Here is a 265,847-nt window from a genome sequence, read left to right on the forward strand (position 1 = left end):
CTGTTCAGGTTATTTGACTGCCTTTTCATTTTAATTTTACTATTACACATGTATATCTTAATATACTCCCTAATTGCCCATGCAATAATTTATTTTTTAATGCATTAACGAAAAAAAGAAAATTTTTTAAAACTCGCTAACACGTGTATTATATAATATATATATATATGTACATATACAGTACGTATATGTTTGCACATATGTACGTACAAAAAAACGTAAACACGTACATATATATACATACATACATACATAAATACATATATACATACATATATACATACATATATACATATATACATAAATACATATATACATAAATACATATATACATAAATACATATATACATAAATATATATATATATACGCGTGATGTACGTATACACAAATGTAACTTTAAAAAAAATATTTTATTAGGCTGTTTTTCAAATTTTAATTTTTTACATATTTTACAGTTCAAAAAAAAAAAAAAAAAAAAATATCACTTTCAAAAATTCTAAAAAAATGGTATATTTCTTTAGATTTTTACTCATCGTGAAGTTCGTAAAAAATTAATTTTTTTATGTTCTACAGTTGCGTAATAATAGCAATAAAGATAATATGGGATGTATATTTTAAAGTATACCCAAATTTACTTTGTTCCTTCACTAAGTTTTTAACTGTTTAAAATTAGTTCTTTTTTAACTTCATGTATAAAACGAAGATATGAAAATTTTACACATAAAAAGGCTAAATAGGATATGTACATAAATATATACTCCTATACTGCTTCATATACGTATATTTATATACATATATTTATATACGTATATTCATATGCATATATTTATGTACTTATATCTATATACCTATATTTATATACGTATATTCATATGCATATATTTATGTACTTATATCTATATACCTATATTTATATACACATATTTATATGTATATATATATAATATATGTAATATATATATATATACATATATACATATATACATATATTTATATTCATATATTTATATGTATGAATAGTACAGATATTATGCGCCATTACTTAAGGTTATTTACCATTATGTACATTTTCAAAAAAAAATAAAATTAGAAAAATGTATAAACTTAAAAAGCACATATTTTAAAAATAAAGTGAAAATATTAACAGAAAAATTGAAAAGATCTAATAATATATATGAAATGAAAAATTCTGCTAAATAATTACGTAAATTTTGTAAGTGGCTTATTAATAAATATATCCTTTTGTCCGACCTTCGAAAATATATGTACGAAATGATTTATGAGGGAGATATATGAAGGTTGGGAAAAATAAGTAGTTAATGATAAAACAGAGTGTTTACACATGTATCATGTACGCATACGTATATGTACAAATATGTATATGTACAAATATGTATATGTACAAATATGTATATGTACAAATATGTATATGTACAAATACGTATATATACACATATGTACATATGCACATGCGCATATTACACATGCACATTTGTATCCATGCCTATTTACACGCATTCGTAAAATACACAAGTACACATTTTGTACAAGTACATGTCAGTATATCTTATGTATATGGGATGGCATATATACACATACGTATACATATACATATATACATATTCATACATGTAAATGTACGATAATTTGAGAAACCTTTTCTCATCATAAGGGAAACGTAAATTTTAAATTGCACACCGCAAACGAGTTGATTATATGTTCACATAATGTAATATACCCCAGAAAAAATTTATGTAATATAACAAAATTAAATGAGTGCAACACGAAGAAATAACATATCTTTTGTACTACCTTATCTCACACAATTATAATTTATCCTGTAACACATGATTCCATAATGGGGATTTGTTCCTTTCGCCTTTTCTTTCCTTATTTAAGGAGAATATATAAACTTCTTTATTATATTTTAACGCACAAATCGTTCTTCATAAAAAAAGGGCATTCATTTGTGCGTTTGTTTTGTTTCTTGCTTTTGATTTGTTTCGTTCTTTTTTTTTTTTTTTGTTTGCTTTTTTTTTATGTAAAATCATAAAGTACTAGGTATTTAATTTATATTCTCCAGAAAAAAAATTTTTGTTAAAATGATACAAAATTCGTTAATAATTACAACCTGGTCGGTTTCGAAAAATACAGGAGGTACTTCTAATTTTGTGCATTTTCGCAAACAAAAATAAGAATAAACAAAAAAATATATCAAAAAAATATGAAAAATATTACTATTAAAGGAAAACAACTGAAATAAAAAAGAACGGAATGGGAAATTTCTTTTTTTTTTTTTTTTTCTTGCGTCTCTTTCACGTTGGTTATGTCGTTATTACCTTTTTGGTTACCTCTTCTTTTTTAAGTTTAAGATTTTTCTTTTAAAATGATATAGCTTTTTATTCCTCTTATGAAAATGTTCAAAAATAAATAGATATATATATATATATATATATATATATATGTATAAATCATATTTTTAAAAATAACATAAAAACAAAAAAAAAAAATGCTTAAAATTATGATGCTTTTTATGAAACGACGTATATAATTATTGTAATAAAAAAAAAAAAAAAAAATTGTCAGCACCGATTGTTTACTAGTATTTAAAAAAATTAATAGAAAAATTTAAAACTTTTTTTTTGAACACCTCTTTTTAAAGAAAATGATATTAAGAATGCGAAATAATCATGAGTGCTACGTGCTTATGTGTATGCGTAGATTACACATTGAAGTGTCTAGCGGTTAGTAGTCTTTTCTTTGTATTCACACAGTGTGCAAAAGGGATATTGTCAAAATAAATAAATAAAATTGAATAAAATAAATGAAAAGGATTTAAATAAATGTAATAAAATATATGAAGAGGATATAAATAAATGTAATAAAAATAAATGAGCTGGATTGAAATAAACGTAATAAAATTAACACACAGACACGCATAGACATGCTGTAGGAGAAATTACAGCGCATGGGTGAGAACTTTTGCCAAAAAATATGCTTTCGTGCCTAAATAAAAAGCTCCTATAAAGATATAAATATACATATATATATACATATATATATATATATATATATATATGCATAAATACATGCACATGCATATATATGCATATACATAACTGTATGCCCATATACATAATTGTATGCGCATATACATATGTGTATATACGCATATATCTCATGATCAGCACGAAGGTAGGAATGCAGATAGGGGAAAAGTTAGTCTTGTGTTATGAAATAATAAGCAGGAGCGATCATATTTACTTTGTAAATTAGACAAGCACAATGAATGATAACAAAAAATTAGATATTATTCGCAGTATGCTAAACGCATTACTGGGAGGCTCAGAATCACAAGACAGAAACAATGAAGATAATGATGATGAAAATAATGATGATGAATATAATGATGATAATGATAATAATAATGATGATATTAATAATAATAATAATAATAATATTAATAATAATATTAATAATAATATTAATAATAATATTAATAATAATAATGGAAAACATGGAAAACGCAGCAAACATAGCAAGAGCATGTTGAAAAAGATATATATTGAAAAGTCCAAAAAAGCAATTTTTTTCTATAGAAATTACATGAATATATTAGAACAGCAAGAACTGGAAAAATTTTCAAATTTGTATGATATAATACTAAATAACTCCTTCGAATATTCGGAAAAAGATAACATAGACACATACATGTACTGTAATGTTTTTCCTATATTAAAAAAAACATTCGATTCTTTTGTTCTATATATATCAAAGTTGGTAACACATAAAAATGATGAAAACTATAAAAAAATTATAAAAAATTTGGATCCAATTTTATTATTTTCTCAGTATATTATTCGTTTAACAGATGATGATTTTTCCATAAGTGCTGATGATGACATGTTTGGAATGGAATTAAACGATAATTCTTTTCAACCAAAAAATAAATTTATTTACGAAAATGAACATAATAATAGTTGTAATTATAACATCATTAGTAATACTCTGACTAGTAACAGTTTTATACCTATGAGTGAACATATGAACTCAACAACAAATACAGAAATAGATAAAGAAATTAGCGATTTTTATAATAAATATGATACATTGGTTCAAGAAAATAAATTAAAAGAAAAACAAAAAAAACAAGAAATTTTAAAAAATATTTATGATAAAAAAAATGTCTTATCACAAGAAGAAATATCTTTATATGATACGTACTATGAGGAAAACATAAATTTTAAGGAACGTAAATTTAGGGTCAGAGGAACCTCCTCCGTTCACCTTGATTTGAACAAATTGAGTAGAATTAGCAGTGCCGAAAATATGGGTTATGGCAATAATTTCGGTGCTACTGACAATTTTGTTGATGGAACTCCTAACGCCTTTAACATATCGCTTGATTTGAAGGCGGCTAGTCAACAGATAAAGTATGCCAGTAGGGATGAGAAGAAAAATGAAGCAAAAGTGGAAGAGAAAAAGTTTATGACTGTTCAAGAGAAAAGCAAAATGGTAGACCGTGCAAAAAACAAAGTGCCTAATCAGTATAATGAGGAAAATCCAGATGAGGAATTCAACTATGTAATAAAACAACTAGAGCGTAAAGAGAGCTCCTATTTTGAAAAGAAAATATATTTGTTATTGAATAAATGGATAAAGGAGGAAGATGGACGAAGATTTATTATTAATCAGAAATCCAAAATAGAACCATTATTCAATGATTTTAAAAAAAAAAATTATACTGTAACAGATAAAGATATTATACCTCTATTATTTTTTATAGACAAAAATTTATATTTAAATTATTCGTTAGTACATCAATATAATTATAGTAATTTTTACTACATATTTCATTTACATTCTTCTTTTTATTGTTCTGATACAAATAGTATTACTTTTGATGAGGTATGGAATTTTCTAGTATCTAATTTACCATTAAATAATTATTTATATAAAGAGGATATTTTAATAGGTTTAGAAAAATTTAGAAAAAAAAAAGAAATCATTAAAAATTTTCATTTTACTATTACTATTATTAAAAATTTTTTAATACTTCTTTTGATGGATATATTTCTCTTTTTTTCTGATTTCATAAAAACAGAATTGTTGAATTCAAATGAAAATGCATATTTTGTCCAAACAGAGCAGTTGGAAGTGCCTCTTAGTAATAGCTTCTACCTTCATATGAATTCTTTCTCCACGGTTTATTCATCTTCTTCATCCGCCTCGTCTATTTTGTCTGCTTCATCCGCTACTCATGTAGAGATGCTGTCAAATATCGAACATCCAAGTACTGGTAACAATCAAAACGGTAAGAATAACGATACATTGAAAGGTGTGGACCACACTACTATGGATGAAGGTACTAGTAATACGAATGACGCATCTAATCGAAGTGAAAATATATCCGCTGATCAGCCAAAAATCGATGAAAAAAATGTAGATGACAAAGCGGAAACAAAAAATAGCGGAAGAAGAAAAAACTTGTTAATTTATTTTTTATTGTTACTATGGGGAGTTAATATAAAACTAAACTTCTGCCCAGAGGAGTTCATGATTTCGGGCGAGCTGTCTACAGACGCGGATGAAGAGGAAGAAGAGGGAGAAGAGCGAGAAGAGCGAGAAGAAGAGGATAAGGAAGGAGACCAGGACGAAGATAGGAAGCAAAAGCAGGACGAAGATAAGAAGCAAAAGCAGGACGAAGATAAGAAGGAAGACCAGGAAAAAGACAGAAGCAAACACCATAATGAAAAGCCGAATGGAGTGAGCAAGGAATATTGTAAAGAGACAAGCAAGATAGAGGAAAAATCAAATAGAGAACAAGGAGAAGAGCCAAAGGGGGAGAAGATAAAAAGCAAAAATGGAAGCAAAATACATGAAAAATATAAAGGCACATACAAAAAGGAAAAGCATAAATATATATGCCACACTGATAGTAACACGTCAATAAACGCGAAATACCGTAAAGGTTGTCAAAAAACGCGGAGCTTATCGTTAAACCAAAGTAATAATAGTAATAAAAGACTCAAGTCTACTAAAAAAATGGAAAAAATATTGAAGAATAAAGAAAAAATTGATATTAATGAGTTGAGAAATATTAAGAAAAGAAAAGAAGCAAAACGATTTCAAGGCTTGTATCATTTGCGAAAGAGGTACAAAGAAAAAGAATATAGTGAACACATAAATAAATTAATACATTCCATCGTAAAAAATATAAAACCAAAAAGAAAAAATTATTATAACCAGGTTGTATGTAAGCTTGAAAATGATTCAGCAAATGTCTTTTTAAATATACTTCAAGATAACGATGATACGAAAAAAGTTAGCGATATGCATGTCGAAATTAATGAACGCAATGAAATTTGTTCTAGTGGAAAGGTGGATAAGGATAAGGAACATCCACATGTAAACAGCAGTGATATAGAGAATCATTCAAATTTAGATAACCGGGATTATATAGGGGTTACCAGTTTTAATAAAAACAATTGGCATCATAATAGTTTTGATAAGAATAATAAAAATGCTTTTACAAACTGCTTTTCTGGAATTTTTAATGAAAAGCAAACTGTTTGTCTTTTGGAAAATTTTGTAAAAACATACATTAAAAAAAAAAAAAAAAAAAAAAAAAAAATCTCTCATAAATAGTAATAATATGATTAATGCATTTCAGCAAAACATAAAACCTACATCCATTTTTTCAAAAGGAAAAAATAAAGTACAAAAGTCCATCTTATTGTTATGCAACTTCAAATTATACAAAAAAAAGTTCCTTAATAAATTTAACTTAGATCATATTTATTTACTCTTATTTTTTGTATGTTACATAAAAGCATCAATGGATGACTTTTTTAATTGTAAACAAGTTTTATAAAGTAGTGTGAAAATGAAAGGAAGAAATGAAGAAGCCTTAGAAAGAGAAAAAAAAAAAAAAAAAAAAAGTTGTTAATTATTAACACGCGTAAATCTGTCCAATATTTTGCTTCAACATTTAGCGCTTTATAACGTAATATTTGGGACTTACATTTTTTACGTTTTATTATTTAGTTATTTACTTCATTTTTGCAAATGTTTATTCTCTATATTTTATGCACGTTCACTATATTTTTACCATATTTACTGATTATATTTCATTTTTATCCATTTTTTGTCAATTTTTTTTTTTTTTGTTTTTTACACAAATTAGCTAAAATGTCTACGTTGTTAAGCTTTCTCAAGTGTTTCACGTTTGCAGGAAGATTTATGCATTCTCCGATATTTTTTTCTTCTCTTTTACATTTATAAATTTTTTTATCTAATCATTTTTTCATTTATTCATATTTTCATTTTTTCATCCATTCATATTTTCATTTTTTTTTTTAAATGTAAAAACACTGATTCATATTACAGTGCAATTCGCTGAAGTAATGCAAGTAAAAAACAAATAAAATATATATAATATATATAATATATATAATATATATAATATATATAATATATATAATATATATAATATATATAATATATATAATATATATAATACATATAATCCATATAATATATATAATACATATAATATATATAATACATATAATAAATAGAATACATATAATATATAGAATACATATAATATATAGAATATATATAATATATATATACATATAATATATATAATACATATAATATATATAATACATATAATATATAGAATACATATAATATATAGAATACATATAATATATAGAATACATATAATATATATAATACATATAATATATATAATACATATACAATATATAAAATGGACAAAACCTTGCAAAGGCTGAGCAAATATGCAAAGCGTGTACAACGCTTTTGACATGTGTGGCATGTGCTGCCACAGCTTACACTTGAATATCCACTTTAATTATTTCATTGTAGCTACTTTATGAGTATTTTTTTCTAGTTCTTATGATATAAACTTTATTCCATTATTTATAAAAAGATTTTCTTTGTACATATGGAAAAAAAGGAGAAAATATATGTAGCTAGTAACCCATTTGGACAGCAGCATATTCTTTTCATATTTTCGAATTATGAAAGGAATTTTTTTATTTTTTATTGTTGAGCAATGATTTTTAATTAGGTTGACAACTTCGTTGTAATCCAGGACTTCTTTTTCATCGCACTCCTCTTCGATCTGCGAAAAAAAAATAAACAAACAGGCAAACATATAAGAAATACACAAATAATACACAAATAATACACAAATAATACACAAATAATACACAAATAATACACAAATAATGCACAAATAATACACAAATAATACACAAATAATACACAAATAATACACAAATAATACACAAATAATGCACAAATAATACACAAATAATACACAAATAATACACAAATAATGCACAAATAATACACAAATAATACACAAATAATACACAAATAATGCACAAATAATATACAAATAATGCACAAATAATGCACAAATAATGCACAAATAACGCACAAATAACGCACATATAACGAAATACAGATAGATAAACAGGGTATGCACGTGAACATCATTACATAAGGCAAAGCGTATTTGGTTCTTCCCTACGAAACCATTTTCAAAACTTTCTTGCATATTACCAAAATTGCCAAGTCGTAAATTATGCTGTTGATAAAATGGAGCGGTAATTTGTTTTTCCAATTGACTAGCCAACTTTGGGTCGGCACCCAATAATCTGCATGAACGGTAAGGAAAAAATGAAAAATACAATATATTTAAAATAATGCAAAAAGAAGCGAAATAAAGCGAAGGGACGCGAATTGAAGCGAAGGGACGCGAATTGAAGCGAAGGGACGCGAATTGAAGCTGAATGGAATAAAAATGGTAACGGGATCCTACTCGGAAACTCAAATGACAAAATAGCGCAAGGAGGACATAATCATCTGAAACATTCATCTTGTACAGCTCTTGTGGAAAACTTACCAGTTGGGGTGTTGGAGTCAAATAAATAATTATTTTTTAACTCTTCATCCAAATTATGAATAGAAAAGAAAACGTCCTTATTCTTTATGATCATATAAACTAAATTATAGTTATCATTTAAATTATGGGACAGAATATTATTTATAAAATCCAGGATAAGAAATAAGGAATAATAATGGTGTTGAGACGACAATATCCATTCCTTTTTTAAAATTTTTTTCAAAATACTAATTATGTATTCACAAGAATAAGTGTTCATAGATTTAATATAAACACTCATATTTGTAAGAATTGTAATAGACATATCTATAATTCTTTCAAATTTTAAAAAATATATATTATCATTTACTATCATATATAATACGTATACTAAGAAATCTACATATGTATCAAAATGAGATATATTTTTTAAAAGAAAATTTATTTTTATCTTTTGATCATATTTTTCATTTAAATTTTTACAAATAGCTGAATTTGAGGATATTTTCAATATTATGAATAAGCAAATATAAATTAATCCATCTATTTTTCGAATATTAAATTCATCGCATTTATTCGATTTATTGTAATTTTCATTATTATAAATAAATTTTTCCTTTTCATCATTTTCTTCTTTTTTGTTTGAAGAGGTCATATTCATCCCACTACTCATTAAAGCAGTGGTTATCATTCCTTCACGTTTTCTACTATCTGCCAGTCTTTGCATTTCTCTTTTTCTATGATTATTAAAACATAGTAGTATATAAAGTATGTAAAATAAAAATATACTGCTATTATGATTTTTTATATACTTAATGAAAAGTTTATTATTATTCATCAGATGCCATAATAAACATAAGTAACTGTCTATAAATAAAATATTTTCATTAAAATTTTCAAAATATAATTTATAACTTATTAATATATTTAAAGTCCCTTTGTAAATATACTGCATATTATCTAATTCTAAATTACGGATCATTTCTAAAAAAACGTTATTACATTGCATATTTTTTGCTTCCTTTTTATTTTTTACATATATATAATAATTATCACTATGTTTCTCTTCTTCCTTTTGGTTATATTCCTTCAGATATTTTTTTTTATTTTTCAAAACTTGTTCTAATTTATAAAATTTTTTTTTTTTTTTTTTTTTGCTCTTTTTATTAGTACAAGCACATTTCTCGATATCATTATTATCACTCTCAGACGAGTAGCACGATTCTTCAAACGAGTCATTATATGCAAAGCTGCCATCCAGGGAAGCCGAGCTTAAACTAGTGGAACTTCCTGGATCTGTGATTTGCCCCTGCTGCTGCAATGGTTGCTTTAAATTGGTATGCAATTGGCTTTTCCATTGCTTTTCTTCTTTACTACTACGTCTTACAGCTTTGCTGCCAGTGTCCATCTTCTCATTTTCATAGGGTAATGTATCATCTGTTTCTATATTATTAAAATAACATACATTTTCGTTTATAGGTGTACATACACTGCTTTCGCTCTTTTTACTCCCTGCTTTGTTTTCTTTTTCTTCCTTAGGAGGGTTAGAAAAGTCGGATTCGTGTTCCTCTTCCTTATCTGTATTACTATATATATGCTTCTCCTTTTTATCTATACTGAATCTTGACTTATAATAGTATCTAACCGCACTATTCATGTAATGTACTTTTTTGTTATCCCTCAAAATAAAGGGGTTAAAATCAATCAATATATTTAAAGTATGGATACATAAATTATAAAATTCTAAATATGTATCATTATAAAAGTAAAAACTAAAATAATTAAATTCGTTATCATAAATGACGGTTAATAAGGATAAAAAAAAATTAGCAGTAAAGTAAACTTCCCCACTTGTAAAAAGAAATAAAAAAAAATTTTTTTCCTTTAAATAATTTTTATCATCATAATAGATATATGAACTTAGTAATATTAATAAGCACTTTAATATTTTTATCCTGTTTTTAATTAATTCTAAATTTATCATATTATTATTTGCTACAATTGTATTTATCTTTTCATCTCCGTTCCTAAAATGTGTTTCATTCGAGGGACCATATTTCATCCCTTTAGCATCTTTTACAAGTAAATAATTTTCGGGTTTGTCCTTATGTGAAATGGGTTCAGCCTCTTGTTTGTTTCTGTTATTCAATTCGTACTTTTCCATTTTACTATTTGTAATTGTAGTAGACCAGTGGTTCCTTCTTCCATCTGTTTTTGAAGAATCTTGCTCATTTAATGGAATTTTTTTTTTTTTTCCATTCACGTAGTAGATGTCTTTCATAATAGGATCCACATTTTTCCCTTCTTCATTATTCAGTCTGTCATTGTCAAAACTACTACTACTATTACTACTACGATTTTCATTATTCACACAACTGCTACTACTATTGCTACTATTTGTAGTATCACCATTTCTACCACTGTTTATGTCAAAACTTCTGACTTGTTCATGTATTGAAAACTTTGTTAACCATAGTCTATAAACATCAATGGTATTTTTTACCAACACCATATTCCTAGGGTTAGCGCTACCATCTGGACTAGTAATACCACTATGACGGCTTTCACATATTGCTTTGTTGATACTTATGTTTTCAGTGAATAAAATTATCAGTAAAAAATTGAAAATATGTAATATTAGTATATTATTACAAATGTAATTACGTTCATCCAATATTTCCATACAGTTTTCTTTCCACATTAAGCTAAAGATGTCTCTTTTCTTGTAATTGTACTGGATCACTGGGAGTATACTAAGGCATATTTTTACACAAACCTTGCACTCACGTACCCGCTCGTCACTTGAATCTGCTCGAAAAAATAAAAAATAAAATAAATACATGAACATATACATATATATATACATAATAAACAAAATAAATAGAATAAAAAAAGATAATATCCTCTTTCTTCTGAGCTACTACGCAATATGGAAATATATGCGTCTTGAAGGCACCGTAACACGGGTGCCCATGCGTAAAGCATCTTTAGTAAGCGCTGCATGCAGTATTACACCATCCAGCAATAATTCCTGTATTCACTCACTCACTCATAAATACATACATACATATATATACATATATACATGCATACATACATATATACATGCATAAATACATACATATATACATGCATAAATACATACATATATACATGCATAAATACATACATATATACATGCATACATACATACATATATACATGCATATACATACATATATACATGCATACATACATACATATATACATGCATAAATACATACATATATACATGCATAAATACATACATATATACATGCATACATACATACATATATACATGCATACATACATATATGTTCAGGTATATACAGAGGCACACTATTCATTAATAAGGTCGTACAACATGGGGACAGATGACCAAATGAGTAGAGTTGCAAAAATGGTACCTTGCAAAATGTTTTTTAATGTGTTCATTAAAAATTTAAATAAAAAGGTTAAATTGGTCACATCGTCTACAATTTTTTTGATTAAATAAAAATTGTTATCACTTTTGAAAGTGTCGTCCAAGTGCAACAATTCGGAATAGAGTTCTGTTTCTTTTAAATCCTTTTCTTTCAATTTCAGTATAAGGGAATGAATGCTTTTGCTGCTATTCTGCCCCATCCTTCATGATAAATGCTATATACGATGAAGAAAAAGAGGGAGACGCAGACGAAAAAGATAAAAAAAAAAAAAAAAAAGAATGGGGGGATGGAAAGGGAAGGAAAGGAGCTCGAAGGAGAAAGACGGGACGGGAAGGAAAAGATGAATTTTCAATTTTTCCTTTGGTAAAGAACCCTAAGTAGTTATTAAGCGGAGTAAAATCATATTATTATCAGCATCATTAAAGGAGAACAAAAATATGCGAAAACTGCAGATATGATAACTGCGACAAAAAAAATAAAATAAAAAAAAATAAAAATAAAAATAAAAATAAATAGAAAAATAAAAAATCCAGCCATAAAATGAAGCAAAAAATTCTTATTTGTAGTATTCAATATACAACTTTTACTTACATATATATACATATTTAACATGAGTAAATTTTTAGCTACGCTCAAATGTTTACATGTTTTTATATATCTTTTTTTGTTTCGCCTATGGGTAAAGCTTAAGAGTAAAAATATAAACAAACCGGTTTAGTTTAGCAGTGTAGTAGTGTAACAGTGCAGCAGTGTAGTATTGTAGCAGTACAGAGATATAGCAATATATCAACAAAACAAGAAAGAATATTTTAAGAAAGCTTAAAAAAAAAAAAAAAAAAAAAAAAAATTAACGTCAATTTTTAAAAATATTATTATTTTCCCCCTTTCTTGAATTTTATAATAAGTGTTAAAACGACAAACATAAACTTAAATTTAAATTTAAGCTAAAAATTAAATTTTAAATTTGTACTTCAACGTACAATTAAACTTTCTGTTAAATATATGCTAAATTTTTTTGCAAACAATGTACATGCTAAGGTATTACTTGGATGAAAACGGAAAAAGGGTTTACACTGTTAAGGTAATGAAAAAGAAATAATATTTTAGGATTTTTTGAAACACTACATTTGTTGCTCTTTTTTTTTTTTTTTTTTTTTTTTTTTAATGTACTTATATAATTACATATTTAATGCGCAATTTTTCAAATATAATTTTATTTCTTCAAATTTCTTGCTAGTTTGTTACATGTTACATTCGCTTCATATTACTTTGCATCATTTTATGTCCCTTCATATTACTTTGCTACATTTTACGTTGGTTCCACATATTCCTTTCTAGCCCCTGATCAACGGAAACGTAACATTCTCAGCTCATCCGTGCAGGTTCTCACCAGACGATAAGTTTTCATCACAGAGAATAACCCTCAAGAAACGATTTAATTTGTTATGAATGTTTTTGTTTTTCCAAAATTGCCTTCTATATTTGATCGGAGGGAATATATGAACCCATTTGTTCCATACAGTTAGCTGCTATATGTATATGTCCACAAGTATGTGTGTAATATATACATATTTACTTTAAGAAAGCTGAAGAGGAACATCAAAAAGGAGTAGCAGTACATCCACTTGGAAATTTTTACATACAAAGGGGGGAATATTTTGTTTGGAAATATAATTTTAAAACAAGTGTACATATATATGTAAACTCCTTACATACACATGTACATATACCCATACATACATATATATATATATATATATATATATGTATGGATATATTCTCTTAATAATGAGTTATATAACCGTATTGTTATATAACTCAATGACATTCACCTTTTGAAGACCCATATAAAAACTCATAAGATAGAACTAATGTACATTAACGTAAATGTGCACTCACTGTATTTTTTTAATTAACTGTTAAATGTATACACAAAACTCTTCAGAATAATTTTTTGCAATGTGATAAAGCTTAAAAGGATGTTACGCTTTGAAAAATTCTTGTTTGTTTTTGCCACACATTTTGCACACCTACGCGAACGTACATTTTATATATACGTATGTAGGGGTACTGCGTGTACTCATTACATATTTGTACCATACTTATTTACACACCTCCATCTCCTCATATGCAATAACTATTAGCAATTTTTTAAAGACAATTTGAAATTTTTTTCCTTTTCTTAATTCTCAAATATATAAAAGTTGGGATGAACATTTAAAATGTATCCTTTTGCGCTCCAATGGGTGTACTATATTTTATATGGGTGTTTAAAAGAAAAAGAAAAGAAAGAAAGAAAAAGAAAAAAATGAAAAAGAAAAAAAAAGAAAAAAAAAAAAAACGAAAAAGAAAAAAAATGGTAATGATAAAAATACTTTTATTTATATGATGCACAGTCAACATATAAATGGCTAAAAATGGGGAAAACGAATGAACGAGCGAACAAAAAAATCAGTTAAACGAATTAACGAACAAGAAAATCAATTAAACGAATGAACCAACAAATGTTAAGCGAGAGGGGAACGAGCAGACGACAAAACTTGCGAAAGTACGAACAAATGGCGCAGAGTTGCAAATACATAATTCTGCAAAGTGCATAACGTGTAAGCATTTAATTACAAGCAAATTGCATACTTATTCTTTTTAGAATTTTTGCAGCAATTTGAAATTAAATTTTCTCAGCAAAAAAAAAAAATATATATATATAAAATATGCGTTTTATTTATTTTAAATAAAACAAAATCATAGAACAAAAGAAAATATGAGTGATATGACCAGAAATTAACATAAAAATTACTGTTTGGAAATAAACACACATATGCACACACATATATACGTATATGCATATATATATATATATAACACTAGCTCAGTAGCCGTGTACTTTGCCCCCCCCCCTTTTTACAGCTTCACCTATTAACGATGTGTACGCGTATCTTTTTCAATTCGCGCTTATTTCATTGAGTCTGCACACACCATTTGCAAATGGGTATTTGTAAGAGTTACAAGTGCTTAACTGTTGAGATCTTATACCCTCACCAGTATTCTCTTCACATAGCTGAGACAAATTAAATGTAATAAAATAATTTTACTGACCTCACGTTGATGATCTCAAGTTGATGATCTCAAGTTGATGACCCCACGTTGGTGATCTCAAGTTGATGACCTCACGTTGATAACTTAATTTTTATTACTCAAAATTTTCAACTTAATTTTTGTAACTCCATTTTTTCAGCTTAATATTTATAACTCCATTTTTTCAGCTTAATTTTTATAACTCATTTCTTTCGGCTGAACTTTATCTTACTCTTCTCGACCACTCTGCAAAATTTTAACCATGATTGACAATTGCGAAAGCTCCACGACGTCTGAAGGGAATTTGACGTATGACTTAAATATGAGCAGAAATAAAATTCCTGACATGTCATATTTAAATGAGTCGACTTTTTTGGACGAACGGCTAAATAAAAAAATAGAGGGAGAGAATTATTACCAAGAAATAAAATATGATATATTAAGAATTGAAAGGAATATAAATATTGAAGTAAAAAAACGAATTGAAGCAAATAAAAATATCCAGCAGTTAATTGAACATACTGCAAATGATATGATAAATAATGTTTTAAATAAAATAACTGCAAAAATTGAAAAAATTTCTTTAGATTTGGACAAAATTATAAAAAAATGTGAAGAATTAGAAAAAGTTATTGGACAAATAAAAGTAGAATTACCTACAAAAATTCAAACAGAAATGATAAGCTTAAAAAGAGAAATATCTGACTTTCAAATTGTAATTAATAAATATATAAATAATAAAAAAAAGAGAGATAATATATTATTCGGTAAAATAGAAAACATTAATGCGTACATAAATAGTAAAATTCAAAGTGAAATTTCCTTTAAGCAAGAAGATTTAATTATGCTCAAAAATGAAAGTGACAAATTATTGCACTATGATTTTGATGAAGATATGAACTTCAAAAATGTTTTTGTCGAAGATATTGAAGAGATAAAGGATGCGCTTGCTTTAACCATAAAGGCGAGAGAACAGTCGGACGATGATATCATACAAGTACGATTCTGTCTTTTTTTTTGTCAGTTATGTTTTGCTTCTTTTTTCCTATTTTTCCTAATTTTTCTCACTTTTCATAAGTTTTCTTATTTTTCCATAAATTTTCTTAAAATTCCATACCTTTTCACATATTTTCATAAATTTTATTATTTTTCATCCTTATTTTTTCCTTCTACAGGCCATGAACAAATACACTAGTGTTCTGCAAAAAGCATTACAGTCCGTTATTACAAACAGCCACTGATTTAACACCAATGGTTAGAAGCCAAGGTTTATGCTTATACGTTTATACATGTATATATATATATATATATATGCATAATGGAACATGAGCACATATATGATTTGTACAATTTTATTTGCCGCCTTCCATCCTATTGAATAAAATTTGCAAGTGTTCCTCTATGTAACACTTGAGAATTCTCAATTTAAAACTAAAATTTTTTTCGTTTTTCTCCGTAATTAAATTTGCAAACATATTTAAATGTTTCTTTTTTTTTCCATGTATATGTTAATACTACTGAATATTTCGATGAGCTTTTTTTTTTTTTTTTGTATTCTCTTTCCATTCAACATTGTGTATCTATATTTAGCTTATTTTACGTTTATCGTTCTTTCCCCAAAAAAAATTAGTAACGAAAATTAAACACTGTTATTTTGCTACTCCTTTTTTTGTTTTCTTGTTTTTTTGTTTTTCGGGTTATCTATTTCTCTGTTTGTTTGTGTGGTTTTGTTTATTTCTCTGTTTGCCTGTTTGATTTTATTTATTTCTCTGTTTGCTCGTTTGTGGTTGTTTATTTTTTTTTCATCGTAAATTTTTATTTTCCCTATTTTTCAGTGAAATTTTTTTTTTCTTTTTTTATAATATGTAAATATTTTTTTTTGTAGCTCATTTTTTTTTTTTTTTTTTTTTTTTTTAGTGAATTTATTTTTTTCCTTTTCATTTAAGTAAATTATAGTTGAAAAAAAAAAAAAGAAAATTTTGCATTTTAAGAAAAAAAATACCATAAAAATAAGTCAACTCTTTTTCTTTTTTTTTTTTGTTAAAAAAGATTCTTTTTGTACTGTCGCAGCTATAAATTTGTATCGGTAAGCGTGTATAAATATATATATATTATATACATGTTTATATATGTATACAATGTTTTTATATAAGTGCGTACCTGAACTGCTCTTGTTCCCATAATTCTTGTTCAACTCCCCTTTGCCCTTAAAAGTTTTCATTTTGTGTTAAAAAAATTTATAATTATTGTAGTGCGGAAAAAGTAAATTATATAAAACTATTTAATATACGCAGAAGGATGTAACATAATAGTGTTGTCACTCGCAAAAGGATATTAATTTTTGTGTGGCAGCAGAGTTACACATATGTATTTATATATATAATTTATACTTACATATATATACATGTACATACATGTTACGTATATATGCATATTTTACACAAGTCCGTGAGCATTTTTCGAACTAAAAGGAGTATAATGGAATAAATTTTTTTTATCATTTTTGTTTTGCTTTTATTTCGTTATTTTTCGCATGAACAGTTAAGGTAAAAAAAGGTCACATCGCACATATTTGGTAATTCAGTACAGTTATGGCTGATACGTATGTACAAACATGAGCATATCCATATATATACGTACATACGCGCGCATTTACATACATATACTTACATATATATATATACATATATATATATATATTTAAACATACGTTAATTCCCTCTCCCCCCCTCGGCGATTAAATGACTGTATGTTCGGGCTGCGGAGTTGTTACGGATACCACTATTTGTTGCCCCATTTGTTTAAAACACAACAAGCAGATATTTTATTGCTCGCAAGAATGTTTTGAAAAAAATTACAGTGATCATAAAAAAATTCATTATTTCATGAAAATTATGAATAGCGAAGAAATGCATAACAGACTATATGAAAACAACCCTAAGAGCGAGGACCCAAAGTTGCCTGTAATCATTTTGACAGGCGATAAGGGAAATATAAACGATAATGAAAGTACAGACTATAGTGTTAACGGGAATGTAAACCTGAACGAGATCAGAAAAAGAAATGAGATAAATGACGTAGTAAATGAAGTAGCAAATGAAGTGGCAAGTGAAGTAGCAAATGAAGTGGCAAGTGAAGTAGCAAATGAAGTGGCAAGTGAAGTGGCAAGTGAAGTAGCAAATAATCTAGCAAATGATGTAGCAAATGGCACATTAAATAGCATATCAAACGGCGTGGCAAAGGGGATTTCAAAAGATGATTTACTTAGTGAAGAACATAAACGTAAGAATGAAGTAATGCCAATTTTCCGAACTGAACATAATCGATCAAATGCTATTCAATTCACAAGTGTAGATAATAACACAAAAGGAATGAAGAAGTATGATTCAAGTAACTTCTTTAGTAACAACAGTGAATATAATATACACGCGAAAAGTGGGATCTTTGAAAATATGCACAGAAAAAAAAATTATAACAAATACCGAAATATTAAAAATAATTATTTGTCTGATGATGATATAACTGGAGAAGATTCGAAAAATAATATACATAAAAATAATTTAAAAAAAAATAAATCCAATTCTTATATGAACAGTATTATAGGATATTTATTTTCGAATAAGTACAATATGATTTTGCCATACTATACGGACATGTCAGTTAAACTTGATAAAATAAATTCGAAAAATATAAAAATGAAAAATAAATTAAGTGATAAAAAAATTATGGAAATAAAAAAACAATTAAAGATAAAAAAAATATTTCGACTTACAATTCTTTTAGTAATCATTTCAATTATTATTATTTTATCGACATGTATATTTTCATATATATTAGAAACGTCACAAAAAAATATCCAAATAAATTCTGAAAATTTATTAAATAAACGTAATACTAATAAAAATTCAGATATATTAGAATTGAAATCATATATAAATGTAATTGAGGATTTACGAAAAGAAATATCTGAAATGAAAGAAGTTCTGTACATGCATAATATTTATATAAATAAAAATTTTAACCTGAACAATTCATACAGTATTTTTAACAATTTCAATAAAATGAAACCGAGTGTTACCTCTTCCTACAATAAGAAACTGTCAGATAAAGTAGGTAGTTTAACATCTCACTTATATTATAACGATCCTGTATCTTCTTCTAGTGGAAGTTATAACAACATTGCTAATATGCAAGAAGACGAAAAAGAACAAGGAACTGGCTCAGCACAATTTACGCAATACCGTTATGACATTAATGATATCCATCAGTTAAGCAGTGTAACTGATGAAAAATTTGTTAATAATGGTAGCTCTAATCAAGTTATAAACGGGGAGGATGAGAAACTTGCGCAAATTCGCAGTGTGTCCCAAGTGTTTGGCACAAGCGGCGCGGAAAATTTAACCGTTAGTGTGAATAACAGTGGTAGTACCAAGGGTAGTAATAACTCAAACGAAAACGAGATTGCTGGTCTGGAGAGCGAAAAAAAGGAACAACATTATACTTTGAATGAAAAACGAAACGAACAAAGTACGGACGCAAATTCAAATGAACATGAACTGACTGTAGAAAATATTAAAAATTTTATAAAAAATCATAATGAATCAAATGATTATGAGTACGCAAAAATAAGTAATGTAATTGTAAATGAAGAAAAACCTATAAATTCAAAAAGTGCTATAACAGATGGCAAGGGGATTATTAACGATAAAGAAGATACAGATATGAAAAATTTGAAAAACGAAAATTTAATACAAAGCCATCAAATAAAAGAAAAACATATAAAATATTCCTCCAAAATGGAAGACAATGAAAATGGAGTCAACATTGAAAAAAAATTTGTTAATAACAAGATGAACAAAAAAAAGCAAAACACAATTTGACAAAAGTGTGCAACGTGCTAAGTGCAAAGGCGCAAAACGGTGAAGCGAGCGAAACGAATAAAGTGATTGTACCGAATAAATCTATTAAAGCGATTAAGAGGAATAAAAGCGTTTTGGAAAAAAGAAAGAAAAAGAATAAATGAATGAATAAATAAACAAACAAACAAACAAACAAACAAATAATCAAACAAACAGACAAACAAATAATCAAACAAACAGACAAACAAATAATCAAACAAACAGACAAACAAATAATCAAACAAACAGACAAACAAATAATCAAACAAACAGACAAACAAATAATCAAATGCACAAGTCTTGTTTTACAACAAATGCAGCAGGAATATTGGAGGAATGTACTTAATTAATATGCACACGAAAGGACAGGAAATATGAATAGTTCGTATTACAACACAGACGGGTGTAACATTTAAATTCGTAAAACTTAAAGTAACTATAAAGTAAAAAATAAAATAAAACAAAATGGAACAAAATGAAACACAGTGAATCAAAGTAAAAAAAAAAAAATAATAAAACAATATGAAACAAAGTGACAAACAAATACTAAGCCATAAGTAACATGTTGTGTTGTAGTAAGCCCGGGATACTAGCAATGGTAGATATATAGAATAAAAAATTTATGAACAGTTAATAATATCTCCTATAAAATATTCCAAAAAATGTGATAAAATCTCACTTCAGATTAACAGGTAGAACAAAAAAAAATTATGTGTGTAATAATATTCTTTGAATAAAATAACATATGGTATTATAATTTTATTTTTTATGTTCTACTGCTCATTCAATTGTTTGTATATACACACACATACATTTATATGTATATTTATATATATATGCACATGCTTATACAACAATGTTTTATACTTTTTATTTTTTTTTCGTTATTATGTGTTTAATTTTGTTTTTAATGATTACAAAAGCAATCTCAGCCAACTATTTTTAATACTTTTCCCATTTTACTTTTATTATTTTTTTTTTTTTTTCTTTTATGTGTTGTCGTGTACATATTTTTGTATCATTTTTCATTTTACACCCGTTTATAATTTGTTATCTGTTTATTTCTTGATTATTTTTCAACCTATTACTGCTTCAGTAAACCATTAGAAAATTTTTATGTATAAAATGATCTCTTTGCTTTTTTTTTTTTTTTATTTTTTCGTCCACAATTTTTTCTCTATAAACAATTTCCACTATTTTTCATTATTAAAAATTATAACACAGTGGCATAAATTATATATATATATACTTCATACAAAGTATCTAATAAATCTCTCGTATACAGATGTGTACAAGTAGAGCATCTTAACAGGCATGTTAGTAATACATATTTTATATAAATATATACTTACACATGTATATACATGCAAACACGAAATTGAAAACTATATTCGCGTAAAGGAATATCATCATTTTAGCAATATTTTCCTCTATTTTTCCACTTTTGCTATAATTTATTCTAGTTTGCACAATTAGATCATATGTCTATTGATAACACACGAGTAAGCGAAATTATGAAATGTAGCAAATAAGGAAATCTTTTTGTTTTATTAACTTTTGTAAATATATTTAAGTCGTATAAGAAGTATTTCAAAGCTTTTTTGAAGACACAAACGTTATTTTTTTTGCTTAAATGTAAAAGCCATATATATATACATATATAAATATATATTTATGTATTACATGCATATGTAATACTACGTTTTGAACATTCTGTACATGTTGAACATACTGTAAATGTTGCATATATTTGTACAAATTGAGCACATGGAACATACTGTACATATTTTATATATAATTTTTTTTTTTTTTTTCTCCACTAAATGCAAAACATGAATTACCTCAAATTATTGAATATTCACGTATGCCAAAAAAAAAAAAAAAAAAAGAAAAAAGAAAAAAGAGAAAAAATATTGATATAAAAATAAAAAAAAGAAAAATAAGAAATATTTTATTTTTTTTTAAAAAGAAAAAAAATAAAATAAAATCGCAAAATGTACTATTCACTTTTAAAAGTACTTATTTATAAAACATTTTTAAGAATTTGTTTTGATCTTTCACGAAAGTTAACATCGGAATCACAATTAACAAGTTTGTTATTTTGCAAGCATATTGAAAGGGTTAACAAATTTTCTTATCTCAAGCCTTTGAAATATAATTTGCAAAGGAAAACTGAAAAATACACTAGAATAAATACTATGTACACTTTAGCAGAAAATAATCATAAAAGCTTAATTGATAATCTTAAAAATAGAGGAATAATTGACGATGATGAAGTATATGACACAATGTTACAGGTTTAACGAATATAACATATAAGTTTTTTTTTTTTAAAATAATGAAAAATGTGAAATGTATAAAAATACAAAATGGAAAAATAGTTTAAATATGCATATATATATATGTATACATATATGTGTATATATATGTATACATATATGTGTATATATATGTATACATATATGTGTATATGTATATATATATATATATATATATATATATATATATATATATATATATATATATATATATATATATATATAACACACACACACAGAGTGAATATATATTATAAAATTAGGAAAATACAGCTGCAAATACTTGTATAAAGCATATAAAGAAGTAATAAATTTTTAATGTGCCAAATCATTCATCATACAATACATTATGTGTACACCATATGAAGGAAGATACTCATATATATAATATTGTATATGCACATATAAGATAATTATAATAACGTTTTTTTTTTTTTTTTTTTTTTTATTTATTACAAACATCCATACACATGTGTACACAACGAACACACACATGTATATACGCTAAAATATACACTTATAAGATATATGTATATATACATACACGCATATTCATACGTGCAAATATACATTTGTAGGTGGACCGAGGGAAATACATAAAAGAAAATCCCTATGTGGACACACCAGTGTATATTAGTCATGGTGTTACCATATCTTCTCCTCACATGCATGCCTTATCATTAAAGCGATTAATGAATGTGCTAAAGCCAGGATCGCGAGCAATTGATGTTGGTAATTTTATGAACAAAAAAAAAAAAAAAAATACACATATATATATATATATATATATATATGTATATATGTGTCTGTATCTGTGTCCTTGTCTGTGTGCAGCACATGCGCGAGTTAAGTTTTTGCACATTGACTCAATAATTTATGTGTGCAAATGCAAATGAATTTTTTTCACGTGGACCTTGCGTTATATGTTATACATAAGCACTTCATTTTGTTGTTTTTATAAACTTGTTAAAAATGTATATTTATATATATATATATATATATATATATATGTGTACTAATTTTTTTTTTTTTTTTTTTAATGTATTTCCCTGAAAAGGCTCAGGGTCAGGTTATTTAACGGTATGTATGGCTATAAGAACAAATGTGCTGGAAAATAAAAATTCTTTTGTAATAGGATTAGAGAGAGTAAAAGATGTAGTAAATTTTTCTATTGAAAATATAAAACGTGACAAACCTGAGTTATTACATATAGATAATTTTAAAATTATTCACAAAAATATTTATCAAGTAAATGAACAAGAAAAAGAGGAATTGGGTTTATTCGACGCTATTCATGTAGGTGCATCAGCCAGCGAACTTCCAGAGATTTTAATTGATTTATTAGCAGAAAATGGTAAATTGATTATACCCTTAGAAGAGGGATATACACAAGTTTTATATGAAATTACCAAAAAGAATGGAAAAATTATTAAAGATAGATTATTTGATGTTTGTTTTGTTACTTTAAAAAAGAATTAACCATAATTATCAACACGTAAAATTTTGAAATTCACACTGTATAACAATATTTCTCACGAGAAAGAAACAAGGATTCCTTTCGATTTTATATATTCGCTCTTAGCTTCTCACTTTTCGCTTCTCGCTTCTCACATTTTGCTTTTTTTTTTTTTTTTCTTCTTTTTTCATTTTTCATTTTTCCTTTTTTTGTTATATATATATATATATGTATAATTTAAATGAACGCTCCGCTGCTCTGCTTTTCTTATAGCTTCACTATGCATACCACCAAAGAGGGATTATAGCTTATAAATTCTTAACAAATATATTATCATATAATATGATTAAATAGTGTCAAAACTGAGTATCTTTTGAGAGAAAATATTTGAAGAATCATTTCCTTATTTTTTCGTTATTATCATAAGCCTAATAATATACATTATACTTTTTAAGGGGCACACAATTCCATCCATGAAGAATGAATCATATACGTAGAATGTTGCACTGTATTTCGTTTGCACATATGGCCTATTTTTATGTACGTATATTTTATGGTGTTTATTTCGTTTTTACTTTTATATTTGCAAATATCTACATGTGCATATACATATACAAATTCTATATATTCATACTTACTTACGTGCGTTACTTTGACTTATTAGCAAATTGTAATCGAAAAAAAATTCTCCGAATAAAAAAGCTTGAAAAATTTTCGCTGACCTATTTGCAATTTTCCCTTTTGATAAGCCTTTGTATATAAATGTCCCTTTGATTAATGCATAAATCGCTCCTTAATTATTCACACGTATACGCACGGATATACATATATATATATATACATATATACATACATATATACATATATATACACATATATACATACATATATACATACATATATACATATATACATACATATATACATACATATATACATATATACATACATACATAATATATACATATATACATATATATACACATATATACATACATATATACATACATATATACATACATATATACATACATATATACATATATACATACATATATACATACATATATACATATATACATACATATATATATGGCCTCATATGTAACTGCTTATACTTATTCCTGCAGTTACCTAAATTTTTTGTTTTAATATATTCTTTTCGTTTTTAGTATTTAAATACATGTGAACTTAATTATTTATTTTTTTTTTTTTTTTTTTGTTTAAACCGTTTAACTGTAACACTAAGGACTACAATACAAAATTCATCTGCTATTCTTTTTAATAAGGCATTAAATAAAAAGCTTATAAAAAAATAATTTTGTGTGCATTTAAAAAAAAAAAAAAAAAAATAGTTCGGGGAAGATAGGTTTTAGGATTTATTCGTTATGTATGTTCATGCATATATTCATATATATGAGCGCGCGCAAAGCTGCTTGAAGAGAGGTCTATAGTTGCCTCGAACAATGAAATAAATATAAGACGTAAAATAATGTAGAATTTTATTAACTCTTCTAATATTTAAAGAAGATCAAGACACTAGGAAATTTAAATTGAACGCAAGTGAAATTGCCATAAAAAAAAAAAAAAAAAAATGATATAAAAAAAAGAAAGAAATATATAAATATATACATATATATACACATATAAATGAATAAGTGTATACATAAATAAAAATACATGCATACATCTTTGGACGCATGCACCCCACCAGGCTGGGAAATCACAAGGCACTTGTTCAAACGAGCAAAATGTGAGCTGCTGTTTTCCTTTTTTCATTTCTTCCTCCTTTTAGTAAAAATAATTTAAGAATAAAATGGAAGGAAAGAGAAGAACGACCAAAAGATGCGCAGAGATAGAATTTAATGAAATTGATAGAGAATTATTTGGGGATGAGGAATTAGAAATATTACAAAATAGCAAAAAGCTAACAAGTGAAGAGGATGAGAGAAATGAAGAAAGCATTTTACATAACGAAATATTATTGAACATCAATGAAAACGAATTTCTTTATTTTGAAGATAATGTCAGTAATGGTAGTAATTCAAATGATGATAGAAGTTCAGATAACGATGTACAAGTTATTGAAAAAGGGAAAAAAGAAAAAGCATATGGGATACCAAATAAAAATATGGGAAAAGAAAAAATAAACAAGACATCATATAAAGATCCCTCTAGTTATAAAAAGAAATCAAAAAATGAAAACAAGATTCTTATTGATGATAGTTCAAAATTTGATGATGAAAACACCGACGATGAAATAGCCTGCTCCAAATTGTCCACTTCGGAATTAAAAAAATTTCAAGAGCTAAGAAATCAGAATATGCATAAGAAAATAGAGGATAACAAATTGATAACATTTATGTTATGTTGGATTGGACACATCTATTTCTTAAATAATATTTGTAATAATAAATTTTTACAAGCAATGATATATTCTGTCTATGTTAATTATAAAAACAGTAATTGTAATAATAAATTATATAAAGACCCTATATATTTATTTCTATTTATAAAAAATTCATTCGAATTTGTTTCTGACAGTAAAACTTGGATAGCTGGGGATAAAATTATTTCTAAAAATATTAAAGGATCATTTATATTTAGAATAGTTAGAAGTATTCAAAGAAGGAGAGCCAATAATGTAATCATACATTTAATTTTTATTTGTTTGTGTAGGTATTTAAATATACCTAGTCGTATATGTTTTACACTCCCAAATTTAAAAAACGAAATAGATAGTACTCGTAAAAATAAATTAATGAAAATGTGTTGTGATAATTATTATGAAGATATTAGTAAGAATATATTTTTTAAGCAGTACATTAATGTGGATCGTGAAAGGGGTGCTCATGACAAAACCGTATGGGGAGGTAACAGCGAAAATAATTATGTTGGTGGTGTCGGAGGCGCTAGGGATGATGACAACTGCTATAGTAGCAGCGACTGCGATGATGATGTTATTATTATCGAGAGAGAAGATTTTTTAAAATATGATGATCAGAAAAAAAAAAATGAAGAAAAAAAAAAAAAAAGCAAAAGTGGTTATAAAGATGAAACAACACAGTTTAATATTTTCTCCGAGTGTTATTCCACTAGTTTTAATAAATGGGTGTCTTTTTTTTTTTGTTATAATATATACTATTTCAATTTGTTTAATTTTTCAAAAAATGACAATTTATCACAGTATGAGACCAAAATGTTTCATATTTTATTACCCTTGCCGAAAAATCCAGAGGAGATAAGGACGTACAAAAAGGAAAGAAAGAGCAGTGCGTCAAACAAATTCGATCTTTCACTATTCATGAGAAAGGGCAGCAATGAGGATAGCTGTGAGGATAGCGGCGGGTATAGCAGCAGGAGTAGCAACAGGAGTAGCAACAGGAGTAGCAACAGGAGTAGCAACAGGAGTAGCAGCAGGAGTAGCAGCAGGAGTAACCGCAATGAGCGAAATAACTGCAACTCAGATAGGAAGTCCCTGAACAGCTGCAGTTGTGTCACTCCTTCCGAAGGGGGAAAAGAAAGAAGCAGAATTAAAAGCAAATCTGAGAAAAAGAAAAAAAAATGTAAAGAAAGAAATAATAATGCCACTAATGTACATAACCGTAATAGCAAAGAAGTTATTCAAATTGATGACTTTTTAATAAAAGAAAATAATACGAAATATTATGTATTGAATCAACTAAAAAAAAGTGTAATGAGCAAGGAAAATTATTGTAGTGACCATTGTAGTAATAAAAAATTCAAAATTTTAAGTAGTAACCATGAAGGAAAAATGTACATTGAAAAGGACAATACACTTTTTATATATGACAATAAAAGTAAGAGAGTGGTTAGAATTGTATATATGGAGGATACAATACAAAAAGACAGTGATAACGACAGGGATAGCCATAATGAAATGTCTAGTAAGAGAAATGCAATGTGTAATGCCGCAAAAAACGGTAAGCACAATGCCACCGTAAATGTCAGGAGGAAAATGGACGAAGGGAGAAAGACCCCCTTGATGTACGATTTTGAGAAGGATGAAGAGAATGTTGAAATTGTAAATTCGCTAGCCCATATATACAGCTCAACTAACAAGAAAAATATGCTACTATATCAAATCAACGAGTTGAGAATGGCAAACAATAAGCTAAAAAACGGTTATACCAGTGACAGTGCTACCAATTGGTGTAGTGGAAAGGAGGACATGGAATATGGAGAAATAATATACAACAAATTTGCAAATACGATAAGAGTCAACTCGTTGCAGAATAAATATATAAAATTGTTCATAAATAGTAATGTATATAAATACTTCTATAATTTAGATCATTACAATTTATTCATATCGATAAATCAATACGGAATACTAAAAGACATCAGTGTAAGGCATAAGTTAAGGTGCATCAGTGGTAGTAGCACCACTGGCGGTAGTTACAATTGTAGTCATGCTAGTAGTGGTAGTAGTAATATTACCATAATTAAAGGGAACAAACAATGTAACATTGTTAGAGACAATTTTAGGAGAATATCTTACTATTTCAATAAAAAAAAAAAAAATACAAAAAAAAAATACGACGAATTTGAAAAAGCTCTAGATAACTTAGATGAAGAATATTTATATAGTTTATTTGTAACTAATACTATACCTAAGGAAAAAACCGATTTTGTCAAGTCGAATTATTACATTATAAAATCGATGCTAAAAAAGAACCAAGTTATACACCCTAATACACCTGTTGGTTTGTTTAAAGGAGAAAATGTATACTTAAAAGAAAATCTTTACAACTTAATGAGAAGAGAATATTTAGAAAATAAAAATTACTTCATCAGTGATAGTGAACAGCCTTTAAGTTATGAATATGATGAATATAATAAAATAACAGTACCGCTATATGCAGAGTTTCAACTGAAAAAAAGAAAAGTCATGATAAAAGATAGTAGTATATTTTTAGACACAGAGAAAGAAGGGGATCCTGCACCAAGTGATGCTGCAATGTGTATACAGGAAAGGGAAAGAGGGGGTAAACATGTACACAGTGTGAACAAGGAGGAGAGCAAGAATATGGATGATTATGAAGATGATTATAAGAATGATAATGATGATGCCTTTGATTACATCTACGACAAGAAGAACAAATTGCACATGTTAAAGACAAAACTATTTGCACATCTGAAACCAAATAATATTATTGAACTTAATACAAAGGATGTGTGCATTTACAACATCAAGTTAAAAATACTTGTCAAACATATTAGGGGAATCATTCCATATAAAATTATATATAATAATTCATATTTTTTTAATAAATTTCGAAAAAGACAAAATGCACCAACAGATGCTGATAAAATAATTATTAAAAAAAAAAATCTATTGTCCTTTCAAAATTTATATATACCACAAAAAAAAACACAAGATGAATTCTTAATAAATGAAAAATCAAAACAAATTAAAAATCTGTGGAAAGTTTTATGCAAAAGTATTATGTATGAGCAAGCAAATAAGCACTCTACCCTACAAAGGACCAAGGCAAGGCGCATTTACAAAATGAAGGAGTTTAACACCGATGTAGATTGCTACTTCCGAATATAAGCAGTGCTGCAAAAAAAAAAAAAAAAAAAAAAAAAAAAAATCTGCATGTGCATCCATGAGCAGGTGTACAGAAACATATTCATAACACATGACAGCAAAACGTCTGTGAGTGATAATTTCAAGGGAGGTCACGCCTACACGTGTGCATGTTTATTAAATACGTGTTCATTTAATTTGTTTTGTTTTGTTTTATTTTGTTTTATTTTGTTTTATTTTGTTTTATTTTGTTTTATTTTGTTTTATTTTGTTTTATTTTGTTTTATTTTGTTTTATTTTGTTTTATTTTATTTTATTTATTTTTTTTTTTTTTTTGGCTAACCAATTTTTAAAACTATAAAATTGAATTTTCCTGTTCTATGTATGCCCAGCGCACATAATAGAGACAAATGGGCGAGCAAAAAAACGTATACTCTACTACAATTACGTTGACGCGGGTACATTAACGCAGTTATTGCTATATTGCTAACACGCCATATAAACATATGTACGCACATGCTCTTAACACTACTTGAGCATGTTGTGGAACAACGAAAGAGTTATTGTTACGGCCTCCTCAGTTCTTATTGTCCTGGATGTTTGATAGGGACACGTGTTAATAAACATGTCAAATTTTTTCAAAATTTTATTTAAGATCCTACTTTTCTTCTCTCCACTGTAGCTCTTTTTTTTCTCTTCTTCTTTTTCCTTGATCAGCAAATCTTCCAATCCATCTCTGTTTCCGAACACAATGAGGATGGAGCTGCGGAGTCCAAAATAGAAGAAATGGAAAAATGCATGAAATGTAAAATGCAAAAATGAGATTAAATGGGTGGTATATATACATGGGTGGTGGAAAACAATCCAAACAAACGAATGGCGCGCCGCTCAGAGGACAATAAAAATAAGACGTTATATGTCCGTTTTATGTTATAACATTTAAGTACATACCTAAAGTTTTTTAATGAAGAGAGCACATCATCCATGACCCGCCCCCTTTCCGAGGTACCTACGATACAGTCAACTTGCAAATTAAAAATATCACTCAAACTTTTTAAAATTTCTATCGAATATCCCCAATATACATTATACTGCTTTGGTATAGTCGGATGTATTACCTTTGCTGTGAATAAAACTTTCGAATTTTTTTTTCGAAAAATTTCAAAAGATTGTGCATCAAATAAAACAGTAACTCGTGTTCCTATGTCTATACAAGAAACATTTTCAATTAACGCATTTGAAAATAGACCTACATCAACTATAATACCATTAGATATTTTTTTTACAACCACTCCTTCTCTAAATGGAAGCCATTCATCGCTTCTTAAATGATGAGGAGCATCTACTGCGTTCATAATTCCTGAGTGTTTTAAAAAATGTGTTATTGGAAATAAGTGCTTTCTTAAATACTGTGGAGTTTCTAAATATTGTAAATTATAATGCAGGTATTTGCACAGGTAGGAATATTCCGATTTTTCTTTTTTCTCTGTTTGCGGGTTAAAGCATTCCCTATTTGCAACCCATGTTCCGTTTCTGCTATTCGTACTAACGATATTATCACTAATACTACTACTTCTCTTACTGCTTCTCTTTCCCTCGTCCCTGTTGCTGCCATCAGCATGCTGATTACACTTGTTGATATCCTCTTTTTTATAATAGTTATTTTCACTGCTTTTGTAGTTAGTTTGCTTATTTATAAGACGTTCATTTGCTAACTGATCATCGTAGATATACACTTTTGAAATAGAAAATATGGTAAATATTCTTGCCAAATAACTTGATAAATATGATTTTATAACATCGCTTCTATTATTTATTATTGTTGAGGGTATGGCTACAAATAACTCTACTTTTAAATTTCTACTAATATTTGGTATTCGCTTTGATATGAATTCGTTTATATCTTCATTAAGATTATTTTTTGTTTCTTCTAAATTATTCGTATGTACGAATTCTACATCGTTCATTTGTGCATTCGTAGGAACGTCAACATGCTTGGCTTTACCCTCCGTCCTTTTGTCATACCTTCCTTTCTTTACTTTTTTTTTTATTTTTTCAATACACTTTTTATCCTTTTTCCCTTTTTCCTTCATGATTGAAACTTTTCATGTTTTGTATTCACCGGGGAATATGCGCATACGTGCGTACATACATATACATAATATATATTTTTTGTTTGTTTGTTTGTTATTGTATAAATTATTATAAACTCATTCACATGACTTTTTACGAATCACTGCTACTGCCGCTTTTGTTTCTTGGGCTTCTATACTTCTTCTTCTTCTTCTTCCTCTTTTTTTTTTTTTTTTTTTTTTTTATTCTGTTCCTCTTTTTCTTCCTCGTATTTGCAATTAAAAAATATCTTAACAGAAAAAAGGTCCATCTGTTTCTACCAAAAAAAAAAAAAAAGAAAAAAAAGTATATACTTTTTTTAATCTTGATTGAACATTTTTATCTACATATGTATGAAAGAGAAAAAAAAAAAAAAGAAAAAGAAAATGTACATATACATAAACTGTAGGTAACTGTAAATAAATAATACCTGCATGTAGTGTTGTTACAAATTTATTAGCTTCAAGAGAAAACGTTTGAAATTCATACATTCCGAAATATTACTAATTTTTGTATGCCGCCTTGTTTGTGCAGCATGTTTGTATATACATACATATATATATATATATATATATATATATGATTGACGAGTGTTTTTGAAGTCATCTCTTTTATTTTACCATTTGTTATCATGTTATTTGAATTCTTTCAATTGCAATTTTGTATTTTTGTATTTTTTTTTTTTTTTTTGGTTTGCATGCGGCTCTCACACACAGTGCAAATGTTTTCACGCCGAATAATAAAAATGAGAAAAAAGAATACTCCGCATGAGCATACAGAATGTACATATATATATATATATATATATATATATATATATATATATATATATGTAAGTACATGTATACATACCTATATGAATGTATTATTTAAGTATACACTTCCCGCATAGTCAAAATTAAAGCGAAGAATTGCCCCATTTGTCATATAATAAATCAGCAATTACATATCCATACATATGCTTATATATATATATATATACATGTATATATGTATATATGTATGTATAAACGCATAAAGGGCACATTTTTGTGGAAGTATTACCATTTTAGCAAGAATAAAAAAAAAAAAAAAAATATAAAAAGAGGAAAAAAGGTACATGTAGAATTCTATTATGACATTCTCCAATTAGTCCAAGGAAAACTTGAAATATCATAAAAGGTAGAGCAACAGGAAGTATAAGAAGCAAATATATTATAAAAGTAAGAGGAATATTTTAATTTATAACTGAGTTCACACTGCTGTAATAAAATTGACATTGCTTTTTTGTGCATAATATATTATTTTATTTTACCTTAACTTATTATTCTCCACCTTTTTTAACTCCTTTTTTGCCCCATTTTAGCAGTTGTCTTCAAAAAAATATGAAGTACAAAATGGAGGAGGCATCATCAAAAGAGGACGAGTAAACGATAAGAACGAACAAAGCAGCGTACGATTGCCAATAGTATATTCGTGGTATGTATGAAGCCTTTCTACATTTAGACAATTATTCTTGTTTACACACAAGTTTTGAAATTTTATGCACGCAGGAGCTACTTAAAGCTAATTAAATTCTCGAATAATGTTGAGCAAAAAAATAATGAAGAAATTGAAATTTTAGAAGTTTGCATGGAAAAATCTATTAACTTAAACATATTTGAATCTTTTGTAAATATAAAAGAACTATATTTAGTAAAAAATAATATCACTGATATAACTCCTCTTTTTAAATGCACGAAATTGACCGTATTATTTTTGCAAATTAATAAAATAAGGAGTATTCTAGGTAAAAGAAAAAAAAAAAAAAAAAATTAAACCGTTGGTACTAACCTCATATTAGCTAGCTGGTATGTAATACTTTAACACATAAAAAAAAAAAAAAAAAAGTACCAATACGAGATTGAGCTAAACACTAGGAACACGTTGTAATGAAGAAGCCACTGTAGCATTGTCCCTAAATTGTTATGTTGCATTCCGAAAAACTTTTTAACACGTTTCTTTCTCTCCATTTTTTTGTGTTTTCCATTCGATAACTCGTCAGGAATAGAAAAGTTAAGAAGGCTTGAGAAATTAAGCTTGTTTAACAACGAATTAACTGAGCAATTTATAAAAATTGACGAAAATAAAAATTTAGAATATATAGATTTGAGCGATAATAATATAGAAAATATAGATTTTTTCCTGAACACCAAATCTTTTACACACATCAATTTAGCTAACAACAATATAAAAAGTATACACTCCTTGAAGAATAATTTCAACTTGCATTATTTAAACATAAGTGGAAACAAGTTAGGGCATTCTGTTACTTTCGCTTGAACTTGTTCCTTTTTTTCATCTGTGCCTACAGCTTACATGTTAACTGCATACACGTGAACAACATACACGTGAACAACATACACGTGAACAACATACACGTGAACTACTTACACATTAACTGCTTAAATATCAACTGCTTACACTTAATTGAATTACATTTTAACAAATTTTTCCTTTTTTTTTTTTTTTTCCAAGATTTGAAAAATTCGAAGATGTTGAGGCACTTCATTATCTAAAAAATATCAAAGAACTATACTTAAGCTCAATATACTATAGTAATAAAAATATTAGTATAAATTTTAGCAAAAATATTGATAAAAATGTAAAAAAGGCACTGTATTATTTGCACACACAATTATGTGCACATATATGAGGATACACTTGTAAAATACTTATAATAATTTTTAAAGGGAGTAATGTATTGGTGAAGAGCATACTGTACAAACATTTCTTTTTTAATAATTTTCCTAATTTACAAGTAAGGAAATTATATTTTTTGAATGATGTTTGGCTTTCCACACATATGATAAAATTGTTTTCATAGTCATGAAGGAAGAAGTGTGGATGTTTATATATCTCTACGTGTGAGCATATCTCTACGTGTGTGCGTATCTATATGTACATGTGTATCTGTGGGTGTAAAAATATATATATCTACATGTTTCCACTTACGGGCATGTTTACCGGTACGTGCAAGATTTTAGACCACGAAAGAATTGGAAACAACAGCAGAAAATTAACTGTTAGAGATATGGATATTCTAAGGAGTATAATCGACTTCAAAATAAACTTTGTGGAGGAAAAATACAAGAAAGAAAAATACTACATTTTATTTATTAATAACAAGAATGTATCATATATAAATGAGACTCTAAAGCCATTTCATTTTTACTACAATATGGAAGAATTTTCCCTCAACAATGTAAAATTTTGTTCTTATTTTTATTTTGCCTGACTGCCTGAACAGTGTATGTAAATCTTATGTAAACACGCAACTTCAAATTTTCAAATCGTTACATTGTCGTATAATTTTTTTTTTTTTTTTTTCATCTTAGAATGAGAATATGCAGCTGGGCTCTATGTCTGAGTTAAAGCAGGAAATAAATTTTCTACTCAGTGCGTACACTGCTAGGTGGGGGAAAAAAAAAATATTCGTATACATACACACCAAGAATATAGCAAATACCAATACAGCAAAGGATAATACAGCATACACGAATACAACGGATACTTATATATAGTTGTGTACGGAGAAACATATATATATGAAACTTTGTTTGGTGAACAGGTTTAACTACATAATGCGCAGGCTAAAAGAGGAAAGAAATCTACAAATAAAATATATTAGAACGTCCATAAATTCGTACTTCAACATTTTTTTCAAAGCTATAAATATGGAACACGAAGAGTAAGCTTTGCACTAATAGTAGTTGATGTTGTGAGAGTTTGTGCATGCGGTACGTGTAATCGTACTTTGGAATGCTATAGGCGCAGCCGTATTTTGATATACTATAGGTGTAGCCGTATGTTGGCATGATATAGGTACAATCGCATTTTGTTATGCTATAGGTGTAGCCGTATTTTGGCATGCTCCAAGTAGAGTCGCATTTGTACATGCGGTATTTGCATCCATATTTATGAATATATGCACATAATACATCCGCGAAGAAATGTATGTGTATCTTTCCCTTGTCAGCTACAAAAAGATTGAAGATTTGATTAAATTAAATTTCAGTTCAGAATCTTTGAAAACTTATTTTGTAGATAACATAAAAATTGAAAATATAATAAAAGTAAAAAAACTGAGTCATGGGAATCTGGACACATTAATGTAACACTTTTTTTTTTTATTTTTTTCTCACCATCTCTTTTATTTTGCTAGCATTTCTCCCGTATCCTTTCACACCTGCAAACGCATCTCATTTGGGCAGTTATGTTTAACATGTCGTTCGAACAGTTACTATGAAAAGTTAATACTAACAGTTATCATGAGCAGTTAATTTGAACTGTTAATATTTGCTTTTCCCTTAATATATTTCTTCTTCTTAAGTATAGATATATTTATATATGCACATATATATATATGCACATATATATATATGCACACTCGCAGAGAAGAGCACTTGAACAGCTTAATTTATGAGAAAAATTTGCTGTTTCTACACCCATACAACTAGTAATGCTAAAGCAATATAAAAGATATGAACACAGAGAAAAGATACCCACACACATTGTTATGTCTACACAGTGCATAGGTTAATGTATGACCGAACACATGCACATAGGCCACAGGACTTACTTACCCATCTCCAATTTACCCATTTCAGCTGTAAAATCAATGAGTTCTTTGAATTTGACGACAAGGAGCAAAGAACTGATGATTTTGAAAAAAAAAAATTTTTTGAAAAAAATTATATCTGTTCCTGTTACAACATTAATCATATTTTAAAAACTTTGATAAGGTAAAAATCATGGAAAACATGTTACCAATATAGTAGCGCTTGATCTATGTACATTACTTGCAATGGACGACATAAAGGCTATCCCCCTTTCTTCTTCCTCTCTTCATTTCTTTCCATTTCCCTTGTGCACTTTTATCCTACAGATTGTTTCTGGAGAATGATATGAAGGATGACTTAGTGCATCTTATATACTACAAAAACAAAAATAAAGAAAATTTTTTAAATATAAAAAATAATATAGACATAAAAAAGAAAATTGTAAGAGGTAAAAAATTTGATTTCCCTGTATTTCCTATATATGTTATTGAAAATTATTTCTTTCCCGACGAGTATAAAGAAGTTACTGCTTACAGCACACAAAATAGCAGCAAAGCGACAAATAGGGGAAAGGAAAAGAGGGAAGTGCGAAAGATGGAAGGAGTAGAAGTGGAAGAAGCAGAAGTAGACGAAATGAATGAAGCAGATGAAGCAGCAGCGGATGAAGCAGAATTGGGGAACGCGAAAAAGAAGAAGGAAACAAAATTTAAAATTTACTACACGTTACCAAAACATACCAATTTAAAATACATCATAAACGTAAGTGTTCTGAATAAAAGCAAAGAAAAAAATTGCGAGAGGAGTGATACAAGTAAGATAAGAAGTAATCCTATAGGAAATAAAGGAAAAAATATAAAAAGAAAAAAAGATAATTTTTTAAATTATACAAGTAAAAGTGAAACCAGTACAAATATAATTTGCCCTAGTGAAAAGATAATTAAAGAAGACTTCCTTCATTTCATTTTAGACTTTGATTCCATAAACCTTTTTAATGTAACCAAATATTTTATTAAGTTAAGTAAAGTAATATGTGAAATAAGGAAAAATATATCATCTCTCCTTTTGTCTCGATATAATAAAGTAAAGGTCTTACAACTGCATGACAATGATAATAAACATTTTAATGAAAATTTTGAAATAAATACGTACGAAGATTTAGAAACGTTACTGAAAAAGAGGAACAATGAATTAGTTTATTCGAATGAGGGGGGCTCCTCAACGGAAAAGAGCCTTTTCCATCTTGACGGGATACAAAAAGGGGGGAACACCACGAGCAGCAAGTGCGAGACGAACTATATGAGCAGTCATAACAGCACAAACGACATGAACGATTCTAACAACTCAGGAAACATGAACAATATGAACTCTCTGGATGTTCATAACTGTCAGTACAACGGAAACTCCCTACATCTGAACAACCTTCACATAAGCAAAATGAGCTTAAAAGCTCTACATAATAACTGCACCAATTTAAAAGAGATATATATAAAAAATAATAATATAAGTAACCTAAATACGTTTTTCCAGTGCATTGAATATGATTTGGACTCATTACTATATCTAGATCTATCTTTTAATTGCATCTCGGATTTGACTCCTATATATACAAAATTTAAGAACTTAAAATATTTCAATATTTCATTTAATTATATTTATGATTACAAACAAATAATGAATTTTAGTGTACACCATAAACATATTGAGGTTTTATCAATTATGAACAATTCTATCTATATAAAACAGACACATTATTCAAGCATCCACCTTCTCTTTCCTTGTATAAAAACATTTAATGGAGTAATCATAACATCAAAAGAGAAGTTTAGTCTTAGTGACTACACCTTTGTCACACCCAGAGGAGAGTATTATTTTGATGACGATTTCTTGAATACTCGTAAGGACTTCCACCGCTTCTGCATTGTGATAAGTGTTATACAGTCAGTGATAGTAGTATATGTAACTAGCTGTAAGGGGTACATGGTTTCCATTGCCCTAGTAGGGTGTATATGGTTAATTTATGTTTTCCAGATTCAAACATAGACGATGAAAAGTAATGTGCACTTGTGTTCTCTATAATGTTATCTGATTTTTACTTAGAACATAGGTTTTCATATTCTTTCCCCCTCCTCAGATGATGCATGGAATAGAAAGATGAAGGAAATGGAGGAAATGGAGGAAATTAAGAAAATGAATAACGCAAATGGCGCTAATAACTCGTTAGATGGCTGCCCACCTAACGTGTGCAAAGAAATAAAATCAAGAACCTACCAGTGGTACGTGAACGAAATAAACTTATCTGATTTGTATGTAGTGCATTTGAACTTCTTTGATTTTTCTGCATTTAAAAATTTGAAAATACTTAACTTGTCAAATAATGGGATAGTAAATATGAGTAACTTAAAATTACCCAAAGGGCTGAAAGTTTTGAATTTAAAAAATAATAAAATATCATGCTTAGATTTTTTAACAGATGAATTAGAATTAGAAAAGATCATACTAGACAATAATGACTTAAAAAATGCTGATAAAATTTGTTTATTAAAAAATTTAAAAATATTAAGATGTTCCTATAATAAGCTAACTAATATACCATTACTACAAAATTTGCACTTGGTAGAAATTAATATGCACAATAATTTAATTAAAGATATAACTCATTTGGTTTTATTCAAATATAAAAAGTCAGTTATTTCTATAAACCTATATAACAATAAAATTAATTTCTTAAACCTAGATCTATACCTTGTACACATTTTCCCAAATTTACTAATATTAAATAATAGCTATATTGAGAGAAAAGAAAATATAGAAAAATATTTTAAAAATATATATACGCTTGATGTATTTTTTGATATATATAATATGTACCCTCCTTATACCTCTTTGCACTCATTGGAGATAAAAAACCTTAAAATTAAAAACATCCTTTTTGATATTAACAATGATAATTTCAAGAATTTAAAGTTTTTGAATATTTCTAATAATTACCTGAACAATATTAACAACATAGGTCCTCTGGATAATCTGAAGGTGGGTTTAAAGTAGGGGCAAAGGAAAAAATCTCGCCTTGGTTCTTGGCTCTCTTTTTAGACTTCCTTTTATTGCTCTCCATCTTTCACCTGCACTGTGCAGGCGGTTTTTATCCTTTTTTACCCTCCCCACCCCTACATTGTAGCATTTGTGCATCAGTACTATGCAGCATTACCGCATCATCATATAAACACATCATCGCACAACTATTTCCTCCTTCTAGGTTTTAATCTTAAACAATAACAAGCACATAAACGAAAACTCATTCATAGGAGAAAACGACAGGAATGTATTAAACTCGTTTGAGTCTCTGGAGGTAAGAAGTTTGAGTAGTAGAGGAAAGAAATACTAGTTTTTACAAGTCTTTACAGGCCTTTTTTTTTTTTTTTTTTTTTTTTTTTGTAGTGATAAGTTACATCGAGTGTACACATATGAGCATGTATATACGCGGGTATCTATATGTACCTATGCATATATACATGCATATATATATTTACTTATCTCTCTGCTCTAATTAATAGGAACTAGATATCAGCTTCTGCATACTGTCCAAAACGAGTTTCTTAAAGAAATGCATGAACTTAAAAAATTTGAAAAAACTAAATTTAGAAGGAAATAACATTAACTCCATTAAATACTTAGAAAATTTGTGTAACCTTAAACACTTAAATTTATCCAACAACAAAATATCCAAAGTTTGCTATGACTCTTTCCCAAGGAGTCTGGAGAGTTTGAACGTGTCGAACAATCTGATCAGGTCAGGAAAATGCATAAGCGGCGAAGAATCGCATAGGCAGTAACAATAGCATTGGTAGTATAAATAGCAGTGAGAGTAGCAGTAGTGGTGGTATTCCTGATAACTAAGCACAGAGCAATAACATGATACGCGCTCTCACCTTCTTGGCTTTCTTATATTTTGACCATGCAGGAACTTGAGCCCGTTTTCGATCCTGGAGAATTTAGAAATGCTTGATCTCCGCGTTAATCGAATTGATAATATTGAAGAATTTAAATATTTGAAAAATTTAAATAATTTAAAAACGTTATATTTGAATGGAAATAGGAAAATAAAAGAGCAATTTGTGATAATCAAAAATATGCTAAACCAAATAGAAAATTTTGATGACAAAATTATGAAAGAGCAAAATTCCACAACTCTACAACAGTCAGAGGAAAAAAAGGAACTTAACAGAATTAATAAAGAAACAAATAAAACAAACTTCATAGTCACGTATCAGACGAGAAATGAAAATAAATTCCACTCTAAAAACAAAGTTAAAACTGTAGGTCATTATTCTCCCTGTTTTTGTGTGTGCTTCTGGTGGTGTTTTCCCAATGAGAAGAAGCTTTCATTCTATGTGTGCATATACCTGAATATATGCTTGCACATATGTCTGTACACATGTCTACACATATTTATTCACGCGCGTCTGCATATATATCTGCACCTGTTTTTGTGCATGTTTGTGTTAATATTTGTGTTCATATTTATGTTTGTATTTATTTTTTTTTTTTTGAAGACAAAACTACAAGGGTTTGTGAAGAAGAAGGATTCTTTTGCTGAAGTAAGGAAAATACAAGAACAGAAAAAAAAATAATAAAAATAGTAAAAATAATATCAATAACGAATGGAATTTTTTCCCTATTCGCGGAATATACCCCTTTTCCTAAACAAAATAAAGAGGGCCTACTCTTTTAAAAACTTTAGCCTTTCAACTGTTCATGTGTTATATTTTTGAAGTGCCAAATTTACGATGTCAATTGTCATACTATACATATTTTCCATAATTCCGTACTTTCGAGGTTGCATGAGGAGAGATATATGCTTCGAAAAATACCTATCAGATATCATTCCTTACTTGTCATATGTTTGTTTCCCTTTTATGTATATACTTCTTCTCCCTTCAGCGAGTTAAAATGGATAGCTTCACTGTTATAGGTAAGAAGGCCAACAGCAGTGGAAACAATTAAGAGGTAAATTAATTTATTATTTGTGTACATAACACTTTATTGAATTTATTTCTAGTATCTTCCAACCCCTTTACTACTCAAAAAAAAAAAAAAAAAAAAAAAAAAAAAAAAAGGTACCCCCATAATATATAAACCAGAGTTTCCAAATGGAATTATTTTTTCAACTCTTGGGAATATATTTCCTCTTTACTATCTTTTTTTTTTTTTTTTTTTCATCAATCGTTAAGCAGTGAGGGTTATTTACTTTTTTATGAAGAATCATGAGCATGGTAGTAAAGAAGCAAATACATATGGACATAGATTATTGTATATACTTATGTACATATATACATTAATATATATATGTACACAAGTGTGGGTGTTTGAAGAAGTGAAAACCCTTGTACATGAACATTCCCCGTGTAGGTATCTGCTTGGGGAAGACTTCAACTAGTCTATGCAGAGAACCATTTGCGCAATGTACTGTGTATGCTCAGCATAATTTGCTCTTTTTTTATTCTTACGTATGTCTTTGCTTTTGCCTTTACCATTACTTTTATTTATTTTATTATTTTTTTTTTTTTTTTTTCCCCGCTCCGTGGTACTTTAAAACAATGGAATGTTTACATGCCCATGTTTATGTAAAGAAGAACTATGAACATGTACAAAGACTTTGCATATAAGAATCCTTTCTGGTGATATTTAACAAAATTTCAAAAAAAAAAAAAATAAATAAAATAATATAAAACAAAACAAAACAAATTAAACTAAACTAAATGTGATATTGCAACAACTTTCAGTAATCTTCATTATATCTATTCGTCAAAAAATATTGAATTTTTTTTTTTTTTTTTTTAAAAAAAAAGGAAATGTACTATATAATATTTAAGATAAATAGCTCCCTCTTAATGGACAAAAATGAGTGTAACTACTTGGGGGGGGGGGTGTAACAAATGGGAATTGTTAAGTAGATGAAGAGATTTTAAACAACCGGATTAATTTCAAAAGGAAACGAAAATTAATTAAACGTAAAAGGTGTTCACCAACACACATACGCTTATATACATATTTATACATATATATATTTGTATGGGCATATATAAAACAAATTATAACTTGGAATGAAAATTTCGTTACGTTTTATAAGATGAAACAACTCGGCTGGGATGGCTCTTAAAAGACGCTAAGAGGTTTTAGTATTACCTACATTTTTGTTTGCTCATTTGTTTACTTCCTTTTAACGGCCTTCTGCTTTTTCACTTCTCAACAGTCAAAATTTTGAATACTACAGCAGTTTTCCTCTTGAAAAAAGTAAAAACCTTTTTTTCTTTTTTTAAATTTTACTTTTTATTTATATTTGATATCTTTTCTTTTCTTCTCTTTTCTTCTGTTAATTTTTCTTTTTTTTTTTTATGTTTGCCCATTGTGCACACGAAAGAGGCATAAGGATTCATAATGGGATTTCATACCTTGCTGTTTAAGTAACGTACAGGAGGAAGTACATCGTCCTGTTGTGCATGAGTAAACGTATAATATATGCACTCACACGCAAGTGTACATAAGATCATCACGCACATGTACGTATATGTACGTACGTGAATATAAATCAAAATTTATCTGTTCCTTGCGGATGTCCTTGTTTTTTAAGCCGCTGAAATGTGAGGGCTCATTTAACACTATAAAAAGGGAAAAAAAAAAAAAAAAAAAAAAAAAAAAAAATCTTAGCATAGGAAAAAACAGCACTACATGAACATATGCATGTATACATTTACATATGCTTATACATGTATGCGTTTACATATATATATACGCTTATATATGCATGTATATATACATTGCGTAAATTTAAAAAAAGAGTGTGCAAACGAGCTTGAATAATTAAAGATAAAACCCCATTTTTATAGAAAGAAAAAAAGTGTTATCTGAAAGAAGGAAGAAAAAATATTTTTGATGAATGCCAGGGGAACAAATATATAATCGTACGTACCGATATACGCAAGTACATACGTATATATTATGCATACATATGTATACATATATATATGTATATACGTCTCACATGAGTAGGTAGATACTAATATACTTATGCCTATTTAATTTTCGGATAAGAATTTTCATAAAAACGAATTTCATTCTATGAACAAGAAGGTTGGACTCAAGTGAGTTATGTTGAGGCGGCTGAAGTTGAAGTGATTTGAAGTTATTTTAGTCAATCCGCCTTTTGTCAATCTGCTGTTCGTCAGTCTGCTGTTCGTCAGTCTACTGTTCGTCAATCTGCTGTTCGTCAATCTGCTACCCATTAAACTGCTACGCGTTAATCAGCTATTCATCAAACCGCTTTTGGTCAAACCGCTTTTGGTCAAATCGCATTCGGCCAAATCGCATTCGGCCAAACTGTTTTTGGTAGAACCTCCACCAACTGAAGATAATTAATGGAAAGGGAGGTACAGCAGAGGAAGATTATCGACGCCCTCTATGACTCTTGGTCGAACGATGAAGGACGGAGAAAAGAATCTGAACAAATTTTAAACGAATATGAAAAAGAGGAGTTTTTCATTATGTGCCTACTAGATATATGTATGTACAAAAGTGTACACTACAACATTAGAAAATTATGTATTATTTATTGTAAAAATTTAGTTGTTCGATATTGGCATTGTAGAGATGAGTTACAATATAATAATGATGTGAAAAAAGTAGTGAAGGGAAAAATCATTGAAATATTGAATGATGTAGACAATTTGATTAATTATTACAAAGAATTTTGTATTTTATTAAAGAAAATAGCTAGATATGAACTTGTTCATAATTTTCCAGAATTATTAGAATGCTTTTTATATAATATAAATATACAGAAAAATAATCTAAACAATTTATTTATATATTTGTATTTACTCCATAAAATATTAAGAGAGCAATATAATAAAAAATTACTAAAGGATAAAAAAGAAACGTTTGATATATCGGAAAAGTTTATATATACACTTGGACCTTTTTGGAATAACAGTTTTAATAAATACTTTCAAAATAATTTTGAAGGCCCTTGTATTTGTAATAATGAGGAAAAATGTAACAAGTGTTATACTATATATAATTTAATCAAAGAGTGTGAAAAGAAATTGTCTTTTGGTGAGATCAACCAAAGAGTAGACACTCATGAGGTGGATACAATTCTATCAGCCACTACTGTTATTCGTAGTAGTAGTAGTAGTACTAGTAGTGTTAAAGCTCGTTATGATAATTGTGATATAGGTACGGATAGTAGCAGCCAGGATCATCGCTGCACTGATACTACTGTTCAGGATAACCATGACCCTACAAGTGATAAGAAGATAAAAATACTGAAGTTTTTAGACAGTATTATACTCAATCTCATCATCAACAGAAATGATATAATGAAAGGGATGAGCAGCGGGACGATTACAGGTAGTGCAAATCGAAGCGAAGGAAGCGGCAGTATAAATAACATGGATAGCGAGTGGAGGAAGAGTTTTTTCAACGCACTGATCAACAAAACGATATACTTTCTCAAGTTCATTAACAAGAACTCCGCTGTGTATTATTTGAAATATTTAAAATTTTTGTTGAGCTCGTTTTTGTTGATGATAGAATTTCATAGCTCCTTTCATGTATACTTGAAGAGAGAAATAACAGAAAAGTTTATTTGTTTATTTTTGAAAAAAAATATAAATATAGAATTAAATAATTACATGAACAATTATGAAAATAAATTTGTAGAAATTGTAAACTTGTGTATATCTATTTTGAAGTCTATTTTTTATCATTTTTGTTTAAACCAATATAATTTAATTAAACAAAAAAAAGTAAGAGAAAATTATTTGAATGTAAAAAATATGATATGTAACAGTCAGGATGTGCACTTTGATGGTTATAATGACAATACATTGGAAGCCAAAATTATGACTAATTTTGTTATGAATGTAAAAAATGTGGACTGTGAAAATAATAAAAAAAGTTCCTTGTTCAATAAAAATTTATCATTCAAGGATATATTAACATATATAAGAGAAGAAGTAAAACAAGCACTAACGAATGATGATTTTATTTTGATGCATAACCAAAAAGCCCTTGAAATTTTCGATTTTTTAAGATTATATTGTATTAATATATCCTCTGAACAAATTATTGACGTTACGTTAAATATAAAAGATGACTACGAAACAGAGGAAAATGTTTTTTATAATAATGCTAAGGATTGCTTAGTACAATTATCATCAGAGCCTTTTTTATTCTCCATCTTTAATCATTTTTTTGAGCCATTAATTAACTCATTTCATAATTATGCACATTATTTAAACAATCTACCAACAAATTTAAAAAGTATACAAATATCAGACTTTTCTCAAGCAATAATAAATCTAGATGGGTACTTAAATATTTATTATATATTATATCCTTCTTTTCATAAAAAAATAAAAATTGAACATATATTATGTATGATTCAGTTCTTTATTGATTACTTATCTATTGAATACACACACCCCTTAATTAGTTATAGAATAGCATTAATAATAAAAATTTGGTTAAAAAATTACAAAGTATCTTTTCCCTTTATAGATGATATCACTTTGCTAATTTATGAGAACATTCGACTGTTATACATACATTTACTACATAAAAGTGTTAAGTCGTTAATTGCTACTAGACCGGTTGACTCAGATAATTCCAACCTCCCACATCACTATGCTTTAAAATCAGCCAACTTTATGCCCCTCCTTTTTTTCAAATTTATTTGTTTATTCAAGTACATTTTCAAGTACGAATATGTGTACAGCAACTATGACTACATCAACGAGTTCTTGGTTGGATCCCTCATCACTATACTCACCAAGGTAATACGAGCGAATCGTGCGGTGTTGTGTAGTGCCGCCTCGATACGTTCATTTGGTTGATCTTCTACCATTTGGTTGATGTCCAACATTTTTACTGAACTTCTAATAATTTTTCGTGACCATATGCCCGTTTTACCTGATCATATGCCGTTTTACCTGACCATATGCCGTTTTACCTGACCATATGCCCGTTTTACCTGATCATATGCCGTTTTACCTGACCATATGCCCGTTTTACCTGATCATATGCCGTTTTACCTGACCATATGCCCGTTTTACCTGACCTTTTTATGAGCTCAAAATTCGAACATTTTCCCCCTTTCCCGCAGATATCTTTCCCCAAAAACATACAGAAAATTTTGGAAATCTTGAGTCACATAGTTTTCATTAGTAATAAGGAAAAGGATATTACCATTTTCAAAGACAATTACAACTTTTTGTTGGATTTGTACATGAACAGTAACATATCCATTAAGGAGTACCTTCTGAACATACTAGTGCAAATACTGAATAAAAATTTTGAATGCGGCGAAAGCCTCTCCGATTTTATGAACAAGGAAAGGATTAGCAGTTCTCATCACAGTGGCAATCAAACTATTGACCAACATGTCAGTAACACTAGTAACCAACGGAGCAATCAAACCAATGATCAACGGGATAACCACACCAATGATCAACGAGCTAACCAAAGTAATAGCCCATCTAGGAAGGAGAAAACATGCGACGATGTGATTTTATTTTACTTCAGTTTGGATATAATATTTTATACACTGAAGGCAAGAGAGCAAAGTTTTGTGTATGAGGAAAACAAAGGGAAAGGTATTGCCTTGATGAATTGCAGTAGTGGAAAGAGTAGTATATACCCCTTCACATGGGAATATTCTTCATACGTTAAGGAAGTGAATTTAGACATTGACAAAACAATAAATGATAACTTTTACTCTTTGTGGTTATGTATTTTAAAGTTGCTCTCAAAAATGATTAGTCCAAAAAATGAAGAAATAATTAAGAAGATGTGCTCATTGTACATAAGTACAACAAAATTTTTATGTGCATATTTTAAAAAATTAGAAGAAGGATTAGTACCATTTGAAATAAGTAATTCCTGTTTTGATGTAATTATGGAATACTTTTGTTTATTTATTATACACGAAAGGCATAATTATTATTTAACATTCGAGTCTGTTTCCACTAAAATTTTGACAAACGATATTTTGAAAAATAATATGTTATCTATTGTGTATAACAGTTTTGTGCTAAATGATGAAGGGAAAATGGAAAAATGCATTTACATTTTACACCTTTGTTTGAGTATATATAAAAATGATATAAAAAAGGAAATGCCTTCTCTTTTTAGTTATATAGCCAATTTTATAGTAATATTTTTAATAAAAGTGCTATTAAAATATTTTAGTAAATATTTTAATTTTTATAAATATATTAAGAATATTCGTCAACATGGAAACCAAAACAATAGCAATAGTAGTACTAACGTGTGTAATAGTGAAGAAGACAATTATGATAACACGGGTATATCTTTATTTTTATCAAGTGAAAATTTAACGCGAGATGAAAAAAATAAAATGACTGGAAGTATTTATTATACTAGCTCAAGTACTAATAAATATAATAAAAATGAAGAAATAAATATCAAAATTGCAAATTATAATAAAAGTCATATTAAATATATATATGATAATATAATAAATTATAAACATGATGAAAATTTTGTATCGGATTTTTTTAATTTCCAAAATGATATAAAGCGATTGTTAAATATTACTTATTTAAATAATTATGACATTACAGTAACTTTTAAGAATTATAATTTTTATACTGTAAATGAAGATAATTATACATATGTAAATAAACATAGTGTATATACTTTAATATCTATTATGTCATTATATGAAGCAAATTTTTTAAATTTTGTTTTAATATCTTTTCTTTCGTACTTTAAAATTAGCATTTCTCTATTTATATACTCTCTTTTTTACCAATCTCAGTATATTCATAATAAAAATATACTAATCAGTTTGCTAATTTTTATTTATACCTTAACCCAAAATTATATGTTTACCGACTTTGCTTCTTCTATCTTTGTTCATACAAATTTTCAGAACATAGCATGTAGCAAATCTTTTGAAAATTTTATATTTGATAAGAATAAAACAACACATTTATTTATTTGCGATAAAGATGAGCATATTTTGTTAGTAATAGAATTACTCAAATTAATTAACAATATATTAAACACAAATAAAGATATATATATTGAGAAAAAAAATATTCTTCACCTAAGCACAGTAACATCCAGTTTAAGCGGACATAAAATTTTTCATTCCTATAATTACAATTTAATTCTGAGCAAGATTTTGAAGTACGACGAGTTTTCAAGTAAGGCCTTATACTCTGGCAAAATGAGAACATGTCTTCCCCCATGTGTGCACTTTCCTATGCGTTTAAGCTCATTTTTTGTCCATTTGGTGCATAAATATAATATATGTGCATAAATATAATATATGTGAATAAATATAATTTATGCGTATAAATATAATATATGTGTATAAATATATGTGTGTGTATGTATGCATATATATATATATATATATTTGCATTTTTTTTGTTTTTCTCCTTCCTTTCCCCCCTCATCACTTCATTAGACATATGCAATAAAGCTTTGGAAAACGTGTTAACCCACTTACTGGATGTGAGTGATGTGGAGGAAAAGAATAGAAAAAAAATAGTCGTTAACTATTTAAAAGAAAACATTGATAACATGAACATTGCCTTAATCGATATGTATAAGAAATATGTGAGTTCTTTATAACAAGTTCGGCGAAAATTCAACATGGACAGGAGAAGAGGGGCTTGCTCACCATGCGTATACACACACGCACGTCCGTATGTACTCGCATATGTATGCATATGTGCGGGCTTATAATATGGTCGAATAATGTGCGAATATTTCGCATTACACGTGAAGTTGTTTTAAGTGCTGTGCGAATTTAGTATATGACAGAAGAACAATCTATAGAGGAAAAATAAAGGTAAAACTTGTGTAATTACATGTATATGTCCACGGGCGGAAGTGAGTTAACAATTTGAGCAATCGGTATTTTTCTATATATTTGTTTGATAAATAACTTTTCGCGTTTTAATAAAATGTATTACTTTGTAAAACATCGCTTGTTGCTCAAACGTAAATATAAAAAAAAGAAAAAAAAAAGTTTTAAACAGATAATGGCGTGAAGATATATAGGCAGCTAAAATATGACACGTTCAGGTAAAAATAAAAATGAAAATAAAATTATTGTTATAATTATAATTATGGTTAGAAGTGTGTGCAGAAAAAGAAAAAAAAAGGGAAACTATTTGATGCAAGTATGAACAGTTCATGAAAATTTTTTAATTAGCTAGTTATGAAGAATTGGATCTATCGCACATACAACACCAGTAATAAATATATAAGAGCTGTAAAATTATGTATTGATTGGATATTTCTTTTTTGAATTTATTTGTATCATCTATGTTTGTACTTCTTCCCATTATGTATGTCTCGTCGCACATAGAAGATGGTATATTATGATTATCTGTGAAGATAAAATCATCGTTAATATATAAAATTAAACAGACGTAAGGATTTTTTTGAAATAAAAACTTAACAATATTGTACGAGGAGCAGGATAAATTAACTGAGTTGAAAAAGTAAGATTGAGTGTAATTTAAAAATACGTTTTCAAAATTTTTCCTATTTTTAAATTCTAGTAAATAATTAACATTATGTTTATTCTTTTTCATTATATCAAAGATTGGTATATTTATATCAACAAGGGTAAAATGAAATATCTTTTTTTTTTTTTTTTTTTTTTTTTTTTTGATAATAGCATCATCTTGGGAAAGTAGTAACAACTCCAATTTGATCAGAAAGATTATGGAGTATTTTTTAAAATTATTTATATTTTTATAATTAATATAATCATTTACGTTCTTTATTATTTTTAAATCTATGCATGGTAAGTATGAAGTGGAGTCCTTGTGTTTTTCCGTGCCCCTATCCATATCGTTATTATTATCCGCATCCTCATTATCAGTATCAACATCCTCATTTTGACTGTTGTGTAGACAACCACGAAATATATTTTCATTTTCTTCATTTTTCTCCCACTTTTTTTTTAATTTACGATTTTTATCCATATATATATTGGTGAATTTTATTTTTACCTTATCATTCATAAAGTTAGGTTGTGGAGTACCATTTGCATCCTCTTTGAATATGCACTTGTTAATGTTATACAGTTTTTTGCCTTTTTGTGCATATGCGTTTAATGTTAAATTGTAAGTATTATAAGAATATACTTCGTTTAATTTTTTCTTTAATTCATGTATAATTTTTATGAACATTGTTTTTTTATTCCTCCTGTTGTTTGCTTCATCTTGTTCGCTATTTGATGTATCAAAATTATTGTAACATAAGTTTTTTTTTTTAATTAGTCTGTTTTGAGTTGTGCATGAATTTTTGTTCATATTACTACTGTGAATGAATGCGTAGTCTCCATTTTTACTTTGTTTGATGTTTTGTCCGTCGTCGTTGCTGCCATCTTTGTCTTTGACATTTTCCCCTTCTTCTTCATCATCTTCAACTTCGTCCTGTTTCTCTTCTTCGCCCTTTCCTTCGCCTTTTCCTTTTCCTTTTTCTTTTTCCTTTTCCTTTTCCTTTTCCTTTTTTTTTTTTTTTTTCTTAATTTTTTCCCTTTCCAGTTGTCTGCGCTTTTTTTTGAAAACAACTGGATGATCTCCATGTGTGCTCCCTTTTTCTATATTCGCATTTGTTTTATCAGAATTAAAATAATCGTTAAACGAATTAAAAAAGGAAATTTTTTTTTTGTTTTTTATATAATTAACAGAAAAATTAAAAAGCACAACATTATGTTGGTGTATAAAATGGTTTATATATTTATCAACCACATTAGACATAAAATTATTATAATAAATGTTGTTTATAAATATCGAATCGAAAAAATACATCTCTTTTAGGAAGCTTAAAGAATTTTTATTAACTATTTTAAGCTTATCATTTTGAATTAGGAATTTGTCAAAATTTTTCTTTTTTATATCCAAAATACACACTATTTCGGGGGTTAAACAGCTAGTAATTTCGTCGTTATTATGGTTATTATCATTGCACTGGTTGTTCAGGTAATTTTCCTTTTTTTTTTTCCCCGTTCTCTCTCCGTTTGATGCACCCCCCATATTGGTACTTCTGAACGTGGTGGTCGCGGTAGTAGAAGCAGCAACTGTGACAGAGCTACGCGCAGGGCTTCTTAAATTGGTGCTTATTTTTTTTATTTCCCTATCATATATAAACATTTTTATTTCACTTAACACGCTAAATATATCAGTCGGGGATAAATGTCCATTTTTAATGTTAATAATTGTATCATATAAGAGGGCTAAAATTTTTATCAATGAGCTTAAATCATTTTGGAAGTGTTCATATTTTATAAGTAATTTATATAGTTCAGTATTCTGTCTTTTTATATTTTTAGAAATACCATTTTTTTTATTTTTTAAAATTCCGTTATTTCGTAAATAACTTTTTACTGTACTTACGATATTTTTTTTTTTTGGACAATTCTGACCTCTGATTGATAATTCGAGTAGTTCTCTACTTTCATCAATTATTTTATATGCTTCTTTGACATATGGTATTGTAACAAAATTATTTATTTTGTTTTCTATTAGCATTTTACCTTTGTGCATACTTTTTGTCTTTACATATATGCTTTTGTTTATATCCTCTTGAGTTACATTTCTCCCGTGAAGCAGTCTGAACCTCCGTTTGAAGTTACCAACTTCTTTCTCCGTCGCCTGAAGGGGGGGAGGGGTGATGAAAAAAAAAAAAAAATAGGAAATAAAAAAAATAAAAAAATAAGAAATAAAAAAATAAGAAATAAAAAAATAAGAAATAAAAAAAATAATAATAATAATAATAAAATAATAAAATAAAAGAATAAAAGAATAGAAGAATAAAAGAATAAAAGAATAAATAAAATAAAAAAGCGCATATAAATGCTTATATCCGTGTGCATAATTGTAAGTGGCAGTTAGAGGGGAAAAAATTAATGCAGCATTAAAAGCAATTGCTCATCTACAGTGGCTCCTGATGTGTAACACAAGTATTTCCATTCGACTAATTATGCAGTATATATACAGTAATTATGTTGTATTTTTTTAATTTGTCTAGTAGAGAGACAAAACAATAAAAATGTAGCATTCACTGCATGCTTTTTTTCTTAGGAATTGACCTCACTGCTTATGTTACCCCTTAAGGTATGCATAATTTCTCCCTTTTTTTTTTTTTTTTTTGCGCACGAACTCTCGTTCTGACTTGTCATTTTTGTCTGATTTGGCTTGATTTCCTTTCTTTTCATTTTACACCTACTTGGAAATTTCGAAACAGCTTGTCCACCTCCTTTCCCTGCTTTTGTATATACTTAATGTAGTATAGCACTAAGTCTCCTTTTGTATAATATTTAACCACAGTTTTATTAAAATTTTTTTGGTTTAATTTTATAGAGCTATCAGTAATTTGATAAAAGGAGGACTGTATTTTCTTGTTTTTCAATTTTAGCAAACTAGATATAATTGTCTCACTGAAGGAATTAAAAAAATGTTGAACTTCATTGCTCATATGTTCTGTACTTCGTTCTTGAAATGGTATCATATATTCTTCATTATTTAAAATTTTTTTTTTTTTTATCATACCTTTACTGTTTGTGTTCATCTGTTCATATATTTCTGCACGTTCGTCTACCATATGTTCTTTTTTGTCACCTTCTTCAATCACTACTGCTTTGTCTACTTTGCACATTCTTCCTTTTTTTTCAATTTTTGGAGCATCATCCCTTCCGTTTTGTTTTTCCTCCTTTATTGTGCCGTCTACTATTTCGAGTTCTGCTTCGCTGCGTTTATCGTCTTCCACCTTTCGTTTTACTTCTCTGCGTGTGTCGTCTACCAGCTCTAGTTTTACTTCATTATGTATATTGTCTACCTCCTTCTGTTCTACTTCTCCGCGTATGTTGTCTATCACTTTCCGATGTACTTCTCCTCGTACGTTGTCTATCACTCTCCGATGTACTTCTCCTCGTACGTTGTCTATCACTTTCCGATGTACTTCTCCTCGTACGTTGTCTATCACGTTCCGATGTACTTTTCCTCGTACGTTGTCTATCACTCTCCGATGTACTTCTCCTCGTACGTTGTCTACCTCCTTCCGTTCTACTTCTCTGCGTGTTCTGACTACCAGTTCGAGTTCTACTTCTCTGGACACATTATCTATCTTCTCTATTTTTGTATTATATATTTCCTCTTTCTTTTCATGTTGTTCTGCTTTCATTATGTATTGCTCTTGTTCTGATGCTTCTTTTTCCATCTCTTCTTGTTTGTCCCACTTTTCAATCCCCTGTTCAATTTCGTCTGCTTCTGTTTTTGCATCATCGTCATAGTCACTATATTTACCTTTTATTTTTTCTAAATATATTCTTCGAGTTTCTCTATCTTCTTTTTCTCCTTGTGTGTGTATCTTTTCCACCTGGTAGTTCCCACTCCGTAGTTCTTGTCCTCCCGATTGTTTTACCTCCTCCTCCGCTTCCTTTCCCTCCTCCGCTTCCTTTCCCTCCACCTCTTTCTCTTCCTCCACCGCTTTCTCTTCCTCCACCGCTTTCTCTTCCTCCACCGCTTTCTCTTCCTCCACCGCTTTCTCTTCCTCCACCGCTTTCTCTTCTTCCACCGCTTTTTCTTCCTGCACCACTTCCTTGCCCGTTAATATTTCCTTTGCACTCCTATCGTCATCCCCCTGATCTACAAGCAAACACAAGTGCTTCTCTTCCGTAGTGGCATGATCATAAGTCGAGTCAGACGCCTCAAAGGAGTACCTACTTTTTTCACTTGCATCTTCAACATGGTTAGAGTGTAAGCTGCTCCCATCGCTTCTCCCTTTGCTGGAATTATTAGAGGAAATGATTTCACTTTCCATAATATATGACTTTAGTGGCATTTCGTCATTTGTCTTTTTAAAAAGAGGATGATCATTTACGTTTATCTCATGAACAACATTGCTTGAATACTCGAAATAGTTTCTATTCTGTGTAGTATTAAAATAATGGTTCTCTTGTGAAAACTTATTGTCCACCTTGACAAGTCTGCACAATTTGAGGCTATCCCCCCCAGTATCATCTCCGCCATAGTCATCTCCTTTACAGTTATCATCGTCAGATTTACCACTATCATAGTTATCATAATGAAGGTGGTATTTAAAATTATCATTTTTCTTTTTCTTTTTCTTGTTGTTCTTCTTTTTTCTCTTTTTTGTTCCCCCACCTGTGGTAGTTCTGCGCTCATCTAGATGTAATATATTGGCTAGCTCAAAAAAGGGAAGAGAATATTTGGCATACACATAATTGTTGGAAATAATTAGTGTCTGTTTAGAGTTAAAATAAAGATATAATCTCCTAAAACAGTAATTCATGTTTATAAAAAAATGTAGATAAACATCTGATTTTAAATTATGGCTGAATTCATATTGATACAAGGACACGAACATTTTCATTTCTTCTCTAGTGGCGTTCATTTTGTCTACATCGTTATTTTGGAAGTGGTGATAGTTGTAGTGGTTTCCATTGTAGTTGATGCCCTTCCCGGGAATTCCCTTATCTACGAAAGAGGACCCACATATCACGCACTTTACTATGTTACTCTCTGGAAAATATGAACAAAAACAAGAAATACAGATAATTGAGTTTACTTTTAGTAAATTTAAAAAAGTCATAAAACAGCATGCACATAAGGGCTTTATGTTATTGAATACTATTTCTTTTATTTTTTTTATCAACGTTATGTTGGAGCATAAAGCGCAGGACTGACTTATTACCCCCTTTAGCCTTTCTTTTGAAGAGCGTATATCTACATGATCTACACTATTCAACATCCATTTTGTGTCTTCAACCTCTCTACTACTTAAACTGTCCAAGGAACTATTTGAGTTAAATAATTCTCTTTTTCTTATAGTGTCTAAGCAATAACCTCCATTTACTACATCATCATAAATGATATTTGTTAACACTTTCTTTCCTGTAAATATATCTTTTCTAATTATACACAGAGCCCATATACCCTTTTTAAGGGTATCTTCATAGGTACATCCTCCTCTATGTTGAAGTGGACACCAACTTGAGTTATGGCCATTATTTTGATCATCGCTATTACTATGACTAATCCTGTTTATGTACCCTTTGCACGTACATTTATCTTTTCTTCTTTTCCTTTTTGCTTTATTTCTTTTCTGCCTTATTTTATCCCATTTTTGTTCATAATACCAACTCTGCGCTTTCATGTCTAATTCGCTCTCTACATTGGTGCTAAAATTTTTATAATTTTTTTTTCGATCTTTTTCTTGCATTTCTTTCATTTTTTTTCCTTCTATGTGCTTCCCTCGAGAGGTACACTCTCCGTGTTCAAAATTGACTCCTTTAAGCTTTGATCTGTCATTATGAGGAAAATACTTAATTCCATGAACAAGGTCATGTTTTGAAATATGTTTGTTCCCCTTAAATACATAATTTGAGGCAATACTATCATTTAATTTGAGAACACAACTAGGTAAACTGTGCTGCTCAGTCTTATCTATTCCACCATAATTATAAATATCATCTGAGCATGAAATGGAGGAAGAACAGAAGGAATGATCATAGTAAGATTTAGTAGTGTCGTTCGAGGGTATGTCAGTATTACTTCGAAGTATGTTCTTCAGGGCAGTGAACTCCTCCATACTACCTGAAAGTTCTACTTGGATATAAAAGATCTTCGTATTTTTTGTGTAATTCGTAGTTCAATCCTGTTAGTAGTATATCTTGGGTGAGAGAACCGAAAAATAAGCTAATGGAAGTGCACACGCAGGTTTTAGTCTGCTTTTTTTTTTTTTTTTTTTTTTTTTTTTAATTTGTAAAAATAAGCTAATCTAAGGGACAACAAGATAATGAAATGAGCATATTCACGATGATTAAATAAATTATGAAAAAAAAAAAAAAAAAAAAAAAAAAAAAATGGAACGGATGTCCGACCACACGAATAACGTTCGGGTTGAAAAACAGAACTAGCAGAAATATAAAATTGAAATTAATTTGTGTGAGGAAAGAGCTGCATGGAAGCAAATTCCTTCGTGCACCTTTTGCACCCAGTGAATTGCTAAAGCAGGCGAACATGCAAACAAAAAAAAGACGTAGCACAGTGAACGCCAGTACAACAGAACAAGTCAGATAGTAAGTCAGGTGTTAAGATGGTAGCAAATGACATATCAAATGAGATATCGAATGAAATGTTAAGGTAGTCTTCACAAAATTTGCATAAAAAAAAAAAAAAAATATATATATATATATATATAAAAATACATAAAAGTACAAATGTGAGCATATACAAAATGTTTTTCGGATTAAGCCAAATTTTTAGCAATTTTTTTTCATTTTATTCTTTCTAAATATGTAAATATTGTGAAATTCGTAAAAATTATGAGAATACCAAATTCCGATTCACTAGTTAAAAATCCTTTTAAATTTAAAAAAAAAAAAAAAAAAAAAAATGATTTTTGTTTTAATCATAGAAATGGCTATCTACAGCGAAGTTTCAAAATTTAAAAAAAAAAAAAGAAGAAAAAAAAAAGATGGGTCACACGACATACGCATAAGTATACTTGTATATATAAAAATAAATATATATCCATATACAACATATATATGCATATATATCCATACATGTGCTCGTTCACACAGTAATGCTAAAACACATGATGTTTTTAATTATTATAAGATATGTAAGGAATGGTTTTCTCGTTTTTAAAAATATGAAATATGAGAGACAAAATGGAAAGAGTTTTCTTAAAAAAGGATTTTAAAAAAGAAATAGAAGAAAAAAGGATGAGCAAATGAGGAGAAAAAATATATCAAGACTTCAAATATAGCTTTACACCAAATTTGGTGTTATCCGGAAGCGACATTTTCGTTATATCCACCTGCAAGGGCGGGAGAGGGAAAAAAAAAAAAAAAAGAAATATATATATATATATATATATATATATACATACATATATATATATATACATATATATATATATATATATATATATATACATGAATGCACACCCATGTGCGCACATATACACATACTTGTTACATGTATATTTATATATACTCCAGATTACGCGTATGCGTAACGCATGTGTACACAAAATTAAAGCACACATAATTTCCGCTATCAACTTGACTCCTCATATAATAAATTATTGCATATTACATAAAAGTATTTTACCTGTGATCCTAAGGAAACAGTTACAAACTCGTTGTACTTGTGTGTTAGTGATAAAGCTATTTTACTATCGTTACTTAGTTTTGTTTTTATTGCTGTGTTTTTATTACTAAGATACCAAATGGATGCAATATTTATATTTGCTTTTCTTTCGATAATATTTTGAATAAGCTCTATACTTACAGCATTGTCATTTATATTTTTATTTTGGAAAAATAAATTCAAGGCAAATGATCCATACAAGTGTTTGTTGCTCGGTATTCTAATAAGGGGATATGGGGGGGGAGGAGAAAGGAATGAAAAAAAAAAAAAAAAAAAAAAGGACAATAAATAACTGTCTCACTGTTACGATTGTGTACACATGGACAGACATATACACACAAGAACACACATATGTATATATATACATACAACCCATGCACACAATGTTGTACAAATTTCGTATTACGATCTGAAGGAAAATATGTATTGGGTATCATAGAAATGCTTTGTATAAGCTCCACCCAACGAGCATTGCAAATTCTTTACGTCCAAGTTTCCTTGAAGCTGACCTGTACAAGCGTAAGAACGATGGGGGGGGAAGGTGAAAAATATAAAACAGGTAAAATAAAAAAAAAAAAAATTACAATTTAACAAAAATGAATAAATAAATGAACGAATAAACGATAAAACGAACGCAGAAAGGCCTACCCCCAAACTTCAGATTAGGATATTTCGGATGAGCGTATACATGTATGTATTTGAAAAATAAATTACGAACGTTAACGGACGAAAATACGTTCATACTGTCTGCGTTATACTCACTATATACTTCAAAAGCATCATCTTCTTTTCCACTGCTTTTCGTGTATTTACCACAGATGTTTAAATTTTTTACAAAACCCGGCTGTAATAGGGAAAAAAAAAAAAAAAAAAAAAAAAAAATTAATGTGAATACACTCAATTCGCTGGTAAAAAAACTCATAAAACAAAAATTTTACTAGTTCAAACAGTATTATATATATATATATATATGCATGCAACTGTAGCTATTTTTAACTAGCAGTAGTACAAATACGGTAAACTACGTAAGCATTACTAAGACAACCACAAACTTTCGTTACTAATGCTTATCATTGTACATTTTTTTTCTTCTAATTACTTCATATTTCACATCCACTAAACTTATCCCCGTATTGTCAAATTTGAGTTCGTTTTTCGTGTTATAAACATTGTTTTTAAAATTGGTGTAAATACTGTATGTGTTATTTGAAAAGGTGAAGCCGCTTTTTAGAAACTAAAAAGGATAAGAAGCACATGCATACGTTAACATTGGTATTACGCATGTACACATACGCATAAAAAAAAAAAATAAATAAATAGAATAGCATAGAGTAAAATAGCATGGAACAGAATATCATAGGACAGAAATAATAACATGGAACGGAATATAATAGCACAGAACAGAAAAACAAGGTATTTTTTTTTTTTTTTATTCCATTATTTTTCATTTTTGTGATACTGGTTGCTTCGAAACGCTGGTGTGCTCTAACTCGAATTTATTTGCGTGCGGAAAATCGTTTTTTAGTAAATCTACAAATAAAAAAATGGAAATTAAAAATGAACAAGACAAATTGACTTTCTAGCAAATGTAGCGTTGTTATGTTTATTGTTTTCATTTATCTAACTCTCCTATATTTTAATTCCTTTTCTCTAACTTTAAAAAAAAAAAAAAAAAAAAAAAAAGTACCCATGGTGAAAATAAAAAATAAAGAGTATGAGCGTTTTACCTAGAGAAGGCTTATTTAGTAACTTGGGAAAATCCATTTTTTTTTTTTTTTGTCAAAAAATAAAAAAATGCTACAATTATAAAAGGGTAGGCAGTCCATGTATATTCAATTACGCATTACATGGACGTATGAATGTATGTACGTACGTATGTACGTGTTTTTCCTATTTCAAAATTTAATTTACCCTAACACTTTTGACGTTTTTTCTTTAGGGTATTAAGCTAAAAAAAAGGTTTGACTTTTATATTGTTCTTTTTAAAATAAAAATTATATGCTCCTTCTATGTGCTCCTTCTATATGCTCCTTCTATGTGCTCCTTCTATATGCTCCTTCTATGTGCTCCTTCTATATGCTCCTTCTATATGCTCCTTCTATGTGTTCCCTCTTATGAGTTCCTTTTATGAGTTCCTTTTATGTATTTTTTTTTTGTTTTCTTTTTTCTGTTTCGAAAGAAGGAATAATTAACAAAATTTGATCGCTTCACTTTTTTATGAGCGTACAGAAAAATTTAATATTTTCTTTTACCGCTTTATTTTTCTTTTATCTAAAATTATTTATTATTTTTTTTAAAGATTGTATACATACACTAAAGTACAGTAAATGAGATAAGAGATAATTATTTTAAGTAACATTAATCAGACATGGTAAGGAAATAATACCTTCCTTTCTTGTTCATAAAAAAGCTTAAAAGGAATTGAGGATACCAGAAGAGAAAAAAAAAAAAAAAATTGACTTGAAATTCCCAGAAAAGTAAACAAGTTGCATAACATGTATTCATTACAATTTATAACGAACATTTTGCTTTATTCCCAAAAAAAAGCAAAAAAAAAAAAAAAGAAAAGAAAAAATGATAATACGCTGTATAATATGATGTAAGAGCATAAGGCTTTACCTATATGCGCCATGTACATATGGTTCATGATACGTACTTACAAACGCATAATTTTGTGCCTTGGGCAAGTTCTTTTGTTACCTTTGTAAAACGTAAAATATATACATACATGCATGTTAACATACATTAGTACATACATAATACGTACATATAAATATGTATGTATTATGTATATTCATCAAATAGCGCACAGGCGGGAAAAGCCTAAAAAAAAAAAATTAAATAAATATATAATATAATATGTATATGCATATATATATATATATATATATCTATGTTTGTATGTATATATGTAGTATGTATGCTTATATTTATGTACTTGTACCATGTGAGGATTAAAATTATTTATTTTTTCATTTGATCATTTTTCCCATTTATTGTACCTTTCCCATTTTCTTCCTTTTTAAAGATTTTCTCGTTTTTACATTTCTATGGAGCTAAATGATTTGCAAAGAGAGCTGAGAAGTAGTAGTAGATCGTACTATGTGCAATTATTTTGTGTTTATTTTTAAAAAAAAAATATAAATACGGTCTGGGGAGGGGGGAAAAAAAAAAAAAAAAAGGAAGCTTTCAAAAAGGAATTTCAACATTTTATTGAAAGATAAAATTTTTTTTTTTTTTTTTTTTTTTTTTCTTCTTAAATTTAGCGTAATCTTGTATTCTTTATTCTTATCGTATATTTCCATCATGCGACTGTTTCTTATGTACATGTACCAAAGTACTCATACATACATATGAATTATATGAATTTGACGGAGGAAATGTTTCCATCGCGGGTGGTAACTCACATACACACACATACGCACAGGACACTTACTTATGCGCATAAGTTTACGTCTGTTGATACTGCTTAACTTTTTCGAGCTGCGCAGAAAAGTATTCTACCGCTCTCGGATTGGCTTATCTTGGCTTGGCTAATCTCGGCTTGGTCAGTCTCGACTTGATTTATCCCTATTTGATTTATCCCTATTTGATTTATCCCTATTTGATTTATCCCTATTTGATTTATCCCTATTTGATTTATCTCTATTTGGGTTATCTCGATTTGGGATATCTCGGATTACTGCGCTTTTAATCCCTCCTAATATACTAACACGTTTAGGAGGTACTTGCGAGTATGCAAGTGGGTACGAAGAATTTTAAGCAAACATCAGAAGGGATAAAAATTAAATCGCTATAAACTGTTGTGCGTTTTATTTATTATTTATTTTATTTTATTTATTTTATTTATTTTATTTTATTTTATTTATTTTATTTTATTTATTTTATTTTATTTTATTTATTTTATTTTTTTGTGACCACAAATTGACCAAACTATGGAGGACATTTTAAAGGAGATCATATCATTAAGCGAGAAAAAAAAAAAAGAGGAAAAGGGAATGCATGAACATGTGCAGGAAGAAAATTGCATGAATGGAGAAAATTGGAAGAGGGGAGAAAACTCGAAGAGGGGAGAAAACTCGAAGGGCGGAAAATTAAAGTGTGAAAATGGAAAAGAAAGAAAACATAGTGATGATCTGAAAAAAAAAAAAAAAAAAAGGGGAGATTCATTCTTGGTACATAGTGAAGAGAAAACGGATTGGGGGGATGATGCATCTACTATATGTCCAATGGAAGATGACATAAGTATAGAGAAAGCAAACATTTTTAGTAGAATAATAAATAATAACAAAACCAATGAATATAATGTTTATTTTAAAGATATTGAAAAGAATGTAGATGAAAACACACCACTGTTTCATAGTGTAAGCAGGTTAAGTACGTCAACCCAGTTGGACGCTACAACCCAGTTAGACGAAACAACCCAGTTAGACGAAACAACCCAGTTAGACGAAACAAACCCGTTAAACACTTACCTCCTAACAGTGAACGACATCAACATGAACATTGCAAATATTTACAAAAATATTGACAAGATCAATGTTATAAAAAGAAAAATTGACTTGAACATATATGATAATGAAAAGCTGTACACGAAAGTGAACGTTATAATTAACAGTTCGGAAGAAATAATTAATTATATTAAGATAAAAATTAATCAAATAAATAAGGACAATGAGAATTTTGAAAAGGGTAATAATAGTGGTAGTAGTAGCCATAGTAGCTGTGGCAGCCGTAGTAGTACCATGCTTAGCGAAATAAAATTACGAGTTAATATATTCATTGATGTAGTAAATAAATATAAATGTTGTATTAATAAATATAAAAATATTTGCAATCATTATTATGAACATGTTAATAAAAATATTATGAAACATTACAAATTAATCCATCCAAATATAAGTGATCATAGTATACATAAATTATTAAAACAAAGTAATTACACCATTGAAGATTTTCTTAATATTAATAATACTTGCTATAACAATAATATGTATTGTACAGATATAGAGCAAATACAAATAGAAAAAGTAAAAGAAAAATACAAACAGCTAAAAAAATTGGAGAAAAATATTTCCTCATTAAATGAATTATACATCGAACTAGCATATGTTATAAAGAAAAGAAAAAATATAATCAATGATATTGAAAATAATACATTCCAGATGAAGGAATACACAGATGATGCACTACTAAATATAATCGAGGCAAAAAGATATAACGCATTAATTAAGCAAAAAATTGTCTATTTCAGTGTATTCCTGCTAATAATTGCCTTCATTATTCTTTGCCCCGTATTCTTCAATGTTGCTCTGTTCTAGGGGCCATACACTCGTGTGAGTACGTGCGCATGCTTGTATTTATACATTATATGTATGTGTTGGGTATGCATGTATATATGTGCGTGTGTATTCCTGTGTATGTATGTATAAATGCATGCATTCACCGTGTGAATCTTCTTTCCCTTTAATTATTTTCCCAAATTTTTCATTTTTTTGAAATTGTTTTTTTATTTAACTTTTAACATATTACAAAACTGGTATATATGATATATACACACACTTGTACTGTCTTAGTAGAATAAAATTAAATATCATCATTTTAATATGACAACAAAGGATGTTCTATATTTGTCGTTCAGCTTTTTTGAAGATTGGGCATATTACACACAATTAACGGATCTCACCATTTTTACTTGAATTAATTAGAACAGAGTCAAAAGGGTGTGATAATAAGAGGCGCGGCAATTTCAGAGTATTTCTCATTTTTCATTCCGCATTTTGCATTTCGCATTTTTCATTTTGCATTTTTCATTTTGTATTTTGCATTTTTTTTTTTTTTTTTTTATATATATAAAATTCAACATGCTTAAAAAGGAATAACATATATATATGGGAAGGGTCCTCTTAGGAAGCCCTTCAATCAGACCCATGCACATATGCACATATGCACATATACATGTACAATTCGGGGGCGCTACATGCTCTTTTCCTGCTTTCCCTTACGTTACTGTTCGTCCTTTCGTTATTTCGTTATTTCGTTATTTCGTTATTTCGTTATTTCGTTATTTCGTTATTTCGTTATTTCGTTATTTCATTATTTCGTTATTTCGTTATTTCGTTATTTCGTTATTTCGTTATTTCGTTATTTCATTATTTCGTTATTTCGTTATTTCAATCTTTTTTTTTTTTTTTTTTTCTTCTTTTACTCAACACAGTTCGCATAAAACAAAACGAGGAATGCGATGTTATTAAAAAAGAGTAAAGGTGAAACGGCAGTAAAAAAGAAAGAAAAAGTGGAGTAAAAATGGAGAAAAAATGAAGAAAAATGAAGAAAAATGAAGAAAAATGAAGAAAAATGAAGAAAAATGAAGAAAAAATGAAGAATAGACGAAAAAGGAATTATAAAAATAGGTAAAAAGAAAAAAAATTAGAGAAAACTAAATGCGCCAAAAGTACACATGATTTATTCAAAGTGATACATCGGACTATCAGTGCCGCAAAAAACTATATACAAATGATACCAAAAAAAAAATTGACAGGTTAAAATATTGCGGAGATATGTAGAAAAAAAAAGTAAAACGAGATTCATTAAAACGAAATGAAATAGAATGAGTGAAGTAGAGCGAGTGATATAGAACTAAATAGCACATATTCTTAAAGCTGTTAACATATTAACATTAAAACTTTTTGAGGTTTTAAAAAATATTTGTATAAAAAATAAATATAGTAAATTCTGTGTGCAATAACTATGTATAGTGTTCATATTGTTAAAGGGTAAAGTGAAAGATCCACAAAAAAAGATAAGTAGTAATATGAAGAGCAGAGAAGCAATGTTAAGGTAAAAGCAAATAACAACTATGCTCATAGGAAAACTTTTGCAATCATCTTTATGGCTTAGTGTTGTACTCTTCATATATTTCTAATATAAATTCTCTTAAAAGAATAGGAGTAAATATTTTCCTCATGGGGCTCTCATCTATCATTTGTTTTTGATAACACTCACAAATGAAGCAGTACAAAATACTATCAGCTAACGTAGGTATGACTGTGATAAAGTAGGATGTTATAATACCGCACAGAACTCCGATTGTCTGGTAACGCAAGAGAGAAATGCACACACATGTAATTATATATGTATATATGTACATGTAATTATATATGTATATATGTACATGTACATGTACATGTTTATATGTGTACATGTATATGCTTATATGTGTATACACCCCCACACACGTTTGTATATGCACATATATTTGCAAAGAGGGGGGGAAATAAAAAGGGCAAACGTCCCTTCCGTATTTACAAGTGCCGCAAAAAAAGGATTAGGGATGAAGTTTGGGGAAAATAAATCATTATATCTTTGAAAGTTATTGAAAATCTGGAGGAAAAAAAAAAAAAAAAAAAAAAAAAAATAGTATCAACTACAAATGTAATAACTACAAATGTAATAACTACAAATGTAATAACTACAAATGTAATAACTGCGAATGTAATAACTACAAAAGTAGTAACTACAAAAGTAATAACTACAAAAGTAATAGCTACAAAAGTAATAGCTACAACTCCGATGAGATATAATATGGCAATAATATTTCGCCCCTAGAACAAGATAATTTGATACCACGATTAATTGGAACACAGTAAATTTTTTTATTTTTTCTATTTCTTACATTAAATGAAAAAAATGTTACCACCAGAATTGTAAAACACGGAATGATTATATTCAGTATATAAGTTATCTGCAGTAAAAAAGGAAAGACCCACGCATACACTTGTGCATATATGCATACAGATTTATATGTTCATATGTGTTCATGTAAAAACGCATTCGTTGAAACCGTCTTTTAATCGTTCTTATTTATTACTCCGTGAAGTGATGCTGCGGGGGATGTAGAGTTAACTAACTTTTTGGACGAAATATCGCAAGCTTGTAAATAAGGGTATGAAGTCATAGACATCTGTAAAAAAAAAAAAAAAAAAAAAAAAAATTGTGCACAGAAAGTTTGTGCATATTTGAGAAAGGATTATTTTGTTGAAAAATATTTTGCATTTTTCTCCATTTTTTTCATTTTTTTCATTTTTTTCCATTTTCTCCATTTTTTCCAGCTTTTTCCATTTTTCTCCATTTTATCGTCCCTTTTACTTTTCTCTACACTTTTTGCAAGTACAAAAAAAAAAGCTTACTTCACAATATGCGGACATAGTGTACTTATCGATCATCTCGGAAATGGGTTTTAAAATAAATTCTAAAAAAAGGACATATGAAACACATATGAACCACATATGAACCACATATGAAACACATATGAAACACATATGAACCACATATGAACCACATATGAAACACATATGAAACACATATGAAACTTATGAATAAAGACACACCAAGAGGATACAAATTCACTATGCGTGTCCATAGCTGCTCCTTAAATATGCAGCCAATTTTGCAAGTATTAATGGTATAGTTTTTTTTTTTTTTTTTTTTTTTTTTTTTCTCTTTTTTTCTCCTTTGCCATTTATATTTATATTTTTTTTTTTTTTACGAAATTTTTCCTTTAAGTGCTGAATTGAGTGGTCAAAAAAAAAGGGAAGGGATAGGGTACTATTGGTCCAAAAGAACAAGATGCGCATGTGCTTGGTAGACAGACTAATGAAACTTGACAGTATCAGACTTCCGAAGTGATGATTCAGTATCGTTTCTAAAAGGGGAGAAGTGAATAAATATGTACATGTACATTCATACATCCCCCCCATATATACGTATGCACATACGTATAAATGCACGTATGTATATATGCACGTATGTATGTATGCACGTATGTATATATGCACGTATGTATATATGCACGTATGTATGTATGTATGCACGTATGTATATATGCACGTATGTATATATGCACGTATGTATGTATGTATGCACGTATGTATATATGCACGTATATGTATGTACGTATGTATATATGCACGTATGTATATATGCACGTATGTATGTATGTATGTCATGTATGTATGCACGTATGTATATATGCACGTATGTATGTATGTATGCACGTATGTATATATGCACGTATGTATGTATGTATGCACGTATGTATATATGCACGTATGTATATACACGCTAGCTCTTCGGCTAATGCGCATAATAGTTAATTTTCACATTAGTATAGAAATATTACTCATAGTTTCATCCCCACTAATATTATAATTCGAGCTGTTCTTATCACCGAAGTACCATACGGTCCCTACAAACATATGCCCATGCATATTATTAATACGTATATATGTAGATACGTTCTTAAAATGTGCATTAGGTTGTATTCAAATATTAAGTAAACTTTTTTTTTACCTAAATAGCTGATGGTAAACTGGTTTAAGGATTGTAATATTTCACATACGAAAAAAAAGGAATAAATCCAAAATCTAAAAAAAAAAAAAAAATTGGGTAAATATCTTATTTCCGCGTGCTTGCCACTAGTTCATTGTATTTTTCCCTCGATGCCATTCTAATTTGTTCACTTTTGTAATTGTTCTACTTCTCTTACATGGAAAAAAGATAGGAACTCTTGAAGTAAAAAAATATTTTTTGGAGAGAAACTATTTCGCTATTCCCATTAGAGTCCAGTTCCAAATATATCTGTAAGAAGTCGAAGTACTCACATGTAAATACATGCAAACTCATGTAAACACATGCAAACTCATGTAAACACATGCAAACTCATGTAAACACATGCAAACTCATGTAAACACATGCAAACTCATGTAAACTCATGCAAACTCATGTAAACACATGTAAACACATGCACACATATATATATGTACACATATCCGCATGTACATTCGCGCGAACGGGCAATAAATTAGAGGGGTGGAAAAAAAAAAAAAATTATGAAAACGTGCATGCAATATCTTTTTTTTTTTACTTTTTTTATGTTTTGTTTTGTTTTTTATTTTATTTTATTTTGCGGGTTACCCTATTTTCGTAGGTCGACCCGGCAGTCATTATGTACACGTATAAGCGCGCAGAAATGAGAAACCAGATAAAAGATAAAAGTGAAACGACAATCGGTGAATAGAGCATAGTAGACATATTATATATAAAATTTAAAGTAATTGAGATTAATCTGGATGTATATTTATATGTATTTTTGTATAAGTAAAGAATGAAGAAGGATATAATTCCATGTGCTACAATTGCAAGGCATAACAGAATTGACAATATATAATGGTATGAAAAAAAAGACCCCTTAACAGGATTAAAAATAAGATATAAATGTTTATGAATAAAATAGATAGGACAAAACAACATTAAACAAGGAAAAGAAATTAAAAAAAAATGAAAAGCTGTTGTTGATATATAATATAAGAGAAGTAAATAAATAAAACATAAAAATAGTGAAATGAAAACAAAAAGAAATACAAAAAAAAAAGAATTGTGAAAAGAAAATAAATTAACAAATACTTTATATCTATTTGTAAAGACTGTATATATAACTTTCTCCCGTAATGTTTTATCTTTCGGATAACATATATTCATTATATTTGTTGAATCATAATATGGAGAATTTAAAGAATATTCAACATACACATTGCTGTTTGAACTTTTCGTATAATCACTATATACAACATTTGTTGTTGTATTTCCTTTCTTATCCATAATTACATTTTTTTTATTTTTATCAAAAAAGGAAAAAGAATTTTCAAAAAAGCTTTTTATATTTTGTATATTTTTCTTATTTGTCGTACTTGTCATATTATTCTCGTTTTTCTCATTTTTCTCTCCACCTTTAGTTAAGCTGTTTTTTAATTTTTTATTATTATTATACTCATTAGACGTTGGACAAGATTCCACACACTTCGCATATCTATTTAATATATCAGGTTTCGATGATTTAGGTGATAGAGGGTAATATAAATAAGCATATTTTTTCAAATGTTTTCCGCATATCTGACCATTATAATTTGTACCATATAATATTCGAGCATATTCTCCATAATATAAATAATACAAAATAATAAATAATAAAATAATTATATAACCAATGAAAAAAGAGCAATATTTTAAATCTGTGAGTAATCTTTTTTTCTCTTGGGAATTTTCACAATGCATATTTCCGATATATTCCCCTTCATTACCTACAATATAAGTTAAAGGTGTACCAAGTGGTACATGTTCATTTGTACTATCCACATTATTTATATTAGCACTATTAATATTATTTCCATATATATTATAATACTCCTCAGTATTCATTCCTGCATTATTTGCATTTGCATGCTGTCCATCATCTATTAAAGCTTCATATTCACCTTGCTTGTTCATGTTATTGGTACTCATAATTATTTTATTTTTTTAGCACAAAAACGGAAAAAACAAAAGAAGCGAAATAGCGGAAATAGCGAAAAGCACAAAAAGGGGAAAAGGAAAATGTGCAGCGTACACTGCGTATTTTACGTCAAAAAAATAAATGAAAGGATAAAAAATAAAACAAAAAAATAAAATGAAAGGATAAAAAATAAAACAAAAAAATAAAATGAAAGGATATAAAATGAAAGGATATAAAATAAAACAAAAAAATAAAATGAAAGGATATAAAATGAAAGGATATAAAATAAAACAAAAAAATAAAATGAAAGGATACAAAATATAATGGGTTGTAAAATTCTATAAATGACAACTTGTGACTTGTGTTGTCCTTACATATAGTAACTCTTCCTCTTCTTGAGCATCAAATTTTGGAAATTGCAATCTGGGGTATAAGCAATGTGTTTCGAGCTTTTATATTTTATTTTATTTATTATTTTATTATTTTTTTTTTTCTAATCTAGCCCTTATTTACAGCCTGTTGGTTGACTGCACGTTATATTGTATTATAGTGAATAGTATTGTAATATATTATATTGCAATGTACTGCGTTATATTGCCGTGTATTACGCTATATTGCCATGTATTAAGTTATATTGCATTGTATTACGTTATACTTCGTTATATCTTATTTTATTTTCTTTTCGAAATTACGCTTTTAGGCTAATTTACATTTCCGCATAATGTGTCTGTAAAACTACACATAAATCTCCTTCAAATGTGTGTGTTATTACAATGCACTTTATGCTTTATGCTGCACTTCTCATTTTAAATTCAACAAACTGGGGAATACGCACTTATTTTTTTAGTAAATTCTTTCTTTTAAATAGTTCAATGTGGTCAAAAATTATAAAAAATACAAAAAATATGAACTAATGGAAGCGTGAGGGTGTATACTCTGTCTATGTATAAGTACCGTCTGAACGTTGGACATACATGTGTGTCTATGGTATGGGTCTACGTCGAAATATGTATATTATATATGTATTTGCTTAGCCAGAAAATTTTTTTTTTGGAAAAATTGGGTATAAAAAATTTTTTCCACAAGATCATATTTCCATAAAATAAGGCATTCGAAATAAATCAAATGAAATAAGAAAAAAAAAAAAAATAAAAAAAAAAAAAAAAAAAAAAATTAAACATATATATATTGATCAAAGGACAATTAAAATAATTTCTTCTTTTTTTTGTTTTTTTTTAATTAGGACGATACCACTGTTTTCTATAAGACATGACGCACACACTTCCTTAAATCATGTATTTGTTTCTCATATTTATATAATATGTCAATAAATTTTTCACACAATATAATGATCCTTATGTGGAAAAACAAAATCAATTTTTTATCTACCTTGCAGTTACTAGTAGGGCAAGCAAAAGCCCTTTTTTTCCACTATCACGAGAAAGGAAATTATGAAATTCAATAAAATGAATAAAACGCGAAAAAATGCATAAAATTCGATAAAATGCATAAAATTCGATAAAATGCATAAAATTCGATAAAATGCATAAAATTCGATAAAATGCCTAAAATTCGATAAAATGCATAAAATTCGATAAAATGCATATAGTTCGATAAAATGCATAAACTACGATAAAATCGATTCAAACTGAGTAAACGCGAGCAAAACTCAGTAAAATGTAATAAAAGGAAATAATAACTTATATCTATAATATTATTAAAATGCCTATTTACATGTCTAAATTATTATATCTTATTGGGTTATCATTTAAATAGTATTCATGTTACTTGTTAGAATGTAAAAAACAAAAAAATATATTATTTCTACTGTGTGATAGTAAATTACTCTTTAAAGTTTTTCATTTTCTTCTTTTTATTTTTTTCTTATTTTTTTCTAATATTTTCCTTATAACAAAATGGAAGAATATGGTAATTTCTCGTATGCCCAAAATAGCAGAATAATGAAGTGGGAAAATATGGAAGTAGCAAATACGGATGTAGCAAATACGGAAGTAGCAAATATGGAAGTAGCAAATATGGAAGTAGCAAATATGGAAGTAGCAAATATGGAAGTAGAAAATATGGAAGTAGCAAATACGGAAATAGCAAATACGGAAGTAGCAAATACGGAAGTAACAAATACCAAAGGAACGAAATAAAAAAAAAAAAAAACCTAAAACGTCTAAAAAGCTTAAACTGCTTATTTTTCTGCACTACTTTTTTTACCCCTTCACGGAACGTTCTTCGAAAGGAGGTTATATATAATTACATTGATTTGGATTTATATGTCCTACAATTTTAGATAATATGTATTTATGTGTGTATGGAAAAAAAAAAAAAATGACATAATTCTTAACATCCCTAGTGTGCACATGCCGTATTAAAATAAGGCCTTTTACTCTTCCTCGTGCAACGTTTATGTAATATTAAAAAAAAAAAAAAAAAAAAATTATGACTTGTTCATAAAATTCTTTCACACGCATACGCACGTAGAAAATATATTTTCGTTTTACATTTCTAAGTTTGCTTTTTGTATTTTGCTTTTTAAACTTTACATTTCAAATTTTATATTTCAAATTTTATATTTCAAATTTTATATTTCTAATTTTGCATTTTACATTTTACCTTTACGTTTTAAACCTTTGCACACACAGAAAGAATATTTTTTTTTATGTACGTTTTGTGTGTGCATGTTATCCAAGCTAGTGGTCACTTTTATTCCTTTCGAAGTGCGAAATAATACACGATGTATACATAAATACGTACATGTATGTATACATAAGTATTTACACTTTTAACTTGTTATATTTACTTTGTGTACACATATTTATTATATTTTTTTTTCTACAGAAACTTTTTAATTTTATGTTGAACATTTTTTTTTTTTTTTTTTTTTATGGAATGTTTTTATAAATTTTTAGTTGAATAAGTACATAGGACAACTTTTGAAAGACGAGATATTCTCAGTTACTAATTACTCCTATTAATGTTTTTTCCTGTAGCTTCATATATATATATACGTATGTGCAAGTGCATATACATATATACATATATATATATATATACTTATTGCCTCAGCTACTTCCCTCGCAACTACTTCCAGCTTTTTTAAGACGTTTTCTTTTTTCTGAACATGGTTAATAATTTCTGAACAGTTCATATAATTTGTTCTACACTATTTTGTTAAGATTTTGTCATACTCCAAAAGATATAAATTGTGTTTTCTTTTGCTGTACCTTCTTTCTTTTTTTTTGAACATTTGCTAAAACATAATATTCGTGTGATAGTATATATATTTTGAGCTCTACCAATGTTGTGCAACTAAATATATAATTTTTTTTTTCTTAAAAGTGCATGTTAAATGGAGTAAAATGCAAATTCAAACTTTATTAACACATAAATGACAGGAAAAACATACTACTGCAAGAAAGGAAAAAAAAGAAAAGAGAGAAAAAAAAAAAGGAAGAAAAATTGAACGAAAGAAGATATTAAGTTGCTAGGATATGCTTCAGAAATATATGAGAGTTCATCTTTATTTTTTTCCTTTTTCACTCCTACATTTTTTAATTTTAATCTCTTTTTTGTGTAATAATCCGCTATATGGTACTTGACTTGCTATATGCATGATTTTAATGTTTCAAAAAAAAGAGCATTTATATTTACAACTATGCATCATGTATTCGGATCGTTATTAAAAAAAAGTTTCGTCGTGCAAAAACAACTGCACAGGTAAAATATTTGCTAGAAATTATTTTAAAGCTTCTATAATATATTTTTTGTTTTGTTTGTATACTTTCATTTAAAAAAAAAAAAAAAAAGAAAAAAAAAAAGGTTGATACGTGAATTCATTTCACATTTTATAAATGGGGCATTTATTTTAACACAAGAGTGTGTGCATTATAATATGTATATACATATATGCATGCATGCATGCATGCATGCACACACACACAAACACATGTGCCATATACACATATATATGCAAGTACATATTATATACATATGTTCAAAAACATATAGTTAAGTCATATAGGAAAACACATACGTATATGTGTGTACAATCCTCTCTCCAATTGTCCTTTTCCTACCTACTACCCCCCTTCAACAACATTTCTGTGTAAATTTTTTCCCTGTCCATGAATTTATATTCTATTATTTTTTCTTGGCTGCAGTTTTATTAACTTTTTTAGTTTTCTCCTTATTACTTATACCACCCTTTTTTTTCATTGTGTTTTTTTTAATAATTAAGGAAGCTATTTTTTTTTTTAAAGCTCTCCTGGCATAATATACCTGAAATCTTTCATAATCTGTAGCTAGGTCTCTTTTTTTTTTTACTATTATTTTTTTCCCAAGATTAGATTCCTTAAATGATTCTAATATTTTAGTGCTATTTATTGTTTTTCTCAAATACCCACTTTTGCAGTTTTTTTTTATTTTAATTCTTTCCTTTAATAACTTTAGTCTTTTCAATGGCATAATCATTCTAGGTACACTATAAAACGGGGTAAGGAAAAAAAAAAAAGAAAAAAAAAAGTAGGCAATAATAGGCTGTATATATATATATATATATATATATATAACGTAGCGAGATCACGAATACGTTACTGATAGGATCAGACGATGCATATATACATACATATAAGTATGAAGGTATGTACGCACATATACGTACTTATATGTATGATTGTTCATATGTATGTTTGTTCACATGTATGTTTGTTCATATGTATGTTTGTTCATATGTATGTTTGTTCATATGTATGTCTGTTCATATGCATATATGCACTTTTCACAAAATAGCTTAACTGTTAGAATGTTTCACTGTTCTAATGCTTCATTAATAACAGTTTTCCCTCCATTGAAAATAAAATCTCGACGTTTATACGAAACACATCCACAATGTTCACATCATACGAATGCAAAAAAAAATTTATTTTCTTAAATTACCCGGTTACAAATCCTCCATCGACAATAACTCTAGTTAGAGTTACGATATCAATGACAAAGCACAACTTTGAAAAAAAAAAAAAAAAAGGAAAAAAAATAAGCACATGGATTGACAAAAACTATGGTATGTATCACATATACACATATCATATATCACATATCATGTATCACGTATCACGTATCATTCCCATTTACGCGCAAATAAAATTTTTCAAAGCCACAAGAGAGTACTCCTTTCTCCTGTATTTTGAAAATATACCTTTCCCGCATAGGGACCATATTCAACAAGGCATAATCTTCCCGGCTCAACAAACCTTTTGAATAGTAGGTTTTTTTTCGTTAAGTTCAATTTCTCTTCTTCTGTTAATTCGACACGTGGCATTGTAACTAAATATAAACACGATCAACTTGTTTCAAAAATGGGAAAAATAATGAAATAAAAATATCATAAAAAAATATATAACTAAGAAGGAGTAATACTGCAATCTTTAAAATTTCATACAAAAAAAAAAAAAAAAAAAAAAAAAAAAAAAATTTCAAAAAAATGTAAATAAACCTTATGAAGTAAAATTTACCAAGTGCATGAAAAGCAAAGAATGCTATCGTTGTAGCGAAAAAAAATAGGTAAATAAAATAAACAAGTAAAAAAATATAATATAATATAATCTGTTACTATATAATATGATACTATACAATATATAACTATATAATGTAATAAAAAAAAATAATCGCTCAATAAAAGTTGGCCAAGTTTGCGTGTATCATAAGGACACTATATTAAAATTTTAAAAATAAAGGTACCCGTAAAATAGAATTTAAACATACATACTACGTACATACATAAATATACGTACATGTACGTATGCATGTATTTATTATATATCTATTTATGTATGTGAACATATTTTAGTGCTTACAATTGTACGCCAAGTTACTTCACAAATACGCATGGAATAACATTAGTGATTCAAGGGTATTTTAAAAAAAAAAAAAAAAAGAATTTTGAAATTTTTTCTCTTCATTTAACATTAAATAGATGTTAAAAATTTTGCATATTCGTAATATTAACCCGTATATTATATTATTCTACTGTGTATTTTTTTTTTTTTTTCCTCTTTTGTATACATATATGCATATGTACATATATATATATATATATACTTACGAAACATGCTTATTAGCATTTTTTTTACACAAGTAAAAAAAAAAAAAAAAAAAAAGTTTTTCTTTACGTTATGTGGAAATTGATAATATTTTGGCTTATATTTCTTAAGTGCCACACATATTTTTTATTTGTTCATTTCGTTCGCCTCAAACCCAAGTTGTATGCATGTAACAAGTATAATAATATGTATGAAGCACAGCGTAGCGATTTCTTTTTTTAGTAAGGGCACACACTGTCGTTGTACACCAACATACGTACGTACGTGCATTTATATCTATCTATATATATATATACTGATGCTGCACCCTTATGACAGAATTCGAAGGGGCCCACGCAAAGGCAAAAATAGTTGAAGTGATACAAGTACATGTTAAACGTACGCTCAGATAGGCCCGCTGCAATTAGCCTATTTTAAATGAAGCACCATTTGTATTATTTTGAAGGAATAAACCTGAATTGTACATGGTGCTGGCAGAAATGCACACGAGACTACATGAATTGTTCATGCAACTGCGCTAGTTGTTCTTGCGATTGCCCCAATTGTTAATGCGATTGCCCCAATTGTTAATGCGACTGCCCCAATTGTTATTGCGACTGCCCCAATTGTACATGCTGTTTAAATACCGATTACAATTTTTTTCTCCATGTTTATTGTGCAGTTTGTAATGCTGCAAAATTACAATAAAATGGGGGGAAATTAAAAAAAATAAAAATAAAAATATATATATATGGAATAAGTTGAAGCAGAATGAAGCAAAAAAGAAAAAAACAAAATTTAGCAAAAGGGGAAAGGAACGCTTCCAATGCAACCACATTGCTATCAATTGAACAGGGGGTAAGAGGCAGTGAATCCACGTTAAAGGCCTACACCCAAGAATTGCGTAAACCCGTTCATCCGTAGATAACCCGTGTAGTGATGTGCATAACAAGGATAAGTACGTACTATAGCTATGTGCACGATATCGATTAGTGCATCAATTCGTTAACATCTTAGTTAAGGACATTGTTAGAGAGAAAGCCCACATTAATGTTGGACCGGTTGGCTATTTCTATTATATTTGCCATGGCTACGCTTTTTTCAGCAGCTGCATTCATATCTTGACATAAGATGCAGCTGAGATTCGACTCTTTAATTAATTTTTCGGCTTCTTGTTCATTTGTGCCTTCTAACCTTATAATAAGTGGTTTTTTAAATTCCACTTGTTTCATTGCATTAATAATACCCTTGGCAATAATATCACACCGCATGATTCCACCCAGAATGTTGATAAAACAAACTTTTGCTTTTTCATTATTATTAATAATTTTTAGAGCCTCCGAAATTTCTTCTTCAGTTGCACTACCGCCTACATCTAAAAAGTTAGATGGTGAACCGTTATGTAAAACTATTAGATCGAGTGTTGCCATTGCTAATCCTGCACCATTAACCATACATGCAATATTTCCATTTAGTGATACATAATTTAAATTATGTTTCCTTGCTTGAATTTCTATCGAATCTTCTTGTGATAAATCTCTTTTTTGGAAAATTTCTTTTTGTCTATATTCTGCATTATCATCGAAGTTTAGTTTAGCATCACAACATAGAACTCTTCCATCATTTGTTTCTGATAATGGATTAATTTCCAATAATGTACAATCGTATTGTTTAAAAATTTTATATAGATTTATTACCATATCAGTAACAATATTCAGTTCAATATTTTTGAATCCTATTTTCTCACAAAATTCTCTTGACTGACCATTTGTTAATCCATTTTTAATATCTATACTCATCTTATAAATAGCGTTTTTATCTTTTTTATTAATTTCTTCTATGGAAGATCCACCTACTTTTGATCCTAATAACATAATACTATTAGAAGTTCGATCTAACGTGAAAGCTACATATCTTTCTTTCCTTATATAAAACCTTTCACATATAAATACAGTATTACATTTTTTGCCTTCATCTCCTGTCTGCTTAGTTACAAGTGTGTTATTCAACATTTTTGATGAAATCTCTTTAACTTCTGTACTGTTCCTACATATATGTACACCTCCTTGGAAATTGTTTTCCTTAAAATAACCTACCCCTCTTCCTCCACTTAATATTTGTGCTTTTACTACTATATCTATATCTCCACAAGCATTTTGTAACTCCAGTGCTTTTTCTTCTGCTTCTTCTGGGGTCTTTGCAGGATACCCTTGAGGGCATGGAATATTATGAAAACGCAATAAATCTATAGATAAATACTCATGTATACTTAAATATTTTTTATCCAAAAAAAAAAAAGAAAAATGGTTTCTCTTATTACTACTTAATTTACTTCCTAAATTCCATATGCTATAACTTATATACCTGCGCAGATCCATCATAAATTTTGTCTTACTTTTTACCGAAATCATTATAACTCCTTATTATTATTTTTTCCCTTAAGCAGATTGGGGTTAAAGTGACGGGTCGACGTGAAACTCCAAATGGACAAGCCTGTTTAGCTAAATGTTCCTCTTCAAAAAAAAAAAAAAAAAAATAATATAACAACTTTTATTTTGCTTCCGTGAATGGGTGTGTACGTTCTAGAAGAAGTATATCCTCCTTTGCTTGATCTCTTGTTACTCTGGGCCCACAAAGTATCACATGCGCACACACGCGCATACGAACACATACAGACATACATGCACATACAGACATGCATGCACATACATACATGCACATACATACATGCTCATACATGCATGCACATACATACATGCCCATACATACATGCTCATACATACATACATGTTCATACATACATCACATACATACATGCTCATACATACATACATGCATACATACATACATGCTCATACATACATACATGCTCATACATACATACATGCTCATACATACATACATGCTCATACATACATACATGCTCATACATACATACATGCTCATACATACATACATGCACATATGTGGATGTGTGTGTTTTTTAACAAACCCTAAAAAATGAGCGCTACTGGGAAGTATCAACAATTTTGCCCTTTCCGCATAGGGTTGAAAAAAAAAAAATAGCAAAAAAAATAGCAAGATCGAAATTCTTCTATAATTCTTCTATTGGTTCTTTCAGTCGGTACCTCTTACGCAGTGTGGATGAGATTACTAACCATTTTCACACGGCAATGGAATATTACCCGATGAAATAAAAATGGATGAGCAAATGGCTAGCAAACAATTAACCAGATTGATAAACTAGTTGATGCAATGATAAATGAACAAGCAAACTAATAAACAGCGCTTTTGTGGAGCACAAATTAGTTTTAAGTGTATTTCTACAAATATAAGGGGCTGGGCCGTCATATGTCATATTATATTTTTCTTTTTTTGGAAATTTAGCACTTTGGTGTTATCCGGTTTTATTTACGTATTTCGTTAGTTTGAAATGTGTGTTTCACTATAATTTTTTTTTTTTTTTTTCTTTTCAAGATTGAAGTTGAAACTACGCGCTTTTATTTATTTATTTTTTTTTTTTATTTTATTATTAAGCATAACTTTCTTTTTCCGCTTTGTCATTTAGCGCTTTTTCTTCTCTTTAGCTAATATTGTCGTATTTCCACAGAAAAATACTTACCATTTAAATTTTAAAAGCACATTTACAAGTACACCGCAGGTACAATAACTACATGACCGTGTGCATGTGAAGTACATGTCAATTTTAACTATTAAACATGAGCACCGTAAAAACTTAAGAAAAGATGTAAATTCATAAACGTACTTATAAACGTACAAAGGGAAATATTTTTTTCGGGGAATTTTAAAATTACGAATAATTAAAGAAAAATTGATGGAAAGGTGAGAAAAGAAATGGGTAAAAACATAAATGGGAAAAAAAGTGTTCAGAGTAGTCTACACGGCATTAAAAAATTTGCACCACTGAGCGTTAAGGTGTTAAAATGTTGTATACCTTTATTTTTTTTTCTTTGCTTATTCGTTCTTTTTTTTTTTTTTTTTTTTTTTTTTTTTTGCGTATGCTTTATACATACACTTCATGTATACAGAGGTTAATGCATACATATTCCGTGCTACAAAAATAGCACATATAAAGAGTGTTACGAATATTCGTTCTTTTTTTCCTTCCTTTTTTTTTTCCCAGGTAATGCATAATACAAATGATTTTACGTAAATGGAGCAAGTCTACGATTGTAAAAGGTGTATATTTATAGGAACGTATTAGCAATGAGTTACTCTTTTTTTTTTAATAAAACTTCCGCTCATATGATAATAATTTTTATGCAAAAAAAAAAAAAAATAATAATACAAAAAAACAAAATAAAACATAACAAAACAAACTGAAATACGATAAAAACGTGCGCTAATCCTTGAAGCAACGTATACATACATACATACATACGTACGTACATGCATATATATATATATATATATATATATATATACAAATAAAAGGCGACAGGCACAAAATGGTATAATCAAGTAGGAAACAATTTACAATAGTACAGGGGGCTGCGGACAAAGAGGTATATAAATATCAAAATTGAGGGTACAGTGATTTTATGACTTTTTTTTTTTTTTTTTTTTTTTGTGTAGCCATTTTTTTTGGGTATTTATGTACCGTTCATAATTTTTCCCTCATTTTATAATATGGTCACTTTGCCGTTTTGCTACCTCTCCGCCTTATCGATTACGCCGTTTTTAATTTATTTATTTGTTAATTTGTTTTTGATTTATTTTTGATTTATTCTTGATTTATTTTTGATTTATTTATTTGTTAATTTGTTTTTGATTTATTTTTGATTTATTTTTGATTTATTTTTGATTTATTTTTTATTTACTTTATTATTTTTTTCCCCCTAATTAAACGAAAGATGATTATAATGATGACGATGACAATAGTTGAAAGTTTGTACTCGTTTGACATGCATTGTTCCCGCCCCCTCCAACGAAGTTGCAACCCTGGTATTGAAGTGTTTTTTTAAAAGGGTTTGCTGAGCATGTTTGTGATTTCACTTTTGGGGAAGGGTGTAACCTGTACGCATATTTTATTTCATTCCATTCCTTTTTATTCTATTCCGCTATATATTGTTCTACGTAATTTTTTTGTCTGTTTGTTTTTTCCGTTTTATTGCATTCCGCTTTATTTTATTCCGGTCTGCTTCACCGTACATTTACTGCTTCTTCTCATCTTGTAACATTTATCACGTTAGTCGTACACAGTTTTTTTCTTTTTTTTTTTTTTTTTTATTTCCCTTTTCCCCTCGTGTACTTTTACGCCAACTTGTACGTTTACTTCTACTTAATTTGCTTTTATTTTTCATTCTCGTTTTTGTGAAATATCCTTCCTTCGAAGAAGGTTCCCCTTTTGTGGGATAGACTGTGGCCGATAGCGCGCAAAAGCGTAAGAGCTGACTTGTTCATATTTTTTTTTTTTTTTTTTTTTTGTAATATTTTTTCCCCATTTCTCGCAATTTTTATTTCTATATCTTCCATTTATCCTGCTTATAATTCTGCTTCTACGTCTGCTTCTAATCCTGCTTCTAATCCTGCTTCTAATCCTGCTTCTAATCCTGCTTCTAATCCTGCTTCTAATCCTGCTTCCAATCCTGCTTCTAATCCTGCTTCCAATCCTGCTTCCAATCCTGCTTCTACTTATAGTTCCAATTCTACTTTATTGCTTCGCTCTGCCCACCTGCCCCTCGCCCGCGAGTGAGGCGAATGAAGCGAAGATGCCACGATGGGAAAGGAAGAAGAAAAAGAGCAGAAAGACGAGATAGACAGGAATGTGTTAAGGAAGTATGACATAATAAAAAGAATAGGGAAGGGAGCGTACGGAATAGTATTTAAAGGAAGATGTAAGAAGAATAAAAAGATTGTAGCAGTGAAAAAGATATTTGGAGCATTTCAAAATTCAACAGATGCTCAAAGGACATATCGAGAAATCATGTTTTTGTATCAACTTAATGGACATGATAATATAATAAAATTAATGGATGTAATGAAAGCAAAAAATGATAATGATATATATTTAGTATTTGATTATATGGAAACAGATTTACATGAAGTAATAAGAGCAGATTTATTAGAAGAAATTCATAAAAAATATATTATATATCAGTTATTAAGGGCATTAAAATATATACATTCAGGTTTATTATTACATAGAGATATTAAACCATCAAATATATTACTAAATGCTGAATGTCATATAAAGGTGGCAGATTTTGGATTAGCTAGAAGTATATCAACAGAAGTTAATGAAAACAAAATTCCCGTTTTAACAGATTATGTAGCTACAAGATGGTATAGAGCACCAGAGATTTTGTTAGGTAGTACTAATTATACAGAAGGTGTAGATATGTGGTCTCTAGGTTGTATTATGGCTGAACTGGCAATAGGAAAGCCATTATTTAGAGGTAATTCTACAATGAATCAATTAGAAAGAATTATAGAAATCACTGGAAAACCAAATAAAAAAGATATTGAAGATATTAAATCCCCATTTGCCGAAACGATTATATCATCTTTCGTTAATATTAAAAAAAGAAATTTTTCAGATATATTCCATAAAGTTTCTAAAGATTCGTTAGATCTACTCCAAAAGATGTTACAATTTAATCCTTCTAAACGTATAAGTGCAGAAAATGCACTAAAACATAAATACGTTGAGCAATTCCACTTTCTTATTGATGAACCTGTGTGCAGGAGAATTGTTACAATTCCAGTTGATGATAGCACAAAATTTAAAGTCAATTTTTATCGAAATATTGTCTATAGTGATATCATGCGAAGGAAAAAGTGTTATGCGTATCAGCAGCCCTTAGGTAATGGTCACTCTAAAAGGGGACCTAGTCTCTTGGCCAATTCGAGGGGCAAAATGAGTCAGGCTGAACAGGTATGCCAGGGGAAAGTAGCGCACGAAGGAAAAGAAGCAGAAGAAGCGGAAGAAGTGGAAGAAGTGGAAAAAGTGGAAGAAGTGGAAGAAGTGGAAGAAGTGGAAAAAGTGGAAGAAGTGGAAGAAGTGGAAGAAGTGGAAGAAGTGGAAGAAGTAAACGAGTCAAACAGAGCAAAAGAGGCAGAGGGGGTCGTAGTGGAAGATGCATCGGAGGAAGAGGCGGGTCAAGGAAATAAGGATATCAGAAGAGATATTTTAGGAACCTCTGTGACGACAGGTACAGCAGTAACCGCCACTACTGCCACCAGTAGAAATAACAAATGGAGCTCGAAAAAAACGAATAACAAAATGAAATTCTCTGAATCGTCTAATGCAGTTTATTCAAAGAATTATGAACATATGAATATGAAGAAACAAACTTATTCCCATGCAGATAAGAAATGTCATAATAAAAAGGGGTTGAAACATAAGGAAATGAAAAATATTAAAATTAGTAGTGAAAAGGAGAAAGCAGAAGCTTACTGTGATAGTTCGTTACATAAATACAATGAAATGTCTGCCCCTCAGTCGAACGAGAAATACTACTATGAGCATAATACCATTGAAAATAAAAATAATAGAAGAGCTGACCTTTTTTATTATAAAGCTCTTAAAAGTATGAACATGGAAGGTAAGGATAGAAGAAGAACATCTATCAATAACGGTGTTGTAGGCTCGATGGCGAACAGGCAGAATTTTGATAAGCCATATGCGAAGGGGAGAATGGTGATAGAGAACGTAAACAGGGGTGTTATCAAGTGTGGAGGAAGACATGTGGACAGGAGTGGCAGTAAAAATGTGGATAAAAGTGGATGCAAAAAAAAGGATCGAAGTTATTTAGCTAACTTTAACGATATGAATAGAAGAAAACACGAGCACCCCATTTCGCAAGATACTTCATCTAGTAAGAACAGATATAAAGTAAATTGCGAATGGGATGAAAACAAAATGAAAGAAACGCGAAAAGGTAACTTTTGTATGACATATTATTATGATCTAACTGATGAAAAACATCAAACGAATAAAAAAAAAAGCGGGTGATGTAAAAATATTATATATATATATATATATATATATATATATATATATATATATATATATATGTACATGTAAACAGGAAGTTACTCCTTGTTTCGTGCAAAATTTTATAAAAGGAAGACATAATAATCCCACGTAATGTTTTTATGAATTCATCGGAAAAAGGAAAATATTTTTTTTCTTATTAACATGTTCATAAAAAGTTGTGTACGGGCGAATATTTACCTAACCTATTCATGTGTGTGCAAATTGTTAGGAAACAAATGAAAAGCAATTTAGAGGCTTCTTATACGAATGGACAGCTCTTATGTGCAATTACGATTATTGTTTTATTTTACTTTTTTTTGTTAAACTTTATGCATATATGTGTACATGTACACACAAGAACGTATTTATTGGTACATGTCCATATGTTTATTCCCCATTTTGAGAAGGGAAAAAAAAAAAAAAAAAAAAAAAACGAACAAAAAAGCTATGGAAAAAGCCATGACAAAATCCATAACAAAAGCTATATTTCTATGTTCCCATTTTTATAATTAAATGTTTCATTATCTTGTATTTATTTTTGTTTTTCCCCTACAAATAAATAAGTGTATGTACATGTTTGTAAGTATACTCGCATGGGACCATTTTCACTCGTATATACATTTATTCTTATTTGTACATAACTATTCCCTTAGTTATAAATTGAATAAAAAATCCGGAATTTCAATTTTCAATCTATCAAATTATTTTTTTCGCCTTTTATTTTGAGTATTTATTTTTTTTGAGAATAATTTTTTATTGTATCTTTTTGAAGTGCATATTATATATTATATATTATATATTATATTTTATATTTTATATGTTATATATTATATATTATATATTATAGCAGTTGATGTACGTACCCGGTGTACGTGCTCAATAGTAGTAATTTTTAGTAACGCAGTTATGTTTATTGTATAAAGACCGTGTATTTATACCGTATACATTTAAGCAGACGTGCACATGTATTCATATGTATACACATGCGTACATATGTGTATGTACAAGTACTTACAAGTGTGCCTAATTAATATTAAGTAATTACCCTCACCCCGTCCCCTTATTATATGCTTTTTTTTTGAAAAAATTTCTGTGCAGTAGATTGTGTATTTCAGGACTAAATGATGTTGTATAGTTGTACTCGTACACATATACATGCATATATACATGCATATATACATACATATACATACATATATACATATACATATATATACACGCTTATATATACACATATACACGAACAGCTTTTCATAATTTTTTTTGTTCGTTTCATTATTTTGTATTTGTTACCACTTTTTTTTTTTTTTTTAAATACAACGCGGAAAAAAAAAATAGTCATAATTGATCATAATAATATTAACAGTATTACCAATGTTAATAATATTAACAGTGTAAATAATAAACATATAACTTGGTTTCACGTTTGAAACGTAGAGCAAAACGCCCAGCATGTATGATCCATAGTCGCCACATGATTATGCTTCCTTTATGTGTTCCATCTAAGAGATCTTCAGAATGTATTTTGTTTAGCATGATACAATACGACATGGTATGATATTGTACGGTATGATACGGTATAATACGATATGGTATGATATAATGTGATATGATATAATTTGATATAGCATGATATGGTATGATATAATGTGATATGGTATGATATAATATGATATGATATAATACGACATGGTATGATATAATATGATATGATATAATACGACATAGTATAATACGATATAATATGATATAGTATATGTTTTTTTTTTTTTTTTTTTTTTTTTTTTTTCCTGTCTATAGAAGAAAGTATTGTATCTTCAATTTTTTACAAATTTTTTATATAAATCAGTTTTTATATGAAAAAAAAAAATAATATATTTTTATAAATCATTTTTACAAAAATTTTAAGAATACTACGTATGGCATACCAAAAAGTGTAAGTTCACTTCAGGTGCAACAGTGGTGCATCCTATGCATGTACAAAATAGAAAAACCAGAACGACCGATATGTTGCTCTTAATTTACCCCAAAAAAATGTTTTAGCAATTTTTTTTTTTTTTTCCTAATTTCCTATATTTTTCCCATTTTCCATTTTAGCACATATATCTGTTCATGCTACGGCTCTTTTTTTTTTTTTTTTTTTTTTTTTCCTGTACACATTCCTGTTCATATTTCTATTCGCAATTTAGGCGATACGTCCATTTCCACTCCTCTAAGTCATATTGCTACATTCGTTTTGTAGTACAAATATAAATATAAATATATATATATATATATATATACGTACATATGTCTGTATGTGTGTATTTGCACGTACGCATATGTGTATTTTTTACCGCATGAAGTGGTATCTTAATTTTTTTTTTTTTTTTTTTTTCCTCCCTCACTTCTACTCCTTTTCATTGATATACGTTGTAAGCACAATGGGTACTTAGTACATTTAAGGACTTTCTATTTTTTTAAATTTAGAATTTTAATTTTATTATATATATTTATATATGTATATATATGCATAAAAAACTGGCACGTTAAACAAGTGCTTATCAATATTGTAATTAACTGAGTAAATAGTACTGCCATTTCAATATGCTGTAATAAGTAGTAAACAATAGTAATGTGTTTAATGACTTAGTAGTAAGACGATCTACACCATAGTTTGATTACACACACCTATCCTTTTGTCAAACGTATGTTATATTATATTGTAATTATTTCATGTTTTCGAAAAATGCTACTTTTTCATATGTACATTGTATTTATAAATCGTTTTCCACCATCCAAGATATCGTGGGTGTTCATAAAAAAAATATCAGGAGTGTAAGTGTGTGATTAAAAAAAGTAGGCTGTTCTGTGGTTGGGTGGGCTGTCAGATAATGCGCATACAACAGTATGCTACATCGTTTGTCTGTATGTAAATACGTGTTTGCGTTTGTGGGTGTATGTATGTGTTCGTATATTTGTGGATGCATGTATATGTATGCATGTACAAGAACAGATATATATACTAATTTTTAGTCCCCTTCAAGTTTGATTAATTACAAACGTTTTTACTTAGTACTCGTTGCAATGTATGCAAGTGCGCGCATGTTTATATATATATGTGTGTATGTTTGTACACTTATGTACGAACACACGCACAATCATACCTACGCACATACCTACATTCTCACATATGATGTGGGTAATATTTTATGGTTACTCTTCCCGCTGCTCATTAATATTATACGGCGATAGAGAACCCTACAAAATACATAATTTATTTTTTCTGTACATTAACAATGTTTTTACGCTTGAAAAAAAGAGCAACGCTGATTCTGTTATGTTTATACTCATATATGTGTGTAGTCAACTCTGACAAAAACGTTAATATAGCTAATATACTGACTGGCTCTTTGTCAAGTGGTTTGAATAGCGGTTTGAATAGCGGTTTGAATAGTGGCTTGTCTAACGCTCTTCCTCACAGTAGCACAACAAATGCTTTATTAGGGGGTGCTAGCACCGGAGAGGGAGCAAATATGCACACGTGCAAGTCTGCTGGCTGTTCATCTTATAAGGATATCATAAAGAATACATCTAGTGATGATTGTTTACATGGTTTTATATGCAAAAGTTGTAGTAAATCACATGCAAAAAACCCTAATATATGCTTCTATTCTTCTTTAGATGGATATGAAAATTTATATGAGGCGTTATTAGAAGACTTCAGTCCTACTCCATACGATACGTTTAAAGTTCCATTAGACAAATCAAGTAAAGACATAAAGAACAAAATGGACCGAAAGAACAAAAAGAAGGAGCTATATGATAAGGGGGATAACAATAATAACAGCAATAATAAAACTAATGGTAATGGTAAGAATGAAGGGGAAGGGACAAAGGATGAAGGAAATATAGAAAAGAATAGAGAAAGAACGAAAAAAAATGTAAAGGATAAAAATGGAAGTACTAAGAATGAAGAAGAAGGAGATGAAGACAGAGAAGTGGAAGAGGATGAAGAGGATGAGGAGGACGAGAGGGCAATGAAGGGTAAAGAAAAAAAAGAGGGAATAGGATCAAAAGATAGTAACACAAAAAAGAGTAGTAACAACAGTGAGTCAAAGGAAGATGAGATAGAAGCTTTTTTAGAAAAATCTGCAAAAACTCGAGAAAATAATTCAGAAATGCATGAGTTGATAAAAGGGGGAAAAGAAAATAAAAAATATTTTTATGACTATAAGTATAAGAATAAGAACAGATATTATTCTGAACCGTACATGCGATATAAAATGCAACATCCTCTTATCGAACATAGAGTTAAAGAAGAGAATGTCCATTACTCCTTCTTAGGGGGGGAGGAAAAAGATAAAGGAAAAGACAAGAAAAAAGGGAAGGAAAAGGTAGTATATAAACGATTAAAAATTAATATTAATAAGCATGAAGAATACCTTAAAAGCAAGCTAAGCAAATGCCATATCTCGGAGGAAGGTATATCATCCATATATATAAAAGTGCTTCTTCAAATTGTTAATAATAAGAATGAAATATACACAGATGTTAATAGGAGGAGTATTGTAACTAGTGGTGGATATGCAAAAGAAAATGATACAGAGGAAGGGACGAATGAACACAGTAAGTCAAATGATAATGAAGAGGAAGATATGGATGACAATGATGATGAAGAAGAGAATGGAAATAATAAATTAAAAAAAGGTGGGAAGAAAAGAAATGGAGATGGTGATGAAGAGGAAGAAGAGGAAGATGATGACGATAATGAGAATAAACAGAATAGAAATGATTCGGAAAAAAATAATAATTTATCTAAAATGAATAATTTATCGGCAAATGTTAACATTAATAACAATCCCCATCTGAATAGGTATGCATATATAGAGGTACAAAATTTTAAGCAAAGTGAGGTATCACACAGTTATGATATAAATAGGGAAAACTCAACTTATGAAAAACGTCCCAATAACATACGAAAATGGAAAGTACATAACACAATGGACACTACTTTAGAACTAGATAATGATATAAGTAGAAAAAAGATACAGACATATAATTCACATGTAATTAACTACTTAATTAATGGGAGTTCAAAAAATAAGGATGTAAAGGAACATACTATTATGAAGGAGAAACCTACCACACACGTAAATCTTCCAGATGATTTGAAATATACTTTTTATCAGTACAAAATGAGGGATGATATGGATGGAGATTCGATGGGAAATTATTACAAGTCTAGGAATGGGTTCTTTAAATCGATATTTAGCAAAGTATTCAAAAGAAAAAAGTCTGAAGAAGATGGTGAAGAAGATCAAGAAGAAGAGAAGGAAAAAAAGGAAAAAAAAAAAAAAAAAAAATGGAACTTTCCATGGACTAGAAAAAAAAAAAATGGGGAAAATAAAAGTGAGCAGGACGAGTCTGACGATGAGTCAGACGAAGAAGAAAATAGCAATTCTGATAGAAAAGGAAGCGGTAGTAGAAAACGAAGTGAAGATGATGAAGACGATGGTACTAGTAGTAATCATACTGGTAGTAGAGGTCATGGAAGAGGTAGCCGTGGAGGTGATAATGATGAGGACGATGAGGATGGGGACGAGTCCATGAGCAATGGAAGTATCATAGGGAGCAAAGGAAAAAAAAGCAATGATAAGAATAATAGTAGGAACAGGAAGAAAAAGGATAGATTTAAAAAAATTAAAACAAAAATGAAGGATCTGTTCGTCCGAGTTAAAAAAAATGTTATACCAGAGAAACAGAAATTACATATTGAAGCTTTTTTTAACAGTATCATTGTTAAAACATGCAAAGATTCTCTAAAATGGGATGGAAAGATGTTTAAAAAACAATCTCTTGTAGAAATGACTCTGAAAATACCCGTTAAAATGAAATATATAGCAGACAAGCCTTTAAATTTTTTTAGATCAGGTTATGAGGTTATCTTGACATGCCGTAATTGTACCCAGATTTTGTTTAACTCATGCGTTCAGGTAGGTTTCATTCATTAAAAAAAAAAAAAAAAAAAAAAGGGGTTGGAAAGGCTCTTCGAATGAAGCACATTACAAAACAATCGCTTCATATACAGTCATATGTGAAGCATAAGTAAAGTAGAAGTTACGTAAAAGTAGCGTATACGTAAAGCATGAGTGATGTATAAACGCACAGTATGAATGGCACGTAATTACTACAGCATAATGCAGCACAATACACACAACATGGTACATTGTTTTTCCCTTACAGGTGTACTGCACGAAGAGAATGACGATCAAAGATACAAAAAATGATGGAACAAATGCAAGCGCAGATTTACATTCAGATATACACTCAGCGGAAAATGGAGCGGCCCACTCGACCTTGGGGGGAGTGACCTCAAATGTTGTTGCTGCTTCTGCAGGTTTATATGCAATGGGCATACCCGATTTTGCCCCCTTACCAACTTACGACTACAAGATGCAGTTATTCCCTGGCAATATAAATACATCAACAGATTATTATAACAGTGATATAAACATATATGCAAAATTTTCTGTTCTTTTTATGATCGCTTTAATGACATTATTAATGTAGTGAGTGTTTCAAATACTGCAATATACTGGTTAATAAAAACTAGAAAAAATAAACCACCATGTATCATCTTACCCCTTTTGCAAATGAACGAGCATTACTTCTCTTCGTACACAGCTAATTGGGGTGAATGGCATATATATATATATGTGCTTATGTATGTATGTACATATGCACGTATATATGTACGTGTATACATCAATGGTACTCACACATTAATGCAGCATTTCAAAAAGTTTTTCCCCTTCATCATTTGCTTCTGCATGTAGCGGAATTTCCTCTTGGTTGTCAAAACATTCTCCTGTGAATCGCAGTCCTATAGAGATGAACAGAAAAAAAAAAAAAAGAAAAAAAAATTATAGCAGTCATAAGCATGCGTATAGATGCGTGTATTGGCAGATACTTATAGAAGCGTGTGTATGGAAGAGTACGAATAGACACATATACATGTGTGCGCATCACGGAGCAGGTAAATTTCCCCCCATTTGAAGTCCGCAAGGGGGGGGTTGCACATAAAGAATATATATATATATATATATATATGTGTATATGTGTACGCGTGTATATGCGCGGGCATTACACTGAAGAGGGGCACGTCCGCACAGTTGGGATGGGGAGTCCTCTCCATCATTCTCTGATGAAAGCTCGCGTTTTCGCTCAAGTAGGAGGGCATGAAGTTGTACTGAAGATTTCCTGCTATAAAATCTCTGATTATTTGTCTAGTTGCCACGTTAAAATTTAATAAGCCTCCTTTTCCTCCTGATACGTACTTTCTAGCGGTGCAAAAAGAACGCAAAAAGTCCATTGCATCCAAGAATAGATATGTTTTCTCTTTACCGTTTTCGCTCTTTTCGCTGCTTCCACTCTGCTTACACTCTCTACCAACTCCACCACCTTTATGTCCTTCTCCACCTCCATATACAACCTTGTGAATGACGTTTTTATTAATTTTATAGTGGTCGCATAACTGCTCTGGAATAATATTACAAAGGATTTGAACAAGATGAACGAAGTTTCCTTTAAAATGATCAATTGAACAAACGCCATTAATGAACAAGTCATATTTATTAAAAACTAGGGTTGGGAATATTAAACCTGGACAATCACAAACAGAAAAATCTAAACTTTTTAAAGGAACAGTTTGAAAGTGCTTAGTTTTTCCTGGTTGTGGACTAACACTAACTTTTTTTTCACCTATCAAAGAATTAATTATTGAACTCTTACCCACATTTGGAAAACCGACAAAGCCTACCATAAATCTTGGTATTGAGAACGTTTCTAATTCTATATCATGATATAATTCTTTTATTTGCATTTTTATATTTTTAATAAAAAATATTAAATCGTTTACACTTAATATATCTGTATTATCATTTTTTTTCCTTTCATAATTTAAATTACCATAACCTATGTTCACCAATTGGTCTTTTATATCATCATTTGGTAATGCATCATCTTGACAGAAATGATTTGCATAGAGAGAATAATAATGAACACCCTCCATTTTTTCATTGCTTTCCCTTTTTATCAATTCGTCATTATCCATGTGCATATTATTATACTGCTTCATAACAGTAGTAGTATTATAATTCCTTATCAATACCATGTTTTGATTGTACAATTCTCTCAGTGCTGAGAAGAAAATAAATTTAACATTCCTTTGTTCAAAATATTCGGACCAAATTTTTCTTTGTTCATAATTTAAAAAATCAGATTTATTTAAAATGATAATAAACTCCTTTCTCTTATCTACTCTTTTGATATAATATTCTAATCCTTTACAATAAAAAAATAAAGGATTCCTAGCATCAATAATATAAAATATTACATGACTTTTTTCTATTACTCTCCATAACTGTTTCCAGTATTCTATATTCTTCTCATATGGTGTTAATATATATCCTTCTTTCTCTTCTATATCACTTAATACCTTTCTCCACTCTATAAAATATTCCAACTCGTATTTATCTATACTTTCTTTATTTAACACTCTTTTCCCTTCTCCCTCTTCCCTGTACCTTTTTCCTCTCTCTTCATACATACGAACGTATTTTAAATCGTAAGCTAATCTGTCCGCATATTTTCCCCCCTTCAAATAATGGCCACTCGAAGGTTCGTTCCGCGGTTCGTCGCTCGGCAGCTCGACAGGAGAAGTTATTCTATGATGTTCCTGTTCTGCCAACTGGCTATGCAGGTCCTCCTCCGACTGCTCTCTATGATGTTCCTGTTCTGCCAACTCGCTATGCGGGTCCTCCTCCAACTGCTCTCTATGATGCTCCTGTTCTTCCAACTCACTATGCTGGTCCTCCTCCAACTGCTCTCTATGATGCTCCTGTTCTTCCAACTCACTATGCTGGTCCTCCTCCGACTGCTCTATATGCTCCGCCTCTGGAACGCCCCTTCCCGACTTCTTCCCACATTTAGAATTTTTAATTTTTTTTTTTTTTGAAGTCTCGTTTTTGGAGCTCCTGACATTAATAGGTATGAGGCTCTTTCCACTCATTAAAAATGTAATTTGTTTAACATTTTTTCTTTTCTTTTTCTTTTTCTTTGCTTGTATTGTGTTTTCTCTTTCATTAAGTATAATATTTATTTTATCCTGATTGTTTAAAAAGAAAGGCCTCCCAGGTACAGGGAGAACAATATTATGAACATTCAGGTTAATTTGATTTGTATTTGGATATATATTTTTTTCTTTTTTTTCTTTTATTTCGTTTTTTTGAAGAAATACTTTGCTGACTTGTACATCATTTATAACCAGTTGATTGTCTAAGTAATCATCTAAAGGATCTTTGTTCAAAATAGAAGTTTTTTTGCTAACTTTTATTGTACTTTCATCATTTCCTATTTTGGAATAAAGCATATTTTCCGACTCTTCTTTTTGTCTCAGCTTGTTTCGAATGAGGCTCCTACCCATGAAATTATTGTGTTGCTTCGCTCTACTTCGTTTAAAGATCCCCATTTTGGCGTTCGGCGGGTCTCTTCATGTTTGTTTTTCTATTACGTATTTTGTGTTTTCTTATTTTTCCTATTTTTCTTATTTTTCCTATTTTTCCTATTTTTCCTAGTTTTCGTTGTTTTGCCTTTTCTTATTTTTTCTTATTTTTGCTTATTTTTTCTTATTTTTGCTTATTTTTACTTATTTTTGCTTATTTTTTCTTATATTTGCTTATTTTTGCTTATATTTGCTTATATTTACTTATATTTGCTTATTTTTGCTTATTTTTTCTTATTTTTGCTTATATTTGCTTATATTTGCTTATATTTGCTTATATTTGCTTATATTTCCTTTTTTTTTTTTTTTTTTTTTTTTCTTTTCGCTGGGAAAAAGAATTAAAATTATAAGCTATACTATAAGGGAGTATTCCTAATTTTACCTTCAATATCTTAAAGGTTGACGCAACAAAAAAAAAAAAAAAAAAAAAAAAGGAAAAATGATTGCCTTAATTTACTGCATTAATTGGATATAATATTTTTTTTAATTTAACAACTCTTCTCCTTTTAAGAGCAAGAGGAACATGAAAACATAAAAGGCTACCCCCAAATTTAATTAACCGTTCAGAATATCTCTTTTCTATATATAAACATTAAAACTTGTAATGTATGGCTTTATATTTTTGTTTACGTTTACATACATGACGCCAAAAAATAAATTAACGAAACGTACTGTTATGCTTTTCATTCTGTGCACATACATGGAAATGCCCGCATCTGTATTATTTGAGGACTTTCATACAATGGAACTGTTTGTATCTGTACTTTGTTCGCCCCTTTCAACGTATTTTGTTTCGTTCCTCCTTTGCTCTGCTTCATTTTTGTTTTATTCATTATTTCGCTATTTCGTTGTTTCGTTGTTTCGCTATTTCGCTATTTCGCCATTTCGCCATTTCGCCATTTCGCCATTTCGCCATTTCGCCATTTCGCCATTTCGCCATTTCGCCATTTCGCCATTTCGCCATTTCGCCATTTCGCCATTTCGCCATTTCGCCATTTCGCCATTTCGCCATTTCGCCATTTCGCCATTTCGCCATTTCGCCATTTTGCCATTTCGCCATTTCGCCATTTCGCCATTTCGCCGTTTCGTTGTTTCCTTGTTTTTGTTTAACGTTTTAATACCTTGTTAACGCGGAGTTTCAAAAGATAATATTTGCCCCCAAAATTCAACTTCAATTTCCGTACAGTGATTAGAAATTTTTTTGATTTTTCCTGTTTTTCCAATTTTTTCATTTTTTTCAATATTTTCAATTTTATCATTCTTTTAATTTTCCTCTTTTCTTATATAGTATATGTCTAAAAAGAAGAGTTGTTTTCTTAATTGAACGAGAAACATAGTATACGCACGTCCGTAGCATCGTATCGTCTTATCTTCTTCTCGACATGACGGCATAACAGCTTCGTTCATGTACACACGTTTACGATTACGTTGTTGTACTTTTTTTTTTTTTTTTTTGCTTTTTTCGAAATAGTGTATGTGCCAAAATATATGTGTATACGAAGGAGGGAAAGAGGAACACAAGCGTAGATGGAATACGCTTGAAAGGAAGAAACTCGGAACGAAGTAGGTTAACGTGAAGTAGATTTAAAAATTGTTAGCATGAAAAAAGGGCATGCATAAAAGGGGAAAAACCTGAACAAATACATAAAATTGTAAAGTTGTCAACTGAACTATATAAGAAGCATATAGTAAAACAGAAAATTTACTACACATTGAATATAAAAAAAAAATACGAATTTTAAAATTAAAAAAAAAAAAGATACAGCATGGATGTACAAAAAACACATAGTTCAAAAGTATTAGTAGGAAATATGTGAGTTGCAGGTAATGAATGTAAAGCTAAAAATTAGATGCTCTGATTGTAACACATGGAAAGAACGGGCTATACATATGAGCTTTTACATATGCACATTTTTTTATGTATGCAACAGTTACTCGCTTTTTTTTTTTTTTTTTTTTATATTTCCATGTTGTCCTTTATTACGATTTGCTTCCATTTGTGATGAACTCTCTTTTATTTCAAGTGGTTTACTTTTATACCCCCCGATTTATCGGCAACCACATCTTTCGTGCTATCATGGGTCTGCAAGTAGTTCAACTGCTGAGCACACGATTCTTCAAATCTGTAAAATTCGGAATAGTCATAGCTATTGCAGTTACCATATTCATCATAGGCTACCAATTGGGGTTGAGGGGGTTGTAGGTTATGATTGTGTGCTTGCGTTTGCGATTCTTTAATATATTCATGCATTTTTTTTGTTTGATTTTCATTAAAAATTTTGAGTTCATCCAAATGAGGATTTAAATCTTTCATTAACTGATCAATTTGTTTATCAGATAAGCTGACGTATGTAATTTGTTTTTCCTCTTCCCCTTTAACTTTAGCAGAGAGACCAAAGTAACGAGGTACATATACATTAACAGGTACTATCCGAGGAATATATTTTAATACTTCTATTTCTAGTTCCTCATTTGTTATTTCTATTTCTGGTTTTATAATTTTTTTTAAGACAACTTCTATTTCTTTTTCTACAATTTTTGGAATAATATATGGCACATTTACATTATTATATTGCGGTCGTTTAATTTCTTCACCACTTGGTATTTCAATAATTTTTTCCATATAATTTGTTACTACTTTAGGTACGTACTTAGTTACATACTTAGGCACCTCTACATATTCAACTTCTTCTTTTTCAATATCTTCATTCACATCAATAGCATCTTCATATATATCTATATATTGGATGTACGTTGTAATATATATTTTTTCTGTTATAACATAATTCTCTATCTCTTCAGTGTTTCCTATATGTATAGTTGGATCAATTTTACATTTAGGGTCTTTCTTGTATTTATCTAACTCCTTTTGGTATTCATTTACATGTGATTCTAATATTTTTTTTGAACTCTCTTTCGCGTAGTTGTAATACTCCTTAATCTCTGCTCCCTCTTCCTTAATTGATCCTCCGTCCCCCTCGTCACTCCGCGCACACGCAGCGATGTTATCATCAACATTTGCTTCGACATCCGCTTCGACATTCGCCTCTACATCCGCTTCGACATTCGCCTCTACATCCGCTTCTACATCCGCTTCGACATTCGCCTCTACATCCGCTTCTACATCTGCTTCGACATTCGCGTTTTTACTCCCCTGATATAACCACAGCATATCCATATTTTTTATATTATCATCTAAATTGCTCAGAGTATCTTGGCATGAAAAACATGCACTCTTTTCGTTACCCATCTTAAAAAAAAAAAAAAAAAATTCATAAAATTATGAAGGATTAGAAAAGTAAGAAAAGTTATGCTCATTGGGGGAGATACACCAACTGGTTTAGCATCAACTTTCGACGAGTGAGATTGTGCACTAGTTTGTTTTCCAAATGGTCAGACAAATGGCAATGGAATGAAATTTATCGCTACAGTTTCGGTAGAAAAAAAGAAGAAAAAGGAAAGGGGGAAAAAGATTAAAAAACTATATAATACTGTTTTATTACTCAGGAGCTTTTGCAAAGGTGCAATTGCGGCTCGTACAAATGTAAGTATACTATATAAGCATAAATGTCCGTATCCACGTAGTTACTCGTATACGCGAAGATCCTATACTAATTCCAAAAACAAATTAATAATATTTTCCTCAGTATGTTCTTAAGACTTACTATCTTTATTATCTGTATGAAACATTTGAAATGAAAACTATGTATATACATATCCCTTAAAACTGGGATCGCGCGAGTGTATACGAGTATACAACGAACGAGTAAACCATGTTTTAACTGATACTGCCTTTTTGTTTATTTATCCATTTTTCTTTTTTTTTTTTTTAACGCAATATACACTTCCTGCTCTCTATAAATTTAATTTTACTATTTTTTTTCCTTTTCCAAGAAAATTCGACCACCCTCAATTTGTGCTTATTCTGCTTTTTCAGCGCGCAACAAATACACATATACACAAAAATATAATATGAGCTTTTCTCAAATTTTTTTCACTTGCTGACTACTAGCAAGGAGGTATCACTATTACTTCCTCCCTCTTATCTATTCGTATTTATTTTTAATAATGTCTGCGTAATCCACTTTGCCTTTTTTGCATTAGCGGCATTTATGCGTTTCGTATTTTATAATGCATTAATTGCTTGGCATGCATAAAAAAAAAATTGAACTATTTAGCGATTTTATTCCACCTCTATAGTTTCTTTATCGTTTCTTTATCGTTTCTTTATCGTTTCTTTATCGTTTCCTTATCGTTTCTTTATCGTTTCCTTATCGTTTCCTTATCGTTTCTTTATCGTTTCCTTATCGTTTATTTCCCCCTTTTTTTTTTTTTTTTTTTTTTATTTGCTCCATGTTTTCCTTTTTTCCTTTTAAGAATATTTTTCAAGCTCTAGTAGTATGTCTTCCTTATTGTGTCCTGTCTATTACTTCATTTTGTTTTGTTTTATTGATTTTTTTTTTTTTTTTTTTTAATTTTACTTAATTTCTTTACAATTCTTCAATTTATTTTCCCCCATTTTGCTTCTCCATTTTTTTATTTTTTTCCCCTTTTCGCTTCTTAACATGTCGAAACGCCTATAAATTGAAAAACATAAAATAGGCAAATGGTAGATTATATGTGCATATTTTATTTGTTTCTACAGATGTGTAAATAGAAACAATAGGCATACTTACTCTCTTCAAAGGGATGTTTTATAAAGAGATATCACTCTATTAAAAAAGGGTGAGGAGGGGGATAAACGCATATTTCCACTTCTTTTTACGAAAACTTACTATTTTTGCGAGTTCATTTTGCGCTGTTTTGTTTTTCCCCGTTTTATTTTATTTTGTTTCCTCTTATATTTAATGGATTGCTTGCCAAAATTAAATATAATAATTGTAGAATTACTTTCTTTAATTTTATTTCACTTCCTTTCATTTTAATATACACAATAAGTATGCAAATTCTAACAGGTAGAGACACCTGGGTTACATATAAATTCAAAGATATTTATGACCATTCATATTTTTTAACACTCAAATAATATACGTTTCTTATTCCCCTAGGGATAAGCTTGTTTGCCGAATAGGATCAATTTATGTGCATTTGAATTGGAGCGAGCTACTTTGATTATATACACACAAATGGAAAAAAATAGATTAGTTTATTTTTTTATTTTATTTTTTTATTTTTTTTTATTCCTCCTTTCAACTGTTTGTACAGTGCGTCACACATAATCACATATTTTCAGTTAATAAATTATTCTATAATACTTTCTTATTATCATAAACTATCTAACCAATTTATCGTGAAGCTTTTATTTTTTTTTTATTTATGCCATTATACGTCCGTTTATAATGCCATATGCATAGTTTCTTATTTTTTACTTTTCAATTTTTTTTTTCTTTTTTTTATTCCCGTTTCGCCTTTTTCAGAAATACAATTGAAACTTAGAAGTCTTCATTCATGTTGTTCCTTTGAATAGTAACAAATTATCGTATGTACATGTGCATGTAAAAATTTGCCAATATATGCTTTTGCTTTTTTGTGATATTCATTTTGCAAAAATTGAAAGAAAAAATTGCATACATTTTTTGCTAAAACCATTTTGGAAAATCTACAACTTTTGTGTTATGTTTGCATGAACAGTTAAGGTAAAATGAGTTTCTCTTAATTTTGCTGAAAAAAGAAGGAAATGTTTGGTTAAAAAAAAAACAAACGAAATGTCAAGCTAAAAAGAGAAAAAAATAATGTTCAATAAAGTATTGTTCAATAAAGTATTGTTCAATAAAGTATTGTTCAATAAAGTATTGTTCAATAAAGTATTGTTCAATAAAGTATTGTTCAATAAAGTATTGTTCAATAAAGTATTGTTCAATAAAGTATTGTTCAATAAAGTATTGTTCAATAAAGTATTGTTCAATAAAATAATGTTCAATAAAATAATGTTCAATAAAATAATGTTCAATAAAATAATGTATAATAAAATATAATGAAATACAGTAAAATATAATAAAACAGAATATAATAAAATAAAATGAAAGGGGTACCTTTACATACATTGCTGTAAAGTGAGAACATATTAGCAGCCCTTTGAAGAACAGGGAGTAGAAAACAAACACGTATATAGTACGTACAAACATATTGCGTATGTTCAGGTAAACAAAATTACGTTCTACCCTCATACACCTGCACATGTGCACGTAAACACTACGTTTTACGCGCATAGAACTGCACTTCCATCGATGTAAGTGCCGTTTGAGTAAAATAGGCATGGGGTATACGTCGACATTAAAATTTGTTAACCTGGGCGTTAAGAGGAGATTATTTCGAAGAGCCCATAAACAACCACATCACAAATGGGACAGCATAAAAAATCAGTTGAATGAATTATTAAAATATGGACGAATTGAAACAACATTAACAAAAGCTAAGGAATTGCAAGGATATGCAGAAGAATTAATATATTTAGCAAAAAAAGATAATGTACAGAATAATTTAAAAGTCGAAAGTATGTTAAGAACAGCGCAAGGAAGAAGAAAGTTATATGAATACTACGTACCATTATATAGACATAGACCTTTTTTTTTCACAAGAATAGTCAATCAATGGAGATTACGCTTAAGGGATGCAGCACCAATGGCATTTATAGAATTTATTGATAGACCAGGAGAATTAAGACCTGCACAGCCTGTTGGGTATGATAGAATAAAATATATATATGATGAAATGAAAAGAAATAGAAGAAATTTTAGAAAATATTTTCATATTGCAAAAAAGTTCAATTTACTGGATGATAACGATCAACTTATTTCAAATTTTAACAATTCTGAACTCGTTAAGAAAGATTTGGTAAGGCAAAATATTCAAAACTGCATATAATATAATGTAATTGTATTTTATTTTATTGTATCTTATTTTATTTCATTGTATCGTATTTTATTTCATTGTATCATATTTTATTTATTTTATTTTATTTTATTTATTTTATCTTATTTTATTTATTTTATTTTATTTATTTATTTGGTTATAATGTGTGCCTCCTTTATTCATACTTGTCTGTACATTTTTTATTATTCGAATGGATATGTATGTATACGTATTTCCATGTATGCATATTTATATGTACTTCTTTTATTTTGTCCTTTTCGAACTTTCAATTATGTTATTCATATGTTTTTGAAGCAACTTGGTTTATTACTGACCAAAATGGAGTATGCATATGTTCATGTGTTGTATCTATTTTTAATTGTCATCTTTTTTATTTTCTTTTTTTCTTTTTTTTTTTTTCCTTGCCCCGTTTCTCTTCCCTCTGGACCTCCTTTATAGTGGCTAAGCGATGATGAAGAGGAAATAATTATTGATGCCGAATTAATAGAAAAATATAAACAATTTGGTGAGCCCATGTTAGCAGGACCTATAAGGGGACGAGAACCCTTTTATGTTGATTTACCTATGCCAAGTCTTGTAGAGAAAGAGTTTTTAAATTACAGAAAGAAATTTAAACCGTAAACTGAGTACACTTTTGTTTCACTAATTATTATGAATTTCTTACGTGAATTAACAAAATTGGGATATTCTAAGTAGCTAGCTAATTGTGAATTTTGTTTTTTTTTTTTTAAATATTATGCACAGTTCATGTATACTGCGTATACACACACATGCGTGCATGCGTACATACGTACGTGTAATAATACGTACACGTATATGCACACCCTTACCTACATACATAAATCCAACCACATACAGTTGTGTCTATTTTGTTAAGTACGCCCCTGGATCTTTTTATACCCAAATAAATGATGACATAAATATGTACCATTACTATAAACGAATTATCACAGCTATGTTAGTTATATTATTACATAATAATAAGAATGTGTGAAGAAGTTAAAGTGCGTTTTCCTGTTGATATACACACGTTCATGCTCCTATTAATTACGTTTTATTATTATTTTATTACTATTATTTTTTTTTTACCAATTATGTGTGCATATATGTTATTGTAAAAAGTATATTTCTCAATGCTTTATTAAATGTTTTTGTTACTATACTGTTGTATGAATAAAAAATAAAACTACGTTGTGTATTCCAACTCACTAATTTATAATTACCTACGCTTTATTAAAAAAATAAAATAGTAAAAAATAGTAAAAAATAGTAAAAAATAGTAAAAAGTTAAAATAAATTAACCAAATGGAAGAGTAGAGAAGCGATAAGCATAATTCACGAACATTCCATACGTACAACGTGTAAACTATAAAACAATTGACAGTAAGTCACACATATATATGCTAAAAGAATTTGTGCTAATTAACATGAAGAATTAAAAAAAATATTTTTAAAATGTTGAAAAAATGCAAATTAATATTTTGTCATAAAATAAATTTTGTCCCCTTTAAAAAATAAATGCTAAAGTCAAATGCCTGATTCTAAAAATAAGCACACATATGTATGAATATATACCAATGAATATACAAATATGAACTTAAATTTGTGTATATTTTTTTTTTTTTTTTTTTTTTTTTTTTTTGCCCAAAATTAATATTTCAAGTACATATTACATGAACGTGCAAGGTAAACATGGCCATCCAAAGGAAAAGTGAAGTAGATTGTTAGTGAAAATTCGTAAAAAGGAAAAAAAACAAAATAAAACAAAATAAAACAAAATAAAACAGTGACTCTAAACTGAGTATATCTAAGGCTAAAAATAAATTAAAAAGTTCGCGACATTTTGCCACATGTACATGTATATACGTACACATAAGTTATCCATATTATGCTATTGTTGATGCATTTAAACAAAACGAAAAATGTGAAAGGATCAAACACATTCAGAGGTGTACTGTGTTAATAATTAAACGTTCATGTGAAACATATATGTATGTATGCATGTATATATGTTTGTAAATTTTAAGCAAAAAAATATGAATTTAGCTAGATTTTAAAGAAAAAATGTATATTCTCAAAAGGCTGTTCGGGTTTAATAACAGAGTGGCTTTTAATGAAAATAAACTTTTGTTAAAAAATTTAAACGAAAATGAAAATTTAAAAGTTCAAAATGTAAGAGCAGAAGATTATCCAATACCCGAAAAATATTTAGATGATCCTGAAAAAATTCCAAAATATTATGTATTTCAATCTAATATGGTAACAGATGAAGATTTACAACCTGGCATGTTAAGGCAATTGGAAGTAGATAAAAGATTAACATTACCAACCAGAACACATATATCTTTTTTGGTTACAGCAACTGATGTTATACATTCGTGGTCAATACCAAGTCTAGGAATAAAAGCCGATGCAGTACCAGGGCGATTACATAAAATTACAACATTCATATTAAGAGAAGGAGTATATTATGGTCAGTGTTCAGAAATGTGTGGGACTCTACATGGTTTTATGCCTATTGTTATTGAAGCAGTGTCTCCTGAGGCATATGCCGCGCATGCCAAGAAATACTACAAGGAGTAGTTGCCAGGGTGTGAGTATACACAATGAGTTACTATAATGTGTATATTTATGATTACACATATGTGTATATATTTATGATTACACATATGTGTATATATTTATGATTACACATATGTGTATATATTTATGCTTATACGTATGTGTATATATTTATGCTTACACGTATGTGTATATATTTATGCTTACACATATGTGTATATATTTATGCTTACACATATGTGTATATATTTATGCTTACACATATGTGTATATATTTATGCTTACACATATGTGTATATATTTATGCTTACACATATGTGTATATATTTATGCTTACACATATGTGTATATATTTATGCTTACACGTATGTGTATATATTTATGCTTACACATATGTGTATATATTTATGCTTACACGTATGTGTATATATGTGCTTATATATGTGTGTATACATATGTGTACATGTATATGTATGCACACGCACTTGGGCTTTTGGGTCTACACATGTGTTAGCTATTCATTTTGTGTTTTTTCCTAAATATCTGTTATTCGAAGCTTTTATTTGCAGTTTTGCACCTCCACTTTTAAAGAAGTTTTATTTTGCAATTCACACCCTTGCATTATTTCCATGTTGTAGTGTTACATTGTCCATGCATATATGAATAACCAATCGTATGTATTTGTGTCTTAAGGTAGACATATCTCTTTATGCATAATAGTTTTACAATAATATGGTATATTGCAAAAAATAAAACAAAAGCGTATATTTGCTAACACATGCGAGTATATTTCCTATAGCACATTACATTTAGCATATATAGAAAAAGATTTGCTTATTTTTTGAAGTGTTCAATAAAATCCAAAAGTTTTTTTTAATATTAAAGTTTAGGGGGGTAGGAGTGAAAAAAAAAAAAAAAAAAAAAAAAAAATTTTAAGCCGCTCGCAAGAATTAAATAAATTTACCAGGTTTGGTGTGTATTAAAAAAAATTGTATGGTGTGCATGTACCCATGTGCAGACGTGTTTTCATTTTCCTGAGTGAAGTGCTCCTTAAATTTACATCCTTCGAGGTGCGTGCATTTTTTGTTTAAAAAAAAAAAAAAAAGGTATATATAAGTACGTATTTTGCTTGTGCATTCGCTCTTTTAATCTATTTTATGAAACAAACAAGGATGAATAAACGTACAGGAAATAACGAGGTTTGAAGTGATGTTCAGGAAGAAGTAGTTAATAGATTGTATGTACAGAGAAGGTATATAAAGAGGGGAACTCATAAATTCGCTGCAGCAATCATATTATTCCTATTTTTTTCGTCATTTGAAATATTTTGAATTGAACTTTTCGAGCTAAAAATAATAGACTGTTCATCAGTTAGATTTACATTAGTAGTCTGTTCGCCGCTTATATTATCACCTTGTTCGTCGCTCTTATTATCATCCTGTGCGTCGCTTACATATACATTTTTATTCTCTGTAGATGAACCCATTAAGCCTTGCATATGTGCCGTGGAAGGGTTACTACAGACGGTTGGGTACTTTGTTAGGTTTGTATTGTTAGAAACTCCAGTAGTGAAATGCTGTTTTTGTTCATTCTGATGTATGGGTATATATTGTATAGGTATAGGTACTTCTATATAACATGGTACATATATAGGTACAGGTACTTCTACGTATTTAGGTTTTATTTTTGGAGCTACTAATTTTTGTGTAACTGTTAGTTCAACTCCTTTAGGAATATTTTTGGTAATTTGTTGATGATAAATTTCTTGTCTTGGTTGAATAATTGGAATATCAATATATGTAGGTACCTTTACTTCATTATATACAATTTCATCTTTATTTTCAATCACTTCAACAATTTCTTCAATTTCTATTTCTTTAGTTACTACTTTTTTTTCTTTTTTATTTATATCTTTTTTTCTTTCTTTAAATATTACTCTTGGAATTTTTGTAATTTTTTCTATATATTTTGTTTTTATAGGTCCTGGACTAATTTCTTCCTTTACATGTCTATATATATTTTTTGGAATAAATAAATTATCAGCATTTATATTATCATTGGTTTTGTTTGCTACACCACTGCTGCTGTTAAATATATCATCTTCATCTGGAGCAAATAGTGGAATTGTTTTATACGTCCCCTCGCACATGTTTGCTTCTCAAAAATGTAATAGCTGGTATCGTTGCGCGTTTGGTATTGTCCCTTAAAATGTACACATATATACATATATATACATACATATATATACTTACACATATATACATACATATATATACATACATATATATACATACATATATATACATACACATATATACATACACATATATACATACACATATATACATACACATATATACATACACATATATACATACACATATATACATACACATATATACATACATATATACATACACATATATACAAACATATATATACATACATATATATACATACACATATATACAAACATATATATACAAACATATATATATAAACATATATATATATATATATATATATATGTATATATAGAGAGACATATGCGCTACTTAGAATATGTGTTTTATTATTCCCCTCAACCCAAGCTTTATGTAAAATGTCAATACTAGTTATATTACGTTTGCATAAAGCGAGCATGGAATATAAGCTATTATCCTATGTTACGCAGCAGGGTGAAGTTTGATCAGGGGTACTGGGATTGTGGAAGCGTGTGCCTCTGTGTCTACGCATGTATACATACGCAAGAAAGGTACGCATAGATGAATATATATATATATGTATATGTATATGTATATGTATATATATATGTATATGTATATGTATATGTATATATATATATGTACATGTATGCATATATTATATGTCTATATGTATCCAAGCTCATGAACGTATGTCATGTGTGCATCTCAATTATTTCTCCCATATGAGGTTTGCTCGCACACATCAATTTTTTTAGGCTAATAAAAACTTCACTAAAAAAAAAAAAAAAAAAAAAAAATTCACCTTCGTGATATCAGCTTTTAGTTTCCATAAACTTTAATGGAACTTCGTCCTTCAATGTTAGCTTACGTTTATCATTTATTCGTAATGTTACTACTAACTTTTTTAAAGATATGAATAACATCAATCAGGAGGGAAAAAAATAAGCAGTTCATCCTAATACTCATGTACTTATGTATACACGTAAGAACATACGCTCTTACACCCTTACGCCCTTACACCCTTACGCCCTTACGCCCTTACGCCCTTACGCCCTTACGCCCTTACGCCCTTACGCCCTTACGCCCTTACGCCCTTACGCCCTTACGCCCTTACGCCCTTACGCGTATATACGATGTGCTATTTTTAGGAAAAACAAAACTCGGGCAGAGTGTGTGATACCTGTAGGTGGGCCCTTTTATTTTATGCATTGTTTTGTTTTTTTACTATTTTATACCATTTCGCCGTTTTTGTCCTTCCTTTTGGCGCTATTGAATTAGAAGGGATATCTCATTTAATATAACATATATATATATATATATATATATATATATATATATATATGTATATATATTTTTTTTTTTTTTTTTAACACGCAGTGGGAAAATTTAAACATACTAGGAGAATATCTCCATTTGCTCCCATAGTATTCAATGACATTTGAAAGATATAACCATTTGACTTTGCAAAAAATAAGAAAAAAATAGTAAATATGTAAGTTCACGTTTTTAAATTAACATGCGTTCAATCGCGAAAACAAGAACACTTACTGCTTTAACTTTTTATGCGAAATTAGGGATACCAACGGAAGAAGACTTATAGACATTGGTATTAGTCATTTTTAACGTATAACATTTCATTTTTAATCATTCACTGTTCATTGTGCATTGCTCACAGCTGAAAACTCACAACTCTCTGCTCACTGTTACTAATTATAATATATTTTCGTTTCACACTAATTAACGTTTTAAAAAGATGAAAAAAGCGTCTTCTTAACAAATACCAGTTAAAAATAAAAAGGGAACTTAATAAATTCATAATTCAGGTAAGTAATAAAAATATATGCACAACTGATATTAAAACAAAGGGGGAGGGGAAGTGGACATAGAGTACTCGTTAATTCATAGTTAATATGCTCCTTTGAATTATTCAAATGTATGTGTTTGCATACACCAAAATATATACCCGTACGTATTGGTGAATGCATAAACGTATGCACACATATACGTATGTACACCTATGTATGAACGAACATATTAAAAAGGTAAACAGATGAATGTCCTTTTGTTTCTTTTTTCACTAAACGCGTTTTGCACCAAAATGCGTGTGCAAATTTAAACGTAAATACAAATAAACATTTTAAACGTAAATACATGTCAACATTTTAAAGGTAAATACATGTCAACATTTTAAAGGTAAATACATGTCAACATTTTAAAGGTAAATACAAATTAACATCTTAAATGAAAATACGAATTATCTTTTTAAATGCATATTTCCAGTGCTCACTTTCACATACGTACATGTAGTTTTTCACACTTGTATTATCGCTGTAAGAAAAAAAAAAAAAATGCTCATAAACCTCCTTGCTCCATGAACGAGTCAGCTACTTTTAAAAATCCCGAAATGTTCGCCCCAGCTACTAAATCTGACTCGTTCAGGTAAATTCTTGAGGCATTATCACATTGGTCATAAATATTTTTCATAATAATCTGTAATTTTTTATCCGTTTCTTCAGCTGTCCACTGGAGTCTCATAGAATTTTGACTCATTTCTAATCCACTTACTGCTACTCCACCTGCATTTGCAGCTTTGGATGGACAGATGATAATTTTATTTTGTTTTAATTTCTGTATTGCCTTAATGTGTGTTGGCATATTTGCACCTTCAACAATCATTTTGCATTTATTTTTTATTAACAAGTCAGCATCATTTTCATTAATTTCATTTTGTGTTGCGCACGGAAAAACAACATCACATGGTACATTCCATGGTTTTTCTTTTTCAAAATATTTAGCACTTTTTGAATATTTTACATATTCTTTCAATCTTTCTCTCTTATTATTTTTTAAATCCATTATATACATTAATTGTTCTTTTGTAAAACCATTGGGCTCCAAGATATATCCATCACTATCACTCATAGTTAATACTGTGGCTCCTTTTTCGATAAGTTTTTCCACTAAATACTGAGCAACATTACCACTTCCACTAACAATACATATTTTATTTTTTAAATTATCATTTAAATTTTTAAGAGCATTTTCCGCAAAATAAACAACACCATATCCAGTTGCTTCAGATCTGATATGACTTCCCCCCCATTTTATATTCTTGCCTGTTAATACGCCTTCAAATGCATTTTTTAATTTTTTATATTGTCCAAACATAAATCCAATTTCTCTACCACCTACACCAATATCACCTGCTGGAACATCTGTGTTAGGTCCAATATGTCTAAATAAATTTATCATAAAGGATTGACAAAAATTCAAAATTTCATTTTCGGATTTATCTTTAGGGTCGAAATCAGATCCACCTTTTCCTCCACCCATAGGTAACGTTGTTAAGCTATTTTTAAAAATTTGTTCAAAGCCTAAAAACTTTATAATACTTATATTAACTGTTGGATGAAATCTTAACCCTCCTTTATATGGACCCAGCACTGAACTATACTGAACTCTGAATCCTCTATTCACTTTATGTTCTCCTTTATCATTAACCCAAGGTACACGAAATTGAATTATCCTTTCCGGCTCTGCTATATTTTCTAGTACCCCTAAATATACATTATCCTTCTTAAACACTGGCTTTAAGCTTACTAATACTTCTTCAAATGCTTGTAAAAATTCAGGCTCATTCTTATTCTTGTTTATTACTCTACTGTGTAACTCTTCTATTTTACTGTCTAACGATTTTGTAGAATTGTACCCGTAGTTGTGCCACCCATTTAATTTACTCTTTCCTGTTGAAGCATATTTTTGTGCAATGATATGAAGTAGTTTTACGCGTAGCGAAGAGAAAACATGAGAAGGTGTATTCATAGCTGCACACATGTTCGTGTATGTATATGTAAACAGGTATGAATAAATGCTTTGTATGCACATAAGTGTATTATATGGAAGAAGGTGCACTTTTTCCATAATGCGTTTCACTCCGATTACATATTTTGTTCTATTCCCATAAATATCATAAGAAATGCATGTTGACGGGAAATAAAAGACAATACGAAAATTTTTTTTTTTTATCAAATTAATATGTGTACTATTGAGAAGTACCTCTACTTGTTGAATACAATCCTACAGTAGGTTCCTTAGTGATAAAACCTATTATGAAGAGAAGGGAACAGCCACAGTAAAAAAAAAAAAAAAAAAAAAAGATACAAATGGGAATAGATATATATAAAGGAAAACAAATAAACATAAAAATAAAAATTTTGCCAGTATTATAACAATATACACCAATTTTATATTCTCTTGTAGCTGAAAAATATTCCTCACTAAGGAACACTAACTCACATGTAAAACAAAAAATTTGGCGTAAATGTACCCTCCTGCGTAGTTATCGAATTTATAAGAACAGTAAGGAGTACATTTGTAAAAATACACTTATTGTGTAGAAGGCATTTTTTTTTAGAAGCAGGAGTAGGTAATGACAGGTACATGTATATGTGCATGAGTATGAATTCTCGTGTGCACGTATCTTTTACGAGGGCCTTCGCACGGATGCTTGTTGCAAGTAGGTGTTTCTCACATATACAATATATGCACGCGTACATGCATACATATACATATACGTATGTATATGCGTCAAAGTATACATACATGCACATGTTGACGTTTACGTGTTTATCTGTTCACGCGCCAGTATCATTGCTGTGTGCACAAAGCCACTATTTCGTTCTTATTTTTTAGAGCCCACATTTCTGTATTTAGTCAAACCTGGTACAGCATGCTTGAGGTAACTGTTTTTTGAAAATCCGCTTGTGCAGGAATTTAAAACTATAAAACAAACAATGTACAAGTAAGAAACCATAATTTCTTTTCCTTCGCGCGTTTTGCTCACACGTTTGCCTACTCTTTTAGCTTCTCCTTATCAGTCCTTAATGCATACATACATACGTATATATATATATATATATATGTATACATGCAATTATATGCAGGAATCTTCTCCCTTTTAATGGCCAAATTTAAAATTTTATACACAGCGTTTAATATAGGGTGATAGTGAAAGTGCAACTATTTTAATAACGGCTTTTATCAAAAGAGGCATGTGTCCCAACATAATTTTTTTTTTTTTTTTTATTTTGGTATATATATTTATTTTTCTATTTTATTATTTTATTTTATTTTATTTTTTATTTTTATTTTTTTATTTTTTTAATTTGTCGAATTGTCAGTATGCCCCTAATGCCCCAAATACCCCTAAGAGTGTGTGTACTGGGTTATAAATTGTTTATATTTAACCTGTTGTGAGATATAAAAAAGTAAAGAAAAAAATTATGCACACATAAGTTTGCTCTTTTGAATACATACAACATTATACGCATATGTTTGGGTACTTACACACTAGTGGAAAAATGTAGAGAGCAGTGAAAACAGTGCACTATATTTGAGAACATTGATCACTTATTTTTATATTTACTTTTTTTTTTTTTTTTTTTTTTTTTTTTAAAGCCATAAGGTTAACATATCGCACCATCAATTGTAACTCCTCTTTATATATTATAGAAAAAACGGAAAAATATAATAGGTATTAAACTTTAAATTTTGGTTCATTTTGTTTAGCTTCTTTCTTTCTTTTTTTTTTTTTTTTTTTTTTTTTTTTTGTAAAAAGTAATACATTGTTCGATGACTAAATGCTCAGTGTACCCTAATGGGCAGCAGTACATCGTTCGGCTCGGTAAATAATAAAATTGCCTTCATAAGTTTATATATTCGTGTGGTAATGCATGCATGTATGTATATAGCCATATATATTTATAAACATATATGTACATTCGTATATACATGAATTGCCCATACAAGGGTGCGTTTTATGGCCGTAAACTGAACAAAACTTTTTGGAACGAATGAAAGGCCTTCCCCCCATCTAGCTCCCACTTTTGTGGAAGCAAACTACATGACCCGTACTTGAGGTTTTGAGAAATAGTAAACGCAGGGAAGTAGTAGAAGGACGTCGAAAAGATAATGATAGAAATTGATACAGAGCTTTGTAAGAATTATTTTATTTTTATTTTTTTTTCTCTTCTTTTTTTTTGATTAGAGTAAAAAACTGAGTAATTTTCTTCGTTTTCTTGTGTGGTTGTGTTTTTATAATATTGTGGCATGGTTTATTATGCGCATGAATATGAGTAAGGAACGTATATGAACATAAAGAAAACAAGGAAGAATTAATTAAATATAGTGGTAGACAAGCCATATATTGATATGTCGACAGACAGAATGCTCTTAAAGAGATAGTGTTATCGGAACAGCATATGCCGAAATTTTTTTTTTTCTTTTTCCCTTCATTCATTACTTCTTTTGGGTTAATAAATGTACAGTTAACAGCAATGTGATCACTTAGTTTTGGAGTTGTATAAATTAAACCGATGAAACTTAAAATTTTAAATTGAAAATCATACATGTCGTCCTCTTCACTATGTATTACATCTTCTCTAACCGTATAAGCTTTTTTTTTTTTCAGTTTATCGAAATAATTTGCGTAATTTCGGTTATTTGTGGGCGAGTTTATGCTTTCGTAGCTTAGTTTGTCATCATTGCCACCCCCGCTACTATCGTCCTCGTTTCTATCACCCCCAATTCTATCGCCCCCGCTTTTATCGCTTCTACTCCTATACCCTTCTCTTATAAGCACCCCGCTTCTCTCTCCCTCTGGAAGCAGTAAACACTTCAAGTGTTCGTTCAAAACAACGGGAGATTCGTACAGGTGCCTATAGCTCTTTATAAAATATTCGTACAAAATATAATCAATGAAAATGTAATCAATGCGAGAACCCTCATTGGTTACTCTGTACTGTTTATAGGTATCCCAACAAGTAAATTTTCCGTTTATGTTTGGATAAAAGAATGAAAAGGTATCTATCATTTTATCTTCATAAATTAAATTTTTTAAAAAATTTGTACAGCATTGGGGAGAAGAGGAGCACCCTACAGCATTAGCTATACTTAACATATCATCATCTGAAAGGATAATACCTAATGATAGAAATATATCATTTAAGTGCTTTAGATACAAACAGTTTTTACCTTTAACTAAGTATTTTCCTGTAGAACAATTTTTATACGTATACTTACATAAAATTTTTGTAGAACCTTTTATCTTACATTTTAACTTATCATTATAATAATAGGTAATGTTTTGCGCATTTTTTAATAGATATTCCTCTTCTATTTCGTTGTTTTCGTTTTTGATAATTCTGTTCATAACATGCTTATTATCTGAAAAAAAAGATTCAAACTGGTTTTTCAATTCTTCGCTCTTTTCAGTTGTACTGTTAGGAGTGTATTCATCTGTCTTCATCCGCTTAAAGGGTTTTACATCATTGCAATTGGAGTGGCTATATGAGTGGTTATTTCCAATGTAAGGTGCATCTCGGTATGTTAAGTCGTCTACATGGTTTAAGCTACATTGCTCACATCTACAAATGCTGGGAGGATCAGCATTTTTGCAGTTAACCCCTTTGAATGTAGTACCCTTTTTGCAAATCTCTTCCTCCACTGCAGAACTGCTTGAACCCCCCTGTGCATCTGATGAATCATTACACGGTGAAATGCTACCCAAAGCACCACTACTTAAAGTATCACTATCCACACAGCTATTCAAATAAAAAAAGTATTCATGAGGATAGTCCACATACTTATCATCTACATACATTTCATCTAAGGAAAAGAAAAAGTAAATTTCTTCTTGCGAACTGAAGGCATTACTTCCAATTTTTTTTATATCACCATTAAAATTTAGGAAAAAAGAATATGACTCACTATTCTGTGTTAACATTTTTTTTTTAATGATAAAATTCTTTTTATTTTTGAGTGTATCAAATATTATAGGCAATTGCTGACAAATTTTGTTTGACAAATTTTCTTTTAATTTAATTTTTTTTAAATTTTTCATCATGCTTTCTAGATTTATAATATTATTAAGGTAGTATACATCTCTATTTCGGTAGGATATATTCAAATCACCTAGTAGAATTATAGGAAGACCTGTTGTAATTCTGAGTTGTATTATTTTTGCTCTAACTGCATGCATAAACATCATTTTGTAGCTTAACCTATCATAGTTACACCCTGAATATGGAGCATAAATGTTAACAATTATAAAATGCTTATGCATGGTTACTAGTATCCTTCCTTCATTGAAAAAATCTTGTACACTTTTGAGCGGACAGTTGATGCCAGTCTGCGTGCTGCTCCTACTTCTAGTCCCCTGAACAGAGCTGCTTGAGGTGCCTTCATCGGTTTTTCGTTTTTTCATACTTTGTATATTCTGCATATCTTGCAAATTCTGCATATCTTGCATATTCTGCATATCTTGCGTATTCTGCATATCTTGCAAATTCTGCATATCTTGCGTATTCTGCATATCTTGCATATTCTGCACACTCTGCATATCTTGCATACCTTCTTGTCCATTCACTTCTTTCATTTCTCTTACTTTTTCCGTTTCTTCAGAATCTCCCCTTTCATTTGTGCTACCACTTAAACATTCAGGAATCCCGTGTTCATTTCCTGCTATGAAGAAGGACAAGGAAGAGCCATCCAGAGGGAACTCTCTCCTAATGAGCAAGTCATACCTTGAAATATCTTCATCGATAAAAAAAGAAAAATTTTCAAAAGCATTATTAGTAGAACAAATTATTTTATTTGCATTACATACATAGGTGGCAATACCCGAATAACCTTTATATGTTTTATGGCCCTCATTTTTTTTTTTACAATTATTCCAATATGATTCATATTTATCTGAATATGCCTCTAACAGATTAAACTCATTTTCAATAATCGAGTCATTCGTTTTGGTTTCTTGTATACATAGTATGTCGATATTTAGCTTCTTCAAAAATTCAAATAAATTTCCATTTTTTTTTTTTATTAACTCACAACTCTTTTTCCACCCATTCACGTTCCAGCTAGCTATTTGTATCTTTTCCATAAAGGGGCCACATATATGTACACACGTACACACGCACACACGCACACACGTATACCCGCAGATATGTATACACGTATACCCGCAGATATGTATACACGCACACAAGCAGATATGTATATAATGTACACGGGTAGACTTACACGTATGGGCGTATAAACAAATTTTACTGAGCAAAACGAGGGAATGAAGAATAACAAAAGAACTGAAAAACGTTTAAACGACGATTAGGCTTCTGAAATATACGAAGTCTGCTGGGCTCATTTCATTTTCCAATGAAAGGTAGTTTCGAAAAGGAGGCAATTTTTTTAAATATATAATATTATGCTTTGTTTTACTTCAATTTGTTGCGCCTCACTTTGTTGTACGTTTTTAATTTTAATTTTCATTGTAGTTTTCATATTCATATTCATATTCATTTCTTTTCTTTTTTTTTTTTTTTTTTTTTTTTTTTTGCCTGCACATGTTACATTTTGACTGTTTGGGAAAATTTGGGAGAGCAGAATTTTCTTTGCCCCTCAGTGAAAACGAGCTTGAAGTGTACTCAAAAGTATGTCGAAAAATAAATAAATAAATAAATAAATAAATGAATAAATAAATAAATAAAATAAAATAAAATAAAATAAAATAAAATAAAATTAAATAATAATAATAATAGTTATAATAGTTATAGTAATAATAGTTATAATAGTTATAATAATAATAGTTATAATAGTTATAGTAATAATAGTTATAATAGTTATAGTAATAATAGTTATAATAGTTATAATAATAATAGTTATAATAGTTATAATAATAATTATTATTATAATAATTATAAATAAAGGCATATTGTACGCACACTGAGGACTGACGAAGCACAGATGGGAACCCCTCTGCACAATTTTGCCTTAAAAAAAAAAAAAAAAGTACTGGTAATTATAGTGGTGATATGATAGTTTATAACCGCAGTACAACACAATGATGATGATTATGATTCTGATCGTTGTACTGTTTGTTGTTGTCGTGATGATCATAAGGATAAAGATCGAGGTAGAGAACAAAAGAAGGTGTCTATGAGTGATCCTTTTAGAAGGTTCCTACATTAACGATCCTTTCAGAAAGCTCTTCTCCGCTTGATCCTGTACAAAACCAACGAGTTGTTCAAATATTCACGAAACGAAACAACAATATGACTTATCCGACTTGATAACTGTATTAATTCTGAGAAATCTTTACAACTGGTAAATAATTTTGCATCCATCTTGAGTGATATAAACCCAACATTTGGGATTTTCAATTTATTATTACTTTCTGCTTTTACATTTTCGTTGGAATTTGCTTGTTTGCTTTTTCCTTTGTCTTCTTTTTCATCATTTAAATTTTTTTCTATATAGTGTGCATTGGTGTCTGTAGTGGTATGCTCCCCTTGGTATACATCCTTGTATGTGTTTATCTGATTATGCTTTTCTTTTTTCCCTGTCCATATTGAGTATATCATCTGATTTTCTCGTTCTACACCATAATTATGCATATCAGAGTTGTTATCTTTATCATTATCATTACTATATACAAACAATTCGGAGGTGATAAGATGCGATGGGAAATCAGTATAAAAGGAGCAATCCAAATTTTCGCATAAATCCATAGTCTTAGTTGTAATATGTATATTTTTACATAAACCAAGGACTATACATTTATCATATGTATGTTCATAATGTATAGATATAATAACTAGTATATGACCACAGTTTTTAAAAAGATAAATGATTTCATTCTTTCTTATAATAATTTTTTCAAATGCATTTTCAGACGTATTAGTTCGTGTTAAAAAAAAATGCATAAGAGGACTACATTGTAATGCTTCTCTAATTTTCGATAAATGGCTAGCTACTAAAAAAGCTTTAATTGGATCATTTGGTATTTCATATAATTCTATTTGTAGATCATATCCATATTGTTCTTTTTCTAAAATATGGGTATGTATTTTTAAATTATGTTCATCATGATAACAACTAAGAAAATATTGCATAGTATATTCATTCCATATATATGAAAAATTATTATGAGACACATAAATCTGTATTGAATCTAGTTGATTATATGTATCATATTTATATAAATCCTCTACTTCGTTATCCTTTAAGTATGACTGTTCTAGACATTTTACTCTTAAATTTGTAGTTTTCTCTAAGTTTACCTTCGAATGTGCTTCCACTTTATATATTATATCATCCACGTCGTAAATATACTTAGTTAATACATATCTATCTGTCTCTCTGTTAACAATTTTTTCATTCACATAATATCCACAAGGCATTGGAACCCCTTCCTTTATTAACTTGTATACACTATCGAACAAGACCTTATTATTGGTGATATACAAATTAGATCCACACTCCGAGTCCTTTATCTTCCTGTACAGCCTTTCGCACATTGCGCTAGACCACGCGATACGTGCATCCCGAACGGGACAAACGATCAGTCAAATGTGGAGCAGTCCAAACAATCAGTTAATTGAGTGATGAGGTAAATACGCGTGAACGTTCGTACGTATCGACTTGCATATGCTCTCAAATTCTGCAATAAAAGCGGCATGGCCACACAGACTACACGCACGCAACACACACGCAGTGTGTCCTTTGCCTGTGTAAATTTGTTGAAGACCCGAATTTCTGTCTAATTACATTTATTATTAAGAAGGAGTTAGAGAGTTTATTCACAATGAAGATAACAAATAAGTTTGGGCAAAATGCGTGAAAGGAAACTAGCGTTTTTCACACTTCAAAAAAATAAAGCGGTAAAGTGACAAGAAGAGGGGATATAAAATGAGGCAGTTAAGATATAAGGTAAAAATATGAAGTAAAAGATGACGTGAAAATATGACTAAAAAGACAAATTAACGAGAAGATGTTAATATAAAAAAGAAAAAAAAATTACTGGTCATGTTTCATGCAGGTTTAAAATTCTTAACAAGTCAGCATGTAAAATATTGCACTTTTTTTTTTTTTTTTTTTTCTTAAAATTCTTCCTCCTCGTCATTTCCTTACAAGGAAGGTGCATTTTGAATGGCAATCTTTGCAATTTGGAAAATCCGTTCAGCAAAATTGTTTCTTGGATAATTTTCAAAAACCGTATGCTCGTTTTGTGCGTCCATTTTGTGTATCCATTTTGTGCGTCCATTTTGTGTATCCATTTTGTGTATCCATTTTGTGTATCCATTTTGTTTATTTTACGCTGCACATATCTGCTTAGCTTCCATTTCTTTCATTTTGATTCTCCTCTCTTCGCTTCCGTTTCTTCTTGACGGGTCAATAGGGCGGAATTCGAAGAATAACATGGAGGAAGTTATCGAGCTGTAAAAAGTTCGTGCACAACCAGTACAGTGGAGTCTTCAGAGGAATTTGTATTCCGTTGACAATTATGAACATGTAAGGACTAAAAATTAAATAATCGTCCTCCATAAAATAAAACACATTTTCGCTGTTTAAGTAAGATCCCTTTTTGTTCTCATATTCATGTATATTATTTTCCTTGTCATAATACACTCTCTTCTTATGCTCATTATTCGTCGAAATGTTGGTCTTACCGTTATGTGAATGCCCTTTTGAGTTTCTACATATTTTTCTAAAAAATGAAGGAAATTGTTCATGTAAAAAATCTCCTAACGTGTATATAAAAATGCCTTCACTGACACTTTCATTATTTTCTGGATGTATAATTTTAAAGAGGGGAAACTTAGTTAACACCTGGTTATATGGAGGTCCATATATATGTATAATAATAGGAACATCCTTATTTACCTTTTCGTCATTCATAAGGTCATATATGCTATTGCGTCCATTGAGGGCGCGATTACAGCAGGGGCAAGATGAATCTTTTAAAAATACATCATTTGTACGTTCTCCATATCTAAATGATGAATAGTTCGTGTTTTGTTTGTCTTTCTTTTCCCTAACATATGTGTTCATACTAGTATCACTTGACACGTGTGTGTTGTTAATGAGTTTACTTTTTGACAGGCCACATTCATCAACATAGTTTTCAGAATTACCAATTTTAGTGCCTGCTTGATCGTGCAAGTGTGCAAAGGAGGGCTTTTTCCCTTTTTCTTCCCGCATGCGGTCATTTCTTATTGCTGCATTAAACTTTTCCTTTTTCTCATTAGCAGCACCATTAAATGCTTCCCCTTCCTCTTCTCCTTCATCGGAAAAGAAGTAGTCTTTCCGTACGTCTACATGAATAAAATGGCAATTTTCCCCTTTCTCATTTTTATCTTGTGCAATATGACTGCCTCCATTTTTCGAGCCCTTGTCGTGTGCATTATTACATAAACAAAGATCCTCAATATTTTGTATATATATATAATTAATGTTGTCAATAAACTTAACCATGTTATAGTCCATATGCTCCCTATATAATGAGCAAATTTTTTCAACATTAAAATTTTTTAAATGGTATAAAAACTCTTTCTGATTTTGTTCAGATAATATTTGTAATACTCTATCATTCTTGTTCATAATATAATTAGCTTTCTTCAATTGGTTTAATATACATTCTTCAAAATCGTTGAAGCCTCTATAGAGCGGTATACAACTATTATAGGCTAAAATGTTTACATTTCCGTTGTACTTCTTTTTCTCATCTTTCTTCTTAAAGTGTGAATAATAATATTCTTCCTCTCCCTTGAAATGAACAATTAATCTCCAAGGTATATTTTTATTCGATATATTTTGAAACTGTTTATCATACCATTCATTATTTATTGCTTTGTTCATAATAAATTTATAATATTTTAAATTTTTATTATCCTTTAAATTTTCACCATCATCACTATGCTCATCTTTTTTAGTCCCTTCAATTGTGTTAGAATTTTCATCATATTGTAACAAATGTTTTGATGAATTACCTGACCTATTTTTTATTTCATGTTCATAATAATTTTTTTCCTTATTTGGGGGAAAATGAGGAAGATACGTATAGGTCTTCCCGTAGGACTCACAATGACTCTCTTGACCTTCCGCTGCAGCGTCTATTAATCCGTCTTCCTCTTCATCATTTAACAAGTTATTAACATCTTTCAATGCATTCTTTTTCGTTTTCCTGTCTTGTACTGTGCATATTTTTTCCTGTACTGTGCATGTTTTGTCCTGTACTGTGCATGTTTTTTCCTGTACTGTGCATGTTTTTTCCTGTACTGTGCATGTTTTGTCCTGTACTGTGCATGTTTTGTCCTGTTCTTTCCAATTTTTCACATGATATAACATTACCTGTTCATGCTCTTTTTTCAAAGACTTGCAAATTTGCACTCCATCAAAAGTTAAGCTACCGTCATACACAGCACTTATACTGCCTTCCGCTTTTCGGTTAAAAATAGAAGAATCTTTTTCTACGTCCCTATTCAACAAGCCTTTTCTTCGGTTCGTCTCTTCGTTCGTCGGCTCGTTCGTCAGCTCGTTCGTCAGCTCGTTCGTCAGCTCGTTCCCCTCTTTGTTCCCCTCTTCGTCTTTATGGTCCCTTTTTCCCATATTAAAACTATCCCCCTGACTTTCTCCGTTTGATGAAATTTCTAAAATGCTAACATGGTCAGGAAATAATTCATTGTTTGAGCAACACTTGCAGTTTAGTTCCGCGCTCCCCGATTGAGTAAAAGTATTATTCTCATTTTCTATATCACAATATATGTCGAATAAAACACCAATTGGAAGTCTCCAGTCGAGTATGATGTTATCTTTACCAACTTCATCGTTGACAAGGTTTGTATCAGTATGTTCACTGTTAACTGGATAAAAATCTTTACCCCTTCCTATATCCACACATGGATGTATATTCGAAAAATTCTTTTTTCCCTTAACACACTCAAAGTATACACCGAACTTGTTACCGTAAAAAGGCAAAATAAAGGACTTAAAATATTCTAAGCATTTTGGAATAATATTACATAAATACATATACCTATGAACATGCAAATAATAATAGGAGGGAGGTACCAGTGACACTGATTCCTTTTCATTAAGTGATATGCATAATACTAACCCGCTTGCTTCAATGATGTTATTTATATCCTCTATATTTGGCTTTTCTAATAAAAGAATTCTATTTTCTCTTAACATATTTTTTTTTTTTTTTACTCTTGCATTTAGTCTTATTTTTTTTTTAAGTAGTGTAGATATACATATTTACACACATAATAAGGACAGGACATGTGCATATACCCATATACATACATATATATATATACATACATATATATATATATATATATATATATTTGTTCCTCGCCGCAGAATGGTAGTTATACATATAGAAGGAGCACCTGGGAAGACATTTTAATCATATCAGAAATGGAGAATAAAATAAAGAAAAGGAGGAGAAAAAATGGTTACGAAAAAAAAAAAAAAAAAAAAAAAAAAAAACTAATAAGATGATGAAGGAAAAGCCTAATAAGATATTAAAGCAAAGTGTTACCTTATGGCATTACAATAAAACACAGAAATAAAGCTGCCATGTTAAATATTCGTCAAGAAAAGAATTATAAATAAAAAATGGAAAGATCAAACAGAATTTTAAAGAACGGTTTTGAGTGAGTCCTATTACGTTGTATTAAATCGTTTCGCTTCCTTTGTGTTCCTTTATTTCTTCCTTTTTGATTCTTTTCCTTTATCCTTATCTTTTTTTTTTTTTTTCCCATACTACTCAGACATAATTGCCTGCTTCCGTTGAGGTGAGTGAAGGAGATACAGTGCATACGTCGAACGATGGCATGTACAAAATTCGTACGTACTTGCTTGTAGGTGATGATATATGTATGTATAAAACATGTGTAAGCACAATGCAACAGGCAATGTACAATTCAGTGTCTCAATCTCGAGGCATGTACGAAGAGGAAAGAAATTGAATTATGGGTATTTATATATATTTATATATATTTATATATATTTATATATATGCGTATTTATGTTTATACATACATTTACATATATTTACATATCTTTACTTATATTTGCATATATTTATATATATTTACATATATTTATATATATTTACCAATATTTACATATATTTATCTATATATATATATATATATATTTTATTTTTTTTTTTTTTTATAGCCTTTTTAACTATATTGAGGGTAAGGCTCTTTATTCATGCATAAAATTGCCTATTTTTTGCCGAAAAAATCAACTCACAAAATTTGCGCTATGATGTATACTTACGTACGTATGCATATATATATACACGTATAGATACGTACGCGTGTTCAATTCTTTGACCTCTTGCAAACAAGTAGTAGCAGGCTCGTTAAAACTTGTCCCTACGTGTTTACAATTTTCATTTTAACAAACAACTCACCATTTTTTTTTGTTTATAACTCCTACAGGGGTCATTGTATTGTACTGTACTATATTACATTATATATACATGTATGTATACACGACAAAGGTGCTCATGAATCCTTAATTTTTTTGCATATAAATTTTTGCTTCATAAAGTGAACTTACCAAACTTGGGTACATTCAAAGGATAGCATGTGTTTTCCACATTTTGAAAATTCTAAATTTTGTTCAGTCTGGTTAAGCGGCACACGCGTTCATACATATGTACGTGTACATACATATTTCCATACGTGAATACATGTATACATATATATGTACAAATGTACAATATTCTCTACCCTAGGGGTGAAAGCAGTACATTTACGTATTTTATTATTATTATTTATTTTTTTCTAGCTAAAAATGGAACTTTATTTCTGAAAAGTAAACAAAAGTTGTTAGTTTTGTTACATTTTTAAACTGCATATGTGTGTATATATCTATATATATATATATATATGTGCGTACGGCGTACATATGTATAATGTCAAAGGCGCTTAGCACGAACTGTCGATACTACTTGCCAAAAGCATTGATAAGGACATACATGTAGCTCATTTCTGTTTATATCTACAAGGCTAAAAAAAGTACATAAGAAGAATGAAAATTATTTTCCCCTTTTGATAGACAAAAAAAAAAAAAAAGAAAAAAATTATGATATTTCACATCTGTCCTGACAAAAAGAATAACAACAGAAACTTCCTTCTAAAGATTCTCGTAATTCGAGGTGTACTTTATATGCGCTACATGTACACACAAATGGTAAGCGCAAGAACGTGTCAATCGCAGAACCACATCACTGTAGAGGTATAACACTATAGCAGTATAACGCCATTACACCATAACACTACCTCAAAGCAAGAGGGTTAACTTTCCAGAGCGTGTAAGACGGTCCAGTATTACCGCAGTTAACACAGACGAGCTCCATAAAAGATGAAAATGCGCAAACATATTGTATCCTTAGATGAGGAAAAACTTTTCGAAAATGTATCTAAGGACGATTGTGGTATTATTAAAAAGTTCAACCTCGGAGTATGCGCTATGGAAAGCAAGGTGGAAAGTGCACCTATGGAATGCATATTAAAAAGGTTAGCAAAAAGTGGGGATTTCAATATAATAAAATTTAAAGAAGATATGATATTGAATAATGATATAGACACATGGCCTATAGTAGACTGTTTAATAGCATTTTATTCAACTGGTTTTCCTTTAAAAAAAGCAATTGAGTATGTAAATAAATACAAACCAATAACATTAAACAACTTAGATAAGCAATTAATATTAAGATCTAGATTACAAATATATGAACAGTTAAAAAAATGGGGTGTACCGCATGCCAATTATGTAGTTGTTGATCATGATACAGTGAAAAGAGGAGATCATGTTTTTGAAGAATATTATGATTATATTGTGTATGATAATATAAGATTAAATAAACCATTTATAGAAAAACCTATAAATGCAGATAATCATAACAATTGGATTTATTATCCTAAGAACACAGGAGGAGGATGTAAAAAGTTATTTAGAAAAATAAAAGATAGGAGTAGTGAATATTGTCCAGATATACATAAAGTAAGGAATAATGGAATATATATATATGAAGAATTTCTTTCGACTTTTGGTACAGATATAAAAGTATATACTGTTGGTCAAATGTTTGCTCATGCAGAGGCTAGGAAATCACCAGCATTAGATGGAAAAGTATGTAGGACTTCTGATGGTAAAGAAGTTAGATATGCTGTCATTTTGTCCGAAGCGGAGAAGATGATTGCTTATCGAATAGTTGAAGCATTTAAACAAACTGTATGTGGGTTTGATATATTGCGTACTACTATGGGTCCTTTTGTATGTGATGTGAATGGATGGTCTTTTGTTAAAGGGAATGTCAAATACTACAATGATTGTGCACATATATTAAGAGCAATGTTTTTAGCTAAGTTAGAAGAAAAATATAACATCATTCCAAGAGACCTTGCTGATAATTGGTATAATATAGAAAACGAAGAAGAAGTGTTAAGGAAAACATTTACACAGCCAGATGATTTGCATTGTTCTCATCATGAAGAGTTATGCTCAGTAATCATTGTTATGAGACACGGTGATAGAAAACCAAAACAAAAAATGAAATTTATTACGGACAAACCATTATTATTAGATTATTTCAATTGTGAAGAAAGTTTATATAACGTTATTGAAAATAAGTTTACTCATGATGACCATTTGAAAATTAACAATGATTTTAGTTGTAGTAGTAATAATAATAATAATAATAATAATAACAATAGTAATAGTAATAGTAATAGTTTATGCTTGAATTATCTAAAACACAATAGAATAGATTCCTCCATGTTTCAGTATGATGCCCGTAGCAAAACGTACTCTTCTAATTTGAATCATAACATTTCCTTTAATGCACAAAAATATGAATCCCACAGTAACGTATTTGTAGAAACTGCTAATCCTGTCCACGATAAACAAAACATCCATTTGTGGGAACACACTAGTAGCAACGCACAGCAGCAGGCAAACGGAGCTAACGACAGCAAGGTCGAAGCCACACATGAAAAGGCGGTCAAAAGGTTTGACTATGAGGTACCGTGCTCAACTACCATGGCTAATACTACCGCTGCTAACTGTGCCATCGCTTCTACTTCTGTTACTTCAGCTGGTGTTAATTGTGCCATCGCTTCTACTTCTGTTACTTCAGCTGGTGTTAATTGTGCCATCGCTTCTACTTCTGTTACTTCAGCTGGTGCTAATTGTGCTATCGCTTCTACTTCTGTTACTTCCGCCGCTGCTAATTGTGATATCGCTTCTACTTCTGTTACTTCCGCCGCTGCTAATTGTGATATCGCTTCTACTTCTGTTACTTCAGCTGGTGCTAATTGTGCTATCGCTTCTAGCATCACTAGCGCTACGCACGCAGACGAGCTTAGGAAGAATTACCTGTACAAAGCGTACACGAAAAAGGAGATAAAATTCAAATCCCCCGAAGAACTGCAGGATCTCTTTCTAAGAAACAACATCATTCTGAATGATATCAAGAAGGAGTACAAGGTTGTTAAGGAGCAGATGTTGAAGGTACAGGGAAAAAGAGAAGAAAATAGTAACAAGGAGGGACAGCACGAATTGAGCAGTAGTAAAGAGGGGAAGCACAACCAAGGAAAAATCGAAAAAACGGATAATTGTCCAAATGAGGAATGTTTAGAAGAACGGGATAATCACGAAAAGAAGATACATGAAAAGGAGTTATCCAGAGATGGACATTCCAATATTTTGACGATGACGTTAGAAGAGCTTGAAGTGAAACGGAGCGAATATGAAGTAATGATAGAGAACCACAAAACACTACAAAAAATACTTGAACGAGGTGATGGTTTTACAGGTATAAACAGAAAAGTTCAATTAAAACCATTCGATTTTGTTATAGTGAATGATAAAATAATAGTAACAAACATTCTGGTTGTAGCAAAATGGGGAGGAGAATTAACAAGGATGGGTAGAAGACAATCTGAAAATTTAGGAAAGAGATTTAGAGCTACGCTATATCCAGGTGATTCTGATGGGTTACTAAGATTACATTCAACATTTAGACATGATTTTAAAATATTTACATCAGATGAAGGAAGATGTCAAATAACATCGGCAGCATTTACAAAAGGGTTTTTAGATTTAGATGGAGAATTAACACCTATTTTAGTAGCAATGGTTATTAGAAATTCTAAAGCCCATAGTTTATTAGATGATAATAGACCTAGTTTAGAAAGAACACATTGCAAACTGTATATTGACAGTATAATGAATGAAAATAAAAATATAGATGATGAGTTATTAAAGAAATTAACATGTGGTAAACATTCAAGGGGATTTAGAGAATCATTAAAAAAAATTAGAAACTTTTTTGAATTAATGAGTAAAATAAGAAAAACGATTTATGATTTTTTAAAAAGTTTAAATCAGGAAGTACAGAAATGGCTTAATCTTTTTCCTTACGATGAATATGCATTATATGTTATAGACATACTTCATGAAATACAAGTGAGATGGAAATCATTAACTAAAATGTGGTTTAAAAAAAATAAAAATAAATATGACACATCTAAAATACCTGATATAGTTGACAATGTGAGATTTGACTTAATACACCATCATTCATATTTAGGTAGTGGGTTAGACAAAGCTTTTGAAATATACAATCTTATAGAACCGTTAACTAATTTTATATCACAAGCTGAGTATGGTATTACTCCTGAAGATAAGGTAAAAATTGGTGTTAACATTGTCGGGAAATTGCTTAGAAAACTCATACACGATGTTACATATTACAGGGATGAAGAGGATAGGAATAAGAAAAATAGTAAGTCCAACAACTCGCTTAAAAATTCCTTCCACATCTCGCACATGAACCCGTTCAGCTTTGTGAAGGGGAGGGAGAGGCAGGTAAAGGAAGTTGGGCAGGTGAAAAAAATAGGACAGATACAGGAATTAGACCAGGGGAACTGTACGCAAAATACTGCACAAAATACTGCACAAAATGCTGCACAAAATACTGCTCAAACGTCGGAAGGGTCAGAGGAACAAAGAGGGACGCCTAAATTTGTCAACACGTGTGAGTACAACTCAAGGCAAAATTTTTTAGATACTTTAGTATTGAAAAATAGCTACATAAAGAGTGCTGAAGAGAGTAAAAATGAGAGTGAAAACAAAGGCACATGGAACAGAAATATTAATAATGAAGTGGATAATATGAGTAGTAGTAGTAATACTAAGGCGTTAAATGATGTAGTGAGGGAAGAGGGACCTATCATTAAAGGGGCAAGAAGTGGTTCTCCAAGTAATGCAAGTAACAACGTCGTGGCAAGTGGATCACCAAGCAATGCAAACAACTACATTCCGATAAGTGACAATATATCAACCCTTTATTCGTTCAATTTGGAGAGTAATAAATTTAAAAAAGACCATTCTGATAATGTTAAACAATATGAAAGGCGTGAATACATGTCAAAAGAGGACAGTGGAAATACTACAGGAGAGGGGAAATACAGTAATGAAAAATGTAATGCACATGTAAGCACATTAATGGAAATGGACTTATCTGTGGGGAACATTCCCCATAATTTAGAAATACAGGAAGAAAGAAGCAATCAACTACTAACAAATTGTCTATATTATGTCAACACGAGTTCTACTGCACTGAAAAATATAAATGATTCTACCCCCAAAAGTAATATACCAACACTAGATTCTAGAAATAACAATGTCATAGAAATAGGAGCTCATACAAATGCATATATGAGTTCCTGCAACAACTGCAGCAATAGTGAAGGTAAAATAAGCAAGTTAATGGATAATCTGAACAATGATTACAAGAGTTTGCTGCATCTTGCTGATATAAATATAAGCAGTATGAACAATGTAAGCAGCATGAACAATGTAAGCAGCATGAACAATGTAAGCAGCATGAACAATGTAAGCAGTATGAACAGTGTAAGCGGCATGAACAATGTAAGCAGTATGAACAATGTAAGCAGTATGAACAATGTAAGCAGCATGAACAATGTAAGCAGTATGAACAATGTAAGCAGCATGAACAATGTAAGCAGCATGAATACTATGGGCGGGGTGAACAGCTACAGCAAAAGTAGCATCATGTACAACACAAATGTGAAAGATATATATACGCCAAAATTAATTAACAAAAAAGAGGCCCTTGTAATAAACTCGTCTGACTTGTGGGCTCATCAGAATAAGTACAGAAAGGAAAATAATGAAAAACAAAAAATGAAAAAAATAAAAAGTGCCAAAGAAATAGATATGAATGAAAAAAAAGAAGACAACAACAATAATTATAACAACAATAATTATAACAACAATAATTATAACAACAATAATTATAACAACAATAATTATAACAACAATAATTATAACAACAATAATTATAACAACAATAATTATAACAACAGTAATTATAACAACAATAATTATAACAACAGTAATTATAACAACAATAATTATAACAACAGTAATTATAACAACAATAATTATAACAATAATAATTATAACAATAATAATTATAACAATAATAATTATAACAATAATAATTATAACAACAATAATTATAACAACAATAATTATAACAACAATGATTATAGAAAGAATAATAGTTATAGTAATAATAATAATATTACTTATAAACACAATGCACCTCAGCAGAAGCCGCAGAACAACTATAGCGACAGTTTTTGTATGAATACTCATATGAACGAATGTTATGACGGGGTCAGGAAAAAAAATGGGACTGAAGAGGAGCACGTGGGGGAGGGAGGAGGAAGTATTAAAAGTGTGGAAAGTGGACAGAGCGGAAAGAGGGGGAAGTCTTGTTATTCCATGAATACCGTTCATGCAAGTGATAATACCGCTTACATTTTTCCGAATGATGCAAACGAACACAGAAGGGACGGTAAAAAGGATGGCAGAGAGAAGAACGAAAAGGGGGAAGAAATGGAGGACGGGAAGGAGGAAGATGATGAAGGGGAGGAAGAACAAGAGCATGATGATGATGAAGATATAATTAGGCTGAAAGAAACAGATGCAAGGAGACTGGGTATAAGATCCCCATGGAGAATGGTTAGGTCACGATATTATGTTACATCAGCATCTCATATGATCTCGTTGTTAAATATATTAATACATGCAAAAAATGCTGATAATTCAATTAGTCAAAATATTATTGACAATGATTCATTAAAAAGCATAGGGGATGTTACAGATTTACATTATTTATCACATTTAGTTTTTAGAGTATGGGAAAGAAAACAATTAAAAAGAAATGACCATAACAGATTTCGTATAGAAATATTATTCAGTTCTGGTGCAAAGGATGGCTTTGGTCAGAATTATGAACTTTTAGAAAAAGATGCAAAGGCACAACAACAAAAATATGAGAGACACATAAACAAATATTTTGATGATAAAGATAAAAAAGGGCATATCGAGAAAAATGATCCATATGGGATTAATGTCAATCGGAATGGCGATCCCCTAAGTGCTATAATTACATCATCTGGGGAAGATAAGCCCAAGGTGGAGAAAGAAAGAGGGAAGGGCGAAAATTTGGGGGATGATAAGAAAGGGCATATATCAAGTAACTGCGCAAGTGGCAGCAGTAATGGGGGCGGTATTGGAGGTGGTAATAATGTAAGCAGTAGTGGCTGCAATGGAGGTGGCGCAAACCACGGGAGTGAGGAGCGGACGGCGAAGGCAAGCATAGAAGAGAAGAAGAACTGCCTCAACCGTAGCAATAATAACATAGGAGATGATCCGAATAATGAATCGTATAATTCCCATTCTAATTCATCAATAAATATGAAAGAGGATAAAATAAAGAGAATGAATGTAAGTAGTAGTTTTAAGTTTTCAAAAAGTGTAGTAGATAAACCAGTCAGTTCGAATAGAAGAGGATCTAATTATTTAAATTTCGATATGATGAATATGGCAGAGAAAAAAAAAAGTAGTGTGTATACCTTCTCTAATCATTCTGTAAATGATAATAATGTATTATGTTCATTCAATATTTTTAATAAAAGTGAAAATGAGGAAAAATTCGAAAGCTCTTATTATAGAAGAGAAATGTCATACGAGTTTGGGAGCATACATAAAAAGATGAGTTTAAGTAATAACAATTTAAATAGAGAAGGAAGTTATATGGTTAGGTCTATTAGCTCTAATTTAAGAAAAAAAAACAAACAAAAAGATAATTTAAAAATGGATTATGAAAAAAAAGAAAAAGAAGATATTACTAAGGAAAATTTATTAACATATGAAAATGAATGCATAAGTATTTGCTCGCAAGAATTAAACCGTAAATCACATAGAAGTTTTTCATGTCAAAGTGATAGATCTTTTTATGTAAATAAAAAAGATGGAGAATTATTAAGTGATGATACAAAAGGAAAAACTAATATAAAAAATAGAAATAATTTACAAGAAAATGAAAAAATAAAAAATAAATTTGAAAAAAATTATCTACAGAGTAACAATAGTGAAGAAAATAAAAAAGTTAATGTATTTTCTCATGTCTTTCAACATTTTAATGAAAATAAAAAAAATTCCACGTCTAATTTAAAGTTCTTTTATAAAACATACATGCCAGATTATGAAAAAATTATTGAAAATGACAAAAAAGCAGAGACTTTTGATGTACCCCCTTATTGTGAATTAGCCCCCTTAATAGTTCTGACAAAGAATTGCCAACTGTCCACTTTTGAAAATATCTTAACTCAAATTTTAAATAAATACTCAAAAAGTAGTAAAAATAAGGATAAGGGGAAGCTTGACAGGGACGCCAGGAATGGTCATAAATGAGCAGGAAGAGCAATGTTAATTGAATGTCTCTTTATGTACACACGTATATTTATAGTTAATACACACACGGATGTTCATGCAGATTTTACGGGGTCATAATTTCTCATTTAATTGTGAAACAACAAAAATTGTCTTAAAAAATGTTTCATAAATTGCTTTTAAAAATAACGTTTTGATTATTTTATTTTTTTATTATTTTATTTTTTTATTATTTTATTTTTTTATTATTTTATTATTTTATTTTTTTTTATCTCAAAACAATGAAAAAACAAGTAAATAATTTTACATTAACGTGGAAATAAAAACGCGGTTTATGTGCATAAACAAGCTAACGAATTATTGGTGTATGTTTAACAAAATGCGCCTTAATAAAGTTAAAATTGGCGTAATACGTGCATATATACATAATGCATATACGTACACATACATACGTACACATATTTTCTTAATTCATTCTTATCACTTCATCATTTTTCAAGTGTATAAGATTTAATTTTTATTTTATTTTATTTTATTTTATTTCTGTTTTTTTTTTTTTTTTTTTTCACCTTTTAACATTTATTTTCCCTAGTTTGCAGAGTATTTTCCCGCATGTAAAACATAAATACTAAAACAAGGGATAGAAAAAAAGAAAAAAAAAATTCATAAATAAAGTATATCATTAGTCATATGTCATAAATATAATAAAATAAATTGTAAATATAATAAGTCGCAACTAAAGTGAGTTATAAATAAGTTATCATCATAAAACTATTCTCAGCCCTTACATTCAAAAAAAAAAAAAAAAAATCGTTAAAATCTGCACCCATGGTAGTATTACAATCCGTTCATCTTTTTGTGCAGAGAGCTTAAATATGCTTCATTATCTTCTGCATGAACAGCCTTGGCTATTCCAACCTGTTTTTTAAGAAATAAAAAATTGAGTAAAATGTACACACGAAAAGGCGCAAAATTTGAAGAAAAGACGCACTGTTGCACGATATGGAGCCTTATCATGTTTTTTTATATTATATTATATTATATTTTTTCTTTCTTTTTTTTTTTTTTTTTTTTTTTTTGTTTGCATTATTTTATTTCTTTATTTCTTTGTTTATTTTATATTATATATTTTATAATTTATGTTTTATTTTATATTTTATTTTATATTTTATTTTATATTTTATTTTTGTTTTTCTCTGTTACATATGAGTTTTTATTTTCGCTTCCCCTTCTATAAACAGTATAGTAGTATCTCATAAACGTTGCATTCCCCAAAATATACGCATGTCCATATTCAGGCGAAACTTCTATTTCCATAAATGCCGGCTTACATGTATTGAATTTTCGAACTAAATACTGTGATGGTGTTAATGTGAAAGGCATTTTATTCTGCATATATTAACAAGCAAGGTTAAAAAAAAAAAAAAAAAAGGGGGAAATGAAACATGTGCAAGAGCCTACATGCATGCAGCATAAATCTGTGCACATACATATATATGCATAACATGTGTGCATAATATGCATATATATTCCCATTTATTTGCTGCTTCAAGTTACGATGATGTAGGTCAAATTGGGGTAGCTTGCTATTATGTCGTCAATGTTGTTGTCATCACATTTCTGAGCAAAAAGGGGAATAAATTATGCATTTTTTTTGAACTGATCCAATGCGTGAAGAAACATTCATTTTTGTATAGCTCATTTTTGTATAGCTCATTTTTGCATAGCTCATTTTTGCATAGCTCATTTTTGCATAGCTCATTTTTGCATAGCTCATTTTTGCATAGCTCATTTTTGCATAGCTCATTTTTGCATAGCTCATTTTTATGCACTGCTCATTTTTATGCACTGCACATTTTTATGACTTGTTCATGTTTTTTTTTTTTTTTTTCCCATTTAAAAATATACCTTTGGGGGAACCATTTTAAAGAAATATTTTATTTCCGCCCTAGGCACACTATTAAAGGAAGTTCCTGAATCAAATATTAAATAATTTTTATCTTTCTTTAATTTTTTACCATTTTCTTCGTGCTTGTTATTATATTCATTATGTCGATCATGTTCTGCATTATTGTCCTGTTTCCAACTTTTATCATGTTCCCAATTTTGATCATCCGGATACCACAATTTCATACTTTTTAAGTCATATTTTTTTTTTAAATATTTTCTCATATAGGATTTTTTTTTTTCCCTTTTATTTTTTTCCTTCTTCTTTAAGTCGTACACAATTGAATTAGAGCCACAACAAAATTTTTGATGGTCAATATATAAGCCATCAAATTGTATTTCCCAGTAATATTCTCTGACGACTGGAAACATATATATATCTCCTTCAAAAAATCTTTTTTCCACTCCTCCAAATATTAAGGCCGAGTATTTATTATCACGACCTATGTATATGGAAAATTCATTATGTTTAAACTTATATGTAGACATTAAATTTTCATAAATAGGGTTTTTTCCAGTGGATAACATTGCAGGAAATGCTAAACCTACAATTCCTTCAAAATTTATTCTTTCAAAAACATTCGATTTTTTTTCATTTCCTTTTTCTCTTTTTACAAGACCAAATGGCTGGTTTTCTACTTTAAAGGGGCCTATTTGAAAGGTTTCCACACCTATTACCCCCTGAATTATGCCTGTGCCAAACTGAAAAAATGAAACATGAGCACGTTCAGGAAAATTTATATGCACTCGCGCGTTCGGTAATTTTATACCTGGCACGTATACATACAAACATACATAGGGACAGAGACAGAGATGAAATAGACCGACGTACACATATATACATGCATGTATCCACGTTCGTGCATTTTACCATAATATCTAAATTTGTATGGGGTGTGAAGTACCTAAAACTCTTGGACTGTTTGTAGTTGTATCTGTTCACTTTCAAACAGGTGTCATCTTTGCATTTTGTGCTGACTATCCATATGTTCCTTTGTTCGTTCAACATATATGTATACAAACATGTTAATATATTTACAGTTATACAGAATCGGGATTATACTTTTCTACTTGTCATTTTTTATGTGCTACTTTTTACTTATTTTATTTGCGTCTGCTTTGTATATTACATTTTTTTTTTTTTTTTTTTTTTCTTCTTTTTTGTATGATTATCTTTTTTATAACTTACGTGCTTCCAGTGTCGAAAATAGGTCTTATAGTTTGAGGAGGAGTTCCTATTTTGATAATTCCAACATATTGACTCTGGAAAAAAAAAAAAAAAAAAATAGGAGTGTTCCAAAACGGATGAACATAAATGTGAAGTAATTGGACACGTGAACATGTTGTTCAATTTTATTTAAAATAAAAAAATGAGAAAAACAAAATAAATAGCAATCATAATCGCTACAACAGTAATGATAATTACAACAGTAAAGATAATTACAACAGTAATGATAATTACAACAGTAAAGATAATTACAACAGTAAAGATAATTACAACAGTAAAGATAATTACAACAGTAATGATAATTATAGCAATGATTATAATATTAGCCATAATTATAACAATAATAAATGCATTGATAATAAATCATACGTCCTGTAGTTGCTTCAGGGGTAAAGTTACTTGGTCATTTAATGAAACCTCCTTTTTTTTAATTGTACTATCCCCTTTTTCTGCACCTTCTCTTTTGCCATATATGTAGTCTTCAAAATATTCATCATTCAAGGCATCACTACCGGGCGTCTCATCATTATTGACTGTATAATCTTCCGCATAATCTTTATCATAATTTTTAGCATAATCTTTATCATAATCTTTATCATAATTTTTATCATAATTTTTATCATAATTTTCCTCATAATTTTCTTTTACGTCTCTATTGTATTTGTAATTATCCTCGTGAACATTTTTTTTCCTGACTATTTTCATAATTTGGTAGTTACCCAACATATCTAACGATGTGTCATCATTTTCAAGAAAATTATAAGATTTTTTTTTTTTTTTGTTTAAGTTATTTCTCTCCGAGTACTTGTCAACAGGATCATCATTATATTTATTTATATCTTTTTCTAAATAATCCACAGTTTCATCTCCTGCTTTATTTTCCATATCATAAAAATATTTCCTCTTGCTTGGCACGGCCACCATGGGTATTATGTTCTATGGATGGAAAAAAAATGCTTACGCGCAAATATCATTGGATGTGTATGTATTTATACGCACGTATATGTCTACACACACATACATATATACATATATATATATATATATATATATATATATATATATATATGCATACACGCTTATGCACAAATTTATGCCTCATTACCTCTGACGCGCCATTCTCATGTATGCACACAGAACAATTAGTGCACAAATTACACGTTGGTATGTTATAATTCGTGGTTCCCTCTCCGAACGTTTCTATCTTATTTGAAAAACTTGAATCGTTATTTAAATGTAAACAGTTGATTAAATTTAAATAAAATATTTGAATTACAAATAAAACTATTATCGTATATTGCGATAAAAATAATGAAATTTTTTTTTTTTTTTTTTTTATTTTTTTAAAAACTAAAAAGAACATTTTTTATTATACATATAATATAGAACGGGAAGCAAAAAAAAAAAAAAAAAAGAAATAAAAGAAAAATAAAAAAATAAAATAAAAGTCTAAAAACGGAAAAAGATCAACACGTAGTATCGACCAAAGTCTTACGATATTAACTCTATTACATTTTTTATACAGCCATATAAAAAATTAGGAAGAATAATAAAACTGATGGAAAATTAGTTCATCTCTTTTTTTTTTTTTTTTTTTTAGCTAACATAATAGAAGCATTAACATTGTCTATCTTACAAAAAATGCGTTAGAAATTAAAATGTGTATGCGCAGAGGAAATAGAGGGAGCAACACAGTTACGACTATCTCATTTAGAATAAAGAAGAAAACAGAGGAATCAATGATATCAAAAAGGGGAAAAAAGCAATAAAACAAAAAAACAAAAACGTAGAAATGTAAAATAGCAGAAATGAAAAATAGCAGAAACGAAAAATAGTAGAAACGAAAAATAGTAGAAACGAAAAATAGTAGTAACGAAAAATAGTAGTAACGAAAAATAGTAGAAACGAAAAATAGTAGTAACGAAAAATAGTAGTAACGAAAAAAAGTTGAAATGCAAAAAAGAATAAAAGCAAAAATTTTTTAAATGGTTCTACTCAACTGCTTCACCAAATAACATAAACGAATTGTTCATTTGAAAGAATTACTAAAAATTATTTGAAATTTTTTTTTTATTCATCACTCAGTTTTTAATTCTTATAATGGAGATGAATACATATACTTGCAGCCCTTTTCAGAATATAATAATGCTGCCAGTAACTCTGAACAGTTTAACTCAAACAAGTTATCATACTTTCTTTTTTTATTTTGAAGTGTCAAATTGGTGTTGGTACGTAAAAAAGTACGTACATCCATGTACATATGCATGTGCATATATATGTACGTGTATGTATGTACGCATATAGGTATGTGTATTCATGTATGCACATATACACATACGTATACGCAACATATTCTAGCGCACTGTTAATCCCGTTATGGGTACTCTTTCCTTTTTTGTTCTCTCTTTCGTTTTTTAAATTGCTTAATTACTGAATTTGTTATACTTTAAAGTAAATATATGGTCATATTTTTTTTATTTTTCTTTTCATTTTTTTTTTTGGTCCCCTGATATGGTGCAGCATGTTGCACACCATTTCGTCTTGCACTAAAAGGAGGATACTTTCACTTGAATATAAGGAGGAATGCATAAATGATAGCATAAATATGGCAAAAACGATAGCATGAATTCGTTTGTTAATTTTTACTGACTTCTTAATATTTGATAATAATAGTAATGTTAAATATAAAATTGATGTAAAAAGTTTGTTCTGATGAAATAATGACATATTAAAAAAAAAAAAAAAAATTTTTTTTTTTAAATTATGGGTAAAGAAAATGGTAATTCCACTGTTGGTAGGGCAAATTTAAACATACTACTCATGCACATGTGAATAATAAAAAAAAAAAAAATATATATATATATATATATATATATATATACACATGTACACATATGAACGTAAACACACATAAAAAAAAGCAAGAGCAATCAAAGTAAAAGTCAACGATTAAAGGTCAAAAGTCAATTAATTTCCCAAATAAAATATGCTGCAATATCTGGCGCTTCTGAATAATTTCTGCCTGATACATTTTCAGTAAACCTGAGCATATTTTTTCCCTTAAAAAAAAAAAATAAAAATTTTAAATCACTGAAAGGAAAAATTAAGTTTTTAGACAATTTACTATCTCATTATTATCTCTTTGTTATCTCATTATTATCTCTTTGTTAGCTCTTTTTTTTTTTTGTATAAATTTTTTTTTTTCTTAACATCCTTAATGATACCATGTTTCGACACCAGAAATGTCATATAGCATTTGAGAAGACTCGTGAAATGGAGCGTGCTTCAGCTGAAAATTTGCCCATGGATATGTACATGTACGTTGGTAGTATGTACGTATGCATATGCATGTACGTAAACGTATATATGTACATGTATATATGTGTGTGTGTATATGCATTTTCACAATTGTAAGTACAATACGGTTATAAAAATTACAAATACACAATGAAGATGTTCTTAAATATATACATGCACACGCACATGCTCATAATAAACGTATGATGCCATTTTTATATGAAACAAAAAATGACAAATAATTCTTCAAATATTTATGAATTCCTTGTTCTTCTATCCATTATATAACATACCATTGATATGTATTTCAAAGCGTCAAAATACAAATATTTCGGAGCCCACAATTCTACTAGCTCTTTTTTCTCAATCTGACGATGAACATTAATACAAAAAAAATTATGCGTTTGTGGAGGGGGAGAATAATATGTGTACGCATATAAACATGTACATATTTGCACACATATATATGTGTTCCATTCATGTACATATATTTATATATGTATATATTTGTGTGCGTTTGTATGTACATGTGCAGGTACATATATGCACACATTTATATAAACCAATTTTAAAACTTAAGGAGCTTTACGTCATCCGTTTTTATATTCCTGTTATAGGAAAGTTGAGCTGCGCCAAATAAAAAAACGAGAAACTGAAAATCGTCTAAACCCCATGCTCCCCTACTGCCTGCTGGTTCCACCGTGTATATTATCTGAATTCTCCTGACTCCTTCTAAATACCTGAACAGTTCATAAAAATAGGTGTAAAAGGAAAGAATAGCCAGTGAATGTAATGTGTTACTAGGCGGTATCATGACAGAAGGGGTACGTTTCGTTCGTTGATACAAGTGCATGTATATATGCACGCATATGCGCGGCCATTGTGCGACAAATGTATATGCATATATCTATCTACATTTATACATGCACGTATTTGTGTACGCATGTATGTGTGTACTCATGTATGGGCATACGCAAGTGTGTGTGTATGCATGTATATATATATGTATATGCCCCGTGCACAAATATGCGCCGCTATGCTGTGCGCTTATGTTAGCATTACTGCCTGTACAAAACAAGAACGAGGTGCTTATAATCAGAGGAAGTAAAAAAGTGCAGCTTATTTAAACAAAATAGAAATAATAAAAAGTTTAACTCATGACCCGTTCCATAATCAATTCTGTTTTTATTTCCTATCGAATTTTTTAAATAATATGCTAACTGAAAGGTATGCTCCGAAATATTATCTATCCCTGAGTCATTTAAAATTTGCGGTAAATGCTCATCAATTTCTTTATAATATTCTTCACAGAATTTTTGAAACCCCTTATTTCCAAAACGAAATGGTTGTTTTATAGGAGGACAAGAGTCGATACATTTATTCATATTTTTAACAAGTTGAAAAATGTTATATACATTTTTTGATAGTAATAAAAAGTTCTCATTCCCTTTATTATTATATTCACTAGCTAACTGAAACTTCTCGAGAGGTTTCATTTCAACTGCTATAACTGACTTGTTCAGGTTAGAAATAAATTCAATTATGTCATTATATATAGAACTTTTCGTAAACTTTATTACACTTTCGTCATTAACTATTTTAAAGCTTAACCCGCTATTATTATCATCGAGCATTTTTTTTTTTTCTTTTCTTTTGTATTATTATTCTTAAAAATTGGTTAGAAAAAAAAAAAAAGGGGGAAAAAAAAAAAATGGAAAAAAGAAGAAAAAATAGCTGACATATTCATACAAATCAAAAGGAGCCCACAATGATAAGCTCAACGTATCGGCACGTGTCGATATGCCTACATATGTATATGCACATGTACCTAGGTACAAATATTTATATATACACATATGATACATTCGAGGTGTGCAAGTTCCCACTAATTTATGTAATAGCATACCAGGAACACCACACTTCATGTGGGAAATAAAAATTAAATTTTTTTTTTAAATTTAAATTTATAGAGAAAAAAAGAAGGAAAATTACTCATCTCCTGCAAGAAATAACTCCGATAATTTCGCTTGAAGCATTGCTACGTATGCACATATATATATATATATATATATATATATATATATATATATATATATATATATAGTTTTTTTCTTTTTTTTTTAAATATGTTCTAATCTATTCATAACATACTCCTTCAACATATAAGTATTGAAGTTCCTACAAAATAGAACGTAGTTGGGTGATACCTTAAACTGTGCAGTTTTGTAGGCTTATTTTTTCTCATCATAAAAATATATACTTTTATATATATGTGCATATATATGTATATACTTACATCTCTGTATATATATGTATGTATGTACGTATGTACAGCACTTTAATTATTCTTACTCGTTTACCTTGCGTGTTAATATTATTATATCAAGGAGAAAAACAAGAAAAAGGTACTTTCATAAAAAAGCAGTACTTATAATTTCTGGGATCATATGGAAGAGAGGAATTTTTTTTTGTATGGAAAAGAATTTTTTTTTTCTTTTTGAAGGGGTAAAATCATTTTGCATTCATATACAAGTTAATACTTAAAATGAAAAAATAAATATACAAAAGCATGCGTGAATGAAAAAATGTACAGGCAAGAAATAAATAGTCATAAATACGAAAAAAAATATATAGGTAAATATGTAAATATAAAGCATGGTTCTGCAAAAGAACTATATTTACATTTCTAACATTTCTTATATTCCCCAACTCAAATTTGGTACAATTTTTTTTTTTTTTTTTTTTTTTATAGCTAAATGTGCATATTCTTCAACATTCTTTTTATAAGTTCAAATTATTTTGTACTTGGCATGTCATCTTAACCTATGCAATCATAATTATTTATAGTACTTTTTAAGGGAAAAAATAAAAAAAGTTAAATGTCCGCGTAAACCATATGGGAATATGTAAGTATATATATATATATATATATATATATATATAACGAATTAAAATACGCGTGTTGCGTGTTTCTCGATAAATATGAATGTCATTTCCCCCTCTTCCTTCTGTTAAGAATTATTGCAGTGTTTTTAATAAAGGAAAAAACTTTAATGTTAATTTATTACGTATACACATATATACATATATATAGATATATAGTCTACCCCCGAATGGAAACTGCATATTGGATGAAGTAACAATGCGCCAGCTTAATTTTGCATGCGTTGAATGCGATACGAGTAATTCATGTCCGATTTTAAAATATTATTTTCGAAGTTCAAGGAATTAAAAAAATAAACAAAAAGGAAGAAGTTTGTGTAATTTTAAAAAAGAGAAAAGAAAAAAAAAGTCATCTTCCCATAAATTCTCCCATTTGGGGTAAAAAGAACAAAATTCAGGAAATTATAATAAGACCTTATTTCATTTTTCTATTCGCATTTTATTTTTTTTTTTTTTTTTTTATTTTTCCTCCAATATATGGAACGTAACGAATAATAACAAATACATAACAATTCCTAATGTTACAAGGGAATTTTCAGTATTCATTAAAACAGTAAAAATTTTAATAAAAAAAAGTAAAATGACTTCGAATATATATGACAGCAATTTGTAAGTACAAAATATACGAAAATACTTGTTTGTGCAGTAAGCATGTATGTTACATACGCCAGGGGGTTGAACATGTATAGCACGCATAAGCATATATTTATGTATAATATATATATATATATATATATATATATATATATATATATATATGTATACATACATGTATACGTATTTATGCTTATTTGATTTATATTTGCTCTCACTGTGTAAAAAAAAAAAAAAAATGAATAGGGTAAATGCTATTCCCTGATGACGTTTTAATATAAGATTAGTAAAACATAGATGCTTTTATAAAAACATAAAAAATAAGGAAAGAAGCAATGGGCTATTTAAATACAAAGTGATCAGAAAAATAGAAGGAAGATGATCAAATGGATCATTTCAATATTGTGAAAAAAATTAACAGAGAATAATGCGAGTGCAGATAACCCTGAAATGGTATATAAGGTATGCGATATAAGCATATATATGCGTGTATGCATAAATATACATGCGAATACGCCTTACCTGTAGGTATAAACATATGCGCGTATACACATTACCTAAACGTATAAACGTACGCGCGCGTATACGTTACCTGTACATATGTATTACACGGCGTGTGCTCGTTTATGTAACACTTGAAAAGGAAACTACTTTGAGAATTAATAATATCAGTGGTACATTACAACTTGTATTTTTCTCTTTAGTCAACTGTTTCACGCAATATTGGGAAAACGCAGCAAAAAAGGGAAAAAAAAAATTGTTTGAATTAATTTGACTAACTTAATTTAACTTTTTATCCTTCTTAAATTTATTCATCTCTTCTTAACCCCCTTGTATCCTTTGCATAGACCAGCACTTATAATCATTCCAACTTGCTGCGTCTTCACCTAACAAAAAAAAAGATATTATGAATGGATAGTTTCATAGACGACGAAATAAATAATTCCGCTAGTGAAAACGAACCTGTTTTATTAAATATAGACGATTTACTACATTTGAAAAAGTCGAAAAAAAAGAGTAAAAATAATCGATATACTAATTATCAATATGGTAGTCATACATTTCGAAAAATAGAGGAGCAAGATATGAACGATAATGCTCATGAATTTTTATTACATAAAGAAGAAAATTTTAAAATTCCAAATAAGGAAAATACAAGTAAGGGTTCGTCAAAATGGTATGTTTATTATATAAGTGTTTGCTCTAAAATGAAGAATTTTTTTGAAAAACTAATAAATAAATTAAAAAATATTTTCATCAATAAAAAAAGGGAAGAAAATTTTTTTTATTATTCCAGTAATGTGTCAAGTGACTTTCTGAATATTTTAGCTAACCGCTTATACTACTCCAGAGTTACAGCATATTTGTATTTTATAGTTATCCTATTAAATGTGTTTATTTTGATATATACAATATTTACCAAGATACTTAGTAAAGTCATTGTCGCTTCTGAAATGTTTGTTATACTCATGTCGTTTTTGGAGATCAGCTTACGATTGACGACACAGGTGGGGAAGTGGTGACAACAAATGGACAAAAATGTGCGCATGCTTGTTTGTTCCTGCAAGTACTTTTCTGCTTTTTTTGCGCACATTTTTATTTTCCTGCACGTGCATGTTCTCGTGTATATATATATGTATTTTTTTTTTTTTTTTTTTTTCGAGCTACAAATGTGTGCATTTTTTTTTTTTTTTTATTAACAGGGTAGCAATTATTTTTACCACTTTGATGGACTGTTCGACGTAACAGTAACAACAATGTGCTTATTATTATTAGTAAGTAGCGGGGATATAAAAGTGTTTTATGAAAATGACATTGTTAAAACGGCAAACAACGAAATGGAAGAAATCGTATCTCAAACTTTGACAATGCTGAGATTTTCGTTTCAGCTTTTTCGAACAGTTACCTTTTTTATGCACTACAGAAGGACAAAGGTGAGGAATTATATACATAAGCACATATATATATGTACGCACATACATATATACATATTTATATACTAAGCTAGTGCCTTATGTAAGAGCTATATTCCCCATGTACGTCACTTGACAATTATGAATTTATACATAAATATATGAATGAAACACCTGGTTACTAGTAACATTTTTATGCTTATACGATTTACATGCTTGTAAACAAATACATATATATATTTTTTTTCCGTACATGGAGAAAGCGTAATACAATTCACTCTCTCTTTTTTTTATCAACAGGCACCAACAGACAATATAGATTTCTCTCTACTAAATCTATCGGCTGAAGACCCTTGACAGTATTATCAACTGTTCAGAATGCGGGTGAAAGGAATAAAACAAAAAAAAAAAGAATGAGACGAAGGAAACGATATGACAAAACGGCGTACAGTTAAGCATTAAAAAAGGTACGTATTTTAACAAATATTGAAGAAGCCCAAATGTACAAAAAAAGGAAATTATACAAACGAAATAAAATAAAATAAAATGAAAATTGCACGTCCATAATAGCTTATATGCACGAATGTGTATACACACGAGTGCCAATATTTTGAGTGCTCCCTTTAAAACTTTCTTTTTTTTAAGTCCCTAAATGATGATGCATTCTCTACATTTGTCGAATGGACATGCCTGTTCGGTTCATAATTTTTTTTATAGTCGTAAGTAAAAGAATCAATTAGATCAAATTTTTTTTTTTTCTCGTTTATAATGTCAATACTCTTTTCCTCCATGATTCTATTTGTTCTAAACGAATTTGTAAAATTGTCATCCCTCGAATTTAAATTCATATTAAAATTATTTTTATGACGCATCATAGTTGTAGTATGAGTATCAGCAGTAACAGCAGTAACAGCAGTAACAGCAGTAGCAGCAGTAGCAGCAGTAGCAGCAGTAGCAGCAGTAGCAGCAGTAGAAGCAGTAGCAGCAGTAGAAGCAGTAGCAGCAGTAGTACTAGTGGTGAAGGGAAAACCACTACTCGTTTTTAAATGTGTTGTATTACCATACTGAGGCGAGCTTATAGATTTGTTTTTATTTATGTCCTGCTTTGGTCGTGGGTTGTTGGCCTCTCCCGTTTCCTCCTGGTAGATGAAAGCTGAAAGGTCTATTGGACCTTCTTGTGCAAATGCGACTGATCTCTGTGGTGCTTGTGTTTTAGCGCCTACTACATCAACCACCCCTGCTGCTACTACTCCTGTTGTTGACCCTCCTGCATCTACTGCATATTGCGCACTTTTTCTATTCAAGCCCAATGCTTCAACTTCATTAATAAATTTGAAGTCATCATCGAAAAAAGCAATCAAATTATTTCTAACGCCTTCATTAAATTGGTTATACCCACTATCTACATCCCTTTTAAGGGAAAATTTATTCAGTACTGTAATTATTTCATTTTCATTTTTTTTGTTTATATCACTGTTGGATGTTGTTTTATTAAACTCTCTGTGCATTTGATGTACTTCCCTGCTGTTATATGAATAACATGGTGTCATGTTGTTACTATGATCCTGATTGTTGTACTTGTCCAAAATGGTACTGCTACTACTTTGGTTGTTTCGATGGGAAAAATTTTCTTGTCGATCCACATTTCGTTCTACATTTTCCTCTTCATCTTTTTTGTACCTAACATAACCCTGCACACTGTAAATATTAGTACTAGTTGTAGGGTGCTGAATGATTGTTTGGTTAACTCTACTCTTATCCAAAAAATAATTGCTCTTGGTACTATCATTCGTTTCTTTCCTGCTGTTATAATAGATTACATTGCTTCCTTCTTTTTCGTGACAACCACTCCATGTGTTCATATTATTGTAAAAAGTTGAGTTATTTTCCTGTTGTTGTGTTAAACTGTGCAAACTTTTCTCATTTCTTTCATCTCTTCTATCTCTGCTATCTCTATGCGTGTTACTCACCTTGCCAGATATAATATTTGCATTGTTATCATAATGAAAGGACGAAATTAAATTGGAAAATTTTTTAATGTTTGACTGTTTTTCGAAAGAAGTTGAAGTAATATTTTGGCTAGCTGTGTTCATAATTTTGTTTCCATTTATATTTACACTTATATCTTCATTTATATCTTCATTTATATTTTCATTTATATCTTCATTTATATTTATATTGGTTTCCAAATCATGCAGGAGACAAAACCCCCTAATTCCAGATGCTACTTTTTCTAAGAAGCTATTTGGACAAATAGGGGAAACGTTATCAATATGTTTCCTTATCAAATGAACTGCTGTTAATCTTTTATTACATATATCTTTTAATGGCTGATCAGACATTAGTTGAAAAGGAGGGATGTTTTGTTTTCTTGCTTCTAACATTCTTGTTCTCAACAAAATTTTCATAATTGATTCGTTAATATTTTCATTTGTCAGTTTTTTCTCTTTATACTCATAATTCTCTTTATGGAAAGTACTCTTATCTGCATTGAAGTAGTCGTACTTATTTTCTGCCATTTCGTGCTTAGGTACCACTAAGTTTGCCTGTACAACAAAGCGCTCCTTAGTTTTCTCATTCACGCGATCGTCACCACGCACATGGCCGCAGATATAATCTCCGTCATGCCGACTGTTACTTCGTTCGTCATGTTGACTTTCAACTCGTTCACCACCTCGACTATCATTTTGCTTATCATCTCTCCAAAGGAATCCCTCAAACTTGGATGTAAGGTCATCACGCGCAAAATCATGAATTCCAACAAAGTCATTTCTTCTAAAGGTGGTATCGCTCTCCTCATTATGAATGTAGTTAAATTTTCCCCTCCTTTTTCCCTTACGACCCTTTGGATTCTTATTATTTATATCATTTTTTTTATTTACATTTTTATATGAATCTGCTAAGAAGAAGGGCAAATTGATGAAATACTTATCCTCGTTTTTCATAAACCTTTCTCCTTTGTTTGTTAATCCGATACTTAGATAACTCATGTCTTTTCCATAATTTAATGTTTCTTTTATGTATTTATCATTTCTAGCTACTTTCATAAATGAAGACCACCATGTAGTGGATTTATGTGCACCCTCTCCATATTCTTTTATATTATGATAGTTTTTTTTAATTATACTTGACTCTTTACTCTTCACTAATATTTTGCATATAGTCGATATTCCTGTCTTTCCTCTTAAGGAAGAAATACAGTTTAGTAAAACTTTTAACTCCTTTGTTAAATCGACTACGTCCTCTAATATGTTAGAAGCGGTTTGTGGGGAAGGACATCCCTCTTTTTTGTTCCCCTTCATGTTAGTACTGCTACTAACCTCATGAAGTGTATCCCTTTGATTGTTTTTTCTTATCATCACTGAGTTTTCATGTGAGTTGTTAGGGGCACTGGAAAGGGTTACACTCAAGTTATCAGAATGTAATTCGTCAATATAATTTAATTTTTTTTTTTTTTTTTTTTCCTCTTTTTGCCTAATATTTTTCAAATAGTAAATACAGTTATCACATTTTGCACAAAGATAGATATCATATTTCTTTATATAATAGCAAACTCCTTCATTTTCTTCACTGTCAAATATTTGTATATCGAATGTTTCTAAAGGTTTTTCATCAAAGTATTCATATATTTTTCTTCTCCTACATGCAGTGGAATAAGCATAGTCAGAAGCTTCAGTAAACATACTAATGATATGTTCTACTCTTTGAAAATTTGTTTCAATTAAATTATTGGCTGTATTTTCTCTCAAGATAAGATTTTTTGTTTTTGATTCATCATTAATATGAAAAAAGAGAAGAGCTTCTGCATTACTGTTATCTCTACCAGCTCTACCTACTTGTTGAACATATGCTTCTAACGACCTAGAAAAACCATAATGTATAATTCTTCGTATATCTGGTTTATCGATACCCATTCCAAAAGCTACAGTAGCTACAATAATTTGAATTTCGTCCTTCAAAAATTTTTCATGTGCATCTTTCTTTTGTTCATTGCTCAAATCTCCATGGTACATTTTGACTAATAATCCTTTATCTTTTAAGAAATCATGAATACTTTCACATTCTTTCTTTGAGTTTACATATATTAATGTAGAATTATATGGACATATTTTTGAATTGTCTATAAATCTTTTAGTTCTATCTAAACACTTTTTTAATGGTATATCTAAAATGTCTTTCAAGTCTTCATATAAGTTTGTTTTCTCCTTAACAGAGTAGAATAAATTTTTCTTATTCACACTACTTCTTTTTATTAAACAATTCGATAAATTAAAATTTAAATTTTTTAATATATCTGTTTGTACTTCTTTTGTACATGTAGCAGTTAGACACATTATTGGTATTTCTTTTAAAATAGTTCTTAACTCATTTAATTTTCGATAAGATGGTCTAAAATCATGACCCCACTCAGACATACAATGAACTTCGTCAATTGCTATTAGTAAAATTCTTTTCCTTAACGATAGAAATAAATTTTTATTATTTAATGCATGCTCTGGACTACAATATACTATTTTATATACACCATGTTTTATTTCACATAAAATTTTTTCATTACTCATTTTTTGACCACTTCCTAAAAATATGGATGATATTTTTTTCCTATTTAAATTGTCTACTTGATCTTTCATTAAAGATATTAGTGGAGATATAACGACTGTAAATTTATTTTTGCATTCACTCATAAGAGATGGTATTTGATAGCACAGGGACTTACCCATACCTGTTGCCATTACTATAAAACTATCTTTTTTATGAAATATTGCATGCACAGCTTCTACTTGAAAGTCTTTTAAGTTCTTATACCCGAAATGTTTTTTCTGTGTTTTCTCCATTTTTTCTCTCATTTCGTTTAGCGAGAAGTTCAAGCATGAATCTTCTTCCGACTGCTCTGCTTCCATGCTGCTCGCACTCTTTTTTACCTCCACGTACTTAAGCATTCTGCCTGGTACTTGCGCACTCAAACGTATTCACATGCACCACAAATATGTGCATATATAAGCGTATATGATCGCGCCACTATGTTACCGCGCACTTAAGCAGATGCATGCACATATGCCTACATATACCTTTACTAGTTACGCTGCTTAAAGCCCCTAGCACATGTTTAAACACACACAAATATATTCGCTCTTGGGAGAAAGAACTTTTAAAATTTTGAAAAAATAAACAAGGTCCTTCTAAAAACTTCGATTGTTTCCCCAAACAAATGAAAAGATATTGAAAACGAATGTATCAAATATGAGCTCTAAATAAGAGGGGAATCCACTCTCGTCTCTTAACCGTGTTGTTTGCTTGGGTATTTTTTTTATCAATTCAGGTTCTTTTCAAGTTTAGGTTGCTGTATATTATTATATAATATTTTATTTTTCTCATCTATTTATTCGGTTAATCTTCTCTATTTATTTGCTTTTTTGATTGCTTTCTTGATTGCTTTCTTGATTGCTTTTTTGATTGCTTTCTTGATTGCTTTTTTGATTGCTTTCTTGATTGCTTTCTTGATTGCTTTCTTGATTGCTTTCTTGATTGCTTTCTTGATTGCTTTTTTGATTGCTTTTTTGATTGCTTTTTTGATTGCTTTTTTGATTGCTTTTTTGATTGCTTTTTTTTTTTTTTTTTTTTTTTTTGAATCACAAAACGTCAACTAACAAACACTTAAAACAAAAAAATCAATTTGAGGATTTCATGTAACAAGAGAAACTAACATGAAAACATCGCCTATATTCTACTCTTGTAAAAAAATAAAAATACGAGTAATGACGACCCCATCTTGTGAGCTGTATATTGTAAATACGTACATGCATGTGTACACACGTACATACACGCTATTTGTAATTTAGCAGAATTTCAGGTCCACGTGACTAACGTGTATGTTTCTACATATACGTACGTTTTTGTTTTTCCTTTTCGTATTATTTTTTTTTAAAAAAAGGAAAATGTAAAACGGGTGAAAAAAGTACACATACGTAAATGTGCACACAGATAGGTATGTAATTATGCAAACGTGCCAAATATGCATGTATATATGAGAGTATGTATAAGTATTCACCCTAAAATATCAGGAGATATTTTAAGCTTTTTCAAAATTTTGTACCTTTTTTATTCCTTTATAAAACCGACGTCCAGTTTCTACCGAATGTGTCAAACATTTTTTTTTTTTTCTCTTTGAAAATTTTTAAAGCTAAGCACATAAATATGTACGCCCATGCATAATATGTGTATAATAATGCCGAAGTGACCAATGATCATATTTTTTTTTTTTTTTTTCCATTTTTAAAATAACATCATGATGCGGAGTTATATCCTTTTTAAATTTTATGCAAAAGGTTAAAAGTGCCCCTTCTTTTTTTTTTCATATCAAAGGGAAGTCGTATGTTCTTACGTAGGTGTACATATCTGTATGCACATAATACACATAATAATATATATATGTGTGCGTCCTGTTTAACTTTTTGCTTTTTCTTTTTTAAGACTTGACGTGTGTGGAAAAAATACAAAGTCCATGAAACTTGCGCTCATACATTGTTTTCATAAATTTTTCTTATCAGGAAAATGCTAAAAAAATATGCAAAGGTTCGCGCGTACAGGTACATGTGCACATATATACATAAATGTATGGTCATAAGTCCAACATAAAAAAATAAGAGATATCACTTCAGAAAAAGAAAGTTCGCCAAAATGATGTCAAAATGTGCTATGCTTCTTTTTCTTTAGAAATGGATGCATTGATACCCTCTACAATTACATGGAAAGATTAGGAATATAGGGGGGGGGATGGGGGACAAAAATAAAAATAAAAAAAAGGAGAAAAACGAAATGGAATAAAAATAGGAAAAAAAATAGGATAACAAAATGGGAAAAAAAATAGGATAACAAAATGGGAAAAAAAATTGGATAACAAAATGGGAAAAAAATAGGATAACAAAATGGGAAAAAAAATAGGATAACAAAATGGGAAAAAAATAGGATAACAAAATGGGAAAAAAAATAGGATAACAAAATGGGAAAAAAATAGGATAACAAAATGGAAAAAAAATAGGATAACAAAATGGAAAAAAAAGGATAACAAAATGGGAAAAAAAATAGGATAACAAAATGGGAAAAAAAATAGGATAACAAAATGGGAAAAAAAATAGGATAACAAAAAGCAAAAAAATATAAACAAAATGGAGGAAAATTAAGATAGCAAAATAAAAAAATGAAAGATAAAAACACTCAATACAGGAAAAGATTTGATGTCATTGCATTTCCGAGCTTATCCCTGTTTGAACTAAGGTTATTTTATCTCCTAAGCTAAGGGCTATTCCCTATTTAAAAAATGAAAAAAAAAAAAAAAAAAAAAAAAATTGTATTCAATTGAAGAAGGTAAAAATGAAGCAACATTCGACTGGTAATATGACATAAAAGGGGACCATTTCAAAAATAATTAATCAGCTAATTTATTTTGCCTAATGAGATTTGCCCATTCATTTTTTTTTCTTATTTTATGTCTGTTTTTTTCCATTTTTTTTTCTCATTTTTGTCTGTTTTTTTTCCCGTTCTCCGGTGCACATACCTGTGTCCTGCTTCTTAGCCTTATGCTTCCTGACAACTTTCCGTCGGGATTTTTCTGAACAGACAAGTTGGCCAAAGAATCTTCTCCAAAAATACTTCGAGAAAATAAGTTAACAGAAAAAAATGCAGAATTGTTAATCAAACATTTGAGGTCTTCTAACGTGGATATGTACGATATGTATATGTCAATAGGACTGATATTCACTTGCTCCGGTTTATTTTTTGTTTCCAGCACATAGTATTCCAGAGGCATAAACTTCTCTACTATTGTCATATTTGTATGTTTTATTATGAGCTTCAACAATTCGAAGGAATCCCTATGATGGATATGACGTGGCCAGGGGAAAAAAAAAAGAAAAATATAGCAAAATATAGCAAAATATAGAAAAATATAGCAAAATATAGCAAAATATAGCAAAATATAGCAAAATATAGAAAAATATAGCAAAATATAGCAAAATATAGCAAAATATAGAAAAATATAGCAAAATATAGAAAAATATAGTATTACAAAACAAAATGAATTATATCGACGTAACAATGTCATGAATAAATTCCGCCAGAGCACATGAGTTATGCGTGTGGCACAGCGCACGGACTTGTCCCTCTCCCTCTTTATCATACCTGATGGACGTGTTAATGTTAATCTTGTTCTCCCACTCGAACTCCGACCACATAATACGAAAGAGGTGCGAAGATATAAAGGAAGCATTTATGTAATCCGTCATATTAATGTTGAGTTCACTAAGGACAAGATAATTTTTATTTTTATCATTTTTTTTTTCATAAAATACATAGCCATATATAATACCAGTTTCTGTTGTATGAACCTTTATCGTTATTTTAAATTTTCGTTTTTCATTAGGAGATAAATTAAAGCCAGGTATTTTGTCTATTGGTTTTAAATTTCCATGTGTTGATAGATTAATATATATATTCTGTAAGTACACACCTGATTGGTTATATACATAAAACTCTACAATAAGATTGACGCTCGAAATGATTGGAAAAGCTTCAATAAATATGTCATCATCTGTTCCTGTTAATCTCTGAGTTTTATACAATTTTGCCAAAAAGAGAGACGAATAATTGTGTTTAAATGAAGGATATTTAAATTCATTTTCTTCAAATAACATATCATTATTTAAAGTATATTTTAATTTTAATTTTTCTAAATTTTCATTCACGGACACTGGTTCGTCATCTACCATATTTAACATATACTTTTTCTCTTTTAATACCCTAAAATATATATCATCATCTACATTTTCCTTTTCATCATCACCCTGTAATATATGTTCACCAGTATCTTTATTTATACCAATTAAACCGCGAGTTATTAAATCCTTCTGATTGTTACATTTCTTTTTCATATTTTTATATGTTGAACCATATATGCTGCAATATTTTTCTTCTTCCTTTTCTAAAAATGCTTGGTAATAGTTATCTCCATTTATAAATGCTCTGATCAAATTTTTTGTTTTTTCATCCGTTATTTTCTTTCCAATCGTTATCCTTAAAAAAATTTTAAGGCACTGATTTATTCTTATCACGTTGCTGTCGTTTTCGTATATGCTAACTGCGCTTTTCATGTTCTTCTGAACAATATATTTAATAATACTGGCCAATATATATATGCACTTATTTCTAAACTCGTTAATATTTTTCACCGCCGTTTCCGCATCGCTCTTCAGGCTGCTTACGTGTACAGCTACCTCATCATTGCACTCATTAAGCTGCGTCCCAGGCTTTTCCATTTCCCCCTGCTTCCCTAGAATATTTATCTCCTTTCCCTCCCTGCCGTTAATATCAGTAATTTCGATTGGCCCCTTTAGAGTAAAATTCGTGGACAAATCAGGATCCGGTTTCTCCCCCAATGGGTGCTTTTCCACAGATGTATTTAAAAAGTCGAAAATAGAGTTAACTTTGGAAAGTAATTTAAAATACAATTTTGTAATACACACACAGAGAACAGATAGAAGCAAATCATCATTATCACTTAACAAATTGTAAGCAAAAGAATGAGAATTATGTTGATCATCTAAAGGAGTCAAACTCTTTGTTTTCAAAAAGGCTTCAGTAGCATATGTACCATCTTCTAATATAACTGTTTTTGTTTGAATATTTGAATTAGATACTGCGTTAAAATTATTGTTCATCGTTCTATTTTTTTTTAAATTTTCATTTTGTACTTTATTTATCATATCATATTCCATATGACTATTTAGAAAAGATGACAAATTATCATATAATTTGTTCAAAAAATTTATGATCATATTTTGATCATTCATGTATTGACCTAATACCCAAAAGAAAATACGCAATATATTTGATTTCTTTATAATAAAAATTGAATCCACAATCTTTTGCAGTATATTATTTTGAAATTTTTCATTATTAGCTAACTTCCTAATACATACAGCTGCTTCATAATTAATTTCTTTCTCATCATCATTTACATATATTAATAACAAGTCAACAATATTTAAGCATTCATCAGAGTACATATTGCATACATGTTGTAAAGATTTTATTAAAATTTTCTTGTAATTTGTCATTTCTTGATAATTTGTCGATAAATTATTCACCTGATTAAGGTCCTTACTGTTGCCACTAAAATTGTTCAGAGGTTGACTTGATACCCCACTGCTTGATCCAGTATTGATAATGCCATTAGCGCCTCCTTGAGCAACACCTTTATTCGTTATATTCTTTGTATAAACAACTTGTTCATTTAATTTTAATAATTCCTTCTTTAAAACGTTTAGCACTAAATGCACATTTCTTTTTGTCAATACATGTAATACTAAATTTAATATTTTTACCTTAATATCTTTCGATGGGAAATTTAAAGCCCTCAATAAATCCATACTAAAATTTTCTAGCACGTTTTTCCATTTACACATAATATAATACAGCTTGTCTATAACTATTAGTTTTATATTATTATCATGCTGATTTATTAACAGTTTTATAAAGCATTCACTAGCAGTTTTAATACTCAACACAGAATTACTCATGTACAGTAAGCAACAAGCTCCTTCATACAATACACTATTACTAACATTCTTGTTCAGCATGTTCAACAGTATGTTAATTACCTTATTCTTGTATATACCATACTCGTTTTCATTAACTTTTTTCTTTTTAAACTGAATATCTTCACTTAGCACGTTCAACACACCGTTACTACCTCCGCCAATATTGCCGCTAACATTGCCGCTAACATTGCCGCTAACATTGCCGCTAACATTGCCGCTAACATTGCCGCTAACATTGCCGCTAACATTGCCGCTAACATTGTTGCTAACATTGCCATTAGCATTGCTGTACAGTTGTACATCGCTCCCATATACCATACCAACAGAGGCAATACTCCCTGTCTGCATGATCGGCATGCTTCCATTCTTTATGTTCCTTCCTAGGAGACCAAAATTTTCCTTACCCCTTCTCGACCCCAACAAATTAGCATTGTTCGCTTCTGCTTCATTAAGCCAATATTCACAACTTTCCTCGTCCAATTCTTCAGACCCACTTCCCTCGGTTTCTTTATCTTCCTCGTTTTCTTCGTCTTCATCATTTATCAATAAATAAGAATCATCAAAGACATGTGGAATATATAACTTTTTGAAAAGATGTATAACCTCTAACAATATAACATCAGCTGTATCATATAGTTGATCATTTAAGGACAATATATATTTTAAAGTAGTTAATGGATCTACATCAATTAACATAGATAATGCACTACGTTTTGTCGATATATCATTTTCAAGAAATAAAATTTTCTCGACCTCTTTAATTGAATTTGGTATTACATCAATTCCATGTTCTTTAATAATAGTATGAATACAACTGATTGCATTTTTTCGTACATAACTATGTCTATGACTTAAATTCTTAGTAATAGCTTCTATTAATGGATCGATTATCTTTAGGTATTTTATTTTACTTAACAATCTTAATGTTGATCCTCTTACATATTCATTAGGTGATATTATATCATTTCTTAAAGCATTACATACTAATATCATTTCTTCTTTTAAACTTCCATCATTATTACATTTATCTACAATTTCGAAAAATATATGACTCATCTTTTTTAAACGATGATCTTTATGTGGTACTATAAATCTTATTACACACATTAACAAATTACCATATGGTTCTCCTTGTATTATATTAAATATTAAATGTTCCATTCCTTCTATTTTCTTCTCTACATTTTGACTCTCAAGTTTCTTTTGAATTTCACTAATCGACGGAATTTCATAATTATCGGTGCAAATATACAGGGTACAATTTTTCTCAATTTCGAAGTTCCCCATTGCTGTGCTCTCCCGGCGTCTACTTAAGCACTCATGTACCGCACACTGAGCCTTCTGTGCGCGTATATATGTATATACGTGTTTCTATGTGTATATGTGTATACACGTGGGTATATATATTCGTTTATGATGCTCACCTGTGCACCACAAATTTCAAGATACTATTAAATGACGAAATTTTTAACCGGAGCACTCTGTATATTTTGCTAAAAAAAAAAATCATTGCAATATTCGAGTTGTAAAAAATGCACAAAATGTAGTAATGGAAAAAATATGAACAGTTCATGTATTTTGGAAAAAAAAAAAAAAAAATCAAAATAAATAATATATAAAAAAATATATGAAAATATGTGAAAATATATGAAAATGTATGAATATATACGAAAATATGTGAAAATGTATAAATATATACGAAAATATACGAAAATATGCGAAAATATGCGAAAATATGCGAAAATATGCGAAAATATAATGCAGTATAATGTAATATAATGAAATCCTTAATAAAAACTAGCCAATGAGGGGGTAGTTGTGTAACGCGGATGGGGGTATCACTTGTACAAGCATACGTACACACATATATAGGCATAGGTACATATATACGTATGTATATTTGTATATATTTACAAGTATTTATTAACATAAACATGTATATTCATACACATTCATTCATGTACTTGCAAGAATATCCATGTATACTTTTGAATATTCACAAATTTACATTTATGACCATGTTAAACCCTTTCTTCAGAAGAAACATACCCTAATGCAAATTTTTTCACAGATACATTGCTCACAGTTAACAGAATAAATGAAGAAAATACGTATATTTACAAATATGTACAACGAGGAAATTAATGTATTATTTATCTTAAATTTTGACATAAAAAAAAAAAAAAAATGCTCCAAAAATTGAGAATTTAAGTAAAAAAACAAATATGTAAAAGCACTGTAAGCAAGTAGTTTTTTACACAAGAGTAATGCATAAAAATATAAATAATATTCGTAAAACGAACGCATATGTAAATGCATAGAAAAGCTCTTAAAATTTTTGGTGATATAAATATTATGCACATATGTACCTATGTATTTGTGTATATATGTTTGTACATACATATATATATATATAATATACTGTACAGGCATTTCACGAAATAGTTATCACTAACATTATATTTATATACTGCTAAACATGTTTTGCTACAATTTAAAAAAAAAAAAAGCGCCTTCGTAAATAGGTATGTAGTTCATATACCTTGCTTTTATATATATATATATATATATATATATATATATATATACATACATGTATTACTCGTATGTAATATGAATGTATTGTGTATGCATTCTTAGGGAAAAAAAGTTCAAATGAAAAATTATGTTAAACCATATCTGAATATTTTTACACGTCGCACGAGTACTTATTTGGTTTTCAAACTCCATTATACATAACACATTGTTATCACGAGAAATAAAAAAAATTTGGAACATTGTATAAAAATTTACTTAAAAATGAATAAAAAAAAATTTATTAAATAAACCTAAATGTTTGCATATGTATATATTTATTTATGTATACTTATACAAATATTTGTGAACACATTTGATCAACATAAACTTCTGCGAAATGAAGGGAAAAACAGTCTGTAGGCACATACATAGCAAGTGAATGCATATGCACTTGTTTTTATATTCTCCTGGTTAATGAAATTTTATGAAAACACGAATTCATTTTTAAAAGAAAAAACTTATCTAAGAAAGATACAGTAGCAGCAGTAATAAGAATAATAACAATAGCAGAAAGCAAAAATACAACAAGAAGGCCTTTTTATCTATTATGTACCCCATTTCTTTCTTTTTTTTTTTTTAAATATATGTGCAAAAATTAGAGATACAAAGGAATACATTTGGAAATTTGCTCGTGTGTGTATGTGTACATGCATATGCATACATTACTTAAGCAAATGTATATATATGTACGTACATACATACAGTTACTGTTTTTCGGATTTCTTAAAAAAAAAAAAAAGAAACTATATTTGAAGTTTACCAAAACTGAAGTTCAAGAAAAGTCAAAAGAGTAAAAAAACAAAATAAGCGAAATAGAAAATTCCGTCAAAGAAACTTTTGCGCGTCTGCCTTTTGGAGACAACCATTTTGTTTTGTGGGTATATCTTTCTTGCGTGATATATATATGAAGAAATGTCAAATTGAAGAGAAAAAAAAAAAAAAAATAAAAAACAAACAAACAAATAAACGCGTAAACAATTAAATAAACGCGTAAACAATTAAATAAACGAGTAAACAACCAAATAAACGAGTAAACAACCAAATAAACGAGTAAACAACCAAATAAACGAGTAAACAATCAAATAAACGAGTAAACAATTAAATAAACGAATAAACAGTCAAATAAACGAATAAACAGTCAAATAAACGAATAAACAGTCAAATAAACGAATAAACAGTCAAATAAACGAATAAACAGTCAAATAAACGAATAAACAGTCAAATAAACGAATAAACAGTCAAATAAACGAATAAACAGTCAAATAAACGAATAATTAAATAACTCAGTTTGCTGTCTCCTATGTGCAACTTTTGCTTTTCTTTAAAATATTTTAATTTGCTACAACTGTAACTTCTGAATGTTGTTAAGTATTTGCAGAGTTATTTAACTTACTTGTTCAGGTTTTTTTTTTTTTTTTTTTTTTTTTTGTTGTTTTTTTGGATAATATGATAAAAAATGGTAAAATGGCTAGCTGCATTATATTAAAAAAATTGTTAAGCGTCCATAAAGATACTCTGTACAGATATTTAAGCAATGTAAGCAATGTACGCAATGTAAGCAATATTAGCAGTGAAAAATATTTCGAAAGGGAAAATGCAAAAAAAGACACAAATGACAATATAAATCATGTAAGTGAGAGCAGAAACAAGTCCAACTGCAATTATTCTGAGTTAAAAGTGGGGAAACATTTCAGAGAGATATTTCATGATGGATCGGAAAAAAATTTTGAAAGTCATCCATTTAACAGAAGATTTGCATATAGTAAGAAAAGTTTATTTCCAATTGAACCAAGGAATTTACGAACATTGGGATTAAACAGGCAACGGAAAAAAAAAAGAGGAAGAGGTGACAAATGCCCAGGTAAAGGTATAAGAGATAAACATAAACATAGAAAATCAGGTAGACCAAATAGCAGAACGTTTGAAAGTGGTAGAACCCCATTATATAGAAGATTGCCCAAATGGCCTGAAGCTTGGTTAAGTAGACAAAAGAAAAATTATGATTGTTTAAATTTATCAAAATTGAGATATTTTATTGAAAAGGGAAGATTAGATACTAGATTTCCAATCACTCAAAGACATTTACATGATTCGAAATGTGTTAAGGTAAAAAATGGTGTTAAATTATTTAATGTTAACGATTATCCTTTCCCCTACAAAATCGACATTGAGGTTTCTAATGCTGACCAATCTTCTATTGATGTAATTAAAAAAGTAGGAGGCTCTGTAACCATTATTTATATGGAAAGAGTTAATCTAAGAGCACATATAAAACCTTACAAATTTGAAATATTACCAAGAACCGCAAGACCTAACCTTGATATGATTCATTTTTTAGAGAAAATGAGAAGCAAAGGTTGTATTGTTAAATATATTAAACCATTATGGTTAATAGAAGAAGAAAAAAGAATTATAAATGAATTAACAGAAATAGAAGAAAGTTCAAAATTATCCGAAATTTCACAAGTCAATACAAATATTAACAGGTCAAGAAAAACACATAAGGTACATGTAACAGGTGACAAGGAACATGCATATATGCATAACGACGAAGAGGATGAAGATGCCAGAAGATATAGAATATTACAAAAATACAGATTACAGAATACGCAAATGAGGGGAGAGGAATAAAAAGGGAATTAATTTATACGAGCATATTTGCGCAAATGTGTGAGCAAATATACATGCAAATGTGAACTTCTGTATGTGTATAAACACATAAATGACGAAAAAAAAAAAAAAAATAAAAAAAAAAGATAAAAATGGGCATATTATTATACATGTAAAGTAAAATTTAAAAAAAATAAATAATATTTCTTAAACTAATTAATTCCGCAATTTAATTTTTTTTTTTTTTTTTTTTTACCCCCCTCCCCTTTTTTAAGGCAAATTAAATAAGGAATATTTATGGGGCATATCTATTAACATGTATTAATAGGGCATACCAACGGAGGTATATAAATCATTACGGGTATTTATTTGCACATAAAAATGGAATAAATAAATGTGAGCGAATGAGAAAAGAAATGTAATAGGGACGGCCTGAGGCCAACTGAAGTACGTATTATATAAATATACATTCACAGGCGCAATGCCCGTGCGTCCTTCCCGTAACAACATGTACAATATTTCCTATCAACGTCTTTGTCTTATACTTGCATTTTTCTTACTGTCGTCAGCAAGAACAGAAGACATTTCTTTTGAATCATCATTTCCATCAGTTGTTGCATCACTGGATACGTACTTATTTTCAACAATATTATTATATTCTTCTTTTAATATATTACTGTTTTTTGGTATTACTTTTCCGCTTTGTAATATTTTATTGTATATTCTTTCCTCTCTTTTTTCTTCTAAAACTTTTTCATATTCATTATCACTTCTCTTTACTTTTTCTCGATAATATAAAAGCAAATAAGTAAAACGAATATAAAATGTCCAAGCTACTGAACATAATAATAACATCCAAAAATTCCTTTGAAGCCTTATTTTTTTTAAATATGACCTGTTCATATTTTGAAAACCAATATTCTCATAATTTCCATTTACATCCGTATAATTTCTTAACTCAAATATTGTACAGGACAATCTTAACAATGTATATAGTGATATTATTGATGATATAGATACATTTATTTGGAGGGTGTAAATTTGAAAATTTATGCTTTTTTTTTGAACATATATGGCCATCCGTTGAAACAACGCTACGCCGCTTAATAACAAAATTGATAAAGTTATGCCCACTGGTAAAAAAAAAAGAGCAATGTCCTTCATTCTTTCCTGACAGTGTAAAACAAAAAAAATAAAAAATTAAAAAAAAAATAATGATAAAATGATAAAATGATCAAATGATCAAATGATAATATGATAAAATGATCAAATGATAATATGATAAAATGATAAAATAATAAAATAATAAAAAAATATGGGGTACACCCGTTAGCGCTGTTTTGCAAATGCGCATTTGCTTTTCGTCTGTTCAAAATAAAGTGAAAATTTTCCGTCACGTCTGTTTGTATAAATATACATATATAAGTAGGTATTTATGTTGGTATGTATGTATGTATGTATGTATATATGTATATATGTATGTACGTGCGTACGTATGATGATCTTCCCTCTGCTTTGGCTTTATAAAAGGATGATATACTGCAAAATAAACAAATTACGAATTTTCTTTTCTGCCAGTAGTGGATGGTCACAATCTTAGCTAAAAGGGAAACAACTTATATTGTAGGGAAAGGATGACCTTTTTTTTTTTTTTTTTTTTTTTTTTCTTTTGTGTTTACACTAAATATTAAACATTTAATTGTGGCATTTTTATCTCATCATTCAGGATTGATCAAAGGAAAAAAAAAAAAAAAAAAAAAAAAAAATCTGCTTATAGATATATATATTTATCTTTTATTTATATGTATATGAATCATGTTTGTTGCATTATTTTGGTCCTAAATTCCCGCGCGTTCGTATTTTAATTATGTTTATCTTAACAGTGCATAGTACTGAAATGAAAAAAAAAAAAATTCTTACATAAAAAAGGTGAGCCTATATCCTTTCGACATGTTTTAATTTCCAAAAAGCAGCTTAAATTGGGGGATTAAAATAAAAATTTAAAACTGACAAATGCATTGTTTAAAAAAAAAAAAAAAAAAAAAGCAAGCAAATAAGCTAGGGAGCATGCAAATAAACAAACAGACAAACAAACAAATTTATGCTTTAAAACTAATTAGCATTTTTCTTGGGTAACATTTGAATATTTATATGTAGAGAATTAAAAAGGGAAAATTTCAAACATGTGGACTCGTTGACCAAAACTACACGGAAAGTGGTTGACTGGGGGAAGTAAAGTTTTGAAAAATATTTTAAATTATAAAAGAATACGATAATAAAAAAAAAAAAAAAAAAAAAGGGGAAGGGGAAGGGGAAGGGTCCAACATATGTTCATAGAAATTTGACACAACAAATAAATTAAAAGCAGCATTTATAATTTTACATTTCCTGTGTAATCTTACGGAATGCACATAAAACGTGGGCATAAAAAAAATGGGGGAAAATGTGAGAGCTTGATGGGTTTTCAGTTCAACAACTACGAGTCGTAAGTACCTATATCCCGCTACGCACCCACGTAAGATATACAAAGAGTAACATGTTTGAAGAGTATTAATCGGAGGTATATATTCCCCGTGTAACATTAACTGTATTATTTCGATATATTAATATGATGCTACATTGCTATGATGATACATTGTTATGATGATACATTGCTATGATGCTACATTGCTATGATGATACATTGCTATGATGTTACATTGCTATGATGATACATTGCTATGATGCTACATTGCTATGATGATACATTGCTATGATGATACATTGCTATGATGATACATTGCTATGATGATACATTGCTATGATGATACATTGCTATGATGATACATTGCTATGATGATACATTGCTATGATGATACATTGCTATGATGATACATTGCTATGATGATACATTGCTATGATGATACATTGCTGATTTACCATTCAGATACTTGTTCTTCCCCTTTTTGCTCAATTCTTTGAACAAAATTTAACGTCGGAGTCGTATCGTTGCGCTATTCCGTCGAGTCCCTGAACGAGGGTAGGAATAGTATCGATGTTGTAATTCATATCAACCCCTTTGTATTCTCTTTTTTCGTTTTCTTTTAACGACTCCATAAAATATTTACACATGGAAGAATTTTCATTAAATGTTGTTATAAATTTCATTTGGTCTTCAATTGTAATGGGTAAGGAGTAATCAATTAAATGATCATATTTTTCCAAAGCGAAATTCCCTTCTTTCATTCTATTGTCTTCATTCATGCTGTTTTGTATACTCATTGATGTATCATCCTCACCGAAATTCCACAGATAATATTTATTCTTGTGTATGTTTTGAAATTCTTTTTTTATGGATGATATATTTAGTAATTCATGGAAATCAAAGACATATTTACATTGCCATTGGATATACTCATATGCAATAAAAAATTCATAAGGATTTATAATTTTTTTTGAAAAATTTTTTAGCTCTAAAAAATTATGATCAGGACAGGTTAATAATATATACATTTGTATATCAGAAAAATTTTCTAATTTTGCACTATTTAATTTATTAGTAACAATAGTGAAGCACTTTTTTCCATTTTTTCTTAATATATAATTAATTATTTGTTTTAACTCTTTGATATAATTTAAATTTACATTCCCTATTATAATTCCAAATACATTTATCTGTTTACTCTGTTCTATTAAATTATATCTCCTTAGCAGTATTTTGTTTATGTAATTATTTTCTTTTTTAAATGTATCTTCTACACTGTACATATATATGTCCATATTGTAACTACATTCTGCTGTTGCTCTATTTATAAAATTTAAATTTTCTGATGAAAAAAGAAAAAGGTTTGTATTTTCATTGTAGTATCCCTCTTCAACATGTGGCGTTATATCACTACTATGCACTATTTTATAAACAAACCATTTCCTCTTTACATGATAAAAAACTTTAAATAATAATCGTCCACAGAGAAATGCATATTTATCAGTGATCTTCTCATCCATATCAAACGCTACATAATTATTGAACAAACCGTAATACACTTTTCCATTTATATTGTTTGCAATTCTGTGCATGCATATTATAACATTGCAGAATAGTAGATCATCGTCTGTTTTATCTTTATCTTGTCCTGCTACGTTAACAATCAATCTGTCATCATTCGTCGCGTTACCATTTCCCATTTTATACTTACTTCTCCCTTGGTGCATGCTCTTTTTATAAAAACTATTATTGGCAAAGAAAAATGTGCCTTCCACATCAAATACTACTTTGCTATTATTCAACTCGAACGAACTGGAAAATATTGAGTCATCAAATTTACTCTTGTCAATAAAACATATGACCAGTTCATGCATATAATTTATATAAGATACATCACATAAGATAATGGAAATTTTATTTTCATCAAATATTTTGTTCCTCATTAAATAATTATTAATGTTTTCAAAAAATGTGTCCTCTATATTTTTTTTATTAAATATATATACTGATGGAGTATAAGGTGTAATGAACGATTGACATGAAATTCCGTAGTGAACCAAAAAATCTGCATGAACATGGTCAGCACTTACATAGTCCTCACAGCATTCATTTAATGTAGTATCACCCAAAATGTACAGGTTTATTGGGTCTCCGCTCGGCGGGTTTGCCTCTCCCGTGCCGCTTATTCCCCCTTGACTGACACCATTTTCACCTATTCCATTGCTGTTAATGGAGCCCCCATCATTTTCCATTTGCCGCGTTTCCCCATTACCGTTCATGCTAACTAACTCACGTCTTTCATCCTCATTATATTTCTCATGCTTCCTGCGGATGGACCTCGAAATGAAAAGAGCATCATTTAACATACAGTCAGGAAGCTGAATAGCTATATTTTTAAAATTATATTTCACAATAATAGTAGTCACTAATTCGATTTCATATTTTTCATAAATATCATTGCCGTTTGTTATTTTCATCCTTAAAAATTTTTTATTGAAGTAAAATTCAAGGCTATGTAAAACTGCCAATTAGCAAAAAAAAAAAAAAAAAAAAAAAAAAAAATCTCGTTCGAGTTTCTTCTATTTTTTTTTCCCCTAAATTATGAGCATTTAGTATCGTAATAACAGCATTCTGCTATGTCACTTCTCCCAAATGGATAATATCACAAAAGGCCTAGTAACTACTAGTCATCATTTAATTTTTCAAAAAAGAAAGCACAAGCAAACTTTAATTAAATCTTAATCAAAACTATATGCAAATATTAAGCAACCCTTACATATGTATAGGTCATCCTTACCTGGGGGTTCAGGATACTCTGCATGTTCAAATGGGAAACAAAAAATTAAGGTGCCTCTAGGACAGCAGTTAAATAAAAAAAAAAATATAATAATAAATGCGCAATGAGCTGTTTAAAAATAAAAAAATATAATACCGTAATAACGCAGTGCTATAATAACGCAATCATGTAATACAGGAAAACAAAATAAATGCGCAAGGAACACTATTCAAATGGAAAACTAAAAAGGCCATTTCGTTAAAAAAAAAAAATATATATTTATACATATATATATATATATTTATACATATATATATATATCTATACATATATATATATATATTTATACATATATATATATATCTATACATATATATATATATATATATATATATACATACATATATATAAACACGTAGCGCGCACAAAAAGGGAATTGCCGGAACAGATAAAATCGACCGACAGACCAGCTAATTAACTAACTGAAATACGTAGTAATTAAGGGGACGTCAAGTTTTTATCAAATTGTCGAGCAGAAGTCTACATGTATACAAATGCATATATTTACGCGTACCCCTGGCTGAGAATATTTCAGCTAATTTTGCCCCTTTTTCCCCAACAAAAAAGATTGCCCAGTAATACGGATAACATAAGCATACAAAGACCACTCGCTCAAAGATGCTGTTTGAAATACTCATAAATAGTTATTGCCGCAGAGACATGCACATTGAGTGAGCGAATAATTCCCTGACTTGGTATTTCTATACAGTGATGAAGAAGCAAAAGAATAGAAGAAGGTATGCCCTCCTTTTCATCCCCTAAAATTAAAATAGATTTTTGAGGAAAAATAAAATCTTGTAAATTTTGACTACAGTGTGTTTGTTCTAAACCTATAACAGAATATTTTTTTTTTTTTTTTAATATATAATTTATAATATCCTTTTTTTTTAATTCTTTTATATTTACCCATTTGTTAGCAGTGGATGAAATTTTCTGAAATTCAAAATTCCTTACAATGTTAATATTATTAAAAAATAATTTTTTAACATTAAATATTTCACATGACCTACACAGGCCAGCTAAATTTGGTATTTTATCAATTAAAGATGCTATAACTATTAAACTATTCTTTTTTCTTTTGGAATAATTTTTTCGAAATTCGTTATTAACTTCGATGATGTTTGTAAGCGGATCAAATTTTTTTTGGTAATTCTTTTTATTTTTTTCAAACGCACGTTCAATATTATTTGGATTGCTATTGTTGCTGCTTTTTGTGTTCTGCTGCTCTTCCATCTCATCCGTATTGTACTGCTCTTTCACCACCTCCATGCTGCTCTTTTTCATGACTTCCCCTATTATTATTTCCCGTTCTTTCTCTCTTGATCTTATCCTTCTCTCACAAGCCAAATAATTTCTTTGATGCCCTTCCTGCACACCTCCGTTCATTACAACAAGCCGTGCATTCTTTTCATATACCTCGTTAAGAATGATTAAAGGTAAATAATAACTGAGACGATTATCGTATTTTGAAATATTTTCCTCATTTTTCTCCTGCTTGTGCTTTTCCTCCTTCTTTTCTTTCTCTTTTTCTAAATCTATGTTGTATATGATGGAGGTCATTTCCTGCTGCACCATTTTTTTCAGCGTTTCAATAAAAGTAAAGGACGGTACTAATTCGTTATTAAACAGGATATGCGCAAAGGAATTTTTATTCTCATGATTCATATCTTCGTCGAAATAGCTATATGAGTAATTATATGCTGGTAATAATATATGAATATCTTCAAAAAGAAAACTATTCCATTTGTTAAATTGAGTTTTAATTTTCTCTCTTACCCTTTTGCAGTCTTTATTATATTTAATATATTTATATGTACATAAAAAAAAAGAATTTAATGAAATTTCTCCGATTTTATTTTTTAAAAATTTGTATAATATTAATTGAGCTATACTTCTTATTAGTGCTGTGTGAGAACAACAAAGACAAACTATTTCATGAAATAAATTCTTTAAACATATGCATATGTATTTAGAGTAAAAATAATTTATTTGTGCTTGTGATTTACTCTGTACTCTTTCTTCTTTCTGATTGATAAAGTATTCCTCCCCTTTGTCATATTTTCGAAGTATATCTTTACCCTTTCCATTTTTTTGGCCAATTTTAAGGAAATTTTTGCTTCTCCTCCTGGTACCCCCTGAGCTGTTCATATCTTCTCCTCTCTGCTTTATCTGTGCGCATCTTTCCATAATGGCATCCTTATCATTTTTGCTTTTCTTAACAATTTCACTGATAATGTGTTTGATTTGCTTGTTGTTCTTTTCTAAACCTTTTCCTTTCCCTTTTTCTTTCCATTTGTATTTCCATTTTCCTTTCCTTCTTATAGCAAGCAAGTTACTTTTACCATTACTACCACTACTACTAATATTTCCTTTCTTTTTTCTAAGCAGACATACGCTTGCAAAGGAGTTATAATGTAACTGTCTGAACGAGTAATGCGAAAATTTCGTTTTCAGAAAAATATATGAACAGGTCATCAAGGAGCTTACAATTAATTGCATACTCGAATCTTTGTCTTTTAAATTTTTTATTAAATGAGGGTACAATAAGACAAAAGAAGAATTACATATAGAATAGCAAAACAGTTCTAAGTACTGACGAGTATTATTCAAATTATCATAATGTAAAAGTTCGTTCACATATTTAATTATTTTTTTTCTTTTACATTTTTTTAGATATTTAAAATATTTCGATAAACAACATAACGCCTGTAGTCCCCTCATCTGAATGTTGTGTCCGTTGGAAGACGGTAACGGTGTGAGATTGTTGGCTTTACCACTCGCACTGCCCACTGCACGACCCTCTTGGTTGTTTCTTTTCTCATCACTGCAGCTGCTTCTGTCATTTCCTCTTTTTTCAGTTACATTTCTAATATTTCCCCTTCTGTCTTTTCCTCTTCTGCCATTAGCGACCACCCCGCACACATGTACGTTGTCCACTCTTTTCAAGATACACTCAAGTATCCCCTCGTACATGCACATAACTACGTTTCTTTTCCTGTGAAAACTAATCTTATCTTCCTTGGAAAACACAGAAAGATGTAATTTATTATAACATAAGTATTTCTGTTCGAGCATGCGAAAAAGATTAATCAAAAACATTAATGCCAGTATCCTTAAAAAGACAGAAGTATGGTGTATTTCATAAAGTGATAAGGGGAAAATTATTTCTTCGTTCCTTTGTATTTTACTTAATAGATATGAACATATTTTTTCATTAAGGAATGTATTCAAATGAATATGTCCTTTTTTTATTTTAAATGAATCATTAGTAAAGCTTCTTTTGCAATCGGTTAGTACATACTCCTTATACATTAGTATATCAACAATCAGTGAAATGAATTTGTATATATATTCTTTCTTAACATATATTATATCGTCATATTCTATTATGATATAGAAAAAGGATGTAAGAAAAGGAATTAAAATGCTTCTACTTACTGATAACTTACTTTTGCTGTCATCTAAAATTTTCTCTACTTGGTTGAGTAGCAAAGAAGGGGTGGACTCTTCCTCAGGTTCGTTTTTAACTCTTTTCGAACTTGAAGGAGTAGTGCACTTCTTATCTTTGCATTTGTTACCATCTGCATCTAGCTGTTTCTCTTTACTTTTTTTATTTTCCATTTTTTCCATTTTTTCCTTTTTTTCCATTTTTTCCTTTTTTGCCTTCTCAGTTATGTACTCACTCGAATTTGCGAACAAACTCATTTCAAATTTAACAAGTAAAGGATGGAAGAGAGTAATAAAAATTAACTCCAACAAATGCGTGGGGTACTTGCATACACAGCATCGATCAATTAGTATATTACTTTGCTTTAACAAGAGCTCTAATAAAAGTTTCTTTTTATTTTGTACATCCTTTTGGAAGGGATTTCTATGTACATGTTCACCAAAAATGGAGGGGATAACATGAATTCTGATAATTGAATAAACGTACACCAGTTCCTCTTTACACAATTCTATATCGCTAATAATTTTTTCCGCAAATATAAATATTTCATCATCATTATCTTTGTTGTCGTCCACCGTGGGGGGTAACGAGGAACAACCACTACATGGCCAAAAGCTGTTATGAATAAATTTATATTTATAAAAATTGAACTTGTCACAATAGTACTTAACATACATGTTGTCATTCTCGCATTTTGCAGTTACACTGTTACGGTGCACATCGCTACTATGGACCCTATCGTTGTGTGCATTAGTAATCACCTTTTTTATTTCCAAATTCATTATTTTTCTGCTCAACACTTCATCATATTTCACATTGAAAAGAGTACAGGTAGTTCCCATAAAAGAGAGCATTAATATTATTTTTAATTTATCTTCTTTCTCTTCTTCCCTGTTCATATGTGCTATATATATAAGGCACTCATCATAGAGTAACTTCATCTCTTCATAAAAAAAAGAGAAATAATCATTACCATCATAATATTTCATTGTGTGCAGCTCATTCTTCTTTACATAACTGTAATCACTGTTATAATAGTTAAACAGATTCTTTGAATGGTTTTCCTTATTTGGATATATATATTCCAACGTATCGACAAATAGTAGAAGCCTGTTAAATACATTGATATGAGAGCAACTGTGATTGTTTGGATCTGTACCTCTGTTATCAGAGCTGCATGGTTTATTGCCTTCATTTCGATCTTCATGCTTAGGCTCTAGCGCTTGCTCATCCACATTATCTCTTCCATTAACACTACCATTTGTGCTAGTACTTGACATATCTACACTGTCCTCGACAGGGAACAAAAAAGTCCTTAACCTGTTCATATATTTTGCTATTACTTTCTTCATGCTTCTATGATCAAATAAGTCTACTAATCTATTTTTAAAAATGTAAGAAAGAAGAAGGGAGAATAGTTCATTCGAATTATTTTCTTTTATAGATAAAACAAATTTGTCAGACTGTACCTCTTTCTGCTTTGCTATCATCAAGTGGAATAACCGCAAGTATCCATAAAAATGCAAGTGCTTATTAAAAGATAGGACTTCATTTAATCTTTCTAAAAACCTGTTCATCAAGCAGTTATTCTTATTCTTATTATTATTATTATTATTATTATTATGCAACGAAATGAAAGTCCTCGTCTGATGACAACTTCGTTCACTCCTTTTTTTTACAGATAAACCACTTCTCACGTTTAAATCTCTACTTATGCTTAATATATTCTCAAAAAGGGTAAAATTTTCTAAAAAAAAATTGTCCTCAAATAAATCTAAAAATATGCAATAGGCCCTCATATCACCGAATAAATTTAAGTACGTGTTAAGTTTTATAATTATTTGTAACAGTAAAACTAAGTTTCCCCTTCTTCTGCTAATGGAAATGCTTTTTACCTTTTTTATTATGTTTACAAGAACTCTGTGCATGTATGCGTTTGTTTTGTCACTAGCCCACTCGCCCCCATTTTTGGCGGACTCCACAGGGTGATATCTCTGTGTGTGGCTACTGGCTCTTTGTTTGCTACTGATGACTGTTTGTATGCTACCACTGGCCCGTTGTATGCTACCGCTGGCCCGTTGTATGCTACCGCTGGCCCGTTGTATGCTATCGCTGGCCCGTTGTATGCTACCTCTGATCCTGCCCGTTAAGCCACCTTTCCCATCCAGTAGATGCATTGCCTCAAGAACACTCTCAAAAATTATCCTTACATTAACGTGAAAAAGAGTTATTCGATCCAGGCAAATCATAAACTTCTTCACATAATAGATAGAGTCCTTTTTTAAAATTTTCGAAATGATGAAATTCCTTACTCGAAGTTCATAAAAGGGTAAATCTCCTTTAACAAATAAAGTCGGTTTCACTATTTCTACAAAAAAAATATGAAATAAAAAACTATCACTCATACTATTTAGAAGAACATGAATAAGAATTTGTTCCTTCTTTATTTCCATTATGTCTACTCTTTGAACATCTTTACGTATTTCTATTTGGCTGTTTTCATAGCTAATTAAATTAGAAAGAGAAAAACGACTGACCGTATTATTATTATGAATTAATAGTAACCATATAAGGTACTCAACTAATCGAAGTATTATATATTCGGAGTAGTAGTAAAAGTTTATTCTTCTCTCTTTTTTATTGCTGCCCATTGTGCAACACTTAAATATGTAATAATCCAATTCATCGAAGAATGGATTGTGCTGGGGGTTCGTGTTCCCTTCATCCCCTTTGCACGTCCCATCGTGCACGTCATCACACACATTATCATACTTCTCATCATATTTCTCACCATCGCCTGCCGCTTCCACGTATCCACAGTACGACCGTTCATACCTTCCCCTTATCGAGTTGACTATCGATAAAATATCAACCATTTTGGACCAATTCATTTTTAGTAGATGCACAGAAAAATTTTGAATGCATCTTAATATGCACTCATACAAATTCCATAATTCTATAAAAAGACATACATCCTTACTACAATTAATATCTTCACAAAGGGTTATAATATGATTAAATATAAAAATTATCTTCTTTAGTGCTCCTTCATTTGTGTAAGATTCATTATATAGTAACAGAAGGTACCTAGTATCATGGATGTAGGCTCTTCTTACAAAATTTTCATTATATATATAGTCTATATATAAAACAAGGAAATTATAAATATCATTTAATAAGTACACATCCGTTTTGTTATCGTCCATGTGGTACATGCTTGAGAAACATGTCGTATAAACATCGAACACAGGGTCTTTCTTCTTCCCACGGTTCTCCCTCTTCGTTTCGTCGATACTCTTGCCACTATGCTCTCCGCTAACCTTACCACTATGCTCTCCGCTAACCTTGCCACTATGCTCTCCGCTAACCTTACCACTATGCTCTCCGCTAACTTTGCCACTATCCTCTCCGCTAACCTTACCACTATCCTCTCCGCTAACCTTACCACTATCCTCTCCGCTAACCTTACCACTATCCTCTCCGCTAACCTTACCACTATCCTCTCCGCTAACCTTGCCACTATCCTCTCCGCTAACCTTACTGCTCGTCTTCTTCTCCCTGACGGTCATTGGACTTTGATTCGTATTTCCCCCATTGCTCTCGTTTCCTTCATGATTCCTCTTCAAAAAAGCCGAGATGTAATCATATCTTTTATTACTCCCAATGAAAAAGAACATTATCCTGACGACACTAATACAACATTTTTCAAACTCGCTTCTAGTGAAAACATATTCCTTCACCGCAAAGCAGAAATCTTTGATTAGAATTTTTCTCATTTCTTTATCGTTGATAAAAATGAGTAGGTACATGATTTCATTTACTAGCTCTTTTGTGTACATGTTGTATGGGCTACTATTAAGAGAGGGGTCATAGTGATCGCCAAAATAATCATTTACCATCTTTATTCTTACTTCCTTCATGTGGATTACTTTTTTTTTTTCTGCTACGAAAATGAATAAACTACAGAGGTGCTTGAAATTTAAATCAGAATTTTTCATAATTTTTTTATATGATGAGGAAAAGTCATCCTCTATGTTGGCTTCTCCTTCACGCACACTATTTTGCACAGTGTGAATGTTATGCTGCCTTGTGAATAAATCAATAACACTACTACTTCTTTCCTTTTTGTTGTCAATGTATCCTCCTTCGAAAGTAAACAAAGTATCATCATTACATTCCTTTTGATGAGCAAAAATAGTTTTCGCCTTTTTACAACAAATGTATTTCTTATTATCCTCCTTTACGTCCTCTTCTACTTTGTCTCTTAAACATTTTAACAAAAAAGTACAAGCACAAAATTGTTTTTCCTTCTCCTTCTGTTCTTCTTCTATCAGCAGAAGTATATTTCCCATAATGCTCACTAAATTGTCAATCAAAGTTTCATTTACTTTTATTAGTTCGTATAACCATGCAACATCTAGACTCAGTAAACTTCTACTACGGAATGTGCTGAACAGACTTTCTAAAAACACTATTGGAATTCTTAAGTGTGCATATGGTTGATCCGTTCCTTTTACTGCTTCCCCGTTTGTTCCCCCTTTTGCTACTCCCCCTTTTGCTACTCCCCCTTTTGCTGCACCAGCTGTTACTTCATTGGTAATGTAATAATTTATCCGTACGGCTAGCTTATATTTATCCACACTGTTCATCAGTAACAGTGTAAAATCAGAAAACAAATGCTTCAGTATGTCCTCCTGACCCTCTCCTTGTTTTACACTACTATGCGCGAAGTTCAGTAGTATGTGAAAAGCTTGTTCCTCTTCTTCCTTCTCTTGAGCCATGGTGCCATAAAAAAATGGGAAAAATGGGATTACGCTTTCTGGAAGCTACATAGGTTACAAATTAAAACAAACAGAATTAAATTTGAATTAAAACAAATTAGGTTAAACGAATTAAGTTAAAAACAAAATAAATTAAAATTAAAGAATATTCAATTTTTTCTCTTTGTTCTTCCTGTTCTTTAGGTTATTTGTTTTTCTTTCTCCCACTGTACATAACTGTTCAGAATTCTTTGCAAGAAATTTTAGAACATGCAAAAATTGGCTAGTTACGTTACAAAGCAAACAAAAAACTATAAGATAAAAAATAATAATATATGTCAGTTCATCCAATCCATGAGCACATTTAACTTGTATCATGAAAATTATTTTAACTTTTGAGTTATTCCATGTGGGCATCGTTTAAATATATAGATGAATGAATTTTCTACATTTTCTACATTTTTTTTTTTTTTTTTTTTTTTTTTTTTTTTTTTTTTTTCTTTACATTCCCCTGATGTATTTTATGGTATATATGCATCCTCCTATTCTTTCCACTGTCAATGAGAAATTGTCAGTAAATGAGCCTTAAAATATGTTGTTCAATTAAAAGGGGGCTACAAAACCGAGGAGAGGGTTAAGTACCCAGTGTTCCATTAAACAATACAGATACATATATACACACGTACGTATATGTGTATATAAATGAGTACAAACACTTAAGTATGTATACGTATGTATACTCACATATATATACATGCACATATCGTCATGTTAATCCCTCAAGAGAGCTAAAAACCGGTCAAATGGGAGAAGTAACTACATCACTATACACAATTGAACAAGAGACTGCACATTTTAAAATTTTTAAAAATGATAGTTCCATTTTATAATTTTAAGGGTGTAATAATGTATAGTTAAAAGACTGAACCACGATGCTGCTGCAACCTAATAATTTATTGCAATACCAACGAAATACATTTTGAAGAAAATTATTTTTTATAAAATGAACTTTTTTCTTATTTTTTTTTATTATTTAATTTACATTAACTATTTGACTTCATCTATTTCTGAATTTATTTTTACTCATACAATACCTGTTCTTGTATCATGTTAATGTTTAAGTAGTATTTATTTATTAACTTTTTATAAAGACATATCTCGAATGTTCATATATTTGTTCCTTCGTCTACTTCCAAATTTTGACTATTAATTAGTTCTAGTCCTTTCTTATGATATTATAATATTTTTTATTTCAAGCAGCTTTCTATTTTTCTCTTTTTTCTAGTAAACCTTTTTTAAATTAGCTAGCTCAAAAAAAAAAAAAAAAAAGAAAAGAAAAGAAAAGAAAAAGAGAATAAAAAGAAATAGAAAAAGAGAATAAAAAGAAATAGAAAAAGAGAATAAAAAGAAAAAGAGATTAAAAAGAGAATACATTACGCTCCTAAAATATACAACAGATAATTTTTGTCTGTCTATTTGTGCTTTTTCTTAAAGACCAACAGGTGTACTTACACACTTCAACTCTTTACGTAATTCACATTTCGTATTTCTTTTTTGACAAATTTGAATTAAAAAAAAAGGAAAAGAAAAAAAAAAAAAAAAAAAGAACAAAACAAAACAAAACAAACAACATAGAAGAGTAACAAAGATGAGTAACAAAAAAAACAGCAAAAAAACAATTACCCCATGTTTGTACTTGAGCAATACACGAAACCCTACATTTTGCAGTTCCCTTTTTTGGAAAATTTTTTATTTAAAAAATGAAATAAACTAATTAATCTTGAAGCTGCTAAAGATAACTCTTTTTTTTTTTTTCTTTTTTTTATTTTGGCCTTAATTTTACCCTTTCATTAATCCATAAAAGTTGTATTCTTTTAGGCGTTTTACATGTATTTTATAAACATATAAATATATACATACTTACATGTACATATATATATATATATATATATATATTTTTTTTTTTTTTTTTTTTTTGCCCTAAAAACGTTAGTCTCTTTCTACAAAAACATGTTCCACATTCTTTTTTTTCTTCTTTTTTCTCTGTCTGCAATTATGAAAGGTTTTTTCTAAAAAAAAAAGGATGAAGTATAACTCTTTTTTTTTTTTTTTTTTTTTCCCTTATGCATACAAACATGCAGATGTACACACATGTATACCCATGTATACACGCAAAACATCATTAATTAAATAAACATATTGTTATTAAAAAAATACGAAGCAACACTTTTATTTCCGTTTCAGCTCTTACTACTCATAATAGAGCAATTTGTCATAGGGATTATTCGTATAAAATTTGCATTTCTTATATTTCCTTGCATATACGTAAATATGTGTAAACAGTGTGGTATCCGATAAGACTGTGGGTTTACATATTCGTGCGCTTAAGCATATGCACATAGGCATATTCATACACATGTTCATGTACATGCACATACACGTAAGTGTAAGTATAAGTGTGCATTTAGTTCTTTACCTCAAAACAAAAGAACAAAAAATAATTTTTTTTTTTTTTTTTTTTTTTTTTTTTTGACGAAGACATAACTGTGCAGAAGGTATCACAAAAACAAGTGAATTAACCAAGGAGGAAAAAGCTCCAAATTTATATGATCACTTTGTTTAACTTTACATCTCTACGTACGTTTTACTCACATTTGCGCTTTTTTTTTTTTTTTAAATAAAGGATGGTCAAAATCGAGCATATCAGACGAATGCGTATCTCCCCCATCATATAGAGGACCCTGTCCTCGCTTTCTGCAAATAGAACATGAAACAAAAAAAAAAAAATTGCTGGAAGAGCAGTGCAATATTTTTTGGTTATATGCACATAATATACATACATGCGGATACATGCAGATACATAAAGATGCAGTTAATATGGTCCACCTTAACATAGAATCTAGATTACTTTGTTCCAATTTTACTATGTTTTTCCTTTATTATTCTTAAAAGGCCTTCTTTAGTTCAATGTAAAAAAAATTATTCTCATCAGTGTCCCAACAACTGGGTACCAGAGGATGATACGAACTGCCGCCCACTTGCAACGTATGAAGGTGAAAAAAAAAAAAAAAATAGGAAAATGAATAATGAAAAATTTATACTACATACTGTTATGTATATATATATATATATATATATATATATATATATATATATGTATATACAGACATATATATGTGTACACACTACTATGGCAAAATAACAGGAACATGTTTACTTTCTCACGACTTTTCAAACATGACCGATGAGCAAAAAGAAATATGGAGCAACAAGTGTGCAACCGACTGGCCATGCAAAGTTATACCAAGAGCACTATCAGCTACATAAAAAATATGCATATGTATCCACACACATACATACACCAGCATACGCTCATACGTACATACACACCCACATACCTGCGCACATACGCGAGATGTTCTCCTGGACTCATGTTTATTTATGCATACCTACTTTCAAGGAAAAATGCAAAAAGGATTATTCCAAGCTTTGCCCCCAAGTATTATTAAACGAAAAATAATAATTAAACAAACCCCAGTGCAACAACGAAAATTTTTTAAATTCTAATTTATGCATATGTTGTTAACACTCTTTTATTATGTATCAAATTTGTTTAATTTATCAAATTTGTTTAATTTATCTAATTTGTCTAATTTATCTAATTTGTCTAATTTATCTAATTTATCTAATTTATCTAATTTATCTAATTTATCTAATTTATATAATTTATCTAATTTATCTAATTTATCTAATTTATCTAATTTATATTATTTATCTAATTTATCTAATTTGTCTAATTTATCTAATTTGTCTAATTTATCTAATTTGTCTAATTTATCTAATTTGTCTAATTTATCTAATTTATCTAATTTATCTAATTTGTCTAATTTATCTAATTTGTCTAATTTATGTATTTTTTTTTTTTCTTTTTTAGGAGTGGACTAAAAATAGTAACTTCTGTTAAAATGTTATTTAACTAAATGCATAAGTAGTTGAATTTTTCTTTTTTCTTTCGTCTTTTCTTTTCCTTCTTCTATGTCTTTCTCATTTTTTCCTTTTCTTTTTTATTTCTCGTTTGATTTACCTGCCCAAATCAGGCGATGGGACTTGTTCTGCCCCCATAAAATATTCTGGGCCTTGTTTGCCGAGAGCGTCTCTACATACGCTTGATAAGGATATGAAAGTAAATTACAATCAGGGGAGGGCATGCTGCCACATGCACATATGTATAAGTATGTGTATATATATTCATTTATTTGTTTGATTCGATAAAAAATGATTAAAATTTTTTTTTTATTCTCCTATACTGCTCATTACATTTAGGAGTCCTTTGAAAAATTATGCAAATTAGATTTTCCCTGTTTGAAGGAATGCAAAATAGATAACCAGGACGTAATCATATATAATAGGAAAAAGGGCTTCAATGACCACTTGGGCCCATATTTCTTTCGATAAAAAAATATACGCACGTATAAACATGCGTATACATGTGTGCATGCACATATCTATATAAATCTCTATCTATATATATACATACATATATATATATCTATATATATATATGCACGTACGTGTATCTCTTTTTGTGTGTGCATTTTTGGTAGCCTTGTCCAAAAAATTGGATTCTGAAATCGGACGAATCGGGAAACCCCATCAGTTGCTTGCCGCCTGATAATTACTCAGGACCATGTGACGAACACTCCAATTTTACTGGTAGCTTTGCACATTAAAGGTGTGTCAGGGGGTCATTATGTTTACAAGTATATATATATGTATGCGTGTGTAATTATTTATATTGTGAGTGCACATATACAACCCCGCGCAACGTGTGCAATTTCTTTTCTAAGGCCTTAATATAGATTCAAAGGAAAGCATAGCGTATGAGTGCGACGTGCAGTGGCCTTGTGCTGAAGGTAAGAGGAGATAATTCGTAAATTCATAAATTTGCACTAATAATTAGCTAGAAAAATTCTCTGAAATTTCGCTGAAAATTCATCAAATTGACAAAACGTAGCAAATACTCTACGAATACATGCTATAATTCACTTTAGCATGTATCCATTTCCACAGCTAATTTTTTTTCTTCTTTCTGCTTAGAATGGTTATCTTCTTTTTTTTGTATTTTTTTGATATATATAATTGTTAACATATTTTATTTATAGAAACTTCTAATTTAATTAATTACGAGGAGCTTTGTCCGGAAAATTGGACACAGAGTCAAAAGGTAATAGAGAAAACAAATACCCACACATAAGCCCACATATATATGGTCTACATAATAAAAAAAAATTTTTTTGATCGCAACCTTTGTAATTTTAAGACTGCAAAAATGATGTTACGTGTTATTTCACATTTTCTTTAATTCTGTTATATTTCCAAATTCCTTATAATGTTTTAAATTACAATTCGTTCATAATACACAAATTTTTTTTTTTTTTTTTTTATTCTCATTTTCTTAGTATTGCGTTGCCCCTCAGAATTATATGGGCCCATGTTCAAAAAAAAAATTATTTGAATCGTTCAGGAAAGAAACAAAGAAAGCATACGCAGAAGAATGCAACAGTTAAACTTTTTCTTTTTTTTTAAATAAAATCTTTAGAAGATCCTTATTACGAATGTGCACGATATTCATTTTATTCCTTTTATTTTATTTTTATCTGTTTGTTTTTTTTTTTTTCTGTATTTTCACTATTTTTTTACTGTTTTTCCTTTTTTAGTTGAATGGCCCCTGTTTAAAAAGAGCATATCAAAAAATTTTCCAAAAAGTTCAAGTACGAAAACAAAATTTCAAGCATTATGTCCTTAAAAATAAATTGAACTGATCTGAATTTATATGAAATTATTTTATTTTATTTTATTTTTTTTTTTTAACTCATGTTCTGTTTAAATAATAATGTATCTTCTTTTTATTTTTAATTAATATATGAACATATACTAGCTTTAAGAAAAGGAAAATATAAATTTGGAGCAGTAGAGCCAATTACAGGCGAAGTTGTTTCGGGAAATGCTGAATAAAATGGAATAAGATAAAACAGAACAAAAAAGAAAAAAAAAAGAACAAAATAGAGCAAGGAGGACACAGATAACAGAATAAAAGAATATTTTTACTTTTTATTACTGTTCCCAAAATGATACATATAAATAATAAATAAATGTATATATGTAAATATGTATTCATAATCCCCCGGTGTACAACTTTTTGAATAATCCTTGGCAAATGTCACAATTTATACATGGATTTCTTTTATTTTCTTTTTTCATTTTGGCATTATTGTTTTTTTGTTTTATTTTGTCTTTCTATTTAATTAATTTATTCCAGTTACTCCATTTACCTGTGTTAACCACATATAAGTGCACAGAACACACTCCCTAAAATATATTTACCGTTCATCAAAATGATGAATGAGCAATACTATTTTTTTTATGTAAAATTTGAAACATAATTTAGCCTTTACTTAAAAGATGTTATTTATTAAATTTCTCATATTGTGCAAAAAAAAAAAAGAAAGAAAAAAAAAAATTTATATTCATTAAAGAGGGGAAAAAATAACTTTATTAAGTGTACATTTTTTTTTTTTTTTTCGTGGTAATTTTTAACTTATTTGATACATTTTCACCTGATGTGTTCAGGCGAAAAAGGAAACATGTATTTAAGAAAACGCACACAGTAGTCTTTTTAATATATGATTAGGGATTATATATAGCAAGAAGGATAAATATATTGGCTTATATACTAACAAAAAGAAGTTAACATATATTGTAGCATAAATTTTAGCTAATCTCACTTTGGAAAATGTTTTTAATAAAAGGACAATAAGACAAACACTTATATAAATGTAAGCATATAAACTAATATATTTATAAGCCCATATGCTCATATACACATACATGAGTGTATGTTCCTGCATATGTAAGTAGACATACATGTATATATATATTCGCACAAAGCAGTGTGAAAAACTCGATATAATCCGAAGGGAATGCCTGTTAAAATAGTAAGTATTACCAAGATAAAACTCTGATGCTAAAGTAAATTTGCTTTTGCAGTTATTTCTATAATCTTTCAAATTTTTTATGAACCGTTCAGAATATATAATTAAGTTTAATAAATATAATTTTATATATGATTATGTGCAACGTTTCGTTATTTTATTTTTATTTTAAATTATTTTTATTTTATATTATTTTTATTTTATATTATTTTTATTTTATTGTTATTTTGTTTTTATTTATTTTTTTTTATTATATTTTTTTTTTATTTTTGTTCGTCTTAATTTTCTTCACTAGTATCCATAAAATTATTATGATCATTTTTAAGAAATAAAAAATAGGAAAAAAAAAAGAAAAAAAAGGAAACTTTGAAAGCATAACATAAAAAATATGTAGAACTTTTTTTAATCGTTAAAATTTTTTTTTTAATTGTCGTTAATTTGCTTATATGTGCATCATACATGTAATAAAAATTTGGAGACGTAAAAAAATGTATATGCACATGCTCTAGTAAAATATACCACTACATGCGCAATATAGAATAGCTCACATGTGCATATATATATATATATATATATATATATATATATATTCATACATACGTGGAAAATTACAAGATTGCTCGAGAAAATGAACAATACATAAAATACTATCAGCAAAAAAAGAAGAAAAAAAAAGAAAAAGGAAAAATAATAAAAAGGGTAAAAGGCCGAATAAGCGAATGAATAAATGCCTATGGAAATAGGCGCATAGATGAATAGAATTAATACTGTAGAGCTGAAACGCTCTTTTATTTTTTAAAATAACAGATAAAATGATAGTGAGCAGCATTTATTCATTTCTACGAATTGCCCTTACAATCCGGTCTACTGATATATATAATTTGATCATGGATATAAAAATAGTACACCTTTTTTTTGTATGTCTTAATTCTTTAGTACATATGATATATTTTTTGAAATATTTTTTGCTCTTTGATTTTTGTTTTTCGTTTTTTGCTTTTCATTTTGTATTTTGCATTTTTTTTTTCTTTCCTAATCCCAAAGTACATTTCATTCGTTATTCATTTTTCACATCGATTTATAAATAGGAATAAAAAATGGAAAGAATTTCCACGTACTATGTAAATAACTGAATTTAGAACAATATAATTCTCAATTCGTTTTGTAATAGTGTGCAAGGATACAATATATATTATTTTAAGAATTTCTACCAACTTTTCAAGGGAGAAATTGGAAAAAAAAATTATGGAAAATAATAAAGCAAAAACTGTTTATATATATATGCATGATTGTGTATATGCATGATTATATATATGCATGATTATATATATGCATGATTATATATATGCATGATTATATATATGCATGATTATATATATGCATGATTATATATATGCATGAATATATATATATATATACCTGTGCGTACATATGTATATATATTGTTTTTTAACAGTATATAACCTGTAAAATGTTTTATTGCAGACATAACATTCAAATCGTGAATGAAACAAATGCGCTCACATGTACTTTTTTTAATTGTAGCGCAAAGGTGTATACCCTAATTTTTTGGGTTTTTTAACATTTTCACATATTTTACGAAAAGACTATTACTTTTGTTTGCACAAGTTATGCTGCTATTTTATCTTTTATTTTTTTTTTTTTTGTTTACAAAAATTTTTCTTCATATAGCTGAAAGAAATTGCATTTAGCGCGATATCACGTGATATCATATTATATCAAATCACGTCATACAATATTAAATAACGTCATATCATTTTACATCATATTATACTGTATTTATATATATATATATATATATATATATATTTTTTTTTTTTTTTTTTTTGCTTTCTCCTGCACAAGAATAGTGGATATTTATTTTTTTTTTTTTTCTTTCCTTCCACAAATCAAAAAATGAATAACCATTTTGAAAATTTTGATGAACTACTTAAGGAGTTAGATTTGCAAAATTATGTTTCCTTTGTAAAAAAATGTTTTAAAAATGGTGTAAAGAAGAACGAAGAAAGCATTTGTTCTCAAGACTTAAGAAATTTAGCAAAATGTCTACCTAGGGTATCAGGTGTTTGGTACGATTTACATAAAAATAGCTGGGAAGCTAGATGGTCAGAAGGAACTAAATCTGCAAGAAAATATTATTCTGTTCAGAAATTTGGTTTTCATGAAGCAAGGAAGTTAGCTATAAAAACAATTAAGACAAAAGAAATTAATTATATATATAATAGTATAAATGAAGATTTTAATAAACCTCTGAAGTGGAATTTAAATAATGAATTTTTAGAAATGAATCATGACCCAACTATAAACTTAAAAAAGAAATGTAGAGCGAAAAATTGTAAAATAAAAGAAATCAAAGTTAAAAAAGATGGTAATAACAATATTAATAAAAAAGTGAAAAATGAGAAGAAAAGTAGTCAAACGAAGAATATGAAAAAGAGTAATCAATCAGTTATTAATTCTGCAAAAAGTGAAAATTACCAAATAGAAAATTACGACAGTTTTGATAATGAAGCAGAAAATGGGGAAATCACAAAAATGAAAATTAATATTACATGTGCAGGTAAAAAAGAAGAACATGCGCAAAATCAATGTAACAAAAATGTTGAAAATGGAACATTAAAGAAAAACAATACCAATGATACATACAAAATGAGCAAACTCGGTTTGAACAATATTTCAAAAGAATTAAACTGCTGTATAGAAGAATTAAATATTTGCACAAAAGGAAATATTTCCAAAGAAAATAATATGGTAAGTGTTCTTATCACAAAAAATAATAGGAATACATTCGAGGGGAAAAGGGATATCCTGAACTGTTCAGGAGAAATATTGCACACAAATGAAAATTACATAGAAAATGATAATAATGATCACAATAATGGTAACAATATTAATGATATGAATGATGGCAATATTAATGATATTAATGATGATAATAATAATGATATTAATGATGGCAATATTAATGATATTAATGATGATAATAATAATGATATTAATGATGATAATAATAATGATATTAATGATGATAATAATAATGATATTAATGATGATAATAATAATGATAGTAATGATAGTAATGATAGTAATGATAGTAATGATAATAATAACGCTCCTCTTAATAAAGAAAATAGTCGTATGTCAAAGGAAAGTAGGTATCGGATCATCAACAAGTATAGTTGTGGTTCAAATGGCATTAATATTAACACAACTAGCATTTATAATACGACGGTTCATCCGAATAGTTATAATAATAGCAGTAGTAGTAGTAATAATGATGAGCGTGCAAAAAAGAACAGTAATAATAATATAAATAGCCAATTTTGCTGCACAAAGGAAGACACATGCACTGTTTATAATAAAAATTATATTTGTAAAAAATTACAAAATTGCAATATAGAAAATAATGAAACAAGTATGATGAAATTCCCATGTGATAAAATTTTAAGTTATATGCTACAACACAATAAACCAATTTCGAAAAATAATATATATAATAATAAAATAGATATATTAAAAATTAATATAAAACAATCAAAAAATAATTCTCATGATGAAGAAATATGGCCATCTAAGAAAAAAGCATCAAAAAAAAAAATAAACACAAATAGTAACAATGCATGTATAAATAGTAATTCCCAACATACAAAAAAGATAAAAACTTATAATTCTGACCATTCTTTAGCTAAAAATGGGGATGTAGATGAAAATAAAGAGTGCAAACAGGATCTTGAAAATGATAGAGAAAATATCTCATTTCTGGTTAACGATCTACCTCAAAAGGAAGTTTGTGACTATGGTAGTGATTGTAATAAGAACAGCAATACGCACAGCAATACGCACAGCAATACGCACAGCAATACGCACAGCAGTACGAACAGTAATACGAACAGTAATACGAACAGTAATACGAACAGTAATAATAGATATAACAACAAAGATGACAATAACAGTAACAGCGAAAATGGTGACTGCACAAGTGACAAGCATAGTGCACCGCTTAATAGGGAAGGTTACAGGTCCAGTGAAAAAATTGTATATAATTGTGGGAAAAGTTTAAATAATAGTTCAAAAAAAACAGCTCACTTGAAGAAAGATTCACCAAAGGAAAACCTCAGTTGTAGTAACTCATGTGATAGTAATACATGGAATAAAAAAAAAGAAAAAAAGAAATATTGTACAGAATTAAATGTAAAGGACTCATTACAATCTGATACTTTAAGTATTTTTAAAAATGCAACTAATTTACTCCTAAATGATTTGAAATATAAATGCATACCACATTTCGATAAGCAATTTTTGAATATTTTGGAAATTATTGATAATCACATGAATTATGTGAATTCTACATTTAATGAAAATTTTTTAATAACATATGTACATTTGTTTGATACTTGTGTATCTAACAATATTTTACCGAGCCAAATGGATCAAAAGATACAAAAGGTTTTTTGTAATGCGTTAATTGCATTTCATATTCTATTATTTAATTTTCAGAAGGAAAAAAAAAATTAAGGTGTTTTAAATGGTGTAAAAAAAATTTTATAATATATATGCTATAAGCATAATGTGTGTGCACATATGCAGTACGCATCATATTTATTTAATACTCAAAAAAAAAAAAAAAAAAAAAAAAAAAAAAAAGCAAAAAGTTTACAACTTCAAAAAAAAAAACATACATATATATATAAATGTGTTTATATATATATATATATTGGTACGTACGTTTTTTCAGTATATTAAAAAAATGAAAGAAAAAGAGAAAATTGAAATTAAATAAAAACCATTTGGAGAACATATACATATGTATTAAAAAAACAAAAAGAACAAAAAGGGATATATTTCGTACATTTCGAAATAAGCCCTAATTCGTTATTTTGCTACTCCACCATTTTTCTACTCCATCATTTTGCTACTCCACCATTTTGCTACTCCATCATTTTGCTACTCCATCATTTTGCTACTCCATCATTTTGCTGCTTCATCATTTTGCTACTCCATCATTTTGCTGCTTCATCATTTTGCTACTCCATCATTTTGCTGCTCCATTAATTTTCTTCCCCTTAATTTGCTTTTCATTACATTTCCACTTCATTATTTTTTTGTGCTTGCTTATCAGCGCTAGTGTATTTATGTGTATGTAGCTACACGTGCATGTATTTGTGTGTATACTTAAATTTATATGGTATTTATACAAGATGTAATACTTGGTATAATTCTGAAATACTCAACGTTTCCTGCGCATCCTCATACTTCTGTGTGCAATATTTTTTCCTAATTTGTTTTTTCTTAACATTTTAGCTACCTAGAACCTCAATTTATAAAAATTTATGAACCGTTCATACGACCGGTTTATTGAACAATTAAAAAAATAAAAAATAAAAATAAATGAAACGTAACAAAACAGAATATAATACAACGTAATACTGTACAACGTAATACTGTACAACATAATAAAACAAAACAGTGCAAAATAAAAATAGGAAGCGTTCATTATTTTTGTTCAATTTTTGCACATTCTTTCCCAGTTTTGCTCATCAGCCGTTTTTATCCTGGTCTATGTTCTTTTTCACATTTTTCACATTTTTCAGCCAATATAATTTTCTTTCATATTTGGACGGTTTTCCTGAAAAAACAATTCTTCTAGGAATTCTGTTAAAATTTTCATCATCTGGATTATATTCTGAATAGACTATATCATGCGTATTCTTTTTTAACAATAAACATCTTCCTCCCTGTTTTATAATTTCTCTAGCAGCCTTAACGGTATATGCATGAGCTTTCACCAAAACATCTTTTGCATAATATTTGAAATCAAAACCATGTTTCATTTTAAATTTTTTTAAATTACAGCCAACAACTTTTATTGGATGCTTTCTTTTATACTTTCCTATTTTTAACCCTAGTTTGTCTATTACATTCCAATCAATTTCAAGATGCTTTTTTTCCCCACTTCTTGTATAAGCTAAATTAATTAAATTTAGTGGAATTAATTCATATTCATATCTGTTAAATCTATGACCAGGTCCAAGTGGAGCAGAAACAAATTTTGGTAATTTTCTATATAATGGTGTTTGTCCTCCTTCAAAACCAATGGGTATAGAACCACCACTTCTACTTTTCTGTCCTTTCATTCCTCTTCCTGATGATCCTCCTCTTTTACTACCTACACCTCTTCCTTTTCTTTTTTTTTTTTTCTCTCCTAGACCTGGAATATTAAATGGAGTAATGAAATATTCATTTTCTTCTCTATTTCCACCAACTACTGTTGATTTCCAATATATATCAGCTTTTAGTTTCATATTATCTATTAATGGATAAACAGCCTTAGGCCAATCCATTTGTGTCAAATCCCAAACTAAGGGTGTTTTGGTTTGTTCATAATGTGCATCCATAATTTTTTTTATTCCTAATTTAATAGCTTCTTCTTGATATTTTAAATTTATTTCATTAATTTTTTCATTAATATTTTCTCTCAGTTTTACTAAAAGCTCATTTTTTTCATCATATATTAAATGTTGATTTTTTTCTATTTTTTCTATTTCTTTCATTATAGGATCTATTGCTTCCTCCATTTCCTTCAAAACTTTTTGTAAAAAGTTTCTCTGTTCATCATTATATGAGGATTTAAATGTGCCATTCTTTAAATCTTCCTCTAACTTTTTAAACTGATTTTTTCTTAATTTTAATTTTCTATTTATTAATGCTTTGTATTTTCTATCTACCAATTTTTTTTCTTCTTTTAATTCTTTAAACATGGTATTGGCTCGACCTATCTTGAAGCTTCCGTCAAGCATGCTCCCAAAAATACTCTCCAGTTCTTTCCTCTCGTTTCTACCATTGCCATTGCTACCATCTCCACTACTGTCATTACTGCTTCCCCTGCTGTTCTGATCCCAGTTACGCTCTCTTTTCCTTCTCTCTCTTGCCAATTTTTCTTCTTCTAAATCGAAATTTATGTTAAATTGTCTTTTTACTTTACCTAACAAACTGTTGATTGTATCTATGGTGTTGTATTTTTCTTCTACTTCCTCCTCTTTAAATATATGTACTACGTTCTTCTTATCTTTTGTAAGCGTCTTCTTATGCTTTTCTTTCATTACATTCCTACCCATCAAGTTGAAATATTTTCCTTTGTTTTCATTTATTACATAGCCCTTTATAAACATAGCACACAATAATAACAGTAATATGCGTCTCATTTTATTAATATCATTTTATTAATATCGTTTTATTAATAACATTTTAGTAATATCATTTTATTAATATCATTTTATTAATATCATTTTATTAATATCATTTTATTAATATCATTTTATTAATATCATTTTATTAATATCGTTTTATTAATATCGTTTTATTAATATCATTTTAGTAATATCATTTTAGTAATATCATTTTAGTAATATCATTTTAGTAATATCATTGTAATTTTCCTTTCGCATTAAATAACTTAGTTTTTCTTCTTCTCTCTCCTTTTTGTAGTCGCATTGTGTGTTGAGTCTTATCGCTATATAATATACGCATACTTCTTATGTACATGAGTATACGCACATTTTTAAGGTATGCTTCCCTAACCTAAACACGAACAATTTTGTCCTTGCGCGAACGAGCTTTTGCTTATATACAAATATACCTATTTAACCTGCCCCAATAATAAACACTCCATGTGTATACGTGTACATAAAAACAAATTCACTTATATATACATACATATATATATACATACATATATACATACATATATATATACATACATATATATACACATACATATATATATACATACATATATATACACATACATATATATATACATACATATATACATACATATATATATACACATACATACGTGCACTTACGCATAATACTTATCGTGCAGCTCATTAGTTAGTGGATTAAACTGCAATAAGTGGTTTTCTTCAAATCCATTTGTTATGACTTGTTCATAAAAAAATGCATTCGACGAATACTTTTAGATAAAATTAAAGATTCAATCTTTTTTATTCTGTTATTTTTACATTATGCTATTTTGTTATGCTTTTTTTTTTTTTTTTTTTTTTTTGCTTCCCTTAATTATATTATTTTTGCATTGTTAAGAGGAGCTGCCTTCACGGGATAAGATAACTACATAATCGAGTCGCTTAAGGGGTACGGTAATTAGCCAGCTTGCAAATTGAAATATGGCAAAGCTTGTACGACTATATTACAAGTAAACAACCATGTATATATATATATATATATATATATATATATATATATATATATATATGTATGTATTTATGTATGCATGTATATACGTATGTATGTATGTATGTAACTACATATGTACCAACATGAAAGTATTTTTCTTTAAATAAAAGCCCATTGTGCATCCCGTTAAATACGGAATAATGGGACAATTTTTTGAGAATATTCAACGACCATATTTATATTTACGTAATGCTTTGATTTGCTATGAAAAAAAAATTGTACCCATTTGAACCGCACTTAAAGGAAACTTTTCTTACCTTAACAAAAAAAGGTTTTTTCGATAATATATATATATATATATATATATAGATAGATAGATAGATAGATAGATAGATATAGATATAGATATATAGATATTTATAGATAGATATATATAGATAGATATTTATAGATAGATATATATAGATAGATATTTTTATATATAACCATTTCTCTAATCCATTTTTGTTTAAATATGTTGAAGGCACATGTATGTTTCCATGTATGTGTATATGCATATAAAAATTAAAGAGAAAAAAAGAGATAGAGCATAGGATTTTGCACTAGTAATTTACGAAAATTTCTTTCTGCAGATAAACGACCGTACGGTCATACTGTTTTAGTTGCCCTGCTATTGCGGAACTGTAATTCTACTGCTATATGCATGTGCAAATATTATATACATGTATATATATATATATATATATATATATATATATATATATATATATGTGTATATATTTGTATTTGTATTTTCTCCTCTTGTTTACTCTTTCACTCTTTTCCCCTTTCATCTTCTGCTCCTATGCGAATACACGCACATAAAACATGAGCGACTTTATGAAGAAGGATATTATTTCACTACCACAGCGAAATAGGAGACGAATCAGTGCAAGATATTCAAGTGATGAAGATTACTCAGATGATGCTAATGAAAGTAACAATGAAGGTAGTGACGATATGGAAAAGGATCGAGAAAAACTGTATGGCATCACATTAGAAAAGATTTACAAATACGAATACCTTGATCACACAGCAGATATAATTTTACATAGTTATGGAAACAATTTAATGGAGTGTTTTGAGTCTATATGTATTTCCATGTTTAATTATATGTGTAATTTAAATAAAGTGGAATTAAAAATAAGAAAAAAAGTAATTGTACATGGTGATAATTTAGATGATTTACTTTTTAAATTTTTAAATGAATTTCATTTTTTATATGGAAGCGAATATTTTATTTGTAAAAGGATTGATATACTTACTTTTGATACTAAGACTTTTTTTATAAAAGCAGTTGGATATGGGGAAACATTCTCTTCATTCAAACATGAAGGTGGTACAGAAATAAAAGCAATAACAAAACATGAATTGAAAATTATTTCAAATGAGGAAGGTGAGTGCGAAATTTTTGTTTTAGTCGACATTTAAGGTGAGTTAAATGGGTATATATTTTTTTTAAATGGGAAAAAAAGTAAAAACCGCATCCACCTGAGGAACATTGCATTGTTTATTTGTATGCATATGTGTACGTATTTATGTATGTGTATGTGTATGTGTGTGTGTGTGCGACGCAAAATAAGGTCCGCTCTAGAGAAAAATCTATAAATTTGTTGACTATAGTCCATGCATTTTTTTTTTTTTTTTTTTTTTTTTTTTTTTGTTTTGACACTGTTATACTCCCAGTTTGCCAAATAATCGCGCACCAAAATTGTGCTTGTTATTACCGTTTCGTACATGTTAAAATGTATATATAAGTATACGTGTATATATATGTGTGCATATATACACATGTGAATAACCTCATGCAGTGTGCATAATTTTACGTATATATGCCGCTTTCTGCATCTGTAATAAATTATGCAATGGGACAAAAACGTGTTACCTTTCACTTGCCATGTATTTTTGATGCCGTGTACACACTAAAAAAAAAAAAAAAAAAAAAGAGATAAAAAGATATAAATTTTTACGTACTGTTTTAGACCAAGATCACAATTATGTACACACATATTTACTTGTACATTACTCATGGAAATATAAGCTTTAAGTTTTTTTTTTTTTTTTCTACTGAATTTGTATCCTTTGGAATACCCTCGCGTATTTAATGCAGATCTGTTACAGCTACTGGAAAAAGTGTCTATACTATTCATTCATCATTGTAGTGTTGTCACGTGGTGTAACTCCGCCATTTCATCTCTTTACATTTTCGTAATATTTTCGTATGTTCTCCCTGATCATGTATTAACGTATTAATTTTTTTTTGTTCATCCCCCCTTTATTTTTTTTTTTTTTTTTTTATTATAAACATAAAATATGTTTAACTCTGTTTGGAATTTACTCCCTATTTGATTTTTTGATAAGTGTAGAGTGTAACTAGCATAAATCATAAAACGGGCTGCGTGTAACTAAGTTAATATGGAGGGGTTAACATTTTATGGCACGTCAAATTAAGATTGTTTTGGGCAAAAAAAAAAAAAAAAAAGTTCAACTCCCCTCTAGCGCTCTGTAAAGATATCATATATGGCACTTAAAAACGACGCTATTAATCGACGTTCCATTTTGTTAATAGTTGCACGTATATTTCTCCATTTCGTGAAACATGTAACTTGCAACTGCCATGTTTTACTTTTATTTTATGTTCTTTACTTTAGTTTTCTTTATATTTCTCTACATTTCTTTACATTTTTCTTTACTTTTCCTTTTTTTTTTTTTTTTTTTTTTTTTTTTTTTTTTACGTTATGCTCTTAAAAGTGAACAAGCTGTGCTTACAGCTTTTACATTTCCCTTTGAATAAAAAATAGCACATCCAATGTATACTAGTTTTCTTTTCATGATTTTAATGTGTCAAATGGGACTAGAACGAATAAGTTTTCTGCACACACATAAAAAAAAAGAAAAAGAAAAAAAAAAAAAATGTTACTTTTGATATTTTCATATTTTATTACGTTTTTTTTAAATGAGGTGCTAAAACTTGTACATCATTGTATTTACTCAACAGAAAAAATTAGCAAAATGTGGTGAAGAAGAAAGAATAAAAATAAATAAAATAAAATAAAATAAGTCAGAAATTAAAAGTAATCTCTTCTGCAAAAATAAAAATATTTGTGATCTTTTTGATATTTTCAATCCTAATATAAGTAATACAAAAATGGGTTTTAATGGGTATATATATATAGTACACACATGTAAACGCACTTACATGTATGCCTTAATAAAGAGACGAGTACAAGTGTACAAGTAAATATTTGTGCCTATGTAAACGTATGCATATAAGAGCTTATGTAAGTCAGATCATTTACACGCATAATAAGTATACGTATGTGTATAATGTGTTACATATGCATCGCCAGGCAATTTTTTAATTCATCCTTTTAAGGAAAAAAATTAAGTAAAAAAGGGAAAAATATAATAAAATGAATAAGTATAATAAAATGAATAAGTAAAATAAAATAAACAAGTATAAGTATAATAAAATGAATAAGTATAATAAAATAAACAAGTATAATAAAATGAATAAGTATAATAAAATAAACAAGTAAAGGTATAATAAAATAAACAAGTAAAAGTATAATAAAATAAACGAGTAAAAGTATAATTAAATAAATGAGCAAAAGTATAATAAAATAAACAAGTAAAAGTATAATAAAATAAACAAGTAAAAGTATAATTAAATAAATGAACAAAAGTATAATTAAATAAATGAGCAAAAGTATAATAAAATAATTAAGTAAAAATATAAAGTAATAAAACAGCATAGTAGCACTAACAACGAAATTGAGGTACACTGTGACAAACTATGACAAGTAGTGGCAAGGATTGAAGATGCTTACAAAGGAGGGGAAATTTTCAAAAAATCGCTTAAATAAAATCAACAGTAAGCCCCGAAAATTCGCGTTAGGCTAAAGTTGTTCCTGTAACTGGAATCGCTTCACAGGAAGAACTCTTCTCCTTGTGTCTCACCTGGCCCCCTCCTGTGTTTGTGTGTACATAAGGAAATACGTCGAAAATGGTGTTGCGAAGGTGCAAAAATGCCAACAAAAATGTTGGAAGAAATAGCGCAAAAGCTGGCATTAACATTAGCAGCAGTAATAATAATAATTATAATAGCAGTGCAGTAAAGAGAGGTGTAGGAACCAACGAGCGAAAAAACTTTATAGCAGGGGAATCATTAAACATAAAAAAAAAGAGAAAAGTAAGAAAGTATCATGAAAAACTTCCTGATTTTTCTTGTTTAAAAAAATTAATTTATGAACAGAAGAAGAAAGATAATTTTTGCAATTTATTTTCCTTTAATGATCCAGGTATAAAAGAAAAAATTGATAAATTTAACAAAATAATTGAAAACAGACAAAAACATTATAATATTGAAACGAAGGAAGAGGATGAGTTGTATAAACATTTTTGTGAAACGTCCACCTTTGGATATACATTTATTGATAAGGCTCCAAATTTTGGAAATCATGAAGATATTGAAGATTTGGTTCAGCATGACGAACAAGAGGAAAATGAAGATGATGCTTTGGAGGAAGTCCACGAAAAGAGGAAAGCAAACCAGAAGTATGTCAATAGTGGCGTGGGTAGCGGTGTTAGTGGTGTTAGAGGTGTGGACATCGGTGGTGGTCTTGGTAATAATAACAATAGTAGTAATAATATTAGGAGGGCGTATAAAGGCAAGGGAGAAAATATTTTTAGCAAGCAAGGAATCATAGATATAAAAAAGAAAGACATGATACTAGATCAACTTAAGTTAAAGTTTGACGAGTTTAAAATAGATATGGTAACCATTCCACAAAAACCTATTCATTTTATTGACGAAAACGGGAAGGAGAAAAAGAAGCTTTTTATTTTTAACATAAATAATAATAAAAAGAAGAATGAAAAGAAGAGAATTCAAATTGTATATGACCATCACGACGGGAAAAAGAAAAAGGGAAAAGCCAGAGCATTGGGGAGGGGTCCTGATGATGACGGTAAGAACGACTATGACAAAGGAAACAGCGACAACAGAATTAACGATAGCAATAATGGAAACAAAAACGACGATACCGATTCGGCATTCTTTTCCGATGGCGAAGATGTGGTAAGCCTGGTGAATAAAATCAACGATCAGAAGGAGTCTTACTTGTACTTCGTTGTGAAGGATAACGAACTGCTGTTAAACAAAAATAATGACTATTTTAGCATAATGATGCATTACCTATGTGAGGGAACTACAAATGTAAACATTCAAATATTATATTATTTAATTATGAAACCACCAAATATGGATTTATTGTTGTACCTAATTTTAACGTATTATAAATTTCCTTTTCTTGATATATTAGAACAATATGAAAATATGTCTATTCATAATATTGTTGAAAGCTCCTTTGAAGAAATTTCTTTATATGATTATTATTATTATTTCTTTAACATTTTAGAAATATCACATGAACAATATTATATGGCTTTAGAATTATTTAACGGAATGAAATTTCTATTAAATAAATATAATTTTTTTTTAAGTAGAATGCATAAAAACTCTATTTTTTCCAAAGCGAAATTTGTCCTAGGTATGGGTGAAATTCAGGGTGTTAAGGATATATTCTTGACTAATGAATTGCGTAAAGTGAAGAAACAAAATTTAAAAAGGAGAACCTGCAAAGGGATAGAAGGACACACCCACGAAGAACGACAGGAACGCGAAGAACAGGAAGAAAAAAGCGACAACAGTCAGGACGATAGCACAAGAGGGGGATCAGAACCAAGGAGTTCAGAGGACTGCGTACCCACTGGAGGAACAGATAATATGGGGGAAAGGACAACGATCCGCGGTAAGGGAAAGACAGACAAGAAGAAAAGAGGCAAAGGAAATGACGATATGAGGAAGGGAAACTGTTGTGACGATGGGGGTATGAGCCTGAGGAGGAAGAACGGTACCCTGCAGTATATTCTGAACACAAAACTGGACTTCATAAACTACCAGCAGATAAATTTCTTCAACGAAACGCATTGGGACGTGATAGAAAACTATTACCACCTGAACAATTTAGACAAACTAGTTTATTTTACAAAAGATTTGTATTATAAGTTTACGAAGAAAAATATTTACCGTAAGCTAAACGAAATAACATGTGAGCAAAAACATTTTGACAAAATACAGATAATTGAATACTGTAAAAAGAAAATACCCCCCTACAACAACAATGTAAAGTTTATGAATTTTTTGGGAGTGTACTCTCATTCGTTTATATGGCAAATTTATTGCATGCAGTTGGAGCTGTTCTGCGTGCTCAAGTTTAAACGAATCGCCTGGGATGTGTTCACACCCGGAGGGGTTAGTGGCGGGATTAGAAGCAGGGTTAGCAATCTAATGGAAAAGAAACAGACCTACGACCAGCGAGGCAGCACAAGTAGCAGTGACCTTCTCCCCCCCATTATGTCAAGTCGGAATTACAACTCAGTAGAGGGGGAGGCTGCGAAGGTTGAGGATAGTGCATACACTGCGGTTGGTGCAGATGCTTCTAACGCTTCGAACGCTACGAATGTTACGAACGCGACGAACACTGATGAATGGGAAGACACAATGCAGTTGTTCTGCAGAAAGAGGGAAGCAGAATTCCATGTAAACACATCCAGAATAGTTGAAGAAAAACGCAGGCTTACACATCCCCCAATTTTGAAAAATATAGAAAAGGAAATAAATAATGCCTTGCATATATTTAAAATGGACGTTAAGGAAAAAAAAATAGAAAATTTACTTTTTCCCATATCGGTAGAAATACATAAAAAATTTATTGAAAAAACAAAATATATAAATGGGACCTCATTAAATGAATTTATTTATAGTGAATTTTTATCAGGAATTGATTTAAAACTAAGAGTATTTAAATTAAAATGTATAATGGTAAAAATCATTAAAATAATATTACCCTTTTTAAATTTCAATACTCTTATTATACTTAAATGTTCACGCATATTTCTTAAGGAAGACAATTTAATAGTAAATTCTGGAATCCCTTTAGGTCTGTTGACAAATAAAACTTTATATTTTCTTTTATCTAAAATTGATGAAACTATAGCCACCAAAACGTATAGCAAAACCATTTTTCATTACATGCCCCCAGAGATAAGGGCAGGGCTTGAATGGATGAAAGGGGGGGGAATCACCAACGATGAGGAAAGTGCAGGAACGCATGAGGATATAAATTGGTACTTAAATAGAGATTCAAACGATAAAGCACACACCATTTCACATAAGAGTCCACAGGATAACCGCAATGTCTTCCTCTTCGAGGATAAGACAAAACTGCAAAAGGCGTACTCGTACATGATTGGAAAAATATTTGAAGAGACTTTAATAGACACATTCACAGGGGATAAATTTGACTATCTGAACTTTGATGAGGAGATTAAAAATTTTTTGGCATGCTGTCTTGAAGAAGATGTAGATAAAAGAGAAACACTTGAAAATCTGTTAAAACATAAATGTTTTTCGGATTGCTTTGATTTATATATAAATATTTATGATGATAATATTAATTCTTATAAGAATGATAAAGAAAAAGCTATTAGATTGAAAGACTTAAATTACATTAATAATTTCGATTATAATATTTTTACTATTCCTTCCGATCATTCCTGTCGACCTGCCTCCTCTTCTGGATCCAGACAGTTCAACACATCCAGTCAGTACTCCTTATCAAATTCGTAGGTATCAACTTGCTAAAAATTTCATTTCGGTTGGAAAAGAGTTCCATAGTGGAGAAGCACTAATGGTGCACACATATATACATACACATATGCAACACATCCTTCATGCAATGTCTATTTAATTTACATTTACAGCATGTACACATGTTTTATGTGCACGTGTGGAAGCTACACGCGTACATGTACATTTTACGTCGCTCGTTAACTTAAAAATGGGTTTTATTTTTTTTAAAGGGAAAAGTTCGAATGTTTGCAAAATGGACAAATGGATAATGTATACACATGTATGTGCGTATGTACGTACATGCGTGTGTATGTATGCACGTGTATATACGTATTCGCACCTACTGCTTACACTTTTTCAAGAAACCATGAATTAGTCCAAAATAAACTCAATGCTGGGATTTACTTTTAATCAAATAGGGAAATAATATATCAATGCACCTCTGCAAATTTTCATAACTTTTTCCTCCAGTTAGGGTTATATTACCGGTCGAGAATATACTAGCCGAAACAATGTCCACTTTACTCTTACCACTGTCTATATTATTGTTTGCATTACACCAGGCATACGTGCTCTCATTTTGCTTCGAATAAAAAGAAACGCGCGTACGCATGGGTTAGAAGCGGCATAGAATAGAAGTAGTACGGGTTAGAAGGGGCATTTGAGAAGCTTAGAAAAAAAATACGGAGGAAAGCAGAAGGATGGGACAAAGACAGACGCAGATTGACGAAAAACACAAACGAAAGTGTAAAGGCAAAGTTCGGTTACCTCCTTCCTTTCAGATAAATTTTTTTTGTCCTCATTTGTCAGCGCAATTTTCACTTTGCATGCAGGAAATACGTTGGGATCATAGTCCACCTAATAATAAATCGAAGTTCACGGAAAGGATGAAAAAAACGTTATATACGTTTTATACATGTAACATGTGACAAGCCCCTATTATTACGGGCATACGCACGAACAAGTGTATGTACTGACACTCTTATACACAAACACATGTATGCGTTTATATGTTGTATGTGTTTATATATATCCTCGAGTGAACTTACGCTTTTGTAATACTGCGCAAAGAGAGGTAGAACAATTGAGAAGCCCACATTATACACAGCTAAGATGTTTGCAATAGTTATTTTTTTTAGTTTTATATTTTTAAAATTTAATTGTTTTAATTTTTTTTCGACTTTTTTCATAGCAATTTTACAAGCTTCGATCGAATTATTGCCTGTGCATATAATTTTCCCATTCGAAAAAATAGACACATTTATAACTAGCTTTTCAGTTACGTCTTTGTAATTTTCATTGATTTTTTCGATAACAGAATTAATGTAATTGCTTTCACCAGAAATATGGTCATTCCTTGCAGAAACCTCTGCATTGGAGCTTGAGGCTATATTTGCTGTGCTGCTAACATGTACAGAGTCAGGCATACTACATTTTCCTTCATCAATGGGAAAAGAAGTATTCCCCCCAGAAGGCATATCACAGTTATTACTTACTTCCTTACAATTATTATCTACCCCCTTATATGAACTATCTTCCGGCTTATTAATCTCCACCTCTATACCCTGTTGCTCCTTTTTTCTTTTATTTTTAACATAATTTACATATTTATGTACAGTCTTTAAACTCACTGGAACATCAATGCGCATGCACTTGAACTCCCTCGGGTTATATATGCAATTTGAAAAGTATTTATATATGCTATCTAAGTTTAAAGATGAACACAATATTGCATTCATCGAAATGTTATGAACGCTCATGCTATTTTCATTTTTAACAAATATATTTTGAGATTCGTTGTTATTTAATTTTGACCTTTTCAAGGGCTGCGACATTTTCATTGAGACAGGGACTATAATATGATGCCACACTTTTTTTTTTTTTTTTTTTTTTTATAAGTTTTTTTATCTTGTCTATGTTTTTTTATCTTTTCTATGTTTTTTTATCTTTTCTATGTTTTTTTATCTTTTCCATGTTTTTTTATCATTTATATATATATTTATCTTTTATATATATATTTATCTTTATATATATATTTATCCTTTATATATATATTTATTTTATATATATATTTATCTTTATATATATATTTATCTTTTATATATATATTTATCCTTTATATATATATTTATCTTTTATATATATATTTATCTTTTATATATATATATTTATCTTTTATATATATGTTTATCTTTTATTTATTTTTTTTTATTTAAATAACTCCTTATTCCGTAGAAAAAAACAGCTTACTCTTTTCCGATGTAACTGCTTATTATGGGGAATAATCGACGGCTTCACTTTATTATAACAGTGTTATAATTTCTTGGCCATTTTCCTTTGGCTGTTGTTCATTTTTTACATATAAAAGAACAAGAAAAAAAAAAAAGCTTTTAAAAATGAACTTTTACAAAAAAACTTTAACGAACAAACTGTAGCGAACAAACTGTAGCGAACAAATTATTATGAATAAACTTTTACAAATAAACTTCTAAGAAATAAACTTCTAAGAAATAAACTTTTTTTTATAATGATTATTTTTGCGAACGTAATACTAAACCTTGTTTTAAATTGTTTTCGTTTTGACATACAAAATAATAAGAAATTTATTGGAAAAAAATACTCATACATTACTTACATATATATGTGCGCATTCTTATATGTACGTACATATATATGCAATTCATGAATATATAACAATTGTACGTATATATTTAATTGCACGTATATTTCAATGTACAAATAAACCAGTAACTACATAGCAGCCCCATGCACTACTGGCACATGTGTCGAGGTTTTCTCAAATAATCGGTAACAGCGTCTTTGTACTTTTAATAGTAATTAAAATCTTAATTTGGAGAAGACGAAAAGGAAAAAAAAAAAAAAAAAAAAGAAATAACCCTTTAAAGGAAGTCTTAATAAACAAAAAAAATATATCATATCTTCTTTAATATGTGGCTCAAAAAAAAAAAATCAAGTTGTTTTAAATGAACACTAAAAAGTTTAAGTTCAGATGGATAACCGTACTCATATGTATACATATATGTATATATATATTTATGTATATACTCATGTAAGAACAGCTTTAAATTTAATTATATTTTTTTTCCTCATTCCGTAAAACACTTTAGAAAAGTATGAACAACATATATAAATTTAGTTAAAGCACAAGTGGTTATAATTTTGTAGCTTCTTTAATAATTATGTTTTTTCAAGCGATGGAATAAAATAGTAAGCAATATGGTTAAGGAAAATATTAGATACGGTAAAATTGGATATACAATAAGTTCTAAGTGTGAACCTAATTTTCTTTTCTTTTGAGAAAGAGAAAAAATGCTTGGAGCTGAACGTGAATGCTTTTTCTTTTCGTTCCTGTGCTATGTATATGAACATAAAAACATGCGTACTTGAAATTGCACATAAACGGGTATATATATATATATATATATTTGTACATGCGTGAGGACATTTTTAAACATTTCAGGGGAGGTCGTTCTATTTTAATCTTATTTGTGCTTAAAATTCACATTGTCTCTTCTTTTTTATTTTATTTTTTCTTTATTTTTTCTTTTACTTTTTCTTTATTTTTTCTTTTACTTTTACTTTTTCTTTATTTTTTCTTTTATTTTTTCTTTATTTTTTCTTTTATTTTTTCTTTTACTTTTTCTTTTACTTTTACTTTTTTTTTTTTTTTTAAATTTCACCTGGCTTTTTTGCGAATAAATTTATATCGTTCACTCATTTCCAATTTTTTTTACAACACACGAAGTAAATGAAAATGTATTTTGAAAAAAAAAAAAGAAAAAAAGTAATAAATAAAAGAATAGAAAAGAAGAAATGAATAAATGAAAAATTGAAAAAATGAAGAAGTGAAGAAGTGAAGAAGTGAAGAAGTGAAGAAGTAAAGGAGCGAAGAAGTGAAGAAGTAAAGGAGCGAAGAAACGAAGAAATAAGTATATGTGCAAACGAACAAATAAGTATGTGCAAACGAACAAATAAGTATGTGCAAACGAACAAATAAGTATGTGCAAACGAACAATAAATGTGCAAACGAACAAATAAGTATGTGCAAACGAACAAATAAGTATGTGCAGAACAGAACAAATAAGTATGTGCAAACGAACAAATAAGTATGTGCAAACGAACAAATAAAGTGCAAACGAACATGTGCAAACGAACGAGCTAATATACTAATGAACAAAAAAAAAAAAAAATAAGCGAATAAGCCATTGAACGTATAAAATAATATATGTACCAGTTCTTTTACTACATAAAATTTAAATCCTAAAGAAAGTTCTTTTTTTTTTCTTTTTTTAAAATGCATAGACCCCGATATATAGAAAAATATAATTAAAAACTTTATATATACGGAGGAGGTGTGTATATGAAAAATTGTGCTAATATTACAGCAAAAACTTCCCATAGGAAAAGAAGGTGAAGTCATGTAATTGCCTTTTTTATATACTATGTGCTAAAAGGAAACGACTGTTTTGTGAAAGAAAAATAATGATTTATATGGCAAATCGTGAGACTAAGCTAAAATAAAAAATGATTAAAAAAAAAAAAAAAAAAAAAACAATTCAGCCAACCAATAAATAAAAAAAATAAATAAATAAAGGAACATAAAATAACATAAACATAAAAATTAGATAAAATAAGGTAAAATAAGATGAAATAGGATGATATAAGAGATGAAATAAGATAGAATAAGATAGAATAAGATAAAATAAGATAGAATAAGATAGAATAAGATAGAATAAGATAAAATAATATAAAATAAGATAAAATAAGATAAAATAAGATAGAATAAGATAGAATAAGATAAAATAAGATAAAATAAGATAAAATAAGATAAAATAAGATAAAATAAGATAGAATAAGATAGAATAAGATAAAATAAGATAAAATAAGATAAATTAAGATAGAATAAAATACACTCAACTTCATACACCTTAGAATATATTTGTTTCAAAATGGAACAGAATGAAGATTCTGAGGAGGAAAGTGAAGAAGCAGCAGCAGGAACGACAACAGACGTACAATGTGTAAGGGGTGAAGCAATCATGGATACGTGTGCGCAGGGAAAAGAAAATGATGGAAGTTTATTAGGAAAATTAAATTGCATAAACATAGAAAAAGACCATGTAATAGATATAGAAAGTAAAATAAAAAAAATATTGGAAAATTGTGAAAATTGTAAAAAATATAAAAAATATCAAAATTATGAAAATTCTGGAAAAGCTGAAGAACGAGGGGGAAAGGCAGAAAAGACGGAAAACATATTCGAAAAGGAAAATAGTAACAACTTATGTACATACGAAGGCATAAGTAAAAATGATTTTTCACTCCCCATTTTTTTCCCTTCAAGTAAAGATGATAATAACAAAAACTGTAATGCATGTAACTATTGTGAGGATGTATGTTTTTCTATGATATGTAAAAAGTGCAAAATAAAAAGAAAAAGTTTATACAGAAAGTATAAAAAATATAAAAAACACAATTTAAGAATTTGTCAAAATGAAATGAAATTAGCTATGCAATTGAAAAAAAAGGCTCGTGAAATCTTACTGTCCATTCGTCATCAGAAAATGGAAGAACAAATGAGCAAAGGGGATGGGGGAGAAGGTAAAGAAAGAGTTGATAAGACATTAACAAAAGGTAGTAAAAAAACATATCACTCAACTCCCCAAGGTAATGATAAAAATTACAAGCATTTAATTTTAAGCACAGAAGAAGAAAACACAAATAATAATATCAACACTAAGGACGATAAATATAATGCACTAAATGCTCTTATCAGTAGAAGTAAGAGTACAACAAATTCGGAAGGTGAAAATGAAAAAAATTTTTTTACATATTATAACTACATAAAATATAAAGAATATTTTACAGAATGTGAAATAAAAAGGCATTGTCAAGTAAATGATTGTTGGGTTGTTGCAAATCAAAACGTTTATGACGTAACAACAATTCTAAATCATCACCCAGGTGGTAATAATTGTATTTTAAATAAAGCAGGTCGTGATGTTTCAGTTGATTATTTCTATCATTCAAAATATGCTCAAAAGAAATTTTGGGAACCATTAAAAATAGGAAAAGTTATAACATGTACAAAAGAAATTGCTGAGGAAAAAAAAAAAAAAAAAAGCCTCAATTCTGTCATAAAAAATAAGTGTTCCTTGATGTAGTTTTTTCTTTCAAACACATTTCAACACATATCTCTGTTGTTATACATTTATATAGGTAATTAATTGGACGTACGTAAATCGTATGATTTTTTTTTTTTTTTTTTTTTCGTTTTTTTTTCAAATTGTATTTTGCGCACTCTTCGTATATTTTGTGTTCTTAGCGCATACTTTGTATTTTTTGCATATTTGGTAATCTCGTCAATTTTTTTAATTTTTTTTTTTTTTATGACGTTAAGCTAATAGGCGCTTTATTTGTAATTATGGCAAAATAAAACTCCTCCGAGTTAACGGCAGAGCTGTAACGATATAACTCCTGTATATGTAGTGGATTGGGCATTACTGCTCATATTTGGGCACGTTTATGTGTACATATACATATACATATACATATATTTATTTATTTATTTACACACGTGTGCAATTCCCCGTTCATCTCTTATCCAAACTGCATTACATGATTGCGTTCCTTTTTATGATGTATTTTCTAAGTAATGCATTATTACCTAGTTTATACAAATAAAAATAGAAAATTTTTATTTATTCTATACTTCATGTTTAAAAATTTTTGACAGTTTTTATGCTCTGCATTTTACCCCCATTTAGCATCATCCCACTCATGTGTGTATGTTTGAGAGCATAAATATATGTGCACATGTATGTACTTACATGATCATACATGCACACACATGCATACATATGTACATACATATATGATGACACTCATTTTTCTGTTTTTATTCCTCAGCTTAAAATAATAAGCCTTACTTATAACTAACCCAAAATTATATATTCAACAAATATTCCAGTCTAGCCCTTTCAAAGTACATTAACTCCAACTTTCTTTTTGTTACATGATCCGTTATATACCCTCTGAAAAAGTTGTATGTTCTTATTCTGTTGCTTCTATTGCTTTCTTTTACCTATAACAGACAGTTTGGGGAAAAAAAAAAAAAAAATTTGATAGATGACTCACCAAAATATTTCCCTTAACATTTGTGCATACCAGTTAGCTAAATTGCAAAATAAATACAAAAAAAAAAAAAATTACCAATTTAGATCTTTCATTTTGAAGCAAATTTATGCTATCCTTAATTTTCTGTTCTTGTATTTTAAGAATTAATCTTTTCATGGCAATTCTTTTGTTTAACTCTTGGGTCCTACAAAGAGTAGAAAAAAAAAGTCAAAAATAAAAAGATAAACACTGAAATTGTCATTTTTTTTTTGTCTTTTCAAAAAACTTAGAAAAGTATCTACTTTCTTTTTATGACCTTTCCTCTTGGCATTCAGATTGTATCCCGGTAGGCTTATGCAAAATTCGGACACCTGATTCAATCTATGAAAAAAACGGAAAGAAAATTATACGCAGAAATTACACTTAGGGTATATTTACATTTACTCCGTTATTTGCTTCCTTTTTTTTTTTTTTTTTTTTTTTTTTTTTGGTAAGCTTACCTTGTTGACATTTTGTCCCCCTGGTTTACTCGACCTGAATGTAGTAACTTTCATATCTTTCGAATTAATTTTGTTCTTGCTTTCATTATGTTTGTGTAAAAAAATTGCAATTGTAGCAGTTGACGAGTGAATTTTAGCCTTTTAAAATAAAAATAATAATTGAAATATAAATGAACATTCGTGCAATTTTTTTTTTTTTTTTTTTTTTTTTTTTTGCTACTTTTCGTTATTCTTTGCTTGCCTTTGACTCATTTTTCGGTATCCTCTTAACTTGGTGAACTCCTCCTTCATTTTTGAAAAGATCGAACAGGCTTATATTAATTTCCTTTCCGCATTTATTTATATTTATGTTATCATTTGAACTAACCACTAAAGATTCGCTAATGTCCTAAAAAGAAGGAATATAATTTAGAACGAGCCACATAAGTGTACAAAAGTTTTTACTTTAAAAACGTTAGTATTGTAAATTATAATGTACTAGATTGAAATATTCCTTTTTTTTCTTTTTTTTTTTTTTTTACTTGAACTTTTTTAACTGTGCAGTTGTACTTTTCTGCAAAAGTTTTATATGTCTTACGAGTGGGAAGCAAAATAAAAGTAAAATAAATTAAAATAAACTTACTAATATGCATGTTAATATAAATACTAATATGCATGCTAATATTCATACTAATATGTATGTTAATATACATACTAATATGCATGTTAATATACATACTAATATGCATGTTAATATACATACTAATATGCATGTTAATATACATACTAATATGCATGCTAATATACATACTAATATGCATGTTAATATACATACTAATATGCATGCTAATATTCATACTAATATGCATACACATATACATAAACGGAAACATAACAAACAAAAAAAAGGGCAAATAACTTTACGTAGGTTTTACATAGCTCAAATTTAAAAATGATCATAATGCGTACACATATATACATGTATGCATATATATGCATATGTACATGTACGTATACATGCATATATGTGTGTGCACATATACGAATATTTCTTCTTTTCTCATCACTTTTAACAAATCCCTTGACCACGACAAGGCTTCTTCTCCCCCCACTCCGGGTCGAAACTCAATGCGTATAAGATTCTTGTTCTCAAAAAACTCATTCTCTTCTTTTTTTATAAATAAGTGAAAGACATTCCTTTTAAAAATATCCTTTTTTTTTTCTGCCGCTCTTTTTATAAAGTCTTTTTTCTTTCGGAAAAAAAAAATAAATAATTAATTAATTAAGGTTATAATATAATGAAATAAATTAAATTATGGTAAAATGTGGCAAATTTATGTAACATGAAAGGGAATAATGCAGTAAAACAAAGTTATCATTTTTTGGACTAGCAGAATTATGAATTTTGCATTTCTCTTTAACGTATGATGACCAGTCCTCTCGATATGCACAAACATACACAAACATACACACACATGCACACATGTACACACATTGTACATACGTAAATATAAGCAACAATATATTAACGCAAAAGTTCATTTCTTTGATTATATATCAAGTTGTCTACTGCATAGTAAATCTTCCATTCGCAGTTTTTACACATATAAAGCTGCATTTTAAACAAGTGCTTGTACAAAAAGATTGTTTTTTTTCTTTTTTTTTCGGTAAAATGAGATATATTTATAAGATTTACTAATGTATGGTACTTTATCTATATAAAAGTTGGATACATAAATAGGAAAACCGCATAATAAAAGGTAACCCACAAAAAGTACCCTGTTCATAATTTTAAGAGGAAAAGGGGTACGCTAATCTCTTTAAAACTTATTCGTATTCATTTGGTGCTCTCCTCTTTTATTTTTCTATTTTACGATTTTTACAGTTTTTTTATATACTTACTAATTTTTCATTGTATAATAAATTTTATTTTTATTTTTATTTTGTTTTATGTTTAATTGTGCACTTCAAATTTTTATTCCAGGCTTAATCACTTTTGAGTAGAATGCCGAATATTCGAAAATGAAAAAAAGTGTAAAATAAGCAAATACGATATATGATGCGATATTACAAAAAAAAAAAATAAAAAAGGGAGAGCGCATATGTGTATATACGCAATTGCAGTACGCAAGCGTTATGTATACATACATATGTATGTATATGTATATGTATATGTATATATATATACATATATATATATATATATATATATGCATATGTCCGCATGGCGCACCGAGAAAAAAAAAGAGCCCTTGAAAAAATATTTCTACCAAGAGAGTGCGCACAAAAAAAGTTCAATTTTATAATAGGTATAATAAGATGCCATACGCAAAAGCGCAAATTAGTTAATTATATAATGTTATTAGTGCAGGATGAATTTTATAAATATTCAAACAAGCGCATTTAAACATTCGGGTATCACAAAAAAAAAAAAAAATATTAACATACAAAATACTGATACATATAATAAAATACAAATATAATAAAATACTGAAATATAATAAATACTGATATAAAATACTGTAATAAAATACTGTAATATAATAAAATACGTATAATATAATAAAATACTGTATAATAAATACTGTATAATATAATAAAATACTGTAATATAATAAATACTGTATAATATATAAAATACTGTATAATATAATAAAATACTGTATAATATAATAAAATACGTATAATATATAGATATATATAATACTGTATAATATAAAATACTGTATAATATAATAAAATACTGTATAATATAATAAAATATGTATAATATAATAAAATACTGTATAATATAATAAAATACTGTATAATATAATAAAATACTGTATAATATAATAAAATACTGTATAATATAATAAAATACTGTATAATATAATAAAATACCGTATAATATAATAAAATACCGTATATTATAATATTTTATTATATTATATAATAAAAAAAGAGACACTAAAAAAAAAGCTTAATGTACGAATACAAATTGTCACTTTTTGGCATAAAACTGTTTTATATAATTTATTAAGGAGGATTCATTTTCAAAATTCTTTTTGATATTTAATCTTAATATATGAGTACTGTATATAATGTTCATGTGGCCCTCACTAATAACATTTGATGTTATATTCTCCACCGTGTCTTCATAGTCTTCTATATTTATGGATGTGCTTGAGTTCATCCTTTGGTTTATCTGCACATGGATGTTTATGTTGTTGTACCTCAAGAGGCCTTGCTCAAATTTGAACGTTTCAATGACCGGCGTTATTTTGCATTCGCACTGTTGGAAGCGAGATGGGGACAATGAAAAATGTAAAATGTAAAATGTAAAATGTAAAATGAAAAATGAAAAATGAAAAATGTAAAATGAAAAATGAAAAATGTAAAATGAAAAATGTAAAATGAAAAATGAAAAATGAAAAATGAAAAAACAAATAAATTAACAAGTGAGAGAATGAATGAAATAATGAATGAGAGAACATAAAAAAAATTAACAGACTAATGAGACATAAAAATGGGGGAAAATGAAAAAAAAACAAAAACAAAGCAAAACTAAACAAAACATAGCAAAACTAAACAAAACATAGCAAAACTAAACAAAACATAGCAAAACAAAATGCGCAAGTGTCAATGATTCATTATTTTGCGCATTTCACGTACCCGAATGTTCTTCTGAATCAAGTTGTTGTACAAGGAAAAAGCGTATACCAGCAACTTGTGGGCCTTGGTCGTAATAACAACACTCGGCGAGTGAAAGTCGATGGGCATGTCGGAATAATTGTTCCTTCTTACCTCCTGAAAGGAAGGGAAAAATATGTATACTCATATGTGTACGTACATGCGGGGTATGTACATACATATACTTACAGTTATATAGGTGAACATCTATGTACACTTGGGTGAATGCACAAATTGCATGAACAAGTCTGGTACATTGAAACACAAAAAAAAAAAAAAAAAAAAAAAAAGCTAGCTGCACACACACAAATATTCCATCGTTTGATGCTTGGCATTTTGCATATGTAAAAATTTAAAGTGCGCACTTGAAACATAATCTTCGAAATGGAGTCTACAAAAATCTCAAAGACAAAGTTATAAATGGTTTTGGATGAAATTTGTTCTGGGTTGGAAAAGACATCAGTTGATACACCGCCAAAGGATAATAAATTTTGTTCATCTGCTTGAGAATAGATATTAAAGACCAGAGAGAATGCAAATATTTGTTGATATTTGTTCATAAAAAAATCCCAAACAAATAAATGTTTAGCGTTATTAAAATAATTAAAAAGGTTATTTAAATAAATGATAGTTGATATTATATACTTTATAAATTTTTTATTTTTATGATTTATCATATAGTATATTTTGCAAATATTTCTCAGTCTGTCGTTTATATTATCTTTATCTTCGAATATTGCTGAGTAGAGAATTTCTAAAATGTTCTCTTCACAATTAACATCCATAAAATAAAGCAATTTTTTTAAACTCTTAAAATTCATATTTTTATCTTGAAATTGGTTATATATATAATACGTTTTTTCATCATTTTCTAGTGCAAATATGTCTTTGATTACATATATAAGAAGATCTGTAAGGGACCATTTAATAATTAACTTTTTCAAATAACCTTCAAATTTGTTAAATATATCCAATATATTGTATAAGGTAATTAGCTGATATATACAAAGAGAAATATTTACTTCTGTATATTCATTATCATTGTTGACATTATTACTATATTTATTATTACATCCATGAATGGTGAAGTATATTTTCTTTTTATCATCAACTGTCATTACATTATTATATATAATACTATTTTCTCTCTGTATAATTTTCTCTTTATCATTCTTCAAAAAATAATTTTGAAAAAAGGAAAAAGAGCTTGTTACATTTTTATTATACATATAATGTGGAATTAAATTCACATATGCTTCTGTAAGGCAAAATGGCATATACAATAGTTTATTATTTTTATCAATAAAAGTAATTCTCTGGTTAAATCTATTTAATATATTACAACGTTTCTCTTCCCCTACTGCGTTTTTCGTTTCTAATAATAAATCCTTATTATTTAATACATCCTCATTTGACTGTTTTGCTTTTTTTATATTTTTCAAGCTCCTTTTGCTATCTGTAGACAAATTATTGTTAATTGCATTCTCTCGCAAATGTACGTTATCGATGATGCCTCTTCCTTCTCTGAGCTCCTCCTTATGACCACCATTTTTCTTTTTTGATAAACCTCTTCCACATTCATCCGTGCCGCTTGTATCTCCACTGTCCTTTACTTGCCCATTTGAAGCTACTTCCTGAGGGATTCCCCTCTTGTGCTCGTACCTTCCCTTAAATTTTTTCAATTTAGAAGAGCCCCTCCTAAATAGGGAATCCAGAGAGTACCTAACACCTTGATCATTTTTTTTTTTTTTTAAAATTACATTTTTTGATAATATTTCATAATTATCATTAAAAATCATTTTCCTAATTTTTAATTTTTCATAATTTGAACAATCCATCTTATTATTTTCCTTCCCTGTTTTGTTTCTAAGTACATGCATTTTATTTATAAATTTGATGGGCAATTTTTGCAAAACATTATTGTCAGTTGTGTTATCATAATTTAATTTAGTTTTTTCTGTTAATAATTGAAAAACGAGAGGCTGGTTATAAGAAGAATATTTCTTCGATAAAACCACATGGAAATATTCAAATATATAACTATTAATAACATCATATTCATATGTACATGTGTTCATATAAAGGTATGTATTACTGTTTCTGTCAAAAGGTAGAGCCTTCGATATATTATTACTATACAATAAAACATTCAAAATATTTGTGCATTCGATAGAAGAATTAATTTTTAATTTTTGTAAAAAATTTTTAAATAAATCTCTCTGTATTACTATAGGTATTAACGGACACTTCAGCAAACACTCTGCTGTTATTTTGTGTACTCTCATGGTTTCATCGATACCACTGATATTATTAGTATTGATGTTTTCATGTTTGACATTACTAGTTCTAACGGTCGTTCCCACTTTGTTTGCTATGCCACCGGCGAGTGTTCCACCGTTTGGGGGAAAACTCTTTATACCACTGGACAGGCCGCTAGTTTTTCCATTATTTTGGCCGCCCCTTGTACCACTCTTCATTCCATTATTTAGCATGGCCCTCCCATTGCTGCAATTGTTAAGTTTACGCTTGTCAGTTCTACCAACATGTGTAGCATTACCATTATGCCTCCTTTTCACATTATGCACATTTCTAAAATCCATGTTTCCCGTACAATGATCATTTTTAATGTTATTGCTCGGAGGAAGGGAAAAGACGCCCTTATTATTATTTTCATTTACACCATAATCGTCATCACTTGCAAAGAAGTCCCTTTCCTTTACACTTCCTCTTCTATTATTATTGACTAAATTATTTTTAACCTGTGTAGCACTAGAATTTCTTAAATAAGAATTATTTGGTTTATTTGTATTTTGCTGTTTCACAAAATTAGATGCATTTTTTAAGTTATCTAAATATTCATTCGATGTGTCCCATTCTGCTGTACGATCAGACCTCCTTTTAGCACATTTTGAATCTAATTTATCTTTTAGAAATAATTTAATATCTTCAGTATTCTCTAAGAATATTTCAGAATCCTCTTTTTTATATTTTCGCATCATATTAAATCTATCGTTACATTTTACAATTTCTTTTCTATAATTATAAACAATCATATTCCTTTTCTTACTAATACTTTTTTTGTTCTTACCATTTTGTTCTTCCAACTGTTCTGGGTCCATACCCTCAATTTCGAGACTAACATTTGACATATTTGGTACGCCTGATTTATTTGCTACGCTTGGTATATTTGGTATGTTTGAATATTTTAACGTTTCTATGCTCTCACCAGTTTGATAATTAATGGTGTTAATAAAAATATACTTTAAAACTTTTAATGCGTTATTATCTACATATATGGTAAAATTATCCAAAAAGGATTTTGTGTCAATCATATTTTTTATATGCTGTAATTTCTCTTTATTTGTTTTGAATGGTTCGTGCAATAATTCGTATAGCACTAGTCCTAGGGAGAACATATCCAGCTCCTCATAATCATATTTTTTCTTATTCAAACTACTATAAAAATATTGATTATAAGAATACATGTAAAATTCTTCGTATTCTTTTGGTTTGTCACTTGTACTACTATTATGATTCCTATCATCATCCATTAATTTTTTTTTTGCATAAGTTTTCCAGTAATTTTCAAAAAAACGCCAATTCCTTTTTTTGACCTTTCCACCATGACCCGTGTTATCTTTTTCCCTCCTTCTGCTTCTCTCTCCCGCATGTTCAGAGGAACTCTCACACCCTTCCTTTGACTGCCCCTCCTTACCTTTGTCCATTCCAAACTGCGCATCAACCTTGTCTTCCCTTTTGTCACTATCACTGGCAATTTCCAGACTATTATAAAGCTCTTTCATCATACTGGAAAAGTAAGAGGACCCTCTATGGTTATACGAGTATTGATAAAAGTAAATGTAATCAATCATATCACACACACTATAATTTACAATTTTGATATGTGCCCCATACTCATCATTATCTAAGTACATATTTTGCGTATTCAAATTTTTGACATATATATTTCGCCTATGTAAATAACTTACGGATTCTAAAATTTGTCTAAACACATTCCATATAAGATACTTATTATTTTGAAAAAAATTTCTCTCAATTTCTTTTTCCAGTATTTGTCCTTTGCAATATTCGCATGGTACATATAATACTTTATATTTCTTTTCTTTTTTCTTTAGCAAATTTTCAATATATTTCACTTTTTCCATATCCTCAGAGGAATAATTGCTATTTTCATAATTATAATGTTTTGTGTTCCCTTTTTTTAAAAAAGGCAAAATTCCTTTTCTTTTGCTTAAAATTTTGTCGTATCTCTTGTCATATTCTTCTCTACTTTCATTTTCCTTAGCATGATATGTAGAAGATTCATTTTGCTTTCCCCCTGCTAATCTACGCACCTTCTGTTCGTTTGTAGTAGAATTCTTATCGTGTCTAAAATGGTCCCAGTTACCACTACCATGTAACGAATGAGCATCGTTTAAATTGTTTTCGTTTCCTTTTGGTGTGCGTGTGCTCCTGTGTGCACTTCCCTTTTTGTCTTTACGCTTTTTCCCCCGCCGTTTACCTTTTCTCTTGCCTTCACCGTTACAGACGCTGCTAGATCCACTACCACTTCTACTACCACTTCTACTACCACTTCTACCACCGCTTCTACCACCGCTTCTAACACTGCTAATCTGCTGCACTGGCTCCTCCATTTTCTTGGTAGAACCACTAAAAGAGGAAGATACAACTCGTGTCTGCTCTTCTACAAGATCGGACTTCTCTGAAGCCCTGCATAAAATTAGAATCTTCATTAACTCTATAATTTTGTGCATGTTTCCCTGTTCAATTATTTCCTCATTTAGAAGAGCCTCTTCTTCTTTTTGTATCCATGATATATGATACCTAGCTAAATATTTGTGTTGAATTTTTGATAATCTGGCTAGCTCCCTAAGAATTCTTTTTAAATTCATTTTCTGAATTATCTTGTAATGATTAATGATCTTTTTTAAACGAGCAAAATCTAAGTCATTCAGAATTTGAAATAAACTTTTTTCATTTCTTGCAATGTTCAGAATACATTTTTTTTTAGCATAATATTGGTACTCATTACAAAAATAATTAATAGATGAGAAATCAATTATTTTGTATTTACTCTTATCACTATAAGTATTATATAATATATCATTTATAAAATCTTGCAAAAGTTGTTCATTTTTTTTTTTGTTATTTTTTCCTTTTTTTTTTTTATCGTTTAAAATGTTACAAAATAGGTTATACCCCCTACTACAAAATAAAATATGGTTCAAAAAAAAAGTTAAAAAATGAAAAAGATTTAAAGTTACATATGTATAAATAACATATAAATTAGTATCTACAATATGTTTTCCTATAAGCATATTTTTGTAATAACTAATAGGTACTTTTTTAATTATATGAAAATTTTTAATATTATTGTATGAATGTTTTTTTATTATTAAACTTTGTTCAGGGTAAATTTTGGGAAGTTCATTCAAATTTAATTCCTCTTGTTCCTTTTTTTTCTTCTCATTATCACCGTTAACTATTACTCTCTTTTCACGTTTTATTCTTTTTCTACCATTCAAGTTATCACTTCCAATATAACTGTTTAAAGAGCAAAAACCTGAGATACTACTAAAATTGTGCATGTTCAAAATATAGTTCTCTTCTGTACGAGAATTAATAATACGTATAACACTACAATTGCTACTATTCTTGTTGATGTTTATGTTACCATATGTTGTATCTGCAGTATAGCATGTACCGTGCACATTGTGCAAATCGTCTATATGGTCTATATCATCCTCATAGTCTGTGTTACCCTCGTTACCCGTACCGTTTCCATCTTCCACACCGTCTAACCTTTGAGTATTCCCCTCTTGTACGTAATGAACACCAAACAATGCATCTTTATTATTAGCACATTCACGCGTATTATCATTGCTTGAGTGTTCACCCTCCTTAGAATTTAAACTATCATCTAGTCTATGATTCATTTCTTCCCATAGGCTCTTAAAACCATCACTTAACCTTATATTTAAATATTCATTTAAAAAAATACATACATCAAATAAAGTAATTCGTCCATAATTTTTTGCGCATATCATTTTTATATTTGAACTGATATAATTTGTTTGTTGCTCACTTAGTGCATTATTTGTATATATGGTTATATTTGGATACGAATAAGGGTATTTATTATCACAACAAAACAGCACTTTATATTTTGGAAAAGATGTGTCATAATTAAAAAAGATACAAAACTTTAAGCAATTATTTAAATTTATTTCATCATTCATATCAATAAGTACACTCGAACACAACTCCTTGTTCTTTTTTATAAATTCCTCCTTTCTCATCAATTCCTTCGGTAGATCGCCTTCTTTCACGTGTCTGTAAGGGGGAAGAGGCAGAAGAACATGAAGAAATATCCAGGGATACAAAGTGTACAATGAAAAGAACAAGCACGGTGTGAAAAATATGCACAGTAGGGAAAAATATGCATGGTTAGGAAAAAAAACCCTCTGTTGTTCTCCTTTTCCTTACCCAGCATTTTCTACATATATCGGGAAGTAAATATGATTAAGCGCTAAAATTTCTTCTACTTGATCCTTGTACAACTGCTTGTCTTCTTCCTCGCATCTCTTCGATTTCCCCTTCTTTTTGTTCTCTGCAAAAATGCACACATGGGGCGTAAATACATACATACATATATAAATACAAAATTATACAATATACGTGTGCACCCTCTCCAACTCACATTACACTATCACATTATTGATAGAGGAAAAGAGAAACATGTCCATTTAATGTACATTTAAAAAAAAAAAAAAAAAAAAAAAAAAGTGCACATAATTCGTAATTTTTTGTTTGTTTTTTTTTCTTCGATTTTTATAACACCATTATACTTAATATTTCTTGATTTTTTTTTTTTCCTCTTCCTATTATTTTCCCTTTCTGCAATACTCTCCTGCGGCATGTTAAAATCTTAAAAAAATTTGGAAATAATTTTTAAAAAAAAAAAAAAAAAAAAACGAAAAAGAAGGAAAAGCAAACTTCAAAACAGACTTCTTTAGAGCGATTTTTATTGAAATATTTTTGAAGAGCCTTTTTTTAAAAGGAATCTTTTTTAACATGATTCACTCATTCGTTTGCCTTTTCATCTTGCTCATTTTAAACTATGTTGAGCTTCATCTTATGCACATATATATATATATTAACATGAACGCATATGACTATGCGTATTATGCGCGTAGATTGGGATGCTCACACATTTAGAACTATATAAACAGAATATGTATGGATAAATTTATAACGTATACACTTCTTGTATATATATATATATATATATATATACATATATTTTTTTTTTTTTTTTTTCTTTTACTTTTTTTTTTAATTTTCCTTTTTTCTTTAAATGTGGTTTCTCTTAAATTATAACAACACCTACTTAATTTTACCCTTCATATATATAATCGCCGAAGCGGAAAAAAAAAAGAGAGTAAATGTATATACTACACAAAATGTAAATAATTATACCTAAATCTTCCATTATGTTCCACTAGATAATTATAATTTTTTCTTCAAATTAAAACAAAAATTTATGTTGCACTAGGTGAATTACTCCTAGAAGGAAATAAAAAGGAAAAACAAAAAAAATTAATATTAATATTAATATTAATATTGTTAGTATTAGTGTCAGTGTCAGTATTAACATTTAAGCAAAAAATAACGGCCCATTTCTTAAAAAGTGTAAAATTTTCTAAATTCATTTTTGTTTTTATAGTCAAATAATGCCTTTTTTTTTTCTTTTTTTTTTCTTTTTTTTTTTTGGGGTTCGTGTTTTTCTTTCGATATAACTTATTACGTATTTATATATATATTACAGATATACGTATTATGTATACATATACTGTTCGACGAGTTAGCGCACATTTGTAAATTATGAAGGCCTGTAATTTTATGCAGCTTCTATTTCTAATTTTTTGCGGCACAAATTTAATAGCCTCTTTTTATTTATTTTATTCCCATTGAATTACCTTAACGTGATACTTAAATAGGCTGAAAAATGGCCAAGTTTTGTATACGCACATAAGCGTATATGCATGTACAAAGATTTACATATATATTTACGCGTATATGTATATGTATATGTATATATTGTTCTTATACGTATACATATACACATATACGATATGTGGGTTCCAGTTTAATTGTCCTTTTGCCACTGTACTGATTATTTGTTTTTTATTTTTACGAATATGTGAATTCATAAAATAGGTAAATGGAAAAAAGGAAATTAATTTGATCAAGTGTAAATATTGCAAATGATGCTCCTATATATATATATATATATATGTAAATAATTCTTTTTTGTATTTTTTGGAAGTATTAGACAACATTTTACATCATAAGGGGAATTCAAAAATGCACATAAATACCATTTATTGTATATTTTTAGCTGAAGCTTTATTTATATTTTATATAAATCCTTCGTTATGTGCCCACTTATGCATTGCTCACATTTTTAATTAGCAGTCGAAGAAATATATTCGACTTCATATTTCTTTTTTATAGTTTTAAAGTTATCTTAGATTAACAAAAAAAAAAAAAAAAAAAAAAAAAAAAAATTAACTAGGAATATGTAGTAAAAAATAGGGACTTTTTTTCCTTCCAAATTAAAATAAGACAAGTCTGTTTGTTTTTTCCATATATTTGTAATTTCCTATCCTTTATTTCTTTATTTCATTCTTTCTTTTTTTTTTTTTTAATTTCTAATTATTACTGAGCTAAAAAAGAGTGCCCTCCATTTTTAATTTAATGCAAACGTATTATATGGTGCCATATATAATATTCCCTTAAAGTATAAAATAAACATTAATAGTTTTGTTTACACTTAAGTAATAAAAGGAAAAACTAAACATGACTTACTTTATTTTATTTTTTTAGTGTTCTTTATGAAATTATTACGTAGCGGTTAATGTACATAAGTAAATATCTTTTGTCTTTGAAGTACCTTTTAGAATTATTCAAGTATAAATTTATGATAATAATGAAGAGGTCTTGTAAAAATGATAAAACAAATTTACAGAAACATTTATAAGGAGGTTTAAAGAAGGGAACATAAAAAAAAAAAAAAAAAGAAAACATTTATGTAATTACAATAAATTTGCGCTATCTTTTAAAAGATCCCGTTATAATGTTAAATTAAAGAAAGGCGTAAGAAAAGTTAAAATAAAGAAAAATATACAACCTATAAATTCCATAAAATCAAAAGTTTCCTCTTAAAGTGAACACATGTACTTAAGTTATTATGTTTATCACCATAATTAAAAAACGTGCTGCATGCTCATACTATACGTTCAAAGAACATATATACGTGCTTATGCATGTACGTACGTCATATATATATATTTATATGTATATATATTTCTGTGTATATATATTTCTGTGTATATATATTTCTGTGTATATATGTATGCGTATATAAATATTTATATATACACGAATGACCTTTATATTAAATGAAATAACTGAAAATTAAAATTTCTCTGTGTTCATTGTTTTCAACATTTTTTCTTAATTTTGACCAAACCGCAAATTAATGTCCTCTGTACAATTTGCCATGGTATTTTGTTAGTGCTGATTTTTTCTTGTGACTCATTTTTAATTTTTTTTTGGGCTTCTTTTTTTATTTTATTAAACTCATTTTGTTAATTTTTGGCACATACGTGAATGTATGCATATATATATATATGTATATGTATATATGTATATACATACGTATAAGGATATAAAAAATTAAGATATATAGTAAAATATTTTAAATGAAATAGTCAGAGTAGCGTTTTTTCTTAAATTCGCTACGAAGATTTATAACTGTGTACATTATTTGACCGTAATATACACATTTTAAAATATTTGTAACTTCCTACTATAGCAACCTAATAACTAACATTATATCTATATATATTGTATTCATGTATGTATGTTTGCATTTATGTATGTATGTATGCATATATGTACGTGCATGCGTATATATAACACTATACGTGAAGGTATATTATTATTTTCCCTTTTTCTTCTGGCTTTTTTTTTTTTTTTTTTTTTTCTTTGTCCATTAGAAAATTAATTTTAATTTTTACTTATTCTTTAATTTGTGCTATTTTAAAAATATTGTAAATGCAATCTATAGTATATTCTCTTTTATTTTTCCTTTTTTTTTCAAAAAAAAGGTTACAATATCAAAATAAAAAAAAAAATGTGTTAATTGTACATAAAAGTCTATAAAATGATAAATATATAAATATATATATATTATATACATATATCCATACATATGTACGTATAGTATATTTTTATATGTGTATTATAAATATACTGTTTCTTAGGGGAAAAAAAGAAAAAAAAAAGGCAAAACATTTATAAATAATAGATCTTATGAAGATATAGTATTTATTATATATATATATATATATATATATATATATATATATATATATATACTACATATATTATGAACAATTCCAAATCTTGAAGTCATTTTATTTTAACATATTTTTTTTAACAAAATCTTTCCTTTTTTTTATTTTTGAAACACCAAATTAAGTAGATATAAATAAAAAAATGAATTACAATCCTTATCAAGATGATAATATATACAATAGTGTGAGAAAACTAAAATACGATAAGCAACATTTTAATTATATAAATAAAAATATCCAGTCAAATGAAAAATTTATTAGTAGACTTCAAAACACCCTGACCTTGTCAGGTAAAAACTCCAAAAAACAGCCAAAAAAAAAAAAAAAAAAAAATGTATATATATATGTATATATATATACGTACATACATACATAAGTACGTACGTAGGGCTACACATATTTCATGTGTTTTACATGTGCTATGAAGATTTATATATTAAGGATGTTTTACGTACATATATATACACACATATGCACACATATATATGTATCTACCGTGTGTGTATTTTAGTGCGCGTTTATGCAAAGGTGTAACTGGTTTATCATTTAACAGGTCACGAAGGATGTGTTAATAGACTTAAATGGAATGACGATAATTATTTATTAGCATCAGCTAGTGATGATAAAAGAGTTCTGATATGGAATGTGAATTCATATAAATATAAGAACAAGCCAAAACATACCATAGACACTGGTCACTTTTATAACATTTTTGGTTTAAGTTATATTGATAATGATTTTATTGTAACTGGTTCTATGGATAGGCAAGTTCGTGTTCATAATATATATAATTCTTCTTATAAGTAAAAAAAAATAAAAATTAAAAAATAAAAATTAAAAAGTTAAAATAAAAAAATAAAAAAAAATAAAAAAAAATAAAAAAAAAATAAAAAAAAAATTATATTAAAATAAATTAACATGTATTAAGATAAAATAAGCTTTAAAATTATAACGTATAAAAATATATGTAAATGCACATTCTTCATATACCTATTTTTCCACTATTTCAGAGATGTTCATAAATGCCATTCCGACCGCGTAAAGCATATAGCTACAATACCAAAACATAACAAATTTGTGTATTGGTCATGTTCAGAAGATGGTATTACACAAAATACTCTTTCTTTATCTAATATGTGTACATGCAAATATATATATGGGCTTACATATGTATATATACTTATGTGTGCTCCAATATTTATTTTATTGTACTCTAATCTTTTTTTTTTTAGGCACCGTGAGGCAATTTGATACTAGAGAGAAACATAGATGTACCCCCCCTGATTGTAAAAATGTATAATACATATATATATGTATGCATAAGCATATGCCCCCCACATCAGAATTACATGAAAAACGAATTATATATTACATACAAGTGAATATAAATTTGGGCATATGTGCATATGTATGTATATATTGTAACCCCTTCCCTGTGGATACACATAATTGCATTATATTCATTTTATTTTTTCAGGTTGTAATAAATTACAATAATGTCCCTAGTGAGAATAAGATTCATCGATATACTCCGAACAATACAAATAAAAAAATGAACAAATTTAATTACTTTTTGAAAAATAGATATCATGTTATTAGAGCAATGAATGAATACAAATATATGAACCTAGATTTTCAGAGAGAGGTAATACGCATTTTTATATGATTATTCTTATGTTCTACATAATTTGTCTTCGTTCGTTCGTTTATTTCGCCATCATAATATAACATACTTCAGTGCGTTGTAATGTAATATATTGCAGTGTAATATATTTTAATATAATATATTTTAATATAATATATATTAATATAATATATATTAATATAATTTATCGTAATATAATATATATTAATATAATATATCGTAATATAATATATCGTTATATAATATATAGTAATATAATATACTGTAATATAATATATTGCAATGTAATATCGTGTAATTTAGTATAATTTTTTTTTTTTTTTTCCCGAAGTTGAAAGCAATCGCGGTAAATCCCCTGTATAACAATTACATCGGGGTTTGTTCAAATGACATGCTGATAAGAGTATACGACAGAAGAATGTTAAAGTTATGTAAAAAAAATAAAAAAATGAATATAAAGAATAGTATTCCATCTGATACATATTACCCCAAGCATTTATGGAACTATTATGATGAGGAAGATGAAAAAAAACTAAATCAAATATCTCTGTTTTGTACACATTTAGCTTGGTCTAATGATGGAAAATATTTGGGTGTAACATATAATAATGAGCATGTGTATTTATTTAATTTTTTAAATAAGGAAGAAGAAAGATGTCTAAGTTACAATATTGTAGACAATAAATGCACTTTTGATTATACAAAAAAGTATGATATTTTATTTCCTCCGTATTATGAGGAAAAATGTTGCAGCAATAATAATAATAGTAATATTAGAAGCAATAATAGCATTAATAATAGAAGTAGTAATAATATTAATATTAGCAGTAATCTCAGTAACCATAATAATGGTAATTATAGTAATGGTAATTATAGTAATGGTTATAATGGTAATGGTAATAGTGATAATGGTAACAATGATAATAGAAATAATAATAATAGAAATAATAATAATAGAAATAATAATAATAGAAATAATAATAATAGAAATAATAATAATAATAATAATTCCAAAAATGGTAATGGTAAAACCCCTTTGGAAGAACACCATAGTTATTTACAAGAACTATCATCAATAAAAAACATAGAAAAGTTAGCTGGAGAAGCCTACGAAAAAAAGCAATATTTTGAAGCAGAATATTTATACAATGAATGTTTAAATTTAGTAGAAAACAAAGATATAAAAAAAGTTATTTACTGCAATTTGGCCATTACATTAATACAAAGAAAAGCGAAAAATGATGCATACTTAGCTGAACAATATGCGTTAGAAGCTTTAAAGTTGGACCCATCTTATTATAAAGCTATATATAGAAGAATTCAAGCGAATATTATTAATAAAAAATTAATAAATGCATATAGAATTACCTTATCGGCATGCAAACAGTATAAAGGTGTTATTGAATTCTTTTATTTAAAAAAAAAAATTAAAAGGAAACTGTATGAATTGTACAAGGATAAGGTGAGCTCGATAAGGGAAACATGCGTAAGCACTGGGAGGAAAAAAAACAAAAAAAAAGAAGCACTGGAAGGGGAGGAAGCGCGGGAAGTGGGGAAAGTTAAAAGCAGAAGCAGAAGTAGAGGCATAAGCAAAGATAGAAGCATAGGCAGAAGCAAAGGAAGAAGCAAAGGAAGAAGCATAGGCAGAAGCAAAGGAAGAAGCATAGACAGAAGCAAAGATGAACAATTTCGTAGAAGAAAGCTTCAAAGTGAAGGGGAGAACGACGACGACAGTTATATTGTTGCCTCTAAGAGTACTGGTGAAAGGTGTAAAAGTGAGGAATGCGACAAAGAGGGGAATAAAATAAGTGAACACCATTTGGATGAAAAGAAAGGGGATGAAAATAACCCCCCATATAAGAGACAAAAGGAAAAAGGTACAGATGAGCAAAATGATTTTCTTTTCAATGTAAACTCAAGTAATAATCTTAATAATTCTTTAAAAAATCAAGACGCACATAGCGACGTAAGTGAAATAGAAAAAATTGAATACGCAAATGAAAAGATTGATAATGAACATATGAAATTAGTATATCCATTAAATAAAAATAGTAGCAGTAGGAAACATTTTACGGAGGAAAAAAATATACTTGAAAATAACCTTGATGAGAAGAAAAGAAAACATGAACAATTCATTGAGTCTAACTCGAATAACTTTTATAGTTGCTTGAGCGAAACGAGGAAAAAAAAGAAGAAGAAAAAGAAATGCAGGCATGTGGAAGAGGGAGTAGAAGCAGAAACAGGAGTAGAGGTAGACATAGAAGTAGAGGCAGATGTAGATGCAGAAGTAGAAGCAGATGTAGATGCAGAAGTAGAGGCAGATGTAGATGCAGAAGTAGAGGCAGATGTAGATGCAGAAGTAGAGGCAAATGTAGATGCAGAAGTAGAGGCAGATGTAGATGCAGAAGTAGAGGCAGACGTAGAAGCGAAAGTAGAAGCCGAAGCAGAAGAGCACGTACGAGAGGAAAGACATGAAAAACATGAATACGTAGATGGAAGGAAAGAAAAATTTACGAATGAACATGAAAAAAAGGAGGTATTCAATTTAGGGAATTCACAAAAAGTATCTAATGAGGAAAGTGTATCTATTTTTCAATCTGATAGTTCCAAAAAAAGGGCTGGAAAAACATTCAGTGAAAAATTGAAGGACATATTATGTAAGAGAAGTGGGAATAGCAGTAGAGGTAGAAGTAGCAGCAATAATGGCAGTGATACAAGAAGCAGAAATAGCAAGGGAGAATTTTCCAAAAAGAGTAAAATTATTAGAAGAAAACTAGGGCATAAAAAGGAGGATACAAAAGGAGACATTAAATGGGATTCAAAGGGGGGAAAAAACAGAAAGAAGTACCTTCATTTAATAAATCAGGTATCTCACTATTTGCAAAATAAAATTGTTAACTCGTATCCTTTTTTTTTATTTTTTTATGTGAGCTTTTGTTATAGAAATTCTATAACGTCTTGGAATGGATGGCCACGATACTACTATCTGGCAATGGTAGAAAAGGTATACAAACTCAAAATAAAGGAAAAAATATTAAAAGATAAAAATTATGAAAAAAAATATAAGCGAAAATTAAAAAAATTAAATAGAAATTATGAATACATTTTTTATAAGAAAAGAGAAAGTAAATGTAATTTAAATATGATTAAAGAAAATGAAATTTTAAGGAATTGTTATCAAACAGATAAAAAAAAACAGCAACATCAACAACAAAAAAAAAAAGGGTATATAAATAAGATGACAAAAAATGATAGAAGCGATAAGTTAATTGGCAATATAGGGGGAAATGTTGAGAAGTGTACTAACTTTTCAGGGTATGAAGAATGTAGTAGTAAAAGTAAACATGATGATGGTAGCTCAAATGGTGATAATATGAATAATGGCAACTCAAATGAAGATCATTTGAATTTTAGTAACTCAAATGTGGATAATATAAATGTGAAGGATGAAAAGAAATACCCGATAGATAATGATGATGATAGTCCGAATGAAATGATTTTATCAAATAACCAAAATTTAAAAATTAACAAGAATCAAAATGAGGGTGTGCAGAATTACGGGAAGAGTGTATTTGCACCATATTATCAAGAGGTAGTTATCGAAAAGGAAGTGCAAAATATAGAGACACAACAGAAGGGTGAGGAAAAGGAGAAACAAGAAAGAAGAGAAGAAGCAGATCGAGAAAACCGCTTAGATCGGCAAACGCAGCAGGAGGAACGAGATAAAGGGAGGAAAAAAACAATAAAAGGAACATCTAATACTAATAATATAAGGAAAAATGAAAGAATGAAAAAAAAGAGAAAAAATATATTTTTAAAAAAAAAATTAGACGAAAAGCATACCTCTTCTTCATCTGCTTCGTCTGCTTCGTCTGCTTCGTCTTACTCTGCATCTGATTCCTCCTCTTCCTCTTCTGTTTCATCCACATTGAACTCCCATTCAAGGGAATCTTGGAAAAGTAAAGACAACGTGAGAAAAGAAGACATAAAAAAAGATATAGATTACATTTTAGAAAGGTCATATAAAAAAAAAAAAAAAAAAGGGAATATAATACGGTTAGAATTATACCGATCTACGTATAGTAGTTTGCCATTTAGTACTTCTGCACAAAATGCAAATACGAATGTAGCAGCACTTGAAAATAATGTATCTGTTGATTCAGCGCAGGCATATAATAACAGCCATCAGAGTAATGATATTAATGGAGGCAATAACGAACATAACCAAAACGAGAATACACAGATTAGAAGTGATGAACAACTGAATGAAGAAAATACAAGAGAAGCTACCAATTTGAATTATAGAACCCCATACCTTACTCATGGGATCATAGGGGATTTTAATATTAGCTATTTTAGACTAGGAAATAATAACCTTATTCTAAATACTAGACTTATAAATGATAATAGTAACATCAACAGAAATAGTAATACCATTTCGAATAACATAATTACATCTGCTAATAATAATACCGAGGAAAATTATGATCACCCTCATAATGCTATTAGAGGTGATGATCATACCTGCACACGCGTTATCAATGTAAACAATGACAAAGGGGAGAATAAGGTCTATTCTAGGAGTAACACAGGAAGAAGTATGATTAAGGGTATGAACTACGATAAGAGTGTAGATAAACCATATCCTTTGAAGAAAGAAAAGAGAAAGAGCGGGGAAGGAAGAAGTGTGGAAATAGGGAGCACAAAAGTAAAAAGCGAAGGAAGACGCGGAGAAAGGCGTAATGAACATAATGGAGAATGCACCTACTCATCTAGCAAAAGCAGCAAATCAAATAAAAAAAAAAAAAAAAAGTCGAAGGAAATGAATCCATACAAACATAAGGACTACAAGATTGGGAAGGAACTAGATTTTAAATGCATGATGAATTCAAAGAGAAGAGAAACTCGAACGAAAAAAGATGACAAGAAGAAGAAAATAAAAAGAACGTATTATGACAGCAGTACAAGTAGCAGTAATACAAATGGTGTTAATTCAAATAGAAGTAATACGAATAGCAGTAATACAAATAGCAGTGATACAAATAGCAGTAATACAAATGCAAGTAATACAAATGGTAGTAATACAAATGGTAGTAATGCAAATGACAGTAGTGCGAGTGGAAACATTTCTTCAATCCTTGAGAATTATGATGACCCAAACTCCATGCCCATAGAAAAGACTCGGAGCAAAATACATAGTATAAGAAATACTAACAAAATGAAGAATAGGAAAAGAAAAAAAAAAAATAAAACAAGAGAAAAAAAAAGAGAGAAAGAAAGAGAAAGCAATTTCAAGGGTACATCGCCATCATCATCCTTACCATCATCTATATCCTCATCATCATCTTCATCCTCGTCATCCTCAGACAATTCAAAAACATCCTTATTACGTGATGACTGCTTATTAAAAGATAACTTAAGGAATAAAAGGAGGATAGGGGAGCGTATAAGGCATTTATTAGAAAAGAGATCAAACAAATTTTTTAATGAAAAGGGAAGAAAAAAAAAAAAATCGCAGTGTATTATATACGATTCAAATAAAATAATAAACGAAATTAATACATCAGAATTAGACGATAAGGATGAAGTTGATTTATATTCATCAGACGAAATGAATTATATGCATAAACAAAAAATTTCATTACTTAGAAATCATGCCATTTTAGATTTCAAAGATAGCTCATCTGATTATAGTTATTCTTCTTTATCAACTGATAATACATCCTCTTCTTTTGAGAACCAGTTCTATGATCATCTTTACAATGCAGTTGACTACAAAGATATTAGTACTTGCCAAAATATTTACGTTTTTGAAAAAAAAAAAAAAAAAAAAATTCGTAATTATATAGAAAAAATTGAAGATCCCTTCTGGGTTCCTCAGGGAAGTTGTAAAAGGTGAAATTGAGCAAGAAAAAGAAAAAAGAAAAAAAAAATGGCAAAACGTTGTTGGTTTTTACGAGACCGCAGTTAATTTGCACATCTTTGTGCACTTACATGTGTTTCGTGTATATATATATATATATATATATATATATATATACGTACATATATGTATATATACGTATGTGTATAGATAGATATGCGCATATTACATGCGTGCACATATATAATGCACACGTCTTTCCCCCAACTCGTTTTGTTAGATTCGTCGGACACTGCAACAACGGAACAGACATAAAAGAGGTGGCCTTTTGGAATGACAATGTTATATTAGCCGCAAGTGACAACTGTGAAGTATACGTATGGAGAATAAGAGATGGTAATTTTTTTTTTTTTTTCATTTTTTGTATATATATTGTTATAAATTATGTTATAAATAAAAGAATACAAAAATGAATAATAATTTTTTAACATATTTTGTTATGCATATTATATTACATGTGTGCATTCGTATATTCTCACATTCGTACTGTCGTTCATTCTTTTATACATTTGAACTTTTTTTATTTTTTTTAAAGGGAGATTATTAAACGTTTTAAAGGGGCATGAAAACCATGTAAACTGTGTTCAAGTATGTTTTTGAGCACTGAAAGAATTAAAAGACAAAATATGTTTTTTCATAAAATATGTTGCACATGTGCGCATTTTCGATATATGTACTTTCTTAATATTATTATTATTTAGCTCTGCTCATTTTATCTTATTTATTGTGAATATCACATTTATTGTTAAATTGGAATTTTTTTTTTTTTTTTCTTAGGTACACCCTGAAGGGTCTTCTTTGGCTACAAGTGGCATCGACAAATACATTAAAATATGGCAGCCAAACAGCAAAACGGAATTCGTTTTTGTAATAATAATCAAAAAAAAAAAAAAAAAAAAAAAAAAAAAAAGTTATACTGAAGAGTATGTTGTAATTGTGTATGTGCAGGGGAGTGTTTGCTTAATGCTTCCTTCGAGCAGTGCACATTATGTATGCATGACGTGCGCATAACGTACACATAACGTATGCATAATGTATACATACATCTGATCATTTCCCCTATGTACATTTCCTAAAAGGACAAAAGCATTCAGGATACCATGATGGAAAATCAAAAGTCTCTGGAATTGTCAAACGCAAACTATTTCAGTTTTGTTAATTTTTCACCTATCATCATTAAGTAAAATGAAAACAATAAATATTCATAAATGTATCAACCCCCCCCCACGTCCTTTTTATATATATACGTATACATACATATATCACATCCTATTAGGATCTCGTCCCGTATGTTTATCTTCCTTTTTTTTTATCCTTTTTTATTTTATTTTATTTTTTTTTTTGTTCCCCTTTTTTACAAAATTTTGCAGCACATCACCAAGCAATCAACCACAACAGTTTGCAGAGTGTTTAATACAGTAGTAATTACATTTTAAAAAGAGAGAGCTTTTTTTTTTTTTTTTTTGAAGACCATATGTTATTAAAATATGATTAAATTAATATGTGTATTGCCTACATAATTAATATGTATGTTATATATATTGTACCTTTACCTCAATCTCAAAATTTTAAAATTTTGTTTTGCCCCATGTGTTTTGTTCTTTTTGCCTCACATATATATATATATATATATATATATATATATATATATTTTTTTTTTTTTTTTTTTTTTTTTTCTTCCCTTACACCTTTTAAAAAAATATAGATACTTTTCAATATTTTTTACTATTTTCTTTATTTATTGAAAAAAACAAAACTTTAAAAAAAAAGACATATTGAGTAATAATGTGTATACATAGTTTAAGGCTTCGGTAATGATAGATTATATGTAGGAAGTCATTAAATACACATGTTTAAATATATATACATACGCGAGACAGCACATAAATACGTACACATGTATATTTATATATATATGCAAATGTGTACGTATAAGTTGCTTCTCACATGTTTGTTCACAGGTAAAACCAAATTATAACGATATAGTAAAACATTTAGGCCCTAATCATGTTTACTCTACCTTTATACATAGCTCTTCAAGTTCATAATAATGAGTATGCTTATCTCATATATGTGTATTAATCTATATAGTAACAATTTCTATTTGTGCGTGTTACGAATTTCACATAAACATTTATGCTCTCCTTAACACATATAATATTTTAACTATATATGTACGTTCTAATAATTTTACTCAAACGTAATTTTAAGGTTCACTTTGCCACTTATTTCAGGTAGAATATAAGAGCAGATTATGTGATATATGTACATAATACATACATAATTCAAACATAATAAATATATAAATATACAATTACATACAAATCAAAGAGTACAATTATTAAGCCCAAGAAGGGAAAAAAATAAAAAATACAATATATTAAAAAGAAACCAAAAAGGAAATAAACAACTGTAACAATGAACGAAATTTTCAAAAAAAATAAGAAAATATGGTACATAAAAAAAATGAAAAAATGTACTTATACAAAAGTATATAAACATATATACATATAAACATATATACATACATAATATACTTCACAGTGACATGAGCACAGTATATTACATGTGCGATATGCACATATAGAAAAAATAAGCCTTAAAACAACAAAAAAACATAATAAAGTAGAAGATGGGGAAAGGTTAGAAAAATAAAGCACTATATATTTATATATATATGTATATATACATATGTAATAAGTTTGTATTGCGAAAAATGTATAAAAAGCAATAACGCAGTTAGCAACAAGCTCAAAATAAAGCATTTAATAAATATCTAATTTTTTCCTACAAAAAGCCCACAAATAGATACACCCAGAAAGAAAGAAAAAAATAAATAAAATCAATGTAATGATTTTTTTTGCATAACCATGTAAAGTTACGTTTGTGAACATCTGTATTTCTTGCAGTGATATTTCTGCTTCAACGCGTACATAAGTATATATATATATAAATACATATGTATGTACTTTTTTTATAACACTACTTTTTACTTAAGTATTTTACATTTTTCACTCTGAAGCAAAATAGTTAAATAGGCGTATTAACATTTTTGAAGTTGACACGGCAGAACTTGCACTATTTTAGTGTTTTTTTATTCCCCACTTTATTTTAAGTATACTTCATCTATTTTGTTAAATTTTATTTCGCTAAATTTTATTTTGCTAAATTTTATTTTGTTATACTTTATTTTGTTATATTTTATTTTGTTATACCTTATTTTGCTAAATTTTATTTTGTTATACTTTATTTTGTTATATTTTACTTTGTTATATTTTACTTTGTTCTATTCTGTTTAGTTTTTTTTTTTTTTTATCTTACGGTGTTGTACTTGAAAATTTTGTCATTGAGAAATATGGAACAAACAACAGATAGTAGTAAAACTGAAGAAATAGATTTAGAAAAGTATATGCACTCAGGTTCAATAGCCAATGCAACTTTAAAGAAGGTTATAGAAAAATGTGTAGAAGGTAAAGAGAAAAAAAAACTTTTACATGTACATGTGCATTTACATATGACACATTTTGGAGTGCACGATTTATATATATATATGTATTTGCTTTGCGCCATTCATGCGGTGCTATGCAATATATGCACGTCTAAGTGGTCCACTTGCGTAGTGCACGTATATGTGTGTGTGTACGTGTATATAAATAGGTAGGATATCGTTTCATTTTGTTCACATTTGTATGCTTTTCTGTACCTTCCCCTTTTTTTTTCCCCCATATTTGTAGGCGCAAAAATATATGAATTGTGCGAATTGGGTGAAAAATTTATGAAGGAAGAATTAGATAAGGTATATACGAAAAAAGAAAAAGGAAATAAAGTAGAAAAAGGGATTAGTTTCCCCATTACAATTAACGTTAATGAAGTATGCAATAACTACTCCCCTGGAAGTGATAATGAAGAAACAATAAAGAGTGGTGATATTGTAAAAATATGTATGGGATGTCATATAGATGGGCATATTAGTATTGTTGGCCATACAATATATGTTGGTAATGAAAATGAAAAAATTGAAAGTCCTAAAGCAGAAGTTTTAAAAAATTCTCATATATTATCCCAATTATTTTTAAAGAGTTTAAAAGTTGGTATAAATGCAAGTGAGATAACAAAAAATATACAAAAGGCATGTGAAGATTTAAAATGTAATGTTATTTCAAATTGTGTTACATATCAAATTAAAAAATATATTATAGAAGGAAGTAAATATATTCTGTTAAAAGAAAACCCAGAAAATAAAATTGAAGATTTTCAAATAGAACCAAATGATGTATATATAATTGATGTAATGGTTACTAGTGGTGATGGAAAAATTAAAGAAGGTGATCATAAAACTACTATATATAAAAGAGAAGTACAGAAAAACTACACTTTAAAAACTAGTTTAGGTAGATCTTTTATAAGTGAGATAAACAAAAAATTTCCTGTACTTCCTTTCCATATTAAACATGTAGAAGATCAACGAGCAGCATTAATTGGTATTCCAGAAGCATTAAGACATGATTTAATTAAACCATACTCGGTTTATACAGAAAAAAAAAAAGAATATGTATCACAATTTAAATATACTGTTATGGTTAAAGAAGACGGAGTTAAACAACTCACAGGTATCAAATGCTCTCAGTTAAATAATTGTAATACTGTTAATGAAATTCAAGATGAATCATTAAAAAATATTCTAAACTCATCCATCACCGCAAAAAAAAAGAAAGCCAAAGGAAAAATTAATGCAGAAACAGCTCAAGATAATTAATTAGCAGAAGTTAATGCAAACAGGTTTTGTTCAACAATATTACCACACAGACACAAGCACATTACGTGTGCGCATGCTCTCATCTGTATATATATATATATATATATATATACACATTGATTATTATTGAAAAAAAAAAAAAAGGTATCGTGCATGATTTAGTTTTGCCACGTTTGTGTACAAAACAAAAATGATAATTTTTACCAACTCTAAAAATATAATTAAAGTAAAATAAAATATGTTATTTGTTTTATTTTATTAATGTGCTCATTTTTTTTCATTTACCCTTAATTTTCCTTTTTTTTTTTTTTATAAATTACAAGTTTTTAAAAACATTAACTTTTTATAAGTTTAATAAAAAAAAAAAAAAAATTTTACCAAAAAAATATACACATAGGGTATTTATATTCTTTGTAATAAATTCAAAATAGGAATGCTTAAATACAATGGGGGAAAACGTAACACATATATTAAGTAGTCTGCGTCTTCAGTGCTTATAGATAGTAACTATATAAGCACAACCACACACACATTGTGTGTATATATTTAGGTATATAAACGTAAGATTGCATACAATTATGTGCATAGCGAAATGTAATGTAATGCACTAAGGACACTCTGAATTAAAATAAATAATAACATGTAAATGAAAACAAATTAATAAAAGTACCACAAAATTTATACATAAAAAATAGAAATATTTTTATTTCGTGTTCAGAATTTTTTTATTTTTTTTATTTTATTTATTTTTTTTTTTTATTTTAGGTAGCCAAAAAATGTTTTTAAAAAAAAAAAAAAATTCTTGCTGTAACAGAAAATTAAATTATATTATTATACATTTTATCTTTTTTATACGTAAATTTAAGAACATATAGAAGACAAAAGGACAATAACCATGGTAAACAAGTGAGAATTAATAAAACATCTGACAAAACATGAACATTATGTTTATTAACATTCGTGTTAATACCTTTTATATTCTTTTTATCAATATAATTATATCGATTTAACAAAAAGGATAAAAAAAAGGTACCTACAATGGAAGACCCAATATTTTCAAATGCATTCATTAATGCCATAACAAAAGCTGTATGTCTTTGTTTAACTATATCAATGATTATAGGTTTATGCGTACCGATATTTATCCATCCACTTAATATACCCATGAATACGGAAATAATTACAAAATAAATGAAAGAATCTGCTTCTTTTGGTATAAAAAAAAATAAAGTAAACATTAAAACAATCCTACAGCAGTGGGTACTCATACCTATTAGTTGACGATTTATATCTTTGTTCAATTTGTAGATATAATCACTTATTATTCCAATAAATGGTGATATTAAACTTGCACATAACCAACTTGATGACATAATAAAACCACTTTTAAAATCAGAAATATTACAATACTGAAAAAAATAAATCATTAAACTTAGAACATGTCTTGGTATTGCATTTAACATTCCCATTGTAATCATCAACCAAAAGCTGTAATTTTTAAAAACATATTTTATTTCATATAAATACGAAAATTCATATTTTAATTTTTTCCCCTTTTCGTTCCCACCTCTTTCCAGTAAATTAGATAGTTCATCCTTTTGCTCAAAATTATCACTTTCATCTTTCTGAGTCGTAAATATTGAACCGGAGCTTCTCTCATCATTCGCATTGTTTGTGCTGTTCTGGAAGGTATTTTTTACGCCCTCCTTGATATTACCATAATTATAGCTATTGTGATGGTTACCGTAACTGTTACTACAATTTTTACTATTATTATCACTGCTATTTGTGGGGGCATCACACCTGACGCGGTCATTCTTATTGTACTGCTTCAATCTGTCCCTCTTGAAGGACAAATTATTAATGGTCCTCTTGATAATACTACTATTCATTTTATCACTACTTGATATAAGACTTGTGGAATTATAATTATCCCCTGTGCTTATATTATCCATAGCTGTGCATCTGTTCATATTATTTAAATAAGAATCGTTTTCATTCCCTCTAAACATATATCCATCTTTATTTAATTTACTGCTGTTGTAATATGTCTTCTTCACTTCTGTGAATTTTTCCCTTTGTATTTCATTAATGGTATCGTTTTTCGAAATATTCTGTTTTATATTAAATGTAGACACTTCTTTTCCTAATTCATTTTCCTTATTTGATAAGTTAAAGCATAATAATTCATCATTTCCTTCTTTATTATAATAGTAATTATTATTACCCTTAAAATTTTCTTCGTATAAATCTTCCAAGTTATCAAATGATACCATATAATTCAGATTGTTATTTTTCCTTCTATCTTTTCCTAATTTATTTTTCTTTATTAATTTTAACAAATATATACATACAAAAATTGGAAAAAAGGAAATGATGAAATAGCATATACGCCAACCATTGAATCCTAAATATAATTTATTACTTAAATTTGTATTTATGGATATAGACAACGTATGTGAAATGGATGAAAAAAAATGCAAGAAACCAAAAATCGTGCTTCTATTTTCACTAAACACTTTATTCGTATATATTTTTTGTATTAATATATATATACATGCATTATTAATACCCATAATAAACATAAAAAAAAAAAAATATACGAAATTGTTAGAAATCATTATTCCAAATATAACTATTATATAAGTTATTGATGATATAAAGAGTACATTCAGAGTATATCCATATTCACCTAATGTCACTTCCTCATTTGATATAGGTATATTTTCTGCGTATTTTTTATCATCAAATAATTTCTCTTCCTCTTCTATTTCTTCCTCCTTTGTTTTATTTTTTTTTTTTTTTTTTCCTTCTTCTTTTTCTTCTTCTTCTTCTGCTTCCTCTTCTTCCCCTTCTTTTACTGTTTTCCTCATTTCACCAACTAGCCAAGGAGATTTATCCTCATTCATTCGAATGTTCATTTCCCCCATTAATTTCGAAGTTTCCTTATGTTCGAGTTCATTTTTAAAACTTATTTCATAGTGAGTATTATTATTTAATTCTGCATTATTCACATTATCACATTTTAAAGAAGAAATTTTTTTAAAAGAATAATCAAAAAACAATGCAAAAAAAAAATTGCAAGTTGCATATGCTAACTTGTAAATTGTGTTCATATAATACAAAGTCCTTACGTCTATATTAAAATCATTCTCTATTGATTTATATAATGATGGTAATGTTTGATCAAGGTATTTATGTATAAATGTAAAGAACAAACATAACAAAAATGTATTTATATATGTATATTGTAATTTATTTTTCGGAAACAAATTTTTTACATTATAAAAAAGCTTCTCAAATAATATGTTCTTTTTCTTCCATTTTTCCAAAAGACTGTTACTGTTGTGTATTTCTGAAGTGTCCATTTATTTCTATACGCTGTTCAAGTTTTAAAAAACAAAATTTATAAATAAATAAATAAAACGTTCCCTTTCTTTCGCGATTTGACTGTCATGAAATATTTACCGTGGTATAAGGAATAAGGAAAATGGAAAAGAAAACAAAACGAAACAAAAGAAATGAAATAAAATGAAATGAAAAAGAGAGGTTCGTTCTCTTTTTACCGGGATAACTGACTATGTTGTGCAGGAAAAATCTTCCTGCAACTTCATGCTATGAAAAAAAAAATAAGAACAAAAACAATACAACCCTTAAATATGTGTACATATATATATATATATATACATATTCCATACACGTATGTATTATTCATTTATATATACAAACGGTGCGGAGAAAAACAAATTTTTTGCACGTATGCCATTACACACAAAGCTAAAACATGTTAAATGTTACTATAATAGTAAAAAAAAAATTACGACCCAAGTATACAAAACACATACATATTTGCAAATACGAGCGTACGCTGGTTGTATATAATCTACCACGCATGACCATTTACTGACAATTATATACATACAATACATGCAACACATACAATATATATATATATATATATACTAATAACCATTTGTGTGTTAGATAAATAAAAAAAAAATTATTTAAAACCCAATCATAAATTGAACGTTTAAATTAGGTACATAATACTTTTCAGAAAATACATACACATACAAATGTACATATAAATATAAAAAACTACATTAACTTCATAACAAAAATATAAATAAAATTACAAAAGGTATAAAACAAAATGCGATAAGGAGGTGTCCTCTCTCTCTCTTAATATTGTTTAATCAGGAACTACAAAAAAAAAAAAAAAAAAAAAAAAAACAAAACATATATTCAAAATAATATTAATAATCACATTAAAATGAACTTATATTATTAAGTGCCATGTATTGAAACTAAATACCATGTGATATCTTTACTAAAAAATTTCTTTAACATTTTTATAATTGAAAATTAAAAATTATTTAATTCTAATAAAATAATGTTTAATAACCCTACTATACTTTATACGTATGTATATATACATATATATATAATATAATTATTTATACTATATTTCCAAAATTACCCACGGCATATACAAACAGTAATACATCTTTACATGAATACATATACATACATGCATATATAATAAAAAATAAAGAAAAAACTGCTTATAATAAATCCAATGAAAAAAAAAAATCTATTTAAAACTGAAAAAAAATAAAAACGCGTAAAATGTGAAAAAAAAAAAAAAATTTTATGTATATATATAAATGTTTATACAATAATATGAAAGTTCATAAAAAAAACAATGTTTATATCCATATATAAAAAGGAGAAAACTTGTTTTACAAAAGGAAATGTATATTTTATAAAAACGGAAAAAATGTACTATATACAATGTAATAAGAGGAAAACACAAAATGAACAACAAATGACAAAAGAGGCGTACGACAAAAAAATTGATTACCGTGCTTCGCCTATTGGCATATTTACATAGTCCAAAAATGAAAGGAAGGGAAATTGTAAAATATGTTTTTCAGTAAAATGGAATTTTGTTTTTTATTGATTTACACAAATCATTTTACAAAAAATCTTTCGGAGTTTTAGCAATTAAAGTTTTTGTAAATTTTTTTTTTTTTTTTTTTTAACAGTAACAATACCAATACCAATTTCGCATTCTCACGAAAAAAAATAAATATAATAATTAATAATATAATAACAGTATAACTAGAATTTTTTTATGGTTGCCCCACCATGAGTGAAGTACCACATAATAAAGACCTATACATCTTAGCACATAACACAGTACAATATAAAAAAACGTAGGATGTGAGAGAAAAAAAAAAGGCAAGATATTTTTATGTTTTTCAATATAACAGTTTTTAAAAGCAGAACAAAAAAAAAAAAAAAATATGTGCATATCATTTTGTGTGTGTATAGCCTTTCCTTATTAATGTTTACTCATGAGTAATATAAGTTTATATAATAATTTAAGTGGAATAATACAGATGGAATAACTATTTTTTTCTTTTTTAAAAAAAAAAAAAGAATATACGATGAAGTTCAACACAAAGACATCAAAGGAAACTCTGAAAAAGGGAAAAATACCAACAGATATTTACAGAAAACATCAGAAAAAAAAAGAAAAAAAAAAGAAGAAAAAAGAGAGAGCTGAACAGTTAGAAATTATCATAAGTAAAAAAAATCCTTATGTAGTTAAGGAAAAATTAGATACTCTTAAAAAAAAAGAAAAACAAGGGAAATTATTACCAGTAGAAAAGAACAAGTTAAAACAGTATGAACGTTTGTGGAATATAATAAAAGAAAAGGTAAAGGATAAAACTTACTTCTATAATAACAATGGAGTTATATATAACATGAATGATGAAAATGATGATAATAAAGATAACAGTGAGAGTGATGAATTTGATGAACAGGATGAAAATGATGAATCTGATGAATCTGATAAGTCTAGTGATTCTAATAAGGACAGGTCGATTTCCGAGGGTAATGTACCCAGCGCAGAAGCAGAGTTAAATGCGCATTCATTATTTCCCAATAACAGTGTTGATGAAAATATTATAAAAAGTATTGATGACAATGAAGGAGATGATTTCTTCTTAGAATGTTTACCATCCTTACCCATAGGATTACCAAGTGAGTTTATTAGAGAAAATGCAGATACACTTGAAAGGGACTACTGTTTCCATCTTAAAGGGAATTCGACGAATGGGTATTTTAATTACACACCATACACAGCATTTAATGCTGCTAGCAATAGCAAATCTTGTACGTATAGCAACAGACAATATAGTGGGAACCCTGATTTAGCAAGTTATTACTACAATTATTATAATTGTTATCAACAACCATTTTATGAAAATTCAGGCAATAATAATAACGGTGAAAATTACCTGAACATGCAAGGTAAAAAAGAGAAAGTTCCGCTAAATAATGAACCAAATATGAATATAAGAAATTTTAACAAAACCAGTAATAACAATAATGTCAAAAATAGTGACCTCAGTAATAGCAATTACAACAGTAATGATAACAATAGTAACAATGTTAATAAAATAAGAACGGATGGTATTTGTGAAGGCCCCACACTTTGCCTAAATGATGAGTTTAATAAAGCAAAATTGGACGAAGAAGAGAATCAATTATTAAATGATGTTAGAAATGGTAATACTAATAATGCTCACGACAACTGTAACAATGAAAACAATTATGTGAATAATGCTTTAAAGAAAAATATAAAAAATAGTAACATTCATAATACTGTTAACGTGTTCAATTACGCTAATATGTACTATCATAATTTTATGCCTATGCATTATAATAACACGTTAAATAACAACAGTTTCAGAAGTAATAATTGCTCTGCGCATGCTTATAATAATAATGCTGTAAATTATGCTATGAGTAATGGTCATACGAATAATAGTTACGTGCACAGCAGTTATATTAACAGCAGCCACATGAATAGAGTTTATATGAATAATAACCTAATGAAAAACATTTATGATGTCGATCCGAAAAATCATACACATAAAGGAAAGAGGTATAATAATACTAACACGCATAATGGGGAAAACTCGTTAACAAAAAAGTCTTGCACAGAAAAAGATAGCTATCATAATATATCGTCAAACCATCACGCAAGAACAAGCAAAGCAAATAATTCTGCTATGCATGTAAACAAAAATAATACAAGTACAAATAAAATTAATACAAATAGAAATAACGTAATGGACAAAAGTAATGAACCGAATAATGCTCAATATTTTGTTCCAATTAACTTGAGACTAAAAAATAAATTAAATGATCTATGCGAAACTACAATTAACGCTGTTGATAAGGGAAAAAAAGATGAAGATAAAAATATTAATATAGATCTCGAATATAATAAATTCATCAAAGAAGTTAATTTAAATTAGAAAAAAATGTGTTCTTATGTATTTTTCTTAAGTAGGGTATATAATTTACTATATATATATATATATATACACTTACAACTTTTTGTGTGATTATTTACTTGTATTACATATTTTTATTTGAACACGTATGTATATTTACCATCTATATATTTATGCATCCTTGTATTTAATTATTTGTGTATACGCATAATTGTGTATCCTTGTTTCTGTTTTAAAATAAATGCTTACTTAAATGAAAAAATGAAACAACTTGATTCGGGTAAAAAAGGATCATATATATATATATATATATATTTTATGCAAAAAATAAACTAACAAAAAAAAAGGTAATTAAACTGTAATTTTATTTAGACAACACAAAAGAAGTAAGTTAAGTGGTATGCCCGGAAAAACGTTCTTTGCCTACAAATAAAAAAAGAAAGAAGTAAAATAAGGTGATATAAAATGTGAAGAAAAACAAAATATATCACTTTATAGAACAAACGAATGGGAAGCATATGAGCAATTACCAGATAAGTGCACGTTGCTATCAAATTTGTAGCTATTAGGAGCATAATTACATATTTTAAGTTTTCTAATTTAAAAAAAAAAAAAAAAAAAAAATTCATAAAAATGGTAATAAAAATATGATAAAAAAAAAATAGACAAATGGTCAATGTTCGTCTTTTTTTAAATGTAAAATAATTAGTAGTTCTGTTTTTTACTGCTGTTCCTGATTAATAAGATATAAGGTACCCAAAAAAAAGAAGTTTTGTTTATTAAGTAGTTAAAAGGTATTCCTTGAAAAAAAAAAAGAAAAAAGAAATACGTAAAAAACGAGAAAAAAAAGTGTAAAAAACATTTCTCCCTAGGAACAGAGTTGTGTGTTTTGTTTCTTTATAACTTTATAATTTTTACTTGAAATGTCATTAAAGTGATATAAGGAAATGTTGCTTTTAAACTCCTTACTGTACATAAAAAAATAAGAAAAATATAAGCGTGTTCATTTAACAAAAATGGCTCTTTTTCTTTTTTAAAATAACAGTACTATAAATGCACATATGTATGTATATATCTATACCAACATATATATATATATATATATTTAACCGCAGTAAATCCAAGAAATTTGAATCAAAAACTTTGGATAAAGTGAAATTTCCAGAAAATGCAAATGGTACATAATTATTAACCAAATAATAAGCAACTAGCCAAAGAACTTTCAAGAATGTGTGCATCTAAAAAGAAAAAGGAAAAAAAAAAAAAAAAAAAAAATTAAAAAAATAAAAAAAAAAAAAAAAATTAAAAAAAAAAAAAAAAAAAAAAAAAAAAGAAGATAATATTAAGGGTAAAGATGAAATATGGAATATATCACCATCATCACTCTACGTCTTATAGTTTGAAAATAAATTGCGCCCCCTTTTCTTTTTAAATCCATACCTCAAAACTATCTATTGTTTGTCTTAAGAATACAATAAAATAAATAAGTATTGCGACTAGCGCTTTGACTTCGTAAAACTTTTCATTATATGTTAAATATCTTACAAAGAATAGCATATGAATGTAAAACCTTAATTCAGTGCCATGGTAAGGATGCAAACTCCTATTATTATACTGAAACACACTTACACATGGGTTATTTATATAAAAAAAGATTAAAAATAAGAAGGAAAATAATTCTTCCCCACAATGATTATATTGAACATTTAAAAAATTTTTTAAAAAGAAAACTAATACGAATCCCGATAAAATAGCATTCGCGAACACAGTGCTTATGAATACGACCTGAGAAAGCGCAAGGGTGATATGTATATTTTGTATATGTAAATGAAACTCTGTTAAAAGGTGCGCATATGTTTATGCACAGGGGCACGCGTGTACCTAAGCATTTACGTATTTACATATATATATACATGCATACACATGAGTTGTTACAGGGCGGTTGACTATGTAACCGTGGTCATACCGAAAATTACTGCTAACAAATTCTGTCAATGCAAAAAAGTATGTTTATCTGTCATTTATTGTGTACTGCCATTTTGTTATTCACCTCATGTATGAATTATTTATTTTGTATTATACATGCAATTTGACTTTTTTATTTTTTGATAATTTATATAGTATGCTATTCGTCTTTTTTTTTTTTTTTTTTTTTTTTGCTGTTACTATTTTTCTATTTCTGCTTTTGAGTTACCCGATTGACATGTTTGGCATATAAGGACAATAGGGTGTAAACAAAAACGAAGGTGAAAAAGGTTTTCAAAAAATTGGAATCGTTTAAAAAAAATATATTAAAAAAAAACTTAAAAGAATGCAAAAAATTAACCAAATAATTTTCGCTGATTCCATTTTTAAATATTGATTTGAGATTTATGTCTTTTAAGTTGTAATTTAAAATACTATTATAATAATCGTAACTAACACAAAAAAGTGATTTTACATTTTTATAATTTAATATATTTAAAACATAATAAGAAACAAAAAATAAAGAAGAAAATATTAGAGCAAAATAATTTATGTTTGTAAATATATCTTTAATTTCACAAACAAATATTTTCGTTTTAAAAAAAAAATTCCTAATAAAATAATATGCAGGATTTTCCGTACTTACTATCATATACAAACAAATAAATATTACACTAACAGTAATTAAAGGTTCCAACAAATCCATGTGGACACTATTTTGAGTATTTAAGTAATCCATCTTTTTTCTTTAAATTACGAAAAGCTTACCTTATTGAATTAATTTATAAGTATAAATATATAAATATATAAATATATATATTTGTATATATCATAAAACTTCATAAGCCCTGCCAAATTTTATTTACATGCAGTGTTATATTACATTTATATTTCATAGTTCTTAAAAATAATAATATATATATATATATATAATACATGATATATAATATTAAACACAAATATACAAAAATAGTTCATAATTCCAAGGTTATCTTTGGTTCTGTCAATGCAAGCAAAAGGTAAAGGTTAATACTGAGCAATTTTTTAAGCCATACAATAGGTGTGGCTATACGATGCATCCAAGTACGCAAATATGTGTATGATATGCTCACAATATAGGTATATTTTAAGTACAAAATATGTTTTACATATGCATAGCATATGCATTTAGGTATAGGTATACTTTTTTATTTATTTATTCATTTATTTATTTATTTTTTTTTCTTTTTTGAATGTATAAACCACAACAAAAAAAATTACTGTTTTTATAAGCTATTTTTTTATCGGGATATTTCTTTTAATTCCTTAGCATATCGTTTGTTTTATTTTCCACAGATAAATGTTTGTTTAATGCGAAAACAAAGCTTGTTACCAATGGTAAAAATTAAATGTCAGCTATTATAAATATATTATATATATTTGTATGTATATATTTGTATGTGTATATTTGTATGTGTATATTTGTATGTATATATTTGTAAGTATATGTTCGCATGCAAATATTTGTATGCGTATATAGTCATATTTACATGATTAAACACTATTTCCTCTTATTTATGAATAAACGTAACTTGGACAAAAAGGAAACTTTTTTTTTTTTTTTTGTTTTACTTAATAACAGTATAATTATATTAAAAGGTAAGCACACGTATGCGCGTGTTTATGTGCATTTATGAAGACAAGAATTGAAATATGTAAGAATTTGCATATACATATTTTTTTGAGAATATGGTGTTTCATTTTTCTTCTTTCTTTGACACATTCCCAATGGAAAAGGACAAGGACTATGTTGTTTTTCGTATAAGGAGTTTTCGTTAAAAAATTATGTTTTAAAATGAATATAAAACAAACTACAGCTGTTCATACCGTTTTTCATATATTTAATTGGCTAAACTCCAGAGATATAATACTAGTACACACAATTACATTGATATCTATAGATATACATACATAAGTATTATGTATGAATATATATGTATATGTACGTGTTAATATATACGTATGTACATGTACGCATGAATATATACGTATGTCTATGTACGTATGCATGTAAACGTATATATATATATATATATATATTTTTTTTTTTTTTTTTTTTATTTAAATAAATATTTAAGAGAATAAATTAAATCCGCAAGGCCCTCATTTACAATTTAAATACTTCAGACTATATAATTTGCCTTTTTTAATTGCATGCACGAATATTTTTTGTACGTTCGCGGTTAACTTTTTTTTTTTCCCTTGTAACTAGTTAGTCATATATGTTATTGTATATGTAATATTTTTCATTTAAAAATTAGACGGATATATTGTCATCAGCGTGTTAATGCATAGGTAATAATACTAACACAAACTACTGATATTTAAATTTAATATGAAAAATTGAAATAAAGGCTTTTCGCACGAGTGGGAATATGTGTACGTAAATTGGCGTCTATATAAACATATACACAGACACTTATATACGTATACATACATACACCCATACACATGTACATAACATACGTACATACATATTTCCATGCACGCACTTTATTTCTCCTGTGAGTACATTATAACTACCAGTTCTACAGCAATATATAAACGTATCTAAAAATATAAACACATACATTTACTCACGTTGCAGCATTTTATAAGATCATTAAATCATAATTGGTGAAATAAAAAAAAAAAGAAGAAAAAGAAAAAGAAAGATGACTAAGTGATTAGGTGGTTAAATGGTTTGATGATTAAATGGTTTGATGATTAAATGGTTTGATGATTAAATGATTTGATGATTAAATGGTTTAGTGATTAAATGGTTAAATGAATAATTGAAATAGAGCTAATGAGGTGTGTGCAATAGCGCAAAATAAAAATATTAAAACGTTATGCGGCACCCTCCTTAAAAAAAAATAGATAATAATAATAAAATAAAATATGGTATAATAAAATATGGCATAAAAAAATAGGGTATAATAAAATATGGTAAAAAAAAATATGGTTTAATGTAATAAAATAAACCAATACACAGTTTTACATAAGACACGCGAAATAATACGTACACTACTGCAATATAATTAGAACTTCAATAATAAAACGTGCATTATATATATATATATTATATATATATAATATATTTTTTTTTTTTTAAAAATAAAATATGTATCCGCAAAAAAATTTTACATTTCTCGTATCAAACCAATCATTTTGTAAAAAGTTACTTATTCTACTTTGGTTTTTTTCGAATCTGTGTCATTGGTACTATCTAAAGCATCTTGTTTTCTTTTATTACTTTTTTCCTCTTTCTGTCCACCTTCACTTTCTTTTGTTTCTACATCCACATAATCTTTATCCAAATCATCAAGTTCTTCTTCCTCTAAATCATCATCCAATTCATCATCATCTTCTTCTTCATTATCATTTGGAACAAACTCTTCATCTTCTTCCTCATCATCATCTTTAAAATCAGCTTCATAGAAATTTTTTAAAGTATTATCCTCTTCATACTCTTCATCCTCTTCTTCATCTGAACTTAACACTTCTACACCTTCCTTGTTAAAACAATCAATTATTTTAACATCTGGCAAAAACTCAAATAATTCCTTTCTATAATTGGGGTCATCTGTAAATGGATTAAATTGTACACCTAAACGAACTAAATTTTTTAAATCTTTTAATACTTCAAAATCTTTTATATTTTTAAAGTGATTTCCTCCTATTTCTAACGTTTTGATATTTGGAAACGATTCTACAATATACTTTAATATATCTATAGTACTTAAATGATTGTCCGTTAATTCAAGCACATTTAACGTCTCTATACTTGGTAAGTCCTCTAAACTCTGTATACCCGTTTGATTTAAACATAGCCTTTCTAAATTTTTAAATTTTTTCAATAATTCAATATCCTCATTTTTTATTGAGCTAAACTTTTTTCCATCTAAAATTAACTCCGTCAAATTTTCATATGCATTTTCATTTGTTACTTCCTTTCCATCATGGGCATTTTCTTTTTTCCATTTCTCAACTCTTTCTTTGATTGCTTTTTCCATTGCTATGTTTGAAATATTTTTAAGGGGAAAAAATATATATATATATAAAGAGGGGGGAAAAATGTATTTACGTTTATTTTATATGTACACGTTCATGTGTACAAAGATATATATATGGGATGTATGTATATATTTGTGCGGTATATATACGTGTAATACTGCTATTTACAATTGTAATTTGTAATATAAAAGGATGTTATAATTAAAAATTGTGAAAATTACGTTGGCCTATACATATAGTAAAAAGATTTATAAGTGTACATAAAAAATTTATGTTTTTATATGTTATAACAAAGTGATAATTCAATATTAAAATTGCTTACAAATTTTTGAAATTTTTTTTGAAATTTTATTTAAATCTCTCTTAATATTATATATATATATATAGAAACCGATTGCCAAAAATTTTTAGAATCATTAACCAATTAAAAAATATATTTTTTTTTTTTGCTCCATGTATTATGTACTAATGTATATATGTATGCATGTATTTATATATCTATATTTATACATGTACGCATAAGCGTATACATTCTGTTACGGTTAGGGCTCATTTCATTTGCATTGCAGCGTACATGTAGTTTTATTTATCATTCATGTTATTTTTTCATATATGTGCATAAAAAAATGTATTATATATATATATGTACCCTTTTTTTTCTCTTTAACTTGTGAAGAAGTTCAAAATAAAAAGAACTGCAAATATATAATGTAATTTTATAAATTATATCATTACACTTTGCACTTCATATTTTCATAATTCTTTAAAACTCACTTATTTTTAAAATGAAAAATATATGTATGTGTGCAAGTGTATGTAAACAGGAACGTATATATATATATATATATATATATATATATATATGTATAAAAGTGTATATTTACGTATAAATGTATATATTTATAAATGTACATATGTATGTATAAATGTACATATGTATGTGTAAATGTATATATGAACGTTTAAATGTATATACGTAAGTATACATATATATATATATGAGCATATAAATAACTATATGCAATAAATAGAAGAAACAATTAAAGTATATTTAAAATTTTGTTTTAAAATATTACATATTTATTTATGCTTATTCGCCATTCAAGCTCGTATAAACTATCAAATAAGCAGAATTGACAAAATATTTAAAAGAAATGAAAAAATATTTCTTCTTTTCGTTTTTACCTTAATTTAAAATTATATATATTGGTTCATTAAACTTTGGGTAAGGTGATATAACGGTATTTTATATTTTTCTTTTTTCTGTTAAGAAAATTATCCTCTCCTTATACATCAAATTATGCATAATATGTGTATATATGTGTAATGTACATGTGTATGAATATACATAAATTATTTATAAAATTTTATGAGTATATAATACATAACACAAATAACATATCCTATATAGATATGTGATATTTACGTAAATTTATAATATCATACCAAGTTTGAAGGAAAAAAAAAGTATCTTTCAATCCCTTTTTGGAGGTATTTATAATATTTAATAATAATTCTTTATGTAAAAATAAACTTTTAAACTATTTTGTGAACGATAATTAAATAATTCTTCTAAAAAAAAAAAATTTAAGGAAGTATTAAATAATTACATAAAACAGAATTAAAAAAAAAAAAAAAGAAAAGAATAAAAAATAATAAAAATAAATGTAGATATAACTTAAAAAGCTAATTCATTATTAATTGAAACTATGCTATTTTTTTCTCTAAAAAATATATTTGCACTTTAGGTATGTAAGGAGTTTTTTTTTTTTTTTTTTTTTACTACTATTATCCTAGCTTTTTTTTTTTTTTTTCTTTATCTCATTCTGAATTGGTATTATTATATATATATACACAAAATTACAAGTTAAAATGTAATACGTAATTTTTTTTTTTTTTTTTTTGCTATGTTTATTATTTTGGGGGATTTTCGTAATTAATTAAAAATCAGAAAAATGATATTTTAATGATGTACACTATTTTAAAATATATCTTACGAGAAAAAAATATATTTTTTGTTTATGTATAAATACTATGTGCTTGTGTGATATAGCTCTATGTGCTCCTAAATTTCTTCTTTTTAAAAAATAAACCTCCGTAACAAATTTTATTTTTATGAGGCTTTTTATTTATTTTATTTTTTTATATTTTTTTTGCTAAGGTTATTTTTAAAACGGTGTTCTGCATATACTCTATGTATCAATTTAAGTAATATTAAAAATAACCCCCCTCTAAAAATAAAAAAACAAATCGTGTATTATACGTGTGTATATATATATATACATTTATGCATAAATACATATATGCATATATATGGAATACTTTCGAAGATTCTATGAACACTTAAAAAACTAAAATTTCTCATGTTATCCATATTTCTGTTAATACAGCGGGCATAGTAATGTTTGTCTCCTTTATGCTAATATGTCCATTGCTGTTGGCCATATATACACATTTACATATATCTTTATATATGTATATATTTTAACATACATATATATATGTACATTTATATGTATCGTACGGTACATTTTCTCCTGTCATTTCAAAAGTTTCAAATGCATTAATTTTTTTATTTTGAATGTTTTCATTCCTTAACTTATGTTATACATATGTATGTTTGTACATATATATATATTTATATATTCTGTATAAATGCTTGTTGAAAAAAAGGATAATAACAAAGAAGAATCAAAAAAAAAGAGGAACATTTTTATATAAGGAATAAAGAAGTATTAAATAATTTTTCTTAAGGCAACTGTGTTTCGTAATAATTAAGGTATGCCCTTTTTACAATTTTGTATCATATATAAAGGTATATATATGTAAATGACAAAAATTCACGTCTCAATTTTGTTCCTAACTGCACTAGTTATTACTTAAAAACACGTTAAGGGGTGATATGTGTTCATAAGTTCAAAAAATTTAAACACTTTCAAGCAGTGACTAAGTATTAACGTATATGTTAATGTTAATATATATATATATACATAAACAAATGAAAAGCTTAAATAAGAACATACAGTTCTTAGGCTAATTCAATGTTTGAACTAAGTGTTTCTCAAAATACATAAGTGAGAAAATCCTAGGAAACTGGAAAGAAGTTAATAGCGAATAATAAACCCGTTTTCAAGTTCATCTTAAGTGAAATTTTCGAACTTTTCAAGCAAAATGATTCTCTTTTTGTGTTTTAAAAAATAAAAACTGTGGCCGTTGCTTTTTTATAATTTAATTTATATTCATCTTTCTTGTCATTTTTTTTTTTTTTTTTTATTGTTTTAGTACTTCAATATGCATTCATGTGTTTAAAAGTATTTTTTTTTTTTTTCAAGTTCTTATCTCATTTGTTTTTATTTCATGAAGTTCAGCAAATTTAACAAATATGTAAAAAAAAACATGTAAATTGGTATAATTAGTGCTAAAGTTTTTCCTTTAAAGTATTTTACCATATACAGTTCTGTAGTTAAATGGGTAATTAAAAAATTCTAATTTTTTTCGTATCTTTTCTTTTTGTTATATAAAACTCAAGTAAACGTTTACATAACAAATGCAACACTATCCGAGATAATAATATTACAAAATTTCGTAGGCTAAAAAATACTTGTAAAGGGTTGTTACGTGAATATTTATAAATATATATTTGTATATATTTATATATATGTATATTTGTAAAACTAGTATTATTTTAGATAGCAATAATTTACAGTTGAGAGCAGCGGAGATTAATAAATAAAAAAAGAATCTTTTTTCCGTTCACGAAAACTATGCCGCTTCTAGAATATATAAATGAGGAGGGGTATAGGCTTGATGGAAGAAAAGCAAATGAGTGCAGATTAGTAAAAATAAATTTAGGGAATGAAAATATATTTACAGATGCAGATGGTTTTGCTTTTTATGAAATAGGTAACACAAAAATATTGTCCTACGTACAAGGACCAACTGAATTAAAAAAATCGGATGAAAAGTGTTCAGTAAAATGTGAAGTTTTTTTATCCCCATTTAATGTTTACGAAAAAAAAAAGAAAAAAACAAAAGACAACTTAACATATGAAATAAGTGCATATATAAGAAATATATGTGAAAATATTATCTTATTAGATTTATATAAAAATTCGGAAATAAATATATTTTTATACATAATTGAAAGAGATGGAGGTGTAAAACAAGCTTCTATAAATACATGCATATTAGCATTAATTGATGCAGGAATAGCAATTAAATATTTTATTTCAGCATGTTCAGTTTTATATTTGCAAAATCATATAATAGTAGATGCCAATCAACTAGAAAATAATTCAGGCTCCCCTGAATTGACTTTGGTCATTGAACTAAATACACATAAAATTATACTATTAGAGTTTGACGCAGAAGTTCCTATTGACATTTTTGAGTCCATGGTCAGAACTTGTATTGACTGTTGTATTAATTTGGGAAACGTTATGAAATTAACAGTGAAAGAAAATGCTATCAAATTGTTATGTTTAAATAATTTGTTAAATACTTAATTGTAGCTTGTTGTATAATGGTCACATAACTATGAACTGTTGACTATTTTCTATCATTTAGTGGTCTTATGTATTTCTTTCCCCCTTATTTAATGTTCTTCTTTTAATTTTTTCATAAAAATTTATCCTTCTTTTGTCGTGTACACATGTGTATATATATTCATATATATATATGTAAATATATTTATATATATATTTCCATATATTATTATTTTTTTTTCTTATTTTTTTTTTCCAAAACTATGTTAATCACCAAAAAATGCTTTATTTTAACCTTTTATTTTAAAAAAGGAAAAATACCCAAAAAAATAAATATCAATGTTTTTGTAAGCCTATTTTCCCAAAATGAAGTACACAACGCCAAATAATTTTAAAAACCTTTTTCTTTAGCATAAAACTGGAATTACTGGAAAACATATTACATACACATTTATTTCCAGTTGTAAGCATATATATGTACACACACAATGCATATACACGTATGCACTTATATATATACATATGTGTGCGCTTATGTTCCACTTTTTTTTGTTCAAAAAAAAAAAAAAACAGCCTTCAGCATAACGTATAAAATAACATTATAATTATTTATGCGTTTATGTTGAACACAAAACAAGAATTAATATTGGCATGTTTCCTAATTCTTCAATATGCAAAATAAAAGGGGAATTCTGAATTGCGTTATCATTCGTATAATATACATATCCTTAATACTTACAAATATATGAAAAAAAATATCCTATTGTTTACTAACTTTATTGTTTTTTTCACCTTTAATTTTATTTTAAATATATATACTCCTTTTTATCTTAATCCTGGATTAAAAAAAAAAAAAAAAAAAAAAAAGATCTCTTACATTTTATTAAATTTTTTTTTTTTCCAGTAAGAATTTACATTTATGTTTAAGCATATAATATATTTCTGTGACACTCAAAATTTCGTAATACATCATCCTTCGTTTTGTGCAGCATTGAAATTTAATAAAACATAGCTAGCTATTTTTTCGTTTTTTACTTTTTTTATTTATTTATTTATTTTTTTTTATATTTAGCTAGCTCAACTCTAAACGTACAGGAAAAAAAAATTTTTTCCAATGAATGGTCAGTACTCGTCCAAGCCACCAACATATACATGGGATATGAATGTCGGTGTAAATGCAATAAAGGAGAATATTGTTGATTTTATTTTGCTATGCGGTTTTAGTGTAAGTATTCTGGGTTCCTTTTATTTTTTCTATTGGTTGAAAAATCACGAAATGAGGAATGTGTGCAGCAGAAGTTATTAGAATGAAAATATTGTTCACACACTATCGACTAATTATTATAAAGCTTAATGGTTTTTTAAGACCTTTTCAAAATTTTAAAAAATTCAGAATTAAGTAAAATTGAAAAATAGTGAAACGTACATAGGAACGCGCATATAAGCACATGTGGATATATGTATATATATATATATATATATATATATGTGAATGCATATTATATGCGTATATACATTGTATATGTGTATTATATACGTATGTGTACACGATGTGCGCTTATTTTATTACGTTATCCGCATATTTAAAAATGCACGATTAAGAAATACTCATTTAAAAGAATATACATATACTTTTTACTGAAAATATATATTTCCACTTGAAAATAAATAGTATTATATTACAATAAATTAAGATATGCAACACTTATTCATACGTACACATATATATATATATATATATGTATATGCCCAGCTGTCACAGGAAATATTTTATATCTGTGCAAAATGCAAACATCAATATATGTGGAGATAAAGCTTACGGATTTGAAGCCGTGTAAATTAAAATATGCTCCAAACATTTATTTACTTGCATGTTTCATACATCAGTAATAATTTTTCTCCACAGATACATATATATATGTGTACATACATGAGTGCATATGTATATATATGTATATATTTTTTGTTTTTTCCCCATTACATTTTAAACTTCTTTTGTATTAACATAAATTGGCATGGGTTTATAACACATGTGCATACAATTAAGTATAAGCATCCTTGTTTGTATGTTTTCATATTTGCTCCGTTGAATAACCACATAGAACGTAAACTACTGAACATAAATGAAGAAATACTAAATGTTGACTTTCTTAAACGACACAATAACATAAAATAAACAAAATACTGTTATAAGCATTAAGGAAAATGCAAGTGACCAAAAAACATATTGATCACTCTCAAAGCCATTTTTTAAATTCATTCCAAAAATAGCTGCTACAGTACCAACAACAGTTATTATAATACCATATATTTTCAACCCTAATTCCAATTTTAAAACATTATTTCTTGCATCATCTAAATTTAGTTCTACCATTTGTAAAACATCATCTAATGATTGATCCGTTCTATGAATTATCTTTAGAAATTCTTCAATTTCATGACAATAATACTCTAATAACATTTCTGTATCCTCATTATTTGGAGTCGGGTCACATTTTTCCCATAATTCTGGTTTATCTCCAAAATAAGAAACTTCTAATCTTCTTACATCTTCATCATTATTTAAAACTGCATGAATAGCTTTATAAACACTCTGCACTTTTTCATCAATTATTTTTAATTTTCTTCTCATATCTGTTAATTTGTTTATACATTTGTATATACTTAGGTTACTACTTATCACTTCGAATAATTTCTCTGCTTCACATATTACAGGCTCAATTTCATTTTTTAACTCTTCACATATATCAACAAATATTGCTTCCAAAATTAATATTTCGAATGGTAATGAATCTTTAATTAAAGATATAACTTTTGCATTTTCAATAAAATATTTACACATTTTCTCTTCTTGTTCTACTATTTCAGGTATTGAACTATTTGTAAAAGTAGGTATAAATAATAAAAAATCTTTAAATATGATACATTTTCTATATGGCAAATTTATTAATACACAATTTCTTTTTGGTGATATATCGAATCTTGTGTTACTATTACTAGAAAGTAATTGTCTTATATCTCTATATTGAGCTAATCCACTGGTATTTATAGGTGTATTTTCCCCTTTGATCTGATGAACTATTTTTAATAATTCATGAGTTTGCAAAGAATATTGAATTGTCTCCCCATTACATATTTTATGAACATAATGTTTTAAATATTTATTAAAGCATTTAATTCGAACCCTGAAATCTTCATTTTTTGTATGCTCTTCTTCCCCTTCACCTAAATGAGTTCTATTTTCTTTTGTATAGGAAAATAATCTTTTATTAAGAAAAGACTCTTTCAATTCTTTTTCTTGCTCTTCACTTAATATGCTATTATACTTGGCGAATTCCGTGTTCCCCTCTCTTTTTAATCGAGATTTTAGATAATCTGTATATATATTTTCACTTCTTATTTTTTTTTCATTCCTTCTCATCAAATTTTTCATGTCATGACTAACCATAAAATTTGATAAAATACCCTTCTTACTATTATGTCCCTCTTCCACATCATGTTCTTTGATTTCTCCATCATTGTCGCTCATGTTCAATAAAGGCTTATTCAGTTTCTTCTCTTCAGGCATCATTTACGGATGTAATATAAATAAAGAACATTTATTTCGTATAGCAAAGGATGAACATGCACATATATAGTTACAAAAACGTATATGTGTACATATATATATATATATATATTTATTATGCACTGTGATGAAGCGCAGATGTGCTCTTAATTTTAAAAAAAGAGAAACGAAAAGGTTAAAAGAAAAAGCGAACAATAATGCTTGTTAATATTGTGCACACTATTTTAGATGTGTATTATTTTCCTAAATATATACATATATACAGATACACATACAAAAATATACAAACATGTAGTTAAATTTTTTCCAAATCTTGTACACTTTGAAAATTTATTAAGTTTAAGGAGTCAAAATTTGTTAAGAAGCCTTATATAATTATGCTTAAAGCTGCATTTTTTGCTTTTTTCTTTATTATTTTAATTTTTAGGGAAAATTGAAAAATAAATTTGAAAATAAGCAGTACATGTATAAATAAATACATACATTAGTAATGTGATAAATTTTAAAGAACTATGTCCAATACTCCAATGATATTAAGTATTCCTTCAAATAATTTCAAGAACAATTTTTTCACCAAAATATTAAAAAAGGTTAAAAAAAAAAAAAAGTAAAGCGTAAAAAGAAAAATTTTTTAATATATTACCATAAGTTGAGCAATTTTTAAATTTAACATACGGCATATAATGAAAAAAAATTTAATTATTCATACATGTATATGTACACATATATCCTTTCGAGTATGGAGATTGCTAATGTGAACATCCTTAACAAAAAGATGTTAAAAAGTTAAAAAAAAAAAAAAAAAAGCCAAAAAGGGAAAAATTTATAAAAAAAAAAAAAAAAAAAAATGTAAAAAAAAAAAAAAAAAAAAAAAAAACTGTAACATAAAATTTAACAGAACATAATTAAGATCTTTAGAAATGCCCTACTTTTATAAAATGTGTAATTCAAACAAAATATATATATGTTATAAAAAGAACTACTATATTAATATTGTACTATGCATTAAATAGAAACACAATTCTATAATAATGTAAAAAATGTATAGCGTAATTCATATGATAACCATATAGCATATTTAATAAAGTTACAATAACCATTTTTTTTTTTACTATTTTTATTTAATCAAATCTTAATACTTGATAAGTTTATTCATTGCAAAGAAATAACCATATTCACGTTAAACTATCATACAAAATATACATACATCAACTTCAAAAAAATAATACTTTGTAAAAGATTTTTTGCCTTTATTTTTTTTTTTTTTCTGTATTTCCGAATAATAAATACAAGTACATCAAGTGTGCGTTTGTTCGCATTTTGTATATAATTATCCAATATTACTGAAGTATTTCTTTTCATTTTTTTTTTTTAAGGAATGTTTCAACTTTTCTATTAAAATTGGCATACACCTTTTCTATTTCCCCACTAAGATAAATTGAATCTACTTCAATATTATGGTCTATATTTTACCAAATTACTATTTATTTAAATGTTATCGAGTTTATTTATTTTATTTATTTTTTTTTTTTTTGCATTATGTTGTTCCCCTCTTATATTATAACTGAACCTCTGCAGTATGTGCGTATATGTATGTATGTAGGTATACACATATATATATAAATAAATATATATATTTTTGTATATAAAGCGCCTTTTGACCTTATATGTCATACGCAACCCGTAATATTTAATGAAAAAGCCTTCAATAAAAAATATTACATTAACAATGTTTTGTACCTCGTATTTCACATAAAGTTGCACAACATAAACTCAGTTTTGTTTCATAACAGTTGTATTATATTTAGGAAATAAGTAATTAAAAAAAATTTTAAATAATATATTAGTGTACTTTGATATTTATGTTTTTGTTTTTTTTATTTTTATTTTCATAATTATACCCCGTTAAAAAGGGATAATAATTATACATTAAAACGAAATAGATAACAAATAAACAAAAATAATAAATTTATATGAATTTATACATGCTTTTTTTTTAAATGTGATAAAAAAAATGGAAACAGAAATGGAAGAAGAAAAAAGTATTAAAATATATGAAATACATATAAAATGCATACATACTAAATGTAATTGCACATATAGTTATAGAACGTTCACTTAAATGTATATAGCTCTAAAAGAGGTTTTACATAAATGTGCATATATACATATATATGTACAATATGTGCTTTTTCCAAAAGCACAATTCGCAGTATTATTTACTTGCAGCTCTTTAAAAAAATAAATATGTTAGATAACCAACTCCTTAAAATAATTTTTTTTGGACATAAAGCGTTCCATGAATTCACTCTCACTGTTAGACGAAAATAAGTAATTAATATCCTCTTTAATTTTCATGTAATTTGAAATTTTATTTTTATAATTTTCACTAAAAGTTGATAAAACATCAATGTTTAATTTTTCTTTTAAATAATATTTGTTTTCTGCCGATTCCAATTCTTCTACTTTTTCATATGCTTTTTGAATAACATCTTTTGGTAATTTAGCTATTTCAGCAACATTTACACCGTAACTTTTATTGGATGCTCCATCTTTAATTTCATATAAAAAGCAAATTTTTTTCTGTTTCTGGTCAATTGTAGTTTCCACATGTCTATTTATAACACCTGCACATTGGTAAGCAATATTTGAAATTTCGTGAAAATGAGTAGCAAATAAACAGAAGCATTTTATATTATCTAAAATATATTTTGCAATAGACCAACTTATACCTAACCCTTCATATGTAGATGTTCCTCTACCTAATTCGTCAACAATAATAAAAGAATTTTTGTCAGCATTCTTAACAATTGCTGATGCTTCTATCATTTCTGACAAAAATGTTGAAATTCCTTTTAACTGAAAATCAGAAGCACCTACTCTACACATAACTTGACTAAAAATAGGAACTTCACAAAAATCACATGGCACAAACATACCTATTTGAGCTAATACACATATAATAGCTGTTTGTCTGATGTATGTACTTTTTCCTCCCATATTTGGTCCTGTAACTACTATGAGCCTACTTTTTTCTCTATTCATATGAATATCATTTGGTATAAAGTTAGTTAAATTATGTTGTAATTCTAGCAAAGGGTGTCTCGACCTTTTCATAATTACATTTTGACCATTCTCTATTACAGCTGGTCTAACATATGGAAAGGGTGAATTGTAACAAACAACGGAAAAAGATATCAACACATCTAACGTTGATACTATATCCATAAATTTTTCAATTACTGGTGTATAAGTTGAAACAGCACAGATGGTTTTTTTTACTATTTCTAACTGTAAAGTATTATAAATATTTAAACAATGTTCATACTGATTACATAATTTTTTTAAAGTATTCGTAGTAAACAAAAATTCATTTTTATTCATACGTATAGCTATATACTTTTTTTTCTGTTGTTGAACTAATGCACAATCTTTTTTAGGTACTCTAAATAAAAATACATTAGTATTACAATCTACCAACCTTATATCTTCTCTGTTTGTCCTCTTGTAACGTCTGTCACATTTATCAGAAAATAAATCTCTCTCAACATCTTCTTTATGATTTTTAATTTTTTTTATTAATGCATTTTTTTCATTAGATATTTCTTCTAGTTCTGCATCAAAATTTTTAGAAATTAAATATTCTTTGTTTTCTTCAATTTCTTTTAAATCAATGGTCATTTCAATCATATCTAATAACTTGGAAAACTTATTTAATACTTCATGTAGAGGATTTACAAGTATTTCTCTAAATGTTTCTTTATGTCTTTCTTCAATAGATGCTAAACAAAAATATATTTGTTTAAAATCTAAAATAGCGTAATATAGTTTTACAACATCTTTTAGTATCATTTCTTCATTATATTTAGAATTCACTCGAATTTCATTATTTTGATTAATTTCCTTTAAATAATGATTTAATTTATCTAATTCTGGTATCCTTTTTAAATAATTACAAAAAATACTATTACGCAATTCATCTTCTTTTATAAACGTTTCAACAATATTCAACCTTTTGTTAATTTCAACAGTACTTGTCAGTGGTTGAGTTAACCAAGATGCTAACTTTTTCGATCCAATAGATGTATTACATTTATCCAAAAATTTCAATAAACTCGTATTATTATTATAACTATTCAAATTTTTTTTATTTGGAAGTATATTTAATGCACAAATAGCAGCTTTATCTAATCGCATATATAAATCCATGTTATGTATGTTAATTGTACACTGATAATGTATGTCTTGATTCTCCTTAACTTTCAAATAATTGATTAAAACCATTAAGCATTTACTTGCATTTTCTAATTCCAAATGCTTATCATAATTTCGAACATCATCATTTTGAGGTATAATTAGTTTTAATTCTTCTTTTAAATTTGTCACATCATACTTTCTTTTGTCCAGTGCAATTGCTTGTATGTTACAAATATTAAATAAATTTAAAAGTCTTTCATCATCAACTAAATCATTCGTACTATTAAAAAAACATTTATATGGTCTTTTTTGTATAAATAATGATTCTAGGGCCGTAAAATAACCATTATCAATAAATTCAGTCATTAAAAATTCATATTTTAGATAATTATAAAAACACACACCCAGTGTTTTCTGATACCTCTTAGTATCTATATATAAGCATAATATTTGCTCTTCATTTAATTCAGACATTTCATTATTCTCCATTTTTTTCTTTTATATCCACAAAAAATGCAAATTATGTATCAAAAGTAGCTATTAAAATCTTTGTTTTAGTTGCAAAAAATGTATGTGTGTATGTATGTATCTGTGTACACATATGCATTCATGTACGGGTGTGTGTATACATGTATGTTTGTGTATGGGTGAATGTCATCGATTATGCATATTGCCCCTTTATCGTTTCAAATGCAGTTCCTAACGCAGTAATTACAAATTAAACAACTTAAAAATTTAACTTATAATAAGGGTATTTACTTTATCATAAATGCAAAGAACAATTTTTATCAATGTTATATACATTTAAAAGGGGAGAAAGAAAAAAAAAAAAAAAGCAGTTTTTTATTTCCTGAAGTAAATTTTTTACTCATACGATATCGCCAAGTTACACTGAATAGTGTGTAAGGAAATATACGAAACGAATTACATATGCACAGGTACATATGTATGTGTGTAAATGTATTATATATATGTAATACCATGCATGTAATAATATACATGTAATATTATATATGCATATATTATATATGTGATATTATATATGTATCCGCTTATGAACAAATTTGTTTCGTTTATAATTTGTTTGTTCAATTTTTTAATTTTTTATATTCTATTTTTCTTGTTCGCAATTTGCTCAAGTAATAATTCTCTCATATTTTCGGTTATTAGTTTTTTATTTTTTATGTGCCTTTTACACAAAACTACTTGCCATGTAATTTCAAAAATTTTTACTTTATAAATATAATTTTAGTTAATTAAACTTTTATGTAATGCCCTTAAAAATATAGTACATATAACTTACATAATTGAAAATATTTTTTTAGCTTAGCTTTTTTCAAACATTCAGAGAATACTTAATATACTTATATAACGCTTATTCTTTCTAATTTTATAATTATAATTTTTTACTGTATTACAATAGTTAAATTGTAGTAATAATTTACGAAAATAAAAAACGAAAAAAGAAAAATGCATCTGGTGAAAGACAATTTTTATTACAAGAAGGGCTAAATATATAAATTTTTCGAAGCTCTCTAATGTGTAATTACATGATCAATTTTCTTGCATATATATATATATGTATTGTAACAAAAAAAAAAAAGTAAAAATTTGTTATAATTATATTTTTTTACAAAAAAATAAATTGGTTCTCTTTTTTCTTAAGAACTAATTAATAAAGTTGAATATTCAAATTATCATTTTCATTCAAAAGAAAAAACTCTATAGACATGTTCAACGTTTATTTTTCTTTGCGTTTAAAATTAATATACAATTTTTAGTGTATATTAAAGCTACAGTTTTCTCACAATTAAAAAAAATTTATGCTTATAAAAAATTAATGTAAGCCTATTCTTATAAGCCATTTTCAAATTAAAAATGAAAATTACAAATTTTCTTGTTGAAGAAATTTATTTACAACATATTTAATAAACAAATTTTACATAAAAGAGTCATTATTTTATCATTGTAAAAAAACAAGAAAGTTTTTGTACTATATTATTATACATATATTTTTCTTTCTTCATGTATTTACTTTTTTTGTATAATTTTTACCCTTCAATTTTATTTTATTTTTTTTTTTTTGTAGTTATGTTCTTTATTTTATATATTTAAAAAAATAAAATTATACATGTATTTTCAAAAAATACATATTTTAAAATTTTAACTTTCTCTAGTATAAAAAAGGAAAAACAAAAACACATTTTTATTCAATATTTTTGCAAAATAAATGTTTATGAATCTCAAATATAATATAAAGAGGAAAAAGTTTTAAGATAAACAGTTTAAAAAAATAAAAACAAACAAAAAATCAGAAGTTAATTATGAAGAATTGTTTTAAAATGAATAAAGTTTTTAAATAAACATATGATAGATGATATAAATATGTAAAAAGAAAAGCTTTATAAGCCTTTTTTTTTTCTTTTTATATCATTTTTTTTTGTAAGTTATCACTATTTTTGAAAGAAAATTTTTCATTTTTTTTTTTCTACATAATGATTTTCATGGGATTAAGTGGTGATTACAATGCTAGAATAAATTTAAAAATAAAATTTATTGTTAAATCAATAACAAAAGTTCTAACAAAGCATTTAATATTAATAAGTATTTTAAATTTAATTATTTCACTATGTTACAATTATGTTATAAACAGAGACAGTAATCGTATGGACACCAAAAAAAAGAAAAAATACATACACATTTTATGTATATATATAAATTATATACTTTCGAGTATCCATTTTTATGTATTTCTTTTAAATATTGTAATTTAAATTAAATATATATATATTAACATATTTTATTTCATTTTATCTTTCTATATATATTTTTTTTTTCCTTTTTTAAAGACCAGTTAAATATCGTAGCACACTTACTAAGAGGAACATTTGTTAGCTCGGTACCATCATGTTTAACCATATCATTATTAATATTTTTTAAGGAGCACAGCTTGAATAGTATATATTTCATTGAAACATCTTCATTATTAAAAATTATTGTTTAATATTATATCAACCATATACGTGAATGTTTATATATATATATATATATATATGTTTCTGTTTATGTGTAAACATGTATATATTCACAAATATATATATATATATATATATGTAAATATGTACGTTTTTTCCTTTTACATAGATTATAAGTACAAAGAATGGAATCTGCTAAATGTATTATGTGTAATACTAACCTTTTATAGCATATTTTATACTAAAACAGTTTTTTCAAAGGATTATGGGAACAATATATACGACATTTTATATGTAGCATCCATATCGTAAGAAAAAAAATACGCTAATTATTTTTTGTGAATATTTTAATAAAATCTTTTATGAATGAACATATGTAGAAAGCAATAGATATAAATGTTTATAATTCATATGTTTGAAAAATTATACATATATGTATTATAAAAAAACAAAAATTTTTATATAAAATAATTATCATTGGAATTAAGAAAAATTGTTTTATATTTATGAATGTGCTTATTTTTTTTTTTTTGTACATCTATAAAACACGTTAAATATCAGAATAATTCAGTCGTGTTTACATACATGCATTAATGTATGTATGTATATTTATGTATATAAATTTTACTTATTGTTCACGTTTCGTAGGTATATATTACAAAAAAGATTTAATACAAGAAAGTTGAATATTCATGATTTCCAGCACTGCATCAATGCAGAAACGAAAAATATAATTGAGCTAATTCAAAAGGTTTAAATATAAATTATTTTTTATTTATTTTCCACATTTTATTTTTTTATTCCCCATAATATTTTATATATAAATTTCAAACCGCCTATATTATCGGTTCAATAATACATATATATATAATATATATACCATGTGTGTTGTTTACACAATTATATATTATTTTATTTTTCTTAGGGAATAATTTTAAATATAATGCCACTCGCATTCTCATATGTATTGAGTTTTGTTGTTGACATTTTATTAACAATAATTAACAGTATCAGCTTTAACATTCTTATAAATATTCTGACACACCCATTTGATGTAATATTGAGTTTGCCAAAAATATATAACTTATCAAATATTTATGTTCTTAACAATTTTTCATATTGTGTATCCATATTTTCTTCCATATGGATAACAACAATATTAGAGTATCATTTTATTATTTTCAATTTCATATTTAATAAATATGACTGTAAAGTTCTTACATCATTAAATAAATTTCCAATGCATAATCAATGTTCGTATCATGATGAATTCTTTGTTGTTACTTGTATATATAACTATCTAAAAGATATAAGTTACAGAATAAAAGGAAATAATATTGAGATAACAAATATGGATAAGAAAACGAAATTAAAACTATTGTTATTTAAAAAATTAATATTAATCAACGCAAGTTTAAAATATAAAGATGAGCTGAATATATTAAGTCATTTATGTAATCCAATAAATACCATCTTATTTGAAGACAACAAGTTTTGGAATGCTTATATTGATTCATGTATATTATGTATTGAAGACTTAATTAATCAATTAAAAAAATACATAAATATTTTAAATCATGACCAAACTATTTACTCTGTTGAAGAAAAATTAGAACTAAAGAGTGTATTAGAAAAGCATAGAATAAGTAAATTAAAGGACACCATTGTATTAACATGCATTTATTTAAAGGGAGTTGCATTATGGTCTATTGCAATAAGTATTATCTGTAAAAATGTTATAGTGTCGGTTATCAGGAAGTTATCATCAATTATAGTATCCTTATCATATGTTTTATTTGACTTTTTAAATTTTATTAAAATAAATGAATTATATGATCCATTACACCACCTACTTTATGGTAAAAATAAAAATGATTTTACTTGTATAGATATATTAGTACATGTACCATAATTATATATGACTATATATATATACACATCATATATATTTAATTTTTTTTTCCTTTTTTTTTGTAGAAATGAATTCCATTGTTGATATTTTTAAATTTTATAAGGAAGATATCTTAGATAACAAATATCAATATTCATACAATTTATACAAAGGCTTATCATATTTATTCAGAAGTAATTCGTTAAAATATTAATATTCATTCCTTTAGAGAGATCATTTGGAAATACATCTTCGTGTTATTATATGTATAAATTTTTTTTTTTTTTATTTTGCATTTTTCCTATTATTAATAAACTTATTTACTCTATTTTTATGAAAAAATATTTTTAAACTACATAATTTATACAAAAAATATACAGGTCTCTTAAAATTTTTTTATATAATTTTATTTTTTAGTTTTATTTGTCTAAAAAAAGTATATTTGTTTAACCTTTTGTATGTTTTGTTTACCTAACTACGATTTTTATATTATATATTTTAAAAAAAAAAATAAAATGGATTAAAGAAAAATGCTTTGTTTTTATAAAAACAATTATTATATGTTATAACGTATACACACCAAATTTTATAAATAAAGAAGAATATATACATCATAACTTTTTTAAATGAAAACATTTTAAGAAAAGAAAAACTAAATTTTTCTTAAATGTAAAATTTACATTTTCTTAAATTTAGTCTATGTTAAAACAATCAAGAATTTAACACATTTTGCAATTTTAATATTATGTATGTAATTGGACTTCTTTTTTCTACTTAAAGTGTTGGACAGTTATATACTTCTTAATCATAAACAATGTTTTTAATTAAAAAAAATATTTTTTAAAAGAAACCTTATTTTATTTTACATTTTCTGTATATTTCCTTAAAATAACTATTAAAAAAATTATTCTATATTTTCATTTTATATATTTTATGAATGTTAAAAAAGACTGTTCATAATCAACTGTTATTTATTAAATTTTACTATTTAGAAATCTGCGTTAATAAACTATCGTTAGTAACAAAATATATGAGATTATATAAAGGCTTTAAATGGTTATAAAAAATTTATCCTTGTGTATTTTCAAGGGTTGTTCTAATGCAACATAGAAAAAGTAAATATTGCGGACAACAATACTATATCTCTTATGAAGAAAAATTTTGCTCATGTATATTTATTTGAAATAGGCTACAGCAGTTTTAACCACTTAAAGAATTACTATATATTATATCATTTTATCATATATATTTAACTCTTATTCTTACTGTTAATTCTTACAACATTTGATCATGGTGAAATAGAGAAAAGATTGAATACTAATATATTTCATAATCTATTTTAATTAGAACAATTTAACTTCTTTATGAAAAATTCAAAAGAATATGTAACTTTATGTGAATTAGTATTTTCTTTCTTATAAAATATATTACCACAAAGGGAAAAATTAACTATTTTATTTTTTCTTATTACTGAAATTTCGATATGATATTTTAGTATTTTATTCATCTTTTTGTTTTTGTAGCTGCTACACTTTTTATTAGTTAATCTACAATTTTATTTATGTAAAAAGAAAACATAAGATGTACATTTTAAAAAACACATTTCATGTCACATAAAACAATGAAACGATATTTTATAACAAGAATTAGCATTGTAATTCACATATAAATCTAAGAAATTAAAATTATGGGTGAAAGAAGTGAAGCAAAATATTTGCATAAAAAGGCTACCTCTAATTTTCCTTAAAATATCTGAATTTGTTCATTCTTTATAAAATTTTCAACTTATGTGAAATAGAAGACAAAAAATAAAATTTCATTTATAAGTAAAAGTTATACTGTTCTTTGTGACGAACTATAAAAATTATCTGTTATTTAATATTAATATATTTAGTTTTATAAGAATAATATTTATGTGTAAATTTTGCTTTATATATTAATAACTGTAATGATATCATAATATTATAACGTTGTAGTTTTATTTCATGTCATGTATTCAATATACTAATAGTAATTAATTTACTTTAGATGGGCGTTCTATAAGGAGAGCTTTTTTAATTTATATATATTTTACACAATTAAGGATTATGATTATACAAATGACAATGTTTTCCTATATCAAGAATATAATATCATATTATTATATAAAAAACAATACAAAATAAAAAACCTAAAAAATGTTGAACACAATACAACTTTATATGTATTAGAATACTTTTAAAGAATAAATTTATATGAATATTTTCCATATCAACTTAATAACTTATACGTCAACTATGTGTTAATAAAAAAATAAACTCACAATAATAGTTGAATTATGATATTCCCTATAATACTTTAATGATAACTCATTACATATTTATATAAATTTAATTCAATAAAAAGTTCCATGATTAAATTATTGTATATTACACAATTTATATTTTTAAATAATTAAAGGAAATAAGTTTTCGTCATATGTTATATAACAGAATTACAAATGTGTAAAAAAGTTATCCTATTTTCATGTTTTCAATGACTTCATGCAATAATATTTTTGTATTTTTATAAAATGTATTCACATGTAAATAATATATAATTGAATTCATACCTAAAAATGTCTTTTTTATTTTTTGCTTTCTTATTTGTTTATTAATAATTTTTGTAATAATTTATTTATATTTCAACTCCAATCGTTATAGTTCCCAAAATAAATGCTGTTTGATAATATACATATATTTTTTACACTAAAAGAATAGTACAAAGTATTGAAAAAAATTTACTTTTTTTTATTGCGTCTTGAGTAATATTGATATATCTATATTTTATGTGACATTCATTTTAAACACTGTTAATTATTTGCTATTTAAATCATATTATTTCTTCATACATATAAGCTACATTTTTCAACATAGTTTATAAGACATTACATTAAGACATGTATTAAAGTTCTATTTTATAGGATAACTATTGTTTGAAATTATTTTTCATATTTCATAAGGCATGGATATATTATTTTAACAAAATTGCACTACAAAACGGATGTTATAATTATCCTTAAGTATGTTATTTCATATCAGTTAGGTTATATCAATTTTTGTACCTATATTTTACATCTTTCAGAAAATATGTAACTTCAGGAATATTCATATTCTAAAAGGACAATAATATAAAATTTGTTTTCAATGTTTTACTGCAATATTAAAAAAAATTTAGGTTTTCTGTGTTATATCAACACGAATTATGTTAACAGAAAAAAAAAATATATACAATAAAGTAACAAAATGCAAATTATATATAGCTAAAATATATACGATGCTTCTTGCTTGCACCATTAACGATATTCATTTTAATTTTGTAAAATTAGTCCAAGACATTTACAACATAAAGTAAATTTTTACAGCAAAGGTATCATATGACAAACTTAATATATTAAAATAATTAGCAACATATATGTGATAAATAAATTGTGTTCTTACTTCATATTCTAATAACTTTGAATATTTGAATATGATTTATTGAAAAAAAGAAAAGAATTCAAAATAAAAACTTTGATTTATTATGAAATAACTACATCCATAAAAATACATTTAAAGCAAAAAATAAAAAAAAAATTAACATGCTTTATTATTCTATTTAAAGAGAAAAAACAATTAAATAATTAATAAAATGAAATAAAACAAAGAGTAATAAACCTATAAATATTAATTATAACAACTAAATTTAAAATTAAATAATAAAATAAATATATATAAATAAACTAAATATTTAATTATAATTAACTATAAATAATTTTAATATATATTAATTATAATTAAATTAATTTTTAATAAAATATAAATATAAAAAATATATTATTTAAAATAAATATATAATTAAATTAAAGGCAAAAAATAATTAATTATTTATAATAACAATTAAATAATGCTATATAATTAAATTAAGTTATTAAAAATTATTTTATATTAATAATAATAAATTAAATAAAAATATAAAAATTAATATAATGAAATTGAATAAAAATATAAAATATATATATTATATAATATAAACATAATTAAATATTATAATAAATAAATAATTTACATTTTAATATAATAATTATTTAAATATTTATAATAAATATACAAAAGAAAAATAAAATAAATAAAGATAATAATTAATAATTTTATTATAAATATATATTATTAAAAATGAAATTAATTTAAATAATATATATATTATATTTTAATTACAAAAACGTTTAAAAATTAATAATGACGTAATATAATTAATTATTAATATATATTTATTATTAAATTAATATCTTTTTGAATATTAATATTTATAAAAATATATGCTAATAAATTATTTAAAAAACAATAAATTTAATAAACAAAATTAATTTTTGATAATAATGAATAATCAAAAAATGCATTTGTGAATGAAGTTAATTGATTCATTTTAATAAATAAATAAATAAATAATATAATTGATAAAAATTTTATTAAAAATAAGCTTTAGAATATATAATTATATAGAAAATTAATATATTAATATGAAATATTTTACTATAATTATTAAGAATTTTAATTAAATGATATAATTATAATAAATATTTTACTATAATTAAATGAATATTATTAAAAATAAATAAATAATAATTAGATAAATATGATTTATAGTGTAATTAAAGTATTATAATAAAGAATTAATTTAATAAATATAATCACAAATTGTTATTAGAATAATATGTAAATAAAAATATTATAATAAAATGTTAAATATAAATAATAATTAATATTAATTAAAAATAATTAATTTATTTAACGTAAATAATAAACAAAAATAATTAATTAAGTTCATATATAATTAATTTATAAATATACTTATATTAAAGATTTAATTTTAATATTTTAATTAAAAATGTATTACTATAATATTTAATGTAATTAATGATAAATTAATAAACAGTAAATATTATATAATTAAATTTAAGCAATAAATTAATTAATAATGATCGAATATTAAAGAAAGTTAAAATACAATATTATTTATAATGCTTAGTTCAAATTAATTAAATATCTAATAATTAAAAACAAGATAATTAGTATAAATAATGAAATAAAAAAATAATTAATATAAATAACTATAAAATATAGTTAATATTAAATCACAAGTAAATAAGAAATAATTGTTTAATATATTATAATAATAATAAATTAATTAATATATAATATTAATAATAAATAAATAATAATTAAATCAATTAATATTAAATATTACTAATTTAATTAATATACAATATAAATAATAAATAAATAAATAATAATTAATTTTAATAATAACAATAATAAATTAATCAATATATAATATTAATAATAAATAAATAATAATTAAATTAATTAATTTTAAATATTACTAAATTAATCAATATATAATATAAATAATAATTAACTTTAATAATAACAATAATAAAATAATCAATATACAATATTAATAATAAATAAATAATAATCAATTTTATTAATAATAATAAATTAATATGTAATTATAATGATAAATTAATTAAACTAATTAATATGTGTTAATAATAAATTACTTAAATAATGTGTGTATAATAATAAAATATATATATACATATAATAATAGTAAAATTAATTAACGTGCAGCCATATAAAAAAATAAAATAATTAAATTAGTTATAATTCAAAATAAAAATTAATAATTTAATTAATTATATAATATAATAATAAAATATAAATAATTGTTAAATTAGTTATTTAAAATAATATTATATGAATATTTCATAATAAAATTAATTGTTATATATTTAAATAATAAGAAGAAAAAATAATTAATTAATTTATTTATAATAAAAAGTAGAAAAATAAATTAATTATAATATTTTAAGAATGGATATATTTTTACTTAAATTAAAAAAATAAATATTATGTTAAGCAATTTTAAGATTTGTTATAAAAAAAAAGGTGATATTAAATACACACAAAAGTAATTAGAAAAAACATAAATAATACAATTTTTAAAAATAGCAAGTTATTTAATAATATAAATAATAAAGTTAAAATAGTAAATAATTAATAGGAGATATTGCAGTATTATAATATCTGGTGTAAAACAATTTAATTGCATCACAATATTAACATAATAAATAGTTTAATTAATAAATAGGGAAATAAATGACCGTAATTTTTATTATTGTTAAACTATCTTGATCATTATTAAGAATTAAGAAATAACTAGAACTAAAAATGTAATTAAGCAAAACATTGTAATATTATTTTTTTTTGGAGCATAAAATAAATACTTTCGTATTATAGATTTTTTTGTTACATTGTTATTTCATAGTTGAACTTTAAAAATATCAGTTTTCCTTGATATAATTCATCTTGCTATGAAGCTAAAAATGTTTGTATTTATTGAATGATGGAAGTTTTTTATTTTTAATTACATAAATATTAGTAAGTTTTTAATGCAATATTTCTATGTATTAAAATGTATATCGTCTTTATTTATAAATCCATTTGCAAGAAAAACAAAATAAATTTTAAAACGTTTATAGTTTAATTTATGAATATTATTTTTGTAATTGAATACTTCTGTCTACAATATATTCAACGTTTTGAGAACATTTGTGGAATAATAATTATAATAGAATAGTATACTTATATAGAAGTTATTATAAGTAGATTACACCTATTTCTAAGATTATGTTTACGAGTATACCTTTCATTTGCTTCTGATATAATTCAAAGAAATATTAGAATAAAAAAAAAGTGAAAACTACATCAGAAATTTTTAATTTATTAAAAATTTTTCTTTTTTTGTTTGAATTAGAATTAAACGTTCTTTTATACATACAAATATGTGAATAGTTGTATTATAGAATGTGCTCCAGGAATGAATAACCGAACTTAAATGTTTATAGGCAATTGTTTAGTACAGAATTAATGTTAATGTTACATACATAAAAAGGAGTGTCATATAAAAATAGAATATAAAAGTATTTTTATCAGAATAAAATTTCTAACTAGCAACTTATAGAGAATAATATACGCATTTTTATTTTGTACATGTTTTTATTGCGTAATAAAAATATCACGGTTATTAAGAACATAACATAATAATTATAATGTGTATTCTCTGTAAATATAAATTTAAATAATTATGTGATCAACGTAATAATTACAAAGATATTACATTAAACCTTATAAAGCACAAGCACTAGTGTATAAATTTTAAATTTATGAAATGTATAAATGTTAAAATGTTATAATGTTACGCATAAAAAGAGATGAAAAATACATTTTACTTCAACATACTCAAAGAGAAAAGAAGAAAAAAAATTCAAATAAAAATATCACAACGGAAATGTTCTTTAACTATCTTAATAATAGATACACAATTCGCAAATTATAAAATTTTGTAAACTTTTTCTAGTAATTATAAATAACATATCAATGCTCCATAAGATTGTTTATTAGTTATATTATTTACAAGAAAAAGATGTTCATAAGCAAAAGAACATTAGAAATTGCTAGAACTATAACTAAAAGTTTATAGAAAGACACTCTTTCCTCTATATTATAATTAGGTAAAGCAAGAATAAGGGAATTATAAGAAAGCTTTTCGTGATATTATTTCAAAGAAACAATTTTTTAAAATATATAGATATCTTTTTTTTTTTTACATTTTTAGGAAACTTATTTTTAGTGTTATATCGATGAAGTAAATATATATGTTATTAATTTTTTTAATATGATTATACATTTAACAAAAAAAGAAAAAAATTTACAAATTTGGTATTATACTAATAAACTATGAATCTCATGTATTGTTCTAGTTTTGTTATGGAAAAATTCTGAGAAAATTTTTTATTTTTATACTACTAAATTTTCTATTAAAATGTGTTTGCACAAAAAGTACATTTAACTACATTTTTTTTTGTGAAAGAATTTCTAAACGTATTAGTATCTTAAAAAGCATTGGAATATCTTCTTAATATTTTTAGGATTTTCATATTTTTCCTTCCATATATTAAATTTTTTATTTGATAAATTTTAATCTATTACTCTGTAAAATTTTTTTTTATTTAAATTTGTTGTTATCGTTCATCGAATAGTTTATCGTAATACAAATTAACCTAGCCTTTGGAACTTCAGCAAAACAGTAGTTTTGTCCAGTTTTTAAATGCTATTAAAAATGTTATAAGAAAATTTTTTGGAAATCACACAATAATAATACATGCCTTTTCGTGTAATTCCTTTTCTGTATTTTTTTTTCATTCTAAATATTGAATAAGAAAAACGAAAGTTATTAATTCTTAAATATATTACTAAGAATTTTTTTGGAATTCATATTATTACTGAAAATAAAAATG

At 27.9% G+C, this 265,847-nt stretch overlaps 58 protein-coding genes across 58 annotated transcripts in view; 27 read left to right on the forward strand and 31 right to left on the reverse strand.

The window, feature by feature from the left end:
- Positions 1-29, reverse strand: part of PmUG01_13027000 (chromatin assembly factor 1 P55 subunit, putative) — a gene marked incomplete at both ends in the record, with an annotated part of 2,191 nt that extends 2,162 nt beyond the window's left edge. The window contains one exon of the mRNA XM_029007248.1: positions 1-29. This exon is cut by the window's left edge and continues 171 nt beyond it. Coding sequence (XP_028863656.1) covers positions 1-29 — 29 coding nt within the window.
- Positions 30-3,286: 3,257 nt separating this feature from the next.
- On the forward strand, positions 3,287-6,649 carry PmUG01_13027100 (conserved Plasmodium protein, unknown function; the record flags this gene model as incomplete). The annotated part of the gene is made up of 1 exon (XM_029007249.1): positions 3,287-6,649. One exon carries the CDS (start codon positions 3,287-3,289, stop codon positions 6,647-6,649), a length of 3,363 nt encoding a protein of 1,120 aa, XP_028863657.1.
- A 1,279-nt stretch (positions 6,650-7,928) lies between these two features.
- PmUG01_13027200 (conserved Plasmodium protein, unknown function) lies at positions 7,929-12,572 on the reverse strand (the record flags this gene model as incomplete). Its single annotated transcript, XM_029007250.1, has 4 exons — positions 7,929-8,159; positions 8,606-8,700; positions 8,949-11,735; positions 12,356-12,572. The coding sequence occupies 4 exons, from the start codon at positions 12,570-12,572 to the stop codon at positions 7,929-7,931; spliced, it is 3,330 nt and encodes a 1,109-aa protein (XP_028863658.1).
- An 825-nt stretch (positions 12,573-13,397) lies between these two features.
- On the forward strand, positions 13,398-13,822 carry NOP10 (H/ACA ribonucleoprotein complex subunit 3, putative; the record flags this gene model as incomplete). Its single annotated transcript, XM_029007251.1, has 2 exons — positions 13,398-13,454; positions 13,712-13,822. 2 exons carry the CDS (start codon positions 13,398-13,400, stop codon positions 13,820-13,822), a joined length of 168 nt encoding a protein of 55 aa, XP_028863659.1.
- A 1,888-nt stretch (positions 13,823-15,710) lies between these two features.
- PmUG01_13027400 (SF-assemblin, putative) lies at positions 15,711-16,689 on the forward strand (the record flags this gene model as incomplete). Its single annotated transcript, XM_029007252.1, has 2 exons — positions 15,711-16,445; positions 16,624-16,689. 2 exons carry the CDS (start codon positions 15,711-15,713, stop codon positions 16,687-16,689), a joined length of 801 nt encoding a protein of 266 aa, XP_028863660.1.
- Positions 16,690-18,189: 1,500 nt separating this feature from the next.
- On the forward strand, positions 18,190-20,328 carry PmUG01_13027500 (HP12 protein homolog, putative; the record flags this gene model as incomplete). Its single annotated transcript, XM_029007253.1, has 1 exon — positions 18,190-20,328. The coding sequence occupies one exon, from the start codon at positions 18,190-18,192 to the stop codon at positions 20,326-20,328; it is 2,139 nt and encodes a 712-aa protein (XP_028863661.1).
- Positions 20,329-22,340: 2,012 nt separating this feature from the next.
- PmUG01_13027600 (protein-L-isoaspartate(D-aspartate) O-methyltransferase, putative) lies at positions 22,341-24,143 on the forward strand (the record flags this gene model as incomplete). Its single annotated transcript, XM_029007254.1, has 3 exons — positions 22,341-22,643; positions 23,243-23,396; positions 23,728-24,143. The coding sequence occupies 3 exons, from the start codon at positions 22,341-22,343 to the stop codon at positions 24,141-24,143; spliced, it is 873 nt and encodes a 290-aa protein (XP_028863662.1).
- Positions 24,144-25,936: 1,793 nt separating this feature from the next.
- Positions 25,937-29,698, forward strand: PmUG01_13027700 (conserved Plasmodium protein, unknown function; the record flags this gene model as incomplete). Its single annotated transcript, XM_029007256.1, has 1 exon — positions 25,937-29,698. The coding sequence occupies one exon, from the start codon at positions 25,937-25,939 to the stop codon at positions 29,696-29,698; it is 3,762 nt and encodes a 1,253-aa protein (XP_028863663.1).
- A 504-nt stretch (positions 29,699-30,202) lies between these two features.
- PmUG01_13027800 (RNA methyltransferase, putative) lies at positions 30,203-31,767 on the reverse strand (the record flags this gene model as incomplete). The annotated part of the gene is made up of 2 exons (XM_029007257.1): positions 30,203-30,437; positions 30,626-31,767. The coding sequence occupies 2 exons, from the start codon at positions 31,765-31,767 to the stop codon at positions 30,203-30,205; spliced, it is 1,377 nt and encodes a 458-aa protein (XP_028863664.1).
- A 1,395-nt stretch (positions 31,768-33,162) lies between these two features.
- LRR5 (leucine-rich repeat protein) lies at positions 33,163-41,367 on the forward strand (the record flags this gene model as incomplete). Its single annotated transcript, XM_029007258.1, has 18 exons — positions 33,163-33,191; positions 33,319-33,554; positions 33,810-34,059; positions 34,283-34,362; positions 34,498-34,565; positions 34,785-35,009; positions 35,143-35,219; positions 35,376-35,495; positions 35,784-35,918; positions 36,201-36,263; positions 36,415-36,549; positions 36,693-38,332; positions 38,498-39,396; positions 39,620-39,712; positions 39,918-40,153; positions 40,325-40,754; positions 40,917-40,961; positions 41,305-41,367. The coding sequence occupies 18 exons, from the start codon at positions 33,163-33,165 to the stop codon at positions 41,365-41,367; spliced, it is 4,824 nt and encodes a 1,607-aa protein (XP_028863665.1).
- Positions 41,368-43,778: 2,411 nt separating this feature from the next.
- On the forward strand, positions 43,779-49,029 carry PmUG01_13028000 (conserved Plasmodium protein, unknown function; the record flags this gene model as incomplete). The annotated part of the gene is made up of 3 exons (XM_029007259.1): positions 43,779-46,199; positions 46,529-48,596; positions 48,863-49,029. 3 exons carry the CDS (start codon positions 43,779-43,781, stop codon positions 49,027-49,029), a joined length of 4,656 nt encoding a protein of 1,551 aa, XP_028863666.1.
- Positions 49,030-49,619: 590 nt separating this feature from the next.
- Positions 49,620-56,028, reverse strand: PmUG01_13028100 (conserved Plasmodium protein, unknown function; the record flags this gene model as incomplete). The annotated part of the gene is made up of 2 exons (XM_029007260.1): positions 49,620-52,070; positions 52,645-56,028. 2 exons carry the CDS (start codon positions 56,026-56,028, stop codon positions 49,620-49,622), a joined length of 5,835 nt encoding a protein of 1,944 aa, XP_028863667.1.
- A 1,167-nt stretch (positions 56,029-57,195) lies between these two features.
- On the reverse strand, positions 57,196-59,363 carry PmUG01_13028200 (voltage-dependent anion-selective channel protein, putative; the record flags this gene model as incomplete). Its single annotated transcript, XM_029007261.1, has 7 exons — positions 57,196-57,264; positions 57,561-57,819; positions 58,006-58,108; positions 58,248-58,443; positions 58,699-58,833; positions 59,059-59,129; positions 59,327-59,363. 7 exons carry the CDS (start codon positions 59,361-59,363, stop codon positions 57,196-57,198), a joined length of 870 nt encoding a protein of 289 aa, XP_028863668.1.
- Positions 59,364-61,534: 2,171 nt separating this feature from the next.
- Positions 61,535-62,920, forward strand: PmUG01_13028300 (syntaxin, Qa-SNARE family, putative; the record flags this gene model as incomplete). The annotated part of the gene is made up of 1 exon (XM_029007262.1): positions 61,535-62,920. One exon carries the CDS (start codon positions 61,535-61,537, stop codon positions 62,918-62,920), a length of 1,386 nt encoding a protein of 461 aa, XP_028863669.1.
- A 1,568-nt stretch (positions 62,921-64,488) lies between these two features.
- On the reverse strand, positions 64,489-68,939 carry ISC3 (inner membrane complex suture component, putative; the record flags this gene model as incomplete). Its single annotated transcript, XM_029007263.1, has 10 exons — positions 64,489-64,692; positions 64,908-64,982; positions 65,275-65,343; positions 65,470-65,562; positions 65,789-65,850; positions 66,148-66,303; positions 66,781-66,846; positions 66,951-67,024; positions 67,147-67,238; positions 67,575-68,939. The coding sequence occupies 10 exons, from the start codon at positions 68,937-68,939 to the stop codon at positions 64,489-64,491; spliced, it is 2,256 nt and encodes a 751-aa protein (XP_028863670.1).
- A 4,141-nt stretch (positions 68,940-73,080) lies between these two features.
- On the reverse strand, positions 73,081-74,257 carry PmUG01_13028500 (60S ribosomal protein L14, putative; the record flags this gene model as incomplete). Its single annotated transcript, XM_029007264.1, has 3 exons — positions 73,081-73,420; positions 73,876-73,940; positions 74,135-74,257. The coding sequence occupies 3 exons, from the start codon at positions 74,255-74,257 to the stop codon at positions 73,081-73,083; spliced, it is 528 nt and encodes a 175-aa protein (XP_028863671.1).
- A 1,773-nt stretch (positions 74,258-76,030) lies between these two features.
- Positions 76,031-77,428, reverse strand: PmUG01_13028600 (ATP-specific succinyl-CoA synthetase beta subunit, putative; the record flags this gene model as incomplete). The annotated part of the gene is made up of 1 exon (XM_029007265.1): positions 76,031-77,428. The coding sequence occupies one exon, from the start codon at positions 77,426-77,428 to the stop codon at positions 76,031-76,033; it is 1,398 nt and encodes a 465-aa protein (XP_028863672.1).
- Positions 77,429-80,757: 3,329 nt separating this feature from the next.
- MAPK1 (mitogen-activated protein kinase 1, putative) lies at positions 80,758-82,995 on the forward strand (the record flags this gene model as incomplete). Its single annotated transcript, XM_029007267.1, has 1 exon — positions 80,758-82,995. The coding sequence occupies one exon, from the start codon at positions 80,758-80,760 to the stop codon at positions 82,993-82,995; it is 2,238 nt and encodes a 745-aa protein (XP_028863673.1).
- Positions 82,996-86,354: 3,359 nt separating this feature from the next.
- On the forward strand, positions 86,355-89,571 carry PmUG01_13028800 (conserved Plasmodium protein, unknown function; the record flags this gene model as incomplete). The annotated part of the gene is made up of 2 exons (XM_029007268.1): positions 86,355-88,994; positions 89,245-89,571. 2 exons carry the CDS (start codon positions 86,355-86,357, stop codon positions 89,569-89,571), a joined length of 2,967 nt encoding a protein of 988 aa, XP_028863674.1.
- A 205-nt stretch (positions 89,572-89,776) lies between these two features.
- On the reverse strand, positions 89,777-92,530 carry PmUG01_13028900 (large ribosomal subunit associated GTPase, putative; the record flags this gene model as incomplete). The annotated part of the gene is made up of 2 exons (XM_029007269.1): positions 89,777-89,884; positions 90,149-92,530. The coding sequence occupies 2 exons, from the start codon at positions 92,528-92,530 to the stop codon at positions 89,777-89,779; spliced, it is 2,490 nt and encodes an 829-aa protein (XP_028863675.1).
- A 2,047-nt stretch (positions 92,531-94,577) lies between these two features.
- On the reverse strand, positions 94,578-95,813 carry PmUG01_13029000 (conserved Plasmodium protein, unknown function; the record flags this gene model as incomplete). The annotated part of the gene is made up of 1 exon (XM_029007270.1): positions 94,578-95,813. One exon carries the CDS (start codon positions 95,811-95,813, stop codon positions 94,578-94,580), a length of 1,236 nt encoding a protein of 411 aa, XP_028863676.1.
- Positions 95,814-98,818: 3,005 nt separating this feature from the next.
- PmUG01_13029100 (mitochondrial ribosomal protein L17-2 precursor, putative) lies at positions 98,819-100,057 on the forward strand (the record flags this gene model as incomplete). Its single annotated transcript, XM_029007271.1, has 2 exons — positions 98,819-99,397; positions 99,875-100,057. 2 exons carry the CDS (start codon positions 98,819-98,821, stop codon positions 100,055-100,057), a joined length of 762 nt encoding a protein of 253 aa, XP_028863677.1.
- Positions 100,058-101,500: 1,443 nt separating this feature from the next.
- PmUG01_13029200 (cytochrome c oxidase subunit 2, putative) lies at positions 101,501-102,019 on the forward strand (the record flags this gene model as incomplete). Its single annotated transcript, XM_029007272.1, has 1 exon — positions 101,501-102,019. One exon carries the CDS (start codon positions 101,501-101,503, stop codon positions 102,017-102,019), a length of 519 nt encoding a protein of 172 aa, XP_028863678.1.
- Positions 102,020-103,268: 1,249 nt separating this feature from the next.
- Positions 103,269-104,147, reverse strand: PmUG01_13029300 (conserved Plasmodium protein, unknown function; the record flags this gene model as incomplete). The annotated part of the gene is made up of 1 exon (XM_029007273.1): positions 103,269-104,147. One exon carries the CDS (start codon positions 104,145-104,147, stop codon positions 103,269-103,271), a length of 879 nt encoding a protein of 292 aa, XP_028863679.1.
- A 2,410-nt stretch (positions 104,148-106,557) lies between these two features.
- On the reverse strand, positions 106,558-109,018 carry PmUG01_13029400 (NADP-specific glutamate dehydrogenase, putative; the record flags this gene model as incomplete). The annotated part of the gene is made up of 2 exons (XM_029007274.1): positions 106,558-107,948; positions 108,925-109,018. 2 exons carry the CDS (start codon positions 109,016-109,018, stop codon positions 106,558-106,560), a joined length of 1,485 nt encoding a protein of 494 aa, XP_028863680.1.
- A 1,200-nt stretch (positions 109,019-110,218) lies between these two features.
- On the reverse strand, positions 110,219-113,146 carry PmUG01_13029500 (exodeoxyribonuclease III, putative; the record flags this gene model as incomplete). Its single annotated transcript, XM_029007275.1, has 1 exon — positions 110,219-113,146. One exon carries the CDS (start codon positions 113,144-113,146, stop codon positions 110,219-110,221), a length of 2,928 nt encoding a protein of 975 aa, XP_028863681.1.
- A 1,093-nt stretch (positions 113,147-114,239) lies between these two features.
- PmUG01_13029600 (conserved Plasmodium protein, unknown function) lies at positions 114,240-115,559 on the reverse strand (the record flags this gene model as incomplete). The annotated part of the gene is made up of 1 exon (XM_029007276.1): positions 114,240-115,559. One exon carries the CDS (start codon positions 115,557-115,559, stop codon positions 114,240-114,242), a length of 1,320 nt encoding a protein of 439 aa, XP_028863682.1.
- Positions 115,560-116,433: 874 nt separating this feature from the next.
- Positions 116,434-119,235, reverse strand: ATG5 (autophagy protein 5, putative; the record flags this gene model as incomplete). Its single annotated transcript, XM_029007278.1, has 1 exon — positions 116,434-119,235. The coding sequence occupies one exon, from the start codon at positions 119,233-119,235 to the stop codon at positions 116,434-116,436; it is 2,802 nt and encodes a 933-aa protein (XP_028863683.1).
- Positions 119,236-121,431: 2,196 nt separating this feature from the next.
- Positions 121,432-128,865, forward strand: PmUG01_13029800 (acid phosphatase, putative; the record flags this gene model as incomplete). The annotated part of the gene is made up of 1 exon (XM_029007279.1): positions 121,432-128,865. The coding sequence occupies one exon, from the start codon at positions 121,432-121,434 to the stop codon at positions 128,863-128,865; it is 7,434 nt and encodes a 2,477-aa protein (XP_028863684.1).
- An 816-nt stretch (positions 128,866-129,681) lies between these two features.
- On the reverse strand, positions 129,682-133,382 carry PmUG01_13029900 (aspartyl protease, putative; the record flags this gene model as incomplete). The annotated part of the gene is made up of 8 exons (XM_029007280.1): positions 129,682-129,762; positions 130,048-130,233; positions 130,402-130,464; positions 130,753-131,493; positions 131,663-131,783; positions 131,981-132,054; positions 132,389-132,955; positions 133,125-133,382. 8 exons carry the CDS (start codon positions 133,380-133,382, stop codon positions 129,682-129,684), a joined length of 2,091 nt encoding a protein of 696 aa, XP_028863685.1.
- A 1,593-nt stretch (positions 133,383-134,975) lies between these two features.
- PTPA (serine/threonine protein phosphatase 2A activator, putative) lies at positions 134,976-136,950 on the reverse strand (the record flags this gene model as incomplete). The annotated part of the gene is made up of 5 exons (XM_029007281.1): positions 134,976-135,078; positions 135,244-135,308; positions 135,610-135,684; positions 135,906-136,056; positions 136,379-136,950. 5 exons carry the CDS (start codon positions 136,948-136,950, stop codon positions 134,976-134,978), a joined length of 966 nt encoding a protein of 321 aa, XP_028863686.1.
- Positions 136,951-139,764: 2,814 nt separating this feature from the next.
- PmUG01_13030100 (conserved Plasmodium protein, unknown function) lies at positions 139,765-141,123 on the forward strand (the record flags this gene model as incomplete). The annotated part of the gene is made up of 3 exons (XM_029007282.1): positions 139,765-140,361; positions 140,557-140,787; positions 141,067-141,123. The coding sequence occupies 3 exons, from the start codon at positions 139,765-139,767 to the stop codon at positions 141,121-141,123; spliced, it is 885 nt and encodes a 294-aa protein (XP_028863687.1).
- A 266-nt stretch (positions 141,124-141,389) lies between these two features.
- Positions 141,390-145,706, reverse strand: PmUG01_13030200 (ADP-dependent DNA helicase RecQ, putative; the record flags this gene model as incomplete). The annotated part of the gene is made up of 1 exon (XM_029007283.1): positions 141,390-145,706. One exon carries the CDS (start codon positions 145,704-145,706, stop codon positions 141,390-141,392), a length of 4,317 nt encoding a protein of 1,438 aa, XP_028863688.1.
- Positions 145,707-148,004: 2,298 nt separating this feature from the next.
- On the reverse strand, positions 148,005-152,648 carry PmUG01_13030300 (coatamer beta subunit, putative; the record flags this gene model as incomplete). The annotated part of the gene is made up of 3 exons (XM_029007284.1): positions 148,005-148,073; positions 148,322-148,637; positions 148,855-152,648. 3 exons carry the CDS (start codon positions 152,646-152,648, stop codon positions 148,005-148,007), a joined length of 4,179 nt encoding a protein of 1,392 aa, XP_028863689.1.
- Positions 152,649-155,402: 2,754 nt separating this feature from the next.
- Positions 155,403-156,569, forward strand: PmUG01_13030400 (mitochondrial ribosomal protein L15 precursor, putative; the record flags this gene model as incomplete). The annotated part of the gene is made up of 1 exon (XM_029007285.1): positions 155,403-156,569. One exon carries the CDS (start codon positions 155,403-155,405, stop codon positions 156,567-156,569), a length of 1,167 nt encoding a protein of 388 aa, XP_028863690.1.
- Positions 156,570-157,073: 504 nt separating this feature from the next.
- Positions 157,074-157,712, reverse strand: PmUG01_13030500 (conserved Plasmodium protein, unknown function; the record flags this gene model as incomplete). The annotated part of the gene is made up of 1 exon (XM_029007286.1): positions 157,074-157,712. One exon carries the CDS (start codon positions 157,710-157,712, stop codon positions 157,074-157,076), a length of 639 nt encoding a protein of 212 aa, XP_028863691.1.
- Positions 157,713-159,497: 1,785 nt separating this feature from the next.
- On the reverse strand, positions 159,498-161,489 carry DPH2 (diphthamide biosynthesis protein 2, putative; the record flags this gene model as incomplete). The annotated part of the gene is made up of 1 exon (XM_029007287.1): positions 159,498-161,489. One exon carries the CDS (start codon positions 161,487-161,489, stop codon positions 159,498-159,500), a length of 1,992 nt encoding a protein of 663 aa, XP_028863692.1.
- A 971-nt stretch (positions 161,490-162,460) lies between these two features.
- On the reverse strand, positions 162,461-170,077 carry PmUG01_13030700 (rRNA (adenosine-2'-O-)-methyltransferase, putative; the record flags this gene model as incomplete). The annotated part of the gene is made up of 1 exon (XM_029007289.1): positions 162,461-170,077. The coding sequence occupies one exon, from the start codon at positions 170,075-170,077 to the stop codon at positions 162,461-162,463; it is 7,617 nt and encodes a 2,538-aa protein (XP_028863693.1).
- Positions 170,078-172,066: 1,989 nt separating this feature from the next.
- On the forward strand, positions 172,067-176,071 carry PmUG01_13030800 (CPW-WPC family protein, putative; the record flags this gene model as incomplete). Its single annotated transcript, XM_029007290.1, has 16 exons — positions 172,067-172,118; positions 172,301-172,343; positions 172,595-172,611; positions 172,740-172,872; positions 173,009-173,109; positions 173,262-173,353; positions 173,517-173,555; positions 173,991-174,006; positions 174,154-174,239; positions 174,380-174,448; positions 174,661-174,769; positions 174,904-174,969; positions 175,219-175,280; positions 175,516-175,618; positions 175,774-175,827; positions 175,995-176,071. 16 exons carry the CDS (start codon positions 172,067-172,069, stop codon positions 176,069-176,071), a joined length of 1,119 nt encoding a protein of 372 aa, XP_028863694.1.
- A 2,894-nt stretch (positions 176,072-178,965) lies between these two features.
- Positions 178,966-181,584, forward strand: PMUG01_13030900 (transcription factor with AP2 domain(s), putative; the record flags this gene model as incomplete). The annotated part of the gene is made up of 1 exon (XM_029007291.1): positions 178,966-181,584. One exon carries the CDS (start codon positions 178,966-178,968, stop codon positions 181,582-181,584), a length of 2,619 nt encoding a protein of 872 aa, XP_028863695.1.
- Positions 181,585-182,606: 1,022 nt separating this feature from the next.
- On the reverse strand, positions 182,607-184,238 carry PmUG01_13031000 (apicoplast ribosomal protein L15 precursor, putative; the record flags this gene model as incomplete). The annotated part of the gene is made up of 1 exon (XM_029007292.1): positions 182,607-184,238. One exon carries the CDS (start codon positions 184,236-184,238, stop codon positions 182,607-182,609), a length of 1,632 nt encoding a protein of 543 aa, XP_028863696.1.
- A 1,894-nt stretch (positions 184,239-186,132) lies between these two features.
- On the forward strand, positions 186,133-186,735 carry PmUG01_13031100 (protein archease, putative; the record flags this gene model as incomplete). Its single annotated transcript, XM_029007293.1, has 1 exon — positions 186,133-186,735. One exon carries the CDS (start codon positions 186,133-186,135, stop codon positions 186,733-186,735), a length of 603 nt encoding a protein of 200 aa, XP_028863697.1.
- Positions 186,736-189,310: 2,575 nt separating this feature from the next.
- PmUG01_13031200 (conserved Plasmodium protein, unknown function) lies at positions 189,311-192,997 on the forward strand (the record flags this gene model as incomplete). Its single annotated transcript, XM_029007294.1, has 1 exon — positions 189,311-192,997. One exon carries the CDS (start codon positions 189,311-189,313, stop codon positions 192,995-192,997), a length of 3,687 nt encoding a protein of 1,228 aa, XP_028863698.1.
- A 391-nt stretch (positions 192,998-193,388) lies between these two features.
- PmUG01_13031300 (transcription initiation TFIID-like, putative) lies at positions 193,389-194,835 on the reverse strand (the record flags this gene model as incomplete). Its single annotated transcript, XM_029007295.1, has 3 exons — positions 193,389-193,583; positions 193,769-193,858; positions 194,050-194,835. The coding sequence occupies 3 exons, from the start codon at positions 194,833-194,835 to the stop codon at positions 193,389-193,391; spliced, it is 1,071 nt and encodes a 356-aa protein (XP_028863699.1).
- Positions 194,836-197,970: 3,135 nt separating this feature from the next.
- On the forward strand, positions 197,971-199,185 carry PmUG01_13031400 (conserved protein, unknown function; the record flags this gene model as incomplete). The annotated part of the gene is made up of 1 exon (XM_029007296.1): positions 197,971-199,185. One exon carries the CDS (start codon positions 197,971-197,973, stop codon positions 199,183-199,185), a length of 1,215 nt encoding a protein of 404 aa, XP_028863700.1.
- Positions 199,186-199,967: 782 nt separating this feature from the next.
- On the reverse strand, positions 199,968-202,234 carry PmUG01_13031500 (peptide chain release factor 1, putative; the record flags this gene model as incomplete). The annotated part of the gene is made up of 8 exons (XM_029007297.1): positions 199,968-200,105; positions 200,234-200,342; positions 200,454-200,518; positions 200,638-200,775; positions 200,879-201,025; positions 201,165-201,209; positions 201,684-201,827; positions 202,187-202,234. The coding sequence occupies 8 exons, from the start codon at positions 202,232-202,234 to the stop codon at positions 199,968-199,970; spliced, it is 834 nt and encodes a 277-aa protein (XP_028863701.1).
- A 1,365-nt stretch (positions 202,235-203,599) lies between these two features.
- PmUG01_13031600 (protein kinase, putative) lies at positions 203,600-211,228 on the reverse strand (the record flags this gene model as incomplete). Its single annotated transcript, XM_029007298.1, has 5 exons — positions 203,600-203,890; positions 204,271-204,405; positions 204,654-210,642; positions 210,796-210,919; positions 211,150-211,228. The coding sequence occupies 5 exons, from the start codon at positions 211,226-211,228 to the stop codon at positions 203,600-203,602; spliced, it is 6,618 nt and encodes a 2,205-aa protein (XP_028863702.1).
- A 3,647-nt stretch (positions 211,229-214,875) lies between these two features.
- Positions 214,876-223,485, forward strand: WDTC1 (WD and tetratricopeptide repeats protein 1, putative; the record flags this gene model as incomplete). The annotated part of the gene is made up of 10 exons (XM_029007300.1): positions 214,876-215,023; positions 215,287-215,536; positions 215,744-215,835; positions 215,966-216,027; positions 216,211-216,378; positions 216,710-222,273; positions 222,522-222,637; positions 222,837-222,889; positions 223,079-223,162; positions 223,381-223,485. 10 exons carry the CDS (start codon positions 214,876-214,878, stop codon positions 223,483-223,485), a joined length of 6,642 nt encoding a protein of 2,213 aa, XP_028863703.1.
- Positions 223,486-225,656: 2,171 nt separating this feature from the next.
- Positions 225,657-227,057, forward strand: PmUG01_13031800 (proliferation-associated protein 2g4, putative; the record flags this gene model as incomplete). Its single annotated transcript, XM_029007301.1, has 2 exons — positions 225,657-225,771; positions 226,036-227,057. The coding sequence occupies 2 exons, from the start codon at positions 225,657-225,659 to the stop codon at positions 227,055-227,057; spliced, it is 1,137 nt and encodes a 378-aa protein (XP_028863704.1).
- Positions 227,058-227,875: 818 nt separating this feature from the next.
- Positions 227,876-230,425, reverse strand: MFS5 (major facilitator superfamily domain-containing protein, putative; the record flags this gene model as incomplete). The annotated part of the gene is made up of 1 exon (XM_029007302.1): positions 227,876-230,425. One exon carries the CDS (start codon positions 230,423-230,425, stop codon positions 227,876-227,878), a length of 2,550 nt encoding a protein of 849 aa, XP_028863705.1.
- Positions 230,426-232,510: 2,085 nt separating this feature from the next.
- PmUG01_13032000 (WW domain-binding protein 11, putative) lies at positions 232,511-234,394 on the forward strand (the record flags this gene model as incomplete). The annotated part of the gene is made up of 1 exon (XM_029007303.1): positions 232,511-234,394. The coding sequence occupies one exon, from the start codon at positions 232,511-232,513 to the stop codon at positions 234,392-234,394; it is 1,884 nt and encodes a 627-aa protein (XP_028863706.1).
- A 330-nt stretch (positions 234,395-234,724) lies between these two features.
- Positions 234,725-237,077, reverse strand: PmUG01_13032100 (conserved Plasmodium protein, unknown function; the record flags this gene model as incomplete). Its single annotated transcript, XM_029007304.1, has 7 exons — positions 234,725-234,796; positions 234,904-234,968; positions 235,099-235,173; positions 235,292-235,341; positions 235,484-235,611; positions 235,814-236,158; positions 236,568-237,077. 7 exons carry the CDS (start codon positions 237,075-237,077, stop codon positions 234,725-234,727), a joined length of 1,245 nt encoding a protein of 414 aa, XP_028863707.1.
- Positions 237,078-239,541: 2,464 nt separating this feature from the next.
- On the reverse strand, positions 239,542-240,372 carry PmUG01_13032200 (conserved Plasmodium protein, unknown function; the record flags this gene model as incomplete). The annotated part of the gene is made up of 1 exon (XM_029007305.1): positions 239,542-240,372. One exon carries the CDS (start codon positions 240,370-240,372, stop codon positions 239,542-239,544), a length of 831 nt encoding a protein of 276 aa, XP_028863708.1.
- A 3,765-nt stretch (positions 240,373-244,137) lies between these two features.
- RRP41 (exosome complex exonuclease RRP41, putative) lies at positions 244,138-244,878 on the forward strand (the record flags this gene model as incomplete). Its single annotated transcript, XM_029007306.1, has 1 exon — positions 244,138-244,878. One exon carries the CDS (start codon positions 244,138-244,140, stop codon positions 244,876-244,878), a length of 741 nt encoding a protein of 246 aa, XP_028863709.1.
- A 1,093-nt stretch (positions 244,879-245,971) lies between these two features.
- PmUG01_13032400 (conserved Plasmodium protein, unknown function) lies at positions 245,972-246,163 on the forward strand (the record flags this gene model as incomplete). The annotated part of the gene is made up of 1 exon (XM_029007307.1): positions 245,972-246,163. The coding sequence occupies one exon, from the start codon at positions 245,972-245,974 to the stop codon at positions 246,161-246,163; it is 192 nt and encodes a 63-aa protein (XP_028863710.1).
- Positions 246,164-246,991: 828 nt separating this feature from the next.
- Positions 246,992-248,425, reverse strand: MIT3 (CorA-like Mg2+ transporter protein, putative; the record flags this gene model as incomplete). Its single annotated transcript, XM_029007308.1, has 1 exon — positions 246,992-248,425. One exon carries the CDS (start codon positions 248,423-248,425, stop codon positions 246,992-246,994), a length of 1,434 nt encoding a protein of 477 aa, XP_028863711.1.
- A 2,250-nt stretch (positions 248,426-250,675) lies between these two features.
- Positions 250,676-253,111, reverse strand: MSH2-1 (DNA mismatch repair protein MSH2, putative; the record flags this gene model as incomplete). The annotated part of the gene is made up of 1 exon (XM_029007309.1): positions 250,676-253,111. One exon carries the CDS (start codon positions 253,109-253,111, stop codon positions 250,676-250,678), a length of 2,436 nt encoding a protein of 811 aa, XP_028863712.1.
- A 2,006-nt stretch (positions 253,112-255,117) lies between these two features.
- PmUG01_13032700 (conserved Plasmodium protein, unknown function) lies at positions 255,118-257,702 on the forward strand (the record flags this gene model as incomplete). The annotated part of the gene is made up of 6 exons (XM_029007311.1): positions 255,118-255,286; positions 255,472-255,579; positions 255,767-255,905; positions 256,246-256,348; positions 256,523-257,456; positions 257,575-257,702. The coding sequence occupies 6 exons, from the start codon at positions 255,118-255,120 to the stop codon at positions 257,700-257,702; spliced, it is 1,581 nt and encodes a 526-aa protein (XP_028863713.1).
- Positions 257,703-265,847: the final 8,145 nt, after the last annotated feature.

The sequence above is a fragment of the Plasmodium malariae genome (assembly GCF_900090045.1).
Source record: "Plasmodium malariae genome assembly, chromosome: 13".
In the NCBI taxonomy this organism is placed as follows: domain Eukaryota; phylum Apicomplexa; class Aconoidasida; order Haemosporida; family Plasmodiidae; genus Plasmodium; species Plasmodium malariae.